Source organism: Callospermophilus lateralis, chromosome 3 (assembly GCF_048772815.1).
Source record: "Callospermophilus lateralis isolate mCalLat2 chromosome 3, mCalLat2.hap1, whole genome shotgun sequence".
Taxonomy (NCBI): domain Eukaryota; kingdom Metazoa; phylum Chordata; class Mammalia; order Rodentia; family Sciuridae; genus Callospermophilus; species Callospermophilus lateralis.
In genome coordinates this window covers 3,401,727-3,686,592 of record NC_135307.1, presented here as the reverse complement: position 1 = coordinate 3,686,592, position 284,866 = coordinate 3,401,727, and the positions used below count along the sequence as shown (strand labels likewise).

The window sequence follows — 284,866 nt, the reverse complement described above, 5'->3', positions numbered from 1 at the left end:
TGAGGCCAGCTGCAGTGGCTTGCTTGGCCTCTGGGCAGTTACTCTGAAGCCCCAACTCAGGAGCTGCCCCTTTCAGGGTGTGTCGGCCAGAACCAAGCACCAGCTGTGCCATTTTCACCCTCCATTGGTGACCAGAGTGTCTGGATACAGCAGTCGTGAGAGTGGCCTCAGGGACCTTTGCTGGCCCTTCATACCAGCCTCCACCCAGTGAGTGGGAGCATGGGGCCCTCACAGTGCAGCCTGCAGAACTGGGGAAAGGCCATGCAAGGAGCAGTGGGGACAGGTGCCTCCCTGTCCTTGCTTTTAGCCGGCCCCACTTGGCCTCTGCCACTTGCCATCTAGACCACGGAGACCTTGCTGGGCACCTTCCCTACCTCGGGCTTGTCTGGAAAGACGAGGTGACAGAGAAGGTCATAGTGTGCATCCCAGGGCTCCTTCCCTTCTCACCTGGCCTGACCCCCCTGACCTTGCCTAGCCCCAGAGTCAGCTCCAGCTCTGCTGGCCTCTTTCCCCAGCACAGCCTCTGTGGGAACAGGGTTGACTGGAGCCTCCATCCTGTCAGAACACAGGCCTCCTTAGCTCCTGCTCCCTCCGGAGACTTCCTGACCCCTCCTTGGCCCTGGTGGCTTGGACCTACCTGAACCTGCCTCGCCTCAGATCTATCTCCCCCTCCAGCTCAGCAGTGGCCTCCTGTGTGTCCCACCCATTTGTCCACCAAGCTCAACTGAGCAGGGTGTGGGTGCCCATGTGGCAGCAGCATGGGGTGAACCTGGCCTACCCCCAGCTGTGTTCCTATGGGGAAGGAGCTGGGAAGGCAGCCCTGAGCCAGGGCATGAAGCTCACACAGGGAATGGCAGGCCCAGGCCAGTGCTGCGGAAACAGAGCAAGGGGACCCGGGGGCTGGTGTCCTGCACTCCTGGAGGAGAGGATGGGCAGCTGGTTTCTCCAGCACCTAGAAAACTGACTACTCATTCAGCAGCCCTTGTGCACTGCCCCCACCTCCAGACAGGTGCGCTGGGTCCTACCTGCTGCAAGGGGTGGAGGAACCCACAGGGCGTGGCAAGGAAGACAGCTCAGCCTCCTGTCCTCCTGTCTGGCCACAGTGAGACAAAGGCCTCTCTGTCTCACCCTGGCCACCTGGAGCCTCAGTAAGCACAGCTCTGAGGTGGTTCTAGAGTGGGCGCAGGCAGCACAGTGGGGTATGCCAGGTGCCCTGAGGTGTGGGCACTGGAGACGCAGGGCTTCTCTGACAGGCACATGCTCAATGGGTGGGGGAAATGATGGAGGTGGATTTGGGAGCAGGGAGCCGAGCACATGGCAGGTGCAGAGTGTGTAAACTTTTCATGAACTTGGTTGTGAAAATGTCTTCTTTTCCTAAATTAAATAGAGATGCTTCCTTCTCTCACCAGGCTGGCTGGGAAAGTCAGGGTCAGAGAAATCTGCCAGCACCTAGGTGTTGCCAAAAGCTCGATCCTTGTCCCTGATGCAAATCCAATAATGAAGACATGGTTTTGAGAAAAAGGAAAAAGGTTTATTGCTTTGTTAGTAAAGGAAAACCACAGGGGACTCCTGTCTCACAGACTGCAATTCTGCCCATCAGCAGGAACAAGGGTTTTAACAGATGCTTCATTCCACGTGCTCAGTCTGGAGTTGTGATTCACTTTTTATTTGGGAGAGTCATTTCAGAGATCTTCTGGTACCATCCCCAAAGTCAGGAGAACTTGTTCCTACGGTGGGTGTGTGCTCAGGGACAGATAGCTCTGCCTAGGATGGGGAAGAAAGATAATCCTGAGATGAGGGAGGGGAGATTAGGGAGGAGCAGGCAGAGAGGAAGAGAAGGAAACATGTCCACTTTAAAATAAGTTGCAGTAGCAGAGGAGCAAGGGCTACCTTCAAAGCATAAGGTCACACTGCCACATAGGGATGGGCGGTCTCTGACCGTTAACACTGTCAAGCCACTGGACTCCTGAGACAGACACACTCCCTCCCTCCCTCCAGGCCTATGGGGACACACAGAGCCACCACAGCCCCTCTGTCCAGTTCTCAGCCTGGAGTCCTCAGGCTGACACCAAAAGAGGGGACAGGCAGACCCCAGGCCTTCTAGGAGGAAAGCCCAGTGGCAGAGACAGTGTGAGGCCTGGTGGGCTCTGAGGGAAGGAGAAGGGCAGCAGTGGGTTCCAGAGGGTGGGGCCTGGGGGGGGCACCTGTCTGAGGCCACATCCTCATACAGTAGGTGCTCAGCTTGCTGCTGGCTCTCTGCTCAGTCTGGGTTCTCAGGAGCCTGTCCACAGAGCTCACAGCCTTTCTCCCTCCCACTTGCAGGAGGGTTCTGGGTAAGACATGTGCTCGCCCCTCCCAGTGGAAGCTCCAGCATCTGTGACAGCCACCTCCAGCCTCCCCCAAGGCAGCGCACACACGTAGGCGGCTGAGCTCAGCTCTCTGCAGCTGTGGGTGGAGTCAGGACTCCTGAGGACAAGAGCCCATCCACCTGGATTGTCACACCAGGGCCAGCTGTCAGCCCCAGGCCTGTGGGACCAGCAGTGGGGGCAGTCCTTTGGGGGTTGGGGCTCCCGTGTCACCTGAAGCTGGCACCTGCAGCAAGGCTCAAGGGGTGGAGTGTCCCCTGCTGGTCTGGCTGCTATCATTTGGGAGCAGTGGGTGGGGACTGGGATGAGGCCAGTTGGGGGCATTGTTGATGCTCTCTGGTCCCAAGGGCAATGTGACCCCTTCACTCCCTGGGGTAAACCCACTGATGGCTGCCCTGTCCTCACAGCTAGAGTTCAGCCCACTCTGTCCCCAGGCTCTCAAACCTATTCCTCACTCCATCTTCCCTCCCTCCCCTCAGCCCAGTGAGGAACCTGCTTTCTGTCCCTCTGATCTCTGGGCCTGGCCTTCCCCCTGCCCTGGCAGCTCTCGGTGCTGGCTCCCCCTTCCTGGTCCCCAAGCACCCATACCACACAGCACTCTGGTAGCAGCCTTACTGTACCACCCGCTGCCCCTGCTGGGTTGGGCCCTTGGTCATGGACACACTGCCACAGCCGCCCCAGAGGCAGGAGGTGCCCTTATCAACACCTCAGGGATGTGTGTGAATTTCGTCTTGACTGCACTGCAATGGACTTGGGGATGTCCTTCTGCAAGGAGTAGCCCTGCACTTTGCGCAGTGGCCCACTGTCTGCCAGGAACCTCCCAGACTTCTCAATCAGATGTGGCCTGTGTGGTGGCCCTGTGGGCATCGTTTGTGCCTTCCCTGCTACAGTGGGTGCGAGTGCTGGCTGTGCTCCCTCTGTGCCCGGCACCTGATGGGCAGACAGAAGGCATTTGTTTGAATGAGTGGAGTTGCCCCAAACTTGGCTGTGCTCCTGCGTTCCGCATTGTCATCTGTGCCACGTCCTGTGCTGGGAAGCGTCTGAGACCAGCAGAGAAAAGGCTCTCTGCTTCCTGAGAGCAAAAGCCCTGACTGGAGACTAGGCAAAGCTGTCAGAGCACTGGAGATTCTTATTGTCATTATTGTTCTGGGGATTGAACCCAGGGGTGTTCTACCACAGAATCACATCTCCAGCCTTTTTTACTTTTGAGACAAGGTCTCACTAAGTTGCGTAGGGCCTCACTCAGCTGCCAAGGCTGGCCTTGAACTTGTGATCCTATCACCTCAGTGAGATTTGGCTGGCAGGGTGGCACCTATCTGTAATCCCAGCAACTCTGGAGTCTGAGGCAGGAGGATCCCAAATCCAAGGTCTGCCTCAGCAATTTACTGAGACCCTCAGCAACTTAGCAAGAACCTGTCTCAAAAACAAACCAAAATGACAATAAAAGGGTTGGAAATGGGACTTAGTGGTGAAGTGCCCCTGGGTTTAACCCCCAGAAACCACAAAAAGAGTTCAGATTTCCACCAGTTTACTTGGCAATATCTTCTAAGTGCCTGTCGCGTGCCAGGAGTAGAGGACACCATTTCTAAATGCAGCTCATCCACAGCCATGTGACTGCCCATTCCTGCAGGCCCTGAGGCTACAGGGTCTAGAGGTGAGCTTCTTGCCTTGAAAGGTAGAGAAAGGTGAAACTCACAGAACACCTGGCCAAGGATGGGTGGGGGCTTGGGGAAAAGCAGTGGGACCCAGGCTATGAACAGGAAGGCAGCGGTGACTCTCCCCTCTGCTCACACTTAGGACCACCAAGTTCCATGTCCTGAGACCACCCCCCGCAGGATTCAGAAGGAGGAGAACCAGCAACATTCATTTGGAAAGAGGCTTCAGGAAACTACCAAGGAACTCACAGGATTTTTGCTTTTGGTTCCCCACTGCCCCCATACTGGGGTGCTCTGCCACTGAACTATATCCCCAGCCTTTTTATTTTTTTTTGAGACAGGGTCTTGCTAAGTTGCCCAGGCTGATCATGAACTTGTGCTCCTTTTGCTTCAGCCTCCTGAGTTGCTAGGATTATAGGCAGGTGACACAGTGCCTGATCTCATGGGAGTTTTCATATGCCTGACATCCAGGTTGTACCCCCCAAGCCAATGAAATCACCTCTCTGGGGGGGCGGGGTGTACCAAGCCTCCCTCAGGTGCTGTGTTAGCCTCTCCATAGCCAGGATACCTCAGGCAGGCAGTCCCTAGGAACAGCTGACCTCCTGGGTCTTGGAATAATCCAGGAACAGAGACAAGACCAGAAAGGCTCTGAGAACTCATGTCTGACACTTCACCAGGCCTGGAAGACACTCAATGGACAAGAGCTTGAAAAAGAGGCATCTGACCACAACACAGGGATAAATATGGCTTCAGAGGCATCCTGACCACAAGGGAGACCTCAAGCCTACACCCAGGGGGGCCTGGATTCAGGCCCACCAGGACCCCTCCTATGCCATCCCGAACCAGCCTGTGGGAGCACTGATTTCTTGGAATTTTACCCACTCCCTTCTGCAACACCCAGAGCAGCCAGCTCCAAAGGACACTGCCATTTCTGTGAGGTATGACTCATCTGTGGGAATCTCAGTACACTAGGAATAGCAGGTGCTATGACAGGAGCCTGCCCTGCTCCACTCACCTGCGTGGCACTTACCAGGAATTCCAACCCCCCAGCACCCCCCCACCCCCTACTGGGGATTGAACCCAGGGGTGCTAATCACTGGGCCCAACCCTTTCTATTTCATTTAGAGACAGGGCCTTGCTGAGTTGCTCAGGGCCACATTAGATTGCTAAGGCTGACCTTGAACTCAAGATCCCCCTCCTGCCTCAGTCTCTGGAGCTGCTGGGTGGTGCTGTTTGCCACCACACAGGGGTGTGTGTGTGTGTGGGGGGGGGGGGGGCAACATTCTTTTGTGCAACTTGCTTTTTAGTTTTGGTCTCTTAGCAATTGCAGGGCCAGACAGGCTGCCTCTGTTGTCTGGACAAGGAAGAAGATTGAGGCAAGGAGACAGAGGCACTGGCAGGAAAATGCTGGATACAGGATGTTCACACACTCATGTGAAGGCTCCTGGGAATCAGGTTACCACACAGAGGGACCTGAAAGGTCCTCAGTTCAGGCATGTAGGCACCAGAGTCCAACACTTCCACTTGGGTTGATGCAAGTGCCTTTAAAAGCACAGCTTAAGACTTCTCTTAGGGAGAGGATCTTTCCAGAACCACACTACAGAGATGCTTTCTTCAAATACAGTTCACATTGTGCTAAGAATTTGGGCAGTGTTAGGGAGCGGGGAGCAGAGTATGAACCACACTGGCCATACACACACTTCCTGGGCTGTTGAGGTGGGCACCCAGGGACTCTCACCTCTGCCCAGCAGTGCCACCAACTATACGAAGGCACCTACTACCCCCATGCCTCACCCACCCAGGCATTAGAATTCCTCCCCCAGGAGCAACAGAGGTGACATATACAAGGACACGAGGCCAACAGAGAACAGAACACACCTTGGACTCGCATCCTTTCTCCACCACCAAGAGAAGCTAAGAGATTTGTTTTATTTCAGTAATAATTAAAGGAATACTAATTTGTCTATGTCAAGATATACTGAGCTATTTTAGATCTACCAATACAACAGTCACACAGTAACAGGGACAAGACAGGAACCAGTACACGGGGAGACACACTTGTATACACATCAAAACCATGGGCAGACGTTTCTCCAATTATTAAGGGAAGATTATCCAATAGACAAAAAGCTGCAAAACTGTTAAAATTTTTCATGTACAGAAGCCTAGACCTTCAAAAACCAGGTAGAAATCTGCAAAATAAAACAAACGAGAAAAAGCGATTGAATTCCACTATAGCAAATATATAGGCATTTTAGCAAAATAAAGCATTAAACTGCACTTAGTAGACTCATTCATTACATTTATTGTAGTAACTGCTTTGTCATAGGGTTGACTTGAATCTATCTGGACAGAGATAATCTGAAAGCAAAGCTCACTGAGTTGGGTAAAGAAAGCAAACATTCCCAGCCGTTTTTTGCATGAACATGGATGACATTGTTTAATGCAGACCCAAGGCCACACATTTTGGGAGAGTAAATTTTACTGGTAGTACAGAGTCTCTTCACGAAAGATCATAAGAATATAATACAATGTGATGAGTCCAAATTAAAAATGACATGCAGCAGCCCACATCAACACACATGCTCCTAAGAGGGACGAGAGAAGCTGTCTGGCATCTGCTAGGGCTTGTTATAGAAGATAATTGGGTATAAGGAACTAGAACAGAGTGAAACGAAACAAAACCATGCCTATCACACAAGGTCAAATGATCATCTCCATGACCAAAAGAACCCACATAAAACCCTCAGCCAGCCCAGGGAGGTAATCAGCATCCTGTGCTCAGGCAGACTCCAAGCTCAGTGGCAGGAAACATCTCTGCACCTTACAGAACACATCCAAGGGATGGGGAATCTGCTTTCATGGGACCCTTCTAAAGGCTGGCATTTTGACTCTTTAAAATAAAATTAAAAATTAAGCAGAACCTAGTGAAGGATATGCCTGAAGTGATTATAGTATAACCTTGGTTTTCCAGTGGGTATAATCTAAAAACTCAAGATTTAAGAGCATTCCAAAATTATAATACAGAAGAGCAATCCTAAAACAACTTGGCCTAAATGAGAATTCCAATGGCTTGCACTGAGAGCCTGCTGCTGCCTGGAGCTGGCCTGCTGCGGGTGGGGCTCACACATGAAGACCCCCACTGCCCTTTGACCCCAGGCTCCAATGCTTCTAGAACACTTCCAGTAGGAAAGGTAAAGGGAGGGTTTCTAATGAGTCAAAGTGAAGATGACTGCTATGCTTCCATCACCTTCAAGGTATTCAAGGTCATTCCTTTTATCTGTCACACTTTAGCTATTTAAAGTGATAATTTCCCTACATAGTTACCCTATAGGGTTCAAAAGATGTGCCCTCACAGGATCATCTAGTGAAAGAAAAAGTGGTCTGTCAGTTATGACTGGGACCCACATTGTCGAGGCACTGCAGAATTTGGGGGGGAATTCTTTTGCTCACATTAGCAAGTGACTATAAAACTGGATCCTCAGTATTTATGGAAATATATATTCCATTTGGCAAAAGAAAAAAACTTCATGCCTGACAGATTCTAATGGTTCTTTCAGGCAACAGAGAAATTCCCACACCAGTAACATGAGCTAAGGAGTCCAGCAGGTACCAGGGCAGCCGTTAAGTGTGCTGGTAGCAGCAGTTAACTTCCTCTGACTAGCTACACACACTGGTCCCACTGGGCTACTGAGTTTCTGCTCTGATGTTCCAAGATGACTGGGTGTTTACCAGGTCTGACTGCTTTACAGCCTCAACCAACAGAAGAAATCCCTCATGTTCTACAGTCAGATGCTTCTGCTCAATTTCAGTGTAACCTGATGTTGGTAAACTACTCCAGTTTCATTCTCTACAGGAGCGGAGGTCGCCTTTTATTTAAAGGCCCACTAGTTTTATTTGTATGTTCCCCTCCTTTCTAATCACTAAGGAAAACTTTAAGTTCAGATCTTACAAACAGAATGACTTGAAGACATCAATGATGCTTTGTCCCTTCTCTGGTGCAGCCTACAAAGGTTTTTTGGCTTTGGCTTTCATAATTTCCTTGTGCTACACACAAAAATAATACCCATTCCCTCTAAAATACAGAGTACGGAGGAAAGCAGAGACACTGTTCTTTCAACAAAAATGTTCGTGAAAGGACAGACAATCCAAATAAAAAACCCCACTCCATTAAACTGGGTAGGACCAATCCTGTATTAAAAAACAAAAACAAAACAAAAACAACAACAAAAAAAACCCCCTTTGGTTCATTTAGTATAATAAAAATTATTGTTGTACTGCTTTTGTGCTAGGACTTTACTCCCACTTAACAAATTCCCCCTTCTCATAATTTCCCTAGTATTATGTAAGGTTCCATCTATTCCTAGATTGTGAAATTTCTGCATTTTACTTGTACCACCCACCTAAAAACTCACAAATGCTGCCTCTATTTCATGTTCTGAGTGAAAACACACAAAACAAAATAAATACAAAAAACACAAACCAAACAAAACACACCACATCGTTTGGATAATGATCCAAATGGAAAAGTTAATGTGCTGTAATGACATTTGTTTTGCAACATCAAGAGCAGCAGAGATACTGAATATAATTTGCTTAAATCATAAATACTGAGATTGAGATATGCACGTATAAATCACATGTAGGCTCCATGAACTGAAAGCTCTCTATAAATACATAGAAGTCTATATAAAGTGCAAAACCAGCAAGATCAATGTGAGATCTCAGGAATTTTAGTACTCCCACTCATCAGATTTCAGGTCGAGATAGCTGAGGATGTTCTGGGCGAGCTTCACAGCCTGTTTCCTGGCAGCCTTACACTTCTCTTCTCCCTGCGGGTCCACAGCATCCAGGGCCAGTAACTGCTTGGTCAGCAGCTCCTCCAGCCTGATGTAGTTCTTATCAGATCGATTTCCATCAAAGGAGAGGACTTCCCCCTGGATCTCCGACAGGTTTCCAAGAACATTCCAGACCGCCTTATGTGATGGGTGCTCCTCACAAGCAAATAGCTTCCTTTTTTCAAGGGCTTCCTTTAGGTCAACATACGTAATCAGAGTTTGCACTTCAATCACCGCTCTTCTCCTGGCTTCCCGGATGCAGGGATTTTTTTCAAGACTCACCTCATCCAGCTGTCCAATCAAACCCTGCAGTTCTGTCTTGGAGCTCAGGTACAATTCAGGAGGACTCTGAGGTTGGAGAAGTTCATTTTTTATTTCTCTCATCCTCTTGAGGACCTTTTCTATTTTCAAAATGGAATGGTTCTGACCCAGGTCAAATGCATACGTAGTATCGGCTTCCTCTTCTAAATCCAAATACTTCAATAATTTGTTGATATCTTCGACTACCTCCCTCCGATAATTTCTGATTTCTGTACGCCCACACACATCTAAAGCATCCAGATCAGCAATCAAGCCTGAGAGCACACATGATAAGTGCCTGCAAGTCTCAGTACTGTCCACTCCCATCAGAAGTGCAATCAGAGTGCCTCTGGCCTTGTTCACCTCGCACATCACAGAGTTGATTTTGGCGACAGAAGGATGTGCATCCTCAGAAAGCGGCAGGGAAGGCTGCTTTTTCATGCAGTCTTCAATAATCTCTTGCACAGCACAGATTTTGGTTAGAGTATGATACCTTGCTTTCCGTAAAGAGATCTTCCCTCCAGTTTTAACATGTGTCAGCCTCAGAATGATATCCTGGAGGCCTTCCTCAAATTCATCAGTCACACAGTTGCCTCCGCTGTAAAAAGGAACGATCTTCTCTTTTACAAGGGCTTGGGCTTCCTTAAAGATGTTCTGTATTTCGATCCGGTGTGGGTGGTTTGCATTCTGCTCCAACTCTTTGAGAAGGCGTTCCGTCTCCTGTGCTGCCCTCTTCCTAGCCTGCTGAATGTCTCCTTTTCCTTCTGTATCCACAGAATCTATTTCAAAGAGTTGTTTTGTTAGAATCCTCTCCAGTTTCTTATAATTCTTGTCATCTGACAGACCACTGAAGCCCATTACTTGCTGTTCTATGCTTTTTACTTCCTTTTGGATTTCCTGAAGCCTAATAATAGAAGGATGTTGGTTTCCCATATCCATACTTTTGTTGTGTTCAGTTTCACAAGCACTAAAAGATAATAAGAAAAATAACATTATAGCACAAATTCTCTGCAAAATTAAAATCATATTAATTCATTCCACAATTCTCATTTTTAAAGGACACACTTAAGTTGCCTGGTGTGTTGGCTCTTGCCTGTAAATTAAAAAAGGTCTTGTCACTGCGATCCAATAGACACTCAAGTACAGAAGGGGAAATGACTTACCAAGTCCCTATCCTGAAAACACCTGGTGTGGTTTTGTTTTGGTACCAGGGATTGAACCCAGGGGTGCTTAACCACTGAGTCACCTCCTCAGCCCTTTTTTGTAATTTATTTAGAGACAGGGTCTCGTTAAGTTGCTAAGGCTGGCCCTGAGTTTGTTATCCACCCTCCTCAGCGCTCGGCAGGACATGATTTAAAGAACAGCAGTTACTCAGGGTCCAGTCTGACTGGGGCTCTGGGTCTGTGAATTTCTTCAACCATAGAGGTGGCATTCGGACTTCATAAACTCAACTGTCGCCTTAGGACCAGTACAAAGTCTTCAGATCATAAGCTCTTTTGGGAACCGGCAGGGGCCTCCAAACCCCACAGGACCACCCAGCCAGCCTGCACACGTTTCGGCAGTCACTGGGCAGGAGTAGGCCCAGCCCTGCGCCCTTCCGCGAGTCCCTCCGCACCCCTTCCGCGTGTCCAGCCCGCCCCTGGGCTCCTCACGCACCTCCCGCAGAGCGCCGGGCTGCACCGAGGGGCGGCCACGCCGAGCGCACGTCGCGGGCTCCCGGGTGGCCCGGAGGGCCGCGGCCACGCTCCCCCACCCGGCACTGCGCGCTACCGCCACTCGCCGCCCATCAAAGGTCCGCAAAGGCCGGGCGCATCTCCCCGCTCTTGGGTTTCGGTCAAACGACTCACTCGAGGAGGACGGGCAACCGAAGCCCGGCCCGGGGGCGCCGGGCCCGGGCAGGCCCCCCGCCCGCCCCCGCCGCGCTTTACCCCGAGGTCTGGGCGGCGGCGGTCTTGGCTGCCGCGGCGGGCGGCGAGGTGGCAGACGGCCCTTCACGGGGAGCGGCGCCGGAGCGCGGCCCCCAGCTGCATCCCCTCGCCCCTCCCGGCTAGGTCTGACCCGGGCGGCCGGTGAAGGGGCCGGCGGCGGCAGCTACTGGCCGCGGCGGCCGCTCCCCGCGTCTCGGCCGGGCCCGCCGCCCGCTGCCTGACCTCACAATAGGCGCAGCGCGGGAGGCCCGCGCGCCGCCGTACGGCGCTCACCTGTGCCGCCGGCGCCATCGCGCTCCGTCGCCTCCACTTCCGCAGCGCCGCCGCGGCCCGCCCCTCCCCCGGCCGAGCAGCACTCAGCCCGAGGAAAGCCCGTGGCACCGCCCCTCAAGCTGCACCACCCTCGCAGCCGGTCGGTCCGCGGGGCGTGCGCATAGTCGGCCGCGCCGCTCTCTACCTAGAGCTCGGCGGACCTGCCGTAAGGCAGCCCCGCGCGCCGTCGCGACTCTGTCGTGCGGCGCGGGAGCCGGCAGGCACGCACCATGGCGGCCGCGCGGCGCGCTGTGAGGGCCTTGGGCCCCCCTCTCTGCCGCGCCTTTGCGGGCCACGGCCGGCGGCTTGCCCCGGATCGCGGCGCCGAGCACGGGGACGTGGCGCCGAGCCGGGTAAGCGGGGCGGGGGCGCGAACGGCGCCGCCCGAGGGAGCCCGCGTGGCCCCGGGCCTGAACCCGCAGCGTTTGTGAGGAGCGCCCCTTAGCGGGAGCCGGCCTGCAGGAGCCCGGTGCGCAGCGAACTAGGCCGGGCTCCTGTAGCTCGGTCACCCGCGGCCAGGGAGGCCGGAAGGCGTGGCCAAACAGCACCTAAGGAAGGACAAAAAGGCCATTTAAGGGCTGCAAAACACAGCCTGGTAAATGTGCGGGCTCTTAGCACGCCTTGAAGTTCCGCCCCGTCTGCAGTAGAACCTCGATCGCCACGGCGACGCACCCCGGCCCCGCCCGGGCCTCTGGCTCCGTTCCCCCCACCGCGTCCACGGTCGGTCCGCGGGGCGTGCGCATAGTCGGCCGTCCTCAGGAGGCAGAACCCACCCAGCCCCTGCGCCGTGGCGCGGCCGGGTGCCCCAGCAGCCGGAGCGCGCGCTGGGAGGGCGCAGTGGATTCATCCAAGAACCTTCATCCAAGGTGAAGGTTTCCCTGGCGTCTGTGGTGAACCAGTGCTGGAAAAAACAGCTCCCGGGCCGGCACTTGGCGCCCCGTAATCCCAGGAGTTTTGGAGGCCGCTGCAGGAGGACCATTTCCAGGCCAGCCTTGCAATTTAGCGAGGCCCTGTCTGAAAATAAAAAATGTTCATTCCCCAGTATAAACAAACAGAAAGAGAACAGCACCCTAACAAGGATTTCTGCATGATCAGAATGCCCCTTTTAAAGTAAAATAGGTCTTACCAGGGTCTGGTTCTCTGGTAGTCGGATGTGCTGCTCACCTGTTGGACTGCCTGTTCTGTGGAAGGTGAGGGATCATGATGACGCTGGCTGGGGGGCGTCTGGCTGAGTCAGAACTTGCCTGGTTCTACAGTGAATTCTGGAGCCTTGTTTATTTAGGATCTAAATGCTCCATTATGTTGGACGACACTTAAGGGAACAGTTTTTGCCTCAGGGCAGTTTGTATTTCCTCTGTGTTTGTTACCAGCTTTGTTGCTTCCTGAGTAATTAAATTTCTGCATCGCAGAGAGATTGTTGTCTTAGGTACTTTGAGTATAAGTATCAAATCTTTAAAGTAACAGGTTGCAAACCTTGTTTTCTTTATCTAAGTAGATCTTATGTTTTAATCCCTATGTCTAGTTTACTCTGCATGGTTTTTAATTTGCCCTCCACTGCAGTAAAGGAGACCGGCTTTCAGTTCCTACATAATTTACTCCCATCTCTGATCTCTGGACACCAGTTTCTTTCTTTCTTGTTTATTTTTATTTATTTATTTATTTATTTGAGAGAGAGAGAGAGAATTTTTAATATTTATTTTTCAGTTTTTCTGCGGACACAACATCTTTGTTTGTATGTGGTATTGAGGATCGAACCCCGGCCGCACGCATGCCAGGCGAGTGCGCTATGGCTTGAGCCACATTCCCAGCCCCCAGTTTCTTTTTTTGATAGTAGGGATTGAACCCAGGGGTACTTAAACACCAAGCCACATCCCTTGCCCTTCTTAGATTTTGAGACAGGATCTCTAGAAGTTGCTTAGAGCCCTAGAGCCTAGGGCCTCTCTAATTTGCTGAGGCTGGCTTTGAACTTGTGATCCTGCTGCCTCAGCTTGTCGAACAAATGGGATTACAAGTGTATGCCACTGTGCCTGGCTTAGGTACCAGTTTAAAAAGATTATAGATCTTAAGGATTAGACACCACTCTTCCTTTCAAACCCAGCTTAAAAACTGCTCTTAAATAAAGTGTTCTTTATTTACTCCGTGCCTGCTTATACTTTTATCCACGTAGTATCTATGTAGTAGTTCTTAAACTTGTCTGCACATTAAAATTAATCTGGAAGACTTTAAGAAGTAATCAGGGCTGCTGGGGGCAGGTGGTGCAAGCCTGCAATCCCAGAGACTCAGGAGGCTGAGGCAGGAGGATTGCATGTTCAAAGCCAAGTGCCCCTGGGTTTAATTTCCAGTACCCAAAAGTAAGTACTTAGGCCTGGGGAGGTGGCTTGGTATTAGAGTGCTTTCCTGGCATGCTTGAGGCTCTGAGTTCCAACTCTAGTACTAAAAAAAAAAAAAAAGTAATACTGTAGTATTGGGGCTTGATATGATGGCACACACCTGTGATCAGAGCCACTAGGCTAAAGGATTACGACTTCAAGGCCCTCTGGGCAACTTAATGAAATCCTGTCTCAAAATTTTAAAAAAGGATGGGATGTGGCACATTGGTAGAGCATTCTAGTATGGGGAGGAAAAAAGTACTAGGGCCCACTCCCAGAAGATTCCGAGATGATTGTTCTGGAGTGTGGCCTACTTATCAGCATTCTTGAGGATGAGTCTTTTGAGTGGTGCAAGTTTGAGCACCACTGGTTTCATTATATGCATCAACTGCTTATAGTTCTGTTTTTTTTTTTAATAAATTTTTTTAGTTGTAGATGGGCACAATACCGTTATTTCATTTTTATGTGGTGCTGAGGATGGAACCCAGTGCCTCACACATGCCAGGAGAGTGCTCTACCACTGAGCCATAGCCACAGCCCAATACTCGACCGAGTGTTTTCATGCTCTGTTTTAAGTTAATACCCTCAGTTTTATGAAGTAGGTGTTTTTATCACCCCCATTTTACAGATGTGGAAATTCAGGCTCAATAAAGCAGATTGATATCTTCAGGCCATAGGCCTGTGTGTAGAGAATGTGTGTATCCTATATGAGGAGGGTAATTTAAAATGTTCTTCTAGTAATTTTTGGTTGAAAATGAGCAAAGAAATAGTCCTTTAGCATGGGAGGCAGTATTTATAAACAACAGTAATGGAACCACAGTCTCACAAATTTGCTCATGTTTTCATTAAGGAGAATGTTTTTCAAACCCCTACATGCCAATTCAGAATAAGCATCATAGGAAGGAAATGGAACTCAGGATAAACTACTACAGATATGGATTTTTTTTTTTTTTTTTTTTTTTTTTTTGTGTGTGTGTGTGTGTGTGTGTGTGTGAGGTGCTGGTGATTGAACCCAGGGCCTTGTGCATGGGAGACAAGCACTTTGCCAACTTAGCTATATCCCCTGCCCCCTACAGGTATGGATATTCTGATGTTTAAAGACTTTTTTAGTAATAGAGAAAATAAAAGTGGGGTAGGACTTTAAGAAGCATGTAGTTCATAACCAAACTTCCCTCTTTGCCATTTTCTGGCATCTTCTTTATTATCATGTAAGCCAGGGTACCTGCTGGTCCTGAGTCAATTTTTCCTCTCTGAAAACTCACTACCTCCTGCTCCGTATTTTTATTATTTTTTTTAAATTAAGAGATAGGGTCTGACTATGTTGCCCAAGCTAGTCTCAAACTCCTGGGCTCAAGTGATCTTCCCATCTCAGAATCTTGAGTAGCTGGGAATACAGGTGCATACTACCATGCCTATTGATGTTTTATGGCACTGGAAATTGAACCTCATGAAGCAAACCCTGTACCACTTAGCTGCATTCTCAGCCCTATTTTTTTTTTTTTTTTTAAGTTGTAGTTGAACACACCAGTTTAACATCAGAAAGTTTTATTTATTTATTTTTATGTGGTGCTAAGGATTCAACCCAGGGCCTCGCAATGCTAGGCAAGTGCCCTATCGAGGAGCCACAACCCCAGCCCAGCCCAGCCCTTTTGTTTTATAGAAGAAGAAATCGAGGCTCAGAGGAGTAAAGTGACTTGTCTGGTATCACACAGCAGTATAAGCATCATAAAAAGTACTGTTAATCAACCTCCCAATAAATAGATTAAGCAAAGAGAGAAGACATTTTTTTGGGAAGGGGTACCATGGATTGAATCAAAGGGCACTCAACCACTGAGCCACATCCCCAGCCCCATTTTGTATTTTATTTACAGGCAGGACTAAAACGTAGGTTTTCACACTCCTGGTCCAGTGTTCTGATGGGATCAAATATTATTTCTTTATTCATTGAATTAATTATATTGTATACCCTTTATTTTTGTTCATGGGGAGGAATACATTGATTTATTACAGTATTTTTTTGTTGTTGTTGTTGTTGTTTAACTTTTGGGACATTGAAGATATGTTAAAACACATAAATAGGGCTGCCCAGCTGTAGAGCACTTGCCCAGTATGTGTGAGGCTCTGGGTTCCATCCCCAGCACCTTCAGGAGCAGGTGATTTTCTGGTGTTAAACTGGTATTTCCCTCCAGAATAAACCCTACTTGGGTCTGATAGATCCTCCTTTTTATGTATTGCTGGGTTGGTTTGCTGATTTGTCTAGCATCTGTAATTCATAAGTGACACTGCCTTTAATTTTCCTTTCTGGTGTGTCCCCCAATGTTTGCTATCAAATTCACTGTTAGCTTCAAAATGAGCTGCAGCCTGTGCTTTCTTCCTGTCCCAGGAGTTGTTCACTAAGGTTTCAGCTCTTCTGTGACTGGTGAAACCTTCTGGAGCCCTTTGGGCTTGAGTTTTATAAGAATGGGCCATTTTTAGCCTCTTGATTTTGGATGGCGGTTTAGAATTACTAAACTGGCAGGTAAGGGTGAAGCTTTGCACACTGACTTAAGAAATCTGAGGAAGGGGATTGGGGTTTTGGCTAAGTGACAGAGCGCTTGCCTAGCATGTGTGGGGCACTGGGTTCAATTCTCAGCACCACATACAAATAAATAAAGGTTCATCAACAAAATATTAAAAAAAAAAAATCTGAGGAAGGCTTTTCTGCTCTCCTGAAAACCACATCTGTAGTTTGTGGCTAAAACTTCATAGGAGACACTTGTCCAATGATAGCTGGTGTTTCCTGCACAAGTTGTTCTTGAGGTTCAGGGGTATAGTCGAAAAATAAGTGCATGGTATCTCACAATCCCACCCCACCCCCCACCCATAGATGGCAGGAGGGAAAAGCAGGCTGGCACACACTGAAGATATCTGAGCCTTTGTTGTGGTGCCAGGTACTGCAACTGAGCCTTTGTTGTGGTGCCAGGTACTACAACTCCGGAGGATGCATTGGGAGCTCACTATGTCTGCAGCTGAGACTGGGCCTCTAGCCTTGACCCAGCTCTGAGAGGAGTGGGGTTTGGGCAAGCCCACAGGAATTGATGGAAGTCATTGAACAGCTCTGGGGTGTGGGCCTTTAACTAGGACTTGGATCCAGAGAGGGTGGGAAAGAGACTGTTGAGTAGGTCCTTAAAGGTAATAAAAACAGTGAACAGAGTATCACCAGAGAGGACATGCTCCTGTTGTATAGGGTCATTGCCATGAAGGAGGGAGGTATTCCTCTGGCCTAGGTGGCTTTCCTTTGCAATTATGAATTGCTAAATTTGGTTTGCTGATTTTTTTCTAGAATAGGGAACTGAGGACCATCACCCCCACTGAGGGAAAAGCTTTGAGTTTCTGTCTCAGAGGAGTCTGGAATGATAGGGCAAGAAGTGAGGTAGGGTAGAGGAAATAAACAGATGGGAGACATAAAAGAAGAAGAAGGTAATATGATTTTAATTCAGGAGTTCCACATACTTTTCCAGACCTATTTCTCCCAAGTTCCTGAGAAATCTGTAAATTTACCTGTGTACTGTTAATCAACCTTCCAATAAATAGATTAAGCAAAAAAGAGATGACATGTTTTTGGGGAAGGGGTACCATGGATTGAATCAAAGGGCACTCAACCACTGAGCCACATCCTCAGCCCTATTTTGTATTTTATTTAGAGACAGGGTCTTACTGAAGGCTTAGCAGCCTTGCTTTTGCTGAGGCTGGCTTTGAACTTGTGATCCTTCTCCCTCAGCCTCCCTAGCTGCTGGGATTACAGGTGTGCATCACAGTGCCCGGCAAGAGATGATAGTTTAAGAAATCGTAATTTAGGGAGTTTTCCAGTGTTATCTACTCATCAGATAGTGAAGACCACATCAGCTTAAGGATCCTGAGAATGACCATAAACCATTGTGAGATCACAGACTTAGATCATCCCTATGTGCCATTCCATACTATACCCCCCACCCCAACCAAGTTTCACATAAAAGAAAATCTGGTAACCCTCAAAATGTGCCTCTCACTCCCTAGATGGCCTACAAGAATATGCTTTCCCTAAACTTTCCCTCTTTGCTGTTTTCTGCTGCAGTCCGGCTGCAGCAAAATAACGGGGGTGTGGGGGGGTGTGGGGGGGTGGATTCAAGCAACTTGTGTACTTGATACTGCAGGAGTGGGAGCCCTTTATTGTAGGACAGGAGGGGTATTTATACATTCCACACAGCTTATCTAATTAACATAAACTAGATACAGCAGTCAACCAATAAGGAATCTCCACACTTAATGGCTCCCTGGCGTTACTTTACAAACCACTCCCTCTGGCATTTTGCCAGGCACCATCTTGACTTGTTTACAGACTCTAACAGTTTTCTGGCACCTTCTCTGTTGTTATGTAAGCCAGGGTACCTGCTGATCCTGAGTCAATTCTTCCTCTCTGAAAACTCACTACCTCCTGCTCTACCTGGCTGGTAGAGGGAGAGATCCCTGGGTGGGAGTGCTCCTTGGTGGAGAGCCAGGCTGGGGCACAGAGGTGGGTCTGGGGAAGCTCATACCCAGTGTGTGTGGGTGGGAGGGCAATGTCCTGGGGTTGTCCAGCCCAGCAGGTCACTGGTAAAAAATCAAAATGATTCCAACATGGGCTGGGGTTGTGGCTCAGTGGGAGAGTGCTTACCTAGCATGTGCAAGGCCCTGAGTTCAATCCTCAGCACCACATAAAAAAAAATAAATAAAATAAAGGTATTGTGTCCAACTACAACTAAAAAATAAATATTTAAAAAAATATGATTCCAACAACTGGAAGCTTAGTTTCCCCTCCCTCCCAGGGATGAAGTTCAGCCTGACAGGCGAGGACATGTAGGTTCCGCCTCCCCCAAGAGGGCAGGACTGCAAGGCTGCCTGTCCCTGAAGTGTCAGGTTCTAGCATGCCTCCCAGGGGCCCACCCATAGGGAGCCTGTCCTGCCCACGCACAGCCCTCCTGCCCAAGTTCCAAGACCAGGCATTGTGGCTTATACTGTGCGAGCTGTAAATTACAGTCATTATCCTTGGGGGATAATGACATTATCCAGGGAGTCAGCCTTTTACAAAAGCCTCTTGCCTCCCTAATAGCAGCTGCCTGGTGAACAAAGAGATGTATTTATTTATGGGTAAAAATGGAGAAAGAGCCTGCCATACTTGAAGTCAAAATCTCTCAAAGTATAATGGAAAAAAATGGAGACTGACTGGAAAAGTAAGAAGCAGTAGACAGATGTGACAAAGCACTGCTTGCTTTGTTACTGCAGGCAGCCTGGAAAGGCCCTTCCTGGCAGGAGTCTGAGAGGAGGAGAGGGAAGTAGTGGGAAGATGGGGGAACAGTCCTCTGTAGCGCCTGTCTGCTGGAGGGGAGGGCACTTGGTGACAGCACAGAGTGGGGCGCTGGCTTGCCTGTCTGTTGGGACTCCTGTCTGCCAGTATCTACATACTATAGCTGCAGAGGCTTTGGGGGAGTCCAGAAGCCTTTTTTTTAAATATATTTTTTTTATTCCAGAAACTTTTTTTTTTTTTTTTTTTTTTGCAATGCTGGGGATCAAACCCATTGAGCTGCATCCCAGTTTTAAAATTAATGAAGTAGTTTGTGGAACTCAACTGACTATATGGAATTTATACAAAATATGTCATGTTTTATTATCATTTGTAAATTGTGTGCTGTACATTCTTATATGAAGAAAAGTTATATAACAACATATATCCACCATGTGCAACATTTCCTACTGCCTCGCTGCCAGAGGGGGTCTTCATCATGGGCCACCAATGTCCCCATGATTTCTCTCTGTTCCTGTCCCTGTAGCTCCCATACCATCATCACCTGCCCATAGAGAATGGCTCATGCTCAGAGCCACAGCACACCTAGAGACCTCTCATCTGCCCACAGGGATCTTCAGAGTGTAGGCTTCATGACTGCTCTGCAAATGCTGGTTAAATTTGATAGAATATTCCAGTTTGTGATAACAATTGACACAACATCCAAAACTCATCACTATATCATATTCATGGTGATTGGGTTTTTCTTTTGCTTTTTTAAAAACAATCATAAAAGGTTTAACATGAAATCATACAAATAAAACTTGTATAAACAAATGCCCATTGAGTCATAAAAGCAAAGGACAAAGTAAAAACAAAACTAATTGGTGGCGACATGCAGTTGGACATACGTTGTGTCTTGTACGTTAAACAGTTGTCTTAGATCAACAGAAGACCAGTCTTTGGTGTGGTCCTCCAGGATGGATTTCTCCAGCATCCTCCTTTAGTAGGACTGGGAATTCTTGACAATTGCCAACCCTCAAGATGCCTTCAAGTGCTGGCTGACCACTAAGGTCTGCATATCCCATCCACGGTGCCTGCAGTTACACCCAGTGTCGTCCTGTCTGCCACAGTCACTGTAATTCTGATCTTCATCTTGGACACTGTGGAGTTTCTACATCCTTCATCCTATGATTACTAAACCCTTGTCCCAGTGTGGCCCTGGATTGGGCAACCAGCTATGGCACCGCTTCTTCCTCTTTGTTCTTTTTTTTTTTTTGGTGCTGGGGATTGAACCAAGAGCGTAGTGCATGTGAGGCAAGTACTCTACCAACTGAGCTATATCCCCAGCCGTCCCTCTTTGTTCTTGATGCCACCTGTGTACTTCTTCTTTTTTTAATATTTTTTTAATTGTAGATAGACACAGTATCTTTATTTTATTTTTATGTGGTGCTGAGGATGGAACCCAATGGCTCATGCATGCAAGGCAACTCTACTAATGAGCTACAACCCCAGCCCCTGTGTACCTCTTTTATGTGCAACTTAATTTCACAGTTCCCACAACCAGTTTGATATCTGCTTTCACACATTTTCTTTACTGGTCTTCATCTGTAAATGTGTCAAAGCAAAATCCTCTTTTTCATTTGTTCTTATATCCACAGGAAGTTCAATGTTTTCAGTTCTCTCCAAAGGCTCCAAAATATTCTTTTTGTTCTTCAGAAGTGTCTGGATCCACAAAAGCCTGCTAGGGCATTTGTTTCCTTTTAAAGCTTTGTCCTTTTGAGGACTATCAATTTTATCTCCAGATTTTAATTCCAAGACCTTATTAACATTAGCATTTTTGAAAAGGACAAATCCAAATCCTCTTGATCGTCCAGTGACTGCATCTGTTTTAATCGTGCACTACAACTTCCCCAAATAGAGAGACATAGTCAGATCCTTCTTGCTTGTGTCCCAGCTGGAGCCTCCAATATTTTACTGTTCAATCCTCTTATGCGGGCTAGTGTTATTATTCTGGCCCCCTCTGTGAATTCCTTTCTGTGGTTAAACTCTTTTCAGCTTCTCCAAGGTGTCCTTGCTGTGGGCACGGGGATCCGTCAGCAGGGGGCACTGTGTGCATGGGGAGCTGTCAGTAGGGTGAGCTGTTGGTAGGGTCCACTGTTGGGGTGCTGGTGGGGCTGTGTCCTGCTGCACATTGTTAGTCCCAGCAATAGAATATGGTGCGTAGCTGGGTTGAAAATATAATTGTTTTGTTTGTTACTGAGGAATGAACCCAGGGGTGGTCTGCCACTGAGCCATACCCCAGCCCTTTTTATTTTGAGGTAAGGTCTTGCCATATCATCCAGGCTGGCCTTGAACTTGAGATCCTCCTACCTCATCCTTAGGAGGCACTGGGGTTACGGTGCATACCATGCCCAGCTAAATTTTCCCATTTAAAAAATTTACTTTATAACCGGGCACAGTGGCACATGCCTGTATTCCCAGCGACTGGGGAGGCTGAGGCAGGAGGATCTCAAGTTCAAGACTCAGCAACCTAGAGGAGGCCCTAAACAACTTAGTGATACCCTGTCTCAAATACAAATAGGGCTGGGATGTGGTTCAGTGTTTAAGCCCCTCTGGGTTTAATCCCCAATACCCACTCCTCAACTTTTTTTTTAACTTTATTGAGGTCTGATTATATATAATAAAATGAATACACTCATTTTTAGTGTATGGTTCACTGACTTTTGAAAAAAGTTTATCTTCCCAGAAAATTCCTAATGTTGTACAAGTGGAATCACACAATGTGTTTCTGTGTTGTGCAGTACATCCCTGTTGTATGCCCCAGTGGGTCACCCTTGTTGCTGAGTGGAGTTTAGTTGTTCATGGAGGAAGGGCTCGGAGTGCTCTGTTGGAGGTGGAAGTCACATTGTTGGAGACCAGTGGCATGCATTTCTGTCAAGATGCAGAAGGTTGTCTTCACCCACACTCCTTGTTGCCCCTCCTTTCCTGCCACCAGCACCTGTCTGTTCAAAACAACATAAACAGGATAGTAGAGTGGCTTCTTCGGTTAGTATGCTGTGTTTGCGATTCATCCTATGGCATGTTGAGTAGTGGCTCCTGTGTGGACCCACTGTACTGGTTTTTCTCTTCACTAGGGGAAGGGCGTTTATTCTGTTTCCAGATTCTGGTTATAAACACAGCCTCTTCCAATAGTTGCATGCAGGTTTTGTATGAACATGTGTGTATCCATTCCTTGTGTGAACACCTGGAAGCGGGGTATGGGGTTGCATGTTATGTATGTCTGTCTTTGTGCTGGCCTTGTTTCTGAAGGGGTTGTCATTTTGCGTTCCGAATAGCATGGGATGGGAGCTGAATTGTTTCTGGTCCTTGATGATACTGGTATCACAGTTTTGTTTTAACTATTCTGATAGGTACAGGGTATGGCATTTTGGTTTTGGTCTGTATTTCCCTAATAAGTAATGATATTGAGCCTATTTTTTTTTTGAGAGAGAGAGAGAATTTTTAATATTTATTTTTTAGTTTTCAGCAGGACACAGCATCTTTGTATGTGATGCTGAGGATCGAACCCCGGGCCGCACGCATGCCAGGCGGGCGTGCTACGGCTTGAGCCACATCCCCAGCCCTGAGCTTATTTTTATGTGTTTGTCTCCTCCATATCTTCTTTGGTGAAATAATTGTTCAAAAAAGCTTTTTTTTTTTTTTTTTTTTCAGTTAGGGATTGGATCCGGGAGTGTTCTACCTCTGAGCTATAGCCCCCACCCTTTTTATTTTGAGAGAGGGTCTCACTCAGTTGCCCAGGCTGGCCTCAAATTTGTGATGCCCCTGCCTCACCTCCTGAGTAGCTGGAATTATAGGTGTGTACCACCAAGCCCACCTTTACTCAAATATTTTGCCCACTTTAAAGTTGGGTTCTTTTTTTTTTTAATATTCTTTTTTGTAGTTGGACACAATGCCTTTATTTTATTTACTTATTTTTATGTGGTGCTGAGGATCAAACCCAGTGCCTCTCATGTGCTAGGCGAGTGCTCTGTCACTGAACCACAACCCCAGCCCGGGTTCTTTTTTTCTTACTGAGTTTTGAGAGATATATAGGTATTCTGGGGACAATCCCTATTTCAGATGTGCATATGTTTTCATCCAGTTTATGGCTTATCTTCTCATTTTCTACACAGTGTTTTTAGAAATGCAAAATATCATTTTAAAAAAATTTGTAGTTGTAGATGGACACAATAACATTATTTATTTATCTATATGTGGTACTGAGGCCTGAACCCAATGCCTCACCCATGCTATGTGAGCACTCTACCACTGAGCCACAACCCCATCCCCAGAAAAGCAAAATGTCTTAACTTTAATGAAATCCAATTTTTGTTTTATGGATTGTGTTTTTGGTATATCTAAGAAGTCTTTGCCTAATCTAAGATTGCAAAATTTTTTTCCTATGATTTCTTTTAGAAGCTCTTATAATTTTAGATTTTACATCTAAGTCTATGAGTTAACTTTTTTCTTTCTTTTTTTTTTTAATATTTACTTAGTTGTAGATGAACACACAGTATCTTTATTTATTTTTATGTGGTGCTGAGGATTGAACTTAGTGCCTCATACATGCGAGACAAGCACTTTACCACTGAGCTACAGTCTCAGTCCTCTTTCTTTTTTTGTGGTACTGGAGACTGAATTTGGGAGTATTCTGCCTCTGAGCTACACCCCCAGTCATTTTTAAATTATATTTTGAGACAGGGTCTCATTAAGTTGCTGAGGCTGACCTTGAACTTGCAGTCCTACTGCTTTAGTCGCCCAAATTGCTGAGATTATAGGTGTGCACCACCATGCCTGGGACTTGAGTTAATTTTTGTATGTGGGGCAAGGTACAGGTTGAATAAGATTCTTCTCCTCCCTTCCCTCCCATTCCTCCACTTCTCCCTCTTCCTTTTTTGCACCGGAAGCAGAATTATTCCAGCACCATATGTTGAACATGGTGTAATGATGTTATTATTCATTTTAGTTATTTAAATTCCATCAGGTTGATCACTCATGTCCATAGTCTAAACTATTCCAGAGGCTGAGGCAGGAAGATCTCAATTTCAAGGCCAGCATAGACAAGTTAGAAAGACCTTGTCTCAAAATAAAAAATAAAAAGGACTGGGGATGTAGCTCAGTGGTAAAGCACCCCTGGGTTCAATTCTTAGTATGTAAACAAATAAATAAATTTGGAAATTCTCTGGCATACTGTGGTTTTAAAACAAGAAAACCAGGAAAGGAGTTTAGTAAATATGGGTTGCTGATTTCATCATGTCCGGGGCTTGTCTGATTTTGTGTAATGCCATGCATTCTTTCAAGGTGTCAAGATTCTGCCCTCCAAGAAAATCTTGCCATGACTGGATAGGACCCCCAGATAAATATTCAAACCTTCGACCTGTTCACTTTTACGTCCCTGAAAATGAATCACCATTGGAACAAAAGCTTAGAGAATTAAGACAAGAAACGCAGGAATGGAATCAGCAATTCTGGGCAAACCAGAATTTGACTTTTAGTAAGGTAAGTACAGGTTTCAAATGAGAATAGAGATGATACAGGAGGCCACTGGAGGGTGCTGGGTCTTTCATGTCTGTTTAGTGTGTCTTAGTCCTGCCCCCTCCCATACACTCTGTGTGTGTGTGTGTGTGTGTGTGTGTGTGTGTAGACCTTTTTATTTTAAATTTTACTTTTTACAATGCTGGGGGTCAAATCCAGGCCTCATACACACTAGGTGATACTCCACCCTGGGTAGACCTTTTAACTTGTAGCTGTACATGAGAAGCACTGACCATTCATAGATCACAGATCTCAAGATTTTGAGGAAGGAAAGTGAGCAATAAAGCCAGAACCAGAAGTACCTGTCTTACCTGTGTGTTCATGTTTATAAAAATTTAGTGTCTTTGACATATTATCATTATTCCTGATATTTCTTTATTTTCTATTTGCAGTAATAGGGATTGAATCCAGGGGTGCTCTATCTCTGAGCCACATCTCTAGCCCTTTTTATTTTATTTTATTTTATTTTTTGAGACAGGGTCTCCCTAAGTTGCTGAGACTGGACTTGAACTTATCATCTTCCTGCCTCAGCCTCTATAACTGGGATTATAGGCGTGGGCCACTACACCCAATGAGATTTCAAAATTCTTAACTGCTTACTCAGAAGTAAACTATGTGAGAAAGAAGTATAAATATTCTAATTGAGAAGGAAAACATCTGAACTTCGTTTATCCATTTGGATGGACGAAGTCAAATGGAATCTATTCATCATGTTCTTTGGATTTATAAACAAGCTGCTTCCCAGAGTTTATTGAACATCTAGTTTTAAAATCCTGTTTCAAGCATGAAACTTTCAACCAAATTCAGGTGGTTTAAAACAGGCTTGAGGTGAGCCATTCCTCAGCAAACCCACGTCAGAGTGCTTCAGAATGTGCTGTGGCCTGAGAGAAGTGGAGACGGAGAGGATTCTGACAGTGTCTTCTTTTAGGAAAAGGAGGAGTTCATTCATTCAAGACTGAAGGCCAAAGGCTTGGGCCTGTGCCCTGGATCAGGTCAGTACATCTGTGCTTCTGGCTGATGTGGTGGTGGTATGAGCTAGTGGAAAGCTGGGTGTGGAGGGCAGCAGGGGAATCCATGGTAGGCCTCCCACCCACCTCTGCAGCCTCAGGGTCATCTCCTCCCTTCTGTTGCCCCCAAGGGCTTCTTTCCCTTGCCTCTTACTACTGGGAATTCCCTTCCGGACCATTGCTCCCTCTTCTCTCTTGGAGTACTGTGGCACCGTCTCAGGGGACTTCCAGCCTGAGTTCCCAGGGCCTCTGCAACCCCCTCCCAATTCCAGCTCTTCCTCCTGGATTCTTGAGTCAGTTCATAAGTGGGAAAGCGAAAGGAAGAGAAGCTGTTCCTTGCCCTTCCTCTGGTTTCCAGGTTTACCTTTGGAGCATTTCTCAACATTTTTTGCTGCTTTCTGCCCTTGAAACATTGCTGAGGTTCAGGTCCTTGTTAATTCTTTGCCTGTTGCAGTAATTTCCTAGTTTTTTTGCCCAACATCCAAGCTTTAAATCAGAGGCAAGGACACTTTTTCTGTAAAGACTAGACAGTGAATAGTTTACCTTTTGTGGGCTCTATGGGATATCCGCCGGAAATATTCCATGTTGCTGTTGAATGAAGTACTGTGCCCCAGTAAAACTTTATTCACACACACACACACACACACACACACACACACACACACACAGAGCGTATGGGAGTGGACAGGACTAAGACACCCAGAATTTAGCCTGTGTTTCCCTTTAAGTCCATTTTATGCACCACAAGCAGACTTTCCACCCAATGCAGGTATGACAGTTGCCTCCCAGCTTACATTCCTGGTCTCTCTTCACCATAGCATGACAGCCCCATTTCTCTGAAGGAACCTGCCTAGCATGGCACCCTGTCCCTGCCTCTCTCACCTGTTTCCTGGCCTGTTGCCCCTAACCAGGCATTTTTTTGTGCCAGATTACCTCAGTTCCCTTTATCTACCAATACTGACATTTTCTTTTTGGCCAAAAAGTCTAGTGCTCAAAATAAGCTTTGACATTTTCTCTAGGTTTTGATATCAGGCCTTAATAACATTTCATACTGTTTTTTTTTTTTTTTTTTAAGAGAGAGGTGAGAGATAGAGACAGAATTTTTTTTTTTTTTTTTTTTTAGAAAGAGTAAGAGAGAGAGAGAGATTGGGAGAGAGAGAATTTTTTAATATTTATTTTTTAGTATTTGGCGAACACAACATCTTTGTCTGTATGTGGTGCTGAGGACCGAACCCGGGCCGCTTGCATGCCAGACGAGCGCGCTACCGCTTGAGCCACATCCCCAGCCCCCAGACACAATTTTTAATATTTATTTATTTTTTTTAGTTTTTGGCGGACACAACATCTTTGTTTGTATGTGGTGCTGAGGATCGAACCCGGGCCGCACGCATGCTAGGCGAGCGCGCTACCGCTTGAGCCACATCCCCAGCCCTCATACTGTTTTTTAAGTAGGTGTCTACCGTCAAGACATTATGCTCTTGTCAGGCCCAGTGGCAAATACCTGTAATCCCAGAGGCTTGGGAGGCTGAAGCATAAGGATTGTGAGTTCAAAGTCAGCCTCAGCAACTTAGCGAGGACTTAAACAACTTAGTGAGACCCTGTCACTAAAATATATATAGAAAAGGGCGGGGAGCCAGGTTCGGTGGCCACACCTGCAATCTCAGAGGCTTGGGAGGCTGAGGCAGGAGGATCATGAGTTCAAAGTGAGACACAAAGCAACTCATTGAGAACCTGTCTCTAAATAAAATACAAAATAGGGCTGGGATGTGGCTCAGTGGTTGAGTGCCCCTGAGTTCAATCCCCAGTACCAAGGGGAAAAAAAAAAGAGAGAGAGAGAGAGAGACATTATTCTCATGGAAAATCCAGAGCCATTGACCCCAAAAGCCAAGTCTGTCCTTGCCTTCTTGTTTATCCCTAGTCTGGCCAGGATTCATGCAGAAGAATGTGCTGGGGGAGGCGGGGGCAACCTTTCTGTCTCTCTCTTTTGGGCAGTGCTGGGGATTGAACCCAGGCCTCCTCCATGCCTTCTGGGCAGGGTCTCCACCACTGAACTGCACCCCAGCCCAGCTTGAGATACCTGGCTTCCGCCTCACCTATCTCTGGTATATTGACAGGCCAGGTCTGGGAGGGCAGCAGCAGGAAAGGGTACTGTGCCCTGTCAATAACACAAGAATGGCAGCTCAGACTTAATGGGGGTCCTGGCTCTGCAGGCACTATGCTAAGTCCTTGCATGTATCATCCACAAAGACCAAATGAAGGAGGTGCTGATGATTTTACCATTTTACAGTTGAGGAGTCTGAAGCTTACTGATGACAGAATCCCCACCCCAGATCCCACAGTGAGGAGGTAGAACCTAGATTCTGCCTGAAGGAGTCAGGTCTCCAGGGCCTGCTGGGTTTCAGCAGCCCTCAGTTCATCCCCTTCTCTGTGTATTTGGTGTGTGAGTGTGTGTGGGGGGTCCTGTATCAGATGGTAGCAGGCTGGCTCCTGCTGCAGAAGTGGGTTGGGAACTAGCTACTCTCCTAGCAGATGGGAGAGGTTGTTTTCAGTCTTATTAATAGCACAGCATCCTATTGATGTTCTGCTAAATGTTGAAAGGCTGGCCTTAAGTGAGATTTTAAAATTAATTTGGTAACAAAACAACAGCATGTATCAGGGAGAGGGAGTATGAACCAAGCCATCCATTTTGGCAGCTGTTCAGTCGTGGGGAGGGAAGCTGCTTGTCAGAGGACAGGAAGTCCCAACCAGAGGGGTGGGTTGAGTACATTCAGCAACCCATTGCACATCATGGTGATTGCAATTAGTAGTGCACTGTTCCTAAAGGGTGTTGAGAGTAGATGTAGTGTTATTACCACAAAAACAATAGCTCTTTAGGGTTGTTGTGTGTGTGTCAGCTAGTCATTCTGAAATGTATAATTAAAAGCATAATGTTGATGAACTGAGGGTGCAGCTGGGTTGAAGAGCACCAAAAAAAAAAAAAAGAGAGAGGGGGCCTGCTCGGCTCACGTTCTGCAGGTTCTAGCTCCAGATTGGGTGGACCTGTTGCTTCGGGCCTCTGTTTGTATGGTAGTGGCTGGAGCATGTGGCAGAGCACACTGCTCATTTCATGCCCAGGAAACAGGATTGAGAGGAAGTGGCCCTCAGTCCCCTCTGAGAGCATGCCCCTGTGACCCAATGACCTCCCATGGGCCCCACTTCCTAAAGGTTTCTCTGCCTCCTCTTGTGCCACTCTGAGGACCATGTCTTCAACACATGGCCTTTGGGGACATTCTAGAGCCAAACTGTAGCAACGTGGGAAGTGAAAACATCCTGTGTCCTTAGGACTCCTGTGATGTCTCCCGTGATGTTGTAGGAGGCTCAGCACCCAGGAGCTGGTGGAGCAGAGCCTCTGCCATGGCCTGTCTTTAGTGGAATCAGCAATGCTTGGATTCCTTCCTTTTTCCTTTTCATTTTTAGATTTTTGTCTCCTACTCTTTTACTCTTCCGTAAACTGGCTTCCCATGCCTCCCCCCACCCCGGTTTGTCCCCCCCACAGTCAGTGAAGCCAGCCTGAGGCTGGCCTTTCCCCAGGCAGACTTCCAGCTGCTGAGCCCTGTTAGCCAGGCAGAGGCGGGCTTGTGTTGAATGAGCCAGGCTGCTGCCATGGAAACGCAGGATGGAGGCAGCCTGGGGGGCTGGGCAGACAAAGGGGTCAGTGTCCAGACATGTACAGTTAGCCATGAACAGCAGATGGGTGAGCACTGGTGGCAGAGATGACACAGCCCATTTGGACTTTTGGAAAAGCTGCACCAAGTTTTTGTTAGTAACAAAATGATTGTGAGGAGAAAAAGTTGTCAGACTCCAAACTTTGTAGTGTATCTGAAACAACAAGGCATGGTTTTGTGTTTTCTGCATTCACAGGATGGTTTTCCTGATGAGAGACTGTGCTGGTGGAGTGAGCTTGATGGTTGGTGCAGCATGAAGTTCACATGAGGGTCTAGCTGCACATGTCACACACATGCCAGAAAGCAGGAGAGTAAAGGCCAGAACTATTTCGCCAACATCTGTCTCACTGTGGGGAATATGCAAGTTTAGCAGGGTGTCCCTTGCAGAATTATCTTTAATTGCAAAGGGCAGAAAGTGTCTCTGAATCCAAAAATAGTGGGATAGATAGGGCTTGGGTGGCCCATCCACTCACTGCATGTTTACTGGATGACTAGCCATGGGGGAAACTCTTGGTCTTCTCCAGGTACAGAAAGCAAAATATGTTGAGTTCCACTGTTGTCCCTAAATTAAATGTCACTGTAAGGTGGGCAGCACAGTGGGCGAGAGGGTTCCTTCTTGTTTCTTGTATCACTTATGTACTTATTCTTCAGGAGCTAGGTTCCCTATCAGCTGGTGTCTGAAGCACCTGGTCGGTACCCCATCAGTGGTGATGGGATGGATTGCTTCCCTCCCCCACTCCCACTTATGTTCAGTAACAAGCTGCAGTGCTGGCAGCTGTGGAGATGAGCCACTTGCAAAGATTCCTGGTACCCTTGGTTTCTACAGAGCATCTGCCTAGGGTGTTGGCACTGAGGTGCCCACAGGCCTATCCTGAGAGCCCCTTGGGAGTCCTTGGGCATGGCAGCGCTGCTTAGTCTTCGTTCAGTGTCCCTCCTGCCTCGCTGACCAGTGCCAGGTCTCAGAGCTGCCTGTGAGGGTGTGCTTTTATGACCACATGCTAGACTTGAGGGAACGGCACAGGAAGTCATCGTTCAAGGCCACACAGCTAGTTGGGGACAGAGACTGGCTCTGTCTATCCAGTGGAACAGTTCCACTGCTGCTGCTGGGAGGAGCTACTTTTCCCACCTCTTCAGTTCCTCACGTGGCCATGAAAGGCTAAGAGAGACCTCAGAAGCTGACTTGGGGGCCACAATTCATTCTCTCTCTCTCACTCTCTCTCTTTTGGTAATGAGGATTGAATCCAGGGGCACTTAACCACTGAGCCACATTCCAGCTCTTTTTTATTTTCCATTTTGAGATAAGGTCTTGCTAAATTGCTTAGGGTTTTGCTAAGTTGCTGAGGCTGGCCTCAAACTTGATCCTTGTGAGCTGCTGGGATTACAGGCATGTGCTACTACTGCACCCAACTATTGGGAGGCACACAGCTCTAAGGACCATGAAGGCCACCTCCCTCAAAGCTGCTGCTGCTGCTTGCCCTCATCCACCCTGTGCCTACCTCTGGACTCCGCTCTGGTACTCTTCAGCCTGGCACCACTGTCCCTCATTCAGAGCGCCTTCTTGCACCTCCACCTGCCCTCCTGCCTGGCCTGGTCCTTGGCCTGGAGTGACCCCCTCTACCCTGCAGGGCCCTTATCTTTCACACCAGCCCACAAGTCATCTTTCCTGCAAGCCTTTGTCACCTCTTGCCCCTCAGTTAACTACTTGCTCCCATCTTTGCTCAAGTAGCTTCCATCCTCCTAGTCAGTCATGGTCCTTGAGTCCCAGCATGGTCCTCCTCACTGGGGACAGGTTGGAGGGGGCAGAGCTGTGGACATGCCAGTGGGGCAGGAGGGGAGCCTGCAGACAGAGGGTTACTGGGACACTGCACTGCCAGGTGTGTAGATCCGAGAAAACTAGCAGGAAAGTAGGGAGGAAGTAAGAGAGGGTGCTGAGCAGGAGGACAGCAGGGGAAGACAGGGTAATAGGAAGACTGGCCAGGAGAGGACTTGTGAATAAACTGCCTTGTGTGCATTGCATAGTAGATAACTGCTGAGCCGTGACCAGAGTCTGACACTCACCTTGCTCTGTGTCAGCAGTAGTGCATGGGACACCATGGCCATTGCCTGCATTGTGCAATTGAGTAAACAGAGGCACAGATAGGAAGTCGCCTGCACTGCCTAGTGAGTGCTGCGGAGCTGAGCCACCATCTGCTCCAGCCACACATACTACTGCTTGGGCCTGGCGGGTGCCAGAGTAGTGTGGCTCCTGGCCTCTGTTGTGAGGGGACAGTGTGCTTGTTTCTGTCTGGGAACATGCACTTGGTCAGCTCCAAGCTGACTGACCTGAGCATCCCAGTGGGCTGAGGCCTCAGCATAGCCATGTTGCCAGGCCACTGCTGGAGGTGGATGGCAGGGGATTAGAGCATAACACCCCTACAGGGTGGGAGCAGGAGCCTGGCTGCTTCTCTGCCCCAGCCCTGAGTGTAGTGCCCAGGTTCTTACAGGAGATGGTAGTTCTTGTTCAGGGCTTGGGCCTGGAAGCCAGGGTGCACTCTCTCACCCTTTCCCCACCACACAATCTCATTCTCTCACCCACCACTGCTGGTGCAAGAGCCTGGGCCTGAGCTGCTCTGCGGATTTCCGCCAGGGCCTTCTTGGGGCTTATGAATGGGTGATTCCGAGAGTGGCACCACCCAACCATGGGGATGGGCTGTGTCTGTCCCTGCACCAGCCCCCTGTCCAGCACCCTCACTCAGTGTTCTGAGCCCACTGAGCAGGCAGGCTCCTGCCTTCCCTGGGCTGGAAGGCTCCTCACTGCCCTGTCATAGCTCCTTGGTGAGGGTCTGTGCACACTGGCCCAGCATGGCAAGGAAGGCACGTGCCATGGCCTGCATAGGGTGTGGAGTCTCCTGTAATTAGTAGGTCTGATAATATAGCATCTAACTTTTTGGCCCTTAGTCTTTTTTTCCTTTCTGAGTTATAATCCACATACCTTAAAATTGACCCTTTGAGAGTGTGTAATTCTGGGTTTTTAGGGTTCACAGATCATCCGCACATCACTGTCTAATCCCAGGACATTTCCATCTGCACAGAGGGAAACCTCTACCTGTTAACAGTCAGTTTCAGTTCCCTCCAGACCCCGAAGGCACCAGTCTGCTGTCTGAATCTGGAGTTACCTGTTCTGCACATGGCAGATGATGGATCATGCAGCGTGTATCTGCCTTCTGCCTCCACCTGGGCTTACCCTGCATCCAGCTCGTCCATGTTACAGTGCTTCCGAGACCCTTCCTTATGACCAAATGCTGTTCCATGCTATGGATGGAGTGCGTTTTCTCTGTCCCTCAGTTGAAGGATGTTTGTTGTTCCTTCTTTGACTATGACTCATGCAGCTGGGAACAGATATGTGCTGTGTAGTATACCTACAGGTGAACTACTGGATCCACAGGTCTCTTCCTCCTGACACCAAGTTCATGGTATTGGTATTGTTTTGTTGTTGTTGTTTTGGTTGTTTCTTTTTCTTTTTTTTTTTTTTATCCTTATAGGGGACGGAACCTGGGGCCTCCATGCTAGATAAGTACTCTATCATTGAGCCACACCCCACACCCCAGCCCTTTTATTTTATTTTGATAAAGGATCTCACTGATCCCAAGTTGATCTTAAACTTGCGATCCTCCTGCCTCAGCCTCACCAGTAGCTGAGATTACAGGCGTGCCCAGCTACATGATTATATTTTTCAACCCTGTTTGTCCAGTTCTCCATATCAACTGGGTGTCTAGCAATTCAATTCAATTCTGATACATTCTTCCTGGAGTTGCTGTCAAATCCCACAGGTTAAAGGGCTCAGTCCCCAAAACTGCTCCCACTTCAAAGGCCTGTCCCACTTCCCAGACTTGTGACTGACAAGCTATAAGTCGGGGTCTCCCTGATCCCCTTTGAAGGCTTTGTAATTTGCTGGAACAGAATTTTTAGAAGTGACTTACTTACTGCTACTGGTTTATTACAAAGAATACCAATCAGGAAAAGCTAGAAGAGAGACACTTGGGGGCTAGGTATGGGGCACAGACTACCATGCCTCTACCTCATGCCACCTGCCAGCACCTGAAGAGTGTGATACCCTGGAAGCCCTCTGAACCCCAGGGTGTAGGGGCTTCCTGGAGATTTTATTAGGCAGGCATGGTTGGTTAAGTCATTGGCCATCTGTGGTCAGATCCTTTTCCAGCCCTGCCCTGCCCTGGAGATTGAGTTAGACTTCTAATCAAGGCTTGGTCTTTTTTTTTTTTTCCTTAATTAGTTATACATGATGGTAGAATGCATCATCATACATAAATGGAGTATAACTTCTCATTCTTTTGATTATACATGATGTGTACATGTAATGTGGAATTATTATTTTTTTAAGAAAGAGAGAGAGAATTTTTTAATATTTATTTTTTAGTTTTCGGCGGACACAACATCTTTGTTTGTATGTGGTGCTGAGGATCGAACCCGGGCCCCAGTGCCAGGCGAGCGCGCTACTGCTTGAGCCACATCCCCAGCCCAGTTTTCTTTTTGTGTGTGTGTGTGTGTGTGGTGGTGCTAGGGATTGAACCCAGGGCCTTGTGTGTACAAGACAAGCACTCTACCAACTGAGCTACATCTTCAGCCCCAGTAGAGTGTATTTTGACATAGTATACATACATGGAGTATTACTTATTCCAATTTGGATCCCATTCTTGTGGTTGTACACGATGAGCAGTTTCACTGGTCGTGTATTCATATATGAGCAAAGCAAAGTTATGACTGATTCATTCTACTGTCTTTCCTATTTCCATCCCCCTTCCTTCCTTTCATTCCTCTTTGTCTAATCCGGTGAACTTCTATTCTTCCCTCCCAACCCCCTCTTGTTGTGTGTTAGCATCTGCATGTCAGAGAGAACCTTCAGCCTTTGGTTTTTTGGAATGGACTTATTTCACTTAGCATGATAGTCTCTAGCTTCATTCATATGTCTGTCTTTTTGTGTGTGTGGTACTGGGGATTGAACCCAGTGTGGTGTGCATGCTAGACAAGTGTTTTTACTCTCTGAACTGCCAAACTACATCCATAGTAATTTTTAAATTTTTACTTTTTGGCGGTACTGGAGATGGAAGCTAGGGGCGCACTACCCCTGAGCTACATCTCCCAGCCTTTTTTGTTTTTAATTATTATCATGAGACAAGGTCTCACTAAGTTGCCCACTTTGGCCTTGAATTTGCAGTCCTCCTGTATCAGCTTCCTAAGTAGCAGGGATTACAGGTATGCCCTACAAGTCTGGTTTTAAGTCTATTATTTTTGATGTTATAGTGAGTAGAGTTGTTTTCTTATTTTATTTCAGATTATTCATTGCAGTCAGGTGAGTGGCATATGTCTATAATTCCAGCAACTCAGGAGGCTGATGCAAGAGGATCACAAGATGAAGCCAGCCAGGGCAACTTAGTGAGACACTATGTTTAAGTGAAATTTTAAAAGGGCTGGGAGGGCTGGGGATGTAGCTCAAGCGGTAGCGCGCTCGCCTGGCGTGTGTGCGGCCTGGGTTCGATCCTCAGCACCACATACAAACAGAGATGTTGTGTCCGCCGAGAACTAAAAAATAAATATTAAAAAAAATTCTCTCTCTCTCTCTCTCTCTCCCCCTTAAAAAAATAAAAAATAAAAAGGGCTGGGAATGTAGCTCAGTGTAGAATGCTTGCCGTGTGTGTGAGGCCTGGGTTTAATCCCAAATGCTACAAAAAACAAACAAAAGGAAATCAACACCAGATTGTTTATTCCTAGTGTGTAGAAATAAAATTGATATTTGTGTGTTGATCTTGTATCCTGTAAGCTTGCTGAATTTATTTATTAGCTCTAATAGGTTTTTTGGATATCTCTTGTCCTGAAGTTTTTTTTTTTTTTTTTTTTTTTTGTGTGTGTGCTAGAGATTGAAGATAGGGGAACTTCCACTGAGCTATATCCCCAGCCTTTTTATTTTTTATTTTTTGAGGCAGAGTCTTATAAGTTGCTTAGGTCTTTGCTAAGTTGTCAAGGCTGACTTTGAACTTTCGATCCTCCCGCCTCAGCCTTCTGAGTGACTGGGATTATAGGCAAGCACCACTGTGCCTGACTTGTCCTGAAGTCTTAATGTTGAATTTTACTTTCAGGTCAAAAAGCAACCTTGAATGCAGAAGAAATGGCTGACTTTTATAAGGAATTTTTAAGTAAAAATTTTCAGAAGCACATGTATTATAATAGGTAAGTGTTTCTTTCCTTTCTAAAAGTTGGATTGGGCAAAATTATTTTCTGACCTCAATTTAGCAGTTTTGAGATTTATATCAGAGGTAGAAGTGCATGATTTTGTCCACTTCACTTGCACTTTAAAATAAAATGGCCAGCCACGGATTATTGGCATGATGCCATGGCAGTTCTTGTTCCTAGTCCTTGGACACTAGTTCATTGTGCTTCCTTGAGAAGCCTGTGCAGGGTAGGAAGGGTGCAGGCTGAGTGCAGACATTGATTGGCTGGAAGCAAGGAGGCTGTCAGTCAGCTTCCCAAAGATGGTGGCTGACAAGATGTCAGGCAGACGCATACCTTTGCATTCCAGATGACTGGTCGAAGCTTACAGGTCACCTCAGTATGGCCACACTACCAAGTCGTTAGTCTGGAAATTGGTAAACAGAAGGAAAAATTCCAAAGAATGCCCCACTTTTCTGCCTTTCCTGCACCAGCAGTGTCTCATGGTGACCACACAAAGCAGCACTGCCTCTGTAGGAGAAAGACAACCAATGCAGAGAGATGACTTAGCAAGTTCCCATTTTCCTAATGAAGTAACAGACCTACGCAACCGTCACCCTGGCAGCCAACACCCCTGGCTGGAAAATTGGTGGAGATGGAATAATTAAGGGTCAGGATGACACACCTGCAGCCCCAGCACACACACCATGGAGCAGGGCAGCCTCTGTGACAGGACGGAAGCACAGACAATGCCCTGTGTAGGGTTCTTACAGAAGATGGAGTTGCAGTGTGGTTGGGCTTTCAAACAAAATGCTGGTTTGCAGGGAAATACTAAAGGGGCAACGTAGAAGACTGTGTTTGAGGTGAAGCTCAAAGATGCCCAACACTGAGGATTCTGTAAGCCAGTGAGTCAGGCTCTTCAACAAGTAGCCAGGAAAACAAAAAAAGGGGCTAGGTTGGTAGAGCATTCCAGCATACTCAAAGGCCTTAGTGTCATCTCTGGCACCAAAAAAGAGGCAGGGACAGGGGGCAGCTATTGTAGACTATTCATGCAATGTCTAGGCTTGTTTGGGCCCTGATTGACACACAGCAGCTGTAAAGAAATGTTTGGATGAAAGAGAGATTTGGGCAGATGGAGGAGGTTGGGCAGGAACTATATATTAGTTATGGATCATCTTAGATGCAGTGATGGTATGGTGATTATGGGTTTTTAAAAATGATTTTAGTGAGTTATAGATAACATGTAAAACAGGGACACAGTCATATCAATGTTTATAGCAGCACAATTCACAATAGCTAAATAGCTAATAATAACCAACCTAGATGCCCTTCAGTAGATGAATGGATAGGGAAACTGTGGTATATATACACACAATGGAACATTACTCAGCATTAAGAGAAGAAAATCATGGCATTTGCAGATGATGAAGTTGGAGAATATAAAGCTAAGTGAAGCAAGCCAATCTCAAAAAACCAAAGGCCAAATGTTTTCTTTGATATGAGGATGCAGTCACATAATAGCGATTGGGAGGGATCATGGGAGGAATGGAAGAACTTTAGATAGGGCAAAGGGGAAGGAGGGGAAAGGAGGGGGCAAAGGGGTAGGAATGATGGTGGAATGAGTGAGATATCATTACCCTAAGGACATGTATAAGACACAAATACTTTGTATACAATCAGAGACTTGAAAAATTGTGCTCTGTATGTGTAATATGAAGTGAATTGCAATTCTGCCATCATGCATTACAAATCAGAATAAATTTTAAAAAAAGGAAAAAAATACATTTACATTTAGAGAGGCTAAACACGCATACACCCCCCCACACACACACACACACAAACCCCAAAAACAACAACTGCAATCAGGTAGGGAGATTACAGAATGTCAAGACATGAGAATGTGTAACAATCTAATATGATCTCAACAGTTAATCCTAAGGACATTAACGAGAAAGAAGGAAACTGAGAAAACAAAGTAAATAAAAACAAAACAGTATATTAATAAATATCAAATCAAAATACTGACATGTATACCAAGATGGAATTAAAAAAGATAACATGTAAAATACCAGTATATCCAGGTGAAATGATAGATTGGTAGTTTAGATTTGTTTTAAAATATAACAGTGACAGGGGCTGGGGCTGGGGCTCAGTGGTAGCGCACGTGCCTGGTATGTGTGAGGCACTGGGTTCGATTCTCAGCAGCACATATTAAAAAAATAAATAAATAAAGATCTATCAGCAACTAAAAAGTATTTTAAAAAATTAAAAAAGGGCTGGGGGTGTGGCTCAAGCGGTAGTGTGCTCGCTTGGCATGCGTGCGGCCCAGGTTCGATCCTCAGCACCACATACAAACAAAGATGTGTCCACTGAAAACTAAAAAATAAATATTAAAATTCTTTCTCTCTCTTTAAAAAAAAAGAAAAAAGAAGGCTTTGTTTAAAAAAAAATAAAAACATATAAAACAGTGACAGAGTCAGATGGGCAAGTGAGGGAAGACCAAGATGACACTGATGATAGTTGAGGCTGAATGAGCTCCTGAGAGGAGCCTTGACCAAAGATTAGTCCTGAAACATCTGGGTCCTGCTCCTAAGACTGTGGAGCGTCTCTCTGTGCTGGTTAAGCTTTTAGCCAAGTGAGTGTGTGGGCCAAGAGCCTGTCTGCACCAGACCTGCTCCCCACGGGCTTGATGTGGATGGCACAGGGCACCCTTCCTACCCATACGTCAGGCAGGTGTCTGCACTAGTGACAGGAGTCTGGCTTTTCCGGAATCCCAGACCTTGGTCCTCACGGAACTCCGGTTTTGCCTTCCCCGAGCCATTTGTCTTAGGCACTGCTCCTCACTGCAGCCTCACATCAGCAGGTGGAAACAGATGTCCTCAGTCAGGGAGTGTGGAGGTGGCAGAAAGCCAGCATGCTCACCTCTTGTGGCTGCCTTAGCACCCTGGGTTGTTCTCCTTCCTTCACACTGAGGCCCCGAAATCACTTGTGTGACTCTGAAATAGAAGCTGCACAGACATGTGTCGTCCTTGCGGCAGCCCCAGCTTGACCCAAGCTTTTGTTGTGCACCTCCCCTCACATGAGCTCTCCAGGCTCCTCCCATGTATAGGCTTCTGTCAGCTTCTGTCCAGTAACTGGCAGGCAGTGCAGACTCCCCCAGAACAGTATGAACATCACAATGTCAGGCTCGCCAGGAGTTAGCTTCTCACACTGCAGTCCTTCTGCTGTGTGCTGTCATGCAAATAAGGGCCACATCAAGACTGACCCACGATTCCTGCAGAGCCTGCTGGCTGTGGCTCATTGGTCCTCTTGCATCCCTCCTCAGTTATCTCTCCAAGAAGGCCACTAGACAGAGGGCAGGCTCGCCAGGAGTCCTTCAGCAAGACCAGAGGATGGGGGCAGGTGCTTCACCTGCACCTGTCCTGATGGGAGGGCAGGAGAGATGCCTTCTGTGGAGACACAGCTTGGGGCAGGGGAAGACCTGGGGAGGAGGGCAGAGCAAAATTCACCTCTGCTGGAGCTGCTTGCTTGTCAGGCCCCATCCCTGGGGCTCATCCTGGATGCCTCCTGTTTCCCTGCAGAGACTGGTACAAGCGTAATTTTGTCATCACCTTCTTCATGGGGAAGGTGGCCCTGGAGAGGATTTGGAACAGGCTGAGATGGAAACAAGAGAAGAGGAGCAGTTAGGAGCCCATCCTGATGCTGGCCCACCAGAGCCTGGGTTCCACTTACAAGAGCCCTGGGCCTCCGTCTCCTGGCAGGACCACCTGCTCCCTCCTGACCTCGGTCCCAAGCTGGCTTGTCATCACAGAGGCAATGTTAAATAAAGCCTAGCACAGCATGTCTGTTTTCTGAGTCTTGAATTTCACCAATTTAGGATAGTCTTGAATTTCACCAATACAATTTAACAGTGTACAAATGTTAATAAAACTCACTTGAAAAAAGTGACTCAGTGATGGGAATATATTTGGAAGCTGGTGGCGGCCAAGTGAAGCATCCACTGGCTGCAGTGTTACTACCTGACCTGTGAGTTAGTAGCGCGTCATTGAGTGTGCAGGGCCCGGGCCCTGACTATAGCATGGTTATCTTGAAACATGAGCAGGTGAGGCAGTCTGTCCAAGAGACTAGCGATGACAGAGAAATGCCCTCGAGCTTTCCTGCCCTGTCTTAGCTTCCATCCTCACAGTCTGGTGAGGAGAATTGCTAGGTACCTGTAAGGGTAGAGGGGGACACAGTGTTTGTTGTGACTGTGGGACTCTTGGATGACGTATGTTAAGGTTTGGGTCTGGAGTGACCCCCAGCTGATGGTGCTGTTTTTTTTTGTTTTTTTTTGTTTTGTTTTGTTTTTTTAGAGAGTGAGAGAGGAGAGAGAGAGAGAGAGAGAGAGAATTTTTTAATATTTATTTTTTAGTTATCGGCGGACACAACATCTTTGTTTGTACGTGGTGCTGAGAATCGAACCCGGGCCGCATGCATGCCAGGCGAGCGTGCTACCACTTGAACCACATCCCCAGCCCTGATGGTGCTGTTGAGAGAAGGTAGGTCACTGGAGGTGTGCCCTTCAAGGGGCTCTTGGGGCCCACCCCTTCCTCTCTGCTACCTGGCCAGCATAGGGTGAGCAGCTTTGCTCCACCACGTGCTCCTTGCCATGATGCTTTGCCTGACCACAGGTAAAGGAAATGGAGCCCAGCCGGCCATGGATGAAGCCCTGAAGCCAAAATAAACCTTCCTTCCTCCGGTAGTTCCTTTTGTCACAGCAATAGGAAGCTGGCTAGCACACTCCTGGGGAGTGCTTCTGCTGAAGGTCCTCTCAGACCCTGAGTGGTCTGCCTGGTGCAAAGACAGTACAGTCATGAGCAAATGGGCTGTGCCCTTCAGCTCCGCTGGTGGCTGGCGGCTGGCGGCTGGCGGCCAGGGCAAATGTTCATATGGTGCAAGGACTGTTGTAACATAGCTTATCTCATCGCCAGCTCACTTCCCTAAGGTCCACAGGGATCCTGGGTCTTTCTTCCTGGGGTTTCCAGGAAGAAAGGTCAAAGAGCTCTGGTCAGAGGTGGGCAGGGAGTGTCAGGACTAGAGTTCTCTGGGGTTTGAACCAAGGCTTGGTGGCTGCTAGGCAAGCACTGTACCACTGAGTTACACTCCCAATCTGAATTGCCCGTCCTCACAGTGAGCAAAGCCCCAAAATAGTGTCAATCCCAGGGACCACCTGCAGAGACACTGGCTTCCAACCAATGGGTGACTGGTGGGTAGAGCCAGTCCCCATCCAGTGGCAGTGGCTGCAAGCACAGAGTGGGAAGCAGGGCTGTGGGCCAAGCAGAACTCTCACTTGTGCCCTCTGGAGCCCCTCAGATCTCAGGCCAAGAGTGCTGTATTCAAGGGTGGCTCACAAGTGAGCCAGAGACAAGCACAGCTGTGTGAAGACAAAGCTAAATTGCTAAGTGCCTCGTTAAGTTGCTGAGGCTAGCATTGAACTTGCATTTCTCTTGCCTCAGCCTCCTGAGCCACAGGGATTAGAGGTGTGTGCCACCGCACCCAGCTCAGAAGTCTCCATTCTGTACAGACCCTGTGCATCTCCTGCACTTGTCATCCAACATGAGCCATGTGGTAAATTGGGGTCCAGCACTGGCAGAATAGTTCCGGCTGAAGACCTGAGAGTAGTAGTCGCAGTTACCTGAGTGGTGTTCTGTCTTTGGTGCCAAGAGGTTCGACTTGATTCTTGGTGTTCAGTGTGCTGCTGGATTTTAAGTGCTGTATGCAAAGTGTCAAGAAATGCTTCACTGTGCTACCTTTTTGGATTCTTCAACCTTTTTAATTATTTATTTATTTTTTATGGTACTACAGATAGAAGCCAGGGCCTTGGGCTTGCTGGGCTGGTGCAGAACCACCAAGCTGCCCCCAGCCCTTCAGTGGGATTTTATCGTCACTTTACATGTTTGCCCTTGAGATCATGAGGACAAAATTTAACCAGTAATTTACCATGGCAGTGCTTCGTGGCAGTGCTTTTTAAAAAATAAAAAGTACAGTCTTTTTTATTTTTTTTCTGTCAGTATTGGGGATTGAACCCAGGACTTGGTGCTGCTAGGCAAACACTGTACCACTGAGATATATTCCCAACCTGGATTTTTAAACATTTAAGATTAAATGGCACACCTGTAATCCCAGCAGCTCAGGAGGCTGAGGCAGGAGGATCACAAATTAAAAGCCAGCCTCAGCAACAGTGAGGCACTAAGCAACTCAATGAGACCCTGTCTCTAAAGTAAAAGTCCAAAATAGGACTGGGGATGTGGCTCAGTGATTGAATGCCCCTGAGTTCAATTCCCAGTACAAAAAAAAAAAAAGGATTAAATGAAGACAGCAGGGGATGGTAGAGTGGTTGGTGGTGCTTGCCTGTACACATAAGACCCTGGGTTTGATCCCTAGTTCCAAAAAAAAAAAAAGTTAATGACTTCAGGTCATAAATAAATGTAGCTAAATTGTAGTTGAGGTTACTTTGATTCTAAAATTTTTACTCTTTAATTTTTTTTTTTTTTTTTGGTTAAGATTATTCTGTCACAGCCAGAATAGTTCAAATAAAGTGTTTCTGAGAATTTTTTCACTTTGGTACTGGGGATTGAATCCGGAGGCTCTTCACCACTGAGCCATATATCCCTAGCCCTTTTTATTTATTTAAAAAAATATATTTTTTTATTTACTTATTATTGTAAAAAAAATATTTTTAGGGACTGGGGATGTGGCTCAAGCGGTAGCGCACTCGCCTGGCATGTGTGGGGCGCTGAGTTCAATCCTCAGCACCACATAAAAATAAAATAAAGATGTTGTATCCACCAAAAACTAAAAAAATAAATATTGAAAAAATTCTCTCTCTCTCTCTCTTTATGGACTTTTTAATTTATTTTTATGCAGTGCTGAGAATCAAACCCAGTGCCTTACACATGCTAGGCAAGTGCTCTACCACTGAGCTACAACCCCAGCCCTTTATTTTTTATTTTGAGACAGGGTCTCGCTAAGTCACATAGGGCCTCACTAAATTGCTAAAGGCTGGCTTTGAACTTGTGATTCTCCTGCCTCAGCCTTTAGGTTGCTCTGTGAGCTTTTAAAAATATCTACAAAATAAAGACTACCTCAGTAATGTATTTTATACTGACTTTTCCACAAAATGTTTGCTTGATAAAATATTTTTTGATATTTAGACTATGACTAAAAATGTCTTAAAATGTGGGGCTGAGGCTGTGACTCAGTGGCAGAGCACTTGCAAGTGTGAGGCACTAGGTTCCATCCTTAGCACCGCATAAAAAATAAATAAATAAAGGCATGCTGCCTACAACAACCAAAAAAAAAAAAAAAAATAATAATTAAAAAGGTCTTAAAATTGGCTCTCTGCCCCACTCTGTGTTGGGTGCTGTCTGTGGACAGTGTCATTCATTTATAGTGTGGCCCTCCGAAGCACCAAGGTCAATAGCAGTAGGGCGTGTGGTCTCTGACTGCAAGTCTTCCCCTTGTCCTGATGCTGGGGCAGGAGCCAGTCTGCCCAGGTTTTGGTATTAACAATGCCCAGTGGAGACTCCTGCTTCCTGCTTCTGGCAGCAGGGTCCCTGCTCAGAACACCCCCAGTATTTTTCCCTTAGGCCTGGTAAGATTCCTTTTTATACCTATATTTATTTTACACCTATATTTTATTTCAAAGTAATTGCTTTTTCACATATGTCTTCTGAATTTGTGCTGGAATGCCTGGATTTCTCTTCAGAGACTTTTTTTTAATTTTTTTTTTTTTTTTTTTTTTTTTTTGAGAGAGAGAGAGAGAGAGACAGAATTTTAATATTTTTTTTTAGCTTTTGGTGGACCAACGTTTTTGTTTGTATGTGGTGCTGAGGATCGAACCCGGGCCGCAAGCATGCCAGGCAAGTGCACTACCGCTTGAGCCACATCCCCAGCCCTCTTCAGAGACTTTTCATGGTGAGATCCGTGTTTTCTGAGGGTCATTATGTCTACCTTCAACTTGAACAGCTGTGCTGTCTGTCTGCACAGACCTGCTCTTGACTGCCACTCTGGCATCTCCCAGGATCCATCCAGGCTCCGGCATTGAAGAGATAGAAGAGGGAACATCTAGAAGCTTGTCCCTTGATCCAGCAAGCACCCAGCCCTGCTCTGTGCTGGGTGAGGCTCTGCACCCATCAGTTTATTGCTACTCCCTGACACACTCAGACCAACAGAGTCTTGGGCGAAAGAAGAGTGTGATGATGGGGAGACTGTGTGGGGGTGGGGGTCGGAGTACATGGGAGCTCTCTATCTTCTGTTCAGTTTTGCTGGGAGCTGAAAACTTCTCTAAAACAGAAAGTTTGTTTAAGAAACAAAACCAGTCATGCTCCCTGCCAAGCAGTTCCTCCACCAGGACTGCCCTGCCCGGCACCCTACTTTCCGCCTGAGCCCTCAGTCTCCCCTTCCTGCACAGACCTCCCTTGGTCCCGTCCTGCACAGCAGAACCCTTCTTCCCTGTTGCCCTCTCCCTGTCCACCATGTGGCTCTAACACTGAGCCACATCCCCTACTCCCCTACTCCCTTTCAGAGGATGAGCTGCTGCCACTGCTGCTGCAGTCCCTATGCCACACAGCTGGTTCCCATTCTCTTCAGGGACTGTCCTCTCCCTACTCTACCCACAGCCATCTGGGTCGCCTCTTCCTGTCCTTTTCTTTCTGCTATTGCTAATTACAAATGAAGACATCTGGATTTTTTCCCTAATAGTTTTAACAAGTGTTTCACAAGTGCCAGGCCCCGTACTCAACACCATGCTACATAACACTATGGAGGGTGCAGCTGAGGCTCATAGCAGGTCACAGCCAGGAGGGCCTGGCCTAAACTACCCCTGTCAGCCACCAACCTTATCAAGAGCCAGATGGCAGCAGTTCCTGTCTCCATCCAGTCCCACTGACAATACCAGCCCTGCTGGACCATTACCCACTTGTGCCTTCCCTCCTCCTGCCCCAAGTTGGGACCTGTTCTGCCTCTAAGTCACACTTGGTGGTGAAGTAACCTGTAAAGGAGTCACCAGTTACCTGCAGGGCCAGCTCCTGCACCTTTCCAGCTGCTGAAATCAGCCCCAGTGCCATACTCAAGCTGTACAGGGCAGTCCTGGGGTTTTTGGTGCCCAGGTGACCCCTTTTCCTGGAGGTTCTCTGTTCCCTGCTCAGGACCCTGCAGTCTGCCTCCTGTGCAAAGTCCTCCTCAGGACCTTGGGCAGCTCAACTGGCCCTACAACTAGGAGAACCCCAGTGGACATCAGGACCAGCACCTTGAAGGCAGGACTCAGCTGGTTGGAGGTGTCTGCTGCAGCCTCCAGAGGCCTGGAGGGTGCCTGGAGGAGCGGCCAAAGCTTGGAGAGAGCAGGTGCTGTGCCCAGCACACCTTGCTGGGAGGTGGGATGCATCCCTCTTAGGAATCCCTTCCTGACCCTCCTGGGAGGTGTCCCTTCCTCTAGTCTCCCTTCCTGCCCTCACTGCAGAAAAGCCAAATGAAGACAGCGTCTGTGGGCAGAGAAACACCACTCTAGCCATCCCCAGCAGCGTGAGGCATGCGCACACTGGTGCAGCCATCGCTGCCCTTTGCAGAACTCTCTCATCTTCCCCAATGGAAACTCTTCCCATTGAACCTGGACTCCATTCCCCCATCCCCTAGTGCCCCACTCTGCCTCCTACCTCTATGAATGTGACTGCTGTGGGGACCTCACCTAAGTGGAATCCTACAGGACTTGTCTCTGTGACTGGCTGACGTCATGCAGCACAGTGTCTTCAAGGCCACTCTGTTGTAGCCAGGGAATATGTGTTTGCAGCCAGCCACTACACATAAGAGCAGGAGGTCCTCACAACAGGGTGTGCCTGAAGGCTCTATGATAACCTGCTTACCCAGCGGGTGCTCAGCAGCACTGATGCCTGCCCCGCCTGTCACTGCCCTGCGAATCCAGCTGTGCACTTGACCACTTGGCTCTCAAAGGCCCCTCCCTTCTGCCCTTTGCCCACCCACTGGATGGCACCCTCCTCATAGGGCAGACACTGCTCACCAGGCTGCCAGGAAAGTCATCTCTTCGCTTTTATACTGTTGGAAATGAATTGATCCATCTCCCAGAAATGTTCCAGCTGCTTCCAGCTGCATTCTGAGCCACTTGCTATTGATCGTCATAATTGTTTCCACTTTGTCCTGAGTCAACCCATTGGTGGAAAAGTACAGGGGGAAGAGGGTGAGTTGGGGGAAGGAGGTGAATGGCTGGCCAGAGCAGCTTCCATCCCTGGTTGACTGCACTACTGCCCCAAGCCCCCACTCATCCCCAAGGACAAGTTTGTCATTGAGTCAGGGCCAAGGCTTGGTGCTGATGGAAAGCCACAGTGGTAGGCAGAGAGCCCCAGAGAGGACTGACGGTTCCTTTGCTTTTGCCCCCAGCCCTAGCCATACCTAGCAGAGCAGCACAGCGGCCTAGGCTGGCTGTGAAGGACAGGCAGCAGCTTGGGAACAGTACTGGGCCAACGAACATCTGATTTTAAACAAAAAGCAGTGTCCAGAATGGAGTTGGAAGCTCCCCAAGCATAGCCCTGTGGTCAGGAAATCCAGCAGCCCTGGCCTGGCTTGGTATCCCAGGTGGAGGAATGTGACAGGCTACCTACAAAGACCCAGCCCCATTTGGGAAGATGAAAGAGTTCTCTGGTGATGATTTGAGGGTTGCACAACAGTATGACTGTACATAATGTCACCAACTGCCCAATTAAAGTGGCCAAAGTGAAAATGTTATGTTATTTTGCCACAATTAAATTTATTATTAATTAATTTTGGTACTGGGGATTAAACCCAGGGCACTTAACCACTGAGCCACATCCCCAGACCTTTTCGTTTATTTGCTGCTGAGATTATACGCGTGTGCCATTACACCTGGCTTAATATATATATATATTTTTTTTTTGGTGCTAGGGATGGAACTCAGGGCCTTATGCATGCAAGACACACACACTACACTGAGCTACACTCCCAGTCTAATTTTGTAAATTTTAATAATACTTATAAAATTTTCTGATGAATGATATATGTGGGTGTGCATATACATATGATTATATGTACATATATGCATATTAAAATTAATGACACCTGCTTTTTTTCTTTATTCTTTTTCTTTCTTGCTGTGTGTGTGTGTGATACTGGGGATGGAACCCAGGACTTTGCAGGTTAGGCAAGCACTCTAACACTGAGCCACATCCCCTACTCCCTTTTTAAAAATTTTTCAATTTTGAGTTAGTTGCTTAGGCTGGTCTCAAACTTGCTATCCTCCTGCCTCAGCTTCCCAAGTCTGAGTGGCTGGGATTAGGGGTGTGTGCCATAGTGCCTGTCTTGTTTTTTTTTTTTTTTTAATTGTGGCTTTCAGGAAATTTCCAGTGACACTAGGGTTCACAGTGTGACTTCCTTAGGCTGTGCTGCTGTAGTGATAGGCTGAGAGCATTTCAGCTTGCAGAGAGCCCTCACAGAGGCCAGGGCTTGCTGACAGATAAGCTTGTCTCACAGAGGGCTGATGGTCAAGCTGGGCCTCAGTGGGCAAGTTCATTGGTCTGTTAGATATTCAGGTCAAGGAGCATTTTCTGCCCAGGGCACTTGCCAGGCACAAGAGGTGGCCCATGGCCCCAAAAAAGTGTCTGCCAGGACAAGCTGAAAACAATTGTCTTCCTCCTCCTTCTCCTTGAAGAAGCTCTGTACTCACATGTACAGAAACAACTCATGACACCTTATAAATACATACAATTTTTAGCTATATATCAACTGAAAATTAATTTAATGCAAGTCAGTGGTAAAGTGTCTCTGGGTTCAATCCTCAGTACCAAATAAAAAATAAATAGATTTAATTAAAAGCAAAAAAAGAACAGGCCCTGGGATGGAGCTGCACTGAGAACAGATCAGCAGTTGACCCTCAGGAGATGTACTTGCCTCCTCCATCTAGGAAGACTGTGGCCTCCCGACCAGCCTGCCTGTGGAGAGGCCTCTGACTGCTGAGAGGGCCTCCAAAACTTGCATCCACATCTTATCCCTCTCCTGTGTGTAGCCTCACTTGGAATCAGGTCCTTGTGGGTGTCAAGGATCTCAGGAGGTCACCCAGGATTTAGGGAAGCCCTACATCCAAAGGACAGTGTCCTTGAAGAGGAGGAGAAATTTTACACATGGAGACACAAAAAAGAAGAGCATGTTGCCACAAAGATGGAGACCAGAGAGGTGTGTCTGCGGACCAAGCAGCATCAAGGGCCATGAGGAGCCTCCAGGAGCAAGACAGGGGTATTGAACAGGGTCCCTGAGCCTCCAGAGAACCAGCCTGTCCGTTGGTTGATGCTGGGCCTTTGCCTCCAGATCTGTGAGGATGGATTCTTGTTGTTTTTGGCTCCCAGGTCATGGTAATTTGTCACAACAGCCACAGGACCACACTTCCAGAATCAGAGCTGAGGAGGGGACCAGCAGGACTCCACAGCATTTGAAAGAGACCTGGCTGATGTGTGGTCCTGGGAAAGGAGAGGAGCTTCCTGTGTGCCAGGGACTTGGCCTCCTGCGCAGCAGCTTCTAGAGTATCGATTGAGGGTGCTGCCAAGGCATGGCTAATGGTCTCCCTGAGGAGCCAGCTCCCAGAGTGTGCCACACTAAATGCTTCAGACTTACTTCCTGCAGCTTACAGTGGGTCCTATGGTCAGACTGGAGTCAAGCCCTTGCCACCAGTTCTCCCCACTCTGATAGCCTCAGTTTCTCCATCTGTACAGGGAAGGTGCTCTCTGCCCTAGGTGGTGTTCATGAGAAATAGGAGAAATGAGTGTGAGGTGTTCTGGGCCTGCAGTGGGAGACATAAGCCATACCTGGTTAATGAGGTTCTATAGATAAGGAAGTCACGGGGACTGGATGCAATGGACCTCCCCTGAACCCAGTGGCTTACCACCAGGTCTCCCTCTGAAGCCTAGCGTGTCCTCTTCAGTATCTTCCAGCTTATCCCACAGCAGAGCCACCTCCTTTGCTTGGTTTCTTGCTCAGTGTCTGCTATATTCTCCCAGGCCCAGGCCCCATCAGGATCTGTCCTGCAGGCCTAAGCAGATGGCGCCATTAGGGCTTATTCACAGAACTTGACTGCAGCCCACCCCTTGTGGGTGGGGACTGGCTCTGTCCCCGCTGTGGATGCTAGCATTTCCTCTGTGTGGTGGCTGCAGCTGCATGCGCTGCTGCTGAGCCTCAGCCCCATTGTGGCCAGTGTCCCATCCCAACCTCTGTCTTCTGATGCTGCCAGAGGCCTGTGATCCCTGCTTGGCCCACTTGTGAGTCCAGCAGGAAGAGATACATGGCTTTCTTCTGCCAACATGGCTGTTAATCCACCAGTTTACACTCACCCCAGAGCTTATCCCAGGAAGCTCTGCTAGAAGCCTGACTGGGTAAGCTGGACCATCCTAAGAGTGGACCGCCTGAGGGCAGGGGTGCTGCCTAGGGAACAGGGCTCCTGGACTCAGAGATAGAGGCAGCCCTGCTGCATTTCCTGTTTCCATCCTGCACAGCCTGTCCCCAAGGTGGGTCCTCCTAGACCTAAGACCGACCGTAGAGATGGCTCTAGGGTGGCCTGTGACCTGGGGACCAAGGGAAGCCTGGGAAATTTCTTTTTTCTTTTGTTTTTTTTTGGGGGGGGAGCATACCAAGGATTGAACTCAGGGGTCCTTGACCACTGAGCCACATTCCCCAGCCCTATTTTGTATTTGATTTAGAGAGGGTCTCACTGGGTTGCTTAGTGCCTCGCTGTTGCTGAGGCTAGCTTTGAACTTGTGATCTTCCTGCCTCAGCCTCCTGAGCCACTGGGATTACAGCGAATTTCTTTCTTTCTTTCTTTCTTTTTTTTTTTTAATTACTTTAAAAAGTTTTCTTTGGTGCTGGCAATGCTCCCCTGCTGAGCTACAAACAGCCCCTGAAGTTCCAGTGTTTAAAGCTTGGTCCCCAGAGTGATGCTGTAAGGAGGTGGTGGAGTCTTTGAGAGGTGGTTGGGGGCATGCCCTTAAAGGGGATTGTGGGGGCTAGGGTTGTGGCTCAGTGAGAGAGCACACGCCTAGCACGGGTGAGGCACTGGGTTCGGTCTTCAACATCACATAAAGATAAATACATAAAGGTATTATGTCCATCTACAACTAAAAAAAAAATTAAAAAGTTGAGATTGTGGAACCCTAATCTCTACCTCTCTTTCTTTTTTGCTTCCTGATTATGAGGTGAGTGGCTTTGCTGTGCCATGTGCTACTGCCATGATGTACCACCACAGGCCCCCAAAATTGGGTCCACCAATCATGGATTGAAACCTGCAAAATTGTGAGCCAAAATAAACCTCCTTTCTTTTAAGTTGTCATCTCAAGCATTTAGTTATAGTGATGAGAAGATGGCTGACAGAGGGAGAGGATTTGGGAACCAACCAGGGCTATCAGGTGGGTGAGGAAGCTCCTGGGTCTGCCTGGTGACAGTAGCAGGCTGAAGGGACAGATACCCCTTCTCTTGGAGATGTAGCACCTAGGGGAGTAGAGAAGTGGGCAGGAGGAGAGGAGTGGGGTAACTGGGGAACTGTGCTGGCCACCCTATGCTCTGCCCTGACCTCTGCTGTGTTTCTTTAGGGCTGAGCTGTGTCCCCCCCAAATCTATTTGTTGAAATCCTATCTCCATGACTCAGAACATGATCATACTTGGAATAGTTACACTACAGATGAAATTGATTGAGATGAGGTTATACTGGAGGAGGGGGGCTTCTCGTCTGCAGGCTCTGAACTGTGGTGGAAATGTCCCATTGCTTGGTAGGGTTTCCAATACACAGATGAATGTTTTCTCAAAACTCTTCAGATCACTGTGCATGTGTCAAAACCTACAGAATTCACAATACAATGTGCAGTACAGAGTGAGCCTCAGGTCAACTCTGGAGCTTGGTTAATGTATCAGTATGGATCTATCAATTTTAACAAACACACTACACTAGTAGTGTGATAATGGGAAGGGGAAGTATGGGGGAACTCTTTGTACTTTTTTCTCAAATTTTCTGTGAAAGTATGAATGGCTTTATGGCTGGGATTGGTGTACTTTAGTGATAGAGCCCTTGCCTAGCACATGCAAGGCCTTGGGTTCAATTCCCAGTATCACAAAAAATAAAAAACAATAAAATGGCTTTAAAAAAGAAACTAACCGGGTATGACAGCACACACCTATAATCCCAGCGATATGGGAGGCTTTAGCAGGAGGATTGTCAGTTTGAGGCCAACTTGGGAAATGCAGCAAGATCCTTTCTCAAAATTAAAGGACTCAATGATAGAGCACTTGCCTAGCATTCATGAAGCCTGGGTTCCATTCCAAATGCTGAAAGGAGAAAAAAAAAAAAAGCTCTTCAGTTTCTGAAATAAAGGCATATATAATGTAAAACAAAATTCTTTGAATGGCATCCTTAAGGTGTGTATATTCCACCATATGTAAATGTTCTCTGAAATTACAAATATTGAACTTAAGGATATGAACTTAAGGATATGAATTGCTGAAGAAATTAGGGGTGAAGTGTACTGATGTTTGTTTGCAAATTAATTTGAAATGCACATGTAAAGGAAGAGCTGATGGACACCGATAGGAAGGGAGACCCTTGATAAGCAAATAGGGCAAAATGGTAGACTCTCCGTGATGAGTAAGTGGGGGTTTGCTGCACACATTTCAACTCTTCTGTCCATGTGTATTATGGTAACATGTCACAGAGAATGCTGATACAGAATCTCAGTTCCCAGGACCTGGGCCCAGCACCAGCTCCAGTGTTTGCCTATTATGGTGTTTGTCAAGCCATGTTGGAATTGTTAGGATCACCTTGACACCTGACTCTCTCCCAGCTTTTAGCAGGGCCCTTTCTAGATACCCACATATAGTGGTCAAATTTCCATGCCAGAGGCACACAAGGCTCAGCACTTCCCAAGCACAACTCATGATTCAGAAGCAAAGTAGGATAAATATTCTCCTGGCCACTTGAAGGGTGAGCCTTCCAGCACACAGCTCAGGTCCAGAGACATATTTGGGTTCAGTAAGTGTGAGGTGACTCTACAAATGTGCATGCAGCCAGGACCACCTTTGTGTGGCAGAGAAATCCTTCCTGTCCACCTTTATGCATCTGTCCTCATTTATAGACCTCTGTGCTCAGGGTACTGTATGTGGCTGGGCATGTACCCTCTTTCTTTCTTTCTTTTTTTTTTTTTTTGATACTGGGAATTGAATCCAGGGTACATAACCACTGAGTTACAATCCCAGTCCTTTTTATTTTTTATTTTGAGACAGGATCTTACTAAGTTGCTTAAGGCCTCAGTTGCTGAGGATGGCTTTGAACTCATGATCCTCCTGCCTTAGCCTCCCAAGCTGCTGGGATTACAGGTGTGTGCCAGTGCACCTGGTTTTGTTTTTTTCTTCTTCTTTTCTTTGCATATAGTCATATCATGACTAAGCTACATCCCAGCCCTGGGCAGCAGCCCTCTTGAGGCTGAGGTTTCCTCCTCCAGCTGTACAGTCTGCCCAGCATGTGAGGGTGCAGTCAAGGCATGACTGCAGGGACCTGGGCTCTAGAACACTGAAGAACCCAGCTGCCACCAACCTGGGCTTCAAAACATGGAGGAACTGCCATGGTGGCCTTCCAGCGTCTAGAGAGCCTCAGGCTCCATTCCCTCAGAAGACCTCGGCTCTCCATCGGTACCCAGGCCTCAACCCCCAGCCTTCCAGAGGAACAGGTTGGGGCAGGGACAGCGAGGGCCGGTGGGAGCCCCTTCCTCATCCATGTGCTGCTGATTTTTGCTTTGTTCTGAAGGAAGCCGTCCCTGGAGCTTTGTGTTGGGCAACTCTAGCTCTGTGAAGAAAAAAAAATGTGGAAACCACACAAGTTCCATTTTTAGAATTGAAGCCTGAGACCAGAAAGGGTGTGACCTGCTGGCAGCAAGGCAGGACTGAGCCCAGATTAGCCAAGGTCCGGATGCCAAGCCGGCACACCCTGTGATTCGTCCTCATCCCCAAGCCTCCTGCTAGGCCAGGAGGGGCCATGGAAGGGGAAGGTAGAGAAACAGGCAGGACAGAGGTGGCAGTGCCCACCACACAGTCTGCCTTTGTCAAATGGGAGAGTAATTTCAAGGGAGCAAGGGGAGAGCTTGCTCCTCTCTCTGTCTTCTGGAGGAACCCTTACTCCTGCTTTGTTGGGTGGGTGCAGGGCCAAGGTCCCTTGCTGCTTCCTTAGGGCACAGCCTTTTCTGCAACCCTCCAGTCGTTTGCTTGCCCCAGAGATGATCAGAGGTACCAGCATCTGCATAAATAAGGGTTTAGGCTTCATCCTGGTAACCCCCAGTTTTTGTCCTCAGAGTCCTGTTCCTCTAGGCTTACTGGGAGGGGCAGATTAATGGGTTTGCTGCCTTGCAGTAGCCCTGCTGAGCTCCCACTGGACACCAACTTCTTGGCCCTTCGGGGTGCCTGCATGGGAAGCATGGAGGGTTTTGTCTTCATTCTGAAATGTGGATGCCTCCAGAGGACAACAAGCAAATGCTGGAACTTGCAGGACCCCTGCAGCATCTGTAAAATGGGGACAGTGGGCCGTGCATTGTGGCACACGCCTGCAATCCTAATGGTTTGGGAGGCTGAGGCAGGAGGATCACAAGTTCAAAGCTAGCCTCAGCAACAGTGAGGCACTAAGCAAATCAGTGAGATGCTGTTTCTAAATCAAATACAAAATAGGGCTGGGGATGTGGCTCAGTGGTCCAGTGCCCCTGAGTTCAATCCCCAGTGCCAAAAACAAAAAACAAAACAAAACAAAACAAAAAAAAAACAAAACCAAAAAAACCCTAAACCCCAAAAAACAAAAAATGGGGATAGTGGTGTGGTGCCCTGCTGAGTTGCTGTGAGGGTCAAAGCACAGGTAGGTGGTTCAGTGAGTGGGGTGCTCCTCTGGGCAGGCATCCTGAGAGGCTCCACTAGAACTGCTGGATATTCAGGAGAGTAGAGCAGAATGTCCATGTCTTTTGGCCCTAGACAGTTCTTGGGGAGGGAAGGGGGGAACTTCAGACATTAATGGCTCCAAGGACTGGCAGGAACTCTTGAGGACCACGGCAGAACTCAGGGACTCAAAAGGATCTTTCATGTCTGTTTCATCAGAGGAGGCTGGGCCAGGCAAAGAAGACCTGGAGAAGGGACCGTCTCATCTTCCCGTCTTACATTTGCCTTCATAGCCTCTGTGTAGTCTGTGGCAAGAGCTGGGCAGGGCTTGGGGTTGAGGAGGACACAGGTGCTTCCTGTTCTACTGCCTGTAGGCTGAAGGGGAGGCGGTCCTGTAAACTGACCACAGTACACTTCAGGGGAAGGGACAGGTAGGAACTCAGAGGAAGGCTTGTTCAGGCTGGCATGGGCAGGGAAGGCTTCTTGAAAGAAATGACTCTTGGCTGAGTCCTAGAGTACCTGGGGGAACATTCTAGACAGAGAGGACACCACCGTAGGGGTGAGATGTTGGGGAAGGGCAGGGTGAACTCAGGGACAGGTGAGGGTGTCCAGGGGACAGGGGAACAGAAGTTGGCAGCATTAGGTTTTGTGGGCCCTGTAGACCAAGCTAAGGAGTTTGGACTTGGTGCTGAGAGCAGCATGGCAGGACTGGTGTATGTGCTGGATGACTTGGCCTCTTCTTCTTCCCCAACACTCCAGGCTCTTCCTGCCCAAAGACGTGCTGGAGTGCTCTATGCTGGCCTTGTGGGGGCTTCTTCCTATCCTCTGGATCTCAGATCTCAGAAAGGTCAGATATTTCCCTGTCTTTACCACCTGTCTGTCCCCACTAGAACTGAACTCCTGGAGAGCAGGGATTTTATCTGCCAGGTTCATCAGTGCATCCTGTTCTTCTTCCCAGAAGGACCACAGAAGATGAACAGACACTGGTTGAGGGGACAGAGGAACAAGAAAAATAAAATGGTGGCAATGGGGATAGAAGGAAAGAAATGTCAAAGAGATAGAGTCTTGGCAACCCATACAGAGTGCAATCAGAGAGAAGACAAGTCATCAAGGGATCTTGCTGGGGTGACAGGAAGCAAGGGACCCAGAGGCCCAGAAAAATAAACGGGCTCCTATTCAGCTGGCTCTTCTCTTTCCAGGGGAACTTGGCCATGAACCGGTGGATGCTTCGCAGGTGCCATTTATGGCGACTATTGTGCATTGTCCAACCGACCCTAAGGCAATGGTTGAGGAGCAGGTGACATCTAACCTGCAGCTTATCTGGAATCACTGAGGGCAGTGTGGAGAGGGTTTGATACTGGCCCTATCTATGCCTTTCCCTGCTCCGATCCGAGCTTCTCTGCTACCCAAAGGAGCTCCCACCCTTGTTCGCCCATCTTTGCATTTATAAAACAGACCAGAGTAAGGGGGCTCCCTGGGAAAACCCAGGAGCCTCTGTCTCCTTATTGCTGCAGGCGTAACTGCAGGATGACCAGGGCTGCAGGCGCTGCTGGTACTATCTAGGAGGGCAGCAGTTCCCACGGCGGGGCGGGGACTGGTACCTGCACCCCTCCGGGTGAAAAGCGCCTGGAAGGTTTTCCAGCCCTGGCAGGCAAGCAGAGCCTTGCCGCTGAGTCAGGCCTGCAGCTGGGGTGCCTGCGGCAGTGGGAGCGCAGGGGCTTCCTGGCCAGCGGGCACGCCCTGCAGGCCGGGCGGAGGCCGAGCACTAGGCCAGGCCCCGAGCCTCCTCCCTTCCTTTAGGAGGCGCGGACCTCGCGCGGACCGAGTGCCGGGCGACCCCCGGAGCTCGACCCCTAGCGTCTCGTGGCCCCGGGCGGGGTCTCGCGGAAGACCGGCGTCGTTGCGGACTCGCAGGCTTGGCTCCCCGGCAGCAGCCGAGCGCGCTGCCCTGCGCAACACGCCCGGACCAGCCGCCGCCCAGCCCCACACGCGCCTCAGTTTCCCCGGCCGCGCCCCGCCCGGCGGCGCGAGGGCGACTGACGTCACGGCGCGCGGCATTGTGGGCGGGCGGCGCCGGGACGCCATTTTCGGCGGCGGAGCGGGCGCTGGGAGTGTACGGGGTGCGCTGGCCGGCGGCCGGGGATGCAGCGGGGCGGCCGCGGAGGCGCTCCTCGCTGGTGACCGCGGCGCCGCGCCTCGGGCGGCCGCTCCCAGCCGACAGCGCGAGCGAGCGCGGCCCTCCGAACGGACGGTGAGTGCGCGGCGCGGACACGGGCCCGGCCCTGCCCACCCCGGCCCTGGAGGCCGGCTCCTGTCCCTTCCTCACCGCGTCCCTCTGGCCTCGATCTCGTGACCTCGTCACCCGCGCCCCTCCAGGCTCGGGTACCTGTCCCCTTCTCGTCCGCGCCCCTCCAGCCTCAGGTCCCGTCACCTCGTCACCCGCGCCCTTTCAGGCTCGGGTCCACGTCCCCTCCTCGTCCGCGCCCCTCCGGCCTTGGGTCCCTGTCCCTTCCTCCTCCGCGTCCTTCCTGCCGCGGGTTCCAGTTCCCTCCTCGTCCGCACCCTTCTGGGCGCGAGTCCCTGTCCCCTCTCCGCCCGCGTCGGTGCAGGCTCGGGTGCCTGCCCATCTTCATTCGCTCCCGTCAAGGCTCGGTTTCTGCCTGACCCCTCCCCATTCGCGTGCCTCGGGTCCCTGTCCCCTCTCCATCCGTGTGCCTCGGGACTGGGGTTCCCGGCGGGCGCTGCCGCGACAGCTGTGGGCCAGGAGCCGCGCGGCTGGGCTGTGGCCGCCCGGGGAGGCGGCGAGGGGCCGCGGGCGGCTTTGTCCCTGGTTCCCTTCCTGCCCGTCCCCGCCTTTCCGCGGCACCGCCCTGGGCGACACTGTCATCCGCGCTGTCAGGCGGGCCTTTTCTTTCACTGACCGGGTTCAGAACGTCCCGGGCCATCGTGGCCTCTGAACGTGCAGCAGCCCCAGTACTGGAGTGCTTTTCTGTGTCGCACGTGGCGGTCCCTTTTCCTTAAAGCATTAAAAAAATAAAATTAACGCGTAATGGAGTCTTTGGTTTTATAACAAGGGTTTTAGACCATTCCAGGTCTATTGTGTTAGAATTATTTCAGCCTGCTATTTTATTTAAATGTGTTAATAATATGCATATTAAGTGACAACAAGGAGCACCTGCGAAAATGGTATCTTTAAAAAGTGTGAGAACAAAGTATTTGAGATATACCGTTTAAAACTACTGTGTAAAAGGCCGGTTGCATCTTTGATTCTTTTTGTTAAATTCTGAGGCTGTTTGTTTGTTTTTCCCCTGGCAGCATGACTAAGCCTTTGATCAGAATCAACTCTGAATACATTGTAATAGGTCAGTGAAAAACCCATTAGGAAATTGGTACCACCTTAAGTCTTCTTAATCATATTACAGCTAAGGATTTACTTCTTTGGTGGACTGATTGTAAGCTTCATTTATGGTGGGACATTTGACTCATTGCTGTTTCTTAAACATTTGTAAGGGTAAAGTAGTACTAAATATTTAAAAATTCACATTATATGTGTGAAGACAGGCACCCTGCAAACCATCAAAGAATGCAACATCATCTTGCAGTTGAGCCTGGCAGCCCTGTGATGGTCCCCATTGGTGTGAGACTGGGCGGTAGCTTCACTGCAGCTCCGGTTACTCTCCTGTCTTGGCAGTGTCTCCTGAAAGCACAGCGCATGAGAAGAGTATAAAGGATGGGGATTTTCTTTAGCAAGGAGGGAGGAAACTTTCCTGGGGAGAGGGACACAGTATCCTAAGTATTTCACAATTAGCACTTACTTTAGTTATCTAAATGTTTTCATTTTTTTTTTTAAATGGATAGCATGACTTTGTTTCATTTTATGTGGTGTTCAGGATGGAACCCAGGGCCTCACACACCCTAGGCAAGTGCCCTACCACTGAGCTGCTGCCCCAGCCCCATGTTTTCATTTTTAAAAAGATACATTCTTAAGCATGTTCATCATGTTGGCAAAAGGTGTATAACTTTCTAAAGGGTATAAAGAATTTTGAAATGTGATGGTTTAAACAGAAAATGAGAAATAGAAATTTGAAAGTTGAGTTAATGTAGGATTAATGTTTCCCCCCTGAAAATAAAATAGCACACCTTTATTTTATTTGTTTATTTTTATATGGTGCTGAGGATCGAACACGTGCTAGGCAAGCGCTCTGCCACTGAGCTACAGCCCCAGCCCTTATTTATTTATTTTTATGTGGTACTGAGGATCAAACCCAGCACCTTGCACATGCTAGGCGAGTGCTCTACCACTGAACCACAACCTCAGCGCCCCCTGGTAAGTTTTTGACAGGTTTCAGGGAAGGCATGGCTTTAAATGACTTGAGAATGCCCTGAATGGCAGGCACTGCTAAGTGGCCAGAGATTTGGAGAAGAAAGCTGACAGTCAATCTGGCAGGGCAGAGCCATAGAGGTTAGAGACAATTGATAGGCAGCTATTCCTCAGAGACACTAGAAGGAAAGTGTCAATTGTCAGGGTGGCCTGGAACTATGGGCTGAGTGGAGGAAACAGGCCCAAGGGCAGTCTGCTGTGGAGGACCTCAGAGGCTGCTCTTCTCCTGGGGCTGCAAGGAGGATTGGAAGACTAAGGAGCTAGGTGGCATTTAGAATGGACAGGGCCTGGGTCTGTGGCTTAACATGTGTGAGGCAGGTGGTGTGGCTGGTGCTGGTGGCTGGGATGAGCAAGTGAGGCAGCTATTCACCTGAAGTGAGGCCTTGAGTCTGGAATTAGGGCAGTGGCAGGAGGTGCAGAGGAGCAGTTTCATCCAGGGGAATGATTTAGGGTACTGTGGGCTGCCTTGGTGCCGGGGAGAGGCTGCAGGTGGAGGTAGAGGGATGGCAAGGACGCCCCATCCTTGTACCAGAGCAGGCCTGTGCAAGCACCAGTGGACCATGTCACTTCTCTGCTAAGATTCTCAACAGTGCCCTCTTGGACCTGGTATTGTCTGGCCTCCCTCTGGCCACTCTGGCCCCACTCAGGTACCATACCCAGCTGTGGAGTTTTGAGCAACATGCTCCACTCTGCAGTCTCTGATTTGCCTGACTTTTCTTCTCCTCCTCACTACCTAAAAGCTGCATTGTTTTGCTCTAGTGTTTTCTTGTTTTGTTTACTGTCTTGTGCAGTCCTCATCTCAGGAAGGGGCAGGGCTTGCCAACCAGTAGGCACTTCATAGGTGTTTGCTGAAGGAATGCATCTACAATGACTTTTTCATCTCTAACTTGGTGACTCATTGGTTGGTGACACCCATCACAAAAGGGGAAAATGGGAGGAGGACAAGATTGTCTGACTTCTGGATATGATAAATCTGGGGTGCTTGTGGGGGCCCCAGTGGGCAGCTGGAGATGCAGTTCTGGAATTAGATAAGGGTTGAGGCTGGTGGTCTAGATTACTCCATGTTGAGGGCCAAGTGAAGTGACCTTCTGGTATATAGACAGTGGAGCAGCCCTAAGGAGAACACCACTTTGGGACACTGGGGAAAGAAGTCATCATTCAGTAGCTGAGAGGTCGAGGAGGAATAGGACTGAAAACATCTGTTGGGTCTGGCTTCTAGACAAGTTACCAGCAATTTTCCAGGTTTCCCTGGAAGTAGGAGCCCAAGCCAGAGCCCTATGTCCTAACCAGGGTATCCTATGTCTTTCCACCCAGGTAGCAAACTCATGAGTCAGAAATGAATTATTGTTTTGTTTTGGTTTTAACGTATGTTTGGAGGCAGATGAAAGCAATTTGGATCTGTACTTTTTAAATATTCTTGATGTGCTATCCACACTTATATAAAATGGATAAGTGAATATTAATACAACAAATTTTTTTTTCCCCTACTACTGGGGATTGAGCCCAGGGATACCCTACCATTCAGCTATACCTCCAGCCCTGTTTTAAATTTTACTTTGGGACAGGGTTTCACTAAGTTGACCAGGCTGACCTGGAACTTGCTATCCTCCTGCCTTGGCCTACTGACTTGCTGGGGTTATAGGTGTGTGCCACCACATCTGGCAGCAAAACCAACATTTTAGGCAGAGCTGCGCACGTGGATAAAGTAGAAGTCACTTCCTTGGTTCTAAAATATCCCAGTTAGCCCAGCTGAGATTGTGGGCTGTTCTTGACTTCCACTGCACATCATTGGTGTTTGTGTCCAGGCACCTCTGGAGATCACTGCACTACTAACACTAAAATGTCACAGTGATTCCAGCACTGTTCTAGTAAGATCTGTGGCTACTTCCATCTTCCTGGTGAGGAGTGGGAGGTGAGAGGGCATGTTAGTGCTTCGAGGTTAGGGTGCTAACCCATGCATCTGCTTCCACAGTCAAGCTTGGAAGCACCTTGCAGTACTTGAAGCTTCACCCTCAAGTGAATCCTGTAATTGTCTTTATCAGGGAAAGCTTTGCCCTCACTTTCACTTTTTTTTTTTTTTTTAAAGAGTTACATTTTAACCACTTATACATGCACTGTTCAGTAGTGTTAAGGATCTTTGCATGTTTGCAGCCTCTCTGCAACTCTTTTTAATCTCATGGCATGGAGATTCTGAGTCCACTAAACACTAGGCCCCTCCCTCTGGCTGCTTGGTAACCACCTTTCTGCTTCTGTTTCTGTGGTTCTGGCTGCCTAGATAAATGCATGGAGTCCTACAGTAATTGCCCTTCTGCAACCAGAGTGTTTCACTCCTCATAGTGTTTACAAGGTTCATCTGTAACTTTTGTTCCTTTTAACTAAAACGTCATAAAGTCCTAAGGACTTTTGGTATGCTCTTCATATTAATTTCCCATGGGAACTCTGCTCAGTTCTCGTGTGCTAGTTGTGTGTCCTTGCTGTTTACTTCTGGAGCTAGGGTACTCTGCTGAGCTCTTGAGTTGTGACAGAATTCACTAATTTTGGTGGTAGGACCAGGGAACTCCTTTCTTTGATGAATGACTGTCAGCAGGGAACTGCTCTTGGTCCTAGAGCTGCTGTCCCTGCTCCCTGGGCCTCCTCCATTCTTCAAAGCCATCAGTGGAGATGCTTCCTATTCTGAATTCCTCTCCAACTTTTTGAGTGTCTGCCTTCCTGCCTCTGACCACTAGAGCCACTCTTAAAGGGCTCACGTGATTAGGTCAGGCCTGCCTAGATAATCTCCCTGTCTTAAGGTCATCTGTAAAGTCTCTTTATAGAGGTTCCTAACCCAGTGCTTGATGGAGTAGGTGTGTGTAAGAGAATCTTGGGGAGAAGTGTCTCCTAAACAGTTTGTAACCATCTTCCAGTTAACATCTGAGTAACTTCTGAATAATACAGCATTAAATATTGAAAAACATTTTTTACAAATTTAAAATATAATTTATGTATAGTAAAATGTTAACATTTTACATATACCATTCAGTTGGTGATTAATTTCTATCAAGATACAGCCCAGAAATTTTTTTATGATTCTTTTTCAGCCACCAGGCATTCACCCTCCAAGCAGCACCCACTGGATTCTATCACCATAGGTTAGTTTTCCTACGCTCCAGTTTAATATACATAAGGCTATATATTATAAGTTTTCCCATCCAACCCCTTACCTCCCTCCTTCTCTCCCCTTCTCTTTCATGGTACTGTGATTGAACCCGGGATATGGCTCTACCACTGAGCCACATCCCCAGCCCTTTTTATTTTTTGTTTTGAGACAGGGTCTCACTAAGATGCTGAGGCCTCACTAAGTTACCTAGGTTGGCTTTGATCTTGCAATGCTACTGTCTTGGCCCCCTGAGTTGCTGGGATTACAGGCGTGGGCACCATATCTGGCTCCATGCAGCCTCTTTTTTTTAGCATACTATTTTTGAAATTCATTTATGTTGGGGCATGTGTCTCTGTGGTATTCCTTTCTACTCCTGAGTACTGTTCTATTGTTTGACTAGGCCATGATAGTTGTCTTGGTGTGCATCTGGGGGACTATTCCTCTTTGTACAGACTGTGAAACATATATTTTAAGTAAATACCCAGGGATGCAATTGCTTCACAGTAGATGTATGATTAACTTTTAGAGATGCTTCCTATTTTCCGAAGTGGTTGTGTCTCTTTGTGCTCTATCCAGCTGTGTGTGGTTCTGGTGGTTTCCATCCTCTCCAGCATTTGATACCACCTGTCTGTCAAATCTTAGGTACTCTAGAGATGTGTGGCAGGTCCTGATGGCGGCTTCTGTGTGTCTTGGCCTTTTGTAACCTGATTTTGTCAAGTGTCTGCTCAAGGCTTTTGCTTCTCTAAAAATCTGGGCTGGCTGAGTGGCACTGTCTGCATATTAGGATGCAGCATGAAGCCACGTCAGATGAGGCTGCCCACACTGGAGTTCTTCAGCTGCAAAATCACGACCAAAATAAATCTCTTAGGACTGGGGGTGTAGCTTAGCGGTAAAGCACAAGCCTAATGTTCTTGAGGCACTGGGTTCAGTCTCCATCACCACAGAGAAAATAGACAAAACAGAACAAGATAAATCTCTGTGAAGTGAAAGAGAGAAAAATAAAAAATATAAATTGGGTTTTTAAAATATTATTGAGTATAGAAGTTCTTTACATATTTTGGATAGAGGTCCTTTGCCAGATACATGTGCTGCAAATATTTTTGCCCACTCTGTCACTTAACTAATTGTGCCTTTTAATAAACCAATAGTTTTTTTTGATGGTACTGGGAATTGAACTCAGAGATGCTCTACTGCTGAGCTATATGAGCTGTGAGTTGGCCTGGAACTTGTAATCCTCCTGCCTCAGCCACCCAAGTGGTTGGGATTAAACTCACTGTGTGCAGGAAGAAATATTTTTTCTTTGCCTGTTTTTTTTTTTTTTTTTTTCTTTTTGGTACTAGAGATTGAACTCGGGGGTCCTTTTACCACTGAGCCACAGGGTCTCAAAATTACTAGTTGTTTATTTATTTTTTTTTTCTTTTTCTTTTTTTTTTTTTTTAAGAGGGAGAGAGGCAGAGAGAGAATTTTTTAATATTTATTTTTTTGGTGGACACAACATCTTTGTATGTGGTGCTGAGGATCGAACCTGGGCCCCAGGCATGCCAGGCGAGCGCGCTATCGCTTGAGCCACATCCCCAGCCCTCAAAATTACTAGTTGTTTAGAGTTTGCTAAATTGGTGAGGCTGGCCTTAGATTCTCCTTCCTTAGCCTCCTGAGTTGCTGGGATTACATCACCGTGCCTGGTAAGAACTGCCTTTTAAAAACATTTTCTGGGGGCTGGGGTTGTAGCTCAGTGTAGAGTGCTTGCCTAGCATGTGTGAGGCACTGGGTTCAATCCTCAGCACCACATAAAAATAAAAACATAAAGGTATTGTGTCCATTTATAACTAAAAATTTTAAAAAATCAAATAACTTCATAATTTCTTTTAGAACATGGAAAATAAAACATTTTGAGAAATGTTTTCTGTATTTTTCTTTGGGAAAGAAAATTATTCCATTCATTAGCAGTTAAATGCATAAACTGGTTTTGTGGCATTAGGTTAATCTGCTGACATTTTTCCTGTTCAATCAAGAACTGCTTTCCCTGCCTAGAATTAAAACTGCCCACACTAGTGTCGTCTTCCCAGATTCCTATGACACCCTGTTCTTCATCCTCTTAATCATATACTTGTTAGTTGAAGCTGTTCATTCTTTCCTGCTTGCTCAACCAGGGACATTTGGATCATTAGGACTCACTCATTCGTGTTTTAGGAAGAAATATGTTCTATATTTTCATATAGTCCTTCTCCTATAGAGTGTTGTGTTTAAAATTTGCTCCTAGGTGATGGACCTGTGGTCTAGCAGATCAGTGATCTTGCTTCAGGAGTCCCTCTGACTGCAGAGGGGTCAGCACCTGACAGCTGGGCCAGAGATGCAAACATCTTTTCACCCATGTGCAGCCACAGTTCTAGACAGCCCTCTGTGAATTTCTAAAAGAGCAAGTAAGCTCTTGCAGGGTTATGTCCACACCTTGAAACTGGTGGTGAGCCTGGGTTATTGCAGAGCTGGAGGGTCTAGCACAGAGGTGGCAGATTTGCAAACAACCCCCCTGGCTCTGTGAGCAGGCTCAGGGGAAGTGCCTCATTTTCCTGGTTCTGAAAGTCTGCAACAAAATCCCCCAAAGGCAAACAATTTTTTTTTTCCTTCTATACAATAGTGCGAGGTGTTTCAGAATTGCTGCACGTATTGTCGTCTGTCTTTTGATTATGTTTTACTTTCTGTGGTTACTTGGCCATCATGGATACCTCTATTTGGTTCATTCTTGTGATTCAAGTTTGAAGAGGGGATAAAGGGTTAGGTTAAGTTAGATTAGAGGAAAGGAGTAGCAGAGGACAAGTAGGAAACCATGAGTCAGAACACTTTCAGGTGTAGGGGCTCTTTTGGGAAGCTTTGGAGATGAGCTTCCTTCCTAGTGCTGGAGGAGCCCGGCCCTCAGGCAGAATGTGTACATCCGTTTCCTTCCTGCTTCCCTTTCTTTGCTGAGGAAGGGACCTAGGGCCTGGCAGGTTAAGCAAGTGCTCTACCATTGTGCCACACCCCCAGCACTACAGTGATTCTTCATTGGGAAAAGGTAGGACATGGGAAAATGGGTAGCTATACAGAACTTATTTATTGTTCTGTCTTTTTGTGTGTGTGTGTGTGCTGGGGATTGAACCCAGGGCCTTGTGCATGTAAGGCTAGCACTCTACCAACTGAGCTATATCCCCAGCCCTTTTGTATACATTTTTTTTCCATTTAGAAAAATACAGACTACAGAGGAGTGCCTTATTGTATTTTTTTTTTTTTTTTTTTTTGTGCTGGGGATCGAACCCAGGGCCTTGGGCATGCAAGGCAAGCACTCTGTGCTATATCCTCAGCCCCATATTTTCATGTTTGTCTAAAGATATCGGGGTTTGAAAAAGGTTGAGACTCTCCAGAAGACCTTTTGGGGTTTTGCTGGAAAATGAACCTTGACTTTAATGTTTAAACTGTTAGATCTTCCTCACTCATCCCCTCTCCTCTACCTCCACTGGACCTACAATATGAATATGTTTCATTACTTTCAAGTCGTATTCCCCCTTTGACTCTTTACTATATAATTTTTGTTCTGAAATTTTAGAACTATATATATATATATATATATATATATAATTTTTACTAGTGGTATTATTGCTTTGGCTCAGTGATGGTAGTATATTTGGAAATTTCTAAATATATTAAAGACAACATAAAATATTTTGTTGATGTTCTTTATTTAAATGGGATCATAGAATAAACTAAGGATTTGAGAAGTGAAGCTTTCTTCAACTCCTTGACAAAGCTAAAAAAGATTAGATCACAAAATGGGTTGTTTTGTTTGATCTTCATTTAATTGAAGTTCTGGAGTTAGAGTGCTTGCCTAGCATGCAGGAGGCCTTGTGTTTGATTCCCAGCACTGCAGAAACAAAAACAAACACACAGAACCTGTACATGTTTTTATTGTGGTGTAAATCAGGTATGATAAAATTTATAGAGCTTTGCAACCATCAGCACTAATTTAAGAATGTTTTCATTATCTCCCCCCAAACCCTGTATCTTTTAGCAGTCACTCACCATCCCCTTTGGAAACTACTAGCTCATTTTCTGTCTTCATGGACATTTCATACAAGTGGAATTATATAATATGTGGCCATTTGTATCTGATTCTTTCAGGTGGCATACTATCCTTGTTGTTGCATGTATCAGTACTTTGTTCTCTATGTATGCATATGTATGGTGTGGTGTGTTAGGGTAGAATCCAGGGCTCTCCCAGGCTGGGCAAGCATTCCATCATTGAGCCACATTCCTAGCCCTTTTTATTTTTATTTTTTATTTTGAGACAGCATTTCATTAAATTGTCCAGGCTGGCCTTGAACCTGTGATCCTCCTGCCTCACCTAGTTGCTGGCATTACAGGCATGTGTTACCTTGTCTGGTCAGTTCAGTGATTTTTAGTGTGTTCTCTGTTTTGTGCTGCCACCCACCTCCATCTAATTTTGTTACTGCAAAGTAACAAAAAGATGATTGTTAGACAGGCAGACAGACAGACAGAAACAAAGAAAGAAATTCATACTAGGCATGGTGGCACACACCTATAATCACATTCCTTGGGAGCACTTGGTTTTTCTAACTTATTTTTACCATGGGAGTTTCACCTACTGGCTGAATGGCACCTGATAAAACCAGAGTTGGTTCCCTTTTCCTTCTCTAACTTTTGATTTATTTTCACTCATTTTTGAGAAAGGGGGAAGGTTGTGGTAAAATTTACTAGACTATTGAAAATTGTGTTGCCTGAGGATGAGCAGAGTGAGATGTGGTGTGCGCTCATTGGGCCTGGTTTGAAAGGAGTCTAAGTAGATCAGTGTCCAGGCTCTGGAGATGGGAAATGTCATCGCATGAAATGATGGCCTCTAGGCTCCGCTGCTCAGCTGTGACAGATTAAGCCTATATAGATATGGAGTAGTTTTTGAAAATTCTGTCCAGCTGTAGATTCCAGTTTTTAGAGTCCAACCAGTTCTGCTTTCATCTTTCTGTTTGATAAAGAATTCAGTGCATTCAGCAGTTCTGTTCTTGGCTCCGTGTTGGGTTGTTTTATTTATTGTGGCAGAATGTCAAGTTCTTTCTGAATTTGAGGGTTTAAGAAAAGCCCACGGGCCTAGACTGGCAGTTAGGTGCTTTTCCATCCTGGAAAACTTAAGAATTGTGGAGCATGTGCACATACACATGAGAGCAGTGTGTTCCTGAAGTGGAGGGATGCGCTATTCCTAGTCTGGCAATGTGAGTGCCAATCATTGCATCGGTCAGTTTCCTCAGTGTAAGTGGGAATTATGGTGCCAATTGATTGAACCACCTGTAGACTTTGTTGTTGTTCAGTAAAATAATACCCATATGACGATGTATAAAAATGAAAATGCTGGACAGATGTGAATTCTTTATTTTTTAATTTTTTGATACTCTACCACTGTGCTACCCCCCCACCCCCTTTTTAGATTTTATTTAAAGACATTGTCTCATTAAGTTGCTCAGACTAGCTTTGAACTTGGGATCCTCTTGCTTCAGTTTCATGTGCCACCATGCCTAGTATGAATTTCTTTCTTTGTTTCTGTCTGTCTGTCTGTCTAACAATCATCTTTTTGTTACCTTGCAGTACTGGGGATTGAACCCAAGGATGCTTTACTACTGAGTTATTTCCCAAGCCCTTTTTATTTTTTATTACACTAAATTGCTCAGGTAGGCCTTAAACTTGTGATCCTCCTGCTTCAGACTCCCAAATTGCTGAGATTACAGGCATGTGCCACCACATGTGGGCCTGGCATGATTTTTTTTTTTTTTTTTTTTTTTTTTTTTACCAGCCATTGAACCCAGGGGTGCTTAGCCACTGGCCTTTTTTTTTATATTGTATTTAGAGACAGAGTCTCACTGAGTTGCTTAGGGTCTTGCTTAGTTGCTGAAGCTGGCTTTGAATACTTGATCTTCCTGCCTTAGCCTCTCGAGCTGCTGGGATTACAGGTGTGTGCCACCATGCCTAGCATGAATTCTTAATATACGTACTACATATATACTTTTCAGTTTTGCTTTTATCAAGTTATGCATTCTTTGGTTTTCTTTTTTTTTTTTTTTTTTAATATTTTTTTAAAGAGAGTGTATGTGAGAGAGAGAGAGAGAGAGAGAGAGAGAGAGAGAGAGAGAGAGAGAGAAATTTTTAATATTTATTTTTTGTTTTCGGCGGACACAACATCTTTGTTTATATGTGGTGCTGAGGATCGAACCCAGGCCGCATGCATGCCAGGCGAGTGCGCTACTGCTTGAGCCACATCCCCAGCCCCATTCTTTGGTTTTCTCTTTGTTTTAGAATGGCATTAGATTTTGGGGAAATTTTTAAGATCGAGTTTTTGTATGCCTTTTACCCAGCTTCTCCAGTGCTGACACCTTGCATCGATGGGTGCATTTGTGGCCAATAGTGGAATAAACATGAGGATGTTATTAACTAAATCTACTTTATTTGTGGTCACTAGATCATCCCTCACGTTCTCGCTCTCTCTTGGGATCCCATCCAGGACACATATCCACTTGGTCGTCATAACTCTAGATCCTTAGACTTAGACCTCCCTTGTTTTTGATGACTATCTTAGTTTATTAGGGCTTTTATGATAAAGTACCCAAGACTGAGTGGCTTATGAACAACAGAAATGTGTTTCTTACAGTTTTGTATGCTGGGAGTCCATGAGGTCAGGTGCCCAGCATGGTTTTGGCAAGAGCCCTCTTCCAGGTTGTGGGTAGCCACTGCCTCCTTGTGTCCTTATAGGGTGGAAAGGAGGTGAGAGAGCTCGCTGGTCCCTTTTATAAGGGTACTAATTCTATCATGAAGATTCTTCTCGTCATCCATTCACCTTCCAAAGGCCCTAGCTCCTAACGCTGTCACATTGGGAGTTAAAAATGTCAACATGAATTTGAGGGTGTGTTAACTTTCTGTTACTGTAACAAATACCCATGATAATTAACTTATAGATAGAAATGGTTTATTTTAGCTCACAGCTTTGGAGGTTTTAGACCATGGTCTGTTGGTTTTTAGGCCTAAGACAAGGCAGCATGTGTGTTGTAGAACAAAGCCATTAACCTTTTGGCCAGGACTGGGGCGGTGGTAGAAAAGAGAGGGGAAGAGACTAGGATCCCAAAGTCTTTTCAAGGACATGCCCCCCCGCCCCACTGTCTTTCTTTCCCCTCCCCCCTCTACTGCCCAGGCTGGCCTTAAACTCCTGTGCTCAAGTAATCTTCCCACCGCAGCCTCCTGATTAGCTTCGCTTACATGTGTGTGCCCCTGTGCCCAGATTAGGCCTCATCTCTTAAGGTTTCTATCACCTCCCAGTAGTGCCAAGTCTTTCACACATGAATCTTTGGGGGACATTTAAGTTCCAAACTATAGTAGGGGGATCACACATTCAATCTGTTGTGGTGACGTTGACAGTTTTGAGGAGTGCTGGTCAGGCATTTGGTACAATGTCTTTCAGGTTTGGTTTGCCTTTTTCTCATCACTAGACCAGTGTTACAGTCTATCAGAACTCCTTGGTGAAGTGAGTGATTCTGGGCTGGGGCAGGGGAGAATACAAGATGAGCCTGAACCTTGTAGCACCAGGAAGTAAGTAGCACTCAAGATCCACAAGGGATAGGCGTGAGTCAAAGGACACAGACTGGGGTACCCCATACCTAAGAGGCCGAGCACTTACCTAGCATGCATAAGGCCCTGGGATCATTCCTGCAGCAACAACAACAACAAAAGAAAAAAGAAAAGAAAGAAAAAGATACTGGAGCCAATTTGAGAGCTCCCAGTGGCTAGAGCCAGAACAGTTTGAGCAATGCACTAAGTAATGTGGTTTCTTTTTTTTTTTTTTTTTGGTACTGGTACTGGGGATTAAACCCAGGGATATCTTAAACACTGAGTGGCCTCCCTAGCCATTTTTATTGTTTATTTTGAGATAGGGTCTCACTAAATTGCTTAGGACCTTGCTAAGTTGCCCAGGCTGGCCTTGAATTTGCAGTTCTCAAATTACTGGGATTACCACTTTGTGTAACTGTGCCTGACTTAAATAATGTACTTTTAATAATTGGCAGATGGGTATAACCTAAACTAAAATAATATCCTTAAGTCTATACTGATATAAATGATGAAATACATCGCCAGGGCAGAGGCAGTAGAGAGACAGATCTGTCCTAGACACTTCTCATGAACTGCAGCTGCTCCACTCTCCTGTAGCAATAGAACCCAGTTGAACTTCATTCCTGCCCTTGCTTCTTGACTGTGCTGAGTAGTCTTCCTCAGTAAGGTGCGGGTATGGCAGTCCTACAGGGGCAGGCTGCATGCACCACTTGAGCCAGTTGCCAAGGCGAGAACAGCACATGAGCCTTGTTTGGGGCAATTTGCCTTCTCTTCTATTTCCCAGAAGTGGTTGCTCACTAGAAGTGAGCCTTGATTTTTGCATGCTTGCTACTGTTTCTAAATATCACATGTATCTTACTTCCTGAGTCTTTCTCATTAGTGACCTCTCATGTTGACCCTTGGAGTCTGCCTCTTTCTCTGCTCCTCCTCTCCACACCTGATTTCTGTGGGCTTCTCCACAGCCTCCCGCAGATCAGCTTGTTGTTTGGTTGGCTCAGTCTTAACGTTTCTAAGTCAATGATGATTCCTTTTCCTCTTCACCTTTCTGCCTTCTTTGGAGCTCCTTCTTTTGTAGAGTTGGCACTCATTCAGCCCCAGGTACAGCCTTGGATCCTTCCTCCCCTCTTTTGTGTGGGATGCCTGTGTCCTCTGTTCCCTCTCTTGATTCATCCCTTTGTTCTTCTTGAGCACACTTCAGTAGCCTGAGAAGGGTGCTCTGGAGGTAAAAGTTTTTGAGCTTTGGTCTGTCTGAAAATGTTCTTTTACAGTTATAGTTGATTGAAAGTGTGGTCCTAGGATTTTAATTTAGAAACAGTTTCCCTTCAGAAATTTGGAGGCATTTGTTTAATTGCCTTTGGCATCCAGTGTTGCTCTCAAAAAGTGTGAACCCAACCAGGTGCAGTGAGTGGCACATGCCTGTGATCCCAGCAACTTGGGAGGCTGAGGATTGAATGTTCAAGGCCAGCCTCAGCAACTTAGCAAGGCCCTCAGCAACTTAGTATGACCCTGTCTCAGAATTAAAAGGGCTGGGATGTAGCTCAGTGGTTAAATGCCCCTGGGTTCAATGTTCAATTCCCAATTCCCACCCCCCCACCCCGCCAAAAAAAAAAGTGTGAACCCTTTTTTTGTTTTGAATTTTTTGGGGGATTGGTTGTTGTTCTTTTTTTTTTTTTTTTTTGGTGCTGGGGTTTGAACCCAAGGCTTTGTACATGCAAGATAAGCACTCTACCAACGGGCTGTATCCCCAGCCCTTTTTGGGGATTGAATTCAGGGTTTCAGACATGCTAGACAAATTCTCTACCATTGAGCTACATTCTCCAGCACTTTATTTTTTGTTTTGAAATAGGGTCTTGCTAGGTTGCCCAGGCTGGCCTTGAACTTCACTCCTCCTACCTTAGCTTCCTCAGTCACTGGGGTCCCAGGCATGTGCCACTTTGCCTGACATTTGTCAGTTTAATTAAGCATAGCTTGATGCTGGATAGGGGTTCACCCCAAACTTGTCAATTTTCATTGTTCCTTTTGGGAAGAAAGGCAGCTGTCAGTCGAGGCTTTCTCTTCTAGTCACCAGAAGAAGGAGGTTAAAAAAAAAAAAAAAAAATTGCTCGTCTTAAGTCAGAAGGACAGTTTTAGTACATGTAAGAACTATTTTCTGTTTTGTATATTATCTCTGCTTGGATTACTTCAAAGTAGAAGTAAATCAACTGAATGTGCAAATTAATATTTATGTCTGTTGCTTTTTTTGAAATAGAATTGTGACGCATTAGTTGTGGGTCTGGATATTGGATATTATTCCTTTTTGTTTGCTCTAAGGGTACACATCACACTGTCAAGTAACATTGAATTCCTAATGCAAAGATGGTACAATCAATTCGTTACCTTGTCTGCCTGAACTGTTAGATCTTATCATAAGTGCAGGCACTGGTTTTTTGTTTTTTGGTACCAGGGACGGAACCCAAGGGTGGTTTACCAATGAGACATATCCCCAGCCCTTTTTAATTTTTATTTTGAGACAGGGTCTCATTAGGTTGCTTATAGCTTCACTTAAGATGCTGAAGCTGGCTTTGAAGCTGCAATCCTCCTGCCTCAGCCTCCTGAGCCCCAGGGATTACAGGCATGTGCCACAATGTCTGGCGCAGACATGGGTTTTGATTATTATTTTTCAATGAAGGTTTTCTAAAAATTTGTTTCCTATGATTTCAAAGGACAAGTGAGCCCTTTGAAAGAAGAACATTGGATTTTCCCATTGGATTAGTGTTTAAAGACTGTTTATTTTTATTTTTCAAGTGGTATTTAGAAGAGTCAAATTGTTTTATTTCTAGGTTTTAGACTGCTACAGGTGGGATTTAATTAGAGGGCTGAATGTGGAGCCAGGCAAGATAGATTTTCGTCATTCCCAGTCCACATCCTTATAGTGTGGGAGGGTGAGGTGAGTCCATTGACAGGAAAACCATGTACATTAAAATAAACCTTTCCGGCATGTGATGCAGGCCTGTGGTCCTACCTGCTTAGGAAGCTGAGGCTTGAGGATCACTTGAGCCTAGGAGTTTGAGGCCACTCTGGGAAATTCAGTGAGACCCTGTCTCAAAACAAAACAAAACAAAAACAAGGGCTGGGCTTGTGGCTTAGTGGTAGAGTGCTTGCCTAGCATGTGCAAGGCACTGGGTACGATCCTCAGCACCACATATCAATAAATAAAGTAAAGGCATTGTGTCCAACTATAACTTAAAAAATATTAAAAAACAAAAACAGGCCTGATGTGTTTCAGTGGTAGATTGCTTGCCTATGCAAGGGGCCCTGGCTTCAGTCCCAGTTCTGCAAAAATCATAGTAAACATTACAGAGATTGAGTCACTGTTCAAATAATGAAGACAAATGAGTTCTAAAATGAGATAAAAGGGGCTGGGGATGTAGCTCAAGCAGTAACACGCTTGCCTGGCATGCGTGAGGCGCTGGGTTCGATCCTTACCACCATATACAAATAAAATAAAGATGTTGTGTCCACTGAAAACTGAAAAATAAATATTGAAAAAATTCTCTCTCTTAAAAAAAAATAAAATGAGATAAAAGTAATAATTGTTTCAGGTTTATTTTCACCTTCATTATTTTAAGTATGATCTACTGACACTGTATGCAATTCCTTGATCTCATGGAGCCAGGGCTTTAATTCTTCCCAGAGCTTAGCCTGTTGAACAATGGCTTTTAAAGGTTTGATTCATATAGTTTCTCAGATTCTGCACTGGACATTTTGCATTAAATTCTTTTGCTCTCACAGAGCAAATAATTGATTTTAAGGAGTTTGTTTATCTTTGGTAATAAAAACACAATAAAAAAATTCACCATGGTGGGCTAGGGTTGTGGCTCAGTGGTAGAGCACTTGCCTAGAACAGGTGAGGCCCTGGGTCCTAGCACTACATAAAAATAAATCAGAGGGAGGGCTGGGGTTGTGGCTCAGAGGTAGAGTGCTCGCCTAGTATGTGCAAGACACTGGGTTTAATCCTCAGCATCATATAAAGATAAATAAAATAAAGGTATTATGTCCAACTACAGCTAAAAATATTTAAAAATATATCAGAGGGATAAAGATATGGTGCCCAACTACAACTAAAAAATAAATATTAAAAAAAATTCACCATGGTTAATTAATAACTCGGGACTAGATATTTTGTACTTTACCTGGAGAAGAGGGCGTGGGAATATTTTAAGCCTATAATATATTGCAGACCATGGGGAGCATCAATGCCACTTAATATCCAGGAGGTGAAAGCTCTGCAGACATGTGGGAGGTGGACACATAGCCTCTGAAGCAGCTTCCCTCGTTCACTAAACGTATCTTTATGGCATGGCTATGGTTGCTTCTTTGTCTTACCGAAACGTCTGGAGGCATACAAAACATCAGAAGTTGAAAACAGGTACAGGATTGTGTGGTTTGTAGACCAGGAAAGCAGGCAGGCTATGTGAGTGTGACGAAGGCTTCTGGGGAGCTTTCAAAGGTCAGCCAGCTGTGCCTCAGCCTTGAGTCACAATCTGTGCAGTTTTGGACTCTTCACTGTGATGGGCTGCAAAATAGTGTTCTCTCAGAAAAGGGTTTCATTTCTATATTAAATTTGAGTAGACTCTCATCAGTCTTTCAGTTTTTTGCTGTTGCTTTTATTCACAGAATGTGCTTTATTTATTTATTTTTTTTGTATCAAGCATTGAACCTAGGAGCGCGTAAGCACTGAGCTATATCCCCAGCCCTTTTTTACATTTTATTTAGAGACAGGGTCTCGATAAGTTGCAGCTGCTGGGATTATAGCATGTGCCACCATGCCTGGCATGTGTGATGTACTTTGGCCTATGTGCATATAGACCTTTGCCTGTATTTTCTTCTAGTTTCTTGTGTGTTTTTAGAAAAAGCACATTTAGGGCTGGGAGTATAGCTCAGTAGTAGAGTGCTTGCCTAGCATGTATAAGGCCTTGGGTCAGTCTGTACTGCAAACAAACTCCCACATTTAATTTTTTTAATCAAAAATTTGGAGTTTAATTTAGTGTATAGGGAGGGTAAATATTTTTTTCTCTTTTTTATTAAAAAAAATTTTTGTGTGTGATTGTAGATGGACACAATACCTTTATTTATTTTTATGTGGTGCTGAGGATTGAACCCAGTGCCCCATGCATGCTAGACAAGCGCTTTGCCACAGAGCTATAGCTTCAGCCCTTTTTTCTTTCTTTCTTTTTACATAGTTTTTAGTTGTTGATTGATGGATCTATCTATCTATCGCTGAGAATTGAACCCAGTGCCTCACACAAGCTAGACAAGCACTCTACCACCGAGCCACAACCCCAACCCTCTTTCTTTATTCTTGAGATGGGGTCTTGCTTTATTGTTTTGCTGGCCTTATACTGGTGAGCTGAAGCAGTCTTCCCTTCTCAGCCTCTCATGGCTGGGACTACAGCTGCATGCCCAGCTCCCTTAATTTTATTCTAATAGCTAATTTCCTTAATATTATTTATCATTGTTATGGATTGGATATGGACATCTCTCACAATCTCTTGTGTTGAAGACTTAGTCCCTAGTATGGTAGTGTCCAGAGTAGGACTTTTAGGAAATAATTGGATCATAAGGGCTTTGATTTCTTCAGTGAATTAATTCATTTAATAGGTGGCTAAATGTTGTTGTTGTTATTTTGCAGTACTGGGCATTGTGTCCAGGTGTATTTATTACCACTGAACTATACCTCCAACCCTTTTCTAATATATTAATTTTGAGACAGGGTCTTGCTAAGTTGCCTATGTTTGCCTAGAATTTGTAATCAGCGTCCTGAGTTGTTGGGATTACAGGGGTGCACTATAGTCCCCAGCTGGATTAATAATTTGAATGGATAACTGGGAGGAGGTGAAAACTGGGCAGGTGGGACATGGTTGGAGGAAGTAGGTCACTGGGGGCATACCTTTGGGGACTATATCTTGTTCATGTTCCCTTCTTCAATGTCTGTCTAGCTTTCTGTCTCTGCTTTGTGGCTGCCATGAACTGAGCATCTATCTTCTGCCGTGCCCTTCTGTCTGGATGTTTCTGCCTTGGAGCCAGCTGACCATGGACTAAAACTTCTAAAACCCTGAGCCAAAATAAATCTTTTCTAAGTTGTTTTTCTTAGATACTTGTCATAGTCACAAAAAGCTGATTAACAATCATGTGACCTACCTTTGGTTATAATGACTCAGAAACAAGAGATATCAAGCAGTATAAATGTATATGCCACTGTCTTCCTTCCATAAACATAGCATGAATGTACGTTCACATCATGGTGACTTGGATGAAAGATATGGAAATGGTTCTGACCTAAGGGTGGTAAGAGGTGTGAGCTTGGGAGATGGAAGGCTTGGTAATATCTGTTTCTGCAATGTAATACTTGAAATGTTATATGGATGAGGCAGAAAATGTTTTATGTTTATTTTAGAGGGAAGAAGTTGGCTCAATGGACAGAAGTTACAAGGAGGGATATTTTAATTCAGGAAAAGGAATAACTTTATAACTAAATATTGGATCAGTTCAACAAACTCAGTTGTAGCAAGTATGTCTACAGAAATCCAGCTGTTTTTCACCAGGCATGTGCTGCCAAGGATAGAGAAAGGCGGAGAAGGTGGACTTGATTTTTATTTTTCTTCTCCATGAACATGAATCCTGGAGACCCCTTCCTTTCAATATAGGAACCTTAGAGATGTCAGATAAGCATTTTATTAATCTAGTGCAGTGTGATTTCATTGAAAACTGATCCTAACTGGGTGCTATGGCACTTGCTTGTGATCTCAGTGATTTGGAAGGCCGAAGCAGGAGGACCACAAGTTCAAGGCCAGCCTGGGCAATTTAGTAAAAATTTAAAAAGGGCCAGAGATGTAGCTCAGTGGTAGGGTGCCCCTGGGTATAATCCCCAGCACCCAAACCAAACCAAAACAAACAAAAAGCCCAACAATTCTAAACTGTCTCCTACAGTCATTTAGCACAGGCATGCCATGTGGCAGGCTGGTAATGTACATTACACAGGACAGACGGGCCCCTGTTCCTGGGAGCTGTAGCACTGCCCAGCAGTGTGCTGTAGTCCAGCCTGGTACTTGGCTACAGTGAAGTAGGAAAACCATATGCTGAGTAGCTGTACACTCAAAATAATAATAGATGATGCGCTGCTAGGGAGAAGGCTTGCCCTTGTTCCTTCATTGTTCTGTGGGCTCTTGTTAATGTGGAGGAGATAGATTTCTGAATAGTCCTGCATGTAGCCTCCCAGTGTCAAAAGGAATTGTCTTATTAATTTAAAAAAAATCATTTTTCCAGTGTGAAATAAATTGGTGATGCAGAGGCTCACATGGTCCTGTTCTCAAACACCTTCAGCTTGCACCCCAAACTTGTGCATGTGTGGTCTGCACCCACTACTTCCCCTTCTTTCCTTCATTCAACTTATGTCTGTCCATTTTCCTGAAGATGCCTGGACCAGGAGCTGTCCTAAGTGCTATGCATTCTGTAGGGTATAAGGTTCACACCCAGCAAGCATTGTTTCCTGAGCCGAACCCCAGCATCCTCCCCTCATTTGTAACAGTATCTGTTCTGGGGCTGTAAGAGTTTGTGAAGACACTGACATCTCAGAGAGTGGCAGGTGGCACAAAGGACCTGTTTTGGATGGATAACCTGACCCCTGTGCCCCTTGCTACTGTGCAGAAATGGTCTTAATGTGACCCAGTTTTTAAGCTTTATTATGAGATTGAAGACAGAACTAGAGAAGACTGTAAAAGGCACTGTTGCTTAGTGCCAGTAATTACCAGCACTTGGCTGATTCCATTTCGGTGCCCCTTCCTTCCTTCTTTCTTTCTCACAGTGGTGGTGTCATGGCAGCCCCAACATGGAGTTACTTTAGCCCCTGGACTTTGTCCTCCTTGGTCATGGCCACAATGGACTGTTCTGCTGCATCACTGGGTCTTAGGCCTCATGATCTAGTCCTCTCCAGCCCCTCTAACTCCCCTTTGTGCCTCTACTGGGTTTTCTTCTTGGACTGCATTTCATTAAGAAAATAAAGCTTGCAAATATTCAGATAAAATATTAACTGAAATTGTATGTTTTGGAAATGACCTTTGGATGTTTTGCTGCTTTTAATCTTTGGTGTTAAATTTAGTTACTGTTACTTATCCATAAAAAAGAATTCAGGCATTAAACCAGAAAAGTAATTTAATGGGCCTGCAAAGGCAAAACAGAAACAATATAGAACATAGTATTCAAAATCATAAATTGCACAGGTATTATTTACCTATGAAATGTAATTTAAAAGTTTTCACAAATGTTTCTGTTTAATGCTATCACAGGAGGGAAGCCTATAACAAGGTATTTGATTCTCCTGTTTTCCTCTAGAATGTATGACAACATGTCCACAATGGTGTACATAAAGGAAGACAAGTTGGAGAAGCTTACACAGGATGAGATCATCTCCAAGACCAAGCAAGTAATTCAGGGCCTGGAGGCTTTGAAGAATGAGCACAACTCCATTTTGCAGAGTTTGCTGGAGACACTGAAGTGTCTGAAGAAAGATGATGAGAGCAACCTGGTGGAGGAGAAATCCAACATGATACGGAAATCACTGGAGATGCTAGAGCTCGGCCTGAGTGAGGCGCAGGTAAGTGGAAGAGCCATTTGTCGTGAAAGTGGATTTGATGGTTTGGAAGAGTGGAGTCTTGAAATAGGCAGTTTAGCTCAAGTAGAGAGAAGATGCCTGTAGAATATTAGAGATCTACTTGTGTCGAGGTGTGTCTATCATATAAATGAAAACTCACTTTAGCATACTTGAATTTTACATGGCGGTATCCCTGTGTATCTTTTAGGGTTTGATTTGGTATCCTGTGTCAAACAACAAAAACAATAGCTTAAGCAACAGAGACATGGATGAAATGAGCACCAGGTAGGCTGTCCTAGGTGGTCTTTGCCGCTGCCCTGTCATCAGGGATGCTCAGGCTGCTGCCACCTGCTGCACTACAAGCTGGCAGCCATCTCAGGGACTAGGTGGAACTCCAGTGGCAGCCACATGATCTTGTTCGAAGACAGCAGAAGTGAGAGAAGGGACATGCTACCTCCTTCAAGGCTGCCCCTTAAAGCATGTGCAACACTGCTCACGGTGCATTGGCCAGATCCTCTCTCTGTGGCTGCCCTGGCTGTGAGGGACTGGGGAATGTTGTCTTGCTCACAGTTCCAGGTGCATGAGCCCAAGAAGCTGGGGGAGAGTGGATGCTGGTCAACAGCCAGTAGATTCTGCAATAGCCAGGCCAGATTGCTTTATGTATCTGATTAAAGGTCTGTTTCTGTCATGTGCCACACAGACATGAAAACACTGGAAATGTCTTGGTCGCTTCCCCACCCCTGACAGCTTCTGACTTTGTCAGCAGATCTGAGGTTAAAGTCAGTACACTGAAACTTGGCTCTCTCTCGGCTTTTTGTGTGTATAATGAAGTAATGGTGCAGAAGAGTAGCTGCTGAGCCACCGGTTCTTCAGTGACCATCTAGGCCCCAATTTTAGAGTTCTTCATTCCCACCCTGTTACAAATGCTGGTTGTAGATCATGAACTTTGGATTTTGTGACCCTGTTATTTCCCAAGTTCTGTTGTTGAAAGATAGTGTGAACATGAGCTTCCTTTTTTCAGTTTGGCAGATGGTAGGTTTAAAAAAATAGGCAGGAAGAAGCTGGGCACAGTGGCTCACACCTGTAATCCCAGCAACTCAGGAGGCTGAGGGGGAGAGATCACAATTTTGAGGCCAGACTCAGCAACTTAGTGAGATCCTGTCTCAAAAAATAAAAAGGGCTGGGGATGTGGCTCAGTGATAGAATGCCGCTGGGTTCAGTCCTCAGTACTGGGATGGCTGGAAGGGGAGGAACTAAAAGCCCACCTCCTGGAGTTTGGAGTGGATGAATGAATTTACTGGTAATTGAATTCGGGGTACTTTACTACTAAGCTGCATCCCCAGTCCTTTTTACTTATTTTTAAATTTTGGGATAGGGTCTCACCAATTGCTGAGGCTGACTTCAAACTTGGGATACTCCCACCTCAGCTTCCCACTTTGAGTTTCAAGTTGTAGACCTAGAAGTAATGTAGTTTCTGTGCTGGCACAGGAGAGGGGCATGATCTGCAGAGGGACTAGGCTGAGGCCAGTTGACTCCCTGCTTTTTTTTTTTCTTTCTTTCTTTTCCCTTATTACTAGGGATTGAACCCAGGGGTGCTCTACCCCTGAGCTATATTCCCAGCCCTTTTAGTTTTTGAGACAGGGTCTTGCTGAGTTGCCCAGGCTGGCCTTGAACTTGCAATCCTCCTGTCTCAGCCTCCCAAGTGACTGGGATCATGGGTGTGCACTGCTGTGCCTGGCTTCTCACCCCTTTTTTGCCTTTATGTTCCTTGCAGCTTGCTGAGAACAGCTTTAGGTAGGTCTGCCCCCAGGTGCCAGTGAGTACACAGCTGGCAGAGATCTGGAGCAGCCAGCAGATTGTGCAGCAAACATAAGCTAGTGAACATGCTGGTGCCTTCTGATGCTCTGTGGTGGCTAGAAACTCCTCCCGTATATGGAAGGAGGTCTAATGCCCCCCTTCCTGATTCTACCACCAGCCCCTCACTTACCTGTGCTTGGGACACCCGCTTTCATGTGGAAAGTGCCCATGTGGAGGTAGATTGCAGCTGTGTCAAGAGAGTAGATGTGTGCCTATTGATAATCACCTTGAGGTGTTCTCATGTAAAAAGAATTGGTGTATTTTGTAAATGTGAGCACGTGATAACTTAGACCCCGGAGTGTTGTTTGTGGCTGAATTGCATGTGAATTGAAGGAGATACCTGCAGGTGTCAGTTAGAGCTGCTCTCAGGTACTCAAGTGGATAGGAGGGGCTCTTGTTGGCTGTTGTCCGATAGTATTTCTTCTGTCCAGGTTATGATGGCCTTGTCAAATCACCTAAATGCTGTTGAGTCAGAGAAACAGAAACTACGTGCGCAGGTTCGTCGCCTGTGCCAGGAGAATCAGTGGCTGCGGGATGAGCTGGCCAACACACAACAGAAGTTACAGAAGAGTGAGCAGTCCGTGGCTCAGCTGGAGGAAGAAAAGAAACACCTGGAATTTATGAACCAGCTCAAAAAGTATGACGATGACATTTCCCCCTCGGTGAGTGAGTGGCTCTGTCCTGAGATGGTGCTGATGTGCACTACAGCTGGGGGCTGTGAATGGAGGCTCAGCAAGGGGTAGATGTCCTATCATGTCTTTCTTGTGTGTTTTTAGAACAGTGATCAGAAAGTGTAAAGGACGTTTTGTAAATACCAGGCCTTGCATCACCAAGTTCTGCTCCACTGCTCCTGACATTCCCTGCCCTCATGGGCTGGCTTCCATACCCACTGGTGCTGGGTCAGCAGGGCCAGTACCACCATCTGAAGTCCAACTCTGGGCTTGTCCTTGACCTCGTCTTTGACCTCATCCTTGATGCCCGCCTAGGACACTGCCAGGTCTTCCTGCTGCCTCTCTTGTGCCTCCTAGGCCTCCCTAGCCAGCTCACCTTTCCCTTCCTGGAATGTCAGGGTGCCTCAGGGGTCTTGTTTCTTTTTTATGTTGGCTCTCTTTGAGTATTCATCCGACTCTCAATTATTTTTCTTCCACCATTTATTTCTGATTCAGTTAGCTTCTTTTTTATTTTGGAATAATATGTTAGATTGGGAGAATAGTTGAAAAGACAGTGAAGAGAATTCCCCAATCCCCTTTACTTAGTTCTCTCCAACCTTGACATTTTATATCAGCATACGTTTTTCTTTTTCTTTTTTTTTTTTAAATATTTATCTAGTTGTAGATGAATATACAATAGCTTTATTTATTTTTATGTGGTGCTGAGGATCGAATCCAGTGCCTCATACATGTGAGGCAAGCGCTTTATCACTGAGCTCCAGCTCCAGCCCCAGCATTCGTTTTTCAAAACCAAGAAATTAACATTGATATGCTACTTTTGAGTAAACTGTAGACTTTATTGGAATGTTGTCAGTCCTTCCAGTAGTAGATCCTCTCTGTTCCAGAATCCCACCTCTAGAACTTTACAGAGTATTTGGAACTGGATTTTATTTTATGCCTCTCTGGGTGCCAGACATAGTCACATGCATGATCAGTGTACAGTGAGTTCCACATTGGTGTCCCTAGTTGGAACCCTTGTCCTAAGACCCCTGGAGCATCCTTGTGTGGAACACCAGCAAACCTGCACTTGCCTTCTACTTGGGTCACCATGACAAAATACCACAGGAGGTGGGAATCTGAGATCAGGATGTCAGCAGTGTTGTTCTGGTCAGGGCTCTCTTCCTGCCTCGCAGTTACCTTCTTGCTTGCCCTTGCATGGTGGGTGGAAAGAATACATATAAACCAACTCACTGGGTCCTCTTCTCATGAGGACACGCGTTGTATCATGAGCCTCACACTTTGGCTCCTCTAGCTCTAGTCCCCAGGGGAAATAGTTGAGGTGATATCATTCTGATTTGTTAGACTTACTCTGTCCCCCTTAGGTCTCCTAGGTCAAGGCGGGAATCAGATGTTTTGATTTAGACTGCTATGGGAATAAAAGTTCATGGTGTCAGCCAGTGATTTACCTGCAACACTGAAGAGTGTTGAGAAAGGGGGCTTCTCAAAGACTTTAAGCTCTTTATTTTGAAAAAAATTCAGACTTGGAGAAGACATGTTTAGAGCTGACTCTCATGAGCTATTGTTCCTTCTGAACCTTTGGAGTAGGAGGCAGGCACATCATGCGCTGCCCCCTGCTGCTTCTGGGTGCAGTTCTCTAGTGAGGCTGTTCTCCCGTAGAAGCCCAGGGCCAGGGCTGGTTCAAGCACTCTAACACGACTGGGCACTTTTTCTACTCTGCAGCCTGGATTCCTCTCTGCTAATTGTCTCAGCAGTGTCTTTCCCGTCGTATTGTCACGGCATCCTGGATCCAGTTTGGGACTGTGTGTTGCACACTGTTGTCCCCACTTTTTAGCCCTCATTCATTTGCAGCAGCCCTCAGTCATTTTTTGTCTCTAGTGACCTTGGTGTCTTAGTGCGGCCCAGCCACTTTAGCCAGTTTGGGTCTGTGTCATGTTTGGATTCTGTACTCCCAGAGGTACACTCTAAAAGTACGTGAATTTACCAGGTTTCACCTCCCAGCAGCAGTGTCTGCTGCCCAATGACTGCTAACACCTTACCTGGGCCAGCCACTATCTGTTCCCTCATCCAGGATGCACTACCAGCGGTCTGTGGGGAGGCGGAATCATAGAGCAGAGACCGATAGCTCCCACCTGCTCTCTGGGCTCTTGCAGTGGAGCAGTGGTGGGTAGAAACAGAGAGTTCAAGGTGTGGCTTGTATGTGGTTGTATGGAGGTTCTCCATAGTAGTCTGTTTGCAAATAAGATTTTATTTCAAGTAAGCCTTGCTCTGCTTTGCTGGAGCCGCCTTAGAGCACAGGTGAAGAATTGGAGGCAGAGAAGTGTAGCTGTCTGTCTTATCAAACCCTGGCCTGTATTTAAGTGTTCTGGTGTCTACTCTCTCGAGCACTTCATTATTCTGTTGAACTGATAGGTGAGCCACATGGCTGGTGACTCTATGTGAGCTTAAACACTGCCAATCTCTCCTAAGATTTTTAGTTAAATGAATTTTATGTTATAGATTTTCAGGCAGGATGTCTACTGCTGTAGAATAAGAGATGCTTTGGGTCTCTTTTGTAGGAGGACAAGGACACTGATTCTTCCAAAGAGCCCCTGGATGATCTCTTCCCAAATGACGAGGACGAGCCAGGCCAAGGAAGTGAGTGGCGAGTAGTGTGGTTCATCATGCAGTCTACTGGAGTTCACTTTCTCTCCGAGGATGCTCCTGACAGTCAGTGGGAGCCGTAGCACAAAAGCCTCAGCACACTCGATTGTTTTTGTCCCCTAAAGGTGTTTGGGGCTATGGTGGTGCATAGGCTGGACCCTAAGAACCAAATGTACACTCATGGCGCAGGTGTGGCCTGCGGGTCCTTGCAGGTAGAAGAGGTTGGAGTTACTTCTTCCTATCAGTTTTACAGCCAGGAAGTCTGATGCAATTAGCAGCAGACAGGGCACCGTCCCTGTCAGGCTGAGGTTCTTTCCCATCTTGCCCAGGGGATATTTGCAGGTTGAATTGGCATAGAGCTAACTTGAATCAGAGGTAGTGGAAAAATGTCAAACTAACTGCCTTCTGTGTAGCTGTCCTGCCAGCCCTCTGAACTGTGCTTTCTCTGTGCAGTCCAGCAGCAGCATAGCAGTGCTGCCGCTGCTGCCCAGCAGGGTGGCTACGAGATCCCGGCGCGGCTACGCACACTCCACAACCTGGTGATCCAGTATGCCTCGCAGGGGCGCTACGAGGTGGCTGTGCCGCTCTGCAAACAGGCCCTGGAGGATCTGGAGAAGACTTCAGGCCATGACCACCCTGATGTGGCCACCATGCTCAACATCCTGGCCCTGGTGTACAGGCTAGTCCTTAGGTTTCTATGCTGAATTGTACCTGGAGATGACTTTTTTTGGTACTGGGGATTGAACCCAGAGGCATTTAACCACTGAGTCACATTCCTAGCCCTTTCTGTTTTTCATTTTGAGACAAGGTCTAAGTTGCTTAGGGTCTCACTAAGTTGCTGAGGCTGATCTCAAACTTGTGATCCTCCTGCCTTAGCCTCCCAAGCTGCAGGGATTATAGACATGTGCCTCCCTGCCTATCTGAAGATAACTTTTTAATCAGCTTGCCCCTTAAAATATGTTTTATAAATTTGTGTGAGCTACTTTCCAATCTTATCATCTGCTTCTCTTCAAATAGCCAGGGGTTACATACAAAATATTTAGTGAACTCTGTGGCAAGGGTCTCACTAAGCTGGAATAGGCATTGCCAGTGTTTATCCACCTGGGTCAGCCTTGGTTTTTTTTTTTTTTTTTTTTTTTTTTTGGTGGTGCTGAGGATGGAACCCAGGGACTGGTGCATGGTGTGTGCTGGGCAAACATTCTACCACTGTGCCACACCCCAGTTCTTTTTTTTTTTTTTTTTTAATATTTTTTTTAATTGTAGATGGACACAATATTTTTATTTGTTCATTTATTTTTTTTTTGTGGTGTTGAGGATCGAATCCAGGGCCTCACACCTGCAAGGCAAGCACTCTACCACTGAGCTACAGTCCCAGCCCAATCCCAGCCCTTTTTTAATTTTTATTTTGAGACAGGTCTCACCAAACTTCCCAGCTTGGCCTTGAATATACGATCCCCCTATTTTTTGCCTCCCTGAGTAGCTGGGATTGCTTTGGAATGCCCCTGTGCTTTTAGAGTGAATTCCTAAGATGGGCCAGTGTGTAAATCATACTGCTGAACTACTTTTCAGGGGACAGTGCTGTTTGTCCTCCTGCTGCAGTATCTCCTATCTGGGTGGTGTTAGTCAACTGTCTTTTTGTTTTAATTGGTATTTCTGAGTCATGCATATTCTCCTGTGAATTTCTGTGTGACTTGCCCATTTCTTCTCTTAGGATTTTAATGCTTTTAGTTCTGCCTTTGTTTTCATTTTGCATCTGAATTTCTGGTGGACTCTTCAAGTCCCACTATGCTGGGCCCTGCTCCTAAAGCTCCTGGCCAGGTGGGTCTGGGTGGGTCTGGCCTTTGGACAAGCAAGCTCCAGCTGTGTTGATGCTGCTGGCTGGCCTGGCTTGGATGTTGAAGTCCATTCCTACTCATGCCAAACGTGGGCTCCACCCTTTTTAGACTGCCTCCGGTATTCTGTGTGGGGCTGCTGGCCCACGTAGCACAGTAGGGCAAGGTAGCAGTGTTGTTTCCATGGTCTAGAGGAGAGGCCAAGTTCAGAAACTAGTCAGGTGTGACCCAGAGCTTACCTTGCCCCAGTGCATGAATTTTTCTCTTTTTCTGTCACAACTAGATTGTTTTAACAACAACAACAGCAACAACAACAAAACACACACACGCACATATATATATATCTATATCTATCTATATCTATGTCTCTCTCTATATATATACTCACACACACATACCTGCACACACATACTACATACACATATACATATATATTTTTCTATATATTGAATTATATATTTGGAGCTTAACTTTAATTTCTATAGTTCCAAAATTACATTTAAAAGGAGTTAGGAGACTGGCTATAGCTCAGTGTTAGAACACGTACATGTGTGGCATGCATCAGGCCCTGGGTCTAGTGCCAGCACCATTAGGTAGGTAGGTAGGTGGGTGGATGGGTAGGTAGGTGGGTGGATGGGTAGGTAGGTGGGTAAGGATGTTGGTAGGTAGGAGGGTGGGTAGGTAGTTGGGTGGGTTTAGTAACCCACACCGGGACACTTATGATGTGTTTTTGATTCAGGGATCAGAACAAATACAAAGATGCAGCGAATCTGCTGAATGATGCCTTGGCCATCCGTGAGAAGACGCTGGGCAAGGATCACCCTGCGGTTTGTATATCTGGTTCTTTTGATCTTTTTACACTTTTTTTTTTTGCCCAGTGTGATTTTTGTCCGGCTCACCCAGTGTCACACTCAACACCGAGGGCTGAGAGCCGATTCCCAGGTGTACAGGTAGGGCTCTGCCTGGCAGCAGGCAAGCTCTGGTGCTCACGTACCAGTCACTCCTGATTTGTGGATCACTACTCCTCACCTGACTCACCAGACATACTCTCTCACCCTAAATCAAATTGCATGTCCTCTTCTAGATTTGTTTCTCAAGAGTCTGTTTTTTTTTTTTTTTTATTAAAATCTGGTCAGATTTGCAGAGATCTATTTGTGACTTTTGGAGAAATTTAAAAAAATCAAGGTTAAGTTGATGTTGATTTATTTAATCTTAGAACTGTGTTCTGCTGTGCTGTGTGTTGTGAGTGGTGTGAGCAAATCACTGTTCTGTGGTTCTGAAATCACATTCCCATCAGTGATGAGTGCTTTGCTGTGGTGTGGAGCATGCCCGGGTCTGCTAGGTGTGTGGCTGTTGCTCCTGATGTCTCTTACCTACGGTCCTTGTGTCCTCCTATGTTGGCAGGTGGCTGCGACCCTGAATAACCTCGCTGTCCTGTATGGTAAACGAGGGAAATACAAAGAGGCTGAGCCATTGTGTAAGAGGGCCCTGGAGATCAGAGAAAAGGTGCGGAACAATGAAGAACTCGTATTCTCTGAGATTCAGTTTTTTTGTGTTTTGAAAAGATTTTTGTTTTAAATTTTGAGAAAGAGCACTGTGATGGGTCATTGCTGATCATTTACTGAAAATAACTCATTTATAAAGGTTGATAAGCTGGGCATGGTGGGCAGGGTGGTTCAGATATTTACTCTATAGTCCAACACTTGGGAGGCTGGAGCAGGAAGATCCCTTGAACCCAGGATTTCAAGACCTGCCTGGGCAATATAGCGAGTCCCCCTCTGAAAAAAATAAAAAGATAGCTTCCCAACAGAGCCTCGTTGACCCAGTCAGAGTGTGAGGCCCATTTAGGGGAGTGTTCAGGATGGCACAGTCCCAAATGGCCCAGAGACAAGGGGCTCCTAAGTTGCACTGAACAGTGTTTGTGCTTCTCAGTAAGTTCACTCCATGTTCCTCTTACAGCTTAAAAAGTGGAGTGATTATGTTAGGACTGAAGACAACTCGGAGCTCTAGGCCAGGTCAGTGCCATGGGTATTTATTAGTGGCTGCTCCAGTTCATGGTGCTCGATATTGAACTGTGCTGGGTGTGATGGTGCACACTGTAATCCCAGCAACTTAGGAGGCTGAGGCAGGAGGTTTTCAAGTTCAAGTCCATCCTGGGCAAGTCCTTTTCTCAAAATAAAAAGGACTGGCAGTGTAGCTCAGTGGTAGCATGCCCCTGGCTTCAGTCTCCACCATGACACACACATAAAAAAACCCCGAAACCAAAAACAAACAAATAGAAACTAAAACTAGAAACTACTGTGGTGGTCTCTGCAGCACTGTATGAGTGCGTCCAGATGCCGTGGAACCTGGTGTCAGGCCTGTCCTGGGTACCTAAGAGTAAGTAATAGCTTAACTTGGCATTTTTTGTGATTGTTTATCAGTCATGCTGAGAGATTAATCACTTAATTTTGAGTCATGGCAAGGATTTTGGGGAGAAAGTGAAAGGGAGCTCGTGGCTTGGTTGTGTAGGTGATATTTTGTCATGCTGTCATCACATGATACCTTATAAAAGAAAATGGACAGTTGAGTTGGCTGAGGTCCAGATCAGAGTACACAAAGGTAGCAAGGATCATGAGCTCTATAAGATCATCTGCCAGTTGAGCTGGATGTGGCAGTGCATACCCATAGTCTCAGTTGCACAGGAGGCTAAGATGGGAGGCTCTGGGCAACACAGTGAGACCCTGTCTCAAAGAAGAAATAAAAGATCTTCCAAGTTTATTCAGATATTTACTCTTCAATTTATTCAGAGCCCCTTGCTTGGTTAGAGTCCCTGCCTCGTTGCACCATCCACTAGTCAGACCTGGGGACCAGGGGCCCATCATCTGTAGATGAAGCAGTGGGAGAGGAGTGGGCAGGCTTAGGGCATGGCTTTCCAGAGGAGGTCAGTGTTTGAACTGCATTTTGGATAGGTGAGTTCAGTTTCCTGAGCAGGGAGAAGTGGGGGTGTGAAGGGTGCAGGGTTGTGTGCTGTCTGGGGACTGTGTGCGAGAGGCACAGAGCTGAGGACTATGCTGTCAAGTTCAGGGAGCCTCAGAGCATGTCTTCACTCTTCTGCACCTGGCACCTCTCTAGCCAGGGTCCTGTGACAGGATTGATGGACAGGGTGGAGGGTGTGGTGGGCTATGTCTTCCTGGGTGGGTCTGGCAGTAAAGGATGAGGAGAGGGTTTTGGGTCATGAGATTCCCCAGAGAGAAGAGAACAGCCAGGTGACGTGCTCCCGAGGCAGTGGGGATGGGGCGAAGGCTCCCTGGCCTTGGATGTGGGGTCTCCTCTCTAGGGCTGAAGAGGGCCCTGCAGGATGAGTCATGGGAGCAGGGAGGCTAGAGAAGAGGGCCCAAGCAGCTGGGAGAGCATTTGGGCTCAGGTAAAGCAAGCCTTTGTGAAGCCCAGCTCTCTGTTTTCACAGTGTAGTGGGCAGTAATTTGCCTGCGGGAGGCTTGTCACAGGAAGTGAGCACTTAAAAGCAGCCAAGGAAAATCAGCACAGTCCTTCCTGCCCTCTGGTTATTTTTGTTTTGTGGCATGGGAGCCATTTAAGGATTTTTAAGTCTGGATGTGGAACTCAGCCATGTTTATGATTTAGAAGGATCCTTCCTATAGGAGGGTGGTGACACGGCTAATGTTTCCATTTTTCCCAGGTTCTAGGAAAGGATCACCCTGATGTTGCTAAGCAGTTAAATAACCTGGCCTTACTGTGCCAGAACCAGGGCAAATATGAAGAAGTAGAATATTATTACCAGAGAGCCCTGGAGATCTACCAGACAAAATTGGGACCCGACGACCCCAATGTGGCCAAGACGAAAAACAACCTGGTATGTTACAGATGTGGTTGGGCATGTTCTGCACACCTGTAATCCCAGCTGCTTGGAGGCTGAGGCAAGAGGATTGCAAATTCAAGGCCAGCCTGGGGAATTTAGCAAAACCCTGTCTCAAAATAAGGATAAATTAAAATTTAAAAAAAAAGATAAAAAGTGGGCTGGGGTATAGCTCAGTGATGGAATTCTTGATTAGCATGCTCAGAGACCTTGGTTCAATCCCAGAACTGAAAATAAAACAATACAAATGTTTTGTTATTTCACCTGTAGATGAAAATGTTTGTTTTATTTACATGTGAAGGACACTAAAATATTTTATTTTAAGGCATCCTGCTACCTGAAACAAGGAAAGTTCAAGCAAGCAGAAACATTGTACAAAGAGATTCTCACTCGTGCACATGAGCGGGAGTTTGGTTCTGTGGATGGTAAGAAAGCTTTCATGTATTAAAAAGTGTGATTTCTAACTATGCAATACCCAGTTCTCACAGTGTTTTCTAGATAGAAGTTGCTTTGAATCTCATGGTTTTCTAAATGAGAAGAGAGCATGGGTCAATCAAGTGTCCATTCACGTGTTTGCTTGTTCAAGTGTCCATTGCTCAGTAAGTGTGGTGAGAGCCCTGCATGTGCTTTGCTGGGTTTCCTTGGTAGCTCTGAGAAGACCTTCCTTGCTGAGGAACTTAGGGCCCCTACTTCTTAAGTCTTCCCTTGCTGCTGCTCAAGTCTGTTTTCTTTATCCACAGCCTGTACATACTAGCTTAGAGCACCTTGCTGCAGCCTCCACTCTGCCTAGGGCACTTCTGTGACCCCAGCAGCCCAGCCTGTTGGCAATGTAACCTGCCATTTGTCTGTCTCAAAGAGCCAGGCCATATCCCCTTTAGATTCTGTCAAGTATTGCAAGTGCTTAAGACACAGTTGTAGATTAAATATTTTACTGAATTTAAACTGCTCAGTTAAATAATTGTGTTAGTTTTCCCTCACTGGGTGTTACCCAGGCTTCAGGATAGGGCCAGTTGGTGGTATGGCATGCAGGGACTGCAGAATGTGGGTCATTGATGCACATGGAGTGTTTTTTTTTGACTGCTAAGGCACTTTTTATATAAATGTGTTGCATCCTAGAAAAAGAATTTCAGTATTTTCCTTCTTCATGGCATGGAAACAGGTGGTTCTGCCATTTCCTGGGTCTCTGTGTCACAGCTGGAACTGGTCATTCCATGATGTAACTTGGACTTCCCCAGCAGTTCCCCAGCTCTACCAGTGTCTTGTGTGAGACTTGTGAGTGTAACCTGCCTCTTGGCCACAGTGAGATGTGGGCTGATGGTGCTGGAGTGTGGGCCTGAGCGCTGTTCTAGGGGCATCAGCAGCACGTGTCTGTGCTTCATCAAAGCTGTGTGGGACAGCTGCCAGAAGCGTGTTACTTTTTCCTTTTACAGATTTTCTAGAAACCACTTTGGAAACATTTTTCAAGAATGTACTTTGTAGCCAAGTGCCATGGTGCAGGCCTGTAATCCCAGAGGCTCCGGTGGCTGAGGCAGGAGGATCAAGAGTTCAAAGCCAGCCTCAGCAAAACTCAGTGAGACTGTCTCTAAATAAAATACAAAATAGGGCTGGGAATTTGGCTCAGTGGTTGAGTACTCCTGAGTTCAATCCCCAGTCACCCCCACCCCCCCAAAAAAAAGAAGGGAAAAAACCCCACAAAGAACGTACTTTGTTTCTCCGCTAGTGAGTGGGGTGGTCAGTCTGCTGCGGAGGCTGCAATAGGTCCTGGATTTGCCAGGCCAGGAGGTCTGGTGTAGCCATGTGGCAGGACTGACTGTCCCGCTTGCTTGGAGTGTCACAGTTCACAGGGAGCATTCTGACTTACCAGCCACAGAGGTGCCAGGTCATCTCTCCTGATGCTCCTTTTCAAAAGTTCCCCTGGAGTTAAGTGATTTCTTGGATTTGCTGTCTGCTGCTGCTCAGGGTAGTCATGGGCAGTTTAGTTAGTCGGGCTCAAGTTTAAAGCAGTTTTCTTTACCGAGTTTATTCTCCATGCAAATCCTAAAACACAGGACAGAAAGGCCTTTTCATAAGCCTCATTTTTAAGATTCTTTTTTCTTTTGTGGCGTGGGTTCATTGTCTAGTGGGAGGTATTCTTGTTCTGAGCAGTTGGGACTTCGAAGGAATATTGATTTATATCTTTTCTGCTTTTGCTCCCAAATTCTTCTACTTTTTCTCAGACTTAGGTTTAATGTGAGGTGCTCAACTTCTGAGTGCTTCCAGTATGACGTGAGCCTGCATCTGTTGGGTTGTTTGGCCAGGCACTTGCCTGGAATGCTTCTGCATCTCCTCCAGCATGAACTTGATCTGTCCAAGTTGTAAGGAGTAATACTGAAGAAGCGTTGTCCACAAACCTTGCAGTCACTGAGACCTAACAATTTCTGCTCACTGGGCTCTTGCTCTGCGGCTTACCAAATGTTGTTATTCTTCCCCAGATGAAAACAAGCCCATCTGGATGCACGCTGAGGAAAGGGAAGAATGCAAAGTAAGGCTGGTTGAGCGGAGGGATGTGGGTGCTCGGCCCTCACAGCCTTCATGTTAACTCTCTGTTACGGTTTAGGGAAAGCAGAAGGACGGGTCGTCTTTTGGAGAGTACGGAGGCTGGTACAAAGCCTGCAAAGTTGACAGGTGGGTCTGGTCAGCCAAAGATCTGCACTATAGAGAGGTGCTGCAGGGCTGTAGGTCAGATGTGGGGATGTCCCCAGTGTTGGGTAGTCCCAGATTTCCCCCAGTTCCATTCATGAAATCCCACCATCTCTGCTAGTGGATTATTTGTATGCACACAGCCCACTATGGAAGAGTGGGTCTGCCCACTGCTGCTCTGTCAAGGAAAACCACCCAGTGGAAGGAAGTGTGGGACTTAAATGAGGAGAACAGTACCGAGGCAGCCTTGCAGCTCCCAGGGCGGATGTGCAGCAGATCTCAGAAGGCCAACACTTGGAAAGCCTTCCCCAGCTGCTCAGGGCATGCTGATACACGCCCGCTTTGCCCTTGTGGCTCTGGGGGTGAGTCTCCCAAGCCTGTGGTCACCTGCACTCACATGCAGCAGGGCTGCCATGGCCCATCAGAGCAGTGCCCCTCGTCTGCTTCTATCTCCCTGTCTCAACTTCCTCCTTCTCGAAGACTCAGCTCCCCTCTTGTCTATTTCAGGAAAATAGACAGTACATGACAAGCACATCTCTTCTTCCTACCCCCTGAGCACTGGTCTTACAGATATGGGAGTGTACTGGAAAGGCCCGACATTGATGAGGGAAAACAGCTCTCACAGTACTCATCCATACTGCAATGCTGCGGGGTTTGCTGACATAATAGACCTTCCTGTTAGGAGTCCACCTTGTCTGCAGTCTCCTCTTGCTTCTTTAACTCACACCTGTCATTAGCTGATGAGCCTCTGATGAGACAGGAGGTTATGACTGCAACATGGCAACCTGCCCTCAATCCTGCCTAGCACAGGCTGAGCTCTGTTTCCAGCGGCATGTGCTGACCCCTGAATAGGCCAGCTACATGCCTCTGTGGTGGCCAGGGGCCCATCAGCAGCCAGGCCCTGGATGGCTTCAGCGTCTGCCTGCTGTGAGCTTTGCTGGAAGCAGCAGGGTCTGACGGCGTTGGCAGCAGGCCTATTTGGGCTGGAAGTGCTCTTCAGAACGTTGCGGTTGAAGGAAGAACATGTCCCATGGCGTCCCCTGCCAGCAGACTGTGGGTGACTCCTGCTTGCCCTCTGTGCCCAGGGCACTGACAGTGAAGCAGGCTGTGCAGCGGGAAGGGAAGCAAGGGCCTGGAATATGGCAGTACTCATCCTACTGCAGTGCTGTGGGGTTTTTCTAGGTTGCCTACCTGTGATGGTGGCCACCTAAGCCATGTCCCTAACAGTGCTGCATGTTGTATGCTTTTTTTTACAGCCCAACTGTTACAACTACTTTGAAAAACCTCGGAGCACTTTACCGACGTCAAGGGAAATTTGAAGCTGCAGAGACATTAGAAGAAGCCGCCATGAGGTCTCGTAAACAGGTGGGTCATCCTGCGATCAAAAGGAATGGAGTACAGACATCTGTGGCAGTGAGCCGTGAAACCTTCAGCTCTGAAGGACAGATGTAGGGTTCTGTCCAGGTGAAGCGAGGCAGAAAGCAGAGCTGGGGAGAGGAGTGGAGCAGTTGCAGTGGTAAAAGGCCCCTTTTGGGGTGGGGAAAGTTCCTGAACGAGATAACACAAAGCTGACAGTCACTGGCACTTGCCTACCTCTGGGTTACATACATTGCGTCTCTTTTTAAAGGAGTTAGATGAAAAAGATGACTGCTTCATAGTTTTCTTTTTTAACCTCTTATGAAATTTCCTAACTGTGCACACTAGAGATATCTATGGAGAGCAGCCCCTGTGTGTGCCCTGCACGGATTGGGCCATACACAGACTCCAGGGAGGGCGTCCCTTCGAACTGCCCCCTCTGTGGCATGGCTGCTGTGGAGGCTGGCTGTCCTCCAGTGGCAGCTGGCCATTGTCAGGTGGCCATTGTCAGAAGGCTGATAGCTTGGTTGGACCTTTTGCTACCTGATTAGTGGGAATTCTGTAAAGAAGCTCTTTGCTCCTCATCTAGGGATAAAACAACAGTGCTGAGACAGGAAAGATGCTTGTTTGTGCCTTTTAGCCACCAGTTCAGGAGTAAGGAGTTTTTTTTATGCAGAGTATGTGTGTACGTATGACCGTGGCAGTTTCTGTTTTGTATTTTTAGGGTTGGGGGACAGGTGTAGGTATTTTTTCTCTGACTGGAATACCTGTAGGCTATTTTTATAGTTGTGGTTTTACAGCCACTATTTTGCTGAGTGACGTGTCCTGTAGAGTAGTCTCACGGGTGAGGAGAGAGGACAACATACTTGTGAGTGTAGGCAGAAGCCTTTCTTCTCTGCCCTGCCCTAACCATGCTCTTCCTCCTGGGCCCTCTCCATTTGCAGCTGGTGTGCAGAACGCTTCCCTGTGTGAGGAGGGGTCCCAGGTGGGGCCTGGGGCAGGGTTGATATTAGTCCTGTGACAGGTGGTGGCACTGGGGTTAGGCAACATGTGATGTGTTTGGAGTGTGGAGCTGGGGGCTGAAGCAGTGCAGAGAAAGGACCTGGGAATGCTTCAAGTCCCTGTCTCTTCTGGGCTTGTACCTCAGAGGGAAGAAGCCACAGAAGGCAGGGAAGGGGCAATGTCCACAGCAGGACGCCAGACTTGCTGACTGTGACCCAGGCTGCAGGGGGTGCCATGGGGATCTCCGGCTGGGACTCCGTGCACTGGGCCTCATGTAGACACCAAGGAGGGGCTATGGACAGGAGAGGATGCGTGTTCGTTCCGCTGGTGACTCCCTTTTCTTATTTTAGTACTGGGGCTGGAGCCCAGTGCACCACCACTGCTCTGTGCCCCCAGCCCTTCCTATTTTGTATTTGAAGACAGTGTCTTGCCACATTACCCAGCTTGGCCTCCAACTTGCGATCCTCTTGGCTCAACCTCCTGGGTTGCTCATCACTTCCTAAGCTGTGAAAAAATGCTTGTAAAATATACCTTTTGAGAGTTAGTGGCTGGTTGAAAAAAATTTCTATCAAGAATAAATTTAGGGGCTGGGGATGTGGCTCAAACGGTAGCGTGCTCGCCTGGCATGCTTGGGGCCCGGGTTCGATCCTCAGCACCACATACAAAGATGTTGTGTCTGCCGAAAAACTAAAAAAAATAAATATTAAAATTTTCTCTCTCTCTTAAAAAAAAAAAAAAAAAAAGAATAAATTTAGGGGGAGGGGCTGGGATTGTGGCTTAGTGGTAGAGCGCTTGCCTAGCATGTGTGAGGCACTGGGTTCAATTCTCAGCACCACATATAAATAAATAAAATAAAATTCATCAACAACTAAAAGAAAAATAAAAGTAGGGGCTGGGGTTGTAGCCCAGTGGTAGAGTGCTTGCTTAGCAAGTGAAAGTCATTGGATTACATCTTCAGTACCACATATGAATAAACAAAATAAAGGTATTGTGTCATCTACAATTGAAAAAAAAAAAAAAGAAGTAAAGCCAGGCACAATGGCACACACCTATGACACCAAGGACTTTGGAGGTTGAGGCAGAAGAGTCACAAGTTCCAGGCCAGCCTCAGCAACTTAGTGAGACCCTGTCTCAAAATAAAAAATAAAAAGGGTTGGGATAGAGCTCAGTGGTAAAGTTCTCCTGGGTTCAATCCCTGTTTTTTTAAAAAAAACACTTATTAGTTTTCAAGCATGTACCTGAGACACCAGGTGTCTCCTAGCATCCCGTGAAACTCCTCACACCTGAGGAAGTATAGGGCTCACCCTAGTTCTCCACCTGGATTGTGTCATGTTTCAGACACTTGACCCCATCTCTCTCAGCCATCCTTCCATCCTTTTGAAGCATTTCAGATAATTTGTAGGTATCCGTACACTTCCTACTGAATATTTCAGTATAAATTATTACCTAGAGCTCAGTATCTGTTTATAGCTTTCTGCCTCTTTTTTTCTTTTGTACCAGGGATTGAATCCGGGGTACTCTACCACTGAGCCACATCCCCAGCCTTTATTTTGTATTTTGAGACGGAGTCCCCCTAAAATTGCTGAGGCTGGCTTTGAATTCACAATCTTCCTGCCTCAGCCTCCTGAGCTGCTGGGATTACAGGTGTGTGCCACCACACCCAGCTCTTTACAGCTTTTAATTTGAAGTGGACACTCAGAGAGTGTACCGCAGTCCTGAGTTGTGGCATTGTGGACACTGTGTAATCCCGACCTGTCACATCATTAGGAAGCCCTCCCCTGTGCCCTTTCCTGATTTTTTTTTTCCTCCTGATAATTTACCAACTGGTCTTTTCTTGAGGTATCTGAGAAACCCCTGCTCAGACCTGCCTGCTAATGGGTCCCACGTTTCCCCTGCCTGGCTCACAGGGTCTTGACACTGTTCACAAACAGAGAGTGGCTGAAGTGCTAAATGACCCTGAGAACATGGAGAAGCGGAGGAGCCGGGAGAGTCTCAATGTGGACGTGGTCAAGTACGAGAGTGGCCCTGACGGAGGGGAGGAAGTGAGTATGAGCGTAGAGTGGAACGGGGTAAGTACAGCGCACAGCCAGCTGCGCGGAGCTGGCGGGCGTGCTCGCGGCCTTCGTTCGTCTCCTTGCTAGGCCTTTTCCTCTCCTAAATCAAGTGCCTGCAGCATCCCACAGCCTCACTGCTGCTCATACTCCAGGCTCCCGCTTGCTTGCAGTGTAGCCTCTTCTTGGGAGCCCACGAGAGCTGCTTGGCTTACCCCTGAGCTCTCCATGCTGACTGAGTGTCCTGGCGACTCAAAGCATTGGCCATACTCAGGTCTCGTGTCACCCCAGGAGTCGGTGTGGCAGACGACTAACTGGCTTCTCTAACTTGCCTGTTTCACTGCTAACTCAGTGCTCCCGACTTCACTGAGCTGGCTGCTCTGGATGTGTTAGAATTAACCAGGTCATCTTCAGAGAGATGCTGGAACTTGTTTTTAGAGAAGAACAGCTCATGGACAAAAGCATCAGGGTGGCCACTCCTCCCACTGACCACCTTAGTCCTGCTTGCCAAGTCTTCACTCTTGGGGCGTCTGGTGATCCCACTCTTCACTGTTGCCTGTCCAGCTTCTCAGGTGGAGACTCCTTGTGTTTGAAACAAGCAGACCCCCGAGAGCTGCACTGGCTGGCTCTGGGGAAGTCCACTGCCCAGTCTACCCAGTGTTGCAGGGAGCATGTGACCCCAGCTGCTTTTCTGTACATGGGACTGGTGTCCTCGTCAGCAAGGATTTGCCATCCATGTGCACCATCGAGTTTTTGAAGCTGCAGCAGTGGTTTGATTAGCTGCCATTGTGCAATTTTGTTAAACTGCAGTTTGGGGCTTCTTATGTCTGTCTTATAAAGAATCCATTTGTTCTTCAGGATTTTCTTTAGCTGTAGCAGATTGGTAGGAGCTTGCATCCCAACTGAGCAGTCTGGAAAGTGGAGCAGCCGGAGTTTCAGGGAGAATATTCTCTCCGTTGTTCCTAACCTGGCAGCTTCCTTGCTTTGGATCTTTCTGTGCCAAGACAACCAATCAGCATCTGCTTTGACTGCTGAAGCCCAGTCCCAAACTGCAGTGAGGACAGGGAGTCCTCCTGCCTATGCCTGCCCTGTTGGAGCTGTGTACTGTACTCTTCTCAGCTGCTCTGTGCCTGCATGCTTTTCCAAAGAGGGGCCTGCCTGCTTGGTCTTCAATGCCTGCGTGCAGAGTTTGACTCTCTTGTATGAAGTTCTGGAGGAGTTTCTCTTGAGACAGTATTTCTAGGTCCATGTCTATATGACTCTTGTGGCAGTGAGACTGTGACAGCCCAGGGCTCCACCATGTCTTCAGGACGTGCTGGGGAAGGAAGGGGGGCTTCTCTTGTCCACCTGGGAAGGGGCTTGGGCACCTTCCCAGCTTGATGTGGCTGGAGGTGGACATGTGGTGGGCAGCAGCACCCCCACTCTCTCTTGTCCCGTTTCCTTTCTCACTTTGGATACATTTTCACATAGGACATACCTGTGTGGTGACTTGGGGCTTTACTTTCTAAGTAGCACACTTGACTTCCAGTGGTGCCTCAGGGCGCCTTGGCTGCAGGCTTGAGTTACTGAAACCATCTGTGAACCATAGGTCACCCAGTTCAGAGGTTCCTGAATGGGGCAGGGTGCCCTTCTTCCTATGGAGTGGCCAAGGCCTTGAGTCCTGGGATGGCTGTGGCCTTCAGACTGCTCTTTGCAGCATTGCGCTCCCCTCCCCGGGCTTTTGATTTGCATTTTATTTTCAAATTGTACTTCCATTATTTTAAAGAGGCAGTGGAGGCCATGTGCACACTCAGGCATTTCTTTTGTCAGCTGTGAGAGGTGTGGTTACACGAGGAACAGAGTTGACTTGGTTCAGACGTGAGCACGCTGCAGCCCAGTGTGTTCGTCTGTCTGCACCAACGATCAAATGGTCTCTCCTGCCGGCTATAAGTGAAGGCTTCCTTGAGGTCACACAGCAGCCCATTTGAAAATCTGGCAACCGGGGCTGGGGATGTGGCTCAAGTGGTAGCGTGCTCGCCTGGCATGCGTGTGGCCCGGGTTCGATCCTCAGCACCACATACAAACAAGTGTGTCTGCCAAAAACTAAAAAATAAATATTAAAAACAAATTTAAAAAAAAAAAAAAAAGAAAATCTGGCAACCACTGTGTGCCTCAAGATTTTTTTCAGGATTATGCATTTGAGATAAAACAAATTAACTGGGTGTTGAAACAGATGTCAAGAGTGCACCTGTCACCTCTTACCTCAGATTTCAAGACTGCACCAGTCACCTCTAACCTCAGATTTCAAGTTTTTATTTTAAATTGTGGTTTTGCATAAAATTTTTTAATTTTTAGAAAATGAATTTCTGTATCTGATAATGGGTGGGGTTGCTGGGGAGGGAACCCAGGCTTGGCACATGCCGGGCCAGTGCCCCAACACTGAGCTTCACCCAGCTCCTCAGTGCTCTTCAAAACCTCGGAACCCGCCACGTGGGGGAAACCATCTGTCACTCTCTTGGGTTGTGGCAGCTTCAGCAGAGCCAGTGCAAGGCCTTTTGCTTAAGTGACAGTGGCCATTTCCACAGGACGTTAGTTTTTCTCAGTATTCAGAAGTGGCATAGAACAAAGGGTGCCATGGTCAGAGACAAGGCAGACGGTCCTGGTCATTGCCCCTGCGCTCCTGTCTGTGAGTCCCCTTAAGCGGGGTCATGTGAGCAAAGGAGAAGGCCCACAAGGTCATTGGCATGCTGAGGACTTGGGGAGCGTGGGTGTCAGGTCTGAACACTGGGGTCACTTGCTGAGGAGGCACAGCTCTCTTCTCTTGCCTGTGCCCTGCCAAGGCTGCGACTCCCTGGGGCTCTGAAGGCAGCTGGGGCTCCTGAGCCCCCTGGAGTGAGCACAGCTGCCCCCATCTGGGAACCCTTTTCTGGGTGAAACTGAGCTTCCTTGGCCTCTGTCCAGGGGCTTTGTGTCCTGTGAAGTGGGTGCTTCAGTCACAGGCACCACGGGGCCCTTCTGGGCTGTCCTGGGTCGAGGTCTACTGAGCCAGTGTCAGGATGCGCTTCCAGCCCCCTGTGCCCAGGGAGCCTCCTTCCCCGGCCTGTGCTGGTTCTGCTGCCAGCTCAGAAGCTGCCCTGGCTGTCTCCCGTCTCCCAGGCTGCTCTTTACTGAGATTTCACTAAGTTTGTAATACACTGAATTTCTCTTACCCAGGATTATTGGGGAAGGTGATAATGGTTAACTAGAAGTAGATTTTTATTTTTGAAAAATTACACTAGGAAGACAACTAGATTATACCAAAAGGGAAATTTAAAAACTGCAGCACCTGCAGCCTCCCTGCTCAGAGGCCCCTTGTGTGACACGAATGTCTTCATGGCATGTAAAGAAGTGTCAGGATGCAGGGGCCTCTAGTTCCCAGTCCGTCCCGGTGGAGTTCTGTCCAGTCTTTGGGTGGTCACCGTCCTTAGGTGGCACGTGCAGGATGGGGACCAATCCTAAGGGGGCAGATGTGCCCACCTCTGGTCCAGCCCAGCCCTGAGTACCAGCTGCAGGGCTCATAGGAAGTGGTGGCTGGCCTGCATGAGTGTCACCTTCCTCCCCAGCAGCTGCAAGGGTGTGTGTGCGTGTGCATGTGAGTGTGTACCCATACCCTGAGATCCTTCTGAACCCTGTGGTTAGCCTAGGGTCAAGCTTGGGGAAGGTGAGCACCTGCTGTGGGCACAGTGGATGGCAGGCACAGAGCACCAGCCTCCTTTGTGTGAGGAGCAGCGGGAACTTCTGATTTATTTCCTCCCAGCATTCTTGAGGCTTTGGTAACAAGTTTTATTTTTCCATTTTAAAGATGAGAAAGATGAAGCTCGGGCTGGTTAAGTGACTTGCTCAGCGTGAGCCCCATGGTGAGTCAAGTGGCTGGGGACAGGCCTGCGTCTGGGCTCTTGTCAGATGTGGTTGTCCTCGGGCCAGACCCAGGAGGCCTTGCTGCCCGTGGAAACTCATTTTATTTAGGATGTCAACTGCATGTTTAAAATGTGCTGTCGACTTTTAAAATCAGTGGTTCTTAAGTTCTGATATGTCTAAGATGTTAGTGTTTTTAAGAGAGTGGGAGTCCTGCCTGACTTGGGGAGCAGTCACAGTGTGGGGTACCAGGAGAGGCTTAAGAGGGAGAGCTTCCCAGGAGAGGTCCAGGTGGTGGCCTTCTGTGGCCAACGTTTTGGTCCCAGCAGATGCCTTCCAGTGCCAAGTCTGCTCAACGTAGTTACTTGTGAGAACTCTCACAGTGGGCCTCAAGGAGATTTCTGACTTGCCAGCCCACAATCCCAGAATGCTCCCTTTACTCTGACGACCATCAGGAGTACCCATCGATATTCTGTAGGGTGCCCTGGGGTTGGGCACCTGCTCTCTGCAGGGCTGGTAGAAGCAGGTGGCAGAGGCAGTGCCCAGTGCTGAGGCTGCACAGTGCTGTGAGAGCCGTGACCTAGAAGTACTGTAACCAAGCTATGCGGAGCGCGATCTGCTGCCCTGTCCTCACTGCGGGTTCACGTGGCTCTCTCTCCTTTCTGTCTGACAGGCCTAGCCGCCCGTGTGCCTCTCACACTGCTCCTGCATGACGGGTGGCGCCTTCTCCGGCTTCCCTCTCTCTTCAGTGCTGCCCGCTGTGTCTAGCAGCCCCTAGGAGCTTGTCAGAGCTGCACCTCTGTGACTGGCCATTCCTCTCGGTGCTGCTGTCCTCTTGGGGGCTCCTGATTTCTGTATACATGTAGCTTTGCCAGATATGTACTTAGTAATAAGAACTGTATTAATAAAATCCATTTACTGTGTAATACACAAGTTCAAAAATTAAGAGCGATTAGCTGTTCACTCTGATTCCAGATAGTTAGAAGTGTCGCACAGGAGTTACCATGGTGGCATGACGGTGACCTGTGGACAGTGGTGAGCTGTAGGAGTAGGGCATGTGCTGCACGTCCCCCTTGTGCTAGAGGCCTGGCAGGGCCCTGCAGGGCCTCCAGGACACACTGCAGTAGTTTGCTGTGTAGTCTTGTGTGAAGTTTAGCGATTCTGCTCTGCTCTACTAATCCTCAAGTGCTCAGTGACGTGTGTATTTGTGTCTTTCTAACTTCTAATAAACTTACTCCGGCTGACCTGTGTCCTGCGTCTGTCTGCTGGGTCCATGAGCGCCGTGCTGCAGAGCCCCTGAGCCACGGGTCCCTTGGGTCCCACCGAGGGGCTGTTCTCAGAATAAACATCGCTGTTCACACACATTTCCTTCTGTGTCTGATTTCTGTTGGGTTCTGCCAGGAGTTCATTCCTAGTGTCTGAGCTGGTCACGGTGCCAGGTGGTCCCTCTTTACTTGCTTTCTTAAGGGTGTCTGAGGATGTTTAGTTATTTGTAGAAAATGAACATTGCATCTAATTTTCTCACTACATTGATACCGACATTGAAGGAGACCTTCTGTTTGCTGGGTGCTGCCTGTAGCTGGAAGGGTCCAGAGGATTCACTGTCTAGACCAGATGTTCACCTGTTTATTGCACACGGGATTTGATTGTGGTGACATTCCTCGAAGCTGCCCTAGTTTCCTAAAGTGTGTGTTGTCCTTGTCTCAGGGCAGCAATCTAATTGACTTGCCTTGGGGAATGTGATGGCTTGGTTTCTGTGAGCTGCTCCGCACTCAAGGGGTCTCACCACCATGCTCATCTGTAATGAAACTGCATGTGGATGGATTTCTGTGCCCACGGCCAGTTGGTGGCTTCTCAGGACTAGAATGGCTGGGCTGGGCTGGGTGGGCTGGGTGGGCTGGGCGTCCTGGTCTGCCCCCAGCTGAGCCTGGGGGGGGTCCTCCTGCAGCTTCACATTTGTTCACGTTTTTTTCAGGATGGCACTGGATCTTTAAAACGCAGTGGTTCCTTTAGCAAACTCCGGGCCTCCATTAGACGCAGCAGTGAGAAGCTGGTTAGGAAGCTGAAGGGAGGAAGTTCACGAGAGAGTGAGCCGAGGAACCCCGGGTAACTATCTCCCCAGCCCTCCTGCCCACCCAGGCCCTTGCTCCTCACTAGGCCCCCTGAGGCACCTCCTGCTTGGGCCCAGATTCAGCAACGGGGAGGGGTTTAGTAGGTTCCATCTTTGTCCAAGATGGAAATAATTGTAAAACTTCCTGTTAGAGGCCCAAAGGATTGATGCCTTCAAAAGAAATTTGTGGACTTCGATTTTGTTACATGTTCAAAGAAAGCCTTTGCCGGGAAAAGTGGGTATTGAATACTACAACACTGCGAGTTTGGAACTTTACTCTTGATAGGCATTACTTTTTTTTTTTTTTTTTTAATTAGCATTAGTTCAAATCCTTTAAAATTTTAATCTTTCAAAATCACATTAGCTATGACTACTTTAACTCTCATGCAGATATCATCAGGAGCAAAAAGGGTTTTGAAAGAAGGGCTGTAGTTTTATGGCTTTTAAAAAGAGTTTGTATTTTCATACTTTCAGTTTCTATGTGCTTGAAGAAAGGCCTAAGTCATGGGTCTTGGAGTCTTCTCTACAGTCACATCCACACTGCCAGTTTTCAGCGGGGCATAGTGACACATACCTGTAATCCCAGGAGCTCAGGAGGCTGAGGCAGGAGGATCGAAAGTTGGAGGCACTTAGCAAGATCCTGTCTTAAAATAAAATATAAAAAGGGCTGGGCATATGCTCAGTGGTAGAGTACCCTGGGTTCAGTGTCTACCACTGTGGGGCGGGAGGCGATCCCACGTGAAACCTTCTGTGGTTGAAATTCTGGTCAGCTCAGGGCTGTCAGTCCACCAGGGACCTGTGAGAAATAAGTCCTGTCCTTCTCAGCTGTTTGTTATTTTGCCCTTTAAAACCATGTCCAGTCTGATCCCCTCAGTGGCATTTAGGACCTGTGCCCGAGACCCTGCCATCATCCACGCCTCCGTAGCCAGTAGAGGGTCTGGCCAGAGGGTCCACAGTGGCCACCACTCTGTCTGTGCTTGGCCTTCTTGGCCACTCTGTCCCTCTAGGAGTCACTCCACTTGAGGGTGAAAACTTCTGGTGGCTTTTGGGAGCTGGGCGTCCCTGGGCAGAAGCAGTGCTACGCTGCTGTGGGCCCCTCAGGAACACCCGTGGGGGAGGTCAGGGTCCCTGCAGCTGGTGGAAACCGCCTGGGGCCCTGGCACAACGCCCCCCGCTGGCCAGGTGCAGTGCTGCTGTGCTCTCTCACTTGGAAGGTGGCCCTGGACTGCCTTGGGGTGAGGTGTCTGATGTCAGACCCGGAGTGACAGGTCACACAGAATGACAGGTACACCGAGTGACTCTGGAACGGCTGGATGTTTGCCTTTTTACGACGTTGGGAGGGGCCGACAGTGCCCCAGGGCTGCTGGGTCTGCCCCCGCAGGGGGACCTTTCTGAGCAGAACAATTTGTGCATCAGAACACCCTATCCAGGGTTTTAGTTCCTCAGAGGGAGGCATCCTGGCCGCTTGAGACTCTGGACATTTTGAAGGCCTTGGTATGCACACCCTAGTTCTGACTCTGAGCCCTGGGACACGGCCACACTTCCCACGTGAGAGCAGTCAGCATCTTTCTGTTGCTTCCAAGACCTGGCTTCTGACATGCTGAGTGCGGCCGCCCTGCACTGTGTTCAGTGCTGCTGCGGGGTCAGCCTGAGGATGGCAGTGGTGTCTGTGCTCACACAGCCCAGTGTGTCCTCAGTGGCCTTGGGGCTCCCATCCCATGAGACCACAAGGCCAGTGTTCTCGGGCACCTCCCATGGGCTGCCTGGTCCTCCCTGGTGTCCTGCTGTTGGCTTCTGGGGGACCCAGCACCTGCTTTTCTAGCCAGTGCTTGGGTGGGGCTGAGCCTATTGGCCTGGGGCTGCCACAGGAGTTGCTGACTGGAAGTTCCAGGAGCAGGCTTTGGTGGCCCACTGCTGAGCTGGACTTGTGTGCCATCGTCCTGATGCCCCAGAGTGAAAGACAGAGTCACTGTGAGGGGTCCCGCCGCTGTTTTCATCCTGCAGAGTTGAGGGAGAAGGCTGCATTGCCTTCTTAGAAGAAACCAGCTGGCCGCAGGGAGAAGAGAGCAGTTGAGCCTGTGGACAGGGCTGAGCTGATGTGGCTACACTTGGTCTGGAGTGGCCTAGGTAGAGGAGAACTAGTGGGGGCCTCTGGCAGCATCCGGGCGGCTGCTGGACAGTCCGTCCTGTTGGACACCCTGGGTGGGTTCTGCTTGGGGAAAGGTAAGCTGCGGTCTGCGTGTCACTGTGTCAGCGAGAGCTGGCCCACAGCTGTTGGCTGGGCACCCTTGTCCTCTGTGCCCCCATGTTCATGGTGTGCAGCCACATTTAGAACCAGGGTCCCACGGGAGCACTCCAGTGACCTCAGCACCGCGTCACTGTGCGAAAGTGGAAGTGGCTTCGTGTCCAGAGGTGTCCGTGAAGGAGATGAACAGTGCAGTGATTTTTGTAGCCTCCGTGATCTAAACCCAGGCTACAGGTCATTCCCTGGCCTACAGCTCAAGTACTGTAGTCATCAAACGGTGGGGAAAAGTGAATGTATATATAAATGGCTGTGTTTCTTTACATGTAAAGCCATAAAATTTGTTTTAAGTGTTGGTTTTCTAAAGTAAGAAATACTGCCTTAAGAGTTTTTCTTACTGATGATAAAATTGCTTTTCCTAATATATAAAAAGTATGAAATACAGAACATACTCATGTGTCTGGTGGATGTTCACAGTGAGCTCCGTGTCTGGCCTGAGTGGGTTGAGCCCTGCATGAGGCCCCCCAGGCCTCCAGAGCCCCAGGGCAGGCATGGCAGAGGGGCTTGGTGTGTCCAAGAACCATGGGCTCTTTGTTGGGAGATGCAGGAAACTGGGCTTTTGTCTGGGGCATAAAACAGCAGGGACTTCCAGGGAAGGCCCAGTCCCCAGGGACCCCAGTATCCTGTTGGCTGGTTGACATGCTGATCCATTTGTCCTTGCATGTCCGCGTCGGTGTCACAGCATGAAGCATGCCTGTTCTCTGAATGCTCTTAACGTGGGTGGCGAGGCTGCAGAAGATCATTCCCAAGTAAGGAGCCTTCCCTGTCCTGCCCTGGCCGCTCAGCGCCGAGCTCTTCTGCCCATGCGGCAGGGATATGAGTCGGATGGCCGGCTGTGCCAGCCTGCCCTTCCTGCTCGTCACGTTGGTTGTGTGAGCCAGGGATGCTCAAGCTGCGAACACCCACGGGAGAGGGGTTAACCCAGTGATCTTGCACGTGGCTTGACCTAGTTCAGGCGATTTGTTCTGATAGAGTAATGTCAAAGCTCGACCGATTCTCACGTGAGGAATCATGATTTCAGTCTCTAACTGGTCCTTTGCCTAGTTGAGCTGTAACCCAGTCCTCTAGATGGCCAGCACCAGGTGGCACACGGCTGGTGTGCGTTTGGATACTAAGATGTCAGTGCCTTGCCATGGTCTACACCGCATACGCGCAGCGCACTTTGTTTCATCTTGGCGCTCGTATCTGTTGGCCTCTGCATCAGAAGTGGCCTTTTCGTTTTTGTTTCTCTAGAACATCTGGTGTGGCCATCCCTTGGGGGCTTCAGAAACTGGCCCTATTGCTCAGGTCCCCAAGTAGACCTGGCAGCCCCAGTGGCCTTGACTCCCTCTGCTCAGAGCTCACCCACAGTTGCTGGTTCCCAGGCACCACACCTGGAGAGCTGGCAGCCCTTCAGTGGTCACTGAAAGGAGGGCCTGGCAGCACCTGGGAGGCACTGCCCAGAGCTTCCCCAGGGCTCCAGGCAGCCACTGGAGGACACTGAGCACTCCTGGCAGTGAGACGGAGAGGTCTGTGTGCTGGGGACCACCCCACAGCTGCACACTGCTGTGGCCCAGCCCAAAGGCTGTGGTTGATGCAGACCTTTAGCCTCCAGGTCTGAGCACCGAGCTGAAGAGCCGAGGAGTAGGCCAGGCCTGGGACCCCACGGAGTTGGTGCCATTGGGGGTGCTGGTTAAGCATGATGTTTTGTTTTCTTCATGCAGGAACGAAGTAACTGTTTGGCAGACTCAAGAGCTCTGAGTGCCAGCCACACTGACCTGGCCACTGAGGGTCGGGACAGAGCTAAATAGAATCCCCGAGACTAATGGAGCACTGAGACCCTCGCAGCCCTGGTGGTGGCCGAGCTTTCTTTCCTAGATAGTGACGGCCAACCTCAGGGGCTGCCTTTAGAAAAGAGTGGGCAGCCATGCCCAAGAATTCTGCATCTGGCGCCCGAGAGCCACCAACATGAGAGCCGGACACGCCTGCATCTGTCTGTCTCCCTCTTGCCCTGATCCCAGGCCTCTTTTAGACTTTGATACTGTGACAAGTCTGTAATGAACCAGAGACACAGAGGACGTCCTCTTGGAAGGGAGCTCAAGGTAGTCTGTTAGAGAAACCAGTGCAGGAGAGACAGCGTGGCAGGGAGGAGGCTCGTCAGGCTCTACCTTGTGGTGTTGCCTCAGGGCCTCTGCAGGGCCAGCGCGGTGACTGACAGGGTATGGTCCCAGCCCTTGCCTGCTGGCCCCTTCAGCTAAGCACCTTGACACATGTCTTTCATTTTTGAAAAGGTTTTGATGGGTGGATTTTTCATGAGACCCATTCAGATCCACCTCAAAAGCTTGCTGCTTCAGGCAGCGTGTGAGCCACAGGAGGCTGTGAACCCACGGCAGCCAGCAGGTTCAGGGAGCTGGGTGCCGGGTGCCAGGTGCATCCCAGGGTGTGCAGCCTTTGCCGGGACGTGGGGTTTCAGTGCTCACCTCGCAGCAGCCACGGCTCTACCTTGTTTGCTTCCAGCTACCTTAAAGCATCCCTTTGCATGCTGCTGGGCGAGGGGCTGGTATGCTGGATGTGGGCTGCTGGGGCCCATGTGCTGTTTTTGAGCCAAGGGCTGGAGGTGACAGCAATGGGGGTTTTTGCAGCAGCTGGACTTGAGATGTCTTCATGTGCCCTGTGACTGGGTATCAGTTCTGGTTGCCAACTGTGGCGTTGGGAAGGGTGTCTGCTCCTGGCAGGCCCGCATGTGCCCCAGGGCTCTGGCCAGCCTTCCTTTTGTACTGCCGCTTGGAGGCTGCTGGCTAGGTTTGCACTGTTGCTTCTGAGGGGGTTAGGAACTAGTTTTCTAAATGCTGTCTAGTGAGGTTTAGGACAGTCCACAGTGTGACAAGCTGCTCCCCACACAGCTACTCAAGAAAAAGGGAAGCTGCAGGCCCAGCTCCCTCCACTCCAGGCTGTGAGCACCCAGAGTGCAGAACTAGGCCCCTGTGGATGCACTGCTGCGTGCCTGGCCCAGCCAGATGGCCTTGGGCTGTCTCTGTGGGGACGCAGGTGGGGGGAAAAACCTGTGGCACCCAAGGAGCCACACTTCAGTCACAGGGGGAGCTGCATGGGACCTGGGGCAGCAGATAGCCTGTCTCCAGTGTGGTCGTCTGTATCTTAATGCTCTTAGGAAAGAAATGGCCACGTCCCCACTCCTCAGTGTCTTCGTTGGTGGAGAGAGGACCCTAAGTGAGAGTGGCACTTGTCTCTTCAGTCTTTGTCAGTCCCAAGTTAAAAGCCAATCTAAGCCAGGTGGTGTATACTGGGGACGCTGCGGCAGGAGGATCACAAGTTCAAGGCTACCCTGGGCAGTTTAGTGGGACTGTGCCTCACAAAGGCTGGGTGTTGCTCAGTGGTAGAGCGCTTGCCTTGCCCGCCCTGGGTTCTACCCTCACCACCACCCAACAGTGGCAGGAAGGTGGAGCAGCTGCTGCCCAGGGCCAAGTGTGCTAGTCACTGCAGGGACCATCCATAGATGTCACAGGAGAGCTCCCAGGTGGGCAGCACAGGGAGGCAGAAGCCAGACCTGGGGCTGGGCTGGGCACTGCGTGGACTTCCTCCCAAGTGGTCCTGGTGTTGACAGGGTTGGAGGAGATTAAACCTGTACCTTACTTTTTTCTTAAAAGAATTAAAAAAATAAACCCCTGCATCTGGTGTGAAAGCTGTGAGGGGCACCATGCCACCAGGAACTCTTGAGTTCACGGAACACAGGCAGCTGCAGAGGCTGTCTGTGCCTCGGGGTCCAGGCGTCCTGGGTTCAGGGGCTCACGTTTGCAATCTGCAGCAGCACAGTAATCAGACTTCTGAGAGCAGGGTGTCCCTACCCCAGCCCCTGCTGTGCTGGCCAGCAGACGCGGCATGTGCAGGGTGGTTCCGTGGTGCTGGGGGCAGGAACTCAGGCGTTCTACGGGGGACAGGAGGAGGGTCTCCAGGGACAGGCAGAGGACCCTGTAGGGCCAGGGGCTCCCAGGGCCTCCTGCAGGGCAGACCCTGTGCAGACCACAAGCCAGGCAGGTGCATTCGTCCTCTGCTGAGTGGACAAGAGCTGTAGTTTATTTTCTAATTGATAGAATTCTCTGGTTACACAAAAACAGTGTTTGACTTGCTGCCGTGGAGCCTCTACACTTCTGCAGGAAGGCAGTTCGGGGAAAGTCCAGCCCCAGAACAGCTTGGTGATAGTGAGTCTTGGCCTGTTGGGGACATGGTGCTCTGGGGAGCTGGTGATGTGACGCCCACACATGGACTCTCTCACCTGGAGGAACGCACAGCCTCCCAGCTTTAGTGGGGGCTCCCCCTGCCGGGGCCCTGGGGTCTGTCTTAGGGCTGCAGGACCTCCCAGCCACTTGGCGGGCCTGTGCCTCAGTCTCCCCACTGGAGAGCAGCAGCAGGGATGGCACAGGTCACAGGTGCAGTACCTAGCAGACAGCAGCTTCTTAATGAGAAGCCCACTGTTAACTCGCAGCCCTGCCTGTGAAGAGGCCATGTCCCTCAGGTCATGGCCAGGTGGTCAGATTCCAGGGTCCACAGCCAGATGAGCTGCCAGGAAGCTCCACCCTTCTAGCCAGAAGGGAGGCTAGGCTGGCCTGTGCAGATGGTCCTGGCGGGCATCTGGCTGCATCCCCCAAGGTGCATGTTGCTGGTTCCTTGTATCCTTTCATCAGCTTCCCTAAAGTTGCCTACACCACAGGGGGTGGTTGAGGTGACCAGAGATCTAGGGCAGTGTGTGCGGGTAGCTTTAGCAGGGTTGAGGACCACCCTGCAGGACACAGGCTCCCAGGTCCAGGGGAGGCTGGCAACTCTGACCAGCAGGGTATGGGTGGGGCAAACTGAGGACGGGCCCAGAGCAGCCCCTGTGAGTCTCCTGTCCACCAAGGGCCAGCAAGCTGGTGGGTGAGGTGGGAGAGTGGGGTGCAGCCTCAGCTCGCTGTTCACCTCTGGCTGAGGAGGGCCGATGGTGTGCTGACCCTGGTGGACTGCAGTGCTGTGCGTCTGTACTGGCCGCTTCCAGGACTCAGTCAGACTCTGGGCTTCTTGGGACCTGGTCCACGTTAGCAGGACTCAGCTCTCAGTGCCCCTCGCACCCCTTCCACTTCAATTGTGTAGAAGCAGGAGGAGGGGGGCAGGTGAGGGGCGGAGAGTACCCGCAGGATCCGGGCCGGGTGGCCAGGGGGGCCCTGGGTGGCCTCCTCCTCGTGGAGCCGGTGGGCCATCAGCCTCACGAGGAGCTGGTTGGCCCAGGTTATGCCAAGGGCTGGGGAAATGTGCTCGTCCCAGGGCCTGCAACACGGAGAACAGGCCGTTGCTGCTGTGGAAACAGTGTCCCCCTCTTGCGCTCAGTTCCAGGAGGTGCCAGCACTTACCCTGGTGGCCCAAGTGCTGCGCGCTGCTCCTCCACAGCCTCTGTCACCTGGAAAAACCCAGTGGAGTCAGCTGTGGTGGCCGAAGGTCTCTGGGAAGTTTCTGTGTCAACACAGAAAGGTGCACGGCCACTCCCGTGCCACTGTCCCACTCCTGGTGTGCTGCCCACCCTGCCTTCCCTGGCTCACGGCAAGTAGCTCTGGCCTTGGCCCACCTGGTTGATGCAGAGCACAGGGCTCCGGAAGGTGCTGCTCAGCCGGCGCAGTGTGGCCCCTAGGGACTGCAGGTGCCTGGCCCGGGTGGCCGAGGCCTGACCATCAAATTCACAGCGGAAGGGGCCTGCCACGGAGTCTACCACCACCAGGCGGGCCATGCCCCGTGACAGGAGGACGGGGACCTTGGTGCTCACACACTCCAGCAAGGTGTCCTGTGGGAGTTAGGGTCGGCATCATGGCTCCTCCAGGTGCCCAGGTCCCCTGGCACTGCCCTATTGTCTGTGTCCTCCCCAGACACTGCACCAGAGCCTTGCATTCCACCTCTGTGTCTCTCCAGAGGCTCCTGTTTGATAAGCTCGAGGCCTACCCAGCTCTCCCCTGGCACTGTGCCCTCCGCTGGCCCTCCAAGCAGGGGTCCTCTGCATCATCACCCCCCCCCCCCACACACACACACAGCCTTCCCTGAACTGCCTGTGCTCACACCAGCCCTTCTCTGCCCTGGGGCTGTCATCTCACCTCCCATCAGAGACCAGCCCACCTCCTTCAATAGCTCCAGACCACCTGGACCCAGATGCATCTGCAAAGGCCAGAGCTGGTGGCCACCTGATCACCAGGTGTGCCCATCAAGCAGTTCTGAGCAGGGGTCCCAGAGTCTATCCTTCATAAGGCAGGGACTGCCCCAAATTTAACTGTGTCAAGTGCCAGGACCACATGCAAGGACTGCACCCTGGGAGACCAGCCTAGCCTCCCTTCTGGTGCAGGTGGGGGCCAGCCCTTCCACCACCCTGTGCTCATACAGCTCTGGCCAGGGGTGGAAATGAGCCCCTTCCAAGGCAGACCCTCCTCAGGGCTCCATTTGGGGACCTTTCTGGCCCCAGGGCTAGTGGGCTGTGATGCAGTAGGTGGCTAATGATGGCAGAGGTCTGCATGGTGGAGGGGACGAGGCAGGAACATATGGGTGAGCAGGCCCGAGGACACAGGCACCAGTTCCAGGTCTGCAGATCATCCCAGCCAGCTGTGCCGTGCCACACAGGCTGTGACACCTGCAGCTCCAAAGAGCTGCAAGGGCCTGGAGTCCAGCCCAGCGTGATACCAGGTCTGTGCTTCTCCCCAGGGCATCCCCAGCGGAGCCTCTTTGTGTGGAGAATGACAGCAGCAGCCTGGAGGATGCCAACTCTAACGTGAGTTCCGTACACTGGCCTCCGCCAAGGCCACAGAGGAGGTGGAGGGGGACAGGCATGGCCTAAGGCCCTGCTTCTGCAAAAGGGGGCTCCTTGTACAGAGATGAACACACAGGTCCCCTACGTCCCCCAGCCCTAAGCCACCTGTTTCCAGGCAAGAGTGGGGAGCCCCTGAGCTGTCTCCAGAATAGGGCCTGGCCTGACCTGCTGCCTTCTCTTGCAGTGATCCTGGCCTGCTCTGCTCTAGGGTACCAGGACGCTGCCCTGTGCAGCCCCGGAGCTGGCCCTGGGACCGGCAGGCTGAGGCTGGGAGGGCCCTTGGCTGGGGCTGCAGCGCTAACTTAGTTCTCCTGACCACGACCGCGGAGCGCCATACTAATAATGAACCACCCCACTGGCAAGGCCTTGGAGAGGCACTCGGCTGGCTGGGCAGGTGCCACCCAGGCAGCTCTGAGGGACGGCAGGCAGGTGCAGTCTGCCCCTCCCTGGAAGGCTCTCAGGGACAGGGTATCCATGTCCTGTGCCTGCCTGACCTCCCTGTGCCCTTTGCTAGCTCCTGCACTGTGTGATTATGTATTTTATTGTAAATTTAAAAAATTAAAAGTCTATACACCTCACCCTTTACTTGAAAGCGTCTTTCCATAGCAATTCTCAAAGGTGGGCTCTGCCCTCCGTGTTCATGTCTGGTGCAGCCCTGCTGGCCGGGAGGGGCAGTGCCACACTCACCGGGACAGACACCATCAGAAGCAGAAGGGGATGGCAGAAGTTCCCTGCACCAGGGGTCCTGGGCCCAGAGGACGCCCTGGTCCCACCTGGGCTTCTCTCCCACTCTTTCCTCCTGGGGGCGCTGGCGAATGAACATCCAGCCCAGTTAAATGTGAAGTCTGGGCCAGATGGCACAGTGCTGCTCAAAGAATGCACAGTGGGCAGTGCCCTGCCTGCGGGGCCACAGGCATATTCAGGCCCAGACCCTCTGCTTGACCCAAGTCAACAGGTTCCTGAGTCCTCTCCAGCCCCACCTGGGCTCATGTGGGTGAAACCTGGTGTCAACGAGGCCCCTGCTCAGTCAGTGCAGCGAGAATCCCACTCTCCACATCCAGTCCCCACGGCCCACCAGGCTCCTCATCCTCCATTACCCAGGTGGGGGCTGGTCCCCTGACCACTGACATCTCCTCTTGGTAATTTTCTACCCTCTGACCCCACCTGGCCACACGTCCCCACCTGGCCCCCACTGTCCTGGCTGCTGCAGCACCACAGAGACACTCACCGCGTCGGCCACGTGCTCCACGAAGATCTGGCTGCCGAAGCGGATGCTCTGGACCACGTCCTGTGGCACATCTGCCCGCAGGCGCTGCTGCTGCTGCATGAGCTGCTGCAGCCGGCGGCTGGGGAAGGCATCCTCCGTGCAGATGTAAACGGCCCCTAGGAAGCCATGCGCCACGCTTCAGAGGACCTGCGGCTTCAGAGGGCCACACCACCGACACAGTATCTTCCTGCTCCCACCTCTGCTGCTCTGCATCCCACCTCCAGCCTGAGCTGGCGGACCAGAGCTGATTCAGGTCCCACCTGCAGCCACCTCCCTCTGATACCCAGGTGCATACACCTGCTGCCCTGAGCTCGGGGCCAGAATGGCTACAGGTGGGCTCCTGTTCTGCCCATTCCTGCTCCCTCCACCCCCTGGCTGGGCAGGGAAACAAGTGGATGGGCAGGGCCAAGGGGCTTTTGAAGATGTCCCTCCCTTGGACCTACAGAGACCCTCTGCTCCACTCTCTGGGCTCCTGACACTGCACCTCAGTGGTGATTGGAACAAGTGGTGAGAACAGGGTCATTGGCCCTGCGCAGCCCCTGGCAGCCGCCTGGGCCTAGACTCTGTGCTCAGGGCATGCTGAGAGCCTGCACTGAGAGCCAGGGCCGTCCAGGCAAACCCTGTGTTGGTGGGCATCTCACTTTGATCAGAGAGGCCAGAGGGCTCAGGGAGAGGAAGAACCTCTGCACAGATGGCGCCAGGATGACCGGATGACGTACACCTGCAGAGGACCGAAGCTGGACTTCACACTAGGTGCAAGAATGCACTCAGAATGGCCCACATGTGGGCACCAAGACTCTTCGGAGAAAACCGGAATAAATCTTCATGACCTTAACTGACACCAAGCACAAGCAACCAAAGAAAGAGGACCCACAGGAAAACACGTGGTCAGGCTGTGTGCCCAGGGCACAGAGTTCTTAAACCTCGATAAGAAGGCAGTTCCAATATGGCAAGGAGCCCAAGAGATGTGTCTGCAAGGCCATCAGGCACAGGAGATGCCCAACATACTTGTGGACCAGGGGATAGGAGCCCAGACTACAAGGGTCGGCTGCCCTGTGCCTCTAGAGATGGAGAGGACCAGGGAGCATGGACCTGGTGTGTCGCTGCTGGGGACATGCGTGATGCTGGGGGGCAGTCAGGTGTGGGACTGAAGGGACACCAGCCCAGCTCTGGGAATTGGTTGTGTCGGCCACTCATGGTGTAGGTCACTGAGCGTGTGCACGGTGTGGCAGCTGGTGTCTTGGTTGTCCTGGGCTCCTGACCATCCCTCTGGAGGCTCCAGACACTGGCTGTCACCCAGGGGTAGATGTGTCACATGCCCTTGCCCTGCACTCTGGCTGTGGCCACATACTCTGCAGGGGACATTGGCAGGTGAGTGTGATATGTTGCGGGGCTCACACTGGGTGGCAACCTCGAGGGCTGGCCAGTGACCCTGGCGACCGGATGCCAGAGGGTTCAGGTCTGCGGAGGCTGCCTCTGAAGGTAGCTGGGCCCCAGCTCTCCTTCCCCTTATTCTTCTGCAAGAGGAAGATGGGAATCCTGGGAAACGCCTGAGGCGGCCACTAGCCCACTTAGTGGGAAGCAGCTGAAAGTAGAGCCAGGACCCCAGAGCCACCAGATCAGGACCCTCCCTGCCCCAGGAGGAGGGTGGACACTCACCAGCCTCCAGGCCTCCGTGCTGTGGTGGGAACTGCACAGCCAGGCAGAGCTGCAGTGCCAGCTGGGTCTTCCCAGCTGAGCTGCGGCCAGCCAGCTCTGTGATGCCCTCCAGGGGCAGGCCGCCGCCCAGGAGCCCGTCCAGGATGGGGCAGCCCAGGCTCAGGCGCTGGTGCTGCGCAGGGAAGCGCTCCCTCTGCTGGTACAGGTGCAGCGCTGCAGGGAGGGGTGGGGTCACGTGACTTCCTGCCCAGTGCCTCACCCCTGTCCAGAAGGCAGGTGTGAGAAGACTGGCAAGGGGGGTCACATTGGGTGGGCAGAGGGGAGGTGGCCTGGCCACGTGGCTGTGTGCCAGATACAACCCAGGAGAACCTGCCCCTGCTAGACTTCCCAGTTCTTGGCCAAACAACGTAGCTAGACATTCTCAGAGAGACTGCTGCCCCCAGGGACAGGGCACCAGGCTGAAGCAGACCCTGGGCCCAGAGCTGAGTGGTGCTGGGTACTACAGCTGGCTGTTGCCAGAGCTCTCGTGAAATTAAAATGCGCCTCAAACTCTGACAGTCCCCAAGATTGTACAGCAGATCTGATTAGGCTTGAAGTCGGCTAAAAACCAACGAGGCACAACTAACAATCATTCTGAAGCATGTCCCACAGCAGGAGGCTTCGTGCAGCATCCCACAATGGTCTCAGCAACCAAGGCCACTCAGACCCCAGGATTGTCCTCCTTGCGAGGGCAGCTCTGTGGGAGGGGCTGTGCGGTCCCTGACCTGAGCCCTCTCTGGGCCCCACTGGGACCACAGGTGTGTTCACATATGCACGCACACGTACACACATGTGGCAGCCATCTGCTGGTCACGCTGACACCCTGGGGTGAGGTGAAGACCCAGGGAAAGGTCCAGAGCTAGTGGGGCCGGGAGCAGCAGCCCTGTGCCCAGCCTGGGCAGGTCAGCACTGAGGCAGGCTCCAGTCCCAGCCGCAGCAGTGTGCTGAGTGGGTGCCCAGGACCACTGAGTGTCTGCAAGGGAGGGCACAGTGGACCCCTGCCTGGCCAGGCACCAGATCACAGGGAGCTAGCAGCCCTGCACACTGATAGTAGGAGCCTGGCTCTGTGGGCACTTGGTTCCCACTCTTGTGGCGGTGGCCCTGGGCAGGTCCCTCTGCCGCCCCAGTTGGGCACTGCTGCACCATCTGCCCCACCCCCACCCCACCCCACACCTGCAGCCTCAGCTCTTCTCTGACCCAAGAAAGCAGCCCCAGGTGCCCCTCCCTCCCCCAGTGCAGGACGTCTTGTGGCAGGTCCTGGCTCTGGGACCCCATGGCTCTGGGGACCCCCATGGCTCCTGGCACAGACCCCAGGTATCTGCCACAGATACTCTCCACCCACCTGTGAGGATGGGGCCCCCACACAGGTGTGAGGAGGCCGCTGTCAGCAGGTGCTGGACGTCAGGGCTGGACAGGCCGGTCAGTCTCTGCAGGTCAGCTCCAGAGAAGTGCAGGACCTCCTTCACGGCCTTCAGCCTGGCTGACACCAGGAAAGACCAGGAGTCGGACGGCGCTCACGGGAGTCAAGGCAAGGCGTCACCGCCTGGCAGGGCCCTGCCTCAGGTCGGGGACCACCTGCAGCCAGCCCTGGGCAGTCGGGTGGAGTGGGCAGGGCAGTGGGGGAGGAGGCTCAGGGACAGTGCCCTCACTACACCTTCCTGTGCCCCCAGTGCAGTTGGAGACAGGCGGGCAAGTTCTGGGTGCTGTGAGGTAGCCTCCGTCACAAATGTCCACCCCCTAGAAATGTCTCCAGAGGGCAGTGCTGCCTGGCAAGTGGCATGTGCCCCTGGTGTCAGCTCCTAAGAGGTTGCAGCAGGGGCTCTAGGTGACACAGCGAGACTCAAACAGTCAGTGGACGGTCACCTGCCTAGGTGTGCAAGGCCCTGGGGTCAAAACCAGAAAGGGGAGGAGGGGAGGAGGGAGGGGCCGTTGGCAGGTGGGCTGTGGGGCGGCCTCCTCCGTGGCTCTGGGCTGGGCGGGCATGGCTCTCCACTTCTGCACTAGTGGAAAGAAAAACAATGTTGCACACACCCCCAGGCGATGGGGGAGTGGACAGAACACCAGAGAGGAGGACAAAAGGCTCACAGGGAGAGAGGGGAATGGAGCCAGATACCTCGACCAGCCACCAACAGGAGGCTCCAGTCCCGACAGGTGGGACTGACCACAGGAACGGAACTCCTGAGGCACGCTCTGAAGGAGATCTGCAGAGGGCAGGAGGGGCCAGGGGAAGATGGCTTCCCAGCAAGCAATGCTGCCTGAGGGAGGCTCTGGGGACAGCAGGCAGATGGCAGATGTCCCAGACTGCAAGTGTGGTGTCTGCAGCCATGGCAGCCACCCTATGATCATGAGGCCACCACCAGCAGGACAAGAGTCCAATAGGCAGCAGAGCAAGGCCCTGAGTGTGCCAAGTGTCCTGAGTCTCCAGGGGACAGGAAAGGCGAGGGGATCAGGAACAGTGCCTGGAGACAGCTTGTGCAGACTGCAGAGGCAGCTGAGGAGCCACAGCGAACAGGTGACCCACTCCCCTTCCTAGGCCACACCCACGTGTGCACTGATGGGAAGGACCTCAAAAGTCCCTTCCATCAATGCACATGGAGGAGCCACAGCATGTCCCAATGCTGAGGCCACGGTCGGGGTCGGGGTCTCAGGGGAACACCATGGAAAGTTGATGTTCTGTGACCTTGTTCTACATCAAGTGTGCTCACACACCCACGTGTCCACGTGACACTTCAGTCTTAGGCAAGTTAAAATACCTTTCTTAACTGCAGCAATAATCCTGGGGTTCAGGTCCAGCTGATCCAAATCCATGTCCTCAATGGCTGGCCACCAGGATGAACACTTCTGGGAGCCAGGTAGTCTGTGGGAGTGAGTGGGAGAGGGTGTGCTCAACATCTGTGCAGCCAGGTCTCCACCTGAGGGCAGAGGGAATGTCGCTGTCCTGGACACTGTCCAGTTAAGTCCAGAGCATCTACCTCCAGGAGTGATGTGGCAGTAGGAAGCCTGGGGTGCTGAGGCCACCTGGCCCAAGAGAAGCATGTCCTTGCCAGCACCCTCTCTCCTCAGCTCAGCTCTCTTGATGTTGGGGACCAGACAGAGAAGCAGGGTAAGGACACGAGGTGAGAGAGGGACTCTGTGGACCGCCCAGGGTGCTGACCCCCACAGGCTTTCTTTTCCAAGAAGCCATTTACCTGCAGCCTGGCCTGGTCTGGTGACGGGCTAAGTCACATTCCTCAGCAAACTACCTGTTAACTGCAGGAGAAACGCAGACCTGAGATACCGTCCAGGGAAGAACCCAGGGGACGTTTGTGACCAGCTCCTGAAACTAAGGGAGACAACAACATTTCCTCCTAACCATAAAATCTGCAAGAATGCACGGTTAAGAATCCAGTTAGATGGGCTGGGGATGTGGCTCAAGCGGTAGCGCGCTGGCCTGGCATGCGTGTGGCCTGGGTTCGATCCTCAGCACCACATACAAAGATGTTGTGTCCGCTGAAAACTAGAAAATAAATATTAAAAATTCTCTCTCTTTAAAAGAAAAGAATCCAGTTAGAACTGGTCAGCATGGGCCAGGTGACCTAGACTGGCCATGGCAGTGGAGACTTCAAAGTCTGATGTCATCCTGCTGTCAGTCAAAAGTCAAGAGGGGGACCTAGGCAGGACTCTCTGGAAACTTCCCTGGGATCCCCAGTAAAGCTGGAGTGCAGGAGAGGCACGTTGTCCCTCTCCTTCCTGAGGACCCCTCTCTCCCTTGGGACTGTCCTTTTCCCCTTTCCCCATCCCTTCAATAAATCATTCCTGTTGCTCTGAGTGATGTGTCTGAAATCTTTGGCCTGGTCACAAGAATCGGGGTTAAGAGAGGGTCTTCATGCTGCCTCAGTTTCTTGGAAGGCTCCGGCCCTGTACCATCGGGATGATATCCAGCCCCCAGATCCCCTTTTATGGGGATCGCATGACTTCAGAGTCTTTGGCAATCTCTGGCTTAATTTCCCTCAAATGCATCTCCCTCCCCATTCAGAAAGTGTAGAGGAAGCGCGCTTAGGATCTTGCAGGAGCCTGAGGACCTCAGCAGAGTCAAGGAAGCCTGGCCAGGCCGAGGTAAGGGGCCGCAGGGCAAGGCCGCTGCCCACCTCACCCATCAACACGTGGGTGCCCTCCAAAGAAGGAGCACCAGTGGCCCTTCTGTGGCCTGCGAGGCTTCAGAAGGCTTTCCTGCCCTCTGGCATGGGACGGCTGCGCAGGGACTCAGCCCTTTCCAACAAGCTACTGTCCTCCCCAGTGGCCTCCCCACAGCAAGGTCAGGAATGTACATGGGGTGCTGGGAAGTGTTTGGTCTTACAGACTTGAGGCCAGTGACCTGGACGAGCCCAGCATTTGGGGGTTAGGTCTACCAGGAGAAGTGGGCAGCAGTGGGTGAGGCTTCCCTCATGGACTCAGGGTGTGGCCTTCTGCATCCTCCCAGGCTGGAGCACAGTTCAGACTCAGCTCCAGCCTGGGCGAAGACCCAGGCACAGCTGCTCCTCACCCACCACAGCACCCGGGAGGCAGCTGCTGGGCAGCAGGAAGCAATGGCTGGAGGACACACTTCCTGATGGGGTCACAAGACTCCTGGGGCCCAGAACCTGTGGGCCTTCCAAGTCAGCTCCTGACCGTTCCCTACTGTGGCCTGGGGCAACACACGGGGAGGCTCTCGGCGCTGGGCTGATAGTACTGCCCAGCTGGACAGCAGACACACAGAGCTCCCAGGCCCACTCAGGGTGGTCAAGAGACAATGGACGTGGATCTGAGCAGAAGCTGGCTTAGCAGCTACAGAGAACCACAGCATTAATACTGGGATACATGTTCTAAAGGAAGCAGCCGTGAAGGGGGTGGTGGGGGTTCAAAGCAGCTCAAGGGCTGCTGACAGAGCTGGTAGCTGGCATGGGGGAGTTAGACTCCCAAGCAGAGAACAGTGGAGGAGGGACATCTCCAGAAGGCACCTGGTCATCAGAATCCTGGCTGGGCCTCATGTGGCAAGGCAGGAGCATCCCTTTGAGAATATGGGAATTTGAGAGCCATGAAGTTGGGAGGAGGGTTAGGGTGTGAACCAAAGTGGGGTGCGAGCTGGCAGGGACCCCAGGGCATACACCAGAGGTAAAGACAGCCTCCAGAACAACAGCCAATCAGTCTTACTGCCAGAGCTCCGAGGGTCTATGTGTGGAAAGCTCCTGGGACACTGGCCTGGGGCTGGCAGGAGGCTGCTGCCTCAGGCTGGGCTGGACACCAGGCAGCACAGAAAGTCCCACAGAGGACCATGCACCTGGAGCCTTCCAGGGGGCAGGGCATCTGGAAGCAGGCTGGTTATTCATTAAGACCCTCCACTTGGTCTTTTTTCTTTGCTATGCCTGGATATCAAACCCAGGACCACTAGCATTCGAGGCAACCAAATCACACCTGGCCCCACTTGGCTAATCTTTCCAGGTTCCTGAGTCCTCTCCAGCCCCACCTGGACTCATGCTGGTGAAACCCGGTGTCAGTGAGGTCCCTGCTCAGTGCAGTGGGAACCCCACTCTCCACATCCAGTCCCCACATCCCACCAGGCTCCTCATCCTCCACCACCCGGGTGGGGGCTCCCAGGTCCCCTGACACCTCCTCTTGGTAACTTTCCACCCTCTGACCCAACCTGCCCATGTGTTCCAGGTGAGCCTTGTCTGTCTCTCTCACTACAAACCCACTACTCTGGTTCCTGGATAGATAGTGATGGTCCTTGGGCTTTAACAAGTGCCATTGAAAAACATTTTTAATGCCGAACATCTGCTGTGTCTGACAGCCCCACTTTTGTCTTCCAGAGTGTCCAGCTGAGCTTTAATCTCCAGGGTAAGTACTGCACAGGAGGTACTGTTACCCAAAGAAACCAGAGAGTGTGCATGGAGGGGTGCCGTCACACTTGCTGGGGCAGCACGGCCTTCAAGACTGGAACTGTTATTTTTCTTTCTATTGTTAAGTTCAGAGCTAAATTCAGGTAAGGCAAGTCCACTGACATCTCCATAAAACCCACCAAGGGTAACAAAGCTGAGCGCTCACATTTATCCAACACTTGGGATGTTCCCAGGGCTGCTGGAAGCCCCGGGCCCGGGTCAACGCACACAAGCTTCACAAGGATGGAGGCTCTCCGTTTCGATGCAGAGGAAACGAGAGCGCAGAGGGGTCCAGTCATACGGTTAGCTCACACAGCCACAGTCACGCTGCGGCTGGCCTGGGAGTCAGGCTCCCGGGTCCGTTCTGAGCGCGGGAGCTGCAGCAACCCGGGCCTGGCCTCCGGTTCCTGCGATCTCCGCCCGTCGGTAACACACCCGGCCGCGGAAACCCTCCCCCCGGCAGGTCCTGAGAACCGTGGAACGGGCCCCGGGGCCCCTTCTCTCCTCAGCCCCAGGATTCCGCGCGCCCACTCGCCAACCAACTCCGGAAATCGCGGAGGCCTGCCCGGCACCCCTCAGGTCACCTCGGCCGCGGGACAGCGCCCCACCCGCTGCCCCGGTGCCGCGATCGCAGCCCCCTGCCCCGGCTCTCACCAATCGCGCGCTCCTCACGCCTCTTCGCGCCGGCCCGCCCCCTCAGCCTTCTCTTTCAATGAGCGCAGAGCTCCCTGAGCCGGCCACACCAATCAGACACGAAGACGCGCCTATGTGACCGACCAGTCAAAAGTCTCAATCGCCCGGAGAGGGGCGGAGCGATCCAGGGTCGGCCCTCGTCGCCGATCGGTGGCCGTCCGCAGGGTGGCAGAGGTGGGGCCCTTGCGCGGACTGGAGAGAATTGCTATGGGCGGATCCCTGACTCCGATTGGCCCGCGCCCTGGGCCAGGCTTAGCGATTGGGCGCCAGCGTTGTCAGCCCGCGCGGGCGGGGCGGTGCTGCCCAGCTCTGCCCAGCTGGTGCGGGGCCGAGCGCAAGCCGCGGCGCTAGGATCCGAGTTGGAGCCATGTCCTCCGGGGTGGCCGCGCGCCACGACGCCAAGAAGCTGGTGCGCTCCCCGAGCGGCCTGCGCATGGTGCCCGAGCACCGCGCCTTCGGAAGCCCGTTCGGCCTGGAGGAACCGCAGTGGGTCCCAGACAAGGAGGTGCGTCCCCGCCCGGCCTGGTCCTGGCCCCTCGGACCAGCCCGCGCGCGACAAACCCCCCCGCCCCCCCTTCCTCCAGGCCACTGCCCTGGACACGCTTGGCCTCGCGGCCGCCGCTCCCTTTCCGGGGTTCCCGCACTCTCGAAGTCCGCTTCCTCTCGCCTGCGATTCCGAGGCGGTCCTGGGCCGAGCCGCTGCCCCCGCACCGTTGCGGGAGCGGGAGCGGGAGGCGAGGACTAGAGGCGCGCCTGCCGCTTGCACTTCGGCGAGTGGCAGGGGCGAGTCTCGGTCTCCAGGAAGCGAGGCCGGCCCGCACTTGTGCGGGCGGGAGGACTGGGGCGCCATGAGGTCTCCTGCCTGGGGTGGGTGCGGCCCTCTGGAGACCTCGGAGTTTGCACTCTCAGAAGTTCTGGAGTCTGCAAAGCCAGGCCACTTCTAAGAAAACGGAGGCATTCCAGGCATTCATTATAATTTCTTATTCCAGAGAAAATTAAAAATGCCTAAAAAAGTCAAAGTACTGGTGACTTTTGGAAATGCTCTAAGTTACAAGCCCTGAACAAATTCTGATAACTGATTTTCCTCCCTCCCATTGGGGGGAATCTGCTACAGACCGCAGAGGAGTGAAATCAGGTGTTCTTAGTGCAGCCAGCTGGCAGGCCCCTTGCAAAGCCACCTGTGCGCCCAGAAGCTGGGGAAGATAGCCACATTCCACCTCTGAAGTTAGATCAGAGCCCTTTAGAAAGATGGCGCAGATCAGCACTCTGCTCCCAGAGGCCCAGAGAGGGTGCCCAGGCCACTCCTGGATGTGTTGGGTGGGGTCACACCCTTGACCCTCTGAGCAGGTCCCTGTGTACCTAGGGTTCCTGCCCTTCCCCTTCTGCACTTTACCCTTGGTGCTTCTCCACCCCCCACTCCCCCAGAGCTCACAGCGCCTCTTTGCCTCCACCTGGCCGCCTGGCTAGTGCCCTAAAGTTGATTAAGCAGTAATAGAGTGCATCCCTGAAGAGTGTGTGCAGAAATGAGGCAGGTGGCAAGTTTGTTATGTGTGTTGTATCACAATAAAAAAAAAAAAATGAGGAAAAAGATGATTTTTAAAGGTAATGTGACTCTCCTGTGGATAGAAGTAAACATGTGCTTCGGCTCATTAGTTCACTCAGGAACCCTGCAGGCCTTACAACCTGTTCAACGGCAGGCTGGGAGCATAAACTGACAGATCAAATAGGGAAGAGCTGGGACCAGAACTCCGAAGTGGGTGGTAAAGTGCTGCCCTTAGCATGGCTAGACCAGCAAGTTAGATTGGAATTTCTCACCTTTGTCCCATTGCCCCTTAAGAATTTAACTTTTTAGACTGTTCTTTCCCTAACTAGCCCCCAAAGAAACATTTGCACATGACCTTAAGCCAAAGGCTAAGAAGCAATCCCTGATGAAATCTTTTTTTTTTTTTTTTTTTGGTGGTGCTGGGGATTGAACAGAGGGTCTCGTGTATATAAGGCAAGCAATCTACCAACTGAGCTATATCCCCAGCCCTCCTGATGATATCTTTGAATAATAGATATAGATAATAGTTTTTAAGGTGACAAGTGAAACTATATATTTGTGGTGTGCCCCTATAAACTCTTAGTAGCAAATGCACAATGCTCACATTCATGTGGACCTTGCGGATGGTGTGAGAACATGTGGTCTGGACAAGGTGTTTTCTACTGAAGCATATTTTCCTGATTTTAGTTTCCACAGTTATGCCTGTGAGCCCTTTTGGAATTACCTATGATAACTGTTTCACCTCTTCCTCTAAGCAAGGTGCCTTTCTTTGCAGCTGGCCTCTTATAAAGGTGGTGAGGTGGGACTGGGCTCTGCCCAGGCTGTCTTAGGAATGCTGGCATGGCTGACAAGCTGGGTTGAAATGCTGATGGTGTGGTGTCTCTCATAATAAGCTTGGTTCCCACCCTGGAGGGCAGGCAGGGTTTCCCAGGACCATCCTCACCCCAGTGCATCTGAATTACGACTCACCAATCTGAGTAGCCCAAGAAGGCCCAAGAATCTGAGGGACCTAAAGCTCTGACTTTCAGAAAGTGTATTTCAAGGGCTGGGATGTAGCTCAGTGATAAGAGCGCTCACCTAGCATGCATGAGGCCCTGGGCTCTAGCCCTAGCACTGAAATGAAAAATCTCTTGAATTTTATTGGAGCATGGTCCTGGAGTCTAGAACCTGCCAGAGTTTTCTGGAGGAGCCTTGAAGAAGAGCAGGTTGGACTGGTTGGGATAGTCCCAGGTCACTTCCTGTACTGGTTGCTGGCCCTTGGCGGAACAGGATGCACCCACCTTGCTCTGAAGGCCACGTGCTGTGCTTACCTGTGCTGGGAGGTGACCCAAGCACAGAGGTAGCCAGCTGTGGAGAACTGGCTTTCTGGTGGTTTGGAATGAGTGGAGAATGCAGTAGGACAGAGTAACAGAGTCACTCCTGCACTTATCTCCTCCCCTACCTCCTATCACCCGCACCTGGAGACTGCACCTACATCGCTGACTGTTCTCTCTGGCCTTTCTTCAGCTGGGTCAGTCTTAGTCCAGCCCACCCCGCATCTGCTGGGTTCTTGCCAGGTGATCACTGTGGCCCACAAAGGTTATGGCTTAGAGATGCTGCAAATTGAGGGGAGTATGCATGTGTCCTTCCAGAGGGGGTCCTGAATCTCTCTGGCTCTCAGTGAGATCATGACCCAGAGCTGAGAGTTTTCTCTGGGTAAAGAAGGCTGTGCTCCCAGGAGCCTGTGGGGCCTCATGCCACGCAAGTTTGGAAGGTGCTTTGGGAGCTGGAGGCTGGGCTGGGGCTGGGCTGCTGGGCATGCTGCCATAAAGACTTGAGTTTGATCCTTGAAACCCATCCTGCCCTTCCTTCCCATCTGTGACACTGCCTACAGCTGTGGCTGCCCATACTGTCATTCCACACACGGGTCCTATAGATGAAGAACCAGTGGGGATCCAGGTACTGGGCTTGGGAGGGGTTGTATTCAATAGGACAACAGCCCGAGAGGAACTGACTAGCGTGATGGGGCAGCTGGACCGGGAGTTCTGCAAGTGTCTCACAGGTCAGGCCAGAAAGGGCTTTTCTCTTGTGGGAGCAGTGGCTCAGGATGGAAGTATGGCAGCTCCACAGTAAATCAGTAGGTTGAAGGCCTGAACCCAGAAGCCAGGTGGGCCGGGGCTGCTGGTAGAGAAGCTTCTCTCCAGTCAATCATGTACCTGGGCCTTTGCCCCACTTGGTCAGTAGCAACCCAAGTTGAGCCAGTGCTTTGTGGGCAGAGAGTAGGGATTTGGATGGCCTGCCAAGCGTGGCCCAGTGGAGGGGGGTCAAGGGCACTGGTAACCTTCGGTAGGTCATGCAGGGAAGGGGAGTGCTTGGCCAGTGCTGAAGGCAGGGATTTCATAATGGTTTTCCAGGACCACAGGTAAGGTTCACCCTGTGAGGTGCCAAGGGCTGCCACAGCCTCCCCAGCTGTGGCAGGACGCTGCCTGGGGCACAGAGCTTCCTGAAGCCCTGTGGCTGACTGAGCTTTTGATAATGTTAGGAGAAGCTGGCTGACACTTCGAGGCAGGGGATCCTGGATGTGTCCTCCTCCTGGGACAGTCCCCACCTTTCACTGGCTGAGTTGCCTGACAACCCTGTAAACTGAAAACCGGAGAGCAAGGCAGAAGGTTCTAGTGCACGAGGTGCGGATGATGCCTGCCCCTTCTGCAGTGTCCTCTCAGCTTTGCCCTGTGAAGGAAGCCCACTTCACAGCTTCATCACATGCACTTCTTCACGGGTGGTCAGGAGTGGGCCTGCTTTTCAGAATTTCACATCTGGTTGGTTCCCGTGCTAAGCAAGGAGTGAGTTAGGTCTTTGATATGGGCTCATTTTAAACTGGTAGCAGCTGTGCTCTCGCCCTGAAGAGTGGTCTTTAACTGATGGCACATTGAAACTCATATAAAACACTCATTAATAACTGAATTTTGAAGAACCCCTGAGTGCTGTTCGAGAGCCCAGCTGATGGTGTTTTCACAGTGGCCTGCAAGGGAACAGTGGGGAAGAGGGCAGACCTGTCCTGTGTCTCTCCAGCCTCCAAGGGAGGGAGGTATGTGTCCTAAAGCTTGTCCTTTTTATAGGAACTTTCTCTGAACATCCATTTAAGCCCTCCACACGACATTTTCAGATTATGTCCACCTTTTGGTCTCCCACCTGCTGTCAGGTGGACTCTGGCTAGTCCTGAAGAGCCACTCCTGAACCTTGCCTTTGGGGACTGCCCCTTACTGCATGAGGGTGTGGCCCCAGGAGCCTCTGGTTGTTAGAAAGGCAGAGTACTGACTCCTCAGCACTCGATCTGGCCTGAGTTTGCCCACAGCCTCTGCGGTTACTTCTTTTGTGCCCACAGCCATCTCACTTTTCAGCAGAACACTTAGTGTAGGTACTGACCAGGTGGCAGGAGTCAGTGTCAGTGACTGGATCAGCAAGGAGCTGGCAGGTGCCTTCAGGGGCCTGGCTGCAGGGAAGTGGGTTCTGAGGTGGGGATTTTACTGGGAACCCCACCACCTCCTCCCTTTTTCATCTGGTGGCCCTCTGGGCAGCTCCTCACAGCTCATCCTGCCCAGTCTTTGCTGGGCTTCTGAAGAAGGTGACAGTGGGCTCCCTGCTCTCCCTCTGCTGTTGGTGGGCAGTCTGTCATGGGCGGGTTGTCTGTTTATCCCTGTCCAGAGGATCAAACTGCAGATGGGTCTCATCAGGCCACCACCCAAGTTGACTTTCTGCCCCTCTTTTCCTCCTGGGCTTCCCCATACCTGAGCACTTGTTACAATCTGTACCTCGTACCCGGTGGCTCTTCTTGCTGGTGTCCTCCTGCTGGGACATGTGACTATGTGGGCTGACAGGCTGGTGTTGCCAATATTCTTTGCTGCACTTGGTGGAGGCAGATGAGTCAGGCAGGTTTCTGGGCCTTGATGTGTCCTCTCAGCCTCCTGAAGTAGCTGCGTTGCCCCTTGCAGAGCCCACAAGCCTAGCTCTGGAAGCAGCAGGCAAGAGCTGGCAGCCTCTGGCATGTTGCCCTTTTTCCCTTCTGGAGAAGTTTGTTACTGACCTGGGGTTGGTATCTGGCAGGATTTCATTATTACTACTATCATTGTTAATTTTTTGTCTGGGTACTGAGTACTGGGGATCAAACCCAGGGCCTCACATGTGCTAGGCAAGCACTCTACCATTGAGCCACATCCCTAGTCCTTTCTATTTTATTTTGAGGCAGAGTTTCCCAGGCTGACCTTGACCTTGATATCCTCCTGCCTCAGCCTCTGGAGTCTCTGGTGGGCATGTGCTGCTGCACCTGGCTTTTGGCAGGAGTTTTGTTCTCATAGCTTCACCTGCTTTATTTCCTTGTTCTCTTTTCATATAAATTGCTCTGTCTGAAATTTAAAAATTTTATTTTAACTAATGAAATCAACTTGTTTAAAAATGTTTTTTTTTGGCTGTGATCGTAGTGTCTTAGGAGGCTGAAGTAGGAAGATTTCAAGTTCAGGGTCAGCCCCAGCAACTTAGTGAGACTGTTTCGAAAAATTAAAAAAACAAAGGGCTGGAGATGTAGCTCAGTGGTTGTCTAGCTTGTGCGAGGCCCTGAGTTCGATCCCTAGTACCAAAAAGAACCCCAGCCCTCAAAAGAAACTACTGTTCATTTTTTGAATAAGTTCATCGTTTTTTAGAGTAATAAAAACCTGTGAATCATTTTATATTTTTAAGGGAGCAGATTTAAGCCCTAGATGGGGTCTCGAGTAGCACAGCTCAGCAAAGTGCTGTGATACTGGAGGCCCTCAGGTCGGCCATGGAGAGGTGGGAACAGAGCTGCTCTCACCACAGCTGGTGGGGTCATGGCTGCCTCATTTAACTCTAGGCACACACTGTAAGACCTCCTCCAGGGTATGCTAGTAGTTTCTGTGATTGACAGACAATTGGGGTTGAGGAGGAAGCCAAGAGGACTGTGCCCAGCACACAGAGCATTTGGAACCTACAGGCATTTGAGGGTGAAGGCAGCCCACGGCAGAGCTGCTGACTGGCCTCTGCGGTGCTCAGAAGCTGTGGTGGGTCAGGCCTGGTCTCCAAGTCCAGAAGCCAGCTTGGCAGTAGAGGGAAAGAGCATTAGTCATGGAGGCTCAGAGTTGGAAGCCATGTACAGTGCCATGTGGAATGTGGCAGAGTGGAGTTGTGATGCGCCTGTCTTTGCAGTGCAGCGATGTCCTAAAAGGCTCCTGGCATTCCAAATGAGGACACATTTGCAGCTATGGGTCTCTGAGGACTTCCTCCTGAGGCGTGCAGAGTCCCAGCACCACTGGCTTCTGCACTGGACCAGTACTACAGCAGGCCCTCAGGACCTGATGGAACTTCCTCAAGGCTACCTGTTCACATGCATAGCTTTTGCAGAGTACCTGTGCACCAGCCTGGTGCTGGAAACACCATCTACAGGGGTCCATGGACTCGAGAGAAGCCCCTGCCTTTGGGAAACATGCAGAACTCATGGAGTCGAGGCAGGGCAGTAGGTGATGGTAGTTCTATGTCCTTGACAGTGCTCCTTGCCATTGTCTTCCAGGTCTGCATGTGAAGAGGCTGAGGCCTGGAGGGGCGTGCAGAGCAGGGGGAGTGTTCATGAGCCTACTAGTTAGGGCAGCAGAGAGGACAGTGAAGAGCCTCTGGGACTTGTAGCGGCAGCCAGTGTATGAGTTATTTTGTTTCTGGCTGACCAGAGTGAATATGGCTGGTAACAATTGAGGCAGATATCTGGGACAAGTGGTCCCTGCACTGTGCAGACCTTATGTCACCGGTTATAGAAGATGCCCAGTGGCCATAGTGAGCCTGTGTTCCTCCTCTGGATTGAGGCAAGGGCAGATGGGCCACGCCACATTTGTCAGTTTTTCAGCCCCAGTTGCAGGCTGTCAGAGCTGCAGATCTGTGTTGAGGAGCTGACGTCTCAACTGGATGCTGAGCGCCAGGATGACAGTGTAGCATTACCCTGTGTCCTTAGTTGCAAGATCTGGAGCCACTCATGTTAGATAGTCAGTATGAGATAGAGTCAGCTCTGTTTTTTAGCTCTGTTATAATGTGCCCATTTCCAATCCTGCCTCCTCTTTGAGTTCTTCAAGCCATCTCTGGTCTTCCTGGCCACTGGAATGGGAAAGGAGGCTCTCCGTGGAGGAGTCTCTGCTCACGTCTTGAATGCGGACAATTCCTGATGAATATTCAACTGAGTCCTTAGTCATTGAGGGCAAAGTGGCCTTCATCTCTCTCTTGGGTTCCTCTTGGGATCTACTGCTGAGGAAACTGTTCATTGTGCACTTGTGTCCAGGTTGCCACTGGCTGCCCAGGCCCATATCCTGACCTGGGGTCTCTGGCAAGTCTAATCACAGGGATGCATCTATCACACCAAGGGGCCACCCCTGCCCACCTTCCAGCCTTCCTGGCACATTTTTAGTTAGGTCCTCACAGAGGCTGTGAGGCTTCCAGGGATATAGGTCCTGGCCTGGGGAGCCCAGCGAGTGGGACATGGGGAAAAGTAAGTACAGCTCGTGGCATGAGAGTCTCCATTTTCATGGTGATAGTTTCCTTTGCTTTGTTAGAAGGATGTGTGATGGAACTCCTTACTAGCCAGGGTCCTAGTGTCTGCCACCTCGGTGTCAGGCAGGGAATTAATGGGAACAGCTCTGTATTGGCTTAGCCAAAGTGTCTCCTACCAGCAGGAGGCCATTTCAGGACAGAACCTTCCCAGTTGGGGATGTACAAGTTCACAGAAACCACCCTGTGGCCACAGGGGTTTGTGCCAGGACACCTACCTGAATCTGAATGTGTCCTGGTTGTGTTCTGAGTGGGAACTGTACACAAAGCTAGTACTCTGGTTCCAGAAGCAACTGAGGGCTGTATGTGCACAAGTGGAAGCTCGAGGCAGCCCTGTCACCTAGGTGGTGACATGAGGACTGGGTTGTGACTTGTTCCAAGGTCTCTGTTGCCTGCAAGGGGACCTTGCAGACTTGGCTAGCCTTCTAGCTGAGGCTACACACAGTGCAACATGACCTTGGGCTTGCGGGCTGTCCAGTGAGGGCTGCAGGAGAGGGCTGGGAGCTCAGCGCTGGCAGGGGTCCAGCAGCAGGAATTGGACAGGCCTCAGTCCACAGGGTCTTGGGTAGAGGGCTACCACCACCACCCATGAATGACTGCGGGGTGTTGGGTCAACATGCTGGGCATTGTATTGAGCCTTTTAATTTGCTTTCTAAGGGGATTGATCCATTTCAGTTCTGACTGCTGAAGACCAGATGGTCTGAAGCAAGCTTGGAAGCAGGTTTCTATGGTTTGTAGCCTCTCAGCCTCCCTTCCTGCAGTGCTTCCTCAGTGTCAGGACATCCCTGTCCCATGTCTGTGAAGGTTCAGGCCTCCCCTGGGTGCCCACGTCCCATCTGCCCCAGCTGGGGTCATGCACTGTGTGTGCAAGGCTATCCAGGGTATGGGGTTCTTTTAGACAATTCAGAAAGAAGGTGATGATCAAGCCCTGTTGGGAGTGAGCAGACTCCCCATGGTCAGGAGCCACAGAGCCTCCCGTGCTGTGCTCTGTTCTGGGATAGTGAAGAGAATGTACTTCCTCAGGGTCATAGTGACCCTGGTGGTGCCCAGCCATAGAACCTGAGGTCCTAGAGTACTGGGAGACATTCTTTTTCTCTGGATTTCACTGGCACCAGGCCACCTAGAGAGAACATTTGTTTTCTGCTCTGGGCGTTGCTATGAAACAGCTTCTCTGAACTGGGACTATTTAATTTGATTCTGAGGTTCTGCCTTGAAGAAAATTCAAGTGTGAGCCAAATGCAGCACACACAGTGCTCTGGCTGCTGCTGTGGGAGGGACTGCAGCAGAGGCGGGAGGGAGTGTAGCAGAGGAGGCAAGTACTGCGAGGGGCTCTGTCCAGCCCTGTTCACCATGTGGCCCGGCCCTGTACGCTAACCACGTGGCAGGTGCCCATCCAATCCCATGACCAGCCATTCTGTCTGCATGTGCAAATGCTGAATGCATAGAAGTCTAATTGCCAGAAGGTGTAGCCTCTAGAGTCCTGGGCTGTGGGCAACAGTCCCCTCCTTGTGCCTGTTCGAGGAAGCAGTGTCAGGGCATCTCCAGGCCAGGCACCTATCCACATTGAACCCCCTTGTCCCAGATATTCCCTAACAGGCCCTGGTTAGGTCCCAGACCCAGAATTCACTTTCGAGTGTGTAGACTTTCATCACTTGGAGTTCCACTGCTCGAGCAGGTTCCCTGGACTTTCTTCCTTTGTAAATCAGAGTGGTAACATGTCCTTTCCTGGTCCAGGTTAATCCTTGCTGTGAAGTGTCGTGGTCATTTCATGATGCCAGCCTTTGGCTGTAACAGCACGAGGGCTGGACAGAAACCACTAGCATGTGCTGCCACTGGATCTGGGGTCAAAATGACCCAAGGCACTGTGATGCAGACAGCTAGTCCCATGCCCTGGGGACCCTGCAAGACTCTGGCCAGTAGGCATTCAGGCAAAGTCCCAGCTGGTGCTCCTGCAGGTCTTGGAATCATCTGTCTCATCTGAGGCCTTGGGGCTGGGCCCACTGAACCTGGCTTCTGAGCTGGGTCCTGAGTTAAGGCATGCTGCCCTGCTGCTGGCTGTCTCCAGGTGCAGGACGGGAGACTAGCTTTCTGGACAGTCTCGGTCCCTCTTGCCCTGGCCTCAGCAGATTAGCTAAGTGAAGGCTGGATTTTAATACTCTATTGCATTCTTTCCTAGTGTCCGAGATGTATGCAATGTGATGCCAAGTTTGACTTTATCACAAGAAAGGTGAGCTGAGGCCATCCAGTGGGTGGTGGTAGGCGCATTCACCAGGCAGGGACCCAGTGTGGGACAGTAAGCCTCTTTCTGGGAGGGGATGATACTGTAGGATCCTTTGGATTCAAGCAATGCCTTGTTCTGGTGGGTCCTGATGCGTCACATGCTGCTTCTGCACTGGTGGGGCTCCTGCAGGGACAGGCCCCACAGGCTGCCCTCAGGAGCCCCCTTCCTGCCTCGGCAGCACACAGAAGGGTGTCCTGGGCAGCAAGATTTGAAAGTTGAAAAAAGTTGGAAAGTGGCCTTTTTGATTAGTTTTTAAAAAGACCCAAGCCAAGCAGAGCCCAGCCTGTGAGGAAGACCCTTGTTGGGCTCCCACAGAAGTGGCACAGAGCCTCAGGTACAGGGCAGGCTCAGGACACAGGTGCTCACTGCCTACCTCTGCCGCTAGCACCACTGCCGCCGCTGCGGGAAGTGCTTCTGTGACAGGTGCTGCAGCCAGAAGGTGCCGCTGCGACGCATGTGCTTTGTGGACCCCGTGAGGCAGTGCGCGGAGTGCGCCCTCGTGTCCCACCGCGAGGCAGAGTTCTATGACAGGCAGCTCAAGGTGCTCCTGAGTGGTAAGCACAGCGGGCAGGCGCCCCTCACTCCACCTCTGTCTCGCCCTCTGGATTCCTTTAGGAGCAGTCCTAGAGCCTGCTCTGCTCTTTAGAGGTAGAAATGTCTACAGTGTGGTTCTGATTTCCCTGGGCATAGCCTTCAGGTGGCTGTCATTTGTGACTGTGGCCCTCAGAGAAGTGGTCCAGAGACAGCAGCCTCAGCAGGTGCAGCCCTGGCTCTGAGGCTATCCTGGGATGGGGTGGGGAGAACCCCAGGGGCCGTGACTGCCTCAGAGCCTCTGGGGCATGAGCAGCCCCCCTGGCCACAGGCCTACTGCTACTCTGGTCTGGGCCTTGTGTCCTTTCCTTAAAGGATGTTTAAAAAAAAAAAAAATCCCAGGTGCTCTACAGGCAGCAAGACCGATTCCCTGTTTGATTTCTTGGCCTCCACTCGGCCTCCACTCACTGCTGCCTTTTGCTCCATGGGGCTTACCCTGCCTCCGCTTGTCTCTGTGGGAGGCGAGGGTGAGCGTGCACAGCCTGGGGAGGGCAAGTGGAAGCAGCACATGGAATTTGCTCATTTGGTTTTGTCTCCCAAGGAGCCACCTTCACTGTGACTTTTGGAAACTCAGAAAAATCTGAAACCATGGTTTGTCGTCTTTCCAACAACCAGAGGTAAGAGCCAGAACCCCACTTGGTGCTGGATGGTGCTGTCACGTGTTGTGGGCCTCAATCATGTAGTTGGAACCCTTTTGTTTGGGTAGATGCTTGATTCTGGACGGGGACAGCCATTGTGAAATTGAGGTCGCACACATCTCCACTGTGCAGGTTCTCACGGAAGGCTTTGCTCCTGGAGGTATGTGCTTGGTGGCCTTCCTGAGCAGGAGGGTATGGTCACATGAGGGGGACAACAGGCATGAGCATTTGGGCCCAAGAGGCTTGCCTTTCTCTTCTGTGAGGCTTGTCTTCAGTCAGTGGATTTAGAATGTGCCAGGTGAGTGGGGACTTAAAACCTTAAGATAAAGGAGGAAGCTCTGCATGCCTGTCGTGATGGTGTCCCACTGTGTAGGTCGCTCCACTCACTATTGGACAGTGCTCCTAGTGCTATAATTGGTGGAGTGGCGGCTGGCAGAAAAGCGGCACTCGCATGCTCCCACTGCCTCCTCCTGAGGTAGCTGACCTGCACGTGTCCCTGTTCCAAACCTGAAGATGGTGTTGAAGAAACCACCTGACCTAACCTCTTGCTCTCCGTTTTCTGAGTGGCTTTTGATTGTTCTTCTCTTCACTGCCTGCCTACCTTCTTGATGTAGAAAAAGACACACACACTTACAGCGTCCTGGAGAGCCAGCCCGCCTCCAAAGGTCAGCCTTGTTTTCTGTTGGCCACTCCCTCCAGCCTGCAGTGGGCCCTGTTTCTCCTCTGGCCACTTTGCTTCTGTCTGGGGTGGATGGTTCATGCCAAGTTCCTTGTAAAACTCACTTCTTTTGGCTGATTTGTGTAAACAGTGGGCCCAGTACATGGGTCTACAGAGTATAAATGAAAATGTCCCATTAGAAAATATATTTGCTTAGTTCTTCTATCTCAGGGAAGAAGCATTACCACATAGTTGCTGGCTTTTTGTCAGTGTCTGCCAGCCCTGAGCAGCTGAGGCCAGGGCTGTGGGTAGCCATGGAAGCCCAGAGGCACTGGGCCTGTGGAGAGGGCAGCAGCTTGCCGCCCTGTGGCCTGGCTAGCTGTGCTCCCTGTGACTTCCTGGCTCCTAGCACTTAGTGCTTCAGGGTCTGAGACAGAGTATATCAGGCCTATGCTGTGCTACCTGTGTTCCCTGAATGTAGGGACACACATGGGGCAACGAGCTGGCTGAAGAAACCCTGGTGCCAAGGGCAGAATTTGGATAAGTTAGGGTCAGCCCCCATGACCCTGCTGCCTGCCTTCACCTAGGGAGCCCAAGGCCAGGAATACAATTCACTACAACCCCTCCCAAGGCCAAGGGGAAGGTGGCCAGGACAGGGATGGCCTCTGGCAGGTCCTGTGAGTGTAGGTAGACTTTCTGCTGGGTAGGTCATAGGACTACTGGCACCACATGTCCTCAGAAGGTTTTGGGAGTAGTGACCCCTGTACTGCCCAGCATTTTCTTAGATCCCTTAAAGTCCCATAACCCTTCTTCCTGTGGAGGGTGGGAGTAGGGATAGTGTGAACCACTTCCTGAGCTGTAGCAGCTTGGGCTATTAGAGCAGGATGACACTTGTTCTTTTGAGGGCCAGAAAGGAAGGGTTTTCTGGTCAAAGGGCAAAAACCCTCATAGACAACAGGGGCCCATGGCCATGTTCCAGTATTTACAGGTGGTGGGCAGAGCCAAAGTCTGCCTGCTACAGAATCTCGGGGGGCAGCTCAGCCTGAGATCTTCGGCAGGAGCCCTGGGCTTGTGCAGGAGCAGCTCAGGAAGCTCTGGATACAGTTCTGCAGCGGACACCGTGCTCTTGTGTTGGTCAGGCCCCTTCCTAAAGACCCCTGGCCTTATAGTCAGTGCACTCACCTGCTAACCAGTGGGAATCAGCTGTGACTGATATCCATGGTGACTCATCGTGAATGTGGGGCTTCCTCCTGTCACCAGGTAGAAGGCTACAGGTGCAGCTGCACAGGGGCCCTGTGAGACTGTAGTCCTTTCTCCAGTGCTTTGTTTGTTGAGCAGGTGCTAGAGTCAAGTCACAGTGTCTGGGGCAGCTGATCACAGCCCAGGAACGGGAGACTGGGTCTTTGCCACCCAGCTCCCAAACCAGATCTTGATGGCATCCCATCAGGTCTGAGGGAGCAGCACGTGATAGGGTGGTGTGGCGTCTCTCTGACATCAACGGTCTGCTCAGCTGAGGTCCTGGTCTCAGTAGAGGATGGCTGTAGCCTCTGACCTCTAGGTATGAAACCAGCTATGAAGTGACTGTCCAGTTGGCCTGTCTGATGACCAGTGCTCTTGAGGTGGCTTCAGCACTCCTGCAGCCCTGGCTGTGGACAGGTATTATCTGGGAGTTCTCTGGAGGCAGGAACGGGCTCCATGGGACTCAGGAGGTGCAGCAGTTTCTGAATTTTCCAAGAACAGTTTTCGTGGTGATGCAGCTCCACGAGTTTGTCCCTGGAGGCACCAGACCAGGTTGAACTTGTGTTCTCCACAGAGACAGGGGCTCTCATCACCGCATGGTCCCAACAGGGCTGCTTCCTGAGTAGCATAGGGTGGGGCAGCACTGGCCACCATTTCATCAGGGCCCCTTTTGGCCACCTCACATCGTCCCCTTCTTCCAGGAGGTAATGCTCGGGCCACAGGCATGTTCCTGCAGTACACGGTGCCAGGGACAGAGGGCGAGGCCCAGCTGAAGCTGACTGCAGGGGAGGATGCAAATACCAGCAGGAGGCAGGCAACAGCATGGCTGGTAGCCATGCATAAGGTACCATGGGTGTGGGCGGACGGCTTGTGGGCTCAGGGGAGAGCCCGCTTTTCCCAGAAAAGGACCTGCCAAAGCAGTGCCTTTGGAAGGCACGGGGCTTGGCTTGGTGCAGCTGGGTGCGGGGCTGGGTGTGCTTCCTGGTGTTTATTTTTGGTCACCCTGCAGGCCGCCAAACTCCTCTATGAATCTCGGGACCAGTGACCGTGAGCTGAAGAAGTGCAACTGTGGTCAGAGCTAAGCCACTTGCCCCTGGCCAGGCACCACAGGGCCTCACCCTGCTATGTTGAGAAATACAATCCACCTATTTAGAGCAGCAAAGTGTTCACTTACCTAGTGCCGTATGCACGCAGCTTCAGAGTCTTGGAGGCTGAGCTACTACTGCCGAGCTAATTATAGCATAACCTGTATGACGTGTCCAGGCCCATCAGTGCTCACTACACTAGTTCTTCCACAGAAACAAAGTGAGTGGTGGTAACTAGGGCCTCTGGTTTGCACTGGAGCCTGCCTGTTTCCAATAGCCAATTTACAATGTTGCCTTAGCCTGTTTATAAACTCTCCATTGACCTTGTCACTAATTTGGGGCAATGAACAATCCTTTGATACTTCATAAAGCAGACAGAATCAGCCTTGTTTTCTACTTTTCACTTACTCTTTCATCTTATTAAAATGACTGTACAGCAATCTGTATATAAAGCATATGATTAAAACCTATTTTGGAAGTATAGAGCAGTCTCTGGTCTTACTGTGTCCCTCTAACCTGAGTGTGTGGCCTAGCTCAATCCTGCCTCCAGAACACAAGACACAGCTGGATGTGAGACAGCAGTTTATTGTGCACATTTACACAGCGTCAGCAGTGTCAGGGACAGCAGAGCTGCTCCCAGTGGTGTCACTCAGTGCCACACCCCGTGCAGTCAGCCATCAACTGCAGCTCTGCCTCCGAGTCCATACACATATTTACACACAGATCATACACAAGATGCACACGGAAAATAAAGCCTAAGGGCCTGTGTGTTAATGAGAAAGAACATTTCCAACATAGTTCTGGTAGTTTTGAATGGTCTAGTTGAAAAATAATCTTGGTGTATAAAAAGCCTGTCCACACAATTCAGGTTCCAGTTCAGGGTCTGCCTTGTGTGGAACCAGGGATCAGGGCCAGCACTGCTGCCTTCCAGATGGCTTTGTCTGGACTGGTCCCTGCCCTGCTGCTGCTGCCTCAGAGGCCTTGACCTGTCCTTGCCCAGACTTGTGTCTGACTATACTCAGAACAAAAACAGATTCAAGGTGTGCAGCCAGAGGCTGTAGGAATCCGAACCATGTGTGCCCAGAAATGGAAGTCCAGCCCCAGCACAGGGCCAGTAAGAAGCTGGACACTTCACTCATCTGTACAGAAAGACCCCTGGGGATATCCACAGGGGCAACCACAGGACAGTATGCCCACAAAGGCTCCTTTGGTAGTAAAAGGAACATCTGTGGGGAGGTAAGGAAGGGTGGGTTCTGGGGCTCTCAGAGGTGGGCTGCAGTGGGAGCATCTGGCAGCAGCTTGGCTTCACGGTGGGGGTACAAGAGGTGGCCTCAGGGCCAGATCAGAGCTCAATCTTCACTGGCAACCAACAGGGGTCCTAATAATTACAGGGCTTCTTATTGGCAACAGGGGTGGGAGTTCTGAAAGCTGGGTGTTTATTTGGATTTACAGTAATTGGCAAAACCCGGTCCTCTTGGAAGCAAAAGTACCTCTCCCAGCTGCGGTGGACTGGAGAAGGCCTCACCTGGGAAGTGCAGGAATTCACATTGTGGGTGGTGTCTGCTAAAGTGAGCACCATGAAGCCATCCTAGCGTCAGCTTTCCCCGGAAGCTGATCCTCTCCAGCAGCTCCTGGGAGCCAGCAAGACCGTGGTGCTCCAGAGGGAAGCTTAGGCAAGTGTTCGCTGCCGGGGCTTGATCCGTGGATACAGCTGGGAAGAAATGGACACGGCTGGGGTGACCAGGAACTGGTCTCCAGGGGCCTTTCACATCTGCCTCTGCATGCCCCCGGAAGGCTTGTCCTCCTTGGCCCAAACACAGCTGCCCCTTTCCTCTGAAACTCTCCCAAACTACTATTTCAAAGGATCCCACCCCAGAGTGATCTGTTCCTATCTTTCTGGCAGCACTTCATGCCACCCTAAAATGCATCACTGTCCACTAGGCCGTTGACAGCATAAGCTCCCTCAGGGCAGGTGTCTGCCAGTGGATGAGGAACACCTGACAGTCCTGTTGCAGCACATGGGAGAAGCAAGCAGGGTGGCCCTCTGCCATGAAGGAGACAGCTGGCAACCTACAGAATCTGCCCCAGCCCGCCACCTGTCAAGATGGAGAAGGTCTAGGTGGGTGGCCTAGCTGCTTGCCAAAGTGTGCCATGAGCAGAGCACACTGAGCAGCAGCTGGCCAGTGCTCCTGGCCTCCACATGGCCCAGCTGCTCCAGAGGTGGGTGCAGGCCAGTCATCTCCAAGAGCTCTGCCTGAATCCCAGCACCTCAACTCTGCAGAGCAGGCTGCTGAGGCTTTAAGAAAGGTGCCCCCTGCCCTGGTCCCCAATAGAACCAGAACCCATGCCAAGAGGGGGATCCTGTGACTTTGGCCAAGTACACAAAACCAGCTGACTTTCCAACATAACCTTCTAGCATACCGCATGCTTACCCCCAGCAGGTTTTTGGGCACATAGCCCTCCCGGTCCCCGAGCCGAGCCCACCACCAGTCAGTCTCGCTTTCATCCTTGCGCCTCAGGATGGTGATGGCATCGCCTTCGTGGAAGGACAGCTCGTCGCTGTTCTGGGCCTCGTAGTCCCACAGGGCATAGACTGCACCTTTGTTCATCACTCCCAGCTTCTCCTGTACCCCTGGGACCAGAAAGCCACAGTAAGGCCTCAGCAAGGGCAGTCCAGAGAAAGCAACCCACCAAGGAAAAGGCGACACTCTGCTACTCAAGGTGGCTCACATGGGCCGCAGGCCAGTGAGGTTAGAAACAGGGTCATTCCACCTGACACTTCCCAGGCCTAGCTGAGCCCTTCAGCTTACTGCACACAACCCTCTCCCATCCCTGCAAGATAGTACACTTTCCCTCTGTGTCCATGAGGTGTGATTCCAGAAACCCTGCAGATACCAAGATCCTCAGGTGCTCGAGTCCTTCTTGCCAAAATGGCAGTGGTGTCCCCATATAACCTACATGTGTCCTTGTGTACATCATCTCTAGATTACTTACTATACCTAAGTGGGTTTAGAGAATAATGACAAGAAAAGGGAATCTATACATTCAGTGCAGATATCACTGTTTTTCAGATATTTTCTTTCTCTTTTTTGTACTGGGGACTGAACCCAGGAGCACTCTGTCACTGAACTACTTCCCCAGTCCTTTTTATTTTAAAATTTTGAGATAGGACCTTGCTAAGTTGCTATCCTCCTGTCTCAGTCTCCTGAACTGCTGGGATTACAAGCATGTGCCACCATGCCTGGCTTTTCAGATTTCGATCCATGGTATAGGTTGAATACAGATGTGGAACTCCTGGATATGAAGTTCTACTGAAATGCTGGTTCCAGAGGTAGAGGTACGTTGTTCTAAAGGGCATTTTTAAAGATAAAACTTAAAACTTAGAACAAACTTTCAGAAGTTGGTGGCTAAGCAGCAGCAACTGCTCACGACCCTGTGCTGTGGCTGTAGAGTGAATGCAAGGCCAAGCACTACATGGAGTGCCCCGAGAAAGGAGAAAGGGTCTTCTTTGGGACATTTCATTTCTAGAGGCAGCAGAGTCACACTGGGGAGCCATCTTCCCTCAGTAGGTGCTGCTGTGATGGCAGCCTCTGTGCTTGCTGAGTCCCACTACACTGCAAGAACCTGTCAGCTGCCTCTATGTCACTCTCCCAGGGCCTACCACAGGGCTTGGCATATATAGAATGAATGCCTGTGACTGCCTAATCCTTGGAACAGAGAAAACATCCAAGCTCTGGGGAACCTGACCCTGGCTACAACAGCCTGATCAGGGGAAGAGCTTCACCCATCAAATGGTTCAGGGGATACGTGGCCAACCCGAAGCCAGCACAGGGATGGAGTGGCCCCACTGCAAGTGCTGGTGCGCCACAGCAGCCAGTGAACAGATGAGTGCTGCCCAGCCATCCACACACCCAGACCCTGTGCCCCAAGGGGAACCTCTGTGCAAAGCACAGTGAGGTCACTTTTACTTTTTAGCAACAGCACAGAATCCTTCTGACAATGTGGATATTCAAATGTTTGCAGGAGTGAATGGGCAGCGTACCCAGTTTCAAAGACCAGGAGCACTCAAGCACACTCTCTGGCCATTGGGATTACTGTGGCAGCACCTCTGCACACGTTGCTGCCCTGCCCAGGTAAAGAAGCCAAGATGAACCAGACACCCTACATACCATACAGAAACTGGGAACACTGGATGTAGCCTTCCTCCATCTCCTCACACTTGTCCGCGGCAGTCTCGATGTCACTGATGGTTGAGGCAAAGATGGCAGCTCCACTCTCCACCAGCTGCTTGCAGAGGTGCACACTGTTGCAAGAGGCTGCGCAGTGTAGTGGTGTCCTAGAATCAGAGTGGTGAGGGTGTGGGTCTGGTGCTGTCCAGGGCTACCTGGCTCCTGTGTGATGCGACCCTCAAAGGAATCCTTACAAAGGTGCCATGCCTTCTTACTGGGCAAGTTTCTCCATGTGTTTTTAAAGGTCTGACCTCCACTGATGGATTGTGGACCATATATCAATTTTATTTTTTGATTTTTTTTTTTTGTACCAAGGACTGAACTCAGGGGCACTTAACCACTGACCCCCATCCCCAGCCCTTTTTTGTATTTTATTTAGAGACAGGGTCGCACTGAATTGCTTAGCACCTTGCTGCTGTTGAGGTTGGCTTTGAATTCACGATCCTCCTGCTTTAGCCTCCCAAGCTGTTGGGATTATAGGCGTGTGCCACCATGCCTGGCTACATATCAGTTTTTGAGAAGGGGACAGGCAGAGAACAGTTTAAGGAATGGCTTATAAATATGCTCACTGCACAGAAATGTCAATGCACTTAACATGCTGAGTGGACCTTTACAAACGGCTAAGATGGCAAATCTCATGTGTATTTTATAATAATTTTTTTTAAAAAGACAAACAGCACAGTGAGAGCTATAAGTTCAAAATACCCCCAGTGAGACCACAGGCCCTGCACAGCAGCCGAGTCCTGATCCTGAAGGCAAATGGAAACAAGAACACATACACCTAAACCAATAACAAAGGGGGCTTTCTGGATTTACTGTTCACATATTCATACATGTGAATTCGTATTTCATACAAAATGTCTGAATAAAGGAAGAGTGAATAATTAGGAGAAAGATATGCAACAAAATGCTGGCAACAGCTGTCTTTTGGGGAATGAACTGATGGGTATTCTTGCCATACATACTTCCCAATTTTCTTTTTTTTTATTATTTAAAAAAAATATTTTAATATTTATTTTTAGTTTTCGGTGAACACAACATCTTTATTTTTTTATGTGGTGCTGAGGATCGAACCCAGCACCCCCAGCACCCCACGCATGCCAGGCGAGCGTGCTACTGCTTGAGCCACATCCCCAGCCCCCCCCAATTTTCTTGACCATGCGCTTTTTCCTTTTGTAAGGTAGGAGAAAGTGAGCCTCAACCTAATCCGCTGGGGGCCCTCACCATCCATCACTATCAGCAGCATTCACATTGACCCCGAAGTCCAGCAGGAACTTCACAATATGATGGTGGCCGGCACAGACTGCGTTGTGTAGTGGGGTGATCCCTTCATCATTGGGCTTGCTGGGGTCTTCCACCTAGGACAAGGACATGGGACACATTAGAGCCAGTCCTCCATCCCCTGCAGCACCCATGGGGTGGGTGTGGCTCACCTCATAGATTATCCTCTGCACCAGATCAAACTCTCCTTCCAGAGAAGCATCTAGCAGCAGTGCCAGGGGGTTGAAGCGTACTCTCAGCCCATGCCCTGTCCTCTCGGAGTTAGGCTTCTTCAGGTTTGTCCGCTTGCTCTGTGGAAAGGAAGCATGCTTTCAATGTCCAGCTGACCTACGAAATGAGGGCTAGTCCAAGACCTAAATCCATAGGAAGGAACAGCAGGAACTAAACCCTAAGGCAGTGGCTTTCCAAGAGCAGCCCAGGGGCTACCTGAGGAGGGCAGTGGCATGGGCCTGAGCTCCTGGCTATTCTCACAGAGGGCAATGGCTGGTGTGAGTTGCTAGCCTACTTTTTTGGAAGACCCTGTGGGAAGGAATGGGGTCTATCACAGCCAACTGCTAGGCAGATGCAGCTCCCAGGGAGCTGGCAGCTCATCCTTAGGGACACCTAACATAGCTGTCAGCAGTAGCACTGAGATTGCAGGTGAAAGGACTACTGGATCCTGAGAGGATACCCAGCTGCTCTCTGGTCCACCAAAATTGACTCAACCCAAGGGCCTCTGTCCAGAAGGTTCTTCCCTCCTTCTGCCCATTTCCCAGGTCCCAAAGGCAGCCTCCAAGGGGCACTGTGCACCCCTCCTTTGGGCCCCTTGGTCTCTCCTTACCCCGACAGCCCTCTCAGACCTAACTGTGGGTGGCGGGGACACGCCTGGCCCCTAACAAGGTGAGTGCTGAGGGGAGTCCTGCTTTTGTCTCACAAGGACACCCACCACTGAGGCTGCCAGTGGGTGGATGGCAGGGGGAAGAGGTGCTGGAGAGACTTGTTCTTCTCCCGGAGATGGGGCTTCAGCCACAGGGCTTGGGATCTGTTCTGTGGAGGGGACTGGGGCCACATTGTTGTTGTTATCCTCTGCAGGCTCAGCAGTTTGGTGGGTGGTTTGGGGACGGATGAGTTCCTCAGGTTCAGGGGAAGGTAGCTCATTATCATTGGCATCTGAGGATGGGGCAGGCTCCTCAGGGAGTGGGGCTGTGGGCTGGGCAGAAGTAGACTCATCCAGGTTGCCATTGGTGTTGGTGTTTCCATTGTCCACGTCAGCCAAGGTGCCCACAAAGTCCTGTGAGGGGCTGGGCTGGTAGAAAGGGGTGCCCTCCATGCCACCAGCCAGGGTGTTGAAGCGCTGGTACAGCAGCTTTTGGATGTTGGGTCCACTGGGACCCTCTGGCTCTGTGATGGAGCTGCGCTTCTTCAGGGGCCGGGGTGCATTGGCCAGCTTCCTGCGCAGGGCCTCCAGGTCCGCATCACTCTGGTAGCGCAGCGGTGAGTGCACGATGGGTGTGAGCTTGGTGGGGCTGAGTGGCCGCGGCAGGCTCTCCACCGAGCTGCCCTCTCCAGGTGCAGCCGGGCCCTCCTGCTCTGGCTCTTTCTCAGCACATTCTGAAGATGGCTGAGGCTGTGAGGTGCTTATGCCCAGTGACCCATGAAGAAAGGGTAAGGGCGATGGAGATGTTGACCCGGATGGTAGGACAGGCTTGCCATACACTGGAAGACAGAGGATAGGGCACAATTTCAACTTGGCTGCTGGGTCTTGGGGCTAGTCCCTAAGCACCTACTCCATCAGAGATGGGTTCCTACTGCTGTTGAGGATTCTGATTTTAAACCCCGTGGAAATCTTCTTTACAAGAACCTCCTCTGGCTCCTTCTGCAAGGTGAATCTCTCTCCAGTGTAGTGGCTTTTATATTGAGGTTCCTAGAAGTGGGTTTTTTCAAAGGCAAAAAAAGCTCCTGATCTGACTCGCTGCCTTCAACAAGCCTGCTTTGTTTTCCAGCCAAGGGAAAGAATAAAGTTGCTACACTCATGTGTGAGCCTTAGACAAGACAACATGAGGACACTTGCTCCGGGAGCAGGAAGGTGGGACCTGGTAGCCTAGGAGCTTCCCCAGGAGCCAGAATCCTGCCCACTGATAACACTGTATGCCACCTGGGAAGTCCTGGGCACACCTGGGAACCCAAGAACTATGAGTCTGCACACTGCAGTCAGAGCCCGAGAATACCTGAGGCAGCCCAACCCAGATCTGGCCCAAAGGACCCTCTTGTAAGGGTCAGAGGCACTTTCAGCTCAGGGTGTATGGCACTGAACATTCTTTCATTTGCTTTCCTAGAAGGGCCTCACCCACCCCCACAGCTCTTCTCCCCCATGGGCTGGGGGAGCTCCAAAGAAGTAACACCCTCCTCAACTCACCCACTCCCAGGTCTGACTTAGTCACAGAGAGGAAGCCCAGAAGGCATTGGTCAAGGCTTACCCCTGGCCTCTGCTCACCAGATAGCTTCTAGCACAAGTTTCCATAAAGCAGGAGGAAAAACAAAATTCCTAGAATCTCACCCTTCTAGAAGCTGGATTTCCACGTAGTGTGGGAGGGTGGTCAGAAAGGTAGTCAGAGCAGCAAAGTGCCCACTTAACCACCCGACACCCACGGAGAGATGTATGTAAGAAATGTAAGCTTTTGCTTTAACCTAAACAGCAAGTGGCTCCAATGTCAGGATGTGAATCTGTACTTTCTTAATTAGAGTATAACTTTCTAGCCCCCCCGAGGAGGGGATAAACTCATCATACCTGCTTTAACTGATTTGTTTAAGGTGCCGTGCACTGCTGGTTGGTAATTCTTAGGTGGTGTGGCTTGCTGGAGATACACAGAGTATATGGAACTTGAATTCACGGTCTGGGGACCTTTCCTGGGAGATTGTGGCCTTGATCCTTTATCAGCCAGGAAGGGTCTAATGGCCACCGTCAGTGGGAGTTCGGGTTTACCATCTCCAGCTGGAAAGGCAGGGGGCCCTGCTGGCGGGTATGTGGGACTTGGAGGCACAGAAATCCTCTGCTGGATCTGCTGTGAGGAGCCTGGCTGTGGGACACTGGCTGTAGGGGGCAGCGGGGCAGGCTTCGGCCGGCTGGGTGGGCCTGCACTGGGTCTAGGTGAGCTGCCTTCTTTCCTCCTCTCCAGGGAACTTGCTGATCCTGGGCCCAGGGGTGCAGGACTTGGGTATGTTCCATAGCTTGGAGGCAGCGGCTTGCCTGCACCAGGGATGGGAGGTGGTCCTTTACCAATATCCACACCCTAAATTTAGGTGTTGAGAAGAAAAACAAAGTCACCCTTTGAAAAGTGAAGCACATTTATACCCATACTTGCAAAAGAATACACAGTAGGATCTGAAATCCTTCAAATCAGCTTGTGATTATGACACAGGGAACACTGTTGGGCTCATCATTTGCAAAACTGAGGCAAAAGTCATGTGCACTTGTGTTCTGTCTGCACAGGCCCTAAAGGTGTAGTGACTCTGGGATTCTGGGGGTAATGTGGATTAATTTGCCTCAAATCCTGAGTATGACTAAGGCAGAAGGGGCTGATCCTTAAACTCCTAGAACAGATGGCCTACCATCTTCTCTGTGGCTCCCAGTGCAGACAAGGGCAGAGGCTGGCTTGAGATCGCACCCTGCTTTAGAGCCCCCTCCACGCCTGGGTCCTTCCAATCCACATTGGCCATCTGCGCCGGCTTCATCGAAGAGCCAGAATTCTGCTTTAATGTTGGCCAGCTTCCATCATTAGCTTGAAAAGAGCACAGAATTTAAGTGAAATTTTTCTTGATATTAGTTGAACCAACCTAAAAGTACACCCTGCCAGAAATAAAAATAGCACTGGGACTTCACATTCTGAGAGAGCTCTGTTAACCAAGTGGACAACCACCATCTGGCACATGGAGCTATCGATCCGCACAGACCCCCACAGGCCTGTGAACAAGCCTAGGGGTATCCTCTGTGGGTAACTCCTGGCCAGTGTGGCCAGCAAGGCCAGCAACTCAAAGACCATGCTAAGGTTGGTGTAGGACAGGCTACACCCACTGTAGTACAGGTAAAGTCCATTAAACCCACAGAATAAAGCAAGCACCAGCACTTAGCTTTTGAACACTGTTTATAAATACAATTGTATTCAGCAATAAAAAAAAAGATCTTTTTTTTTAATTCTTAAAGATTTATCTTTTGATTTCCTAACAGGTTTGACCTGTACTACTAGCATGATTAATCAAGTTTCTCCTTTAGTGAGGAAGTCTTTTCTGCTAAAATAATTTGCAATCACAAGAGGCCAGCACAGTTCCCACTGATATGCTGCAGTGATTAGAAAGCCGTCATCATCCCCAAGTTTCCAGGAAAGCCACTGAAAAGATTTATGTTTTTATAGAGCATTTTCCAAACTGAAAAAGGGTGCAGAGGTGCTCCCTAGTCATGTGGGGCCACACACCATGACCTGTGTATCATGGCATCTATAGAACACAGATGTGTACCCCGAGTGGACACCTACTTCGCTCCAACAGGCAAGGTGCTGAGCTGCTCTGACGCGGAGATTGCTCTAGCCACCAGCAGTTTGGGATGGGCAGAAATCAGCATAAGTAGGAGGGGTAACTAAGAAGCACAGGCAACCATTTGTCTTCATGCCAAAAATGAGCCAAAACATGAAGAGTAAGCTTCCCAAATGTGCTCTGGCACAGTCTGAGTGCAGCAAGCCACACACAGGCTGCTCTGGAGCCAGCCTGACCCACAGTGGTGCTGCTGAATGATTCCTACAGGGCTGAGGGCACCAGCCAAGCCACCAGGCCCCAGCCAGCATCTGGGCCAGCACAAGCTGTCAGCCTCCTGCAGACCACACATGCATGTGCCTCCATCCTCTCAGTGTCCTCTGAGAGGAGCATTCTGTGCTGGCGGGGAAAAGCAGAGCCCACTTGAGACCCTGTGAGACAAGCAGAAGGGGCAGGTGCCAGCCAAGGGACCTGGATTTCTATCCTTTCAGGGTCAGAGGGCACATGGATGTTCAGTGGCTTCTGAAAGCCCACAGCAATTTCATAATTTTTATGAAATTATGAAGTAATCTCCTTTCCTGAGGACAGAGCTGGAGGCACAAAAGGCCAGATGCTGCTTCTTATTACTGTAATACTTTTCATTGTGATGGGAGATTCTTGCACTGAACATAAAACTGAAAGCCTCATCATGAACTCAAAATCATATTAACTTTTTGTTTTTTTTTTTTTTTTTGGGTGGTGCTGGGGATTGAATCCAGGGCCTTGTGCACACTCTACCAACTCAGTGATATCCCCTTGTCCTCATATTAACTTTTGAAAAAGAAGCAAACAAACACTCCCCATAACCAAAACCCTGTGTGGCAGGGGCTATAACTTGGTGTCCAATCTCCCGGCCAGTGATTGGGCCTGGGGCCTAACTCCACACCTGCCTGGGAAGAGACACCTGCACAGTGCTGTTTCCATGTCCAGATGTGATGAACATGGAGCCAGCTGACCCATAGTCGTGCACGTTGTCAGTTTGGAAAAACAAATGATTGTTGATTCAGTCTGTGTGAAAGGAGATCAAAAGCACCCCGCTAAGCCCGTCAGCCCACATACGCTTTACGTGTGGGCTTGCAGAGTGCCCCAAGGAGCTGCAGTCAAGCCTGACGTCCAGGTCTGACACTGTCCACGCGCTGGTCACTCTGGATCTACTTTGGCCATCTGTGTGACACAGAACCAGGACAGCCAACAGCAAGGGGTTAGAGTCCCCACATGGAGATTTCATGTCCCAGCTCCATGTGTGAAGTTCTGCCCCCAGCTTGGGTGGACTCAAGTTTCCTGGGTCCAGTCGGTTTACACCACAGTGGAAGGACTGAGGCCAGGGCTCTGTAAGGCCGTCTTCTTCCAGCAAGCTGGTAAGGCAGCACAACACAGAGAGGGGAGGGCACGGGAGCCTTTCTCAGCTGGAACGAGCTGGCTGTGCTCATTACCTGCACTGACACAGACAGCCACTCCTCCCACAGACAGGGTGGCTCAAAACATAAGCAACAGCTCATCAAAGAACACCACTGTGATCAGGGCTTCGGAGGGATTTGAGCAGGGGCTGTGGCACCCAAGGACTTGCTGGTTCAGATGGAGCCCTGAGCCTCCCAGTGGGAGCAGCAGATGTATCACTGTACCTACTAGGTGCCAGGTAGGAGTAAGTGTCACAAACAAAAGACCAGCACATATCAGTCACCAATCCTGAAAACAGGACACAACAGCAAACAAGCTGCAGCACTGCTTTCATAAATGAAGAGATGTCTCAGTGTGTCAGAACTTGACTTCCTGACGTTGTGTTATAGGAAGACGAGTCAACCCGAGTCATAAAGAAAGTTCTACTGTAAAAGAGCCCCAACTTCTTTCTCTTATTTTTGTATTAGGGACTGAGCCAAGAGTATTCTACTGCTTAGCTACATCCCCAGCCACCACCACCCTTTTCTAATACTGGGGTTTGAACCCAGGGGCACTTAACCACTATATTTCCAGACCTTTTTTTATATTTTAAAGACAGGGTCTCACTAAGTTGCTTTGGACCTAAGTTGCTGAGGCTGGCTTTGAAATTGTGATCCTCCTGCCTCAGCCTCCTGAGCTGCTGAAATAAAAGGTATGTATCACGTGGTTCATTTCTAGCCCTTTTAATTTTGAGACAGGGTTTCATAGAGTTGCTCAGGCTGGTACTGAACATGTATTCTTCCTACCTTACCCTCCTGAGTTGCCAGAATTATAGGTGTGCACCATGGTGCCTGGCTAGAAGCTCCAAGTTTTTAATGTGGTGGGTTTAAAAGATAGACTATCAATGCAGAACCCACCTAGTGCCCAGCCATGCTGCATGGTGCTCTCTACACAAGCCTGCATGGGCTCATCACACAGCACTACCATGCCAAGATGAGAGTAACGGCTTGTGGATTTTCTGATCAAGGAAGACCTATTAGCTGAGTAGGGAAAGTAAAGACAAGCTAAAACACTGTCTAAAGGGCAGTGGTCTCTACCTGGCCACAGCTGTGCTTGGAGCCCTCAGGGCACACAAAGCAGTGTTTTATTCAACCATTTGTTTTGAAATGTCAATGAAGACCTCAGATGAATAAGAATACTTCACTTTTGTTTTGGGAGCACCATTATCACAGTGACACACAACTAACTGCTCAAACACTGTCCAGAAGACCAAGCCTCTCAGGGGACAGCCTGGGGTCTGGTGTGGAGGCAGGGCTTCAGGGCCCTTACCCTACTCCAGCACTTCCCCAAAGAGAGGGCCTGGGCCACTCACCAGATTTAGATCTCCCATGGGCAGTACTTGAGGCAACAGTGAGAGATTGGGGCTTTATAGGGTCCCCCTGGACAGGATAGCTTCCAGCACTTGGAACTTGGATGTAAGGCCCCACAGCGGCAACCCTGCCAGACGTGCTCAGGGGTGACTGCGGTGATGATGTGCCATTCACACGGTTCAACTGTAAATCAGGAGGAAATGGAAGAGTTAAGATACTGCAAAATAAAAAAAAAACACTAATCCTTCAGTTCACTGGACCCCAAGTGTGGGAGTCATTCTTTCCAGTAATAGCCACCCTAGAGAGCTACAAAAGCAGGGACCAATGTGATGACAGCATAGCTTCCAAGGACCACAATGACCTCCCTCGTCCTGGGGACACGTTCTCTCCCCTGGGTGGGCAGAGGCACTTGTCAAAGCCTGTGCTCCAAGCACTGTCTCAAATCCTGCTCCCCACTTACTGTGCTGCCCTGGGCTAGTGACTGAGCCTTTGCCTGTAAATTCAGAATGAGAGGTGCCCTAGGACAAGAGGCAAGGTACCCAGGTGAGGCTCTGACTCCTGATGGTGAGTCTGGTTCTCTGAGGGCAGCTGTGCCATTCTAAGCAAGGACACAGACAGAGGATACTGGCTACAAAATACTGCACAAGAACAAAAAGGCCTGATTCCTTAGGGTCCCTAGGTACACCTTCTGTGGAGGTCCACAACCTCCTACAACCGTCTGCATGTGTCACTATGGTGAGAGGATTCAAGACTCTCATAACTGCTCAGAATACTTAGGACCTTCAGGGGGAGGCACATCTCTGCAGAAGCACTGACTGGCTTCTCAGAGATCCACTGGAGCAGCAGATAAAAGGAATAAGGACATTTTTGTTGTTGTTGTTTTTTTAAATATTTATTTTTTAGTTGTAGATGGACACAATGTCTTTTATTTATTTACTTATTCTTATGTGGTGCTGAGGACCAAACTCAGGACCTTGCCCATGCTAGGTGAGCACTCTACCCTGAACCACAACCCCAGCCCAGATAAGGACATTTTGATGGTTAGTTTTATGCTTTAACTTGGTTGGCCCCGGTGCCCAGAGACTTGGCTAAATAGGAGTCTGGATGTTATCAGAGTTTCAGTTTTTAGAGGACATTAACATTCATATCAATGCACTCTGAGTAACGTAGATGATTCTCCATGGGAAGGTGGACCACATCCAATCAGTGGAAGGCCTTAAAAGAAGATTGAGGATCCCCCAGAAGAAGGGGGTGCTACAATAGACTGCCTTGAATGTGAGCTGCAACACAACTCCCCCCGGGCCTGCAGGCCTGCCATGCAGATTTTGGAATTGCTAGACTCCATGTTCACATGACCAACTCCTGGAGATAAATCCCTCTCTCTACACACACACACACACACACAGTCACACACACATGCACGCACACTATGGATTCTACTTCTCTGAGAAACCCTGAACATCACACCATTACTAAAGTTCTGCCATGTAACTCAGTGTGGAGCAGATGCGTGAATCCTCTCACCTATGGCCTGTGCTATTGGTAAGAGAGAAAAAGGAAAACTATCATCTGAAATCATAGTTACACAAACTACTGACTTTCAAGCTTGGGTTGAAAGAAGGGTAAATGCATTAGTAAAAGATGGATTCTGCTGTGGAACGGCAGCTCCCCTCTTCCTCTACCATCTTCCATACCCATCCCCCCGGGGAAGGCCCTGACATAAATGCCTGCCTCCTCACAGCATCCTTCAGTATAGCAGAGGCTGACAAGAAGACACTGCCACCACACCACAAAAGCATCAATCACTTAGTATGTGTATGGGAACTCTAGGAAGACATCCTTGCTATCAGCACCTGCTCTGCTCTCATGGGCTTATAGCCCAGTTTTGTCTGATCAGCTGTGGCAAGTAAGGGGAGGGAGCATGGTTCATTTAGTGAGATTAGCATTTGTAGATGAGCTACTTTTTGAGGTTTATCTCACAGACATTTTCTCTTTCACATGCCTGGATTTTTTTGCCATAAAGACGTTCACGCAATTCATTGATTCGCTTGTCCATCATGGCCACCTCCATGTTGCGCTTATTTAAGAGTTCCTTCTGCTGCTGGAGTTTTGAATTCTGTTCCTGGTTAAGCTGGTTACGAATCTGCAAAACAGAAAGAACAACTTTTAAGACCTGTATTAATGAAGAGGTAAATTCTCACTGCAGGGAGAAAAAGAAAAGAAAGAAAAAAGAAAAAATAGAATTAAATTTGAATGTGTTTAGACAAATGTACTGCCATCCATGTACTACATGTTCTGTAAATCAGCACAGGCAAAGCCAGAACAGAGTTCTTATGGAACAAAAAGAGACCAAATGCATGGAACTACAAGTTCTCTTCAAAGTAGACACAGGGACTAGGGCCAAAAGGAACTCTAGGAGACCATCCTGGAGCCTTCAGGACAACCACCTAGGGCTCCATTTAGGAGTAAATCACATACATTCATCATACCTCACCAAAACCCTAAAAAGTCTGCATGCTTAGCAATTGCTTCAAACATAAAAGAATGTTAAAGAACTTAACAGCAAGCACGAGTCATTTTATTTCTCAACACCTTCATTTCATAAAATGATATAGTACTTTTCTTAGCAAGTGCTAATAAAATCACAAAACTTGTTTCCGGCTTGAAATTTCACCTGAATAATAACTTATGAGAAATAGAAATCTAGAGGTTATGGACTGAATGTTGGTGCCCTCCTAACCTCATACATTGAAGCCCTCAATGTGATGCTGTTTGGAGGTGGGGCCTGTGGGTGGTGATGAGGTTTGGAGGAGGTCAGAGGGCAAGCCCGAACAATGTGCTGATTATGTGTCCTTCTAAGAAGAGAGCCAGGCACAGTGATGTACATCTGTCATCAGTTATAAATCACTGGGGAGGCTGAGGCAGGATTCCAAGTTCTAGGCAAGCCCAAGCAACTTAGAACCTCAGCAACTCAATGAGAACCTGTCTCAAAGTAAAAAAATAAAAAAGTGCTGGGTTCACTTGCAAAAAAAGTGCAGCAGCCAGTGATATATGTCTACAGAGATGTATATCACACAAAGTATGTATGTCACACAGAGAATGAGCAGAATTCAGGGATCCAATCAGATGCAGAGCCTGTGGACAAGGACAGAACCAAAAGTCTGGTGGATTTTGATGTGATGGAATGTGGGAATCAGAGGAGTGGTACTTGGATTCATTTGTGGTTGAATTTAACCCGTGAATGTTCCTTACTGCTGTGTGATTTTTGGTTTAATACATGTGTCTTATGACTACAACCATATACTCATGATTCCATTTTACCTCATTTTACAAACCAGATTATATTTAGGTATCTATTATTACTTTGTACAAAAAGATTTTGTTTAAGTATATGACTTTTAATTTACTTTTATTGTATTATATAATCTGACACAAAATGAAGGTTAAAATAAAAAAGTTTTGAATTAAAAAAAAAACAAGAAGAGAGACTGGAGCTCACTCCCCACTGTGTGAGGACATAGTAAAAAGGCAGCCATCAGAAGTAGGCTCTCACTAGGAATCTACTCTGCCAGCACCTTGATCCTGGACTTCCAACTCTGTGGTATTTTGTTACAGCAGCTGAGCCTCAAAAGACAAGGAGCTAACAAAGGGAATCCAGCTCATCAGAAGGCAACCCACAGACCTGTCAGAGTGTGACCTTCCACTGCAGACACAGAGTGCAAGCAGCCAGGCATAAAGGCCTGCATGTCCCATGGCCACAATGGTGAAATGTCCAGAACAACCAAACCCAGAGATGGAGGGCAGATGTGTGGTTGCTAGGTTCCAGGGTAGAGGTGGTTAAAGGTGATGGCTGAGGGGTGCAGGTCTTCTTTTTGGGGTGGTGAAAACATTCTAAAATGTTCTAAAGTGGTTGAGGATGCACAACTCTGCCAACACATACTCCTTAAACAGGTGAATTGCACGCTGATGCATCATACTTCATAAAGCCATTTAAAACATTTTTTTGGAGGGGAAGTTTATCAGTGCTGCATAGGTACTAACAGAAGACACCCAGGATGCTCCACCCCCAAAGCAACAGCCAGTGATATATGTCTCCGGAGATGTATATCACACAAAGTATGTACGTCACACAGAGAATGAGCAGAATTCAGGGATCCAATCAGATGTAGAGCCTGTGGACAAGGACAGAACCAAAAGCCTGGTATAGGTTTTGATGTGATGGAATGTGGGAATCAGAGGAGTGGTACTTGGATTCATTTGTGGTTGAATTTAACCCGTGAATGTTCCTTACTGCTGTGTGATTTTTTGTCTTATGACTACAACCATACACTCATGATTCCATTTTACCTCATTTTACAAACCAGATTATATTTAGGTATCTATTATTACTTTGTACAAAAAGATTTTGTTTAAGTATATGACTTTTAATTTACTTTTATTGTATTATATAATCTGACACAAAATGAAGGTTAAAATTTCTTCCCCAGACCCTACTTTTAATCAAAGTCTTGTTAAAAATGCAAGTTTCTAGAGTCCTCTACATGTCTTATTAAAGAAGTTCTTTGGAAATCAAATATATATATTTATACCACACCTGCTTTTTACTTTTTTTTGGGCGGGGGGGCAGTTACTGGAAGTTGAACCCAGGTATGCTCTACTGCTGCACTACATCCTCATTTTTATTTTGATTCAGGACCTCACTAAGTTGCTTAGGGCCTTGCTGAAGTTATATCCATCCTTTACTCAGGAGAAAGCCAGAAAGAGGAGAAAGTTTTATATAAATATTCCCCAGACCCAGGTGTATCACCTGCAGTTCTTGGTAAAGTCTCTTCAATTCCACCGCTGCTGGTCCTGTCAGCTTGCCGTTATGAGACTGGAACCCATTCAGTTTTCCTTTCTTTAAATCTTCCAATTGCTGACTAAGCTGATCAACTCTTAAAATTGCAGTCTGTACTTCCTGCTTCTTTTCCTGGAACATGGCGCTGAACCTTTCTATTTCAGCAGCTATAATTGCCCACCAAAAAAGAAAAAAACTCATTTAACTGACATCCTGTCTTTTTAATATCTATATGCTGCACTCAACTCTGGTATTATTTAGTGCCAGACCATGGATTAAGTGTTGCGTCATCTAAAACACACATCAGCAAGTCTTTGGAACACGTGACATGACATGACTTATAGAGCAAACCGTTTTCTCTGTAACTACTGAATGTTCCTAAAGGCAACTGATTCAGAAGCTAGCTTGGCCACACTACTCAGGAGTATCAGGTACCAACAGAACAAAGGCCTGGTGAAGGTCTTGCTAATCACTGTAACCTAATGTATGCAATCACTGAAAAAACCACAGAGCCCACACAGAAACAAAAAACAGCAACCTCGTGGTGAAGCTTAAAATTTCAGCCATTTCATGACAACGGATGCTCATAATGAGTGAGTCCTGGAGCAGCCCTGGCCAACCAAAGGACTCCAGTCGCCAGTGTACAAGAGGTGACTGCATCATCAGGGTTGGACTAAAATAGACCGTTCCCATGAATATGCACAATTGCTACTGTTAATAAAAATTTTAAAAGAAGAAATTACCTTGATTTGATCAATACACAATGTATACCTGTATCAAATTATCTCACTGTATCCCCAAAATATGTATAATTAAAATTATATTTAAAAAAACAAATCCAGAAAATTGATGTTAACACTACATTATGAATTCAAATACAACCTACTTTGGATTTCACTAGTTTTATATGAACTTCTTTGTGGGCTGGGGGAATGCATAGTTAAAAAAAAAAAAAATCACTTAACCTAACCAACCCAGTTTTCTTAGGTGTAGAAAATAGTAAAGCTTTAGTGCCCTTGCTATAGCAAAATTCCACATGAATTCATGCCTGAACCATCAGCAACCAGCCTCTGATTTATCTAGGCCTGGAGCGTATGGACACAGTGGGCCGCGGGAACCTACACAGATTGCCGTTCATGATTTTGCTATAATCAACTTGTCCTCTCATGGCACGAATTTTCTTCAGCTTGTTTTCCTGGGCTTCAACTCGTTCTTTCAGTTTCTGAAGCTTTTCGTTTTCAGAAATAGACTGCTGCTGGCGGCGTTCCTGTTGCTTTAGAAAATGTAAACGTTGTTCCTGACAAAGAAGGGAAAAAATCTTAACCTTGCAAATTAAAACTTACAATTACATGTATATACTTTTTAACTGAGTGTATTCCATACCTACTTTAACAATATTTAAGAAACACTTAAAGAATTTTAAGTAAATAAAAAAAATCTTTAAAAAAATTCTTGAAGGTGCACTTAACCACTGAGCCACATCCCCAGGCCCCCTTTTGTATTTTGTTAGAATGGGTCTTCGCAGAGTAGATGAATTGCTGAAGCTGGCTTTGAACTCACGATCTTCCTGCCTCAGCTTTCTGAGCCATTGGGATTATAAATGGGTGCCACCACACCCAGCACTAGAGGAATCTTGTACAGAGTAGTTCACAAAAGCCTGAAATTACTGGCTATTAATGTGAGATGAGTCGGGGGATTTTCAAGAGGATCTGACTAAGTGCACGGCTCTGCATCACTTGGTCGATATCAGAGCCATTATGGAAGGTGCAGATAGGCTCACTGCAGAGAGTATGTGCCCAATGCCCTCTGCACTCCACCACAGCTGTCAAGTCTCTGTCAAACTTGTTTCCACCAGAGTATAGGCTTTCTGCTGCTACAACACTTTAACCACTTCTTAACTTCCCAAAGGAAATGAGTGTGAGCAGCAGAGATTTTACATGAAAACAGAAAGGCCATCAGTCAGGAGATGAGCCTCCAATTTCCAGGGACACTGAACAATCAAGGAAGTGTTTGCTTTTTTAAGTATTAATGATAAAACATTTTTAAAAAGGATACTTCTAAAATAAAAAAATATATGTAATGCTTTTCAGTAGTTTTCCCTTACTAATGTGAAAACATACCTTAAGGATAACAATCAAAATTAAATATTCATGCCCACATGTATGCATGGAATATACCCAAACAAAGAGAGGCTTAGGTAAGATTTTGCAGGCATTACATACCACTTTCTGAAGGAAAGGAAAGACGTTAGGGTTAGAGTATTTAAGATGTGGCATTCACTGTGGTCTGCATCACTGAATAAATATTTTTTTTTTTTTTTTTTTTTTTGTGGTACTCGGGATTTAACCCAGGGTCTCGCATGTGCTAGCCAAGCTATCTATCACTGAGCTACACCCCAGCCCTTATTTTATGTATTATTACTACTTCTTGTGGTGCTGGGGTTGAACCCAAGGTATCACACATGCAAGGCAAGTACTCTGCCACTGAGGTATATATCCAGCCCTTTTTATTTATTATTATTATTTTTTTAACTTTGAGACAAAGTCTTGTTAAGTTGCCCAGGCTGGCCTGGAACTTGTGATCCTCTTACTTCAACCTCCTGAGTAGCTGGGATTTTAGGCACGTGATAATACCTCTGGCTACAAAGTTGATTTTGTTTTACCCAGTACTGGGAATTGGGGCACTTTATCACTAAGCTATACTCAACCCCAATCCTTTCCATTATTTTTTACATTTTGAGACAGGGTCCTGCTAAGTGACCCAGGCTGTCCTCAAACTTCCTGCTTCAGCCTCTCTAGTAGCCAGAATTCCAGGTATGTGTCACCTCACCTAGCCTATTTATTGTTCTTTTTGCTGTTTTTTAATAGCAATATTCTTGGATCAATATATTGAAAGGAAATATGCAGAATTAGAAAATTTATAATTACATAATACTATGTATATTTCATCTTAGAAAATATCAAGAGGGTGAAATAATTTCTAATTTTAATTGTTTTTATTCTTATAAATCCAATAAAATTTATGAGACAATGTTTTAAACAAATCCAACAAATTATTATTTACATAAAAGTAGATAGATAGTGCAATGTATGTCCAATAGCATGTCCAATGCATGAAAAAACATGAATTGGTCATTTCCTGGGGGCCATCTGTGAATTGTATGTGAACTAAAGTGCTGTTGAAGCCATTGGGCAGGAAAGCCTGGTGGTTATCAGGAACTCCCAGCAGCAACCCCAGTGGTTTGAGAATGCCTGGTTCATGTGGCTTCCTACCGAGCTCCATCTCAAGTTCAGCACAGCACCAGAGAGGAGGTGACCCACTGGAGCCACACTGCCTGTTGGAGATGGGTCTGGCTTGCTAAAATGCCAATCAAGATCCCTGCCACACCAAAAAGCAAGCACCAACCAAGACTCCTCTGGCTGAAACCTGATTCCTGCCTTTTATGTACTCCCCCTTACATAAACAATCTGAGCCTTTTTTTCAGTTCTTCAGTTCCAGCTCCTACCAGGACCAGAAGACCTATCAGATGCTCCCCTTTTTATAACCAATTTCTGACTCTGTCTCTATTTCTTACTAATTATTTCAGACTTTTTGTTTCCCGGGCAGCTCACACCTCCTGAGCAGGAACCTATCCTGGTAGGGTGCTGGTCACCCTGCAATAGTCATTTATTCAACTAAGTAAATCTCTCTACAGAAGAAGGCAATAAGAACTTAGCTGGTAAGGTTTAAAGGTTCTCCTTGGAGCAGTTTCAGAGCATTTTAAGGCCATTTACAACATGAGTCAGTTCCAGGAGGCATGGGCAACAGGTCTGATTTTTTTAGTCTATCAAGTATGACTAAAATATGATTTAGAAAAATTCCAAATCCAGCTTTACAGAATCCCAATCACAATTGCAGAACCCAGTGAGTAGACTAAGTCCGCACGCTATCAACCAGATAGGTCCAGCACAGAGCAGCACACCAGGCAGCCTTTCACCAGTTGTCTACCTCCAGGGCCCAGCCAGACCTTCCAGCACAGACTGTGGGGCTCCTCTACAATACCAACCCCAACCCCTGGCAGAAAACATGCCAGAGGAAAGCAGAGGTAACAGCAGAAAGCATCCTTTCCAAATTCTGTCCTTCATTTGAAAAGGGCCAACTATCTCCTGTTTAGAGTGCCTGCATGGCAAGGGTCAGGGACTCTTGCTGGGATGCCTCCCCACCATCACGATGCTAAGGAGCATTCATTAACACAGAAGGGATCACACAGAGAAAAAGACACTGTGTTAACACTTGCCTGGGGGGGCCCCATCTGGCAAGTGTGACCCGTGCAAAGTAGATGAATTCTAATCTGAAAGACTGTTGAGGCACACACATTTTGAATAATGCTTCCTTAACTCTGTATTTGTAACTTACCTTGGCAACCAACATTTGCTGCTGATTTTCAATTTGCTGCTGTTGCCTAGCTGCCATATCTTGGAGCTCTGAGAGGGTAAGTTCAACACGTGGATTCCCAACCTGCCAAGAATGAAAGGTATTCATTGATATCTATGTTCACCTGCAAAATCATTTTTCTGTAGTGCCAGAATTCACACAAATCCAGATTTTAGATAGAAGTTAAGAGGATGCTAATTATTTTCTCTTAAGACTTTTTCCTAATTGTTGACTATTTTTATTAATTATGAATAACAGGTTTGAATTTTTTTTCCTGAAATAACAGCTTTCCTAATGCATAAAAACCAGACACTATAATAATACGGGAATAAACATTAGGAAAATGTGTTTTGGGGCTGGGGATATAGCTCAGTTGGTAGAGTGCTTGCCTCACATGCACAAGGCCCTGGATTCAATCCCCAGCACCACAAACACACACACACACACACACACACACACACACACACACACACACCTGTAAAAAAAAAATGTTTTATAAGTAAATTATTTAGTATGGACTGAGGGTTTAATAAATGTATTTGAACAGATGGGGCTGTCAAAATATTTAAGGACATATAATCGCAATTGTATGGATGATACCCAAGGACATCAACTTACTGTCATCTGCTTTTTTTTTTATTTTTTTTTTTAGTTGTAGTTGGACACAATACCTTTATTTTTATTTATTGTTATGTGATGCTGAGAATCGAACCCAGTGTCTCACACGTGCTAGGCGAGCGCTCTACCACTGAGCCACAGCCTCAGCCCCTGTCATCTGCTTTTGAGAAAATGAAATACATAACAGTTTCTAAAATACAAGTGCTTCAATAAGGATTAGAATGGCCTACAGGAAAAAGTGACACATGATCTGACAGAATCAAGTATGTGAGATGAATACAAAAAGGTGATACCTTGGAGTGGCAGCTGGCCACACACCTTTTTCTGTAGCAATGCCCTATAAGCCAGTGGACTCCAGAGGCAGGTGCTGTAAAATCCCCATTTCACAGAAAAGGAAAGAAGCAGAGGCAGGTGCTCTTCATCTAGCACTCTCCCTACATCCCACTGTGTGCACTGCACTGTGCCCAGTGTTTCAGGCACCATGCCACACATTCTCCAAGACAAGCCTCTCTGCAAGGCATGAGACCACTCAGTGAAGGGCACGCCAGAGGAGGCAGCTTACAAAACAGCAGAGCCTTTCTCTGATCAAACTGCCTTCCTGCGCCCCTTCAGTTCCAACCACGGCGGCCACATCAACTCTCAAGACCCTTCGCCTTCTACCACCCTTAAATCTCTCATGATTCTTGAGTCAGTTCCAATCCCTGTCCCTCTGGCTCCATGTCTTCCCAAATTTTTATGGTATTAGAGCACATTCTTTACTCCAGAAGAATGGAATAGGTATTAGTCCAGCGGTCTTACCTGGAGCTCCCATTCTATGTATCTAAATTAGCTCCTAAGGAATAATGTGAAGCTCACCTCTCTTAAACTAAGTTTTTGTTTTGTTTTTTGTGGTGCTGGGGATTGAACTCATGGCCTTGTGCATGCAAGGCAAGCACTCTACCAACTGAGCTATATCCCCAGCCCCAAAATTAGGTTTTTTTTTTTTTTAAACTTTCATTATTTTGAGACAGGTTCCTGCTAAGTGACCCAGGCTGACCTCAAACTTGTAATCTTCCTGCTTCCATCAATGCTTAGAATATCAATCAAAAGGACAGAAGTGAAACTGTTAACTGTTTGTATTCTGGCACTTAACATAAAAAAATGTAGAGCTTATAAAATATTTTATATTTGTTTAAACTGAAACATTTTATTCACCATAATAAACATTTATACTCTTTGCAGAGGTTGCATGTGTTTTTCTAATGACAAAATTAAATTATACCATGTCAGAAAGCATTCCGGTGTTGTGTATATACACTAATATATAGCAATAATATTTTAGTGAGGTAGATCTTATGTGCAGAAAAGTGTGGTAAACCATAATATACAACTGAATCAATTATTTCAAAGTGAATAATACACTTTGTGTTATTCAATTGTACTTAAATGGGTTATAAAAACATACAGCCAATCAACATGAAGCAATTTATATTTTAGTATATATTTCCTTAACTATTCACTGTGATCATTTATCAACACAAAGCACTTTTTCAGTTTTTTAAAAATATTTTTTAGTGTTGATGGACCTTTATTTTATTCATTTATTTATATGTGGTACTGAGAATTGAACCCAGTGTCTCACACATATGAGGCAAGCACTCTACCACTAAGCCATAACCCTAGCCCCACTTTTTCAGTTTTTAAGAAAACAAAAATGCTTCAGTGAAAATTTGATCCTTTTATAACAGGGATATATCACTGTACTACATTAAACAATCCCAGCTTACAATTTTAAAATTCCCCTTTGATCTCAACTTATTCAAACAAACTTATGCCCTAACTTGTTCTTATTTGTCTTCACTGCAGGATGAGATTAGATCTTGCACCAGGCCCTTCAGGGACCCTGGTGATGGCAGAATCACTCAATGAATATGGCCCCAGTGCAGACCAGGACAGCCACCTCCATCACTGAGTGAAATAGCTAGAAAGTCCTCTCAGCCAGCCAGGCAAACATGGCAACATGGCCAGAACCCAAAGGAAAGGGCTGGCAGCCTTCTGTCTGCTCCTGGGATCCTCCTTGAGAATAGCTGCCTGTACCCAGGGCTCAGGGACCTTGCTAATGTCCCTCTTCACTATCTGAGCTCTGGATTCTGGGAAAGCAGTTATGTTCCTAATGAACCTGGTTCATTCTCCGGCTAATGCGGGCATCCTCACTCCCCATGGTCAATGCAGCTCAGCCCACTCAGGTGTGACTACACACACACACCGTAGCACTGGCAGAATGGCCAAAGACAGTTTTTCTGATCGCTCATCTGATCACCCTTTTCTCCTAACTCTCATAAATCTATTGTGGAAATGGGAACTCAAAAGACCAACTTCTGCTGTGCAACATTTTTACATACACAGTATTAGCTGATGGAAGGCTTGTACCAAGAGCCTATTAGCTAACATGAAGCTTCATGAAGCTATAAGCTACAGGAGCAATAAGTCCTGTCCTGGCGCTGGCCACAGCCACCAGGGACCAGAATTTTCTAAGTGACTCCCTCCACCAGATCCCTGTCATAGTCTGCCATAGTCTCTTTTCAAACTCAAACACCCAGACTTCTTTCATTCCATCCTCCTTGAAGAGTCTACATCCTCCTTATCATTATGGTTTCCCTACAGATATCTCCCAATCCCTCATTAACCCAAATGGATTCAGGCCCTTATAACCTCCTTCTGACCATGTCCCCCAATCCCTGTCTGTCCACAATGGCCATATGCTGTGGTGCCATGGCAGTTCATAAACAAAAAAGCTAAACGATGTGCTTGAGACTTGGTACCCAAAGAAGCACTGGTTGCAGTCCCCCACTCCACACACAAGGCTGAGAAGGCATGAGCAATGCTTGTTTCCTGGTCCTAAACTATCCATGCATAGCACAATACTGTAATAATCCATTCACTTCCCATGTGCCAGATACATAATCTTAGACCCTGAGGACCACACAAAGGTAAAATTGCTCTCCTGTTATTTTCCATGACACTCTCTTCTGATGAAAGAAAAAAGAATCTCATGTGGGAAACAACTAGATTACTCCATCAAATTCAACTATGACCATGAGAAACTGAGCTCAGGTTTTCTTTTGTATTTCTACTGCAAAATAAAAGTAGCATTTCCCAGGTAACAGTGAGAACCTAGATCATCACCATGCACTCTGGGAGAAGTGCACTGCTCAAGCTGGCAGCCATCCCAAAAAGCTCATGAGAAGCACATAAAAGCAGACATTCCACCGAGCGCAGTGGCACACACCTGGAATCCCAGTAGCTCGGGAGGCTGAGGCAGGAGGATAGTGAGTTGAAAGCCAGCCTCAGCAAAAGTGTTCATTTATTTAGATGGAGGTTATCAGTGATTTATTCCTTTGTATTGTTGACTAGTTTCCCATCACATGGATACATCCTGTTTTGTTCACCCATTCTTCTATAGATGGATAGCAGAGGACTATTTCATTTTGTGGCTATGATAAATAAAAGGTGCGACGAGCAATCATGCACTGATATTTACATGGACAAAGGCTTCTACTTCTCTTGGGTGACCAATATCAAGAGGTGAACCAGGTGTGTGATATGGCAGATATATGTCTAATTGTAGTAACTGTTAGACTGTTTTTGACAAAGAAGGGATTACAAATAAATGGTATTTAAGGATCAGACTTTCAACAAAGAAGCTAGCCTGTGATTTGCCAAAAGTTAGATAAGAAAAGGAGGCTTATTTTCCATGTTAATTTCTCATCTTTGTTAATGTGTGTGTAAATCATAACTTGAGAAGCTACCAAAATAAAAAATGTTTGAAAACTAGGCTACCAGAATGAGATTTTTATAGATACTAAAAACAGCTACAACTCACTTAATAACTATAGTTGTGGCTTTTGATCACAGATCAGTTGGTGACATGGCTTTAATCAAGCACATTTTTTGTCTCTCCAGGTAATGTTTTAAATGTTACTTTAAACTGCTGGTACAACAACCCAGGTATTAAAGATATTTTGTCATGATCAACAATTATGCAATATAAAATACACATCTTCCACCATAATAACATGTTTTTATAGATTTTTTAGTCTCTCCAAACATTATAAAGAAGACAGTTTACATTCTGTTTAATAGGAAAACAATCTGCCAATATGTACCAAAAGTAATAGCTTTATCAAAGACTGTAATTTCATCCAGAAAACAGAAGGATCGTCACATTATGGACTTTAACTCTTAACACTGCAGACTTTTTTTTTTAAACTACACCATTCTTCATATATTTTGGAGGGGTGGGCATAAGGACTCTTTTATCCAAAAATGCGCTAACTAAATACTGTATTAGAAGTGATACTTGCAGGGCTGGGGTTGTGGTTTAGTGGTAGAGAACTTGCCTAGCATGTATGAGGCACTGGGTTCAATTGCGGTTAGCACCGCATATAAATAAAGGTCCATCAACAACTAATAAAAATATTTTTTTTAAAAAAAGAAATGATACTTGGATATTACAGTTTCAGGCAAACAGACACACTCACCATCTTACTCAACCCATCCTTCTACTCACAGACCATGGAACAACTTGAAATTGTACAGCACAGATGAATCCAACAGGCAGCTTCTGCGCTCTCCATGCTGCTCTATTTATATGCACATGTGGCTCTCAAGTGCTCCTGTTCATGCTACCCTAAAGGTGCTTTCTTGTCCTGTGACTATTCGGCCAGTGCAATCTTCCAAAAGTTGAAAATTTGGTGAAGAATAAGATGCAGAAGGGAATCACACTTTGAAGTCATTCCAAAGAGTGTTTCCCTTATATCCTGCCTCCACTAATCACACCTATGTGAAACACTCCGTCCTTCCTCTGGGAGGCACCACACTTTCATTACACAGCACTTTATGAGCCGACTGAATCTGTATGTTATTTAGGTTTGGGAAAATTACTAGTGTATCAAGAGGCTTTTTTTTTTTTTTTTTTTTTTTTGAGATGGGGTCTTGCTATGTGCTATGCTGCCTAGGCTGGCCTAGTACTTGTGGGAGGACTCAAGTGCTTCTCCTGTATCAGCCTATGAAATAGCTGGGACTACAGGCGTGTGTCACCACATCTGACAACAATCCATCTTTCTTCATGCCTTCATTGGTCATACATTTTTGTATTTGTGAAAATAATTTGGGAATCAACAGTCCATCTTTACCCATTCCACAGGTACCAAGTATTAACTTTTTACTGCTGAGGAACAGGTCACCCCAAAACCTAGTGGCCTAAAACAACAAAGTATTCTTAGGGCTTAGTATCTGTAGGCAAGGGATTTGGAAGCAGCTTGGCAGGATGATTAAGGTTTCTCCCAAGGTTGAGTCCCATGTCAGCCAGGGCTGCAGTCATTTCAAGGCTTGATTGGGGATCAAGGATCTGATTCCAAGAGGGCTCACGTGCATGGCTAGTGAGTTGGCACTGACTCCTGTTGGAGGCCATGGTTTGTTCCCTAAGTGGGCCTCTTCATAGAAGAGCATCCTCTCGACATGATGGCTGGTTTCCCCCAGAGCAAGCAATCAAGAAGGAACACCAGGAGAAAATTATCTTTTTGAATTTTTTGTAAATGAACTAGCCTCAGAAGGAGAAGCAAGTCACCAAGTCTGTGAGAGGAGGGAAATTAAGCTCCTTTGAAAGGAGGTATGTCAAAAAATCTGCAGATGTTCTTAAAAACCACCTCAGCCATTTACTGTAAACTCCTACAATAACTCTATGTACCTAAACTTATTTCTTCATTATTCCCCACTTACAGGAGTTTAGATGTTATTCCAAACAGCACTATCACAATACAGAGAAAGAGTATGCCTATTGTTTTTCCCTTTCCGTACCCAATGTCTTAAAGTACCTATCGTCAAGGGAGCTACTACCACCAACAGAGGTTTTAAACATAAATGGTACTTTTATCCCTCAAAGCCCATCATAGAGTCCTTGGCAATCAGTTGATAGAAAAGACCAGTAGATTCTGTTAGCAATTAAACACCTGCTAGTAAATGGGTCACTTCAGATTTCTCTAATTTTAATACTCAACCAAACTACCTCCCCTTTGGATATAATAAATAAGAAATTCACTGTTATATTATTTGGAAAAAAAAAAAGATGAATTCAGTGAGATGCCACAGAACAGCTCCATATCTGTCCTGCCTGCTGCAGCACTCGGGTCATACTGGAAAGCACACTTCCACTATAGTCCAGCCTCTCTCCAGCCAAACTCCTCTCATTCTTCCCAGGACTGGCTTCCTCCCTAAATTCCCTATTGTGACCCCAGCATGGCCACTGATTTGAACCTCCCTTGCCTGACATTCAAACTGTTGCTTAAGTGCTCTTTACCCTCTCATGCCTGGGCTTGCCTCTTCCCGTTCCTCCCCACATTGGATATTTGCTTCATTCTTCCTGATGTCTATAATTCCCATGCCCCTAATTTCTAAACTTTGCCTATCCTTAAAGAAAGACCTAGCGGCAAGACCATCTGCTTCCTGAAATTGTTCCTGATTCACAAAGGAACTGCCCATACAATTGTTCTGAGTTCAGGATGTTTATTCACTTTCAGAGACAGGAAGAACTTAGTACTTTTAAATTAATTCTGAATTCTAGAGAGTCCACAATTAATGCATAATGAGGGCCTACTGCATGTCAGCACATATGCAGATTGTATAAACATTTTTATATACCTTAATTAAGCTTACAGAAGTCCTAGGTAAACCGTTCTTAAGCTTATTTTAGGGATAAGAAAGCTACAGCTCTGGGCAGCTGGTGACTGGCTGCTCTAACCTTCTGGGGTGGGTCTGTAGCAGACCAGGACCCTAGCTAAACCCCTGATAGCTGGCAGATGATCTTTCCATCACACAGAGGACACTGCCACCTGTCTATGTGCCAGGCTGCAGCACAGGCACTCTTGACTGCTCCTGACCAAGAGCATTTATCACATCAGAGGGTAAACACTCTAAACACCATGGAAGGTTACTACCTTAATCACATGAAAATACTGTTTTTTATATGGCCATATAACATCAACAATTTCATACAGTTCAACCTAACAGGAAAGGATTAATCCTCCCCCTTGAAAATTAGGAATGCTAAAGATAACTTGATTGAGAATAAAATAAAGAGAGAATGATGAGTGCATTGGAAATGAAGTTCAATGGTAGAACATTTGCCCACCATTCATGAGGCCCTAGGCTCCATCCTCAGCAAAGCCCCAAAAAAAAAAAAAAAAAAAATGAGTGTGAGTGAGATAAGTAATGAAATCAGAGTGACAGTTTTTGGAAGATTTTGAGAAATAACAAAATAGGTTAAATGTCTCCTGCCTAGAGGCACTGAAGGGCTTTGGAGGGTAGTGATGGCTGGGGTGACATTGCCAGGGCACTCCAGAGGAAGCCTAACCTCATCCTCATCTTTCTAAGGGTAACTTCACTGAAGCAGTCATGAGTGGATTATAAGAGCTAATGAACTGATTTTTTTTTTTTTTTTTTTTTTTGAGTACTGGGGATTGAACCTAGGGGTACTTTATCACGAGACACATCTCCTGCCCCTTTTACTTTTTTATTTTAGATAGGGTCTGGCTAAGTTGCTGAAGCTGGCCTCAAACTCCCCATCCTCTTGCCTCAGGAGTAGCTAGGATTATAGGTGTGCACTACATCATGCCCAGCAGAAATACAGGCTCGAGGCCAGCCTGGGCAATTTGGTGGGATTCTGTCTCAAAACAAAAAATAAAAAAGGACTGGGCACAGCTCAGTGGGAGAGCAGTACTGGGTTCAATCCCCCATGTGCAAAAACACAGACAAAAAGATTTCTATAATGATCATTTTGTTAGCTGATAATGTTTCTGGTTTAAGATATCATCTCAAGACATATTTTTTTTCTTTTTTTTTTTTTAAAGAGAGAGGAGAGAGAGAGAGAGAATTTTAATATTTATTTTTTAGTTATCGGCGGACACAACACCTTTGTTTGTACGTGGTGCTGAGAATCGAACCTGGGCCGCACACATGCCAGGCGAGCACGCTACCACTTGAGCCACATCCCCAGCCCCCATATTTTTTCTAAATTGTAATTTGTAGATAGCTGTACACCTTTTGTGATTATATCACCATCACTTTGTAAATTTTACTTTCCAATATTTTTCTTTGAAAATGACTCTCTCCCCAGGATTCAAGTAGTGATGAGCACCACAGACCAGGGCCTCCTGGGGCTGGGCCTCCTGGCAGCTTCCCATCCCCAGCTCCCCATCCATCCTTCACTGCTGCAAACTGTACCAGGAACCCTCTGAAACAGCTCACTTAAAATCTGTAGAATTTAGTTGAAGCATTTAGTAAATGAAGACCCAGCACCTCCCCAGGTAGTACTCTGTTTGCCCCCTCTTTCAGGGTCTCCTTCCTTCCTGACCCACCCAGTTCACAGCTACTACCAAAAAATCTCCTGCTTCTTCTTTGCCTCTGCAGAAGTCTCTGATTGCTCTCTCTGGGACATCTTTCCGGATAGCCTCCTTGATGCAGCTGATCAAACATGCCTTACTACTGTGGTGCTTGTTCTACTTTCTCTACACTTTTCAGACAATTTATTTGTTTACAAACCTATCTCCAGGGCCAGGTTGTGGCTCAGTGGTAGAGTGCATGTCTAGCATGTGTGAGGCACTAGATTCGATACTCAGCATCACATATAAATTAAAAAAATTAATAAAAATCCCATCAACAACTTAAATATATATATATATATATATATATATATATATGTATTTACACATATATACACACACATATGTGTGTATATATGTATATACATACATATACATATCTCTAAAAACAGCTTTTCTTTATCAAATCAGAGAGGAGACTCCAATTGGCCTCTACCACACATCTTTTATAATTTCTTTGGTCTCTCTGAAATTAAAATAAAGTGGATAGAACAGTTAAAAAAAAAAATAAAAGAGAAATTCTAAGCCTGGGTTTAATCCCCTAAGTAACCCTTAGTAATTCTTTATACTGACATGTTTTATAGGTTCTTCTTCTATGTGAATCTCTTACTATAAAAAAGAATTACTTTAATAAAAAAGAATTAGAATGTCCAGTATCCTATATTATTTGTAATTACATTGTAATTTAATTGTCATGATATTTTTAAAAAAGCTATAATTATTTTTTTTAAAGTATAAGTGGTTTCTCAAGCATAATGTCATTTCAAAACTAACAAACATTCTTAAAACACAACTCATGCAAAATCATTAGGATAAAATATACTTATGCCCATGAAATATTCTAGAATATTAAGTCATTCCTCTTTTTCCCTACCTTTTCAAGGTTATAAATTTTCAGGTTTGAAGAGTATTTTTACTTGTCTGTTAAGCAAATAAAAAAGTGATAATAACATCAATATATAAGAAATGTTTAGTAAAACTAAGACTCTTGCTTCTCTAACATATCACTGTATTCTGGAAATTGAATATTTCATATTCCAACAAGCACTAAATCTCACAAATTAGAAAGAGCCCATTGGGGCTGAGGGCATGGCTCATGGTATAGCACATGCTTAGCATGTGCAAGGCCCTGGGTTCCACCCCCAGCACTAAGAAACAAACAAAAACCCCCAGGACCCAATTAGATATCTAAAACATATATATCTTATATAACCCTACCCCATGCAGTACTACTACAAAATGTCATTTTGTACTACTACAAAATGTCAAAGTGTAAACTATATATACTATAAGTGTAAATTATATATATGTGGGTGATCAAAACTCACCCACATCAATTCAGTTCAGTTCAACACATATTTATACCTAGGGCAAGATGCTAGGAACAGCCAGGGCTAAGGGATCAGTAGGAAAATAGAGCTATCAACAGAATAAGAAAAACACCATACCCTGTTGCTAGACAACTGCAAGCAAGACAGCGGGGGGACTACTTCCAGAAGCAATGGTGGACAGGATACTCTAAATTGCACCTGCAATAACAGCATCTAAAACACAAGATAAGCCCAGGTGGTACATGCCTGGAATCCCAGTGCTTTGGGAGGCTAAGGCAAGAGGATCTCAAGTTTGAGGCCAACCTTAGCAACTTAGTAAGATCCTGTCTCAAAAAAAAAAAAAAAAGAATCCGGGGAGAAGTTCGCTGGTAAGCGCTACCCAGAGCCAAAAAATAAATAAAAGACAGGGACTGGGGTTGTAGCTCAGTAGTAGACTGCTTGCCTCTCATGTGGAGGTCCCTAGATTTCAGCCTCAGCACCACATAAAAAATAAAATAAAGGCATTGTGTCCATCTACAACTAAAAAAACCCCCACATAAATAAATAAATAAATAAATAAAAGACAATAAAAAACATAAGAAAGATATTTTTTAAAGCATTACCAAGTTGACACAATAATAAACAACTAGGGTTGTGGCTCTGTGGTAGAGTGCTCACCTAGCATGTGTGAGGCGCTGGGTTCAATTCTCAGCACCACATAAACATAAATAAATATGTAAAGGTATTGTGTCCACCTACAACTAAAATATTAATATTTTTTAAAAAATAAGAAAGCAGATACTCTGAGCACTGAAGGAACACCAAAGCTGACTCTGCCCTGAGGCCTCTGCCCACGTGGACACTTGCACTCCAAAAGCTGGAGTGAACATTTGATGCACAAGTTGGCACAGACATCTGCTTTCATTTCACTCCAGCAGATGTTTAGGAGGAGAATTTCTGGGTTGTATAACTGATTAAATCTAACGAAACAGCCAAATTGTTTTGTAGATGCCCAAGAGTTCCCACTTTCTCCTTCCTCACCAGCACTTGCTATGATCAGTCTTTTAACGTCAGACATCCTAGTGTTTTGTGCTTTCCCAAAGGCAAGGGATGATGTTGAATACCTTCCCATGCGCTTGACACTCACATATCCTCTTTAGTCAAGGGACTGTTGAATCTCTCGTCCATCTCTTTTTAAAATCAGGATGTGCATTTTCTGGTTGAATTTTAAGAGTTCCTTATATATTATGGATAACATCCTTCATCAAGTATAAGATTTGTAAGTACAGGAGGAACTCTCTTGTCTTTTTATTTTTATTTATTTATTTTTTAAAGATTTATTTACTTTTTTTAGCTGTAGTTGGACACAATACCTTTATTCCATTCATTTATTTTTATGGGTGCAGAGGATTAAACCTGGGGCCCCACGCATGCCAGGCAAGCTTTCTACTGCTGAGTCACAATCCCAGCCCCTGTCTTGTCTTTTTACAATAAATATTAAAAAGCACTTTATGTGAACTAAACAGCCAAATGGACATGGCTGAGGACAAAGGTAATTACCTTTGATATATTTACAAATATCCTGAATACAATATAAAATGAAAATATTAAAGAGAAATTAAAAGAAATCTGTACCTAGTTTTGCTCCAAGTGGAGGATTATTTGATCCTAATTTAATTAGTTCCCCAAACCAAGAAGTAGGACTCCAGGAGCACAGACAACAACCAGGCCGGAAGCAGCAGGGTAGGATGAGCTGTGCCCTAGTACATCTGAGACAACCCTTGGCCAGAAGTAAAACTGGATTAGCAGTCCAGTCATATCACAGATGATCATGGCCACAGAAACTGGCAACACCTCTGTAAAGGCGAATAAAATGGAAAGCACTGAGGTAAGGCAGACTGAGTAAAAGACAGCAGGCAAACCCCTAGATCTCCTCCCCTTCTAGACTTCCTACCCTGGCAGAAGTCTATAAGTTTTTCCTAGACAATTAAAATGTTATCTGACAGGTATGGCTAAGTCCTGGATACCATAATGTAAAAGGGGGTTTGAGTGACTATAATAACAAAAGCTTCCAAAAATAATCAGATATTTATGGTCAATTGATTTGACAAAGATGTTAAGAAAATTCAGTGAGATAAAGAACAGTCTTTTCATCAAATGGTGCTGGAATAATGAGATATTTACATGCAAAAGAATGAATATAGATCCCTACCTCATACCATACACAAAAGTTAACTCAAAACAGATGACAGAAATGCAAGAGATAAAACTATAAAACTCTTTTAGAAGAAAACACGGAAGGCAAGATTAACTGGTCCTGGGAACTTGCATAGTATATAGGAATAAAGCAGAAACCAATTTATTTTAAGCTAGATTGGTTAAGAAAATAGGACAGTATTTCCAGGACACTAGGCAGAATGTGTTTTCTCCTTTGTTGATTGGGCTATGTCCTTTTGCTATAGTACATCATCCTATGAGTCCTCCTAGCAAATTGGAATTTGGGGGTATTCTTGGGAACCCCAATACAGGAACATACAATGAGAATAAAGCAGTGTGCCTTTATAAGGGGAAAAAAAAAAAGCCGCCACACAGATTAGCCTGACTTTGTTGACCTGCAATTTTCAGAGACTAGAACTTCCCAGCCTCTTGCCTCAGCAGCTGCTAATGGCCATGAATCATACTAACTCAGCATCCTGCCTTTTGTTTCCAACCCACCCTTTCCTCATAGCTGCCGCTTGATCTGCTCTGAGTTGCCTCAGCCCCAAGTGCTAAAGCAATTCAGTAGTACCATTATTCTATACCAAGGATATAGGATATATATATATATATATATATATATATATACACACACACATACATACACACACACACACACACACACTCACACACACCAAAAAAAAAAAAAAAACTTTTTTGGGAAAGATGTTTTTAACATAGTATTAATTTAAAAATGCATGTAAAAGTGCTTTGTAGACAAGGAAGTATTTTACAAGGGAATGTGTTACTAGGCTTAAAAGGCAGGTGTATGTGCTATAAAAGACAGCAACATCCTTGATGTGATGCTTCCAGCACGAGGTTATTCCTCTAGACCAGGTCTCATATCTTCCTCTATTATAAACTCACATAAAGTGTATATACATATTTCAATTTTTATTTCAGATTTCAGTTTTGTTGCTCTTAAAATGTATACATTATTTCCAAATTAACAAATCAATTTCATCAAGTGAGAAAAGATCATAGACCCATCACATCAAAATTGGCCTTCATATTTTATTGTACCACTGGAATCCTTTCCTTCTGAGTCCCCTCCATGTATCATATAAACATAGTCACTCCACCTTAACATACTGCCTACCCAAAGTATTTTGTCACCATCTTAAATTCAGGTCATGATAAATTTTGAGACTCAAAAAGATCTTCAAACCTCTGCTAGACAAGTAAATTTTGAATGCTTACAATAGTGTATACCTGTGACCTGGAGGTTCTCAAACCTGGCAGGACAACACAGTCACATGGGAGTGTTCTAGACTCCATCCAATTTACTGAAACATAATTTCCATCAATGCCTCTACTCTTTAAGACTCCTAAAGTAGAGAAGGTTGGCAGATTGCTACAGGGCTGTAGAGCTGGGCTGCACAAATAAGTCAGATGGCAGGAGTAAGAGGAGGACTTGTGCAATGATTTTTATATTCTGGAATGTAAGAAAGGAGAATCCACCACAATCTTGATATCAAGGATGTTTCTTCCTTGACCACAAAAGGACTATGACATTGAAACCAAAAAGAAATTAAAATATAATCTAGTATAACACATGGTTCTGCCGTACATATCTGCAAAATGTGTAATAACAAAACTACTAAACAACTTGTAAAAGTTATTACTAAAATTTCCTACTTGTTCTTTCTTTCAATGCACATCCTTAAAAACGCTCTCCTTTCTTGTTCTTTTTTTCTTTTCTTGTTCTTGTATAGTACTGGGAATTGAACCCAGGGGTGGTCTATCCCCGGGGCTATGCCCCCATCATTTTTTATTTCTTTTATTTTGAGACAGGGTCTCATTAAGTTGCATAAGATGACCAGGAATTTAAGATCCTCCTTGCCTCAGTCTTCCGAGTACCTAGGGTTACAGGCAAGCACCACCAAGCCTGGCTAACTCTCCATTTTCTTCCTCACTAATAACCAACATTTACCCTGCTCATCACCTCTGCACCAGAGTGACAAAGGAAGACACCTCTCTCTGAGCCAGCTGTTCAGAAGACTTCACTCACTACCCATCTTGTCAACATTGAAGACATGAAGTAAGAATGCCACTTGACAACTAATTCAGAAACCCCTCTGCTCCTCTATATACATCAGGCACATGTCTACTGCTCTAGGATGGGGAGTGGGTAACATGTGGAAGGAAGACAGAGGGTTTTGCTCTGGTGGAGACTCTGTCTGCATTATGAATGAACCACAGTGTAGACAGGCAAAAATCACTTAGGGACTGCTTCTTTATAATTTCATAAAATATTTTTAAATCCTTAATGGAAATGAGAATTTCTATTCCCTCAAATAATTCTTTAAAAATAAATTATAGGGGCTGGGGTTGTGGTTCAGAGGCAGAGCACTTGCCTAGCACACGTAAGGCACTGAGATCGATCCTTAGTACCACATAAAAATGAAATAAAGATATTGTGTCCACCTACAACTAAAAAATAAATATTAAAAAATAAAATAAAATAATAAAAATCAATTACAACCTAAATTCATTAGTTGCTGGGGTTAGGAATACAGTCAGTGGTAGACAGCTTGTCTAGACATGTGAGGCCCTGAGTTTCATCCCAGCACCCTCCAAAAGGAAAAAAAAAATCCATTAGTTTCTATAATAGCCACTTTTAAAAAATTCAATTCAGCGGAGTACAGTGGGATATACATATAATTCCAGTGGCTTGGGAGACTGAGGTACAAGAATTGCAAGTTTAAAGCCAGACTCAGCAAATTAGTGAGATCCTAAGCAACTCAGTGAGTAACCCTATCTTGAAATAAAATACAAAAAAGGGCTGGGTTGTGGCTTGGTAGTTGAGTGCCCCTGGGTCAATCCCCAGTACCAAAAAAAAAAAAAAAAAAAAAAAAAATACAGTTCACCATGACTTACCCCATTTTCAGTGCGTTTTTCTCCAGGTACATTTATTACATTTCTTTGAGTTCTTTGCTCTTGGGTCTGACGGCTACCTAAAAGAAATGAAAGAACCAGACTTACTAACATGCATATAAGAAAAAAAAACAGGAGAAGACCGTCAGAACTGTGCAGAGATCACACGCCCCAGCCCTGGAAGATGGGGAACTGCCTCAAATCCCCCACCTCGGATGACATCTCCCTGCTTCACGAGTCTCAGTCCAACCGACCGGGCTAGCTTTGGCGAGGGGATGGAGCCGGATCAGGAGCCGCTGCCGACATACCAGGAACAAGTTCCAGTTCCAGTTTATCATCCAACACCTAGCCAGACTCGGCTAGCAACTCAGCTGACTGAAGAGGAACAAATTAGGATAGCTCAAAGAATAGGCCTTATACAGCATCTGCCTAAAGGAGTTTATGACCCTGGAAGAGATGGATCCGAAAAAAAGATCCGGGAGTGTGTGATCTGTATGATGGACTTTGTTTATGGGGACCCAATTCGATTTCTGCCGTGCATACACATCTATCACCTGGACTGTATAGATGACTGGTTGATGAGATCCTTCACGTGCCCCTCCTGCATGGAGCCAGTTGATGCAGCACTGCTTTCATCCTATGAGACTAATTGAGCCAGGGTCTCTCGTCTGACTTCAAGTGAACCATCATTTTTGGTGGTTTTGATCTTTCGTCACTGAGCCCAAAAAGCCAGGGATTAGGAATTTAAGATCATGCACAAAAAGTTTCCTAAAAATTCCTGGATGGCTGCAGATGTTGAGGAAAGTATGTGATATTTTAGAAACTTAGGGGGGGAAAGTAGGATGGTATTTTTATGTAAAGCCTTGACCCAGTGTTTAAGAATATAATTGTATTTAGACCTTGTTATTGCTCCAGTACATAGGAACTGTGTAAAGTGTTAAAGCAACTGTATATGTTTAAATTGTGTGTGTTGAAGATTAGGAAAAAAGATAGTGGTTATTTTTCCTAAATGAAATAACTTTCTTCTCTCCACCAAATTTTTTTCTGAAGTTAATGGCATTTGGGTCAAGGTTTTATTAAAAGCTACATTTTATAACACTGGCACAAAAAAAAAAAAGTAGTTTTAAGCTTGTTTGCACAGTTCTTTTTTTCCACTGGAAATGGAATTCATTGCCTTAGGTCTTTTTAAATAGTGTATTATCGTTGGGGCTGGCTCTATGCTTGAAAACCAGTTTATTTATAACCTGTTGTAAGTGCTATATTCTGTTTGCAGTTAGGAAATGCAGAATTTTAAGTGATCTCCTAGCTTGTAAGCAAACTGAGATGCACTATCCCTTTTCTATATAAAAATGAGTTAATGTGTCAATAAATCAACTCAGCAAGGTGGGTTTAATATCACCCTTTCCTATGTGTTTTATCTAATTCTTTTGGTTGTTAATATGGTGATAAATGAAAGTCAAGGTAAATTTTAAATATTAAGATTTCCGATTTATTGAGCTTGAATTATGCCACCATGCTTATGTAAAAATGAAGGTGGCACCGTAAAACTTAATGAGAAGTAGTTTCTCAGTTGTAATAATTTTGATTTCTCTTTCTTGTGATCTCTCCTCCTTCCTTGTTGTCTTGAACCATAGCAAAAGGATACTGCATCTCTCATTACTATAGTGATGAGGTTATTGAAGTTATATAAACACATCTCAGTCTCTGTTTCTTTGAAAGGTATCTGTTAAGTCCTGCTAGGTGATTGACAAGACTAAGTAGGGAGAATAAAGGTAAATGTGATTCATGTTTTGCACACAAATGCAGAATTTTATAACCACATGACTTCATAGTTGTGATCTCAAAAAAGGAATTTCTCCTTTAATTTTTCTTGCAGTTAATGTAAGAATACTCTAAATCTCTAAGCTTCTGAAGTGTTAGAGGTAGAGATGGTCTAGTAAAGATGTAGTTTATCCATTTAGGATGTGTTTATTTTTCCTTATGTACTCAAGGTGATTTATTTGTTCAGCTCAGTGATATTACAGCTAAAAAACATTCATTAGAAAAAGGAGACTCAGTCTACACCTAACAGAGGAATCAGAAATGTTTCTTATTTTTGTTGAGTTGAATGTTTGACTCTAACACTTTTCTACATACAAAACATAAGTTCCTTAAAGATTCTTCATAATTGTATTATAGAAGAATTTAGTATGTCATAAATACTTAATTTGACATTCAACTGTAGTAGCCATATGTTGTTTGATTTCCTTATGAGCACCATGATGGAAAAACTCAAATGAATTTGAGAAAAATTGGAAGAAATTAGATTATTGGGTTCTGTTAAATTGTTAATGTATCTTGCTTAAATTTTTGTTCATTAATTTATATCCATCTGATTATATAAAGTAAATTTGGAGGGGAAAAAAAAGAAAAAAAACCAATATTCTCCCATTTCTCTATTTAAATATTTATTGAACACAAATCTAAAATGTCAAGCTGAGAAAGTCAAGACTTAGTTCAGTTGAGCCAGGCACGGTGGTGCATGCCTGTAATCCAGGCCACTCTGGAGGCTGAGGCAGGAGAATCGCAAATTCAAAGCCTGTCTCAGCAACTTAAGGAGCCCCTATCTCAAAATAAAAATAAAAAAACAAAAAGCACTAGTGATATAGCTCAGTGGTAAAACAATCTGGGTTCAATGCCCAGTACCCATCCCCAAAAACAGCACAGCTAAAAACTGTTCCACATTCATCTTTCATAAAATTGTTTAGCCAGGTACAATGGCACATGCCTATAATCTCAGCAACTCCGGAGGCCAAGGCAGGAGAATCTTGAGTTCAAGGTAAGCCTCAGAAACTTATTGAGACCCTAATAAACAACTCAGTAAAACCTTGTCTCAAAATAAAAAATAAAAAGGGCTAAGGATGTGGCTCAGTATTTAAGTCCTCAGTACCAAACAAAAACAACAACAACAAAAAACCAACATAAAATTGTTAAATGGAATCCTTTCTTTTTACATTCTATCTCAATCTTGAAACTGACTTGTCAAAAGGTTTCTAACACTTAAAATGGCAAAGATGGCAAATTTGGGGTTAAGTATATTTTACCACAGTATAAAATAAATTTTCAAAAAAGGCTTTTATATTTCAGAAGACACTAAAACAGAATTTATTATCCACTAATAAAAAAATGGATGCAAAAAAACTCACCTACACTTATTGGGTTAAAACTAAGATGGTATACCCTCGCCAATCTGACAATGTCATGAATCTCCCTTTGTTCTGTAAAAATTAAATTTTTTGTTTAAAAAAAGGCATCAATTTAAACTGGAAAAATTCCCTATTTGTTCTGGCACCTTCTTGAAAAAGGTAAAGCATAGTGAGGATGCTGCAGTATGTGGCTCTGCAGAGCAGGCCCTGGGTCTCTGAGGTGCTGCAGGGCTGCTCCTGCCTGACCACCTGGTTTGCAGTTGGTGCCATAAAGAAGAGTCAAGCCCAGAGCTATTTTAATACCCAAGAACACATGACCTAAGGGTCATGGCCTAATGTTTAAAAATGTTTTCCTTTTATTCCTTGCCTACTTTGAAAAATGTAAACAAAATTCACATTTTGGATGTATGGTTTCATTAAACCATGTATTCTCAAAATGGTGATGACAGTGCCCCACAGGGCAGAAGCTGGTGCTTAAGGGATTAAAAAAAACCTCACTCTTTATGTACAAAGCAAAGATATATAGTACATAAATGTATAAACAGTATAGCTAATGGAGGGAGAAGGAAGGACAAGTAAGAACCCAACATCCACATATCTAATCATAGAAATGTTCACATGTGGAGAGTCACACAGGAGAACTGGAATCTTGTGGATTCCAAATATTAGAGGATTCCTTATGTTTATCAGATGTTTTTATTTTAAATGACTCCTTAATTTCATATCTCTGAACAAATTATAAAAATGATTAAAAAAAAGAATATAATATCCAAAAAATCTTCCTTGGGGGACAATAATGATAAGCGATTACAAAAGCTATGGTGTTTATCAGTTTACACTTTAAATTTTTATTTTTCTTAGTATTTTTAAGGAACAAGAAATTCAGGGTAATTTAATACTATTCCTCTTCCAAAGAGTAAACTAACAAGAAATTAGAACACTATAAATATACAGCATTAAACTATACCAAGTGCCACTTAATCTTTGATGGTAAAGCAGAAACTTAATATAATCTTACATTTCAGAGTCAGAAAATAATAACAAGCTGACATTTAGTGAGTGCTTCACCATGCTCCCAGCCCTCATGCACTTACAGTACCTCTCTTAACCTCTGCACAACTCTGTGGGCCCTGTGCACCCTACAGATGAGGAGACTGAGGCACAGGGGTGAGAGATCATCTGTCAAGGTCCCACCAGGAGGCCCAGGTGGAAACCCACGTGCTCTCGATCCTACCTCCATCACATACCTCCTGACTCTGGTTGGCTGGACAGGTGGCCCTCACTTCACTGCTCTGTGCTTCTGCTTCCCAAATGTAAAGGGGACTTGAAGTAAAGTCCTCTACATTCTCCTCTGACTTCTAAACAGAGAGTCCCCAACCTTCAAGTTAAGAGTTGTCTCTTACTTCTTTTGATTCCTATAGTTCTATGCAACATTCACTTGAGATTTTTCTTAATTGATACCAATCAGAGACAACTGCCTTGCCCTCAGCAGGAAGCATAAGTCTTGAGTCCCAAATGTGGCTTTAGAACATAAGCTGGGGAGACATGTCATGAGCACAGCAGAGTGGGCCAGGGCAGAGGCAACATGGTGTGTGAGCTGTTCTCCCTGCCAGATGCTTCTCAGCTGAGGGGTGAGTGGAACACATCTTGGCACCGGCAGAGGAACAAGGCCTAGGGTAGAGCCTGGCAGGGTCAGGTGGTTGGGACTCTGCGTCAGGGTACACAAGACAATGAATGAGCAAGACAGCCTGACTGGAGGAGAGGGACAGCGAGGGTGGGTATCTGGGTAGGTCACATTAGAAATGCTAGTGAAGCCGATCTGAAGGGCACTGACAAAGGGACAGGCACTCTACTGAATGTTCCGGGTAGTGCAGTGTGAAGGATAAGTACTGAATTCAGTTTTTCCAGTGCTGACCAAACTCCTGATCTAGCCTGGATGGAGAAGGGGTGCTCCCCACCACCCAAGTCTTGCTTGGCCTCTCAGGGGCCCTCCACATAATCCCTGCCTGGCATGCAACAGCCTTCGCTCTGCCCTCATGCCCCACTCTTCCTCAAGGCCCACATCCTTCTCAATGCTCTGTCTGACTCGATGGCACACGGATCTCAGCACCTCGGGGCCCAGTCCCCGCACATATTAAGTTGTCCAGCAGCGGTTTGAAGATCTTTTTGAGTCTCAAGATTTATCATGACCTGAACTTGAGATGGTGACAAAATACATTGGGTAGGGCCCTTCTCTAGAGTGTACTATCATCTCCACACCTAGACTGAGCAGCAGAGGGAGTGAAAAAATAACCATTTTCTGGGGCATTAAGGTTTACATACAGAAATTACACATCAATAAAAGTGAGAAATAAAACTTTTTATTTAAGTATGGCTAAGGAAGGGAGGGTACAGATACCTAGAAAGCTCAAGTAGAATTAAAATAAACCGTTAGTGCTAGAGCAGCCCTTCCACTGTGAGCTAGCAAAGCTTCTCAGGGCAACTTTCCCACAGAGGAAGGCCCTTGCCCAGAGCCTTGGGGGCCTGACTCCAGATGACCAGAAGCAGTGGAGGAAAATACAGATGTGACAGTGTTCTGTAAAGTCAGCAATGCTTACAGCCACAGGGAGATGATTTTAAAGCAGAGATCAGCTAGACCGAGGGGCACAATTTCCTTTTATATAGATATAGAGAAGGCACTTTATACATCCACACACAAACACAAAGCTGTTCTTTTCAAGGTCACAGAAAAGGCAGCATGGGTTTTGCACCATACTCTGGTCCCTGAGCACATCTCCAGGAGGGCCCAAGCCAGGGCACAGGGTTTCTCTGTATGCAGTGCTGCAGAGCATTGCTGTGCCCCAGCACTGCTGAACAGGGCTTGTTTCTCAGCACCATCAACATGTGCTAGCTAGCAACCGTGCTGAGCCTTGCCACCATGACAGGTAAAACAAGTGCATCTCAGTACAGCTGTCCCTGCATTTTTAAATTAGGAGTATGGCATCTTTTCACACATTCTAGGGCAAGGTGTATTTCCTTTTCTGTGAACTCTGTGTGTATTTTCCCCATTCTTTTCAGTATTTTTCTCCCTTGATTCTTGGGATTGAACTCAGGGCCTTACACATGTTAGGCAAGTGCTCTACCACAGAGCCATATTCCCACTCCTTTTTATTTTAAGACAATCACGCTAAATTGCCCAGACTGGCCTGGAATTTGGGATCATCCTGCCTGAGTCTCCCCAGTAACTGGGGATTTAGGCATGTTATCAATTTTTAGGAACTCTTTTTTTTTTTTTAATAAATTTTAGTTGTAGATGGACATAATACCTTTTTTTTAAAAAAAAAACTTATTTGTTTTAATTAGTTGTATATAACACTAGAATGCATTTATGCACTTTGATATATCATACATAGATGAAATATAATTTCTCATTTTTCTGAGTGTACATGTAGCAGGATCATATTGGTCATGCAGTCATATATATACACAGAGTAATAATGTCTGTTTCATTCTACTATCTTTCCTATCGCCACATCCTCTCCTTTCCCCTCCCATCATTTCTCTCTACCTAATCTAAGATAATGCTATTCCTCCCTAGTGCCCCCCCACACTTTATTGTGAATTAGCATCCACATATTAGAGAAAACATTCAGCCTTGTTTTTGTGGGATTGGTTTTTCACTTAGCGTGATATTCTCGAACTCCAAACATTTACTGGCAGATGCCATAATTTCACTCTTCTTTAAAGCCAGTAATATTCCACTGAGTACATATACCACGTTTTCTTTATCTATTCATCTATTAAGGGACACCTGGGTTGGTTTCATAGTCTAGCTATTGTGAATTGAGCTGCTATAAACATTGATGTGGCTATGTCACTATAGTATGCTGATTTTAAGTCCTTTAGGTATAAACCAAGGAGTGGGACAGCTAAGTCAAATGGTGGTTCCATTCCCAGTTTTCTGAGGAATCTCCATACTGCTTTCCAGAGTGGTTGCACCAATTTACAGTCCCACCAGCAATGTATGACTGTAATTTTTTCTCCACATCTTTGTCAACATTTATTATTGCCTGTATTCTTGATGATTACCATTCTAACAAAAATAAGATGAAATCTTAGAGTAGTTTTGATTTGCATTTCTCTAATTACTAGAGATATTGAACAGTTTTTCATATATTTGTTGATCAATTGACAATACCTTTATTTTATGTATTTATTTTTATGTGGTGCTGAGAATTGAACCCAGTGCCTCACATGTGCTAGGTGAGAGCATTACCACTAAGCCACAACCCTAGCCCCCTATTTTTAGGAATTCTTTACAAGGAAAGGAAAGCAGACCTCTGCAATATGAGGTATACATGCTGTTTCCCAGCTCATAAATTGTCTTCTGACTTTGCTCAGGGTGGTTATGGTTGGGCAGTCTTTTTTGTTTTGTTTTAAATAATTCATTTCTCAGTCTTGACTTTATGGTTTAATGCTACACTAGGTTTAGTTCAATCTAAAAATAAAAATTTTCCTCAGAACCTTTTCTACTCATTTCATGGATTTATTTTTAAAAAAATATTTATTTTTTAGTTTTTAGGTGGACATAATATCTTTATTTTATTTTTATGTGGTGCTGAGAATCGAACCCAGTGCCTCACGCATGCAGGTGTGCGCGCTACCACTTGAGCCACATCCCCAGTCCTCATGGCTTTATTTTAAAATCTAGATATTTTGGCCCATTTGGTACTTATTAAAAATAATTCCATTACACACTACGTCCTTTTATATATTTGAGTGCATTATCTGACCAATTTAGAGTCCTGAGAAGGAAATCAGTTTTAACCTGCAATAACAGAATTTTAAAAACATGAAATACTAACTCTCCCTCTCACCACCCTTGTAAGTGAAAGGGTAAAAAAAAAGTGTAAATGACTTACTTTAGCATTTATTCCAATTTTTCTGAAATAAACTTATATGGCAAAAGTTAGCAAATGAGGAAGAAAGTATTTATCTACCTTGTTCACTGTTCTCGGCTGGGGAGTCCTCATGTCGAAGAAAAAATTTCACTTCTTCCCTGCGAGGACCCCACTTCTGCAAGTGCTCGTACATCATGTGGTCAAAAGGTATAGGGCGCTCTAGGAGAGAGACCACAGTTTACTCACTCCAGAAACACCACTCTAGCCAAAAGTAAAAAGAAACTTAAACAGAGGTATACATGTACACACATATACATATATGATAGAATTCAGGACATTCTAAGCACTGAACTTTAATGAGTAACAACAGGAATGTGAATGGGAAAGTAGTATTAACATGTATACATAAGAAGGATGCATAAAAGTAATTTTGCAACATTAAATAGTGAACAATGAAAACAGGCTTTTTTCAGCATATTTACTTATCACAAAGCAAGTGTGCCTCCCATTCTTCAAAGAAATGCAACAAATTGCCTTCACCATGGTATTCATTAAAATGTTACACAGGGCAGTTATACAAAGGCTGACCAGGGCATTTCCTGGCAACATTATTGTGAATGTTTGCCAGTACTTGTAGAGTCTAAAATTTACCAAGTTAATAATAAAAATAAAATTCTACAGAACTTCAAAGTATTTCAAACATTTCTTTTAAAAAAGGAAGGCTCATACCCAGTGTGGTAGCACATGCCTGTAATTCCAGCTACACAGCAGGCTGAGGCAGGAGGCTCTCAATCTTGAGGCTAGTCTCAGCAACTTAGCAAGACTCTGTCTCAAAATAAAATTTAAAAGGGCCTGGGATTGTAGCTCAGTTTTTCCCTAGGATGTGTGAGGCCCTGGTTTCTGGGTTCAATTCCCAATACTGTTCACAGAATCACTCTCTGTATCAAGGACTCAAGAAGAGCACACACATAGCTGTTAAATTTTAAAGTACCACTTTCATGTTTACAATGCACTCCACTGTTCTCTGTGAACTGTCTCAGGTACTCTGAGTCAGTTAAAAAAAAATCTGGGTGGTCTGTCTCTTTCTTAGCCATTTGAAGTACTTCTTTATGTTCTGGAAACTAATCCTGGGCTTGTTACACATATTGACAATAAACTTTCATTTTGATTTTTGTTGAGATTTTTATGTGTGTGTGTGTGTGTGTGTGTGTGTGTGTGTGTGTGTATACCAAGGATTGAACTCAGGGATTGAACTCACTGAGCCACATCCCCAACCTTATTTTCTTTTTTTAAGAGAAAGCGTCTCATTGAGTTGCTTAGTGCCTCACTTTTACTGAGGCTGGCTTTGAACTCATGATCCTCCTGCCTTAGCCCCATGAGACACTGGGATTGTAGGTGTGCATCACTATACCTGGCCCTTTCTTTCTTTTATTTTCTTTTAGCAGTGCTGGGATTAAACCCATGCTCTCTCTTATTTTGGACTTCCCAGCCTCCAGAATTTTGAGCAAAAAAAATTGCTGTTTAAATTACCCAATCTCAGGTATTTTGCTTTAGCAGCCTAAAAGGACTAAGATACAATCAAAATACCCAGTAACTTATGAATGGATAAACAAAGTACAACAAACAATGGAATATGATTCAGCCATAAAAAGAATGAAGTACTGATATATGCTACCACATGGATGAACCTTGAAAACTTGCTAAGTTAAAGAAGCCAGACCAAAAAGGCCACATATTATATGATTCCACTTATATTCAGTACCTGGAATGGTCAAACACATACTGTTAGTACAGGACAGTGTTGCCAGAGAGTGGGGGAGGAGGATGTGGAGGCACAGAGTTTGATGATGTCTGTACAACACAGTGACTGCTAAATTATATATGTTCACACAGTCATGTTCGCATATGTGACTTTTATCTTAAAGATATAAAAAGGAATTCAAGGCACATCACCACTTCTGCTTATGCTTAAAAGTGAGGAAACACTTTAAAGCTCAGCAGCCCTGAGGTTTAGGAAACCACCTGGGAGAGCTTAAGCACAAAGGACAGTGCTTCCTTCCTTTCAACACAAGTGTGTGGTTGAGCAAGAGACCCTTCCTCTAAATCTTTGGGTCATTCTGAGAACTTGATGTGTAGAGAAGAGAAAAAACTTATCAGCTGCAATCTACTCACACATTCAAGGTGTGACTTCCTGCTCTACTCCTAGGTCCAGTCTAATTCCCATAAGGAAAGCCTTGCCATTTGCAGACATGCAACACGCACTGTGAATATGGCTGCTGCTGTGGTCTTACAAATGCAGGCAGGCTGTGTCGCTAAAGCAACAGTCTGGCTGAACCCATGTGTGCTCAGCTCAAGTTCAACTCAGAATTGAGTATTTGTACAGAAAACAAAAATAAAAACAAAACAAGCATGAGTTGAAATATTCAGGAGGTGAATTTCATTCTATATATTTAGTTTCAAAAGTAATACAATTCATATATTTAGGCCTATAAAATGATTTTTAAAATACATGTGTATTTACCTTTTTCAACAGCATGGCCTGTATTTAATCTAACCATGTCCCTTAGTTTCACATAAAATTGTGTCTGAGATCATATTTTTATTCTTATTGCTTTGAATTATGGTTTTAGGTTTATTTTTGGTTGCTTTACTAATTGACATTATCAATAGGGGCTGGGGAATATAGCTCAGTTCGTAGAGTGTTTACCTCGCATACACAAGTCCCTGGGTTCAATCCCCAACACCACACACACACAAACACACACACACACACACACACACACACACACACAATCTATATACAAGTTTTATTTAAATCCACCAAGTTGAACATAACTTAATAAAAATTAAATTCCATTTTGTCTTAACCCAGTTATTTAAGAGAAATTTATTGTCTCACTCTATGAAATTATAAAATTTTTAGAAGGAAAGATTAATTTCAAGAAAAGTAAACTAAGCTTCACTATTTTTTAAATTATAAGAATGGTAGAACACTTGCCTAGCCCGTGTGAGGCACCAGGTTTGATCCTCAGCACTACATAAAAATAAATAAATAAAATAAAGGTATTGTGCCCATTTACAGCTAAACATATTTTTAAAAAATGGTTGTCTAAGGGCTGGGATTGTGGCTCAGCGGTAGAGCGCTCGCCTAGCATGGGCGGGACCCAGGTTCAATTCTCAGCACCACATAAAAATAAAGGCATTGTGTTGTGTCCATCTACACCTAAAAAATAAATATTAAAAAAAAAGGTTGTCTAATTAATTAACATTATTTTCATTTTAAAGTGAAAAAATCTACCTTATACATATCATAATATATAAAATATTCTTCATTAACATCTTGTAAAGTGGGAATCTATAAAATTTTTAGGCATTCTTGTATAAGGTGAAAAAAAATCAAGGAGGAAATGTAACAAATGAGAAGACAAAAGGTTCTATCACATCACAGATCTGCATTGGGGTTGACACCTGTGTAGGGCAGGGAACCACAGAAAGAGTAGGATGATAAACTGGCCAAATTAACACCGTTAGAGGCTAAACTGTATCCCTCCTAAATCCAGATGTTGAGGTCCTACCCTCCAGTACCTCAGAATGTGACTGCATTTACTGATAAGGTCTTTATAAGAGGTAATAAGTTAAATAAGGTCATTTGGGTGAACCCTAATCCAATCTAACCCAACATCACTAGTGTCCTTTAGAGATGAAAAGAAACCACTTGAGGACAGAGGGAGGAGGAGACACACCTACAAGTCAAGGAGAAAACCCCCAGAAGAAATTTAGCCTGCTAAAACCTTGATTTCAGACTCCTAGCCTCTGAAATTGTTAAAAAAAAAAAAAAATTGTTGTGTAAGCTATGCATCCTATGGTACTTTGATATGGCAGCCTTAGTAAACAAACACAAGATTTACAGAGAAATATTCTCTACTCAAAAGCAGTGATGGGCTAGACATGGGGTGCATGACTATAATCCCAGTGGTTTAGGAGACTAGACAAGAGGATCACAAGTTCAATGCCAGCCTTGGCAACTTAGTGAGCTCCTGTCTCAAAATAAAACAAATAAAAAGGACTGGGAATATGGCTCAGTAGTAAAGTACCCCTGGATTCAATTCCCAATACTCAAGAAAACCACCGATGGGGACTGGGGTTGTGGCTCAGCACTTGCCTAGCATGTAGGGGGCCCAGAGTTCAATCCTCAGCACCACATAAGAATAAATGAACAAAATAAAGGTATTTGTCCATCTACAACTAAAAAAAAATATTAAAAAAACAAAAACAAAAACACCACCAATGGGCTGGGGATATAGCTCAGTAGTAGAGGACTTGCCTAGCATGCATGAGGTCCAGGGTTCAACCCCCAGCACCAAAAAACAGACAAGTACACAGGTGCACTGTTTCTCACTACGTGATGCCCTGCACTGCCTCAGGTCTCTCCATCAAGTTACAGTCCCTCGATCTTGGACCTCCAGAATCATGAACCAAGACAAAGCTCTTTAAAAAAAAAAAAAATACTGGACTACTATATTTATGACATATTGATCATATGAAGCCTGAAAATTACTTTTAGGGTTCCTCCAAGTTAAAATTGAGAAAGGCTGGTAGAGCTTTCCCCTCCCTTTGAATTGTACTCATTAGAAAATCTTTTTCTTGGGGCTGGGGATGTGGCTCAAGCGGTAGCGCGCTGGCCTGGCATGCCTGCAGCCCGGGTTCGATCCTCAGCACCACATACAAACAAAGATGTTGTGTCCGCCGATAACTAAAAAATAAATATTAAAAATTCTCCCTCTCTCTCTCTCTCTCTCTCTCTCTCTCTCTCTCTCTCTCCCTCTCACTCTCTCCTTAAAAAAAAAAAAGAAAATCTTTTTCTTCCTCATTTCACTCAATGATTCAAGTATTTTCTAATGCCTATTATGAGCACTAGGCTGGGCACTGGGGGTATGATGGTGGGGATATGATGGTGAACAGAGAAGTTCCTGCCTTCAAAAATTTTAGTTCAACAAAAGATGAGGTTTAATTTATAAATAATTGTTTAATAAATACCATGACAGTATTGGAGTACAGGAGAGAGATAACTAACATCCTCTGAAAGTCAAAGAAGAGATGAGAAGCAAAGAATGAACAGAAGTTAGTCAAGCTCCTAGGAAATGTTATACACAATGTAAAGAGCATAGCCAATAGATGTGCAGTGACCCTTGGTACTTCAGATAGCAGTCCTTATCCCTGCTGCAGTAAAACCAAGGGTTTGAGATAGGCTTGGAGATAAGAATGGCACCAAAGGGTTTGCATCAGGGAGATGAGCATTCCTGGGTAGCCATGGACCACTGGAGGCTATGATACCTTTGCAAAATTTTACTTCTTTTCAAGCTAAGTAAGAGAGAAGAGGGAGACAGATAAAAAGAATCAGAAGTGACAGAGTGCTAAGAGTCCAGAGGATGGAATAATCAGGTTCTAACACTGGTCTCCTAGAAAACACTAATTCTACTTACTATCTCCCTTCCTGTGGCTATCATCAGGTTGACAATTGAGGACCTGTCCTCTTCCTTATATAATGGACATTTATCCTTATAGTTAAGTAAGAATCCAATGTTTACTGAAGTCAAGTTTCACTCAATCTATCCTTGAAGATTTTACTCTGACTTCTAATGATAACATTAAAAGCATAGGACTTTGGGAGAAAATAGTTCCATGTCATATTCCTTATAAGGGACTGGTATCTAGAATATATAAAGAGCTCATACAATTTAATAACAAAAAACCAAATACCCTACCTGTAATCCCAGCTACTTGGGAGGCTAGGTCAGGAGGATCCAAGTTCCAGGCCAGCCTTGGCAACTTAGCAAGAATCTATCTCAAAATTAAAACTAAAAAGGGTTGGGGATATAACACAGTGATAGAGCATCCCTGGGTTCAATACCCAATACCACAAAAAGTAAGTATGTATGTAAATAAATAAGAAAAAAGAAAAGAAAAAAGGATAAATACCCCAACTTAAAAAGAGACAAAAGTTTCCAGGTGTGATGCGCAGCTACCTGGAATACTGAGGCCAGAGAACAGCAAATAAGGGGCCAGCTTAGTGAGATCCTGTCTCAAAATAATAAAAAATTAAAAGGTTGGGCTGGGGCTGTGACTCAGTGATAGAGCACTTGCCTCACATGTATAAGGCACTGGGTTCGATACTCAGCACCACATAAAAATAATAAAGGCATTGTGTCTATCTACACACACACACACACACACACACACACACACATCCTAGCAAGCACGCACACACGCATGCAAAAGGTATGAATGGACATTTATCCAGAGAAGATGTGGAATGACTAATACAACATGAAAGATGTTCAACATCATTCATCATTAAGGAAATGCAAACCAAAACCACAAGGATACCACTTCTTTTTTTTTAAATTTTATTTTTTTTTAAATATTTATTTATTTTTTAGATATAGATGGACACAACACAATGCCTTTATTTTTATGTGGTGCTGAGGATCGAACCCGGGTCCCACCCATGCGAGGTGAGCACTCTACCGCTGAGCCACAATCTCAACCCATGATACCACTTCTTATCCAGTCAGATGGCTGAAATCTAACAGACAATATGAAGTGTTGACAAAAATGTGGAAAAATTAGAATCCTCATACACTGATGCTGGAATAAAATAGTACAGTTGCTTCGGAAAACAGTTTGTCAGTCCCTGAAAAGGTTAAACACTGAATTATCGTAAGCCCTAGCAAGGTGACTTAGGCCTAGGTATGTACCTAAGAGATGTGATAAAATATCCACACAAAAACTTGCATTTTGTCACAGAGCAGCCAGGCATGGTGGCGCATGTCTGTAATCCCAGAGGCTGAGACATTAGGATAGTGAGTTCTAAGCCAAGTAACTCAGTGAGACCCTCTCTCTAAATAAAATACAAAATTGGGCTGAGGATGTGGGTAAGTGGTTGAATGCCCCTGAATATTCAATTCCCAGTACCAAAAAAAAAAAAAAAAAAAGTTCAGAGCATCGTTCATAGAACACGCCCCTAAAAAGGAAATAACTCCAATGTCTATCAACTGAATAAGTAACTCCCCATCTGATCGATAAGGAAAATGTAATATATCCATACAGTGGAACATTCAGCCACAAGAAGAAATGAATTACTGATATGTGCTTCAACATGAATGAACCTCAAAAACACTAAGCTGAGTAAATAGCCAATCTAAAAAGAATTGTATTATATGATTCTTTTTGTATGAAAGGTCTAGAATAGGCAAATCTACAGAAAGTACGTTAGTGTTTACTGACAGATGAAGGGGTCAAAAGGAAAGGGAGTCAGTCACTGCTAAAGGGTAAGGAGTTTCTTTTTTTCTTTTGGTGGCAAGGATAATAATCTAGAAATAACTGTGATGATGGTTGCAAACTCTATAAATATAATAAAACCTCTGAACTGTATGCTTTAAATGGGTGAACTGTATGGTAGGTGAATTACATCTCAAAAAAGCTGTTGAAAAAAATGCTAAGACTTGATTATCTCTAAGTGTCCTTTAGACACTTTCATTTTATACATCTCTCATCACCTCACACTCAGCATGTTCCAGTTGATCATTCTCTCGCTGTCTAACACAGACCCATGTGCATGCTACTTTTTTCAGGCTCATTATTTATTGACCAACATTATTTTTAGAATGTCATTCCTTAATTAAAAGCCATACGAATTCCTTCTGCTGAGAAAAAGCCACACCACTCTGCAGTGCTGAAGGTCTGGTATAACGAGCTGCTCCAGCCTCTGCCTGCTGCCAACCTTCCTGGTCTTAGCTGTCTTGGCAGCACACCATATTCTGTTCCCCTTTTCTTCATTTGCGTTACTTCCACTATCTGGGATAGACTATCCTATCCAAATTCAACCCCTTCTTTACAGTGCAAACTATTTTGCAGAATTTCTGGTACTTGCTAATCATATTACCTACATGGATCTTCTCTGCCCTGCTTGTTGAAAATTTCTTTCAACATGAATCAGGATTTTACCTTTCTCAATTTAGTAATATTAATGGAAGACATACCATTTACAAAGTTCCTCAAGTGAGGGAACACAAAGCTAGTGCCTCCAGAAGAGAAAAGAAGAGTCACTGACCAACCTGACATGTGTTATGACAATGAAGGCTCAAGAGGACCAGGGTCTTCTCATTTGGTTGATGGGGAAAGGAAAAGACATCTTACAAAAAGCTAGATCTACCCTCCCTGTTTATCTTAAATGGTTATGGTAAGAGTCAAATCACATCTTGTTTTTTAACAAATACCATTTTATAAAACCCTACCCTCATGTAATATAACTGTTTTTATATTAATTACTCAACTCCTTATCACCTCATACAACCAAGTGACAACATTCTCATTCTTATAAAATATAATACATACCATTTCCCCTCCACACTTCAGCTAAATGACAACTGCCTTCTCCAGGCTCCTTGCAAAATTCTACCACATCTCGACAGGTTGTTTCTGGTGTTACAGGAACTTCTGTTAAAATCTGTTCATTGTTGCTCAAGAACACGGTTAATATCATCTGTAAGAAAAGAGATCAAAACTCCAATTTAGCTTACTTGTTACCAAATGCCTGCAGGATTACTTTCTGGAAATAGATAAATTGACTTTAAAGTTCATGTAAAAAATTTAAGAAAGTAAGATAAATCAGGAAAATGCCAAAAAAGAATAACATTAGCAAAGAACTAGTATTGCCAGGTGTTATACAGCCTCAAAGCCACATCACAGTAGCACACAAATAGATCAATGGGACAAACTGATGTCCCACAGACACAATTCCATACGGAAAAAAATGACAAAAGACGAAGGAGGTGCCTCAAAATCAAGAGGAAAAGATGATACAATGAATGATGTTTGAACAACTAAAATATCCACATGGGAAAAAAATGAATTCATACTATACTTCATACACTACCATAAGTTCCTGCTTACTCAAGAACTTAGATATAATCACAAAATCATAAAAATTCCATAATGAAACCGAGGTAAATCCCTTTTTGTAACTTCAGAGTATAGACACTCTTCCTAGCCAGGTGCAGTGATGCATGCCTGTAATCTGAGCCACTTAAGCTGAGGCAGAAGGATCTCAAGTTTAATGCCAGGCTCAGCAACTCAGAGACTGCCTCAAAATAAACACTTTTTTAGAAAGAGCTGGTTCAGTGGTAGAGTGAGTGCCCCTGGGTTCAATCCCTAATATAGGGGGGAAAAGAAACCCTTTTAACTATAACTTAAAGTCTAATACTACAGATAAAATTGATATATTCAAATATATTAAATATAAGAGTCTGATAAAGAGATAAACTAGGGAAGAAAATATTGTAAATAAGTGGCTCATATTACAAATAAGTGGCTAATCTCAATAAATAAAGAGCTCCTAAAAATTGATAAAAAGACTAAAAATCCAATCCATTAAAAAAGCTTTTCAAAGATATAAATTAATACAGTAAAGGAAAAATAAATGGTTTTGGTTTCAAAAATAAATGGTTTCAAACATTTCAAATACATTACAATGCATTTTAAAAAATAAAAAGTGCCAGGTCAATTTTATAAAAATCTCAAAATTCTACTACTTTGATCTAAGACCTCAAGATATCATATTGGAAGGGACTTTTTAAAAAACAATATCCCAGATGTTCAATTTAAACCAAAATTTTCTTTAAAAGAAAACCAGAAAGTATTGCAGAGTATTTGTATTTATTCTTTGACCAAAGATCAGGTGTCCCAAAACTCTCCTCCCTTAAAATATGTCAACTAAATGTAATTTCAGTTCATTGTTAAATTTTTTTTCTTAGAAATGCTCCAAAACTTTGGAGCATTTTGAGATTAAACATGTGTGTATCAATGGTGGGATTTTATGTAACAGTTCTAAGCTGGTTTCCTTGACACCGGTTTCTGGGACCCCAGCCCATCCTCCATCACCATCGGGTCATTTTTTTTACTTTGGTTTTTATTAATTGTTCATTTTAGTTATACATGACAGTATAATGTTTTTTGACGTATCATACATCCATGGAGTATAACTACCCATTTTTGTGGTTGTACATGTTGTGGTGTTACAATGGTCGTATATTCGTATATGGACATAGGAAGGTTATGTCCAATTCATTCTACTATCTATTCTATTCCCCTCCCCACTCCCTTCCCTTCATTCCCCGGTCCAATTCAGTGAACCTTCACTCCTTGTTCCCAGATGCTCCATGCCTATTGTGAGTCCACATCCACATATCAGAGAGAACATTTTGGCCTTTGGTTTTTGGAGATTGGCTTATTTCACTTAGCACGTTAGTCTCCAGTTCCATCCATTTTTCCAGCAAATGCAATAATTTTGTTCTTCTTTTGGCTGAGTAATATTCCATTGTGTATATGTGCCACATTTTCTTCATTCATCTGTTGAAGTGTGCCTAGGTTGCTTGCATAGCTTAGCTACTGTGAACCGAGCTGCTATAAACATTAATGTGGCTGCATCAAAGGGTCATTTTCTAAATGTAAAAATCAGCAATGTTATTCACTTGCTTAAAACACTCAAGTCTTCTGTTCCCCAAACATTTGGTATATAAACAGGATATGGTATATAAACAGGAAACAGGTTTTTTTTCTTCTTGAGTCTAATGTGATATTTGTATGAATCTCTAATTTCCCCTCAGAGAATCCCATGGGGCTCAAGATATCCACCCTGAGAAAACCCAGAGGATAGGACAAACTGCAGAGTCCTAGCCTTCCAGGTCTTACTCCTCTCAACATGGAACTTCACTCTTAGCTCCAAAGGAGTGAGTCAGGTTTCGCTGGTCATGGTCCCTCTACCCATTTCCTTTTGCTGTAAACTCCTATTCACTCTTCAAAACTCAGCTCACAGCAACCAACTGCAAAACTTCATGTACCTCCTCTTCTCTCCAGGGAAGCCACAAGCTCCTTACTCTGTGATCTGTAACTCTTCCCAATCATTCTTATATGACTTCAGTGAGCATTACCATGTCTCCCTTCCCTTTCGAGACCACGCCTTCCTGGCAATTTGCTGTCTCATCTTTAGTTTCCTGTTGCTTAGTCAGTACCTGACACATGATACGCACACTAAAATCTAGCTAATTTCATGAATGACACAAAAGTCAGAAGCCCACCATGCCTGAGAAATTCGTATACACTAGCAGAACATGATGATGTATCCAGTCTACTCAATAAACCTGCATCATCCATCCTCCTTAAATACGTTTTCTTTCTGTGTGCTGGGGCTCTCTACCTTAATGAACTAAAGAATCTTCAATACAAATGTTGTACTGTGTAAATTCTAGAAGCATCCTTTGTTCATATTTAAACATCTTTGAAATCACAATGTATTTCACAATTGATGGCATGTCACAATTTAACAGGTAAATGTAACTTTTTCTATAATAATATGAACAGAACAGAGAAGAAACACAATAGGATTAGGGAACTGAGGAAAACAATTAAAGGAAAAAAGAAGTTAATATGTTATCCTTCCTAAAAGATTAATATGTTATAAATAGAGATTTGGTTAGCTACAGCAGGAAAGCAGAGCTGAGCGACCACGTTGTAAGGAACACAGCATGCTGACGGGGTGCTCTTTACTCTTTTTGGAAACCATTCCTCTGCCCACATCACATGGTGCTCACGACCACCACTGTCCACCCACCTGACCCAGCCTGGGAAGGAGCCTCCTCTGTGGTACAGCACTATTACATTACATACCCAGCACTTTTCTTGACTACATCCTCTACTCAGTGTTTTGAGACTCCCAAGAGTGAGTTATGACTCATTACCTCATGCTGAAATCACCTAAGTGTGTCTCGTCCTGTGTATTGCCCCCCTATCCCCGTTTTTTTTTTTTTTTAATTGAAAAAAAAGCTTGAAAAACTCAGAACTAGATCCTAAGCCTACAGAGGACAGGCCTTCTGTTCTCTAACTTGGCACCTGAGTAGAATACTGGACACACAGAGATTCTCAGAAATGAAGGACAGGAGCCTGTTGTCAATCCTAACTTCAAAACATAACCAGAATCTGCCACATGTACCCACTGCTGCCACCCTAGCTCAAGCCTCTACCACCTCTCAGACAGGATGAGTGCAAGAGTTTCTGTTTTGATGCTTGCCCTTTAGATACATCACTTCCTTGAAAACCTTCCTGTGGTTTGCTCTTGTCTGAGAAAATTCCCAAGTCCTAAGTGCTGTCTACAAGGCCCGCATGACCTGCAACACATACATTCACACTTCTTGGACACCTCCAGTTGCCACTCTTCATTTCTAGCCCCTAACCTTTTCGCACTTCCTCCAACAGAGCAAGCCAATGCCCACTTCAGGGCCTGTGCACCCGCTGTTCTGTTGGATAGCTGCTCACATGGCTGAATTACCTCTTCCTTCAACACCTGGTCAAGGAAGTGTTCCCTAACAATCCATCTAAAATGGCAGTGTTCCACCTTTCAGTCCTTTTAGCCTCCATACTCACCACCATATACTCATCTGCTTACCCCTGTCTCCTGCCACTAGAGCATAATCTCCCCAAGATCAGAAATTCTAGTTAATCCACCACTGTATCATTAATGCCAAGCACATAGTGTGCACTCAATCAACTCCCCTAATTATATACAAATTACCTTTTCATATTATGTTTTTTGAATTATGAAACATAGAGGCTTGTCTGCCTTTTCATACACACAAAAAACTAGTCAATATTTTACCCCTTTGATTACTTAGTCCACATCAGAGAGAGAGAAAAATCCTGAAAAAAAAAAACTGTCAGTGTGAAAGTCAGGTGCCTTGAACAAATCAAGGACATGATATTCAGCAGATTTCACTCATACCTAGATATTCCTTCCCAAAGCCTTTCCTCTTTCCACAAGGTGGCACTGCAGGGTAACGGGGTGGGGTGTGATTCCCACCTGCTACAAACTCTGAAGACCCTAAACCCTAACCTTCACACTATATCTCATACTTCATACGGTAACCCCTCACACATAACCTCACCATAATCCTTTACCCTAATCCATAATCCTAACCCTTACTGTATATCCTAACCATATACCCTTATAAATCTTAATTATTCCATCCCCATTGCTATCTATCTCATCCTGCCCCTCACTCCTCCCCAAGCCTGATCCAAACCATGTGCCCCTAAACACATACACACACCCCTAACCCGCCCCCTCTCTCTCAGAGGTAGGACCAAATTAAATACAAATTCCAATCATGGAATTCTTTTATGGAAAAAAAGCAGAACTGACCTTAGGAAAGTGATGAAAAAAATTTTTTAAATAGTACCTATTTTTTAAATGTATCTTTTTATTTATTTTTAAAATATTTACCCTTTAATTATAGTTGGACGTAATACCTTTATTTCACTTATTTATTCTTATGTGGCGCTGAGGATCAAGCCCAAGGTCCCGCATGTGGGAGGTGAGCACTCCACCGCTGAGCCACAATCCCAGCCCCTAAATTTATTTTTTAGTTATAGGTGGACACAGTATATTTATTTTATTTTTAATGTGGTGCTGAGGATTGAACCCAGTGCCTCATGCATGCTAGGCAAGCGCTCTACCTCTGAGCCACAACCTTAGCCCTGAAAAAAAATTTTTTTTTAAATGAGAAGCATAAGACTGCAGAGGTACATATTTAACCCTCTTAAGAGGACATGTGTACTTAAATATTTCAGAAGTATCTAGTCTAAGTTAAATGGCCATTAAATTAGACCCCCAATAACCATATCAGTTTAGTTCAAGTCACTATTTACTTTAGTAATTTAACATTTAACATAAATTCATTCCATCATATTAAAATTTCCTCTCGCCAATTTGAACTGGCACTGTTGCTGAGAATAGAAAGACATCTCGGTTTCCCTTTATCTTATTCACATAATTCTACCAGTATCTAAAAATACGTATTTTGAGTCCAGGCACAGTGGCACACACCTGTAATCCCTGTGGCTCATGAGAGGAAGCAGGAGTAGTACACATGCAAGGCCAGCCTCAGAAACTTAGCAAGGCCCTAAGAAACTTGGCAAGACCCTGCCTCAAAATAAAAAATAAGCTGTGGGAGGAGGCAGTAGTTGGAAAACTGTACTTTCTATCCCATTTTTCTGTATGTAGCTGGGGGGAGGAGTACAGAGTCACCTTGCCAAACATGTTTCTTAGTGGGGGTCATGGTCCAACACGTTTGAAAAAAAAAACACGAAGTTCTCACGAAACCTAATAAAACTTTCACAAAAACAAAACACTAATGAAAAGTCACTGGATTTTTAAAAAGTCCATTCCCATCACTATTTTTTGGTGCTCACTTTTGGGCACTGAGGTATATGTACCTTACATATTCTCAATTTCCATACCAACTTTGTGAGATAAGGTATTACTGTTCATTTTATAGATCAGGGAAACAGGCTTGGAAAGTCTAAATAACTTGTCCAAGGTCAGTCACTGAGCAATACATACCAGAGCCAGGATATAACCCAGTCTATATGACTCCAAAGCTTAGGCTCTGAACTACCACTCTAAACTGCTTCAAAATAAAATAAGACCCAGATGTTCTGGTACATGCTTATAATCCCAGTTACTGGGGATGTGGCTCAGTGGTTAAGTGACCCTGGGTTCAATCCTTGGTATGTATATATGTATGTATGTATGCATGCATGTATGAATAAATAAACAAATAAAAAAGAGCAGCCTCTATTCTGACACCAAGACTCCGCAGTACTGGAAATCTCTGCTTGCGGTGACACTTGCTTTACTGGCATCCCTACAAATGTTACAGAAGCAAAACAAGCACTGAACTTCCAATTGCAGCAATGACCCACCAGTGGACTGCAAAATCAATCGTGGATCAGCATCAGTTTGCTGAGAGAAAATATTTGGAAAATATACATTTAGTAAAGGACTTGTATCATAAATAAACAAGAAAAAAAAACTCTTAAAACTCAGAAACACTCTAAGCCAATTTTTGAAATGGGAATGATCCAAACAGACATATAACCAAAGATGACACACAGCAAATATGCATATGTAAAGATGCCCAATATCACAGGCCACCAGGAACTACTATCAGAACAAAGAGACACCATGCTCACTATTAGAAGGGCCAAAGTCCTCAACACTGCCACGCCAAAGGTGAGAGTAGCGCGGAGCAAAAGGACACATGGGCATGGATATAAACTGCCATGGCCACTTTGGAAGACAGTTTGATGGTTTCTTGCAAAACAAAAAGGACTTTTACCATGTGATCCAGCAATAGTGCTCCCTAGTGTTTGCCCAAAGAAGCTGAAAACTTATGTCTACACAAAAACCTGCACACTAGGGTTGGGCTGGCTGTAGCTCAGTGGTAGAGCGCTTGCCTAGCATGATGACATACTGGGTTCGATTCTCAGCATCATAGATAGATAGATAGATAGATAGATAGATAGATGGATAGATAGATGTCTGTCAACAACTAAAAAAATTTTTTAAAACATTCTGCACACTAATGTTTATAACAGCTTCATTCATAACTGCCAAAACACGGAAGCAGCCAAGATATCTTCCAGTAGGTGCATAACAAACTGGGACATGCAGACAACAGGATAATATTCAGCAGTAAAAAAAGAAATGAACTGTCAAACCACAAAAGACACAAGGACCCTTAAATATATATTGCTAAGTTGAAAGGAACCAAGTTGAAAAAGTACTGTAGGATTCCAACTATAAGACTCTAGAAAAGCAAAACTATGGAGGCAGTAAAAGGATCATTGGCTTCCAGGGTTAGGAGAGAGGGACAGCAGCACAGGTAGACCTTAAGAGACTGTTAGGGCAGTGATACTATTCTGTATGACACTACAATGGCAACTACATCTCCTCACACATCTGTCAAAATCCACAGAATTCTACAACACCAAAAGTGAACCATGGTATGAGCTATAGACTTCAGTCAACAAAAATGTATCAATATTGGTCCATCAACTATAATAACTATCTCACACTAATTCAACATTAGTAATAGGGGGCTGGGGTTGTGGCTCAAGGGTAGAGCGCTTGCCTCACATATGCGAGGCACTGGGTTCGAGCCTTAGCACCACATAAAAATAAAATAAATAAAATAAAGGTATTGTGTCCAACTAATATATATATATATATATATATAATATATATATACACACACACACACACACACACACACACACACACACACATATACATATATAATAGGGAAAGCTGTGGGAAGAGGCAGTAGTTGGAAAACTGTACTTTCTATCCCATTTTTCTGTATGTAGCTGGGGGGAGGAGTGTAAGTACAGAGTCACCTTGCCAAACGTGTTTCTTAGTGGGGGTCATGGTCCAACACGTTTGAAAAAAAAAAACACGAAGTTCTCACGAAACCTGATAAAACTTTCACAAAAACAAAACACTAATGAAAAGTCACTGGATTTTTAAAAAGTCCATTCCCATCACTATTTTTTGGTGCTCACTTTTGGGCACTGAGGTATATGTACCTTACATATTCTCAATTTCCATACCAACTTTGTGAGATAAGGTATTACTGTTCATTTTATAGATCAGGGAAACAGGCTTGGAAAGTCTAAATAACTTGTCCAAGGTCAGCCACTGAGCAATACATACCAGAGCCAGGATATAACCCAGTCTATATGACTCCGAAGCTTAGGCTCTGAACTACTACTCTAAACTGCTTCAAAATAAAATAAGAGCCAGATGTTCTGGTACATGCTTATAATCCCAGTTACTGGGGATGTTGAGGCAGAAGATCAAAGTTTGAGGCCAGCCTGGGCAACTTACCCAAGTCCTGTCTTAAAATAATAAGAGCTGGGATGTAGCTCAGTGGTAGAGCACTTATTTAGCAACAGGCAAGGCCCTGAGTTCAATCACCAGAACCACAAAAAGAAGAAGTTAATTTAATAAAAGGTTGGGGGTATAGTTCAAAGCACATGCCTGGTATGTCTGTGTTCAATCCCCAGCACTATAAGAAAAGGAAAAAAGTTTCAACAAATGCCTTCCAAATATACTCCCCCATTATTTAATAACTTCTGTACTAATCAAGTTTTACCTAGTGTTTACATGTAAAAATATCAAATACAAGGTGAGAACTTTTTAAATATAATCATTACAAGGGGACCAGAACAAAGAATCATGGCATTTTTTCTAATTAATCAACTACAAAATTATCTAAAACTACATTAATACTCTAATCAAATCTTCTTGATTTTTCCAAAAATTTATATCAGGTACATCAACAATTCTCAGAATAAGAATTCCTCTTTCTTCCACTGCTTTGTAAAATATAATTCTGTTCTGAGGAGGAAGGAGATTTGAGATGGGGCTTTGCTATGTTGCCCATTCTGTTTCAAACTCTTTGACTCAGTAATCCTCACCCAACTAGCTGAAACTACAAATGTGCACAACCAAGCCCAGCCCTATATGTATTTTTTAAATATATGTAAATATCCACTCCTGCTTATATACCCAAGAGTTAAAAACATGTTCACACAAAATCTTGTACACAAATTTTTACAGTAACATTATTCGTAATAGCCATTCAATCCAAACTGCTGAATGGCTGAACAAAATGTGGTATATCCGTAACAATGGAATATTACTTGCCCATAAAATGAAAGGAGGGCTGGGGTTATAGCTCAGCGGTAGAGTGCTCACCTTGAATGCGTGAGACCCTGGGTTCGATCCTCAGCACCACATAAAAATAAACAAACAAAATAAAGATATTTTAAAAAGAAAAAAAAAAAGGAAATGGGGCTGGGATTGTGGCTTAGTGGTAGAACACTTGCCTGGCACATGTGAGGCATTGGGTTCAATCCTCAGCACCACATAAAAATGAGTAAATAAAAATAAAGGTATTGTGTCCATTTACAACTAAAATTTTTTTTAAAAAAGTAAGAAAATGAAAGTTGCAACACAGATGAACCTTGGAAACATTATACCAAATGGAAGAAGTCAGGCACAAAAATACTGTGCAGAACAGGAAGCTTAGTGGTTATCAAGAGCTGGAGGGGATGAGAGAGAGGGAGTGAAAGCCTATGGGACAGGATTTCTTTCTGGGGTGATAATAATACTTTACAATTAGATAGTGGTAATGGTTATACAACTCTGTGAATATACAAAAAACACCAAATTGTACACTTTGAAAAGGGGTTAAATTTATGACATATAAATTACGTATCTAGCTATGCCAGTTATTCAACTATATAATCAGTATTTTTTCCTCACTGAAGACAACTTTAAATAAAACATTGCATTATTTCCTTCTGTACAACTGTCAATGTTTACTTCTCTAGTAGTAAACATTGACAGTTGTACAAATCCCATTTTTTCATGATGCAAATGCCACAAATTCACTAATAATCCTTTTGTCAGCAAGAAAATGGGGCTTAAAACAAATTAGCAAAATAATATCCTCAAAGAGCACTTTTATATAATCATGTGTACAGATACACCAAAATCAGAATACAATTTCTAAGAGAAAAGTAAATCCAGCAGCCCCTTGTCTTTTTATAAATGTCTCTATCCACTTTCTCTTTCAGATGGTAGTAAGCTTTTAAAAGTGATGATGCTACTTTGAATTTGCTCATAGAGCTTCAAGCTACTGTTCTCAAAATGTTTCTCATCTTTAGAAAACTAAGCAAAAGTGAAATGTGGAAAACAAAGGGCCAATGCCTGGAGATTCTCTATGCCATTTACAAAGAGAAAATACTTACACGGATGTCCCTAGGCCTTGTGGAATCTCTACTCAGGCACCAGTGACAGGAGCCATGATAAGGCGCCTAATGGAACAAGACAGATCCCCACTGTTACAGCAGAGCAACCTGGGGGGTTAAGTCACACCAAATGAGGTGGGTTCCAGGAGAGAAAGGGCTCAGAGTCTGCACTGTTCAAAAACTGCAAGCAGGACCTAGAAATCACTATCAAAATGAAGACTATAATTTGCTAATTTCTATATCAAGTATTATATTAAAAAGTCTGTCTAAACTTGCTTTTCAACTTTAAAGTGAGGCCTAAAAGTTTTAAAATAAGTCTCTACAATAAATATTTTATAATCTTTAAAATTATTTGAGTGTTTGGAGTAAGGTATATACAGAACTACAAATTCTATTTTTCTAAATTCTGCTAGAATTGACATATTTTAGGTGCTTAAAGTCAGAATGAAACTTATAAGATACGTAATGTCAAAAGACTTTCACAATCATTAATTTATATAAATAAATAACAGGTCCCCATCCCCTCTTTGTGTGTGTGTGTGTGTGTGTGTGTGTGTGTGGTGCTAGGGATTGAATCCAGGGCTTGTGCATGTGAAACAGATTCCCTTTTATACCCAAACTATATCATTTAATTCTCCCAACAGACCTATGGTTCAGATACTGGGATGATCCCATCCTGAGGACAGAACAGACTGTCCAAGGTCACAAGAACCTAACCCAAGAGCATCTGCTCCAGACTCACATTTCAGCTTCAAGTAGAGTTCAGGAACAAAACATGAACACTGGCTCATGGATACCAACTAGCCTCGTTCTTCATCTTGACAAAACTGCAGAAAATATGCTTTATCCAGAAGTGACCAGATAGAAACACAAAAATCAAACCTGAACTCACTTCATAACATATAATGTACATGTACCCGTGGAAATCAAAACATATGGCAACAAGAGAGTAAAGTGGTAGATATTCATTAAAATCGAAAGATAATGTACTCAGCAGCACAGACTGTTTCCAGGCAAGAAACTTCCTAGGAAGAAAAGAGCTGCATGGTGAGTAACACCTGTTTTCCCAATAACTCACGAGGCTGAGACAAGAGAGCCACAGTTGAGGCTAGCTTCAGCAACTTAACGAGACTCTGTCTCAAAATAGAAATAAAATAAAATAAAAGGATGGGGATGAAGTGCAGTGGTGGAGTGCCCCTGGGTTCAATCTCCAGTAACAACAACAAAAAAAAAAAGAATAAGAAGAAGAGGAGGAAGAGGAGGAGGAGGAGAAAACAAGAAATAAAAACTTCAGTGTCTTCCCCCTTTATACACTCACCTCTTTATAAACATGGTCTGGGTGCTGAGGTTTGGGTCTACTTTGGTACCAAAGGGCCCTTATAAAAACTCATATATAGGACTGGGGTTGTAGCTCAGTAGTTGAGCACTTGCTTAGCATGTGTGAGGCACTGGGTTTGATCCTAAGCACCACATATGCTGGGAGCCATCAGCCAAGTAGGTATGACAATTTCCTTGCCAGCGTACCCCCATGTTTCTTTAGTGGAAGGACTCATGGAAATAGGACATTTTGCAGGACATTGCATGAAAGGTGACCTTGCTCAAGGACCAGGGCGGATCCGTGTTTAGGGTGTCCCTGGTTTAGCATAATAGGAGATTAGGGTGTTCCCCCTTTAGAATAGGGCGTATCCTGCTGCTGAGTTCCTCTTGAGTTCTTAGGGTCAGACAGTATATTTGGGAGACAGAAGCCCAGGAGTAGTGGATTTGGGCAGAGAACGTGGATTTCCCCAGAACGTGTTTGTAGACAGCCGGTGTGAGTTCGGGAATAAAGAATTGCTGTTTGAATCTACAAGCTGTGTGGAGACTCGTGATTTGTGCCCAGCCAGAGACTGCGGCACACATAAAAAAAACAAAATAAAGTTAAAAAAAAACAACAACTCAAGTATAATCTGCAGAATTTTATCACTATTCTTTTTGAAGAGAAAATTACGTATTCCACGACTTAGTAAAATATGAGTTTGAAAATGAGGTTTCATATATCACACAGCCATAATTTCTAATCTTCCACACAAGCTATCTTGTGAATGGTTGAATTTCTGAATGCTAACAGGTGTGATTTTCACAGAGGGAGAATAATGAGAATTTCTCCACACTTATGAGACCATCATACACCACTGATTCAGTCCTCACAACAACATCAACCAGGACAGCCTTCACATGACTCTCCTCCCTCACTGGGACTCAGTTCCCAGGGGTCATTCTTATTTTACTTAGCTTGTCTCCCTTACCACTGCTGGCTCAACTAAGACACAATGAAAAACACTCATCATTCCTCAAGTATTCTGAGTGCCTACCATGTGCTGGAGAAACCAAACGGACAAAGCAGACAAAGTTTCCTGCCCTTTTAGAGTTTTTATTACAGACCGGGGAAAGCCACAAAGCAAATAAAACATACAGTATAGTGGATGATGATACAGACTATGAAGAGGATGCAGGCAAAGACAGCAAGTGCAAAGGCCCTGAGGCACAATGAATGCCTGACAAAACCGGTGAGCCCAGTTTTGCCCAGGGAGAGGAAAAAAGGGAAGGAGGACAGGAGATGAGATAAGCAACCAGTTAGGCTTTTTCCTGGAAGGAAATTAGAAGACCATGGAGGGTTTTAGGTAAGAAGTGGCCTATTTTGACATGAGGATTTTCAGGATCACTTTGGCTGCTCTGCTGAGAACAGACTGAGGGGGAACAAGCACAAATTATGAAGATACCTCAGTAGCTAAGAATTCAGGACAGTGAGAGTCTTAGGAGACTCTGAAGGTAGCTCAGACAAGGCCCACTGATGGCACAGATGTGAACTACAAGAGAAAAGAGCCAGGTCCTAGCCCTACAACCCTGCTGACAAGGTCCCCAGAGCTGCCTATTCCTGCCCCAATCTGAAGGTCTAGTTGTCCAGCTCTCCCTCTGGTATCTTTCTAATGAATCTCTCTTTTCTAAGGTTATAAAATAAGGGCTGGTTTCTGTCACTTGGAACCAAGATGAACTTCATCACAATTATCACTTTATGAAAAGAAACTTCAGGTGAGAAAGGCCCAGTTCTCACCCCAGGCACCTCAGACACTCAGGAAGGTGTTGAGAGGTGGACAGCATGACCGGCTCCAAAGCTGTGCTCGGGGCATTAGGGCAGCTGCCCTGGAGACCTTGATTGGTCCTCTACCTGCCCACAGGTACGGAGCTTAACAACGAGGGGCAGGGCAAGCAGACATCCCACAGCCCCCAGAGCTCCCGGGCAGGCCTGGGAAGCGGGTGCATCCTGTCATGGAGAATGCCCTTCCTTCCTGGCCACCAGGCTCAGGCCTTAGCTCCTCTGCTCAGCAAACACAGGGAAGCCCAGCTCCACCCAGTTTAAGGCTTTGGTTGTTTCTATACAAAGAAGAAAAAATGGGGCAGATAGCATTTGCTTATATGATCATCTTCCTACACATTACAAACAGTTTTCTCTCCTCTATAGTCTCAAAATAGCCCACGTTAGTATTGGCTCAGCACATAAAATGTTCTTGCAAGAATCCATATTTTAACTCAAAACAAAATGTTTTGTCCCCCAAGGTAACATTCATACCAGGCCTATTAAAAGAAAAGCATACACTTTAAACTGAAACTTTGAGACAACTGTTTATAGGTGCCTCAATTCTTTTCAAACTAAAGTTTTTTGGGAAAGAAGTGATAAAAAATACTTTTTGGAATTTTGAGTGATCAGATGAATGGCACTTGCTTCTTAATCCTCTGTAAAGCGCTCAATTCAGTTCAATTCAAAGGGCTATACTGAGAATTTCAAACAAGCTATCAAAAAGATCAGTCATAAAATCTTGAAGCCAGACTAGAACCCAATCCAACACCCTTTCCCCATTTTACAGAGGAGTCAGCTGAAGCACAGAGATACAAGCTGTCAAGATTAATAAACCTCATCAGCAACAGAACCAAGAATGGAAGTACGGTCTCTGGACTCAGCAGAGCAGGCTCCCTACCATGGGTGCTAGCTATGCTTCTTATCACATCAGACAGTCTCTGAAGCCTAGCACAACCTGGCCTGTGATGTTCTCTCAAATCTCATTCCCCCTCCCTTTTTTTTATTTCAGTATCTGACAATAATTTGGGGCACTAAAAAAATAGGGAAAACCCATCAATACTTTATAAATTGTAAAAATGAACAGAAATTAAGTCACCAGAGAACCATAAAACAAAATTAACATAAGAAACATGATCAAATACAAATTACAAAGAAAGGGTAGCCAGTCACAAAAATATCTAAGATATGCACTGAAAATATAAGAGGGTTCCATAAATACCAGAGGGATCCTAGAAAATACAAGCTAAGTGACAATAATTTGTTAAATAAATAAGTCAAAGGCACCTGATTTAGGGGCATAATTGAAGTGACCATATAATTAAGAACCAAATATGCCACTTTTGAGTGAGGAAAAAAAGAGCTAACAGGACAGCTTTCCAGGACAACTGGTCAAACCAAGACTTTCCCTTGTACATCTGGAGGGAGGGCCACCCAATATGAATCATGTCTATGGATATCTGCCTTATTTCACCTATTAAATCCCCCCCCCACACACACACTCCTAAGAGATGAGTATCACAAAGCAACACATATTTAATAAGCCAATACTAAGAAAAAAACCCAAAAACCCACAGAATAAATTTACCTTTTCATGACATTTCATTCCAATTATCTACTTCACCAGCAGATAAAGGCCAACCTTATAAAAAGATTCATCAATTCCTCCTGGAAAAAAAAAAAAACAAAAAAAACTCTCCTTATCTTGCCTTAATTGACAAGAACAAGAAATAGAACCGTTGACAAGAACAAGAAACAGAACCGCTGATGACCTGGGAGCAGATGCAGCAAGCAGCAGCATACCCATCTCACTGATGGAGAATCGGGTTCAAGAAAAGCTGAAGCCCTGGCTCCACACCAGGATCCAACTAGAGATGACTCAACAGTGTGCCTGCAAAAGCACATTGCTACAAGGGTCCCTAGGCCTCTTTTAGGACAGCACAATTTGGCAAGCCACTCTGCCCCTCTTCAAGGAGAGATGGACGGTGATGTTCTCTCAAAAAAGAGCCAGGGGTGGGTGGACAGAGAGGAAGAAAAGGGCAGTGTCCACATGTGCCTGGCACACTCATCCTCTCTGGTCTTGGCTAGCTTCTTCTCAAGAGGCCAGCCAAACTCATGGACTCTGGTCTGCACCTGACAACCAAGATCCTATACCTGGGAAATCAACTGACCTTGGGAATTCAAATCCCGCAGTCTTCCTCCTCAGCTGCCCCCTCTGACAACCGTAGCCCTGTACCAGCACTCATCTGCTGACACCATGCACGAGACCTCGTTCTGAGCACTTTCTATATATGACATCTCTCAGTCCCACCAGAAATCCTGGGAAGTAGGCTTTTGTGTCTTTTAAGTATCTTTATTACTTTTTATGTGACAACACACATTTTTTAAAAGTGTCAACAATAGAGGAAATAAAAAAGAGACAGTCTCCCGTGACCCATACTGCAAAGCTAGTATATATCCTTTCACACCTTCTTCTACACCACAAAATACTTTTCTTCTTTCTTACAAGCCACAGAAGGTAGAATACTTTTTTTTTTAACTAACAATATATTTTGGGCATTTTCTCATGAGCATTTACACAGTTCTACTTTGTCCTTTTATAGGCTATATGTTATTTCTTTATTTAGAGGTAGGACTTATTCCTTTCATTTTACATGTTGCTGAGAAAGGCACAGAGGTGCATGCATGTCTGTAATCAACAATAGGCAATACAGCTAGATCTTGACTCAAAAAAAGGACTGGGGGTGTAGCTAAGTGGTAAAGCACCCCTGGGTGCAATCCCCAACAGAATATAAGTTCCAAGAGGCATATAAGTTGTCTAAGGTCACACAGCTAGTAAGTGGCACAGCCAAGCCTGGAACCAGGATTACCTGATTCCAAAGACCATGTTCTCAAGCACTCCTTCCCTACCAAGTAGCTGCTTTGCATGTTTTCACCAATTAGACTATAAACACCTTGAAGATGTGGAAAATAAATACATAAATATATATTAATAAATATATGCTGTATGCCACATTAAAGGTACTACATTTATCTTCCCTATTGAGCCCTATCTTTCTCAATGCCATCTCAGATAACTGGAGCACAGAGTTGAAAGCACTGATCCCAGCATAGAACCACCTCCCACTCTGCTGGGGCCTGTTGGCCTTCCAGGTTCCCAAGATCATTTGCAACTCAAGACTCAGACCCCTGCTTCAGTAGGAGCTTCTCCAGCAAAGGCTTTCACATGGAGAGCCCTCTGCTCCATTCATATATCCCAAGAAGTAAGCACTTCTAAGAGTCTTAGCAGTCCTCTGCATCCCTCCTCATTTTGGAGAGACACAGGTCATAAACTACTGCTTCATGGCAAACCAATAAGGCTGCAGACCACAAGAAATACAATGAAAATTTCTAAATAAAAGTATGAAGCAATGAAGCTAGATCATGCTAGGTACTACTCACGGGGATGGGTAGCGAGTTTGCATAGATTCAAATGTCTATTTGAGCCTCCAATAACTACAAACCCCCACTTTATACCTTGTCATGCCATCTTGGTATTACTAAAGAATTCTGATTTGTTTTGTTTTTTTAAATATTTTTTTAGTTGTAGATGGACACAATACCTTTATTTTATTTTTATGTGGTGCTGAGGATTGAACCCAGTGCCTTCCACATGCGAGGAAATTCTGGTTTTGATAATTTGTAGCACCATACTTCTTTTAAGTAATGGCCAATACCTCATAAACTTTTAGAAACAGGTTCTTATATTGTGTCATTAACCATAAAGCAATAACAGCTGTCACATGGTAAAACATGCAGGCAAAACACAAAAGTTCACTTTTCCATTAAGTTTAGTCCTAGAATTTAACTACTTTTGACTTTATCATCAAAAGCATGAGCATCTACTATTGCTATTATTAAAAAATCCCATTCTCCCTCTCCACACAAGTATCTAATTACTAGCAACTCTCAAAAAGAGGATTTGATTCTCACTGAATTTAGAGCAAAGAGAGGAGAGATACCAGAAACCCACAGTGCAGAGCACCATGAGATCACACAGAAGGGCTTTCTGTTCCAGACTTCAGGGTCAAGAAAGATTTCCCAAAGGAAGTAACTTGCAGGCTGGTTCAGAAAAGGAGTTAGCCTTGGACGGAACAGGGTTGGGAGGTGAGCAGACATACTGTAGCAGCCAGAAAAAGAGCAAAAAACTGGAGAGCAGGGCCCAACTCGATGGCCCTATTAGGGGGCTATCTTCTGTGGCAAACACTGGACAGTGGAGCAACCACAGGACCCTGTGGCCAGACATCTAGCCTGTTTCACTCTGCGTGGTGATACAGGACCCGCTCACAGCTTCATCCAGTGCTAAACAGTAACCTTTTTACACATTAATTTTACTTTTGCTATGCTTTTCTAGTCTACTTACAAAAAGCAGAAGAAGGCAAAACTCAAAATAATTCAGTGTGCTAGAACATACTGATGGCAAAATTAAGCTAGAACTAAAGTCTCCCTAGACATAGTGAGACTAATAAATTATTTCAGAGAAAAAGAGTAGCTTAATTATAACAGTACTAGCAATTAAATGTTGATTAAAATCACCTCTTCAAAATTGTCCTATTTTTAATTATAATCTTAAATCTTTAATTATAAATTGCACTATTTCTGTTGTTGTCAGGCAGAATCAAATGTTGTGGCAAACAGTTACCCAAAGACATCAATTTGAATGCATTCTCACAAAATGACAATTTAACATTTTTCTTCACCTGTGAAAATTTGCTTTATAAATGCTTATCTGAAATTAATCAGTCTTCAAACCAAGAATAGCTTTGAAATGTACTGAATCTAAACCATTTAACACTCTGGGGAAAAACATATTGGGTTAACACACTATGTCTTGCTGTAAGTCCCTTCCACAATGACAACTCATTTAATCTTCACAAAACTCAATGAGAGAGGAAACTGAAACAAAAGAAAAGTAAGTCATTTACCCAAGAAATAACAAGAATTGGGATTCAAACCCTACACCACCGGCTCCAAAATCTGTACTCCTTGACTATATTGCCTCTTAATAGTTTTACAAACTTAAAAGTAAAGATTAGCAAGTGAGGACTACTATATTAAAGCCCCGGCCATTTATAATCCTCATGGAATTAATTCTTAGGACAAACAGCATTCTCTGCACAGCTGGGGGTTTAACCCCCTTCTCTGAGCCAAACTCTGAAACTGCACTGGCCATCTGATGGCCACTAGCCACATGTGGCTACTGAGAACCTGAAATACAGTCAACTCAAATTGAGATGGAATAGATGTATAAAATGTTCCAGAATATGAGAGACTTAATACAAGAAAAAAAATGCAAAATACACCAATGATAATTTAGTATTAAGTATATGTTGAAATATCTTAGATAAAATAGGTTTAAACATATATGTACATACAGATACATAGTTTTTTTTTTAAGTTATAGTCGGACCTTTATTTATTTATATGTGGTGTTGAGAATCGAACCCAATGCCTCACACATGCTAGGCAAGCAGTCTACCACTGAGCTACAATTCCAGCCTAGTTTATATATATGTTAAAACTAATTTCACCTGTATCTTTTTTTCTTACTTTTCAGTTGTAGGTGAACACAATAGCTTTATTTTATTTTATTTTATGTCGTGTTGAGGATTGAATCCAGTGCCTCACACATACTAGGCAAGTGCTCTACCACTAAGCTACAACCCCAGCCCTCACCTACATCTTTTTACTTTTCTATGTAACTCCTAGAATTTATTTATTTGTTTATTTTGCACTAAGGATTGAACCTAAGGGCACTTTACTGCTGATCTACATTCCTAGCACACACACACCTTTTTGAGAAAAAGATTAAGTTGTTTGGGGCTTCACCAAGTTGCTGAGGCTGGCCTTGAACTTGAGATCCTTCTGCCTCAGCCTTCTGAGTCGCCGGGATTACAGGTGTGTGCCAATGTGCCCAGAAACTCCTAGAAATTTTTGACTTGCATTTGTGGCCAGTTATGATTCCACTGAGTACAGCTCATTTACAATGCACCAAGCAGCTGTCTATGTCACCGATATTATTTACTCCTTTCTGATGACTCAGGCATCACAGAAACTTAAACTACACCCTGTGTGTGATCTGTAATTGTGATGCCTCAGGTGCTGACAGGTCAGGCTCCCCTACCACAGTCTCTGGGCATGCTTGAAGCTGTGTCTCTGTACGATTTCCAGCCCACAGCTACGCTCTCCACCATCCGTCTGCTATAGCTATCGCCCTTCAGCACCCTCACATGTAGCAGCCAGGCAACTAGAACTACATGACATGGAAAAATCAAGGTTCTGTGGAGGTGGAGGAGTCTGCGGCAAGCTCAACTCTGCTTCAGTGCTCAGTTCCTTGACAACTATTTTGTCTGCTGAGAAACCCTGCTCTGCTCTGCCAGCCAGGGGGACTCCTCCACTCCACATGCTAACCCCAGCTACATCTCTAACCCCAGCAATGTAAAACTCAATTTAAACTTTTCAATGGTGTTTTCAATTTGAGAAGATGATGAAAGGTGGAGATGGCTGCTGAACAACATGAATGAACCCAATGCCACTGAACCACACACTTGAATTTAACATTTTATGTTATGTATATTTTGTGAATATTAAAAAAAAAAAAAAACCTCACCAGTTTCACTCTCCTAGGGATCACAACCACACTCTTATGCAAGTCACTTGTGACCCCCAGATTCTGACCTCCACTGATTTTTCTAACATCATCCTTCCCTCAGGCCTCATGCCAGGTACCTTCCCCCTACACTGATACGGCAGTGCTCTGAACATGTCAACCTCTCTACCTGCCAGCCCTTCCCCAGCCTCTCTACCCCCAGCTTCCTCCTCAAACACACTCAATGTCACTTCTGAAACTTTCTCTACTTTTCAAGGTTGTGAACACCATTCTCACCACTGTGCTTTGCTGCACCCGGTACTCTATCACTTTGATCTCTGGCATTTTTTGTTTACATCCCACATGTGAGATCACTGAGAGTTGGGACAGACATAGTGTGTAATTAATGCATCCTAAATGCCTGTTGAGCTCAGTCAGTAAACAAGCACTTACTGAATGCCAACCAGGGGCATGATATCCTCAGCACCAGGACATTGCATTGGGAGAAGAAAACAAAACTGCTTACAAGGGGTAGCCACAGACAACTGTCAGGCAGACATAGCACTATACAGAGAAAAAAAAAAAAATCACTGAGAGGGGAGGGGTGTTTCCTACAAGGTGGCCTGAGAGGAGCCATCTAGGTATTAATCAGAAAAAAAGGGAGGAAGCTTCAGATTTCAGTTCATGGGGAGTGAACACTGGGTGAAGTGCATCATATTCTGCTTCTAGCTGAATCTGAATAACACAAGTACTAGACAGGGAAGGTAAACTCTAATTTCTAAGAAAAGCAAACCATCCCTCTCTGTCCTATCAACTTGATATATTTTGCAATTACACTCATGTTTTCCTCACAAGAAAGGGCCTAAACATGCTCCAAATGCAATAAAGACCTTTTCTGACTGAATGCTGTCTGCCATGAAGCCCTACTGTCAATGAAGAAAATATAAGAGAAGCCAAATTTACCAAATGCTCGTTAGGCAGGTTAACACTCTAAGCACCTGACAACCTCACAACCTTACCAAAGACACTGCCACTAAACCCATTTTAAAGAAGATAAGACAAAAAAGCTAAATAATTTGTCCACAGCCTCACAGAGCTCTAAGTGCAAAGCCAGAAGCAGACACCCGCCTTGGTCTGGGGCTGTGCTGGTGAGCGTATGCTGTGCATATTCTCGTCTGTCTTTCCATCACAAGGCACTTTGCTCCAATTGTTATTTTTCCCCTTATTAATCCTAAAGTTGCCAAATTTACTTCATCTTTCTTTACATTTTAATGAAACTTTACTTTTTACTTCTAGTTCTATCCCAAAAATCTCTGTCTATACTTTGGCCACTTGTGATGTGAACGATTGTTTACCAATATTATTTTCAAGGTTGTCATTAGATAAAAATGTAAATATGCAATAGAGCAAAAGGAAGAATACAAATTACCCTGCAGACACAAATTACACCTCTATAAAAAAGTACACAGGAAACTCTGCCAGGTTCTTGCAGCACCAAGATGGAAGAGCCTGTCAAGCCACTTCCTGGGAAGCCTGCTGGGTCAGTGGGTCTGGGAGTTGGCTGACCAGGCAAACTAGTCCAAGGTGATGTTGTGTGGTGTGCTGCAGATGCCCAGACAGTAACCTATCATGCCCAAAACACAAATAAATCCACTTAGTGTAAGGCAAAGATTTTTTAAAACTTGGTATATTTTTTAAACTTGATATATATTTAAGAGCAATACTTTTCTGGGTATAGCCAGTATCTCAAGCTCCCACACAGCCAAAACAAAGCTCATTCTTCCCACAGCTCTTTAAACCTATTCCTTCTCAATTATTCTCTAACTTAAAGGAAAGACAAGCCTAGACACTGAAGCAATAAACCTGTTATCCTCGGCTCCAGCCCCTCTACTTCCTTCCTTCCTCTCTCCCACACACACTCACAGGCACTCATGTTCACTCCAACAGACCTATCAACTGGAACTTCCACTTCCCCTCAGATCCTCAAGTCAGGCCTGTACCAACTGGTCTCCCAACTGCTCTTCCCTGTTTCTTTTAATCTCCCTTTCTCCACAGACCCTCTATCCTCCACTGGCTCCAGAATTACCTTCCTTCCGTACAAATTTGAAGCACTTCATTTTCTAAAATCACTGGTGGTTTATTATCACTCACAGGACAAATTCCAAATCCTGTTATAGTAGGCATGCACACACATACCCACACACCCCTTTACAACAGGGCCAATTCTACTTTGCATGTCATTTCTCCCTTCATTCAAATATTTACTGAGCACCAACTATGTGCCAGTAATTAGGTTGGGTGAAGGGGGTAGAATGATGAATAAAAAGACAGAACTCCTGTTCTCATGACATTTATAGGCAAGAAAAGAAAAAGAAATTTATCAGTCACACACACAAATGTTTAAGATTACAACTACAACTACAGGCTGAACATCCCTAGCCCAAAAGTCTGAAATGCAAAATGCTCCAAAACCCAAAACTTGAGCATTCACACAAGGTCACAAGTGAAAAATTCCACTTGATTCATGTGATGGGAGTAGTCAAAATGCAGTACGTTGCAAATATTGTACAGAACTATCTCCAGGGTATGTTTATTAGGTATATATGAAATAATAAATGAATTCTACATTTAGATTTGAGAACCACCACCAAAATATCTTCTCTCCGCCTCTCTCTCTATATATGCAAATATTCTAAAATCAAAAATAGTCTGAAATCATACTTTCAAATGTCACTTTTGGTCACAAGCAATTCAGATGAGGGAGAGGGTTAGGTTATGAGGGATAGGGTTATTGCAAAGATATACCAGGGAAAATATTCTCAAGTTAAATAGTGGCAATAGTTGTACAACCTTGTATAAACACTAAAACCACTAAACTCGTACATGTTAAAAGGTGAATTTGGGGCTGGGACATAGCTCAGTAGTAGAGCACTTGCCCTAGTGTGTGTGAGGCCTAAGTTCCACCCCCAGCACCACCAAAAAAAGATGAATTTCTATCATATGTAAATTATTTTCCCTCTCACCTTGCCACTGGGTCTTTGCATCTGCCTGAGCTATGATGATGATGACAATCACAACATATGGTACAAATCATTATTGCCCAAACTTCAGTTAAACTTTTCTCTAAGCATACCAACAATGCCACCAACAAGATCCTGCTCTGAACTGCACACTAATATTTCAAATGCCACATTAATTTTAATGAAACCTGCCTCATCTTTCCAGGCCTTTTACTGTTCTGCATAATATCACCATGCAAAGGTTTATATTTTCTAAAATAAGCACCAGCAGCTGTTGCTTTCCAGTTAGTATGAACAACAATTGTAAAGCCATCTTTGCAGTAAAATAAAGCAAAGCTATTAAGCCAAGAAAGTGTTGCAATAGACTCAGTTTAGCCCTAGAGCCACTGTTTGTGAAATAACTATGGCAACAGCACTTCAAGGCCCCCAAATCCCACCACACTTTAGCTGAGAAACTATTCCCCAGCTGGGCAAACACACACAAAGATGCACACTGACAATCCCTTATATAAGTTCAACACAATGACCTGATGGTTTCTGAGTTCTTATCATGCTAAAAATCCTGTTAATCACTTATACTGTCATGGAGTGTTCAAAGCATGATGCTAAAAAAGGAAAGAAGACTCATTTAAATGTAAACACAAGATGAAGAAAGCTATCAACTTCTGGGGTTCACCCTGGGATTCTTTTAAATATTAAGCTCCATTTAACACAAATAAAGGGAAAACTTCTAGCAAATTCAATATACCAGCATCTCTAGCAATGTAACCACAGCTGACTCTCCCAGTGACTAGTACAAAGCCTAGGAGCAAGGCATCTGAATCAGACTGCTTGTTTTCCAATCTTGTCTTGCCATTCACTAGCAGGAGATAATGGTCAAGCTTCTTTACCTTTTCAGCATCAGCTCTCCATGCAGAGGCATCACAACAAAGTCTATGACCACAGTACCTTAGCACACAAGGACAAATGCCATTTACTAAGCACTCATTGCTACCAAACGGAACTGTAACAAGTAGCTACAAAATTTTTTCGTTGAGAAAAAAAGAAAAAATAAATTAAAAAAAAAATTGATTGAACTATAGTTTTATGGAGAGTTATCCATTTAGATATTTTAAGTTGAGAAGCACTGTAATAAAGGCTTTTTTAACCCATCTTTGAATCATTGAGACCTTGCTTCATTTTAGAAATCTCTGGGTATTCCAAGGTCAGAAACAGATTATCTTAAATGGTAATATATATAATTTTTATTTTAAAGAAATCAGATTTTTGGTATGTATGAAGTACTAGGGATCAAATCCAGGGCCTCATGCACACTAGGCAAGCATTCTATCACTGAGCTACATCCATAACCCCCCTCCCCCAAAAACTGGAAATTGAAAAAAAAAAAAAAAAAATCTTGTCCAGTCTTCAGTGTCTGTCTACTTAATTAAGTTGATAAGTCAAGTTCATCAAGTGGCTGAATTATTAATTAACAGTAATAGCCAACATTTCTTGAGTTCTTACTATCTGCCCTACCATACAAAAATCCTTAGGCAGTGGGTTTACCAAAAGACTGCCAAAACAAGAATCAGGTAGCCTCAGCTTGTATGAAGCCAATATGAATGTTGGAGTTTCATGAAAATATCCACTATAAATCAACCAGCCCAGCCACAGACACTTGGAAATCGCCAGGTCCACCTCTTTTGCAGATGAGAAACTGAGGCCCAAAGAGATAAAATCCAAAGGTTACCAACAAGTCTCGCTAATTCCCATTCGGTGTTGTCAACTATACGACAGATGGTTTAAAAAGAGAAAGGCTCAGTATGTAGAACATGTCAAAATACGTTCTACTGTCATGATGTATGTCTAAAAAGAACAAATAAAAAAGAAAATTCAGGGGAGGGAGAGGGAGAGGGAGAAAGGGGGGGGGGAGAGAGAGAGAGACCTACACCTCAAAATGTTTCTACATTGTTGGGGGAAAAAATCCATTCATTTATCTGGGTGCAGTGGTGCATTCTTATAATCCCAGCCACTCAAGAAGGTTGAGACAGAAGGATCGCAAGCACAAGGCCAACTGGCAACTTAGGAAAACCCGTCTCCAAATCAAAAAAAAAAAAGGCTAGGGGTATAGCTCAGTGGTAAAGCACCCCAGGGTTTAATCCACAGCACCACCAAAAAAGGAAAGATCATTCATTTAAATACCTGAAATAAGTACTTCCTTAGTATTAAGTATTTAGAAAGTTAAATATCAATCACAAATGAATGTTATCTATACCCCCCCCCCCCCCAGTAAAAAAGCTGAAAGGGCTCCTAGGACAGAAGTGAGTGGAACCAGGAAGTCACATGGCATGGTGTGTCTGTCCACCAGAATCCTTCGCTTGGGAATAAAACACTTCAGAGATACTGGACTTCCCCCATTCAAATCAACTCCTTTGGAAAGGAGTAAAGTATCCTTAGACCCATCCTACCAACAACCCTACCTCCTCATGAAGTTTTACCAGCTTCTGAACATCTTTCAAAAAGAATGATGCTGAATCTAGGAAGTTTTCATCCTTTCCAACTTTATGTAAAAGTTTTTTGAGTTTTTTTGGTGGTACTAGGTATTGTACCCCATGATGCTAGGTAGCACTCTATATCCCCAGACCTTTTTATTTTGTTTAGAGAGTCTCATTAAATTGTCCAGGCTGCCCTCAAACTTGCAATCCTTCTGCTTCAGCTTCCTGAGAAGCTGGGATTACCAGTGTGCCACCAAGACTGGCTAAGTAAACATTTTTATGTTTACTTAGTAGTCCCCTGTAGTCCCCTGACAGGAAAGGGGACTACAGATAGCAGAATGCAATACTATTTTCATAAAGGAAAATTCCAAAATATAATTTTGCTTAAAAGAAGACAGGGAACTTTGTATAACAAGCAAATAAACTTTTACGAAGACTTTATTGTGGCAGACGAGAACTTAGCCAGATATATTCATTTATTTCCAGTAGCTGAGACTGGGTGCTGCACTGAACTAACTGATCAACTAAAAGTTAACACAGATATTACAAATGAATTACCAATTTTCATATAAAATATATTCTAAATCTATAACCCAATATGGTAGCCACCAACTACCTATTGAGCACTTAAGATGTGCCAGTCTGAATGGAAATAAGATGTAAATATAAAATTTCACTGGAGTTCGCACAAGCTTTCAAAGACTTAGTTAAAAAAAAAAAAAGTGAAATAGCACATTAGTGATTTTTTCATATCAGTTACATGTTAAAATAATAAGTTTGGATATACTGAGTTAATAAAGACACAAAGATTCATATCTTAATCTTTTACTTTAATGTAATTACTAAAAATTTTAATTGAATTGTTAGCTTGCATTACATTTCTATCAAACAGAGCTGCTTTATACAAACCACAAAATATGACCCAATTTTCCTTTTATGATTCATCATAATGATGAATACCAAATATATAATAAAGCAAGAAAAATCTTATTTACACTTTGGATACATTCTTTAAGATATTCTCAAGTAAGAATGGCATGTTCTTGAAACTTCTATTAAATTTACAACCATCTATACCTATGTTAATAAAGGAAAGATTCAATCCTACAAGTAGTATTTTTAGGGATCAAGAAGGAAATACAAAAGTAAAAGCCTCAAAGCGGGATTAAGAGAAATAGCATCTGTTTTGAAAAGGCATTTTAAAACAAAAGCAGTGCTTTTAATAGCTGATAATAGACATTTTTTAAAAAATGCTATTTGATTATTTTGAATAGTGGGATGAAATTTTCCAATTGCCAGCTAAACAAACTTGTTAGAAAGGAAACCTGTTAAAGTAGACTGGAAACTGATCATGTTGAAGAGAGGGATAATGCCTGAATGTACCATATGGAAAATACAAGTCAAGCTTCTTGTCAGGGCATTACTAAGTAAACACTACACTTCGAAGAAACCAGCCAAACTTTTGATATCCTTCAATATTACTATAGCAATGCATCAATCAACTATTATAGGATCTAACTAAAACTGCTTTTCAAAATTCCAAAACACCACAATGTTTTTTCAAAATCTAGCCAGCAAGAATTACAGAGGGCATAATTTCCAAATGCCTGGTCTCTAGAGGCTGAAATTAGAAATTCAAAATTCAAAGCCATATTTGCATGGCATTCTGCTTTACAAACACTTTTGGACACATCAACCTATCTGATCCTTAAGCTAGCCCTTACATATTGGTGTGCTTTTATTTCTACTTTAGAGGTAATCCCAAGTTCAGAGACTTTGACTTATTCAAGGTCACACAGCTAAAAAGTAGCAGAACCAGCATTTGACCCCAGATCTTCTGATGCTAGTTGATTCCCTTTCTAAAACAATCATTCATTTAAAACCATGTTTTGAATCCCAACAAGCTTAATATCAAAGAAGGATCAAAGGAGGATCGACTAGGTCAAACCTTAAGACTTTGAAAAACACCAGGCATTTTAATCAATTCAAAAAAGGGAAAAGAAATTACTAAGAGTCAGGCAATGACTTGAAAGATCAGGTGGGAAAATATACAATCTAAATGTCCTTGGGTGAAGAACAATAGTATTCTAGTAGAAAATGTACCTTCCCCTGAAATGTGATTTTTCAATGTAATAGCTGTAGATTTAAAAAAAAAAATTGTATTGTTACTTTACTTTATATGGTTTGAGAATTTTACTTAATTTATAGGCACTCCAAACCCCAATACATACTGGGTACAACCGGTCCCATAATTTTTCATAAGTCATGATGCTTACTTAACAAAAAGCAAATTGTAAAAATGAGAATTCAGTGACCACTACTATTTAGATCGCAGGTAAAGGAAAAGGCTGGGTAGGAGGATGGCAACTCCAATGGCCAGCATCTTTCTCGCCGAAGGCATCCCAGAGAGCTGGACAAAGGCACTAGCAGCACCAAGGACCCTGCTCAACCTTCAGGACACAGGGCCAGCACACCAGTTTGAGCACAACGTGCCCATGGGGAAGACCGGGGAAAGGGGACTCCTAAGATGGCTCTCCGATTCCGTACACTAAGCGCATTCCTCATTACAACCGAATTCCAAAATCCGGGAAGGGAATTGTAGATTCCAAGCGCCGAGCAGCACCCGGGGTGCCCACGCTGGGATGCCCACGCTGCCGGCTCCCGGGCGCCCCGAGGAAATCCAGGTCGGGGTCGCAGATACTCCGCGAGACCCACACCTGATCTGACCGCTCGCCAGGACACATTGGACCCCGCGCTACCTCCGATTTCGTCTCCGCGGCCCCGGAGAGGCCGCCCCGGCCCCGGCCCCGGCGACCAGCCTCCAGCCCCCGGCCGCCGACCCCCGGGACCCCGCCCCCGCCCGGCCCGCTGACAGCCCGGCGCCGCCCCACCTGCCCGCCCTGGGGCCGTAAGGCCGGGCGCGCCAGCCAGGCCACTTCCTTCCCGGCTCGGCCCGCCAGGCGCGGGCCCGCGGGGGCGGGGAGCCGCGGGGGAAGGAGGCGCGGCCGTGGAGGAAGCGCCGTCGCCGCCCGCACCCACCGGCATCATCGCGGCGCGGTCCGCGGCGCCCTCCGCCGCCTGACAGGACGCTGGCGCCGCGCCGCGCCCGCCGCTCTAGCCGCCCTCACAGGCCGCGCGCCCGCCGCGACGTCCTCCAGCTGGGCCGCGGCGAGGCGGCGGCTGCGGGGGGCTGCGGAGCCCTCGTCCGCACTGTCGCGCCGCCCGCGTGCTGCGCAGCCGTCCCGGACCGGCTGCCGCCGCCGCCGCCGCCTCCGCCGAAGCCGGCCGCCTCCCGCCGCCCGCCGGGCTCGCCCAGCAGGCCGCGCAGGCCCCGCCCCGCGCGTCGCCCCCGCGGACCTACGCCGCTCTTGATTGGCCGTCCCTCCACGGGGGCGGGGAGGGGAGGGGCTTCCCCGGCGGCGGCCAGGTGCGAGCGCGCCCGTGCGCGTCCGCGCTCCCGCGGCGGGGGAGGGGCGCGCTGCGGATGCCGGGCTCCCGCCCCTCCTGCGTGAGGGCGGGTGACAGAGGGGCAGTGCTAGGGCTCTGGGAGACCTCGGGCATCCCGGACCAAGGGAATATGGGCCGGAAAGGGAAGGCCAGCCCTAGTCCCGCAGCGACCACAGCAGGCGGGGACTCGAACCGCAGGCCCCCGGGCCGGCGGGTGGGCGGGGCTCATCCCTGCTCTGACCGCAGCCTGACCCCGGGGTGCTAGCGCCCCGCGGGTCTGCAGACGCGAGCCTGGGGGATGGATGCGGAGTGCCCCCGACGGTCCGCGTGACCGGCTCCGCATTGCTCAGGACGAACTCGGGATCCCGCCTGGCGCAGTCGGGCCCAAAACACCTGATCCTGCCGCGCGACTCACGAGGGCCACGCTGGCCTTGCTGGACTCTTGTCGACTCTCAGCGTAGGCCAGCGAACCCCCGCCTAAAATGCCTGTGCCCACCTGTACCAGCATCCTTCGAGGTCCGCCTTCAAAGTCCCAGGGAAAGGTCCAGTCCCCATCTCCAGTGTCCAGGTCTCTCTTTACAGTCCTGCCTCCTGTGTCATCTCGCCATCTGGACCAGGACCCAGAGCATACCCTCAGTAAAGGCTGCCGAAGTGGCAGGCACCCTTTCTGTACGTTCCACATTGTGCCATAACCCTGAACCTTCTCAGGAAGCCAAGTGGCTATGGACTTCCCCCTGCAGCACTTAAACTTCCATGAGCACCCAGAACACAGAGGCCTACGGATAGCCACAAACACCGAAGCTGGAAACCACCTTGGGAAGCGCCCAGCTCCCTGTAGAGAGCAGCCAGTGTTGACCAGGGGCGGTCTGTAGCTTGTCTGGTCCTCTGAGAGGCTGGAGGCTGCTGCCAAGTTAGGGGCAGAGAGGGAGGAGGCCAGGGAGTTACCACCAGCCCCCTTGGTGAGGAGCCAGGCCTGTGCTTGGGAGGCCACGGGGGTTAGTGGTTGAGAGCGTGGACTTTCCAGTTGGACAAATTTGGTTCAGCACCACCTCTGCCACGCCCTTGCTGTGTGATCTTAGGCAAGCCGCATCTTTCTGCATCTCAGGTGTCTCTGCAATATGAGATTGTAGGGATAGTCCTGCTCAGATATGATGCTTGAAAAGCACCTACCACAATCTGCCACACAGGGTAGCTACCCTCTAAATTGAATTCCTATAGTTATGTTTATTATTAGCAAGCCAGGCTTAGAGTACAGATGTTGCTGGAATTTTTAAACTTACACTGGGACATAAATGGCTAGTGACACAACTTTTCTGGGAGCAGTGTTTGGAGATAAGAGGAAGCTCTGGGCAATGAGTGATCCTAGGTTGGATGGCAGAGGCCAAAGCTCCAATTCCAGCTCTGCTTCTTACTCCCTGTGGAGCACCTCAATCTACCAATCTGTAACAGGAGAAGTGTAGATCTCTGATGCCTTCCAGCTCAGACATACTAATGTCCATGAGTTGTGAATGGGTTGGTGCTGGCCCACTAAGCCAAACAAAGGCCAGGCTCTGCTAGGGCATTGCAGAGAAGTGCCACCTGAAGTAAGGTGATCCAAATGAGCCCATTCTCTTAAGATGGAGACCCTTGACCACAAGGGTTCTACTCTTGACTGCAGGACCCCAGAGCACAGATAGTGGCAGCTGCCTGGCCCTCAAACCAAGGTTGGATGGCAGAGACCAAAGCTCCAATTCCAACTTCCAGGATAGCCTACAGGCAGGTGTCCATTCAAGCCAGGCATCCAATGGCTCCTCTTCAGCTAGTCCTCCTCCTGTCCATCCTGCCAGACACAGCAGGCATCAGGCCCCATCAGCTTGAACTCATCTCTCCCTGCTGTAAGCTCCTCCAGCCCCAGTCACCTCCCACATATTCCTGCACTCAACCTTCCTGGAGCACAGACAGAATTTGCACACACGCACACGCACGCGCACACACACACACACACCATAAAACCCTAGGTGTCTCCCTGGCCCAAACCAAAGTTCACAAGAGGCCTGTCAGGAAGCACCTGTAATGGTACAATGCAGGTATTAGGGTTACATAAAATTTCCATATTGTTCAGAGATGCATCTTAGTATATGTGAAAGGTCTGGAATTTGTTTAAAAACAGTTCAGCAGAGGGAAAGAGAGCAAGGCAGTCAGGAATAGCTGAGGCCTAAGTGGCAAATTCTCCATAATTGTTGAACCTGGGCAACGGGTCTATGGGGTGCGTTGCACCTTTTTCTCTACTTTGCATGTTTGAAATATATTAAAAATGATTAAGTATTCTTCAAAACAAAGAAAAAGGACCTTTGGAGAGAAAATCAGTATATATTCATATTTGCCTAATGAAATTCTGAAAGGATCCACAGAACACTGATAAAATAATGACTTCAGGTGAAAGTGGGAACTGTGTAGATAAGGAACAGAAATGAGAGTGAGACTTTTCAGTATTACTTTTTTTAAAAAATGAACTTCATTTTTAAAATGGCTTTAGATTTATAGAATATTGCAAAGATAACAGAGAATTACCATATGCAGATCACCTTGACTTGTGATGGGGTTTTTCCCAATAAACCCATCATAGATGAAAATACCCTAAGTGGAAGATGCAGTTAACGCCCTAACCTACCCAACGCCCTACCTTGGCAGCACAGCACATTGCAGAATACCCCTGGTGGTCTCCCCTGGTAAGGACCTGGCTGCCTGGAAGCTCTGGCTCACTGCCACTGCCCAGCATCACAACAGAGTGACAGGCTGAATGGAGCTAGCCTGGGAAAAGATCAGAACTCAATATCTGAGAAAGTTTTCTGCTAAATGTGTATCACTTTCACACCATTGTAAAGTAAAAAAATCTGAAGTAGAGACATCATAAGTTGGGGACCTTCTGTATAGCTTTCCCTATTAACATCTTATATAAGTATGGCACATCAGCTACAATTAATGAACCAATATCAAAACACTTCTATTAACTAAAGCCCATACTTCTTTCAGATTTCTAGTTTTTACCCAGTGACCTTTGTTCCAGGACCCCACCTCATATTTGGTCGGCAGGTCTCCTTAGGCTCCTCTTAGCTGTGACAGTTTATCAGACTTTGCTTGTTATTTATAACTTTGGCAGTTTTGAGGAGTGCTGGTCGGGTATTTTGTAGAATATCCCTCAACTGAGATTTATGTCTGTGGTACTCATGACTGCACTGAGGTTAGAGGGTTCTGGGAAGAAGATTACAGAGGTGAATGCCATTCTTATCACATCATGTCAAGGGCATGTGCTATCAATGGGAATCTCACAGTTAAAGCCAACTTTTATCCTATCACTATTGCATTTTATGCTTGGCATTTTAATCAGGTGAATATTTCCACTGTATTAAAATAAAATGTAAAAAGCTTAAGACCTATGTTAGTTTACCAGGCCTATGATAGCAACATGTGGCAAACCGAGGGGCTCAGACAACCAATATGTGTTTTTTCACAGTTCTGGAGGCTGGAGGTCCCTGGTCGAGGGGCTGGCAGGGGGTCTTCTGCAGCCCCTTTCCTCAGCTTGAAGGTGGCTGCCTGGCTCTCCACATAGTTTTCTTCCAGTGGGCGCACATCCTGGTGTCTCTCTTTTCATAGGGCCCCAGTCATGTGGGGTTAGGACCCAGCCACAGGACCTCCTTGGGCCTTCATTTCCTCTCTAAAGGCCCTGTCTGCAAGTGTGGTCACTCTCTGAGGTGCACAGAGGTTAGATTCCAACATATAAATTTTGGTGGACACAATACAGTCCATGACAGGACCTTTCACAGTATGACTCTTCCCTCCCTTTTCAAGTTCATCTCCCATTCCCCAACAGCCCACACCTCATCCTTGCCCTAGCCACAGAGAACCCCACCACTCTCTCCTGAAAGTCTTTGCTTATCCACCTCCTGTGTGTGAGAAAGCGTTCGCCCATGTCCCTGTTGTGATCACAATTCAAATCCTCCTTCTGCAACATTTCCCCTGACCCCTCAGGAGAACCTTCCCCCCCACCTTCTCCTGGTCTGTTCAGTCCTGGGGCCCCTGTCACGACATGCAGCTTTAGAGCTGTCAGTGTTTGTGTCTCCCCAAGGGCCAGTGAGCCCTCAGTTAACAAGTGTCCACTGGGTTTCCCCTATGTGCTAGGCCCTAGTGACACAATCTCAAGCAAGACAGAAGAGCTGCCTGTCCTCATGGGGTTTGTATTCTGGTCAAGGGAGACGATGAGAAATAAGAACATAATGCTGACATTAAAAATGATATTGTGGTGCACGCCTGTAATCCCAGCAGCTCTGCAGGCGGAGGCAGGAGGATTGTGAGTTTGAGACCAGCTTTAGCAACTTAGTGGCTCAGTAGTAAAGCGCTTCTGGGTTCTACCCCCGGTACAAAAAAAGAAGAAAAAGAAAGAAATGGACAGATAATGTGACAGAGATAGAAGCTGTTACCAGTAGAAGGTGGCATTGAGTTGGGACCTGAATTCTGAGGAGGCAGTCTGTGGGGGCTGCGGAGGAGGGGGAAGGGCAGGTGAGAGAGATGCATTGTAGGGGTCTGTCCTGTGTTAGAGGCTTGATGGGGTGGGGTGGGGGTGGGGAAATGAGGTTAAGTTCAGCTTATATACTATAGCCAGTCTACATTTTGTCCTGGAGGGCTTCCAAAGGATTAAAGAGGTCTCACTGATGTTTTTCAGTGGCCAGTGTGGGAAGGCTGGCTGGCCTGCAGAAGGAGAAGGGAGGCCCTTTAGGAAGACTAAGGCCGAGGCATGGAAATGAGGGAGTCCTATTTGTGGTATGGCTTGAACCATGGACGGACTTGGGAGGTGCAAAGAAAGGACTCAGATGGCTCCTGCCTACTGCTGGAACCGAATTCAGTTCACCAGGTGGGTGACAGTAGGTCCAGGGCTGAAGTCAGTACTGCCTGCTGTCCCGGGAAGCCTGTATTTCAGCACTCCTCTTCTTATTCAGCCTGGACCTCACCCCACCCCAGGCTGTCCCACCTGCAGCCAGAAACCAGTACGGCACTGCCCCACCCCCACCCCCTCCCCTAACTGCTTCCTACCCGCACTCTTTCTCCAGCCCCGTCCCCCACGCCCTGTGCTCACCTCGCAGCTTTATCTCTGGCCCCCAATCTAGCCTCCCAGAGGCGAGAAGGGGGTTTCTAACGCGGAAACAGACCCAGCACTCCCAACTGGGCCCCCTGGGGGGCCTCCCACCGCCCACCCGCGCAGGGCGTAGTTAAGCCCCACCCCCACCGCACCTAGGTCACCGGCTCCCCAGCTTCAGCCCCTCCCTCTGCCGACCCCCACCCCACTCGCACCCAGCCAACTCCTACACCTCCCTCGTCTGGCAGCCCCTCCCTCGGTGTGGGGGTGGGGCAGAAGGACAATGGGGACGTTCCGCCCCCACGGCTCCCGGGAGACCGGTTTCTACAACTGTCGGCCGTGAGGCCGCGCGGTTCCATCCCTCCTCTGAGGCATTAAGGGATTCCTTTCGTCACCGAGGCTGGAAGTGCCGGCGCTGGCACGCCCGGCGAGGGGCCCGAGCGGCGCGTTTGGTGCCGGGCTGCGCGGGTGTCCGCGCCGATTCCACAGCCGGCTCGGGGCAGGCGCCCGGTGACCGGGCGGAGCGCACTGCCGCGGGCACCCGGGGCAACACGACGGCAGCCCACGACCCCAGGCTGCGGGGTTAGCAGGGCGTGATCCCGTGGGAGCTGCCGCTCGAGTCCTGGGCCTCGGGGACAGTCCGGGAGCCGGCCCGCCCGTCTCTGTGCCCACAAGCAAGCCTCCTGGGGTGGGCGGGGGACGGATCGCCCGTGTCGACCCCGGGAGGCGGGTGTTCTCTGAAGCCCAAGAAAACGTCACCCTTCGCCAGGCCCGGAGCCGAGGTCTACTGGGAAGTGGGCTCGAACCCACGGCCAGATGGCGGGTCCGGCCTCGCCCCGGCTTCCCGGGCTCCCGCAGCTCCGCCCCGGGGCGGGGCCTCCAGCCTTTTTGCGGTAGTTGGGAGTCTCCATCCCGCACGCACAGAGGTCAGTCCTCTCGGGGCTGAACCCCATTCTCCCCTCCTCTTGGGAAACGGGGAATTGTATGAAGGAAAGGGGCCCATGGTGGACCCGGACACTACATCCATTCATTCGTTCCTTCCTGACCTTTTCTGTGTCCCATGCTAGACTGGAGGACCCAGGGTGTCGCGGTCCCTAACCCACAGACAGCTTTCCATTGGGAGGTTGTGAGTGCACAGTTTAGTCTCCCGTCTTTCTTTCTTTTTCTTTTTTGTAGTTGTAACCGCCAGAATGCCTTTATTTATTTATTTTATGTGGTGCTGAGGATCGAACCCAGTGCCCCACATATGCCAGGCAAGCACTCCACCACTGAGCCATAGCTTCAACCATCTCCTAGTCTTTTACTTTTCACGAGGCATCCCCCCTCCGCCCCTATTTCGCGGGTTTTTTTAATATTTATTTTTTTTAGTTGTAGCTGGACACATTATCTTTATTTTATTTATTTTTATATGGTGCTGAGGATCGAACCCAGGGCCTCACACATGGTAGGTGAGCACTCAACCACTGAGCCACAATCCCAGCCCTATTTGGCGTTTTTGATGACATTCTTTTCACCTTCCACCCAACAACTAGCTGTGGAGTCTCCCCGCGCGCTGTCAGCCGCCTCAGGTGCTTCCAGTATCCGCTGTTATTCTCCACGATGTCACATCAGTCAGGGTCCCCTGGGAAACAGATGGCTTCGGCAAATTAGGGAAATTCCAGGATGGTTATTTACAAAGGGCAACTGCTTACAGGAGTGGGGGACCACAGGGAGGGTGTGGAGCTCTGAAGCCAGCATTATGGGGACTGTTTTCACCCCCTGGGTTGGAGTGAGAGGGAGGGGACATTTCCAACCAGTGGCAGAGGAGTGTTATCCAGAAGAGGCCTGACCTTGAAGCAAGTACATTTGCTCCAGTGAAATAGCCTGTCAGAGGTGACCCCACAGGGAGAAGTCAGATTGATCTTTACTGACCTCCTACTGGGGTAACTCTTTGGGCCTGGGTTTGAAGGTCGCACCTGTCCTGGAGAACAGGGAGAAGGGGGGAGCTGGAATCTGCGGGGAGGAGAGCCAGACCCCCAGCATAGGGGTTGCAGGAGATACCTGTGCAGGTTTTTTTGTTTTTAGGGGATTTCTGTAGGATAAGCTCCCACAAATGAATTCCCAAGCCAGAGCCATCTTAGGCCATAAAAGCAACTGCATTTTAACAAGACTCAAAAATATGGCTTTGTTCCTTTGTTAAGACCCTACCATGGTCCCATCAGTGCCCACCATTGAGCAGCCATACCTGGTTGCCTCATCTGCCAGACCCCTATAGTTGGCTCCACTGTGCCCCATACCTGGCAAGCTGGACTGCTTTGCTCTATCTATCTGCCCTGGGCTGTGGTTTTCAGTGGCCCCTCTCTTCCCTTCTAGGTATATCTACTGAACCCCAGCCTATCCATCAGGCCCTGTTCTGAAGCTCAAATACATTTAACATCACCGTTTGTCATGAACTGAATGTTTGTGTCTCCAAAATTCATGTGTTGAATTCCTAACCTGTGGGGCTGGGGTTGTGGCTCAGCAGTAGAGGGCTCGCCCTGCACGTGCAAGGCCCTGGGTTTGATCGTCAGCACCAAATACAAATAAATAAAATAAAGTTATTGTGTCCAACTACAACTCTAAAAAGAAAGTATTAAAAAAGAAAGAAAGAAAGAAAAAGAAATCCTAACCCGTAAGGTGATGGTACTTTAGGTGGGCCCTTGGGAGGTGAGTAGGTCATGAGACCTCGTGTATGGCCTTTGTGGGTTGTTGTTGGTTTTTTATTTTTTTTTGGTGGCGGGGGGTACCAGGGATTGAACTCAGGGGTACTTAACCTCTGAGCCATATCCCCAGACTTATTTTGATTTTTATTTAGAGACAGGGTCTCACTGAGTTGCTTAGTGCCTCTCTTTTCCTGAGGCTGGCTTTGAACTTGTGATCCTCCTGCCTCAGGCTCCAAGCCACTGTAGGTTTACATGTGTGTGTCTCCACACCTGGCAGCTTACTGCCTTTGTAAAAGAGGTTGGAAAGAAAATTCTCCTCCCTTCTGTCAAAAGAGGACGTGTGAGGACATGCTGTCTGTGAGCCACAAAGCAGGCTCTCATGGACCCAGTTCTGCTGGGGTCTCATGCTTAGACTTCCTGGACTCGAGAACAGGAAGTGAGAAATTCCTGTTGCGTCACCCAGTTTATGGTATTTTGTTACAGCCACTTCCCACCCCACACTACAATACCCCAAAACCTACACAGTGAGCACGAGTGGTACCTCTTCACCCCCAAAGCCAGTGCTTCTCCATCTGCAGAATTCAGAAGTACTGGGAGGCAGAGTGCCAGCACCTGTGGCTAATTCAAGAGGGCCCAGCCTGAGGCTCTGCATTTCTCACTAGGCCCAGGTGACCCAGGGACTGTACTATAGGAAACACTGTCATCACTGCATCCATCTGGCAGCCCCTGGGGGCGGAGGGAGGCCACTTGCACAGGATGCAGAGGCCCAGGTATAGTCCTCACAGTGACTTCTGGATTCCTGGATACTGGCTCTACTTTTTGTTTTTCCATAACACTTGATACTTTCTAATACAACATTTTGCTTAAAAGTTCGATGTGTTTCTTGTCTCTTGCTCCTCTCAGAATGTAAGTCCCAGGGGGGCATGGATGTCTGTATCCCAAGCATCTGGAACGGCCCTGGGCACAGGGAAGGCCCTCAGTGAATGACTCACTTTTAAAAAAATTTTTTTTTTCTTATACATGTACACAATACCTTTATTTTGTTTATTTTTATGTGGTGCTGAGGATCAAACCCAGTGTCCCACACGTGCGAGGCAAGCACTCTACCAGGGAGCCACAGCTCCAGCCCAGGGGCTGGGCAGCTATAGGATCTGCCCAGCACCTGCTCCCAGGAACCTTGGCGGTTTTTTTGTGAATGTTGGGGAGGGGTCAGTTGGGAGGGTGGACAACATGTGAATGAAAAAATGTGGGGTGGGAGGAGACCCAAGGGGGGAGGACACCTCTGAAGCTGACCAACCACCTCCCTGGGGACCCGCCCCTTGGCATTGATCCTGGCTCCCTCACATGTAACCAAGTGGCAGAGAGGAGTTGCCACCACTGCCCCATTAAACTACTGGTGAACTGTTTCTGGTGCTCAGCCCACCTGCTGCTTGTTCCCCTGCCAGGTCCCAGGCTCTACCCCACCTGATCCAGTGCCGGCCTCCTGTAATGCCCTGAGTGGGCACCCAAGGGTCTATTTGGACCCAACTCTGCAGAAGCTCCCTGTTCTTCCCCGTCACAGGTGCCCACAGCTGGGAGGAAGTTGAGGCCTGTGGACAAGGGCCTGGGCCTGCATGCTGGCTCCCAGCCATTGCCTGTGCCCTCCAGCTGGCCATCTGCCGTCCACATCAAGGTTGGCTCATACTCCCAAGGACAGCTCCTCTCCGCCATCCCAAGCTGCAGTGCCGAGTCCATTCTCTCCCTCATAAAACAAAACAAACCACCTTCCTTGGAGCTTCTGTGACCTTCCTCCAATCCCAGCGCTGGGGATCTCTCGCCTGGTCTGTCTGGGGTGTGCTTTCCAGACATGGAATTCAGGCCACCTCTGAGGGACTCTTAATTTCTTATGTTGAAATTTAACCTTGAGTTTAAAAATTGTCATTGTACTGTTCCCAGGTGTTTGGACAGATTTTATCTTATTCGCCGGTTTCTACACCCCTGGGAAGGAGATGACATTTCCCCTTTGTTACAGCAAGGAGGAGGCAGCTCTGGAGTCTCAGCCAGAGTGGGAGGCCAAGGTTTTGATCCCCTTCTTCTATGAATCCTGAACCCTACCAGGTGCCCTCCCCCATTTTATGAGCTCAGGATCCATTTTGCAATAACAATGTGGATAATTTGTAACAAGAATTATCAAGATATAGCTGCCCATGGTGATGCACACCTGTAATCCCAGCTACTCAGGAGGCTGAGGCAAGAGGATCCTAGGCAACTTAGTGAGACCCTGTCCCAAAATAAAAAATAAAAAGTGCTGGGGATGTTGCTCAGTGGTAGAGAGCTTGACTATAGAATGTGGGAATCCCTGGATTCAATTCCTAGTACAGAAGAAGAAAGGAAGGAAGGAAGGAAGGAAGGAAAAGTTATCAAAATGTGCTTTCACATAGTACCTGTGCTAGAGCACCTGCTATTTCGTTTGGGCTGTGCTGCTCAGGGCAGGTTAAAGAATGTTTCTGTGCTTCAGTTTGCTCATCTGAAAAATGGGGAAAATCGGGCCAGGGCTGTAGCTAGCTCAGTGGTAGAGCGCTTGCCTAGCATGTGTGAGGCGCTAAGCTTGATCCTCAGCACCATAAAAAAATAAATAAAGGTATTGTGTTCACTGCAACTAAAATAAATAAGAAAAATGGGGAAAATCATCATCATCATCATCATCATCATCATCATCATCATCATGCCTACCTTGAGAACTTTTGTCATACTTACATAAAATGATGGCATGCTCCACAGCAAAAGCCACATAGGTATTTTCTGGGTGAGATGTTGCCACCTGGCCAGGAGGGTCCTAGGTCTCCAATCAACGCATGTATCCATCGACCTGTAGCCTTGGGCGCTCTGGCACCCCAGCCTGACCTTGAGACACCCCCACCGGCTGAACAACAGCATCTTCTTCCCTTGATCGCCTACACTGGCCTCCTCCACACAAATGAGCACTATTGGGAACAGGGTGATCTATGCTCTGTGCCAACACTGAAGAAGGCAGCTGGCGGCCGGTTGGCTCTCTCGGTATTTAGAGCTAATGAAATGGGTGCTGCAATTTGTACCAAGGTGCCTGAGACAATACTGGAAAAGTTCAGCAAAGTCCTCTGAAGTGAACACGGAGGGCGCTGTGTGTGTGGCTCCTAGTCACTGGAGGGGAACTGCCAAGCCCTTAGCCTGCAGGGCTGTTTAGATGAAGGAGGGGTGGACACAGTCAAGCCCACTGGGGGCTTTGCTGGAGAGCATTGGTCTTGGACGTGGGCCAGAGTTCGTCCCCTCACCCCTCTCCTTCTTATTCACTCTGCGAGCGTGCGCGCGCGCACACACACACACACACACACACAGGTACGTTATAGCTTATAGTTGCTCTTTGTCGCCTCCAAACTGGCTTCTAATGCTCTTTACTGGCAACATAGTAATTGGAGTCAGAAAGATCTGAAATCAGATTTCAGTTCAAATATCAAAACACAAAAATTGTTGCTTGGATGAAATATCCACCTTTTTTATGTTTAAAAGTAATTCACTGGGTGGGTTGTGGCTCAGTGGTAGAGCACTTGCCTGGCATGTGTGAAGCACTGGGTTTGATTCTCAATACCACATGGAAATAAATAAATAAAATAAAGGTCCATCAAAAACTAAAAAAAAAAATGTAAGGTAATTTATTAATTCATATTTTTATCAAAATAATCTGTGTTCTTCATTTTTAAAAAATACTCTCATAGATTACTTTTTAGAGCAGTTTCAGGCTTACAGCAAAATCTAGGGGCAGGTACAGAGATTTCCCATGCACCCCACCTCCCGGTCTCCAACAGGCCCCATAGGGGACCTTTGTTATAGTTGGTGAGCCCACATGGAACACTTATGGTCACCCAGAGTCCTTGGCTTCATCCTTGACTTGCTTGAGGAGTCACTCTTGGTGCTGTGCATTCTGTGGGTTTGGACAAATGTGCACTGACATGAATCCACTGCTGCAGCCTCACACAGAGTAGCTTCATTGCCAAAATGTCCTTTGTGCTCTCCTGTGCAGCTGTCCCCTTCACCAGCCCTGCCACCCCGGATTCCTTTAATTTCCCATGGTTCCCCCTTTTCCAGAATGTCAAATTACTGAAATCACAGCCTAGAGTCTTTGCAGACTGGCTTCGTTCAGAGAGGAATCTGCATCGAAGTTTCCTCCGCGTATTTCCATGGCTTAGTAGCTCATTTCTTTTTAGCACTGAATATATTTCCCTTCTCTGCAGATTGAAGGACAACTCAATTGCATCCAAGTTTTGCCATTTTGAATAAAGCTTTATTTATTCAGGTTTTAGAGTAGACATAAATTTTCTATGCACTTGGGAAACACCAAGGGGGGACATTGCTGGATTATATGGCAGTTATATTTTATTGTTTCTATCTATTTCATTTTAAGCAGACAAAGAATATATGGGCTTGCAGTGAGAAACAACAGACTCAGACCCAAACCTGAGTCACACACCCCAGGGGGAACTGCTTCCAGTTCTGTTAGGTTTTGTTTGTTTGTTTTATATTTGTATTTCTAAATATCGTGCTTACACTGTGAATTCTTATTTTTCCCATTGAAGTATACCAATGGCTCCTGCTACAGCAGGTGAGGGTTAACCCTCTTACTCACCCTCTTCTAAACTCATGTTTGGCCTTTTCACAGAACAGTTACATCATATGTTTGGTAAAATGACATTCAGGATTCCAGCGTTGTGCCCAGCAAATACTGTTCACAGCTGATGCCGACTGTATCCAGATCCTCTTGCTGTAGCAAGGGTTTTTGTTCACACAAATTAGCTCACAGATGACTGGCAAGCAGGGGGCGAGGTCAATGTCACTGGGAAGTCAAGCTGCTCATGTGCGGTTTCTCCCAGCATGTTTTAAGCCAGGAGAAGCAAGTATCCTGACAATTAAAACACTTAATTCCATAATAAATGAAGTGTCTTTTAAAAAGGCAAGCTGAGGGGCTGGGGATGTGGCTCAAGCGGTAGCGCGCTCGCCTGGCATGCGTGAGGCCAGGGTTCAATCCTCAGCACCACATACAAACAAAGATGTTGTGTCTGCCGAAAACTAAAAAATAAATATTAAAAAATTCTCTCTCTCTCCTCTCTCTCTGTCTCTCTCTCTCTTAAAATAAATAAATAAATAAATAAATAGGCAAGCTGAAAACCCTATGGAAAATCCCTTCCCTAGCTTGAGAGTGTAGGGCAGAACCATGTCCCTCCCACCCTTCACCCTTCACTCTGGAGAAGCTGAGTGTGCAGGTGAGGAAGGACATAAGGGACCTTTCCAAGAACACAGGAGACCCCCCCACACCCATGCTAAAACATCGTATGGATTTAAAAAAAAAAATTATGTTGATAGACCTTATTTTTATTCATTTATTTGTATGTGGTGCTGAGGGTGGAACCCAGGGCCTCACACATGCTAGGCGAGCTCTCTACCACTGAGCCCCAGCCCAGCCCTGGTGTATGTTTTTAATGTTGAAACTAGTCTTCAAGGATCTACATGTCCCAGGAGGAGGCACAACCAGTTGCAATATTAGGTAATAACGCAGAGGAGAAATGACTATGTTAGTGTTTTTATTGGTATCATTGTTGCTTTAATGAGGGCTCTGGTTACAAAGTTCCAAGATGCAAAACACAAACCTAATAAAGAATTTGTATCCAGAACATATAAGGGACACTCATAACTCAATAGTAAGACAAACAACCCAATAAAAATAAGCAAAAGAACTTGAACAGATGCTTCAGCAGAGATGTGGATGACATATGAGCACATGAGAAGCTCACCACTGGCTCATCACTCCTGCTGTAAAGTCTGAAATTAATAAGACCACAATTCACCTGTGATGTCAGGTGCCTGTAACTCCCAGTCACTGAGAAAGCAGAGGGAGTTCAGCTTCTTTGTTTTTTTTTTTTTTTTTTTTATCTTTTTTTTTTTAATATTTATTTATTCATTTACTTTAGTTTTTGGCGGACACAGCATCTTTGTTTGTATGTGGTGCTGAGGATCGAACCCGGGCCGCACGCATGCCAGGCGAGCGCGCTACTGCTTGAGCCACATCCCCAGCCCAGAGTTCAGCTTCTTTGGAAAGCAGTTTCAAATTTTCTTATAAAATTGTGTGTGTGTGTGTGTCTGTGTGTGTGTGTGTGCACGCACGCGGGCATGCATGCACACATGCACGCACACGCATGTGCATGTAGTCCACTCCAGCCATTTGCCTTCGAGAAATGAAAATATGTTCACACACAGACCTGAAGGTGGATGTGCAGAGCAGGGTCAACCATAACATCCCCAGTTGGAGATATTGCCAGGTCCCTTCAGCGGGTGAGTGTGGAACATCTGGATAAAGGGATGCAACAGCATAACAAGGAACAAAACAACAAATGCAGAAAAATGGGCATCCAAGAACATCAGGCCAAGTGAAAAGAGCCAGACACAGAAGCCACATGGGTGCCCTTCCTGGGACACTGGAGCCATTGCCTCGGGGCCACAGTTGCGGAGGGTGAGAGATGGCTACAGGGGGTGCGAGGAAAGTCTTGTGGGGTAAGGAGATAGTTCCTGTTCCTGATGGTGCTTGGGGGCCTCCATATGCTGCTCAGAACTCACCAAATTGTACACTTCATAAGGGGGGGAGGTTTATTGTATGTAAATTACACGTCAATATCCCTTTATAAAATGTTCCCTAAGTTCTGAGCAGTCTGTTCCTAAGCCACTTTTTCTCATAAGCCCTACATTTCTAGCGAATGGTTTGTAGAAGGCGAGTTTTTTTTTTTTTAAAGAGAAGAGAGAGAGAGAGAGAGAGAGAGAGAGAGAGAGAGAGAGAGAGAGAGAGAATTTTATTATTTATTTTTTAGTTTTCGGCGGACACAACATCTTTGTTTGTATGTGGTGCTGAGGATCGAACCCGGGCCGCACGCATGCCAGGCGAGCGCGCTACCACTTGAGCCACATCCCCAGCCCCTAGAAGGCGAGTTTTAAGGGACATTTATTTAATTATTGTAAAATGTCCTTGTTACGATGACACCTTCTTTCCTCTCTGCTCTGTTCTTCTGGGAGTTAATACCTGCTGCAACCTGACAGATTTTCCCCAGTCTGCTGTGTGCTGGGATTTTCCTTGCTCCTTGCTTGCAAGGCAGTGCTGTTTCTTAGATTTTTTTTTTTCTTTCTGGAACTGGAGATAGATCCCAGGTGTGATTTATCACACAGCTGTATCCCCAACCCTTTTTGTATTTTTGTGGCCTTGGGGCTTGAACCCGGCCTCCTGCCTTGGCCTCTTGAGGAATTACAGCCTTTGCTAACATGCCTCGCTTCTTTGATGATTTCATTTTTTCTGTTTTCTTTATGTAATCTGATATGCAGATTTTAGTTCTACCAGTTAGTTCTTCCAATTTTATCTCCCGCCCCCCGCCCCGTTCTTATCTCTTTGTCTTTTGGTTCCACTTTTTGGGAGATTTCTCCAACTGGATGGAATGACAATACTGAAAAAATCATGTCCAGCTTCCCGGCTCTAAATGCTGTTATATACCCATGACTCCCAAATGCACGTCTCCACCTGACCTCTTCAGGAAACTCTCCTTCATCAAACTGCCTTCTTGACATCTCTACTTGTGTGTCCAAAAGGCATTTGGATTATTATGTCCAAACCTAAATTCCTATTTCTCACCCCTGTGGTCAACTGAAAAGATCAGCACATCCTCATCTCTGGAATCACTGGCTGCAACTTTATATGGTAAAAGAAGACTTACGGATGTGGATAAGCCAAGGATCTTAAGATGGAGGAGGATCCTGAATCATTCAAGTGGGGGCTACCTGCCATCTTATGCATTCTCATAAGAGAAGGGTGAGAAGGTCACAGGAGGAAGCGTGGCAACCGGAAGGAAGTGGCTGGAGGGATGAGAGGAAGGGGTCAAAAGTCACAGGATGCAGGGGGCCTTCAGGAGCTGGAAAAGATGAGGAAGGAACTGGCCCCGTGACTCCTTGGCTTTAGACCCGTGAGATGATGTGCGATTTCTGTCCTCCAGAAATGTATGAGATCTACTGAGCATATTTCTGAACCCCCATGGTTGGAGCCACTTGTTACAGCAGCAATCAGATCTTCTCCTCACCCATGCTTCTCCCGTAACCTTCCTCACATCAGCTGGGGCACTCGCATCTTTCCATGTGCTTAGGCCAAAACCTGGGAATCTCCCTATATCCAGTCTACCTGGAAAGTCCTTCAGTTTACCTTCAATGTCTCCATTGTCACCAACTCCAGTGCTACCACCATGGGTCAAGCCAGTGTCATTCCCCACTGTGGTTTGGATGTGGTTTGAGTTGTCCCAGGGTTTCTGGAAGCTTGGTCTCAGTGTGGTGGGGAGATGGTAGGACTTTGAGAGGTGGCCTGGTGTGAGGTGGTCAGGTTATGGGGACGCTGTCCTCAGAGGCCATTGATGAACTTCCACAGGACCAGGTGTGTTCTCCAGAGAGGGTTGTTACAGAGGAAGGCTCCCCCTGCCCTTGGTCTTTCCACTTCGGCTTCTTTGGCATGTTGTGCAGCCCAGCCTCGGGGCAAGGAAGCCTCCTCTTCTGTCTGTGCTCAACCCCCCAAGTTGAGCAGTAGTTGGACAGGAGGTGGGCTAGACACTCAGGCCACGACTCATCCACCCGCCACACTGTGGCTCTGTCACCTGAGGCGGGACAGCCAAACAGCCAGTGGAAAGCGGCCACTCAGGATCTGAGGCTCCAACCTGCAGGGCATGCTGCAGGATCCCGTGGATTTGCTTACAGAACATGGATTCCAAACTCCAGTGATCAAGGGAGTGAGGTGGGCCTGCCCGCACAGGCCCGAGGTGGGCCCTCCGCAGCATGGGCCCTGTCACCATGCTGTCCCTGAAGCCAGCCTGGCACAGGCTCCTCCTTCCCCTCTGTCAGATCTCTGTGCAAATACCAGCTCAGGGGCAAAGTCCCCTTGATCAGGGGCAAGTCCTCTGCCTTTGCCCTTTCCTGGCATAACCCTCCTTGGGGGCACTTGGGTGGCCTCCTATGTGTGGCCTAACGTCTGCCTCTCACACCTGGAAGCTGCTCCTCCAGGCAGAACCCTCCAGCCTGCGGGCAGCACACTCAGTGCCCTGCGAATCTGCTGCAGGAACAGGTGGGCGGGTGAGCAGGAGCTGGTGGGCTCTCTTCCCACCGGGCCTTTGTAGCCACATGGGGCCTGGGTCCACAGACCTGGCCCGTCACCCCAGCTGCCATGTGCCTTTGAAAAGTGCTCTGATTTCTCCTCCTTGTCTCTGCCCTGTGGACCTCCCAGATCTCACTGATGTGGTGTTCTGCAGGGCAGTAGGCCCCTGTCTACTGTAACCAGGTCCCTGGCCCTTTTTCAATCCTGTCTCCCTCCTCTAGAAGGCAGTTGTTACCCTCCCTGGGGGCCAGGCTCCTTTCCAGTCCCTTGTCAACTTGGTTAACCCTCATAACCACGCCCAGAAGAAGATACTACAATTGTCACCACCACTTTTTAGATGAGTGGACAAAATCAGAGAGGTTGAGCAGTTTGCCTGGGGCCACACAGCTGCTAAGTGGTGGGGTGAGGACTTGAATGTTGGCCACTGACCACAGAGCCTCTGGCTCTAACCGTTCACATGCCCCTGGCTGGGTTTTTCTGGGTTTGAGATGGTGGTGGTAAGTGCCTGCCCCGACAAGCCTTCTGCTGGAAGGCCCTGGTATAGTGCTTCTGTAATTAGGTCTCTGGTGTGAGGCTGAGCTGCCTGCCAAGTGCTTTTTGGGCTGCTGAGGGGAACTTGGAACTTGCTCCTCTTTCCTGGAGTCTCCCAGAGCCAGTGTCTGCCTCCCTCAAGCCAAGGAAGCAGCCTAGGGCAGCACTGCAGGAAGGATGGGGCATCTTACCGCTCCAAGCTGAGCACAGGGTGAAGAGGGCTCACTGGGCACCCTGGCAAATGGCACAGGCCCCAGGACAGGATGGTGCAGGCAACCTGCCCTGGGCTCACAGGCCACATATAGCACCAGTGCCACTGTGGGTCCTATGGTTGTTCCAGTCTCCAGAGCCCAGGGATGTGCTGCAGGGTCCAAGGGGGCCAGGAGACTCACACCAGGCCCTGCTGGAGAGGGAGGAGTCAGGGCTGTACCTGGAGGAGGGGTGAGGAGGTCATTGGTGGAGAGACACTGAGGGGTTCAAGCATGGCCTGTGTTCCAGAACTCTCCCACTGGGTGCCTTCTGGGCAGGCACCCTCGCCACCTGGTGGCCTCCTGGAAGCTGGTGGGCTTGCAGGTGACCCTTTGTGCAGCTGAATGCTTCCTACGTGTCTCCCTATCTGCTGGCTCCCTGGGGCACTTTTACACACATGACCTCCTTCCCTCTCTGTGGCCTCTGAGTGGGCACTGCTGCCATCCCACCCAACAGATGAGGGCACCCATGCAGAGATGCCTGAGGTCACATGGCGGCAGTGCGCCTGGAGTCCTGCAGCCTGGCTCAGGTGCTCCCTGATCTGTGGGTGGCCGCCGCCTGCCTGCAGTTCCACTGGCAAAGCAGCCTGGCCTGGGGCCTGGTGGAGTCGTGCGCCAGGCAGTGGCAGGTGTGAGGCGGGCTGAGGACGCAGTCCCACTGGGGCTGCAGGCTTGGGCTTGGGGCCTGCTGCCTGGGAAGAGCCATCAGATGTGGCTGTCAGGGGTGCATGTCTCCTTCACTGGCTGCTATGAGGAGAGGCCAGGGGACAGGGCTCCTCTGGGGCACCCTGGAGCACCTTTAGACCCTAACTCCCTGCCTCTCAGCGGCCACCAGGCTTGGTGCACCCCAGGAGGGCTGGTCCTATAGGCAAAGTGGGCATGGTCTTGGAGGTCATGACCCTGCCAAGGTCTCCCCAGAGTCTGCTTCAGAGTCCCCACAAACATGATCTCCAGGGTCCCAAGGGCCACATGCTAGCGGGCTGGTGGTCCTACTCCCATTGGCCCTCCACTCCAGCTCCTGGGCCCTGCACACCTCTAGCCTCTGGATTATCACTACCTCTTCAGCCCCGAGCCTTCCAGCCCCCCTTACTCCTGCTGTGGCTGGCCCCGCAATGCCCTGGCCTCTGTCTCCTCTAGTAGGATCATGTTGGCCCCCAAGGCTCAGCTCAGGTCCTCCCTCCTCCAAGAAGCTGTCTTTGACCCACTGGGCTTGGGGATCTCAGCCTGGCCCATGATTCCTGCTCCAAGCAAGTCAGGTTAGATGAAGGGGAGCTGGCCCTGAGGATAAGCCATCCTGGGGGTCACCAGGTGCTCCTCCCTCAGGGGTCTCCAGGACTGGGCTGTCCCAAGGCTCTGGATCAGATCCCTCGCTGGGCCCCTGGAACCAGCACTGCCACCTTACTCTGCAAGGCTTCTCACTGACAGGGACTTATACCTTTCTGACCCTCAATCTCCTCATTGGTGAACTGGGCAGGTTCTAGCACGACAGGTCTCTGTAACTCACACATATTGATAGTCACGTACTGGCAGCTGCCACAGTGACAATTTAATCCATTCAGCAACATGCCTATGGGCAAGAGCCAGTGCTAGGTGCTCACGCCTGGCGGGGAGAAGGAGCAGTAACTCCAGTCTTGCCTCACCCCAGGCTTCGAGCACCAACTCTGTGTCCCTGCTCTGACCTCCCCCTCCTTCTCTGTCCCCTGGTCACATAGGCTACCTTCTCTGCACATGTCTGTCCTTCCCTTCTGATCTCTCTGTGACACCAGCACTCACAAGGGCCTGGCACTTGGAAGTTCAGGGGTAAGGGTGAAGCTGCAGAGACCTTTCAGCCCCCCTTACTTTGCACATGGAGGAGCCGAGGCCATGGAGGACAGGAGGCCAGGAGGCTAGCCCAGTTGTGCAGTGAGGTGGGCAGCATGGGAAGCAGCAAGCCAAGCAAGGGAGCTTGGCCATGCCCTTGTGGGGATCACAGTTGGACTCCGGGTTCTGGAAGCCACCAGGAGCCGCAGTTACAGGTTGGGTTTCAGGCCAGTGTGTGGGTTAACCTGGGGACACGGTCGCACAGCCTGCCTGCCAGAGCTCCAGTATCTGGGGGACTGTAGCAGTCTGGGAAGCAGGGAGCACAGCAGGTGGGGCACTCCACACAAAGGATGCTGGGATGTCAAGTGGCACCCCTCTGGGGATCTCCCAGGAGAGGAGGGGGACCCCAAGACCCAGGGTGGCACATTGTGTCCCCAGATGTCCTGCTAGTCACCCTGGGGTGAGTGCCAGAGGCCTTAGCTTCCTCGGATTCCAGCAGCTCCCTGCCCAGCCCTGACCCCTGTGCCCCTCTCTCTGGACACCAGTGCCATCCTCTGAGCTTCCTGTCCCCATTATACTCTTCCTGAGTGTCCACACAGTGGCCTGCCCACAGATATGATCAGGCCATCCTGTAAGTCTCTGGCTCCCGATTGCCCGCAGGATAAAGTCTGAGCTCCTTCTCTTGCATCCAGGCTCTCTAACTCCTCGCCCTTCATGGGCAGGAGGTTCCACAGGTAGGAGGAGACAGTGCCGCACCCGCTCCAGGTGTTTGGCCCCTGAGGCTCCACCTCTGCCTTCCCCTGAGACCTGGGCTCAGAGGCCCTCACTGGCAAGGTCTGGCCTTTGTCAGAAGAGCCAGCAGGTTGCCAGAGGAGGGTACACTGGGGCCCCAAGTCAGGCCTCTGACAACTGTGGATGCAGTCTCAGGCCTGTCCTGGCTCCCTGCTCCAGGTCACTCGGGCCACATGGCTGACCCTTCTCTCAGGCCTCCTGCTTGGCTCCTGCCAACCCCAGGGGTATCACCAGATTTGAGGTGGGAGGGGTTGAGCTGTGGGTCCCTGTCCTGCAGCTCAGCACAAATCCTGTCGCAGGCCCTCCAAGCTGGTGTCTCCAAAAGCCTGACTAGTCCAACCACCAGACCCTGCTGGGCCCTCAGGGCTGCGGCCTCATTCTGGGTGCCATTCTCGGTCACCTTCGTCCTGTGGCTGCCCTCCCTGTTATCCATGGCTGTCTAGCAGGACTTCTGAGCACACCCACCCTATGCTCTTGGCTGGCCCTGATCACCTGCTGGGTGGGCTCTGTGACCATCTTTCCCAGCCATGGCCCCCTGGGATCACTGTTAATGGACCAATAATCTAGGTGAGTGGGCAGCTGGGGCAGTCACCAGGCAGCTGGGGCTGGTGTTCGCATCCTGTTGGCAATTGTCCTGCTCCGTGGTTCAGTGCTTCCTGTCCAGAGGGGTTCGGGGAAGGGCCCTGAGCAGCTCACCCTCTAAGAGAGAGCCTCTTCTAGTAGAAAGTGCCTGTCAGGTGCGGCCATGGTCAGGACCTGGCCTTTTCATTCCTGAACCCTTTCCTATTGTCCTGGTGGCCACAGCCTGACACCACACTCAGGCACAGTCCAACTGGGCAGGCCCCTCCTTGGGATGTGAATGTCCAAGGCAGGGAGTACCCTGTGGTGAGACAGCGTCCCCTCTCTGCAGGGGACAGGATGAGGGTGAGGACACACCGGATGGGGGTGGGGTGGAAAGTTCCAACCAAAGGCCCCTGGACACACCACTCTGCAGGTCACAGAGGGCCCACAGGACGCAGGCCTGGTTTTTGCAGCAGGTGTCCAGGGGTTGCAGGGGTGCCCATGAGGTCATGCCTCCAGGTGGCTCTGGGGCCAACCTGCTCAGGTTCCTCCTGCCCACCACCTTCCTTCCCCCTGGGGGCTTCTGTCTGGCTCAGGGGTCCTGCTGTGCTCTCCCTGGGGCCCCTCCCCTGCCGGCAGCCACCCTTTCTCCTCCAGTCCGGTGTCCTTGACTGGGTGGCCATGGCGACATGGGCATAAGGAAAGCCTGGGCTTCTTCGGCAGCACCGCCCCCTTTCCCAGCCTCCCACCCTGGAGGGAGGCGTCCTTCCTCAGTTGTCCCTCCGCCCCCTGACTTCTGCCTGCACCCAGACCTCTTACCCGACTGCTGACCCTCAGCTCAGGCTTGTCCTTGCCCCCTTCTCCCTCGTTTTAATCTCTTTACCTCCAAAGAGCCCCACTCCTCCACCTCTCCCAAACAGCCTGTGACATGGTGACAGATGGACATGAGAGCAAATGGCATCGCTAATGGCCATCCACAGGTCACCTCCACAATGGCCACTTCTGCTGTGGCCCATCTCAGCCACAGGATCTTCTCCTACTAGACTCAAGGTGTCTGGAGGCTGAAGCAGGAGAATCGCAAGTTCAAAGCCAGCCTTAACAACTTGGGGAGACCCTGTCTCAAAATTAAAATAGAAAGGGCTGAGGGTGTAGCCCAGTGGTAAAGGTCCCTGGGTTCAATCCCCCTAGTGGTGGCCTTCATTCTCCTTGAGCTGGAAGAGATTGAAGAGAATGGGCAGGTCAGGGCTGCAGGTGGTGAGGCCACATCTCATCCATGTCCCTCTCCACAAACCTGGGAGGTCCCTAGTTGTTTTCTTTCCCATTCCTGGGGATTAAACTGGGGGCATTGCACATGCTAGGCAAGCACTCTACCACCGAGCTACAACGCCTGCCTGGTCCCAACTACTTTTAAGGGGAAAGGAGGTTTCCCAAACCACCGCCAGTCATTGGGGAGTCTTCCCTGGGAGAGCCTGCAGGCACAGGCTAGAAAGGGGGGGCTGGAGGGGCTCCTAGCACCCTGTGAAGGTGAGGTGCAGGGCCTTGTGTGTCTGCACTGAGTCCTGCTGTGCCCTGGGATCTTAGATGTACACTGACTCGGGGAGTTTAGTTGACTTCTGTTGCCCTGTAACATTTAACATTTATACATACTTTCCTCTATTTCTTCTACTTTTTTTTTTTTTGGTAACTGATATTCTTTCTATCATGTGACCCTGCAATTCCACTCCAGGGTGTATGATGAAGGCAAATGAAAACACACATTCATACCCAAACTTGAACGTGTGTTTGTTAGTAGCATTATTCACCATTGACCCAAAGGAAAACAAGCCGAGCATCCACCAGCTGATGAATGAAGAACAACATGTGGAATATTATTCAGTCATAAAAAGGAATAAAGTTCTGATACAGGCCACATCATGGAGTTACCTTGATGACTTGCTAAGTGGGAAAAGACAGTTTAAAAAAAAAAACAAAACTGCTTTTGTCTAACTCCATTTCTATGAGTTGTCCAGAATGGGCAAACCCACAGAGGCAGAAAGTAGATCGGTGATGCCAAGGGCTGTGGGACACGGGAGGCAGACAGCTAACAGGTATGAGGTGAAAACGATGGAATTGGGTAGTAGCTGTGAGCCTCGGGATTGTGCTATAAACCACCCGACTGTACACTTTCAAAGGGTACATTTTGGGGCTGGGGCAGCTGAGTGGTAGAGCATGTGTTTAGCATGCTTGAGGCTCTGGGTTCAATCCCATAAATTACAAGAAATTGTCCATTTGATGTATACGTGCTAGAGCAATAAACCTGTTGCATATAAAATATGCATAGTTTTACCCTGGCCCTGACCTCCTCTGGGGAAGTCCAGATTCCTGGTGTCCCCCCAGACTCCCCCGTCAGTCCCAAGTGCTGGATGTGAATGCCGTCCAATATCCACCGGCAAATATACCCCCCCTCCCCACCCCCACCAGGGGCTGAGGCTGAAAAGGATCTGGCAAGGACCGGAGCCTCGGGATCAAACTGTAGCACAAATGACCTCTGTATGCTGGACGCTGCCAGGTGCCAAAGCCAGCTAGGTGTTGGTATGCCCAGCCTCATGGAGCCTCGTGGCGGTGGGGGTCAAGTGCCCTGTCCCGGGTTACAGATGAGGAAGCTGAGGCCAAGAGACATGATGGGAGGGGCCTTTCACGGCGGACGAGCAGCAGAGCTGGGTGGAGCCCAGACCTCTCTGTCCAGGAGCTCTTGATCCCCTGGGAGGACAGCCACCCGAGACCCCAGGTGCCTGCCTCTGCTTCTGTTGCTGAGCTGGGTTCCTCCTGCTTGTGCTCAATACTCCTGATTTTGTACATGGTTCAAGTCCTTTCTCCATCCAAGAATTTCCCAGAGAACAGCTCTTGGTGCAGAGAGAAACTGGGGGTGGGGGGAGGCCCAGCCCCTCTGCTCCAAGCTCCCTGGGCCTTCGTGCTGACCTCAGGCAGGTGGCACCTGGGCAGTGACCGTGACCTGCTCTGGGGCAGACAAAGGGAAGCCTGTTTTCCCTGCGGGTGCTGGAATCAGACAATATTTAGTTTTCCCCTGTGGAGAAGCTTCCACCCTCACTGCCCCCACTGGGCAGGAATCAGTTCCTGTTGGGCAGGGCTGGGCTGGCCTCCCGCCAGGAACTTGTGGAGGGGGCGGGGGTCTCCTCTCTGACAACTCCCTGTGCTCTGTCCCTTGGGACTGGCTCCAGAGGCTGAATCATTAATGGACACATTTAGCCTTTGGTTGCAGGCTGGAATTTGGGATCTGTGCCCAGGAGCAATTACCTCTGACACATTATTTTGTGTAAAATCACTTTTAGCTGATAAAGCTGAAATAAAGAGGGGTTCATTAACCGGCCCTGGCCTCTCAGCATCTGGGGCTGCCTGGGAGGTGGCCTTTTGGGGTTGTGAAAACTCACTAGCGGATGCGCTTAAACACGTGCCCAGGGCTGCTGCAGGGCACTTGCTTCCAGACCTTCTGCACGTGTTGCCTGTGGTTTACAGCCTGTCAGGGTGCCCTGGAGAGGTGCCCCCTCTGCAGATCCACTGGGGCTGGGAAAGAGTTGGTGTCCACTCTGCCCCCTGCTCTTCGGCTCTTGAAGGAGGGCTCTGTGCTCCCCAACTCCCAGTCAGGCCAGGGGTCTGGTTGTGCGCCCCTCCATGGGCACCCAGCAGACGGGGATGCCCCAATTGCCTCCCTCATCCTAGTGCAGGAGCCCAAAGCTCGGGCTCTCCTTCCTTCCCCTGACCCTAGTGGCAGCTGGCCCACTGCCCACCCCGTCCCCAGGGCAGTCCTACCAAGCACGGGGCCAACAGGCGCAGCGGCCACTGTAGTTCTGCTGCTCCAGCATTCTGGGAACAGCTAGCTGGAGGGGTGGGGGCGACGTAGGGAGGCCTGCATGGGAGGAGGGGTGGTGGTCCAGTCTCCTCCACAGTGCCCTGCCCTCCTGCCTGGGCTTTGTTCTCAAGGGTCCTAGGTCCCTCCCTCTCTACATCCTCTTAGTTCAGCCCCCCAGTGCCCTAGCACATCTCCGTTCAGATTCAGCCCTTCGAGATCTGCCTGCTCCCCACGACCCAGCCTGAAATCCCAAGCACCCAGCATCATGAGGGGACCCCATCAGGCCCCCACTGAGGCATCTAGAGCCATCTGGCATCTCCCCAACTTCATGTCCTACCATATTTCTGCCTCCTAAGCCCAACACTGCACCCCCAACCTGAGACTGAAGCCTCAGAACCTGTTTCATCCTCCTGCGTGCTGCTCAGCCTCTCCAGGGCCTGGCCATCCTGGTCGGCATGGCCTGGCTTCGGGGTGACTGCACAGTCAGCTCGGCATAGCCCAGGACACTCTGGAGTTGGTCAGCTGGAAGACCAGCCTTGGGGGATGGTCAGTCAAAAGCTCTAAGATGGGAGGGCTAAAGGCCTAAGGTGCACAGACAGGGCCAGTGCTTGGGCCCAGTCACAGCCACTGCCTGCTTTCCCCAGTAGCACTAGGCCCTCCCTGTATGGCTCTGGCTGTGACTGTGGGCCATCCCTGGGCTTCACTTCCTGCTGTTCTTTGAGGCTTGGGCCTGTGTGACCTTTAGGGCCTTTCTGCTGGCCAGCCCCTGACTCCAGATGGCCGGACAGCCTCCCAGAAACTCCACCCAGCTTCGTGTGGTCAGTCTTCACAGGAAGGGCTAGCCAGAGCTGCCGGATGGGCACACCCCTGTTAGGGGCTTTATCAGTGCCCTTCCACCCCACCCCCCAGAGGCTTCCCAGAATCCAGGAAATTGAGGCGGACTCAGACAGGAGACCCGGGCCTCTGACAGCACCACCTGTGCCCTGCTACAGGACTCTGGGCCTGTTTTGGACCGTGACTGGGAAGCCAGACCCATTTCTCTAGAGCAGACCCTGCCCACAGGGTGCTCCCAGGAGAGAAAGAACAGGCCTTCTGAGTGTCCTTGGCCCTGCTGCCTCTACACCCCCCCCAGATGACCAGCTGCCCTCTCAGGTTAGCTCTTGCCTGTACCTGTCCACTGTCAGGCCCTGGCTCTTGGGATTAGGATCAATCCTAAAATTGGCTCTGCAAATCAGAGGAGAAAGGGTAGATTATTCTCTAAAAAGTCTAGGTAATTCTCAAGAGATGTGAGCTGGTTATTCCAGAGCTTTATTCCACACCATTCTCAGAGACACATTCCAGAGCAAACTCAAAACTCTGAAGCCTCTAGAATAAGCTAGATGGATGTGGGAAACTCCCAGGGAGGGACGTTCAGCTTCCAAGGGGCACAGGCACCAGCGCCTGCTCCCCAGGACTCATCACCAAGAACAGTTTGGATACAAAGACCGTGGGCTTGGGCTTGGGCGTGGGCGGGGTGCGCGTCTCCCCAGCAAACAGGCTGTGCTATCTGCAGGGAGATGATGCTTTCCAGATGTGTCGGGAGCCGCCTCCCACCCCCAGCCCTACCCAGGCTGAGCTCCTGCGGAATACTTTGTGTGTGAGCCAAGTAGTGACTCTTGGCCCTGCAGCAGCATGGGACGGCGGCCTGGGCCGGGGGTCCCCTGACTGGCAAACACTCAGTATGGGCCTGTGTGGATCAGCATTGGGGGCTCAACCTGCCCTCAGGCACTCCCCACCCAGCTGGGACAGCCCCAGGGCAGCCTACTCTAGTTCACTACCAAGTAGAGCTGGCTCCTGAGGGAAGATGGCTGGGCAGGAGGCTGGCTGGGGACTCCTGATTTCTTCTGGTTTTGGAGAAATTGAGACGTTTCTGGGGTGCTGCCACTGAGCCTGCTGTGCCTCACAGGGAGTGGGCTTCTTGGAAGTGGCCCATCTCCAGGAGGCAGTATCAGAAGCTGGAGGCCCCTCAGATCCTCCCGGTGGTCCCCCTGAGGACTGCCCAGAGCTGATGTCAGTGCTGGTGGCTTCCCCTTGGCTTGACCTGTGCAGGAGGCTGTGTCTGTCATCATCACCACACCCAGCGCCCCATCCATAGATGAAGACACAGGGTGCATTTGCTGCTCAGGGCTGGAGCAGCCCTCTGGGTGCCAGGACGAGTCCTGCAGATCCAAGACTGGGTGCCTGAGAATTAATACTCAGAATGCTCTTTGTAAAGAAAGCGAGCAGCTTCCTCCCCATTCCTCAGGGCCACCCTTTCCTTCCTCTCTGTTCCTCTAAGCCAGTCAGGGTGGGAGAGAATGAGTCTGGGATAAGAGGAGAGCAGGGACAGGGCAGATGGGATAAGTGGATAGTGGCTGCTCCAGAGCTCCTGGTCCCCCAGCACCCTGGATCTGACCCCTGTTCAAACCGGCAAACAGAGGTGTCCCAAGGCCACCATGTAGCAGAAGGATTCCCTTTGGGGACAGGCACAACCATATATTTCCTGGCTCTGTCCAGAGTGGAATCAGGTTTGGGTGAGAAAGCAGTGGTGCTGCCTCTAGTTCCTCAGAGAAAGGCCCTGGGGAGCTCCACCAGGTTTATCTGGAACTGGGAAAATGTGGAGGTGGGGATGAAATAGAAGCTCCGGTCCCCCAGGCCTGGACTTGCCCACAACACTTCTTCCCTTCCTCTGCCCAGAGGTGGGGCTCAGGCACCCATTGCCACTCCAGGTGCCACTGAGCCTCCTCACTCTGCTCCTTGGGTCCCTTCTGGGCCACTGAGGCCTTCCCAGCTGGATACTTGGTGGGGTGCTGATTCACGAGGATGGCCAGCCAGCCCCAGACCAAAGGGCCAGTTCAGAACGTGGGTCCAGGACATGTGCCCTCCCCCTGTGCTTCCCAGGCCTGTGGGTCCCCCCAGGCCAGCCCTGTGGAAGCACAGGAAGCAGCCTTTGAAGGAGCAGGTAGGAGAGAGGCCCTGTCACTGTGGACCTCTAACAGGAAAATTTGAGCAAATGGCTGTACACCAGGACCTTCAACCTGGGGCTGCTGCCCTGCTGGGGACAAGGCATGCAGTGTTAATGTGGGCCCCTCTGCCCTTCCCAGTCCACTCCAGCACAGCCGGGTGTGCCCTTCAGTCTCTTTGTGAAGGCTTGGCAGGGCTGGGGACTCATGGACACTGTGCCAGCACCATGATTGCTGGTCCTGTCCCCGCTGCTGCCACATTCATCTTGCTGTCCAGCAGGGACTTGGGGCTCCCTGCTCTAGCCTTGGCCTGGTTTACCCAGAAGGGCACTAGGGTTCAGGACCAGGAGGCCAGGGCTCCATTCTGACTATGCCCTGACCAGACAGTCGGGACCCCTGGAACCTCTGTAACCCACTGGAAATCCCAGCCCCTGCCTTGATTCAGTGCAGGATGGAGCTGTGCACAGGCAGAGCACCCCACCTGCAGGAAGAAGGGCTCCCTCTGAGCAGCAGGAGACCCTCCCGCAGCTCCTGCTGGGCCGGCCACTGGGCACAGCACCTCCTGCTCCCTGGTCCCCATGGAGTCCATCCTCTCCCAGGCCACGCTCCACAGGGGCTGAAGGTGAGTCAGACGCAATGATGATCCCAAGAGTGGAAGGAGCAGGTGAGTCACCTGGGCCAGGAGAAGGAAGTGGGTTTTTACCAGAACTGTCACTGCTGAGGCCCAGAGAGCGAGAGCGTGACATCACAGCAGTGACTTCATCAGCAGGGACAGGAAGCACCTGCCTGGCTCCCCAGGGACCTGTGCTCCATTGTCTCCTGTCCACCCATTGTGCCCTGGGCCTGCATTGAGCCCTTGGGCTGAGAGGACCATGATGGAGGACCGTGTCCAGGCCGATGCAGGTGGGCAGGAGGTGGGGACATGCAGCAGCCACCCTCACGAAGGCCCCAACTGGGGGCTGGCAGCACCATCTCCAGACTTCAAGGGGGCTGTGGCCTGGAGAGGTCGTACCTCCCCACAGGTGGTGGCCTTGTACAGCCTCAGTGTAGAACAAGGGCACCTACTACAGGGGTGCAAAGAAGGCTGAGTAATCCCGAAGCCACCCTCAGGGGCCAGCTGAGGTCACTGTGCCAATGCTGGCATTGGGATGGTCAGGCTGGTGGCCTCAGGCATCTGGACAGGGAAGCCCTGCCCCCACACCAGCTTAAGGTCTGGCCCTCCCGGCTGGGCTAGGGGTTATTACTTGATTGTTTTGAAGTGCCCTGTGACTACAGAGGTGATGGTGCTCCTGATAAAGACCTTTAAGCACTGAGTGGGTGGTGTTTTCAGCTTGGGCAGGAGGAGGTGACTCGCCCAATCATAATTTGCCAGTGTTGGCATCAGTGTCCTTTTGGGGCCGGTAAGGCCCCTAGCAGAGAGGCCCAGTGAACCCTGGCCCTTCCCACTTGACGCTGACTCACAATTCAGTATTTTCTTGACACTGTGTGGGCTGGGCGGGTGGAAGGCTCCGAGTGGTGAGGCGGGACAGGACCCCAGTCCCCAGGCCGCCCTGACTGTCCAGCATGCTGCCTATCTTGTTTCCCCAGATGCTTCCTGCTGCCAGGCCTGGGTTGGGGTGAGGGCTGGGTTTCCCTGGCCACTGAGCGGAGCTCAGAGCTGCCCCATTGCCCTGGTCTTCCCAGGCTGGATTGCTGGGCTCGAGGCACCTGAGGCTGCACCCAGATGCTGTGAATGACTCTGCCCTGGGCACTAACTGTAATGGGTGCCCTCCTTCCCACCAGGCTGCCTCCCGCCAGGAAGGAAAACAGACTCTGCTTCCTGTGCGGCTAGCGTCCAGCCAAGTGTGGGTGGGTTGGGGCCCTGGGGCAGTGTGAGTGGGTCACGGCCAGGTCCCACTGAGTAGCACTCCTGACCCCTCTGTCCCAGACTGATGGTATTGGTGGCCTCTGTTTCCCCCATGTCACGCAGAGGAGCCGGCAGGCCTGGGGCCAGGGTGTGGGGAGTGGTCCACCCCAAGCTGTGGCTTGCTCTCCTTTGGGCCACCTGGGGCTTTCTGGCTGCTCCAGCTCTGGGAGCCTGGACCCTCTGAGGGTCTTCCCATGGGCCTCTGAGGCCAGAGCCACTTCCATCACAGTTGGGTAAAACAAAACCAAAGCAGAAACTCACAACAAAAAAAAAAAAAAAAAGGAAAACAAAGGGAAAAATTTCAAACCAGAGTTAGAAACCTGCAACTTTCCCCAAAGTTTCCATTTCATAGCGCAACCTCTCCCGGCCGCAGCCCCCACGCAGCCTGGAGATGGTGCTGCCAGCCCACAGTTGGGGCCTTCGTGAGGGTGGCTGCTGCATGTCCCCACCTCCTGCCCACCTGCATCGGCCTGGACACGGTCCTCCCTCTGTCATGGTCCTATCAGGCCAAGGGCTCAATGCAGGCCCAGGGCACAATGGGTGGACAGGGGACAGTGGAGCACAGGTCCCTGGGGAGCCAGGCAGGTGCTTCCTGTCCCTGCTGATGAGGTCATTGCTGTGATGTCACGCTCTCGCTCTCTGGGCCTCAGCAGTGACAGTTCTGGTAAAAACCCACTTCCTTCTCCTGGCCCAGGTGACTCACCTGCTCCTTCCACTCTTGGGATCATCATTGCGTCTGACTCACCTTCAGCCCCAGTGGAGCGTGGCCTGGGAGAGGATGGACTCCATGGGGACCCGGGAGCAGGAGGTGCTGTGCCCAGTGGCCGGCCCAGCAGGAGCTGCGGGAGGGTCTCCTGCTGCTCAGAGGGAGCCCTTCTAAATGCGGATGGGGTGCTCTGCCTGTGCACAGCTCAGTCCCCCATTGTCTCCTCCTGAGCTGGGGGGGCAGGAGTCCTGCTGGGGAGTTCTACACTGGGACTGCTTCTCTGGCCCCATCCTAGGGCTGACTTCCACCCCTACTCTCTAGCCCACCTCAGGCAGTTGTGCCCTGAAGGACACAGGTCATCTCAGTTCCCTGAGTGGGCTCTCACCCTGACCTGCTGACATGACATTTCAACCCCACCTGCAGGTAAGGACACTGAAGCTTGGGGGAAGTGAAGTTCAAGTGCCCAGTTTGTGCATCACCAGACTGAGTTTGACCAGAGGCTGATAAGGTGTCACAGCTGCCCGTTCATCTTACTGAGGCACAGACGACAGGTCCAGAGAGGCAAGGGCCCATCACTGGAAAGTGGGATGTGACCAGCGGGTCAGCAGCCTGGGCCAGGGCCAGGACCACCTATTCTGACGCTGTTTTGGTGGAGCATCATGTTTTTTCTTTGGGCCTGCCTGGTGCTAAGAGCCGGAATTTTGGTCTGCCAAGGTCTGAAGCTTGGTTCTGCTGATATAAGCTCTGTGCCTTTGGACAGGTTACTCAATGTCTCTGGGCTTCAGTTCCTTATCTGGAGTGTGGGGATGATGACCTTATCTATCTCCTGAGCTGTGTAAGCATTAGCTGAGGGGACATGCTTGTGTGGGAGTGTGGCCAACAAAGCAGTAGGTGGACCAAGATGGACCAGGGATGAGTGCACTGGGGGACAAGGCCAACTGGAAGTGACCAATACATCCTGGCAAGAGTCCTGAGGAAGGCAGGCCTGGCCTTCGTGCTTGGCACAGAGGCTACCCTGAAGCAGCAGTAGGCTGGATGGTAGTGGGCTGCTGTCTTTCTTAACTTGGCTGTCTACAAGCCAAACCTCCCACAGGTGCACCAGAGGGGCCCTTGGGTGCCCACTATCCGATCCACCATGTCTCTGGAGAGCATCTGGCCAGAAGAGGCCCATGAATGCTACATCTTGTGACCCCCAACCTAGTCCCAGCACTTTCCTGGCCAGGCCTCAGCCAGCGCCTGTTTCTGAGCTCCAACCCCCACATGGGCACTGAGTCCCTACTTCCTGCCAGGGAAAATCCCTGGCCCTGAGTTCCCCCTGCCACTGCCGGCATCCTACCTGGCTGCCCAGGCAGCCTCCTCCTCCACCCTCTCCTAGGGCATTTCCAAGCCCTGGACAGGCTTCATGCTCTCTCCCAGCTCCCTGCCCCAGCTCTGTTCTCCAGGGTCTGACCCTCTGGGCACAATTCTGCTGCCTGTTTACAGGGAACAAAGTCTCCCAGGATGCTCCCAGGAGCCCAGTGGTCACTGGGCAGCAGGCAGGGTCTTTTAGGCAGGGTCTTTTGGGAGGTTGTGCCTGGAACTTATTTTCCTGGTACCCTCCTGGCAGTATGTTCTACGAGTTGACACATTTCTTCCAGGCCTTGGTCTGATCCTTCAGGCCAAGGTGATAGATCTAAGGAACTCATCAGCCCATGTGGAGCCCAGGAGCCTGGGCTATGCTGCATCCTGACGTCTGGCCCAGGGCAGGTCTTCCAGGAGTGTTTGCTGAATGTGCCCATAGGGAAGGTATAGATTTGGACACCCTCATCTGGGAGTTTGGGTCCTAAGGAAGATTTGGAAGAAAGACCTTGGGCAGGGCCTGGATGTCCATCTGGGAGAGACCAATGGCAGAACTCATGGGCACTGTGGTCAGTGAGGTGCCTCTGAAGGACACTCAGCAGAGCCTCAAGTTCTGGGCTGCAGCCCTAGAAGCATGGTACTAGGCATTTGGAGAGGCCTGCGGTCTTACCTGCTTCCTCTTCTTTCTTTATTCTTTCTGGCATTGGGGATTGAACCCAGGGGCACTCTACCATCGAGTCATATCCCCAGTTCCCTATGTTTTTTTTTTTTTTTGAGTCAGGTTCTCACTAAGTTGTTTGTTTAGGACCTTGCTAAGTTGCTGAGTCTCTGGGATTACAACAACCATGCCTGTTGTTATTTCTTGGTTGCTGGAATACTTCTTCACTGGCCTCTTTTTGGTTTTGGTGTACATTTTACTGTCTGATTAGTTAGGTTTTTTTGTTTTTTGTTTTTTGGTACCAGGGATTGAACCCAGGGGCACTCGACCAGTGAGCCCCTGATCCCCAGCCCTGTTTTTTTAATATTTATTTTTTAGTTTTAGGTGGACACAATATCTTTATTTTATTTTTATGTGGTGCTGAGAATCGAACCCAGTGCCTCATGCATGCTAGGCGAGCCCTCTACCACTTGAGCCACATCCCCAGCCCCATCCCCAGCCCTATTTTGTATTATATTTTAGAGACAGGTCTCACTAAGTTGCTTAGCACCTCACTTTTGCTGAGGCTGGCTTTGAACTTGCAATCCTACTGACTCAGTCTCTGGAGCCACTGGGATTATAGGTATGTGCCACCATACCTGACTGATTAATTATTTTTTATATTAATTTTTTAGTTGTAGTTGAACACAATACCTTTATTGAACCCAGAGTCTCGCAGTGCTAGGCAAGCACTCTACCGCTTGAGCCACAACCCCAGCCCTGATTAGTTAATTTTTTAAAAAATATTTTTAGTTGTAGATGGACATGATACCTTTATTTTGTTTAATTTTTTTATGAGATACTTCAGACTGAACCAGTGCCTCATATATGCTAGGCAAGAGTTCTACCACTGAGCCACAGTCCCAGCCTCTGATTAGTTCATTTTGATCTGACACATTTTCTCTTTTGTGGGAAATATTCACGGTGTTTGGCATGAAAGACCTGATGGCTGAGTTTTCTTTCTTTCTTTTAATATTTTTTAGTTGTCTATGAACCTTTATTTTATTTATTTATTTGTTTGTGGTGCTACTATAATGGGAATGCTGTTTATATTTGTATGCTGTGCTGCTACATGTGCTAGGCAAGTGCTCTGCCACTGAGCCACAACCCCAGCCTGGAGAGCTGGGCTTTCCAGTTTCTCCAAACCTTTTCTGGAGCTAGTCACCAGTGGCCAGGGCTGGGTTTCCAGGACTTCCTGCAACTTCAGACAGGACTAGGGCCCCTACAGGCCAGGCCACTTGGAATTTTCTCTGATCTGGAGCCCAGCCTGAGGGCACCATAGAGGAGGGGGCAGCCCATTCTTGTTAAGTGAATAAATGACCTGACTGACAGTCGAGGAAGATGAGAGGAACCAGAACAGGAGGGGTGGGAGGAGCTAGGGCAGGAGGGGTGGGAGCCTCATTAGACTCATGGGGTGTCATTCTCCCCACACCCTTGCAAGAAGCTGCTACTGAAATTTTTATTTATTTAAAATCAGACAGTAATTCTTAAACACAGTCTCAAAAAAATTAAAGCATTACCAATAAAATTCTGGTCTATCTTGGCCAATTCCCTTTATCTTGCCCCATTCCTTGTTGTTGTTGTTTTGGTGTCTGTTTTGCTAGACTTTGTCCCAAGCATTGCTTATCTGTATGCATACACCTGTGGAAGTTTGCAGCTTTAGGGATGTGTGTGTGTGTGTGTGTGTGTGTGTGTGTGTGTTAGATCAAGTGTACTGCTGTGTGTCTGGGCATGTGAATAGCCTTTCCTCTCTAGAGACTGCATCTTGGGGCTCTTGGGGCATGTGGAGCTCCACTCTACCACCTGCCCCTGCCACAAAGGATCCTGTCTATGACAGTTGTCCTTCACAGGAATGGGGACCCAATTTTATGGATAGGGAAGTTGAGGCTCTGAGAGATTATTGACTTGCTCAGGGTTGCCACCCACCCAAGCGAGGGTCAGAAGTGTCAAGCAAAGGGGGCCAGAGTCTGAGGGAGGGGATGGGGGCCTTGGGTATGCTGTTGACTCCTGCTGTCACTGGGGCAGGGTGTTGTGTGCTCTGGAGGACCCTGGCGAGTCATGCAGACACTGTCCAGCCACATTCTCTCTCTCCTCTGGGCACTAGGCTGCCCTGAGCCACCTCTGCTGGCCTGGGAGATAAGTAATGACCCAGAGAGCCCTACCTTCCAGGATGGGAGGCCTTGTCCATTTCTGTGCCAGTTGAGCACATGGCACTCCCATGGGAGAATGCCAGTCCTCCCACCGCACCAGCTTAGTGTGGCCTTTGTGCTGGGTATCCGTCTCCTAGGACTTGGGTCAGGGCCTGGCACATGCTGGAATGGACAGGGTGCTGGGTGGGCCAAGGGTGTGACCTGCAGAGCTTCCCATGAAGGTCCAGCTGGCCAAGGTGCTAATTAGGGCAGGCATTCGAGGAGGAGGAAGAGGAATGCAGGGAAGTGGCCTCCAATCTCCCAAGTGCGGCCTCCTTCTGACACAGGGCTGGCCTACAGAAGTGGGGGTACCTGCCAGGTCTTGGGTGTTCCCCCATTGTCATTAAATGGGTCTCAGCTACAAACTCCTCCATTCCTGGTGTGTGGCTGACTGAGGACAGGGCCATCCCCTAGAAAGGGGTGGGGACATACTTAGGTGAGGCGAGGGTGTGTCTGTAGTGCTAGGCCTGGTACGGTATCCTTGACCTGGTTTCCCAGGCCAGGCCCCACCTGATTGCCTGGTTTTCAGCTCCTTGGAGGCCATTGGCCCATTCACGAAGCCACAGGTGCTCAGTGGATGAAGGGCACTGCTCCCAGCCGGTGATTCCCCTCCACAGAGGGCAGGTTCCTGGGCAGAGGCACTGGGCACCTCAGAGCCTTGAGCTGGGTCTGAGTGTCCCAGTAACCCCTGTGAAGCCCTTCCAGCCCAGCTCTTGCCACTCCAAGTCTCCTGTTCAGCAGGACATGTGACTAGCCAGGCTACCTGCACGCCCAAGACTTCTTAATATAAAATGCAGACCCTGAGTTCCGCTTCCCAGGGCCTTGCTCGGGTTCCAAAGGAATGACAGCAAGTCCTGGCCTGGGGTACAAGACGCCCTCTTACTGCCTGAGCCTGCATCCCTGCCCCTAGCCTGTCCTGTCAAATCCCATTCACTGTGTAGTCTCAATCTGCACAGTAGGACCTCTTGGGAAGCATTGATAAAACTTCCGTTATGGAATATTGAACACTGATAAAATTCCCAGCATCACTGGTGTTGAAGAGCAAGCTTTTTGGGGAATTAGGCAGAACCTGCAAGGAACCGCCAGGAACTCATCAGTGATCCGCTTGTGCTCAGCCTGTTTTACTTCTCCTCCACCCAGTCCCCTTCTTCTCATATTATTTTGAAGCCGCCTGAGGAGCTTTTAAAAATGCACAAGAGCCAGACTCCCACTCACAGGAATTTGACCCAGCCATCCAGGTGGGGCCCAGGAAGGAGTGCTTCAGCAGAGCGCCCTGGGAGATTGAGGACGAGCCAGGGCTGAGTGATCAGGGATGTGGCAAGACCCCAGGGGATGGGGGAGGAACAGGGATCTGCCAGGGCCCCACTTGGAGTGACTAACACCTTCCCTCCAGACAAGCAAAGAAACCACAGACCAGCTGCTGCCAAGCGGGGACAGAGGCCCCTGCTGCCACCTCCTCTTCCGTGGGGGTCTGGGAGGGAGAGGCTGACCCCTCTGGCCTTGTGGGGGGTGCTGCCTGAACTGTCGACCCTTCACTTCAGGTGGGCAACAGCCTGCAGGATAAGCCTGACCTGCACTGCTTAACTGGGCGCCTGTGAGGCTCGCGTTCCCCTGGGGCCGCACTGGCCAGTTCCTGTCTACCAAAGCCTAGAGCTGGCAGAACGTGGACAAAGGATGCTTTGTTCACCCCTTAAAACAAACACTTCCCCTGGATATTTACTCCTGGACTCGAATGTAATATGGGGTGTAAGTTACTCTTTAACAGGCAACTGGATCCTGGCCACAGAGCTTTCCTGAACCAGTTTCCTGGAGGAAAGGTATCACATTGACAGCCTGGATGTTGATTAGCCACCCCCTCAGCGGCCCAGGAGCAGCTGGGGTGGCTGTCACCAGGACCCTGAGAACCAGAGCACCATAGCCACCCTAGGGACCTTCCTCAAGGACTGGTGGGAGGACAAGTGAAATAGAGGCCCACAAAGGTCTCCTTCCTGCCAGACACTTGGGAGGGAACAGTTAGTGTGGGCTCCTGATCCCAGGTGTAGCACAGCCATTGTCTCCATTCTAGCTCAGGACTTCTAGATCGGTGTTATTAGTTGACCCATTATGACCTGTCAACCTCGGAGTAGGAGCCTGAGGCTAACTGGGCCTCCCTCCAGGCCCACCAGAGATGGAGCTCAGGACACAATCCATGAAGCCCCCTGGCACGGTGATGTTCCTAGCATAGATAGGACAGGTGAGGCAGGCAGGGCAAGCACCCAGGTGCCCAGAGCTTGGACATCTGGAAGCCCAGGCCAGAGGGGCTTCTCTTCTGAGGGGAGGGCCCCCTGTGTTAGGAAAACCCGCTACTGACATCTGCTTCACCCACCACAGAACTGCAGGTGGGGACGGCTTTGCTGAAGGCTTGTTCCCAGACTTTCCTCCAGGCTTCCTCCAGAGGCAGGCTCTTTTAGGCCAGTGGGTCCTGAACTTGAATGTGCATCAGAATTTTCCCAGGGGCTCCTCAAAATGCAGATGCTGGGCCTTCCCCAGGGCCTTAGGCAGCAGGTCTACATTTCTCACAGGTTCCCAGATGCTGCTGCAGCTTCCACCCCAGTATCCCACTTTGAGGACTACTGCTACGGGCTGCAGGCCACTGCAGAGAGAAGTGGATTGCCGATATTCACCGCCTTTAGACTCTTCACAGGGATCACAGGAGCTCTCCCACAGCCTGGCTTCCCATGCTTGGGCCTGAGGGGAGGGAGCAGTGCATGCGGGCAGAGCTCCTTCGTAAAGTGCCCATGGCTCAGGCTGGCTGTTCAGTGAGCCTGGGGAGGCCGTGTGGGTGAGGAGACACAGCTTGTCCAGGTGCCTCTGCAGTGCCTCTGCAAACAGGGCGAGCTTTGGAACTGCTCAGCCTCTCTGGGTGGGTGCATGGGAGGCCATAGTGCCAGTTTCACTGGAAAAGACATTTGATTTTAAGACCAGAGTGGGGACAAGAAATACAGGCTCCCTTTCTATCCTTTTTCAAGTGAGAGAAAGGGTGCACTCTATAGCAGAATGTCTTCATTGAACCCGTGAGAACTTGAGCCCGCCAGGACAGGCAGCTCCTCTGTGGCTCCTTGCTGTCCCCACAGCAGTCCCTTTGTGAAGTAGGGGAGGTAGTGGGCCTCCTGCCAGTGTCTCAGATACCTGAGGACACTGGTAGGCCTGTGGTGATGTTCCCAAGCCTCATTTTAGAGCTGTTGGGTCACCCACAGGCAGAGGAAGGGAAGAGCAGAAGAGAAGGCTGCAGTGACTGCATGCTCACGGGTCCTCCCTACAAGCCCTGTTTCTGGGTACATTCATTCAAAATGTGTCTTGGGTGGCTGTCAGAAGGCCACTCCTAGATGAGGATTCATGTGCAGGTGACTGGGTGGGATGGGGGCAGTGGGGAGCAGGTTTCTATATGGAAGCAGAAGGAGTTAATCTGGGCCCTGGGTAGGGGACACTTTGTTCAGGGGAATGGCAGGAGGCCTGATCCCAGCATGGGCCTGGGCAGCCAATGGTCACAGGCCCCCTGGGGGCATGATCTCCTAGCACTCTGGCTCTACTTTGGGGAAGTTAGCCAAGTTGGAAGGGTGCTCGGGGACCGAGAGTAGTCCCACACATCTAAATCAGGACACTGTTCACTCTATCTGGGTCTTTTCTAGACCTTTCAAGCTTGGTGGAAATCATCCTTGAAACTCTTCTTTCAATCAAAGAAGGTGTGTAATGAGTTCTGTGTCACAGGAAGGCATATGCAAAGCTCATGGCTGACAGTGGAAGCCGTGGGTTCTGTCTTGGGGCTCCTGGGGCAGATCCTGGGCTTCAAGGGAAAGGGTTGGCTAAAGAGGAGCTGTTCAATATGGGGTGTGAGTTCAGGAAGAACCAAGACTCCTGAGCTTGGAACACTGCATTCCAGAGTGTGCTCCAGGCAGAGGGGGTGCAAGGTGACATTCACTGGGGATGCTACAGGTGGAATCTTATTTGGCTTCCTGTAGGATTGAGAACCTCTCACGTGCTATGTGCACTTGCACTATCTCTGCATGATGGGTGCCATCCTGAAACCCCTCCTCACTTCCTGCAGATCCAGCAGGAACAATGTTCTGGAAGGCACTTTGGCAGAGCTGAATCCAGAGTCCCTGTCTTTCCATATGTGACTCCCGTAGACTTCTCTGTTGTACTCCAAGTAGATTATGTTTCCAAATCAATCCTGAGTGAGTGCTGTTTTGAATTCATCCAGTGAATATAATGAAATCTTTCATTGAACTGAAGAGAAAGTAAGTTTGAGTTCTATAACACTGTGTAATGAATTATTTAAAAATAGCTGTTGACGACTCACTTAATCCTTAGGAAGAAGGCCGCTTTGTGCCTCTGCGGCTTTCAAGTTCACATAGTCTATCCCGCTAGATAAGAATGGTATGTAGGGCTGGGGTTGTGGCTCAGCGATAGAGTGCTCACCTTGCACGTGGGAGACCCTGGGTTCCATCCTCAGCACCACACAGAAAAAAATAAATAAATGAAATAAAGGAATTGTGTCCAACTACAACTAAAAAACAAATATTTATTTTTTAAAAAAGAATGGAGTGTAATTAATTACCTCCTCACACATTTACTTGTGAGTACTTCAGCATTTAAAAAAATTTTTTTTGTAGTTGTATATGGACAGAATGCCTTTATTTTATTTGTATATGTTGCTAAGAATCGAACCCAGTGCCTCGCACATGCTAGGCAAGCTCTCCTTCACTGAGCTACAGCCCCAGCCTCAGCATTTAAAAAAAAAATTTATTTTTTAAATTCTAATTTGTTATATATGACAGCAGAATACATTGGAATTCATATTACACATATAGAGCACAATTTTTCATATCTCTGGTTGTACACAAAGTAGAGTCACACCTTTCATGTCTTCATACATGGACTTAGGGTAATGATGTCCATCTCATTCCACCTTCTTTCCTACCCCCTGCTCCCCCTTCCCCTTCCTCCCCTCTGACCTATCTAGAGTCTGTCTAATCTTCCCATGCGCCCCCCCACTATGAATCAGCTTCCTCATATCAGAGAAGAGGTTCCAGCCCCAGTTCCTTGCTCCCCTCCCACCACACTATGAATCAGCCTCTTCATATCAGAGAAGATGTTCAAGCCCTAGAACTTTTATTTGGGACAGAATCTGAGTTGCCGAGGCTGGTCTTGGACCTGCCATTTTCCTTCCTTGGTCTTCCCAATCAGTAGGATTTCTGGCATGTGCCACTGCACCTGGCTCTAAATGGGTACTTCTTGTGGACACTTCTATTTAGGAGCCCTTAAACATCTTAATGCTACTGCTGAATTTTATTTAAATAACACTACTAAGAAACGATTTGCTGAAATAAATGTAATTTTCAGCTCAGGCATTCTTAGGATTATCATTGGTTTTAACAGAGTGGATGCTGAATTTATAAGATCTAATGTCCCACATCAGGTCCTCTTCAATTCATTCACTGAACAAGCAGGTCTTCATATTTTGAGTTTGTCTATCATTTAAAAAAGATTTTTTATAGCCTTATTAGGGTCTAATAATATGCTTACATATTAATATTGGGTCCATGTGATATTGAGGTTATTGATATGTAATAAATTTTACATATAATTGCACAATTTGATGTATGTGCACCTTAGTCACACCATTGCCACAATCAAGAAAAGGAACAGATTCATCACCCCAGTTTCCCCCTGTGTCTTTATAATACATCCTTCTCCCTTTCTGTCTCTAGGTAACCACTGGTATTTATGTCATTACAGATTAATGTTCCTTTTCTAGAATTTCATACAAATGGAATATCAGCATGCATCCATCTTAGTCTGGCTTCTTTCACTGAGTATAATGGTTTTGAGATGCACTCATGTTGTATGCATTTTGAAAGTAGAGTAGTACTCCACGTGTGGCTATACCACAGTTTGCTTGTCTACATACCTGCTGATGGACATTTGGGAGGTTAGGCTCTTGGCAATTACAAACAGGGTTCTGTAAACACTTGTGTACAATTTTTCATGTGGTCATATGCTTCTATTTCTTTTGAGTAAATATTTAAGAGTCCATACTGCTTTCCATATTGGCTGCATCAATTTGCAGTCCCACCAGCAATGTATGAGTATGCCTTTTCCCCCACATCCTCGCCAACACTTATTGTTGTTGGTATTCTTAATAGCTGCCATTCTGACTGTAGAGAGATGAAATCTTAGAGTAGATTTGATTTGCATTTCTCTAATGGCTAGAGATGTTGAATATTTTTTCATATATTTGTTGATTGACTGTATATCTTCTTCTGAGAAGTGTCTGTTCATGTCCTTGGCCCATTTATTGATTGAGAATGGAGGGGGAATGGGGGTAGGAAAGACAGTGGAATGAGATGGACATCATTACCCTAAGTACATGTATGAAGACACGAATGGTGTGACTCTTCATTGTGTACAACCAGAGATATAAAAAATTGTGTTCTATATGTGTAATATGAATTATAATGCATTCTGTTGTCACACATAACAAATTAAAATAAAGAATAAAAAAAATTTATCAGATTGAACTATAAAAAATTTAAGAGTCCAATGAGCAGGGTCACACAGTAGGTGTACAAGTAACTTTTAAAAATTTTTTTAAATGTTTTAATTAATTATACATGACAGTAGAATGCATTTATGCAGTTCGATATATCATACATAGATGAGATATAATTTCTTATTTTTCTGAGTGTACATGTTGCAGAATCATATTAGTCATATAGTCATATATATCACATATAATGTCTGTTTTACTCTACTGTCTTTCCTATCCCCATATCCTCACCCCTCCCCTCCTATCACTTCCCTCTACCTAATCTAAGGTAATGCTATTCTTCCCTAGCATCCCCCACCTTATTGTGAATTAGCATCCACATATTAGAGAGAACATTCAGCCTTTGGTTTTGTGGGATTGGCTTATTTCGCTTAGCATGATATTCTCCAACTCCAACGATTTACTGACAAATGCCATAATTTCACTCTTCTTTAAAGCTGAGTAATATTCCATTGAGTATATATACCACATTTTCTTTATCCATTCATCTATTGAGGGACACCTAGGTTGGTTCCATAGTCTACTATTGTGAATTGAGCTGCTATAAACATTGATGTGGCTGCGTCACTATAGTATGCTGATTTTAAGTTCTTTGGGTATAAATCAAGGAGTGGGACAGCTGGGTCAAATGGTGGTTCCATTCCCAGTTTTTTGAGGAATCTCCATACTGCTTTCCATTGTGGTTGCACCAATTTGCATTCCCATCAGCAATGAATGAGTGAACCTTTTATACCACATCCTGGCCAACATTTATTGTTGCCTGTATTCTTTTTTTAATATTTATTTTTTAGTCATAGTTGGACACAATACCTTTTTTTTTTATTTACTTATTTTTATGTAGTGTTGAGGATCGAACCCAGGGCCTTGCACATGCGAGGCAAGTGCTCTACCGCTGAGCCACAATCCCAGCCCCTGTTGCCTGTATTCTTGATGATTGCTATTCTGATAGGAGTGAGATTGAAATCTTAGAATAGTTTTGATTTGCATTTCTCTGATTGCTAGAGATGTTGAAAACTTTTTCATATATTTGTTGATCAGTTGTATTTCTTCTTCTGTGAAGTGTCTGTTCTGTTCCTTAGCCATTTATTGATTGGGTTATTATTTTTTTTTTGGTGTTTAGTTTTTTGAGTTCTTTATATATCCCAGAGATTAATGCTTTATTGGAGGTGCATGTGGTAAAGATTTTCTCCCAATCTGTAGGCTCTCTCCTCATGTTATTAATTGTTTTCTTTGCTGAGAAGAATCTTCTTTAAAAAATATTTTATTTTTTAGTTTTTTTTAGGGGGACACAATATAGTTTTTAAATTTTTTATGTGGTGCTGAGAATCGAACCCATTGCCTCATGCATGCTAGGCAAGCACGCTACCACTTGAGCCACTTCCCCAGCCCTGAGAAGAATCTTTTAAATTTGAATCCACCCCATTTACTGATTCTTGATTTTACTTCTTGTGGTTTAGGAGTCCTGTTAAGGAGGTCAGATCCTAGGTTGACATGGTGAAGATTTGAGCCTATTTTTTCCTATTAGGTGCAGGGTCTCTGTTCTAGTGCCTAAGTTTTTGATCCACTTTGAGTTGATTTTTGTGCAAGGTGAGAGAGGTGAGAGAGAGATAGAGGTTTAATTTCGTTTTGTTGCATATGGATTTCCAGTTTTGCCAGCACCATTTGTTGAATAGGTTATCTTTTCTCCAGTGAATGTTTTTGGTACCTTTGTCTAGTATGAGATAACTGTATTTATGTGGGTTAGTCTCTGTGTCCTCTATTCTGTACCATTGGTCTACAAGTCTATTTTGGTGCCAATATCATGCTGTTTTTGTTACTATAGCTCTGTAGTGTAATTTAAGATCTGGTATTGTGATGCCTCCTGCTTCACTTTTCTTGCTAAGTATTGTTTTAGCTATTCTGGGTCGCTTATTTTTCCAAATAAATTTCATAAATGCTTTTTCTATTTCTTTGAAGAATGTCATTGGGATTTTAATAGGAACTGCATTTAATCTGTATAATGCTTTTGGTAGTATGGCCATTTTGACAATGTTAATTCTGCCTATCCAGGTGCATGGGAGATCTTTTTATCTTCTGAGGTTTTCTTCAATTTCTTTCCTTAGTGTTCTGTAGTTTTCATTGTAGAGGTCTTTCACCTTTTTTGTTAGATTGATTCCCAGATTTTTTTTTTTTTTGAGGCTATTGTAAATGGAGTTTTCCTAATTTCTCTTTCAGTGAATTCATTGCTGATGTATAGAAATGCATTTGATTTATGGGTGTTGATTTTATATTCTGCTGCTTTGCTGAATTCATTTATTAGTTCTAGAAGTTTTCTGGTGGAATTTTTTGGATCTTCTAGATATAGAATCATGTCATCAGTAAATAGTGATAGTTTGAGTTCTTCTTTACCTATTTATATCCCTTTCATTTCTTTCTTTTGTCTAATTTCTCTCATTAGAGTTTCAAGGATGATGTTGAATAGAAGTGGTGAAAGAGGACATCCTTGTCTTATTTCAGTTTTTAGCGGGAATGCTTTCCCCAGTTCTTCTACACCACTTTCAAAGAAGAATTAACACCAATACTCCTCAAAGTATTTCATGAAATAGAAAAGGAGGGAACTCTTCCAAACTCATTCTATGAGGTGAGTATCACCCTGATACAAAACCAGACAGACACATCAAGGAAAGAAAACTTCAGCCCAATATCCCTGATGAACATAGATGTAAAAATTCTCAATAAAATTCTGGCAAATTGCATACAAAAACATATTTAAAAGATAGTACAGCATGATCAAGTGGGATTCATCTCAGGGATGCAGGGGTTGTTTCAACATACCAAATCAATAAACATAATTCATCATATTAATAGACTTAAAAATAAGAATCATATGATCATCTCATTCAACGCAGAAAAAGCATTTGACAAAATACAATACACCTTAATGTTCAAAACACTAGAAAACTAGGGATAGTAGGAACATACCTCAACATTGTAAAAGCTATTCATGCTAAACACAAATAACTTTTAAAGAGATGACTAAACTGCTTCCAAAGTGGTTGTACCACCTCATAGTATCACCAGCAGTGCATGGAAGTGTTGCTCCACTTTCTCATCAATGTTTGATGTAATCAGTATATTTATGCTAGCCATGCCGATGGGTGCTTATGGTTTTAACTAGTAATTCTGTAATGAATAATGATAGTCAGCAATTTTTTTGGTGCTTATTTGCCCCCCGCCCTTTTGTGAAGTATCTATTCAAATTTTTTACCTGTTTTTCAATTAGTTACTGAATTTCTTTCATTGTAAGTGCTTGTTGTGTACTTTTTAAGACATCTTGGGGCTGGGGATGTGGCTCAAGTGGTAGCATGCTCGCCTTGCATGCATGAGGCACTGGGTTTGATTCTCAGCACCACATAAAAATAAAATAGAGATATTGTGTCCACCTAAAACTAAAAAATAATTTTTTTTTTAAAAAAAGACATCTTTATCTAACCCGAGCTTTCTATAAATTTTTCTTCTGGAAGGTTTATAATCTCAGCTCCTGCTTTTATTTCTGTGATCTGTTTCCAGCCACAGCTCTTTTTGGTCTCATTTGGATAGCTCACAATCGTGAACCATTTATTGAGATAGGAAAGATGATTCTCCCCTAATTCTAAATTAATCTAATCATAAATTAATCAGCATGTAAGGATGAGTTTACTTCTGGACCCTCTAGTCCATTTCACTGGTCTTTTCACTACTTGCTTCCTGTTTTGATTGTAGAAGCTTTATAATAAGTCTTGAAATCAGGTAGTCTTCCAAACTCGTACTTTTTCAAAAATGTTTTGGTGCTGGGTATGGTGGTGTACACCTGTAATCCCAGCAGCTCCTCCAGCAGGAGGATTGCAAGTTTAAAGCCAGTTTCAGCAATTTAGTGAGACCCTAAGCAACTTAGCAAGACCCTGTCTCAAAATAAAATATAAAAAAGGCTGGGATGTGGCTCAGTGGTTAAGCACCCCTGGGTTCAATCCCCTGTACCGAAACCAAAACCAAAACCAAAACCAAAAACCCAAGACACCCTCCATAAAACAAAAACAAAAAAATAAACATTTGGTTATTTTGGATCCTTTGCATTTATGTATTACTTTCAGAATCAACTTGACACTTTTTATAAAGCCTATTTAGATTTTCATTGGGATTGTCTTGAAGAAGCTTGACATATGAACAAGACTGATTCATCAACACTGTATATCTCTCCACTGATTTAGTTCTTTAATTCCTTTTAATGATGTTGTGTGGTTTTCAGTAGTCAAGTTTTGCACATCTTTTGCCAAATTTATCTGAAGTGTATCATATCTTTATAGTAATAATTTTGTGAATAGAACTTCTGAAAGTTCAGTTTTCATTTGTGGTCATTATATAGAAATACAACTGATTTTTGTATATTGATTTTTGATTCTGTAATCTTGCTAAAAACACATAACAGGTCTTATAGCCACAGGGTAGCATCCCCAGGATTTTGTACAAAGATGATCAAGACACTGTTAACAAATTTCTACTTTTTTTTTTTTTTTACAATATTTGAGCCTTTTTAATATTTTTCTTGCTTTATTGCAATGGCTAGAACTTCTAGTATAATGTTGAGTGGTCTGAGTACCTATCCTTGCCTTGTTCCTGTTCATAAGAAGAAACCATTTAGTCTTTCACTGTTAAGAATATTGTTAGTTTTTCATAGATGCACCAGTAGTGTGAAAGTTCTCTCCTTCATTTGCTGAGAGTATTCATCATGAATGAATATTTAATTTTTCCCAAGGCTTAATTTTTCCATCTACTGAGATGATTATAAGATTTTTCTTATTATTAATATGGTGAGACCGAACTGTAACTCAATAGTTCAGCATGTCCAAGGCCCTAGGTTCCATCTCCAGCATAGCAGTAGTCGGGGAAAGGCAATTACACAGATTGATTTTTTAATTTACAAAAACAACTCTGCATTTCTTGGATAAAGTCCACTTGATCATAATGTATTATCCTTGATATATGTTGTTGTTAAGATTCTTTTACGGGGCTGGGGATGTGGCTCAAGCGGTAGCGCGCTCACCTGGCATGTGTGCGGCCCGGGTTCGATCCTCAGCACCACGTACAAACAGAGATGTTGTGTCCACCGATAACTAAAGAATAAATATTAAAAAATTCTCTCTCTCTTTAAAAAAAAAGATTCTTTTACATCTGTGTTCATATAGTTTTATTTTTTTAAAACAAATTTCACATTTTATTTAGATTGAAATAAACCATACAAAATTGATTTTCTTCACCAAAAATAACAGCAATATTTTCTGTATTATTTCTAGATACACCACAAAACATTTGTTTTGTAGGTTTTCAGGTTTTGCTTATAAATCAAGACACGGCAGTAGATATAGTCATGGAAAAAGAAAATAGACAAGTTGCCCATATCAATGGCTTCTGATTCTGTCTTGACCATGAAGCAGAAGTATTCAACATTTACTTGCTAAAATGAAGGTGTAGACTTATGAAGAGGTAGGCTAAACAATGAATGTAAACAGCAACAACCAGAAGTGGAACAACCACAGCTGGCTCTTCCACTCAAACTTTAACTGTAACTTGTTCTTTCAGTTCATTTGATAAAGACAAAATCTATACTTAAATCTGTGTGATAGCTCACAACTCTGGTTAATTCCCTTAATTGTAGATTACAGATTCTAACACACTTAAAACTCCCAGTAGTCAAAGGTCAATAGTAGGCTTCACTGTAACATTTCATAAGATGCATTCCTTTCTTATACCTCCTCAAAATTCATTTCTTCAAAATTGATAATAATACCTGACAACTGAATCCATGGTAATAAAACGTTTTATATTCTAAAAGACAACTAAAACAATTCCAGAGTGCTAGTCGCAGAGGTCATGCAGAGGTGAAACTGGTGCTTCCAATGGGGTCTTCTGGAAGAACAGACAAGTTTTCACAGCATGAGAGCTCAAACAGGTGCCATGTACACAGGCAGATTACCAATGGCTAATGTGTTCATGTAGGCAATGATATTTAGTGATTAAGTGACCTACATATACCTTATGGTTTTTCTTCCAAATATAAAATATAAGAGAAAGCCCATTTTTAAAAGTCTTTTAGGTCTTTTCAACAGTTTCTGAATTATCTGTAGGAAGCTCTGACTTAGTTATATATAGTTTTGTATATATGTCTACCAATAAATTCAGATCATGTTTTATATCAAAATTTATGTTAAGCAAAGCCAAGTTACTTGACCTTTGATCTGTCAAAGTGTTCCTCAAGGATGCTTTGAGACACTTTTGTCCATTTTCATAGTGTTCATTCTCAACACTTATTACAGGAAGAATACACATGACCTTTAGCAAGACATATATATTAGAAAAAAGTTGATGTCAGTCAGATGGAGGGCTTCATAATTGGTGGTGGAAGCTCTATATCTTTGCCTCCATGTTTCCATTTGATTCTCCAATAGTGAAGCTCAGCTGAAAGCAAGTCTGGATTAGGCAAGTCACTTCTGTACATGTCAGCATGGTGCTCCTCTGATGTATTGAATTTGAGCTGTCCCATGATGGAGGGTATCAGAGATAAGCATTTAAGAGCTTTGAGATGCTGTTCTGAAAATATATCTTTAAGTTCCTGAATGATGTGTTCCACTGTTGGAACACTTAGGTTTTCTTTACAGTAACTTTCAGAGGTTAGTTGAGATTCCAGGTTACCTTGCTGAGACCTAGGAAATTTCCAAATTTGTTGCTTCCTCAAACCAAAACTCATGATAAACCTCAATATTTTCCATTACTTCACTGAGTGACTGCAGTACTGCAGTTAAGCTACTGGTGACAAAGAAGACATCAGAAGTTTGTCCCTGGAAATTTTTCCCAAAGGCTCTTAAAAACAAGACGTTTTTAAGAACAACAATGGAAACAATGAAATCAAAATCTGTTGCTGCACTACAGAGTACAAATGTTCAACCAGTTATACAAGTATTCCATCTAATATTTGTGTCACTGTTTATACCATTTAAACATAAAACAAGTACTTACAGGAGATCCACCAAAATTTCAAAAGCATCATGCCTGCCTGTCCACTAAGAATGGCAAATTTACTTCAGTTCTTTACGCCTTTCTTCACTGTTCCTAAAAAGAACAGAAATTACACTGTCAAGTTCTAATAGCAGTTGTGGTGATGGATGGAAAAAAGAACGAACTTCTTCAATTGTTCCTCAACAGACACCCTCATCACAGGCACTGATTTTGCCAACCACATGTTAAAGGCACAGGAAGGGCAGTGTAGAGAGCTTGGGGATATTTCTCTAAAATTCTAGAAGCAACAACTCATTTTGGAAGAGAATCCTCTAGACACAATGTAAGCCTGGCCACAGCAATACTCCATATTTAGTCTCTACTTTTCAGGTACAGTAGTGTGAAACTTCACAGCCAAAATTTCTGCATCAGCTTTATAAGGCAGGAAGTCCACTAATTCTTCTTTCAGGTTAGATTCATTCACAAACTTCACCAACACCGCGAAGGTGCTCTTCCCCTGCTATGTCCACCATATCATCAGTGATAATGGAAAAGAAGTGTGAGTCTCTCGCTTTCCTGAGGGTTTCTTCCCGAATGCAGCTCTCACAGATCTCCATCATGGCTTCTACAGTGTTTTTGAACAGAACAATGTGTTATCTGCTGTGGTCTCAGGACCTCTTCACCAGAATTTAGCCTGCACTCCAAAAGGGCCTGAAAGTTGTCAGGTGTGAGGAGAACTTCTGGGATTTCATCAGCCTCTTGCCCATCCAGAGATATATTTTGGTTTCCCATAAGAATCAAAATTTCAAATAAAGACTTTAAGTATTCTTTGTTTTCCTTCTCTTCAAGGATTAAAGGCAAAATATCTTCATTCTGTTCATCACCCTCTTCTTCTGCACTGGGATTCTGAGCATTGCTAATGTTTGTTTCTTTATGTTTTTGTTCCTGTTCAGAAGTTTATTCAATTTTTTTTTTCTGTTTCAGTGTCTTCATTTCATCTTCACTCAATTTTTTTTATTTGTTTTCTGTGTCTACACAGATTGGTCAAATGACTGGTAAGATCAGATATTGTTGGTATTGCATTAACTTGAAGAACTGTCCTACAAGTTCTACAGATCATAGAGGTCTGGCACATAATCGATAATGTTTATTTAGTTGATAGGTGTTTTATCTTCTAAGTCAGCTCTCCCACAATTCTCCACCCACTTCTGGCATCTGGCTGGATCCCGCAGGAACCTCAAGGAGACCAGAACGGACTGCGTGCTCGTCCTGGGCAGTCAGGGGCAGCGCAGAAGTCCGCTGGGGTCGTGGTCGCCTGCCTGCCGGCCCTGCGCCCGGCTCCCCGCCTGCTCAGGCAGCCACCCGCCGGGGCAGGGGAGGGCAGGCGGGGCCAGCGTGAGAAGCCCCACAGTTTTCTTTACTGACTTCCTATTTTATATCAGAATAATCCTGGCCTCATGGATTGAGTTTGGGGTGTTGCCTCCTATTCAGGAAGAATCTTTGTACAGTTGGTTTGTTTTGCTCTTAAATGTCTGGTACAACTTGCCAGTGAAGCCGTTTTGGCCTGGAGCTTTATTTGTGAGAAAAAGTTTTAAACTACAAGTCAATGCCTTTAAAGGTACAGGGCTATTGGGTTCTATTTCCTCTTGAATGAGCTTTGGCAGTTTGTGTCATACTAGAAACTAACCATTTCTTATGCACTGTAGAATTTATTGGTGTAAAGCTGCTCATGATACTCCCTTATTATCCTTTCAAATTGATTTTTTGCAGTGTTGGGGATGGAACCAGGGCCTTGACACAGGAGTCAAGTGCCCACCAGAGCTGGCCCAGCCCTTCCTGTCTTCCTCTGAGGATCTGTAGAATCTGCAGTAACACCCCTCTTATTCCTGAGAGCAAGTGTGTCTTCTTTATTTTTTTCTTGATCAATCTGGCTAGAGGTTCATCTATTTTATTGATCTTTTCAAAGAATCATTTTTGGGTTCACTGACCTTCCTTTATTGTTTTTCTGTGTTCTGTTTCATTAAAGTGTTTCATGTCTTTATTTACTTTAAAAAAAATGAGTAGTATTTTTTAAAATTCTTTTTTTAGTTGTAGATGGACACAATACATTTTATTTATTCATTTTTATGTGGTGCTAAGGATTGAACCCAGTGCCTCAAGCATTCTAGGTGAGGGCTCTACCACTGAGCCACAACCTCAGCCCTTTATTTCCTTTTTTTTTTTTTTTTTTTTAAATTTTGGCCATTATTTCCTATCCTTTGCTTGCTTTGGGCATAGTTTGCTTTTTTCTTTGTAGTTTCTTAAGTCTCAATCTCTGGTCTGCTGAGCAGTTTTATTTGATTTCTGTCAATTGATCCAGTAGAGTCTAGATTGAGCAGCGATGTCTTGGGAGTTCAGTTCTGTGAGATTCATTGCCTTCAGGCTGATTAGCTCTGGAAGACAAACCAAATCAAATTTCTGCTCTGGTAATGGAAAGAATCAAATCACAGGACTGAACCTGATCTTCCCATCTGGCCTGGCTAGTGAACTCAGAAACCACTCTCATTTCACTGTCATTAGTATTAGTAGAGTAATTTTTAATATAGTCACTAGAGCCGGGCAGTGATGGCACACGCCTGTAATACCAGCAGTCTGGGAGGCTGAGACAGGAGAATCATGAGTTCAAAGCCAGCCTCATCTACTGTGAGGCACTAAGCAACTGAGACCCTGTCTGTAAATAAAATACAGGGCTGGGGATGTGGCTCAGTGGTCAGTGCCCCGAGTTCAATCCCCAGTACCAAAAAAAAAAAAAAAAAAAAAAAAAAAGTCACTAGAGCTAGGAAACTTCAAAATTAAACACTTAAAAAAAAAAAAAAAAAGAGACACAAGCTCTTGCTATGTTGCCCAGGCTGACCTCACACTTTTGGTCCTCCTGGCTCAACCTCCTGATTACTGGGACATAGGTGTGCACCACTTGCCTGGCTGGGAAATTATTTTTTAACTGGCATACCTATTCAATTAAATTAACTTAAAAATCAGAATGCTTACTATAAATGCCTAGTCTGATGTTAGATATCAGGTATAAAGAGATGAATTCATGACCTGTGCTAAATCTGAATGTCCTACAGTTGCTTCACAGCTCAGTTTATTTTTGGATAATGGAGTTCAAGTTCATTACAAATCCATTAGCTACAGAAGCATAAAGCTGAGAGGGACTCTGGAGGTCATCCAATCCAAATCCCTATATTAGAAACAGGAAAGGTGAGAGGCCCAGAGAGGTTGAGGAGTTTGTCTGAAGCCACACAAGCAGTAAGTGGCAGCTCTACCCAAAACCTGGACCCAACTTATTGGAACCATCTCAGGTACAGGGGGACATAAGCTATATATGAATAAGGCATTTGCAGACATCTCCTTTTAAGATAAATGGTTGCAAATACATGCAGAATTTCCAGGAGGCAGGATTCCTGGTGAGAGGAGTGGCAGGTGCAGGCAGAAATGAGGAGCTCATTAAAACATGGGTTGATGGGAGCCTCAGTTTATGAGGTTGCTTCTATAAATACAGATCATTAAACTTTTGTTAAATAAACTGGGGTTGGGCTGGGGTTGGGCTTAGTGGTAGAGTGCTTGCCTAGCATGTGTGAGACACTGGGTTCGATTCTCAGCACCATATATTGTTCAATTGACAACTGAAAACAAAACAAAACAAAACAAAACAAAAAAACAGGGGTGTAGCTCAGCACTTGCCTAACCCTGGTTTGATCCCCAGCACTGCACAAAACCACACAAAAAGCCACGTTGGAAATAATTTTATCACATACTTTGCCAGTGAGGAAAAATTGCCATGAGATCAAACCCATAATAAAACTACTCTCAAAGTAACAGGAAAAAAACCCTTATATTGTAAAAGACCAGGAAATTCTGCATTCCACACAGGATGTTATCATACATTAAGAAACCTCAGTACTGCCTTGTTCTTTTACCATTTCTAATTTTTATCAGTTCTTCAAACACTTGTAATATTCCAACCCCAGCATTGTGACCTAATTTGCAGTTTTGGCTGAGGTAGAGATAGCATCTTCTACTTCCTCTCAGGGCCATTGTCTCTGTCAGAGTGTGCACCCTGCTGGGGGTTCAGGAAGCATGGCTAAGGACAAAGAGCACAGACTCTTTGGGCCACACCATGTCTGTGGTGCTGCAGCAGTGGCAGATGCAGTGCTAGAGGCCAGTGCCTGCCTCCTGCTTTCTTCTGGGGAGGGAGGGTGAGAACCATTGCCAATCTGCTGCTGGTGGGACCTGGTTAACTGTCTAGGGTGCCTGAGCTGTTGGGGTTATGGAAATGAACAGCTGACTGCTACCTCCACATAATACACTTTTTCCACTGGGTGAAACCTGCTTCCTTTGAATGCTGGAGTGAGGAGGTGGTTCTCATAGGATGCCCCAGTCATGTCTGCCTGCCACCCACCTCCTGACCTGCCCTGGAATCCGGGGAGCTACCAATGCAGCATGTGTGGCTGAGGAGATGGCGTAATGCTTGCTCCCAGCTGCTGGGAGCTCTGGCAGCCTTTTTTTTTTTTTTTAAAAAAAAGAAGTGAATGTCATTTATTGGATGTGCAATCTTTTTTTTTTTTTTTTTTTTTTTTGGGTACTAGGGATTGAGCTCAGGGGCGCTCAACCTCTGATCTACACCCTCAGCCTTATTTTGTATTTTATTTAGAGACAGGGTCTCACTGAGTTGCTAAGTGCCTTGCCATTGCTGAGGCTGGCTTTGAACTTGCAATCCTCCTGCCTCAGCCTCCCAAGCTGCTGGGATTACAGATGTGTACCACCATGACCGACCTTTGCCTCCACTTTAATGGGTTCTAATATACCCACCTATCAAAAAAAATTTTAAAAAAATTTTTTTTAGTTGTAGATGGACATAATACTTCTATTTTATTATTTATTTTTGAGCAATGCTGGGGATCAAATCCAGTGCCTCACATGTGCTAGATGAGTGCTGTACCACTGAGCCACAACTTTAGCCCCTGCTCAAAATTTTTAATTATTTGGATTAATTTTCCTTTAAAATAACACATAAATTTGATTTTTTTCTCCAACGTACTCATCTGACAAGTTATATGGGAAGTTCTCAAAGCTGTAATACTTGACCTTTTTATTATTGAGTAGAATATATTTTCAAATGAAAAGCCCAAAAGTGTTATTATATTCTAAGGGAAGAAAGAACAAGACGACAGTATAGAAACAATCACTGTCACAACCATTTCAGTTTTGAGTTGTAAATTTAATTTAAAAGATAGACTAGAAACTGGGTATGGTGGCGCATGCCTTTAATCCCAGTGGCTCAGGAGGCTGAGACACGAGGATTGTAAATTCAAAGCCAACCCCAGTAATTTAGTTGCACTAAGCAACTCAGTGAGACCCTGTCTCTAATAAAATATAAAATAGGGCTAGGAATGTGGCTCAGTGGTCGAGTGCCCCTGAGTTCAATCCCAGGTATCCGCCCATCCCCCAATATAGTTTTCAACATTTTCTTCCCCATAGGCTTAAGAATTTAGTACTAGCTCAGGCCTGCATTAGATCACTATTAAAGAGGGAAACACATTCTACAAGCTGACTCTCTTCCATCATTTTGATAATAGATCCTGGGTGTCTGACATGACTAAGTCCAAAATAACTGACTGCAAGTTCACGGAGATGCTACCTTGCATTTCCAGGGTTGCAGTGCTGGCTTCTCAAATAGGTATTATAATACCAACAAAGGTTTTGACTGCACACACACACACACACACACACAATTTGTAGATGGACAGAATATCTTTATTTATGTATTTTTATGTGGTGCTGAGGATTGAACTCAGTGCCTCATGTGTGGGAGGCAAGAGCTCCACCACTGAGCTATAACCCCAGCCCTTTCCTTAAGTATTTAAAAAAACTTTTGAGGGAAGTTAAACAGTTATATATTCACATGTCAAGGCAGAGATAGTGTAGTACATCCCCATACATCTGTCCCCCAATTTCTACACATCACTGCCAATTTCATTTCCTCCATCACTCATTCCTCTCAAAAATTTTTCCCCCCCAGTGCTTGGGAAATCTTGCCTGTGTTAGGCAAGTGCTCTACCATTAAGCTACTTCCCCAATCTATTTTGATTGGTTAATATTTCCTGATGTATTTTAAAGTAATTCCTAGATATCATCTCACATCTACGTAACTACATCTGCATTGCTGATATCAAAGACATTTTCTTCAGTTACTGTATCATTATCGTGGTAATTAAGAAGCAATTCTTTGGTATCCTTAATTCTCAGTCCATGTACAAATTTCACTAATTACAACAGAAATACCTGTTTTTTTAAAAAAATATTTTTTTAGTTGTAGATGGACACAATACCTTCATTTTATTTATTTATTTTTATATGGTGTTGAGGATTGAACCTTGGGCCTCACATTTGCTAGGCAAACCACTGAGCCACAACCCCAGCCCTAGAAATGTCTTTTTCTGTGTTTGAATGGGGATCCACACCAGGTCCATGTCTGACTTGGCTGTTGGGCAGATGCTGGGCTTCTGAGCCTGATATGACTCACAGCCAGGCCTGATGCTCCCACCACCATGAAAGACCACTGAAACCAAACATCCGCTGCGGTGAGTATTGCCACACATCGTCAGTGCCTGTTCACACATCTGTTCTCTAGACTCTAAACTTTGGGAACAAAGGGGCTATATCCGAATTGCCCTATGACCCCAACAGTCATGCATGAGCTGGTGCAGATAAAGACCTGGAAGTGACTGTATTCCAAGTCCTAATTCTAAGTCAGATGGTCAGATTTTGAATCCTGGTTTTACTAGTTAACTATTTGCTTTACCAACCAGGTAAATATCTTTTAATGCAAGCTTACTATCTTGTCTAGGCCTCCATTTCTTCATCAGTGAAACTAGGCAACATTAGAAGCTCAAAGGGCACAGAGCAGATTCATGAGTTCAATGCAAAGTAGCCAGACCGGGGTTTGCAACTGGGTCATTAGGATCCGTTGGCTCTAGAGGTGCAACCCCATTGAGGGCTGCAGCAGCTGCACATCTCACTGGGATATTTAGTGACAAGCAGGAACAGGGTGCCTTCTCCAGAGGATCACTTTGAGGCTAGGTTAAACATACTGTTTAAGATTCCATCTTCAGAAGCCTGGGATCCATATTCCCTTCTGCCTTTAGGGCTACAAAGTAGTAGCACTGCATTAAGAACAGGTATGTGAATCCTTGTCGCACCTTCCTGAAGTTGGCTGTTCCCTACTGTGGGTGCTCCTGTAGCCCTCCAAACACTCCTTTAAATGGGCCTGCAGTTCCTTTGAGACCATTATAGTGACCATTGCTTGGTGGCATGCTCTGGCTCCACCTACAGGCTACCTTCAGTATATGACATGCTTCTCCCTCTGTTTCCAGGCTAGCAAATCAATTCTACTGGTCTCTCATCCAGCATTGCACAAGATGTGGCCCATGATAGACATTCTGTACAAAAGAAATGACTGACCTGTGATTTTCATTTTTTTGGTACTGGGGATTAAACCCAATACTGCTCTATTACTTAGCTACACTCCTCCTAGTCCTTGTTACTTTTTCATAGACATGATCTTGATAAATTGCTGTTACTGGCTTGAACTTGTGATCCTTGTGCCTCAGCATCCAGAGTAGCTAGAATTGTAGGCCTGTACCACAAGTGATTTTGACTGAAGAACCCTTAGGTAGCAACAGTTCAGCTCCTGTGGGAAGCACCCTTTGGGTAACCATTCCTTCTGTATCTATCCATTCCTCACCTTCTCCAACACCTTTGGCATATTACTACCTCCTTGGCCTCTGTCTCCTCTTCTGTGAGCTCTAAACCTCATTAAGGTCTAGTGACCAGATGCACTAAGCTGCATGGTGAAGGGCTGGTGTTGGGGGTGTTCCCACAGTGAACAATAGTGGCCTTTAGGCCTCCAGTCAAGGCAGGGCTGGAAATCTGTTCTTCCTATGGGCAATCTCCAAAACCTAGTAGTGGGCACCAGCATGTCCTTGGAACTTGTTAGAAATAAAAATTGTCAGGCTCTTTTCCAGACCAGTGGGATAAAAAATGTGGAGTCCCCCAGTCTGTGCCTGACTTTTGGGGGATTCCAGTGCACATCCCAGCTTGAAAAGGGATAGTGCCAATTAGTCATTTCTCAGATAGGTACTGTACCAAGTTATTGTCAAGGCTGAACAGAAGAGAAGTAACAGAAGATCAGACTCCTGCATCAGAACTGAGCCACCGAATATGATGCTAAGGCTTTTAGGAAGGCATCCCTGAGGGGCAGTGAGGAACACAAGGCAGGTTTATGGCCATCTTAGAAAAGAACAAAGTGAGGCTCAGATCCCACAGTAAATGGCAGTCATCTGTGGGGGACCTGCCACGGGCCAGGCCCCATGCCAACTGCTGGAGACATAGATGACAAATAGGAAGTCTCTGGCATCAGAGAGGAAGGCTTTTGAGACCAGCACTGGGTCATCACTTCTATTTCACCATTGGACTTGTATTAACTTGCAAAGACCTGATCTCAATTGGACTTACTCCCACCCCCAGGCTTACCGCTTTACAATCTTTTCTGCATGTGATTCTAGGGGCTTTGGCAACTGCCTTATTTAGATGGAGATAAGTATGCACTACTCATTTGATACTAATCCAACTAGAGGAAGCATCAATTGTTTTATATTATTCACTTTGCCTCCATTAATTTCTGATAAAATTTTCTCCTAGAGCTTCTAATTTTGCCTACCATGTGGTCTAATGCTATTTTTTTTTCTAAAGCAGTTCACAATTTAAGTAATGTGTTCCTTTCCCTTATTGATCTTCATAATAATTCTATTGGAATTTACATAATTAACATCTCCAACTCCCCAGTGTGAAAACAGAGGCTGATTTGTTTAACAAACATTTATTAAGTATTAGAATTCAAGTTAATGTCTAGACTCTGATCACCAACCCCTGTTGCAGTGGAGACTTGCTCCTCATTCCCAGATTTCCTCAGGAGGGCGGGCTGGGTGAGGGCCCCCGCTGCACTGCAAAGGCTCTACTTGGGGGAAACACACAAAGCAGTACTGGCATGGTAGTGGTGCATCTCACAGATCATTTATTCATGCCACGTAGAACGTGGTACTTATATAAGGGTATGGCGACATTCTGTGTTCCCGTTTAACAAAGCCTGCTTAGATTTACAGGCTGACGATTCTGTACGCAAGCAAGCTGGCTAATGATGACCATGAGCAGGTGCAGGACTTGAACCTTTTGAAAGAGATGCAAAATATAGATTCAATTTAGGAAGGAAAACAACAGCAGAATGTCATTTATTAAGCATCAACAAGTCAGAAAATATAAATGACAATTTTCAATTCTATGAAAAAGCACAGGGAATTCTTTCTACATGGAATACCCAATGGGTTTAAAAGCTCCTGTAAATGATGCCTGTTGTAGCAGCTTACCTGCACAGGCAAAGGTGTGAGGGGTAGAGAAATACCTCATCCCCAGTGCAGGGTTGTATAACTCAAATGACTACAGTTTGATGGCCACTACGGAAACAAATATCTAATACAAGGGCATACATCTGTTAGGTGCTTTCTTTCAAAACACACCATCAGGACATTCACAGGGTAGCATGCTCACACAGTAACTTGTGCTTCCCAGCTGGTGGCATCAGCTACCTCTGATTACTTCTGGAAGTTTTACTGACAAAATGAATAGTTTTTTTTTTTTTTTTAACCATTCAGATTATAAAAAGTAGAAATTTAGATTTCTCCTTTTCAGTAGGCATAGCAAACTTCATGTTCTGAAGTATTTCCATTGTATCTTACTTAACTGAACCATGTATCAAATTTAGTTTAGAACAATGATATAATACCTCTTGCAAACATATAATGGTGTTTTTCATTTCCCAACCATTTTAAGAAGCAAACCCTTACCTTTCAAAGCTTTACTTCTTTTATCTAAAATAAAAGGCAGAAAAAAATGGGTTACATCAATACTTTCCAAAAATTCTTATCATTGATTCATTTATCAAAAGCAACATTTGGCTGAATGCTTCATAGCTTAGGTAAAGCATTCCAGGAAGCTTTCAGACAATAGCAGAGTTACTATAGTGTCTCACAGCCAAGAAGTTGTAAAGTTTCTACCAAAGAAGATCTACGGACAGTGAAGAGCAGGCTTCCTCACTCCCCACCACACTCTCAACTGCAGTCTTGCCTTCTTTCCTTCCTCTTCTTAATCAGTGGCTCAACAATATGTGGCTAGGCCTCATCTCTGCTCCACTAAAAACCAAATGGTTATTTCTCCCCTCCAAATTTGATTGTGAATAAATGTCCAATAGAACCATTGAGAAGGTACGATAAAGTACTGTACACCAGGGCATGATACCCACAATACTTCAGCCTGCATCTCTGAAGATGAAGAACATCTCCTATGTATTGGTAATACCCAGGACAATGCACAATTTCTCAATATCAAGGAGTTGCTCAAGTTCCCCCACTGTCCCCACAACCTCTTCATAGCTGACTCACACTGCCATAGTGGTTCTGTTGCTTGAGCCATCTTATGCTATGGTTAAGAGCCATAGTTCCTTGATAAATAAACTGTGATTCTTTCTGAAAACATTTTTCTTCCTGACCTCAAATAAATCAAACATAAGTAAACTTACCAGCACTCCTGATTTTATAAACAATGAAGCTCATTAACCCCATTCCTACCCAAATCTCTTGGTAAACCTGGGTATAGTAGGGCTTCAAGGGGACCCAGTAGTTTTTAACAATGGTTTGAAGCATCTGAAAATGAACACAGTGATAAACACTAAGGTGACTATTGCTCTAACTCTAACACATAAAAGACAATCTTCATTTATTCATTAAGTCTGACTCCATCTCCCACAACCACCTGATAAGGAGTTGTTCTTGTTCTTGACCTAGTCTAGTCCCCCCAAGTGAGCACCTTTTCTCCACAGTGCAAGTCACCTGGCACTCAGTCACCTCTCATCCCCCCCCCCCAATTCCAGCACTCTGCCACCATGTTGCCCATACCCAAGCCAATCTTCCATTAATGCTATGCTCAAAGTCACACTCCACTCTTCTGACTTTTAAGTGGAAAGACTGGCTTCATCATCATGTTGAGAATGGCTGGCATTTAAAGCTGAAAACAACAGGTCAGGGTATGGTGACTTCCTTATGAAACTAACACCTGGGCCTGTACATACTTTGACCAGCTAGAGGTCTAAATATGACAAACTTATTTATTTAAAAAATATTATTTAACTAATTACTGAATTTGATTGGGAAAGCCATAAAATTCTGAACCTACAGTTAGCTTTGTGCAGATCTAAGTAATGCTTTTGATTACTTTTGCAATTTATACAGACCCTAAACTAGATGCCCTGGTGTTCATCTTAAGAGGCATTGTAACATCTGGCCTATTAAAGGAGGATCATTACAGTGGTTGTCAGGAACGACTAGATCTGAGCACTTATCATCTCACTTGGAACCTCTCCCTTGGAGGCAGCTGAAATCTTGTCTTGCCCTGCCCCTGCTCCTCTCATACCGCACTGCTACCTGGCACGTACAGGATTCTCATCTTCCGGTGCTGTGGTTTTCCGTATTTCTCAGCTCCCCATCAGTTTTATAACATCAGATTCTCCAAAAGCCCAACCTATTCAAAGGTCAATGGCTGCCCTCAAATTATGGAAACCTGTATTGCACAGCCATTACCTACTCAACAAATATGTACTGAGCACATGCTAGGTGCCACTGTTTTGGGAGCTGAGAAACAAAAAAGAGCCAGGATACCAAGGAGAAGTGTTCTCAGCAGAGGCACTGATGTGCCAAGACACCCCAGGTCAGAATAAACTTGAATAGCTGGGAGGAGTGGGAAGGAAGAAGGCCAAGTGGCTGCCCAGATTCAGATCCTGGCTGTCACTTAATAGTTACTTACACTGCCTTAGTTTTCTCATCTGTAAAACAGGAATAAACAGTAACCTCTTCAAGGGGGGCTGTTTTGACCCTGAAGTGAGTCACTGCATGCCAAGTGCCTAAGTGCTTGTTTTCTAAAACGCTGTGGCTGAGCTACAGGATAAAAGACGGCCTGGTCTCTAGCACCTTGGAGGCCAAAATAAAGCCTAGTTTTTACTCTAGGCTGTTCCCTAAGTTTAACAGCATTTACTCAGTGTTTGAGGGACTTACTTCCTGCACCTACAACCCACCCCTACAAAGCAGGTCCTTGTCAGATGGCCAAGATCGCACAGCAGGAAAGCGGGCCTGGATTCACGCCAAATCAGGTCCAGACCGTTAGGCCGGATCCCGTCAGTCTCCCGGCTTCCTGCTCTCCGCTGTGGAAACCGACTCCGGCAGGGGCGCGCTCCTGAAGGCTGACCCTCTCACCATCCGGAAGCCAACCCCAGTCGTTCGCAGTCTGGGGCCCGGCCCCGGACCCCCCTCGCAGTCTGAGGGCCAACCCCCGGCACCCGTGTCGCCGCGAGGCCCCGGGACCAGAGAAGAGTAGCGGGCGAGCAGAAGGGGCTGACCCAAGGTCAGCGGGCCCGTGTTGTCCCTCGCCCCGATCCCGCCCCTGGACCTCAGACCCGCCGCCTCTCCACTCCCCGCGTTGCGAGCTCTGCGGCCGGCGGGGACCAGCTCTCACCTCGCCAGAACTAATAGCTCAAGCCGCTCCACACCGCGAAGCCGACCCGCAAAGGTCACCGAGTGCGCAGGCGCTGCGCGCGGTCCGCCGGGAAGGCGGAAGGAGCTGCGGCGCCCGAGGCCAGAGCGCCTGTCCGATCGCGCCCGTGTCCCACAGCGCCCCCGGCGGCCGCGCCGGTCCTGCCCGCAAGGAGGAGGGGCGCGGAGGCCAGGCGCCGCACCGAAGGCCCGCCCCACGGGAAGCAGGGCGCCCGGGTTGTGTCCGCGGGTCCTACCCCGTGACCAAACGTCCGGCCTTGTAATGCTGAACCAGGGAGGATCTGGACAAACCAGACGGCTTGCCAACCTGGAAGAAAGGGACCCTTGTTTTTAGTCGTCAATGGACCTTTATTTTCCTTGTTTATGCCCCGTGCTGAGGATGGAACCCAGCGCCTCACGCGGGCTAGGCCGGCGTCCTACCGCTGAGCCGCGGCCCGGCCTCTTGACCTGACTGGGAGAGGGGCGCCGTCAGCGGGCGACCCCGGCCTCGGGCCAAGGGGCCCGGCCTGAGCGGAGGCTGGCCTTGAGCGTGGGAGCCGTCGGCCTCAGGCGCCCAGGGCTGCGCTTGCTGGCTAGTGCCACTGCGCCCGGCCAGAAAGCATGTCTTAGACCCGGAAGGACCGAGAAAACCGGACCGAAAGGAGCCGGGCGAGCGAAATGACGGGCGAGACCAGAGCCGACGACAGGGCGCGGTGGGGACTCTTGGGGGCAGGCCGGGCTTTGGAGCGCGCGGGTCCCGGTGCGCCCTTAAGGGTAGGCTTGGCATGAGGACTGGTGAGCCTTTCTCAGAGCCTCTTGGCCGGAAAGCGAAATTTTTCTTAAAATGGTGACTGTCACTTAAGACAGCCATCCAGATGCTAAGCAAGGACCTTACAAAGACAAGGACAGCGTTTAGAAAAAATTTAGCATCATTGTAAGGTCTTTCAAGACAAAACTGTTGGACTTCAAGCTAGACTTGAGATCAATAAGCTATTTTTTTTGGGGGGGGGTACTGGCGATTGAACCCAGGGACAGTGACCACCGAGCCCCATTCCCAGCCCTATTTTGTATTTTATTTGGAGACAGGGTCTCACTGAGTTGCAAGTGCCTTGCTTTTGCTGAGGCTGGCTTTGAACTTGCCATCCTCCTGCCTCAGTCTTCTGAGCCGCTGGGATTACAGGTCTGTGCCACCCTGCCCACCAGATCAATAGGTTTTTAATGGCTAGTTTCAAATCCAAAATCCTAAGAAAAACACTTCAAAAAACCCAAAATGTTTAAGGAAAGGGTCACCCCAGCACATTTGTTTGAAGGATCTAATGCTGTGTTTTGTGGCTGGAAGGTCAGAGAAGACACACAGTGCCTCAAGCACAGTTTCTCTGGCTTTTTGAGAGGGCCACTTAATGGCATCAATAGCATTTGTAAATGCTTTCAGCTGTTGGTTTTCCCTTTAGGACAGAAGTTCATTCTGCTCAGTGAATTTGCCAAGCCTCCCTTAAATATCAAAGCTCAGAGGCCTTCAGCAATCTTTCCATGTGCTGTGGCCTAAAGGTCTACAAGCCTATTAAGAACTGCCTGATGTCAAGCTGTCCCCTTTAACTCTGAACATTGGCCAGGAATGCAAGATGAGCTGGGCTAAGTGAGTGGGGAGCACCCAGAACCACTGAGTCACATGGAGGAATCTGGGACTGTCTAGGGTAAAGAGATGTCTCTGGAGAAGGGTCCTAGGAGTTCCCAGAGGAGGAGGGGAACTTAACTCAGGACCAGAGGGGTTCTTGGCATACCCGATGGAAAAGAATTTCAGCATGAACCAGACAAAGGCACATAGAGATTTATTTAGGAAAGTAGGTACCCATTTAAGGGGGAATATGGGCTGTCTGCAGAGTGAGAAGTCCTGACTTGGGCTGGGTGTCCAATGTTTATAGAATCGGAGTATCAGGGGCTGGAGTAGTGGTGAATCTAGGTTGGAGCGGCCAGTTTTCCTGTGCTTGCATATTGCCTTCATTTTACAAGGGTATGGGCCAAGGTGTTTTCTGCCATCTCAGTGGCTTGATTCTTCATTTCAAGCTTGAGAGTGTTTTCCTTAAGATTCTGAACCCCCCCCCCCCCCCCCCCCCCGTTTCTTTCTTTCTTTATACTAAATCCCTATTTTAGGACCACACAGAATGTTTAGTTAGGAAACTAGAAGCAGATTCCAAACTGAAAAAAGCATCAAGACAGTGTCCTTATGAAATAGTAGCAAAGAGGATAAAGGTGCCTCCCAGAAAATGTTTGTGTGAAAAGAACTCTCTTCATAAGAGCACCTTATAGCCCGCCTGTAAAACCAGCAGCTGGGAATGTTTTGGAAATCACACTCGGCAAGAGACCAAGCACCATTGGGAGGATTGGAGAACTCGGTAGACTTAGATGAGCTAGTGCTCTGAAGTTCTGGTCCCTGAGCTGAGGTTACATGGGGCTTTTAAAGGAAATTTGACATCATTTCTTAACCATTATGACATTGGTGGGTTTGAATTCTTGGCCTATGTGACCAAAGACATCGCACAGGGAATTTACGATAAGTAGTTCACATGTGGAGAACAAAGGCAGTAAAACACTTGCCAGTGTTATCTTTAAGTAGTTTTTATCACAGTCAGCAGCAACTCAAGATGACTTGAGTTTACCTTCCTAAGAGCTATATTTCTAAGAACTAAGCCTATGAGGTTATAGTTTAGACAGCAATTAATTGACCTAGCAATTAAATGATGTAGCTACATTCCAAACTAGAAAGTTACAGAAGAGAAGATTCTGTTCACACTCATCAGTTGAATCTCTGTCCTACAAGGGTGTTTACTTTTTAAGTCTAGTCAAACTCCTAGGGACAGGTATTTACAATCCAATGGGTAGGGACCCATGGTTAATTAGGTTTCCTGAAGAAAGGTTGACAGAAGGGGAAGGGAATTAACCGTTTCCTCAGGCATTGTTTTTTCTTTTTTCTTTTTTTTCCAAAGGGGGGGGAGAGAGAGAGAGAATTTTAATTTTTTTTTTTAGTTCTTGGCGGACACAACATCTTTGTTTGTATGTGGTGCTGAGGATCGAACCCAGGCCGCACGCAAGCCAGGCGAGTGAGCTACCGCTTGAGCCACATCCCCAGCTCCCAGGCATTGTTTTTTCATCATAAGGTTTTTTTTGTTTTGTTTTGTTTTGTTTTTTTTAAGAGAGAATTTTTTAATATTTATTTTTTAGTTGTCGGTGGACACAACATCTTTATTTTATTTTTATGTGGTGCTGAGGATTGAACCCAGTGCCCCATGCATGCCAGGCGAGCGCGCTACCATTTGAGCCACATCCCCAGCCCCATCATAATGTTCTTAAAATTTCATTTTATAATCAAGTCTGGTTTTTCAATCACAGGGAGGCTGAAGCAGGAGGATAGAGAGTTCAAAGTCAGCCTCAGCTGCTTAGCAAGACCGGATCTTAAAATAAAAAATAAAGAGGGCTGGGGATGTGGTTCAGTGGTTAAGTGCCCCTGGATTCAATATCTGGTACCAAAAAACAATAAAAATCAAAACCAAATCACCTTCCACTTAAAAACACTTTGTGACGTGGACAAAGGATGATAACATGTTGGAAGAGCAACACACACCAGGGGTACAAATGTCATCGAGTTCTGGAATTGCTTGATGTGCTTTTGATGTATTTAATGAAATTTGGAGTTGTGTCTTAGCTTTCACATGAAGCATGAGTTGTAATATTTTCCAATCAGTGTTGAATGACCTACTGAGCCTCAATGGCTTTGTGCGTTGGGAGGTAATTTTGAGAGACCAAAGTGTTTGGAAAAGTGTTTGAATCTCTGGCCTTGAAAGCCTGGCACAGGGATGTTTACTTTTCAAGTCTAGTCAAACTCCTAGGGACAGGTATTTACAATCCAGTCACCAGTCACTTGGTCAGAATATGAGACCCCAAAATTGTAACACAAGTTAGTGGCAGGACTGGGACTTGGAGCGAGGACTCCTGGCTTGGGAGGAGGCGGGTTCATGTTTTGAGACACTAGGCGCTCCACTCTGCCTAGCCTGGCTTCTAAGTCTGCACCATTTGCAAGCTGACTTCTTATTTGCCTCACTTTGGGACATTTTCCAGTGTACAACTAGGCTTCACAGTAGTGACCCATGCCATCTGCATGTCCCCTACATATTCATACATGTGGCTCTTTCCTGAGAGCCCACATACCAGCCTCTGCACTGGGCACTGAGGATGTTATGATAGTGGGCAGTTCTTTCTGTTGTCTTCCTCTGTATACCTTTGCCGGGGTTTTCATCCTGTCCCATCTTTGAGGGTATTTCTCAAGGTGCGTTGGAGTTAGCAATGGCATCCATATAGACTGGACACATTTTTATATTTCTACAATGTGTCTGAACTTAATAAATAAGAATAAATTCATAAACTACATCATTTTCAGAGACTTTAATTCACCAGTTACACATGGTTTCACTTGGTATCATGACCGAAGCAATCACAAGTTCTTTTATCCCATTCTGATCTTAATTACTAATATCCATAACACTCAAGTCCCATGTCACATTTCACATAATATGTGTGAGTTACAAAAAGGTGAAGAAAGTTTAACATGGCCACAGGGGCTGCACTAAGAGCAAAGGCACAGATACAAGTACAAGTCAACGCAGGTGGCCATCAAGGGATTAAAAACTTCTGGGGTCCAGCCCAGCGGGGGAGTCCAGGGGTCCTGAAGGAGGAGTGGTGTCAGCGAAAGAAGAAGAGATGGGACAACAGGTTTCAAGTTACCAGCAGTCTCCAGAAGAAATCTGCTGCCCCTAGAGGGGCCTTTATTTTCATACCTTTTTAAAAATATTTATTTTTTAGGTAGATGGACACAAAAACAATGCCTTTATTTTTATATGGTGCTGAGGATCGAATCCGGGTCCCACCCGTAGCTAGGCGAGCACTCTACCGCTGAGCCACAATCCCAGCCCTTCATACCTTTTTTACAGGTGTTTTTTCAGATAGTTAATAGATAACTTCAAAACCCAAACTTCTTTGATTTACATAATTTTCAGAGTTACAATCTTTTTGACATACATCAATTACCTAAGATATTGAGTATATTGTTCAAAATACTTTTCTATAACCTTAGCCAATCATGATTAAGCATTTACGATTTCACCTCAATCACTAGGTGCTAGGCAATGCAACTAGACTACATGACTCCTGACCTGTTATTCACTTTAAATTTTAAAGCATACCTATAATTATTTCATTAACTTTTATTTTTTAAAAATATTTTTATAATTGTAGATGAACACAATATCTTCATTTTATTTATTTATTTTTATGTGATGCTGAGGATTGAACCCAGGGTCTCACGCTTGTGAGGCAAGTGCTCTACTACTGAGCTACAACCCCAGCCCTAACCTTTAACTTTAAAGCATACTTATGATTATTGGTAAGCTTTCTTCTAAACTAAAATCCCAGTAAAACACACTTAAAGTAGTGAAAGTTATTGCTTAAAAAAATCTACTACTCTGAAGTGCCTCTAAAATATATCTATGTTAATTTTACAATATTTTATTTTTAATTTTTAAGGTAATTTCCTTTTTTCATATGACCTATTTGACTGCTTCCTTACAGAATTTTCTTGATTCCTGGTCAAAGCACACCAATTCTTATGTCTTTGTAATCTTTAACAGAAGGACAGGCTTTACACCTCAACCCATTTGTCATTTATATTAACTATGTGTTTTCCACTTTCATCATAAATTTCTGTGTAAGGCAAAGGAGAATGTGTTAGTGGGGGGAATGTATTTTCATTAACCTCTTGTCCTCGAGGAGGATAACATAAGCTACATATGGTGATCCTTATTGTTGGCCCAGCAATTGTTTTTCTGTAGCTAGATGTTGTACAGGTTGAGGCTTTAGGACGGTGTTGGAGGGGGGTAGTGTAAATTGTTAACCATGGGATAAGTATTTCTTGTTGCTTAGGCTTGGGGAATAACACTATTGTTTGTATCCTGAGAGATACTGAAATGCACCTCATGGCATGTCTCCACTGTATCCTTAGTCTCATTCTGGGAATTTTCCTACAATCAATCTCAGGTAATAAGTACTTTTATTATTGATTGACATATGTCCTGTTATCCATGAGTATCATAAATAAAACACTTAACATTCCTGATGGTTTTGGTTTCCAGATGGTGCAGCCCTGCTGCAGTATCCCCCACGTTGTGACCCTGTCAGACAGCGGATGTAGGACCACCTTCACTAAAAAAACAAGTCTGGAAAGTGTCAAGGGGCAGAGCTGTCCTGATGGCAGGCAGTTCTAAGTGAGCTCCTGGTGGGATATGTGCCACAGGCAGGAGGAACAGTGATGAGCTAAAGCCTGGGCAGAATTGGAAGTTTGTCACTGTGGTGATTTTCCTGGGCAAGGCTCTTAACAGGTGACCAGGTGAGGTGTCAGTGTGCTGCCATGCCAGTTTGAGATACCTCCTTTTAAGGGTCTTAAATGGGGGCAGGGTGTTTACATCTGGCGTGATTGGTAAGTTTGTGTCTGGTGTTTCTGATGATTTGATTATGCCCAGGTGTCCATGTGCTTCTGATTT

The 284,866-nt window shown here is 46.8% G+C and overlaps 7 protein-coding genes and 2 pseudogenes across 23 annotated transcripts; 4 read left to right on the top strand and 5 right to left on the bottom strand.

Moving 5' to 3' along the window:
- Positions 1 to 5,922: 5,922 nt before the first annotated feature.
- Bag5 (BAG cochaperone 5) lies at positions 5,923 to 11,941 on the bottom strand. The gene is made up of 2 exons (XM_076849571.2): positions 11,361 to 11,941; positions 5,923 to 10,126 (listed from the first exon to the last, which is right to left on the bottom strand). The coding sequence occupies exon 2, from the start codon at positions 10,096 to 10,098 to the stop codon at positions 8,755 to 8,757; it is 1,344 nt and encodes a 447-aa protein (XP_076705686.1). The 5' UTR covers positions 10,099 to 10,126; positions 11,361 to 11,941; the 3' UTR covers positions 5,923 to 8,754.
- Coa8 (cytochrome c oxidase assembly factor 8) lies at positions 11,576 to 39,376 on the top strand. Its single transcript, XM_076849573.1, has 5 exons — positions 11,576 to 11,752; positions 24,390 to 24,587; positions 25,552 to 25,615; positions 35,466 to 35,556; positions 39,117 to 39,376. The coding sequence occupies exons 1-5, from the start codon at positions 11,630 to 11,632 to the stop codon at positions 39,220 to 39,222; spliced, it is 582 nt and encodes a 193-aa protein (XP_076705688.1). The 5' UTR covers positions 11,576 to 11,629; the 3' UTR covers positions 39,223 to 39,376.
- Positions 39,377 to 55,170: 15,794 nt separating this feature from the next.
- On the top strand, positions 55,171 to 110,874 carry Klc1 (kinesin light chain 1). Of its 14 annotated transcripts, XM_076849557.2 has the most exons (18): positions 55,173 to 55,732; positions 76,998 to 77,259; positions 79,545 to 79,775; positions 82,340 to 82,418; positions 82,878 to 83,103; positions 84,996 to 85,083; positions 85,661 to 85,762; positions 87,936 to 88,109; positions 88,438 to 88,537; positions 90,584 to 90,633; positions 90,709 to 90,776; positions 92,048 to 92,156; positions 95,057 to 95,218; positions 100,049 to 100,108; positions 101,049 to 101,179; positions 104,168 to 104,234; positions 110,191 to 110,257; positions 110,481 to 110,874. In XM_076849557.2, the coding sequence occupies exons 2-17, from the start codon at positions 76,999 to 77,001 to the stop codon at positions 110,224 to 110,226; spliced, it is 1,944 nt and encodes a 647-aa protein (XP_076705672.1). In that variant the 5' UTR covers positions 55,173 to 55,732; position 76,998; the 3' UTR covers positions 110,227 to 110,257; positions 110,481 to 110,874. The 14 variants fall into 14 exon arrangements, with proteins under 14 accessions (XP_076705670.1, XP_076705671.1, XP_076705669.1 ...); XM_076849555.2 differs by lacking the exons at positions 110,191 to 110,257; positions 110,481 to 110,874 and adding an exon at positions 105,189 to 110,184 and having other exon boundaries at positions 55,171 to 55,732; positions 95,081 to 95,218; XM_076849556.2 differs by lacking the exons at positions 110,191 to 110,257; positions 110,481 to 110,874 and adding an exon at positions 105,189 to 110,184 and having other exon boundaries at positions 55,171 to 55,732; positions 95,057 to 95,191.
- Positions 107,459 to 119,843, bottom strand: Xrcc3 (X-ray repair cross complementing 3). 2 transcript variants are annotated; one of them, XM_076849570.1, is made up of 8 exons: positions 119,810 to 119,843; positions 116,015 to 116,118; positions 114,604 to 114,741; positions 113,223 to 113,435; positions 111,525 to 111,679; positions 109,076 to 109,288; positions 108,864 to 108,910; positions 107,459 to 108,780 (listed from the first exon to the last, which is right to left on the bottom strand). In XM_076849570.1, the coding sequence occupies exons 2-8, from the start codon at positions 116,067 to 116,069 to the stop codon at positions 108,552 to 108,554; spliced, it is 1,050 nt and encodes a 349-aa protein (XP_076705685.1). In that variant the 5' UTR covers positions 116,070 to 116,118; positions 119,810 to 119,843; the 3' UTR covers positions 107,459 to 108,551. The 2 variants fall into 2 exon arrangements, with proteins under 2 accessions (XP_076705685.1, XP_076705684.1); XM_076849569.2 differs by lacking the exon at positions 119,810 to 119,843 and having other exon boundaries at positions 116,015 to 116,252.
- Positions 119,844 to 120,131: 288 nt separating this feature from the next.
- On the top strand, positions 120,132 to 134,942 carry Zfyve21 (zinc finger FYVE-type containing 21). 2 transcript variants are annotated; one of them, XM_076849552.1, is made up of 8 exons: positions 120,132 to 120,353; positions 130,144 to 130,194; positions 130,634 to 130,802; positions 131,381 to 131,456; positions 131,546 to 131,637; positions 132,092 to 132,142; positions 134,076 to 134,218; positions 134,384 to 134,942. In XM_076849552.1, the coding sequence occupies exons 1-8, from the start codon at positions 120,216 to 120,218 to the stop codon at positions 134,417 to 134,419; spliced, it is 756 nt and encodes a 251-aa protein (XP_076705667.1). In that variant the 5' UTR covers positions 120,132 to 120,215; the 3' UTR covers positions 134,420 to 134,942. The 2 variants fall into 2 exon arrangements, with proteins under 2 accessions (XP_076705667.1, XP_076705668.1); XM_076849553.1 differs by lacking the exon at positions 132,092 to 132,142 and having other exon boundaries at positions 120,137 to 120,353.
- A 72-nt stretch (positions 134,943 to 135,014) lies between these two features.
- Ppp1r13b (protein phosphatase 1 regulatory subunit 13B) lies at positions 135,015 to 217,292 on the bottom strand. Of its 2 annotated transcripts, none has more exons than XM_076849549.2 (17): positions 217,039 to 217,292; positions 188,449 to 188,596; positions 180,151 to 180,270; positions 171,990 to 172,066; positions 156,491 to 156,592; positions 153,218 to 153,392; positions 152,066 to 152,262; positions 149,261 to 149,401; positions 147,261 to 147,441; positions 143,558 to 143,727; positions 142,737 to 143,238; positions 140,895 to 141,664; positions 140,122 to 140,259; positions 139,913 to 140,046; positions 138,629 to 138,795; positions 136,892 to 137,091; positions 135,015 to 136,170 (listed from the first exon to the last, which is right to left on the bottom strand). In XM_076849549.2, exons 1-17 carry the CDS (start codon positions 217,045 to 217,047, stop codon positions 136,129 to 136,131), a joined length of 3,273 nt encoding a protein of 1,090 aa, XP_076705664.1. In that variant the 5' UTR covers positions 217,048 to 217,292; the 3' UTR covers positions 135,015 to 136,128. The 2 variants fall into 2 exon arrangements, with proteins under 2 accessions (XP_076705664.1, XP_076705665.1); XM_076849550.2 differs by lacking the exon at positions 217,039 to 217,292 and adding an exon at positions 203,466 to 203,481.
- Positions 172,171 to 172,645, top strand: LOC143393573 (RING finger protein 11 pseudogene; annotated as a pseudogene).
- Positions 217,293 to 263,874: 46,582 nt separating the features above from the next.
- LOC143393572 (52 kDa repressor of the inhibitor of the protein kinase pseudogene) lies at positions 263,875 to 266,397 on the bottom strand (annotated as a pseudogene).
- Positions 266,398 to 274,697: 8,300 nt separating this feature from the next.
- On the bottom strand, positions 274,698 to 278,352 carry Atp5mj (ATP synthase membrane subunit j). Its single transcript, XM_076849548.1, has 4 exons — positions 278,263 to 278,352; positions 276,278 to 276,401; positions 275,547 to 275,570; positions 274,698 to 274,872 (listed from the first exon to the last, which is right to left on the bottom strand). Exons 2-4 carry the CDS (start codon positions 276,399 to 276,401, stop codon positions 274,838 to 274,840), a joined length of 183 nt encoding a protein of 60 aa, XP_076705663.1. The 5' UTR covers positions 278,263 to 278,352; the 3' UTR covers positions 274,698 to 274,837.
- Between the last annotated feature and the right edge of the window lie 6,514 nt (positions 278,353 to 284,866).

Excerpts from the sequence above, each read along its gene's own strand:
- Klc1 (XM_076849554.2), top strand. The coding sequence starts at position 76,999 with ATGTATGACAACATGTCCACAATGGTGTACATAAAGGAAGACAAGTTG. Across the intron at positions 77,260-79,544 it reads TCGGCCTGAGTGAGGCGCAG|GTTATGATGGCCTTGTCAAA; the intron begins GTAAGTGGAAGA and ends TCTTCTGTCCAG. Across the intron at positions 85,763-87,935 it reads CCCTGGAGATCAGAGAAAAG|GTTCTAGGAAAGGATCACCC; the intron begins GTGCGGAACAAT and ends CATTTTTCCCAG.
- Ppp1r13b (XM_076849549.2), bottom strand. Across the intron at positions 149,402-152,065 it reads GACTTTACCAAGAACTGCAG|ATTCGTAACCAGCTTAACCA; the intron begins GTGATACACCTG and ends TCTGTTTTGCAG. Across the intron at positions 140,260-140,894 it reads ACCCACTGGCAGCCTCAGTG|AGCAAGCGGACAAACCTGAA; the intron begins GTGGGTGTCCTT and ends TCCTTTCCACAG.
- Atp5mj (XM_076849548.1), bottom strand. The coding sequence starts at position 276,401 with ATGCTTCAAACCATTGTTAAAAACTACTGGGTCCCCTTGAAGCCCTAC. Across the intron at positions 275,571-276,277 it reads TTATAAAATCAGGAGTGCTG|ATAAAAGAAGTAAAGCTTTG; the intron begins GTAAGTTTACTT and ends CTTTTATTTTAG. Across the intron at positions 274,873-275,546 it reads AAGAAGTAAAGCTTTGAAAG|GTTCAAGTCCTGCACCTGCT; the intron begins GTAAGGGTTTGC and ends CTCTTTCAAAAG.
- Coa8 (XM_076849573.1), top strand. The coding sequence starts at position 11,630 with ATGGCGGCCGCGCGGCGCGCTGTGAGGGCCTTGGGCCCCCCTCTCTGC. Across the intron at positions 11,753-24,389 it reads GGGACGTGGCGCCGAGCCGG|GTGTCAAGATTCTGCCCTCC; the intron begins GTAAGCGGGGCG and ends CATTCTTTCAAG. Across the intron at positions 35,557-39,116 it reads AAGCACATGTATTATAATAG|AGACTGGTACAAGCGTAATT; the intron begins GTAAGTGTTTCT and ends GTTTCCCTGCAG.
- Xrcc3 (XM_076849569.2), bottom strand. The coding sequence starts at position 116,153 with ATGTTGAGCACACCCTCTCCCACTCACTCCCACAGACTACCTGGCTCC. Across the intron at positions 114,742-116,014 it reads TATTGCTGCAGTTAAGAAAG|CCAGGCTGAAGGCCGTGAAG; the intron begins GTATTTTAACTT and ends TCCTGGTGTCAG. Across the intron at positions 108,911-109,075 it reads CTGTGCTCTGCATCAACCAG|GTGACAGAGGCTGTGGAGGA; the intron begins GTGGGCCAAGGC and ends GGGTTTTTCCAG.
- Zfyve21 (XM_076849552.1), top strand. The coding sequence starts at position 120,216 with ATGTCCTCCGGGGTGGCCGCGCGCCACGACGCCAAGAAGCTGGTGCGC. Across the intron at positions 131,457-131,545 it reads CGTCTTTCCAACAACCAGAG|ATGCTTGATTCTGGACGGGG; the intron begins GTAAGAGCCAGA and ends TTGTTTGGGTAG. Across the intron at positions 131,638-132,091 it reads GGAAGGCTTTGCTCCTGGAG|AAAAAGACACACACACTTAC; the intron begins GTATGTGCTTGG and ends TTCTTGATGTAG.
- Bag5 (XM_076849571.2), bottom strand. The coding sequence starts at position 10,098 with ATGGATATGGGAAACCAACATCCTTCTATTATTAGGCTTCAGGAAATC.